Below are 288,358 nucleotides of genomic sequence, written 5' to 3' on the forward strand. Positions count from 1 at the left end.
CTGTGGGGCAGTTGGGTTGTGTGGAGTGGTAGCATGCAGGAGAGGAGAATTAGGTGTATAAATGGGAAGTGCAGTGGGTAATTAAGTGATTTAGGGAGTATTTGGGTGGTGAAGAGGCATGCAGGACTACACAGTCGTGTGACATGACTGCTGTAGGTACTTACCAGACTCCAGTCCTCCAGGTAGTCTAGTCAGGCCCTCCGGGTACAGTATGTCCAAGATCTTCTCCTCCCAAAATGTGAATTGTGCGGGAGGAGGTGGGGGCCCACTGCCAGTCTTCTGATCAGTGATCTGGTGGTGTGATGACATGGAACATACCTTCACCTGCAGGTCGTTCCGCCTCTTCCTGGTGTCCTACCTTGTGCGTGGATGGCTGCTAACTGATTTGACCCTGTCAACTATCATTTGCCACAACTCCATTTTGCTGTCAATCGATGTTTGTTGGACCTGTGTTCCAAACAGTTGTGGCTCGACCCTGACTATTTCATCCACCATGACCCTCAACTCCTCATCAGTGAAAACTGGGTGGTTTGTGGGGACATGGTAGTGGTGGTAAAGACAGTGAGGAAGTGATTAAAAGGATGAATATTTTTTGGAAAGATGTGTGGATGCTGTGATGTTTGTGGGTAACAGTTGATGTGTTTTGTGTAGTTTTGTTATTTGTGTGTTGTGTATGTTGTGCAAGTGGGAGAGTAATGTGTAGGGGTGCCTGTTGTTAGTTTGCATATTATATAGTGCAGTGAGTAGGGGTGTCAGGTGTGTGGATGTGTGTCAGGTGTGGGGTATTCAAACTATCTACTGTGGTGTGGTGCTCTGCCTGAAGTTGAGTTTTGACTGTGATGGTTCGCACCACCAATGGTTTACCACCATTGATTTGTGCCTTGTAATCTGGTGGGTGGATTTTTGTCAAGCTGGCGGTGCTGTTGGTGGAGCAGCCTCTTTCGCGCCCTCAAGTGTCATGGGGGTCTTGGATGTTTGGCTTATTTTTGGTGGTCTTCACTGTGTGAGTCTTAATATGGTAGTCGGATGACCGCTAAAGTCGTAATGAGGCCCAGAATCTATAAAGCATTAAAAAAACACAAAACAGTAAGAAAATAAAACACACAAAACAGTATAAAAATCCCCAACCAATTTATAACAATAGATTATATTTCTATCTTTAATTTGACACCAAAACGAATAAAATCGGGTAAGGGAAACCGGAGATCTGAATTTTTTTAATTAAGGCTCTTTTTTTTTACCCTGATGGCCTTTTGACTGCCAGGGTAAATGTGGCAGTCCCACTGCCAACAGGCTGGCGGTGCAGACCGCCACATTATAAGTGTGGCAGGTTGGCCGCTGCCAACCGCCACATCTCCACACATAACACCATGGCAGTCGGAACTGCCGGGCTGGAGTTGATCATCTCCGACCCCGCGGTCTACAGAAAACCACCGGTGGTATTAGGAGCCGGCTTTCCACCATGGTTTCTGCGGTGGTAGTACTGCCATGAAAACCATGGCGGAAAGGTTACTGGTGACAGGGAATTCCTTCCCTGTCACTGGTAGCTGACTCCCCCACCCCACAGCAAGCAATAGACCCCCCTCCCCCGCTCCAGCCACAACACCACCCCACCCCCTCCAGAGACAGCATTTCCCTCCTCCCCCCGGGCTAAAAAGCATTTTGTTTTAATTTTACGGACGGCGTCACAGTGGACCCGAAGATCTGCCCTAAAATAAAAAAAAACAGGCAAGGGGATCAGCGCATTGTTATTATAAAACCCCAGGTGGGCCAAGTCCTGGGGCATTTGTTTAAAAATGTCGGGGGCAACTACCATTGCCCCAGTGACCGCCACATCGCTGGGGCTTATGATTCATATGCGGGGGGCCACATGCCCCCCACTCCCCAGGGCCCACCACCTCCCCAGAGCATTACAGTATTAATATATATGCGGGCAGCCCGGCTCGCTCCAGCTGCCCTGAGGATCACCACCTTCTTGGGGCAATCAATGTGATTTATGTGGGGAGGCCTGTGGCTGCCCTGGGGACCACCACCCCCTAGGGCAACATGAAATGACTTGTGGGGTATCATCACCTCCCCAAGGCAAATAATTCAAAATAGAAAGGGTGTCCCTTTGGGACCCCTAAGCCCCGGGGACCACCACCTTCCCGGGGCTGTGTGCACATTGGAGGCAGACCATGTGGCCCCCCTCATGGTGCCACTAATGGCCCTGGGGCCCGCCACCACCCAGGATCCAGTGTGACCACCACGGAAAACCTGGTGGTCTGCCAGGTCACAATACTGCCGGTGGTCTCACGGCTGCTGCCGGGCCGGAAGGTACTCATCTCCGGACCTGTGGTCCAACTGCCCTTGCTTATCTCATAATGCAGAGGTCTTCACTACCGGGTCCACGGTGGGGAGACCGCCACAGCGATGCTGGAGGTCTAAAGACTGCCGGCCTCATAATGACCATCTTGGTCTCCAAAACGTGTTGGGTTTGTCCTGCACCATTGAAAAATGAAATTGAAGCTTGGAGTTTGAGGAGAAGTGGTCTCAGCTGTTTTTTCCTTGAGGACACCGGGATATGGGTGAACGCTAAAGAAAAGTGTTTTTGTATATATCTATCTATATATATATATATATATATATATATATATATATATATATATATATGTAAATGCATCTTTGCACTTTCTATGCTTCTGCCTCACTTTCTTAATATCAACCACTTGATTTCAAGTCACCCATCATGGATCAGACAAATGTCCGTCCAATTTAAATTGGGGTGGACCATAGTTTGGACACAGTGGAGATTACTTCACCCCAACGGCTACATGTCTGTTCACCTATTTTAGATGGGAGGATACATAGTTGTTTTTTACTGTCCATCACTGCCAGGCAAATCCTGGCAAGTCAAAGCCATTTGTCACTGTGACAGAGGGTCCTGTCAATGCCTTAAAAAGACCACCAGCTTAGTGGTTATTTCCAACTTTGGAAGGTTGGGAATCCATCTGGGCAATAGCATAACATATGTATTAATTTCATACTCATTCATTCATTTCATACTCATTCAATAAATTTTTTTAATAAAAAATGTGTTATGGGAAAGGACACACCAAGCAGGTAGGAAGGTGGCTTGAATAGTCTTTAGTTCCTTAAAAGACAGGTGTCACCAAGGAGCTACTGCTGTACTCTCATCCAGATGCACTCCAACTGACGACCAGTGGAACGTACCATTGACCACACACAGAAATGGAACCCAATACAGAACTTTACTTACGTTCTTCTTATACAGAACATAACATAGTATCCCCTTTTTATAATAAACAAGAAAAAATTCAATACAGAATAAACATGAAAATGTAACCTAAATCAAGAAAACAACACAAGAAAAATATAAATGAAATTAAGAAACCATAACTGTCTGAAACAGCAACCAATACAAGTTTAGATAATTATTTTGTACAATGATCTTACCATGAGTGAAATCCTATCTCAACTTCAATGGCACATATTTTTCATAAGTAGACCTATGTAATCCCACCTCATTGGGAACCCCTCCAGTCCTTCCAATCTCTTGGCTTGATGACATGCCTGCTTTCTCACCTGGCCTCTCTAGTGAATCATCCTTAATTTTTACAACCTTGCCAATATTCCACCAATTTCCTCCACCATTACGGCATTGGCAAAGATTTGGTTTTACTGTCAGTGGGTCAATAGCATCATTTTTCTCCACAAAATTACTATTGTTTACACGGATGAAGCACTACCTGTTTGGTGGTCTTTATGATGTCATACCTGTCTTTCATTTTATTCTGTCCATATTCCACCCTACTCAGCATAGCGGTTCAATCAACATTAGTCACAAATGTATCTTATAAACTTAGATAACCATGCAGGATAAAGATATGAAGTGGATTTATCTCACCTAATTAACTCAAACGGGGATACCTTGGTGAGAGAATGTGGCGTTGTGAGATAAAACCACAACATTAATTTCATGGCTTCTTCTGTGTCATAATTATTGTTCTGGGCCCACTTTACACAATCAACACCCTCTCTATTCATCCTCTACACCCAACCATTGGTTTGAGGATGATAAAGTGAGCTCCTTACATGTTTCACACCACATTCATTCAAGAACAAATCCAAGTCATGATTAACAAATTGGACTCTGTTGTCGGAGATTTTGAACTCTAGGAAACCTTCCCTCATCAATATATCCTTCAAAAATCTAATCACATTTCCAGTTGAAGGTGTGGAAAAAAATGAACTTTAGGCCATTTCCTGTGGTAGTCCATCGGCACAAAAGAGTAGCGTAAATTAAAAGGTAGAAAATTGTATGGTCCTACCATGTCAACTCCTACTTTAATCCACGGTTTCTCAGGTACTACTATAGGTTGTAGCGGGGTTGTTTCAACCTTGAGCCCATTCTCAGCTTTGCTGCACACCACGCATTATTTTACAACATAACTACGGGGGTCATTACAACATTGGCTGTAAAAGGCGCTTACTGCCGTGCAGAAGACCACCAACACACTGCCGCGGCCGCGGAATCCCGCCACAGCTATTAAGACCCACATCTCGGAATCCGCCGAAATTCAGACACCCACACAACACCGCCACACCAAAGGTCAGTGATAAGCTGGCGAAATCAAAACCTCCATGCCAACAGAAACATGCCCATGTTATTACGACCCACGAATCCACGCGGTGGTCTTTCAACCGCGGTATTCCATTCGCGGTACACACCGCCGCGCTCAAAATACACACACATCTCCTAAACACCGCCACATTGGACAATTCCAAATACACACACCTGATACACATACAAACACCACTCCCACACACCCAACACAATATAAAACACACACCCACATCACCCACAAACCCCTATGACCACAAATTAGAGACGAAGGCCAGAGAGACTGCACAGCCAAGACAACACCACCATACAGAGGCACATAACACCATCACCCAACCCACATCCACGCACAAAACACCACACACCACTACACATCAGCACACACATCAACACTCACACCGCCCCACACATCACACACACCACCCTAAGTCACGCCAAAGACACCCCCGCTTCTCCGAGGAGGAGCTCAGGGTCATGGTGGAGGAAATCGTACGGGTAGAGCCACAGCTATTTGGCTCACAGGTACAGCACACATCAATAGCCAGGAAGATGGAGCTATGGCGAAGAATCGTGGACAGGGTCAACGGAGTGGGACAGCACCCAAGAAATAGGGAGGACATCAGGAAGAGGTGGAACGACCTACAGGGGAAGGTGCGTTCAACGGTCTCCAGGCACAACATCGCGGTTCAGCGGACTGGCGGCGGACCCCCACCTCCTCCCCCAAAACTAACAACATGGGAGGAGCAAGTCTTGACCATCATGCATCCTGAGGGCCTCGCAGGAGTAGCTGGAGGATGGGACACTAGTAAGTCAAATCTTAACTATCATATCCCCCACCCTACCTGCATGCTATCACACACCCCCACCCTCACCCCCTCCCCTATCACCCCAAATCCTCAATGGTTTACTAATAACACAAACCACACATCCAAACACCAAGCCCTGCATGACAGAACTAAGCATGGACACCCAGCACTAAAGCATGCCCACTGCACATACCTATACTACCCCCTAAACCACCATCACACAAGCTCCCACACAGGAATGCTTGCACTGGGGTACACGCTCACCCACCGATTGCACACCATTACACACACACATGCAATAATCATGCTTTTATGCCCCTGCAGGAACCCGAAGAACCATCACCACACCAGAGGGTCCAGACAACACCACTCCACTCCCATAAGAGGCCCACAGTGACGAGAGCAGCTCTGCCCTACTGGATCCCGATGACCAGCCCGGACCATCGTGGGCCTTGGGACAGTCGGTTCCCCTTGCACAGGCACAGCCCAACACCGACCTTCCACCCTCTGGTAACACCAGCACAGCACCCACTCAGCGGGCCCAAACCTCCCTACCCAGGACAGGTCAATCAGCGGTGTGTCCACCACTACAGGGAACCCAGGATAACCCACCACCCAAACAACAACAGGGACCTCGGGGCAGTGGTAGTGGGCACACGGTCCAGGGGACGGAGGCACAGGAACACAGGGGAACTGGGAGGGCTGCTCTGCGACAAGGGGCGGACAGGCCAAGGGAACCCACTCTCCACGAGGCCCTATCCTCCATCATGGGAGCATACCACCACTCCCAGGAGATGATGGCGACGGTCCTGGACAAGTTGCAAGAGACCCTGCGCCTGCAGGAGGAACAGTATTTGGGGTTCAGGGAGGAGCTCAGGACCATCAGCCCCGCCCTGGGCACCATCGTAGGGGTGCTGAAGGACATACAGCAGACCTTGAGGGACACCGTGGCACTCCAAGGGGCCCCTGACACTAGCCAGGAAAATGAACTGCCCACCACCTCCGCCGGCGCTAGTGGACAGGACGCCCCGCCACAGGACCACCACACCAGCACCCCACCCCCTGCAGACGGACAACCACCACGCAAGCGGTCCCTGAGATCCAGGAACAGGACAGAGCAAGATGGCAAGACCCCCGCCAGGAAATGAGACCACCCTGTTTGTCCTCCCACTGTCCCACCTTGTTACCCTGTCCATACTTAAACTGCCCCAGCTCCACTTCCTATGCCCAGATGGGCAGTGCACCTGTGAGACTAATAGACTGGACTCTGCCATGGACATTCCTCCACCATCACCCATCACCATTTTACCACCCCCTCCAATAATTAGCACTTCAATAAACACCCTTGAAACACAAAACAATCTGGAGTCAGTCTGTGATTTAGTAAATATGTATTATCAATGACAGTGTCATAATGCGTTTCCTATTGTAAAGCTAACAAACCTATGTCACACATCACAAGTACTTGAAGGATGCAAGCAGATGACACGTTGGTAACCACACCTGTGAAACAGTAATCGAAAGGTACAACTCAGTTACCAAATAGTGGTTGAAACCGACAGACAGGATAGAGGTAGACCTGTGAAAGTTAATGTAATGTCAAACATAAAAAAAAATTCTCACCTGTCTGTCACTGGAAAGATTGCTGTATGACTGACTCCCTGTTGTTGTTGTCTTCTTCCTCAGCTTCCTCCTCATCACTGTCCACAGGCTCCACAGGCTCCACAGCTGCTACAACACCGTCATCTGGATGATCCTCCTGCAGAAAAGGCACCTGGTGTCGCAAAGCCAGATTATGAAGCATGGAGCAGGCGATGAAGATCTCGCACACCTTCTTCGGTGAGTAGAATAGGGATCCACCTGTCATATGGAGGCACCTGAACCTGGCCTTCAGGAGGCCGAAGGTGCGTTCGATCACCCTCCTAGTCTGCCCATGGGCCTCATTGTACCGTTCCTCTGCCCTGGTCCTGGGATTCCTCACTGGGGTCAATAGCCAGGAAAGGTTGGGGTAACCAGAGTCCCCCAATAGCCATGCACGGTGCCTCTGGAGTTGACCCTTCATATCAGGGATGCTGCTATTCCGCAGGATGTAGGCGTCATGCACAGAGCCAGGGAACATAGCATTTACCTGCGAGATGTACTGGTCTGCCAAACAGACCATCTGAACATTCATAGAATGATAACTCTTCCTGTTCCTGTACACCTGTTCACTCCTGTGGGGGGGGACCAGAGCTACATGGGTCCCATCAACGGCACCTATGATGTTGGGGATATGTCCAAGGGCATAGAAGTCACCTTTAACTGTAGGCAAATCTGCCACCTCAGGGAAAATGATGTATCTCCTTACGTGTTTCAGCAGGGCAGACAACACTCTGGACAGCACGTTGGAAAACTTAGGCTGGGACATCCCTGATGCCATGGCCACTGTTGTCTGAAAAGAAACACTTGCAAGGAAATGGAGCACTGACAGCACCTGCATGTCAGGGGGGATTCCAGTCGGATGGCGGATTGGTGACATCAGGTCTGGCTCCAACTGGGTACATAGTTCCTGGATTGTGGCACGGTCAAACCGGTAGGTGACGATGACATGTCGCTCTTCCATTATCAACAGGTCCACCAGCGGTCGGTACACCGGAGGATTCCGCCATCTTCTCACATGTCCCAGCTGACGGTGCCTACGAAGGACAACAGCAACGAATCAGTCATCATTCTTCCAGGTATGTACCCACAGTTACACACAAGACTACACCACTCACAAATCCCTTCCTGTATGTGTGTTGAGTGTAGGCCTAGCTATGAGTGACGCAGAAGTAAATGAAGCCATGTGGGCCCCTGAAATGGCGGCTGCCTGACCTCTAAACTGGGACAATGGGATTGTGGGGTAACTGCACTGGCGTTGCACACCGCCGCGGTAGGCAGTCGTAGACCGCGGCACAATGCTGCATTGGTTAACATTGGACCCTATGGGTCCCAGGAGCCAATGAACAGGTGCGCCGGTGGTGATGATGCGCACCGCCGCGGGCGTCACCGCCATTTTCTATCTGTTCAATCACTAGATACTTGACCTTCGATAGGAGAGGACCTACACTGCAAGTCCTGCTGTGACCTCGGTCTGGAAGCGACGATGGCTGCTGCGTCTGGGGAAAGGGCCCCTGCCTTCACTGCACAAGAGTTGGAGAAACTGGTAGACGGGGTCCTCCACCAGTACGCGCTACTCTACGGTCCTCCAGACCAACAGGTTAGTACACAGGGAGAACGTTGTATGGGCTAGGCCTGGGTGAAGAGGGCTGGTTGGAAGAGGGAAGGGGGCGGAGTTCATAGAACATTAATGCATGAGAATGAATGGGCCACATGGCCAGAGTAAGGAGGGGGCCACTCACATCGACGGTGCAGTTGGTAATGACTTGTGCATGTCATGTAGGTCAGCGCCCACCTGAAGAGGGACATTTGGCGTGCCATCGCCAAGGAGGTCCGGACCCTGGGGGCCCACCAGAGACGGGGCACTCACTGCTGGAAAAGATGGGTGGACATTCGCCGCTGCAGCAAGAAGACGGCGGAGGCTCAGCTGGGGATGGCCTCCCAACGTGGGAGGGGTGCCCGTCGCACCATGACCCCCCTGATGTTCCGGATCCTGGTGGTGGCCTACCCGGAGTTGGATGGGCGCTTGAGGGCATCACAGCAGACACAAGGGGGTGAGTACAACCTCATTCTGCGGACTTTGCGTGCAGTGGAGGGGTCTGGGTGGGGGAGGAGGCCTGTGGGTGTACCTTGGCTAGGGCGAGTTTCGTAGGCTAGGTCCCTCTGTAATGCAGGCCATGTGGCACTCTACCCCACCTCAGCAGAGTGCCAAGTACAGGTATAGTTGCCCCTGTGGCATCCATGTGTGCAGATGTCCATCATAGCCATGTAGGCCATATCCCAGAGATTGCATGTGCAGAGGGCAGGAGTAGGCGTAATGCAGGGGGCTGCTGTGTCTGTCTTGTCGGCCAACGGTAGCGGTATGCCATGCACTAAAACTCCCTTTCTTCTGTCTCCCACCCTTTTTCTGCTCTCCCTGTCCTTTTGTACATCAGCATCATCAGGCTGAGGTACAGTGGCACCGGAGCACGAGGGAGCTGCATCCCACATGGCCATGGAGGGCCACACCACGGACTCAGAATGCACCAGTGTGACGGAGGGCGAGGGGAGCTTCACGTTGGCCACCGGATCACCAAGCAGCGACACGGACTCGTTCGCCGATGGGGGCTCCCTTGTGGTGGCGGCACCATCTGTGCGCCCCACTTCTACAGGTACAGCCGCCACCTCCCCTACCAGCACCGACCTCCCAGCAGCCCCTCAGCGCTCGCCCCGTGCCCACTCACCCAGGAGGGTGGGCATCACCTTCGCCCCAGGCACCGCAGCCCCTGCCCCTGTCACCCCAGCTGCCCTCAGTGAGGAGGCCTTTGACCTCCTCAGGTCACTCACTGTTGGGCAGTCTACCATTGTGAATGCCATCCAGGGTGTAGAACGAGAGTTGCAACACGGTAATGCATTCCTGGAGGGCATTCATTCTGGTCAGGCTGTCCTTCAGCGAACCCTGCAATCTCTGGCCTCAGCACTGATGGCAGCCATTGTCCCTGTGTCCAGCCTCCCCCCTCCAACCTCCTCCACCCAGACCCAATCTCCTGTACCCCAGTCCATCCCAAGCACACCTACAGACCAGCTTTCACACAAGTCAGCACACACAAGTAGCTCAAGCAAACATAAGCACCACACAACCCACAGGCACTCACGCAAGCCTCACCCACGTACAGACACAGCAACATCCACTGCCTCCACTGTGTCTCCCTCCTCCTCTTCTCCCTCCTCCCTCCCAGTCTTATCTACACACACACCTGCATGCACCACATCTACAGGCACCATGAATCGCACAAGGAGACCCAGCACCGCGAGCCGCTCACCTGCACTCACCACCTCCACTGCCATTTAAACGTCCCCTGTGTCCTCTCCCAGTGTGTCTGTGATGCCCCATCCCAAAGTATACAAACGCGGGCACCCACACACCCAACATCCATCCACCTCACAACAGCCTCCAGTACCTGCACCTGCACCCAAAACACCTAAAGTGACACCTCCGCCAACCACCTCCTCTTCCTCCACTCCCAGACCCCCTCCAACTACCCATCCCAGTGTACGTCAGAAACTGTCCCTCTGTAAAGTTGACCTTTTTGCTCCCACCCCCCCTCCAATTCATCACTCCCGTCGTAGCGCCTCAGCCAAAAAGCCTCCAATACCAGTGGTGCCTGTTCAAGGTTTGTGGAGTGCACCGGCCAACAGGGCAGGCAGTGTGACCTGGAGCCAAGGCACTGGCAGCCCACCCCCTGTAAAGGCTCTAAAATTAGAGATTGGACGACGGGACCGTGTGAAGCCTCCTGGTGGGAAAACAACTCACATGGGTTCCAAGGGGATTGGAGAGTCAGCTGTGACTCCACCAAAGGTGGGGAAGAGCCAGAGGAAGTCTGCCCAGCCTGTTGTGAGTGTCACGGCGGAGAAGGGCGCCATCATCCCCGACGGTTGAGACATAACCGCCAGCACTGTCGTCACTGGTCAGGAGGCCACCGCCAGAGTCACAGGCCAGGAGGGCCCAAGTATCGTCACTGGTCAGGAGACCACCGCCGGAGTCACAGCCCAGGAGGGCCCAAGTATCGTCACTGGTCAGGAGACCACTGCCGGAGTCACAGCCCAGGAGGGCTCAAGTATCGTCACTGGTCAGAAGACCACCGCCGGAGTCACAGCCCAGGTGGGCCCAAGTATCATCACTGGTCAGGAGACCACCGCCGGAGTCAGTGCCAAGGAGGGCCACGGCTGCCACAGCCCAGGTGGGCTATGATGGAACGTCATGCCACACACCAATGCCTAGTGTAGGGAACGTCATGCCACACACCAATGCCCAGTGTAGGGAACGTCATGCCACACACCAATGTCCGTACCAGAACCGCCATGGCAAAGCATCACTGAACAGGGCAAAGACCGCAATGGTGAAGCCCGCTGAACAGGGCAAAGACCGCCATGGTGAAGACCGCTGAACAATCCAAAGACCGCCATGGCAAAGCACCGCTGAACAGGGCAAAGACCGCCATGGCAAAGCACCGCTGAACCGGGCAAAGACCGCCATGGCAAAGCACTGCTGGACAGGGCAAAGACCGCCATGGCAAAGCACCACTGAACAGGGCAAAGACCACAATGGTGAAGAACACTGAACAGGGCAAAGACCGCCATGGTGAAGACCGCTGAACAGGGCAAAGACCTCCATGGTGAAGAACGCTGAACAGGGAATGCACCGGGAAGGAATGCATAGACCGCCACATCAGGCATCATTATCCCATGTGCAGCTGGGACAGTGACAGGACAGGAACTTTCACGGGGAGACTCATCCAGTCTGGGCACCAGTCCCCCCCAGAACCAGTGGAGAATGTTATCGACTTGTGAGACTGTCGCTTTGCACTCCCCAGGATGGCACAGTGGGCAACCCACCCACTGTAGAGACTTGTGAGACTGTGGCTTTGCACTCCCCAGGATGGCACAGTGGGCAACCCACCCACTGTAGAGACTTGTGAGACTGTGGCTTTGCACTTCCCAGGATGGAACAGTGGGCATGGAGCCCCGTCGTGGATCTGGCTTTGCACTCATCCGCCTGAGGTGCCCCTCCTTCCCTTCCCCCTGAGGTGCCTGTAGTATTTCCATCTGATGCCCCGGCAGTGTTCTCTCCGATTGCGGTCAGGTATCTTTTGTGGGCCTCGCCCATGCATTTTTGGACTGTTGGTGCACGGACATTGTTATGTACATATCTGCACTACTTCTCGTAATGTATATATTTCTGACTGAATTTCGTATATATCTGTATATTTTTGTAAGACATGTATATTGCTACATTACAATGTTTGAACAGATTTTGCTTTGTCTTTTCATTCTTCCGGGGGGATTGTGGGTTGTTACTGTGATTTTTGTGGATGCATTGGTGTGTATGTTGTATTATGCGAGGTTGGGGGTGGGGGTGTTTGGTGGGTGCCCCCCTAACTTTTGCCTCCCCCATGTCGTAGGTGCAGTACTCACCGTTGTCTTCGGCGCCTACGTAGATGATGGTCGTAGAGGAGCAGAAAGACAAGGGCAGGGAGTATTTGGAGTTCCGGGTCCATGGAATCCTCGTTCCTTGTGGGTTGTGTTGAGGTGAGCCTTTTCCCATTGCAGAAACTGTTTCCACCGTGTTTTTATCCACGGTGAATCCACCCCGGAAAAGGTGGCGGATTGGTGGGTTGTAATACTATGGGCGGTACATTGTGTTCCGCCTGTCTGTTGGCGTTGACTGCTGCGCTGCTTGTCTGTACCGCCGTGGCGGGTGGTGTGTTAAAGTGACTGTCTTTTTTGGCGGTTTCTGCCAGGGTCATAATTCCATTTTTTTGTCCGCCGCACTGTTTGCGGTATTACCGCAGCTTTAACACCGTCCGCCAGGGTTGTAATGACCCCCTACATCTTTGCCCATAGGAGGCCACCAATAATGGGCCTTAATGTTCTTCTTCGTTATGGTGGAACCTAAATGTTTGTCATGGAGATTGTTAATCCACAAGACACAATGGTGTAGGGTGGCACAAATTTATCACATCTCATTACCACACCATCTTCTAAGAAGAGTTAATCCGCAACCTTACAGTGCTGAATCTTAGTACGTGCATTCCTTTTTTTGGCCATCCATAAACAATGAACTTTTTAGCTTTTCCCAAAACCGCATCTTCATCATTCTCTTTTTCCAATCAACCTCTGCATATGCTTTGATTCAAATCACATTCACTAGTGCTAAAAAGCAATCCTCCTTATCATCTTCTGGGTCTGCTAAGTCTAGATCACTGACCGATAAACTTGACAATAAGTCCGCTGTGGCTACCTGGAATGTACTTGACTCGAAATCATAGTGCGTAATTTAGTGGTAAGTCATGCTATGCGGGAGATGATGTAGTTAACTTTGTCGCAGCTCAATATGTACATAAGTGAATGCTCCTGAATTTCTCACTCGCCCACGCCCCTGGGTGGTAAAAAAAATGGAATCATGACCACGGCAGAAACCGCCAACACATGCAGCCACTTTAACACTCCGACCACCATGGCGGTAGCAACAAACACTGCTGCGGTAACCGCCAACAGCCAGGGGGAAGACAATGTGCCGCCCACAGCATTACAACAGGCCTATCTGCCACCTTTTCCGGGGCGCTACCAACGCCATCAAAAGCACAGCAGAAACAGTACACTGAAGGGAAACGACTCACCTCTCGACACTCAAGGAAGAACCACGACTCCATGGAGCCTGAGCTGCACTTTTTTCCAATGCTGGTGTACCTTCTCATACACCAGGAACACATATGCCGGTGAAGACGACCACAGTGAATACTGCACCTAGCACACAAGGGAGGGGGGAGGAAAAAGAGGGTGAAACACACACACAACACCCCTAACACCATACACACAAACAGATGCAAGTCTGGATTCAGCAAGAACCACAGCACTGAGACTGTCCTCATTGCCTGCACAGATGACATCAGGACCAGAGTGGACAAGGGCGAGACAGTCGCCCTCATCTTCCTAGACCTCTCTGCAGCATTCAACACTGTATGCCACCAAACCCTCCACGCACGCCTTTTTGACACCGGAATTCGACACAAGGCCCTGGGCTGGCTCGCCGAAAGAACCCTAAGAGTTCTCCTCCCTCCTTTCCGGTCTCCAGACACCAAGACCATCTGCGGGGTCCCCCAAGGATCCTGACTCAGCCCCACCCTCTTCAACATCTACATGGCCCCTCTCGCCAGCATCCTCCGCCCCCACAGAATCACCATCATCTCATACGCTGACGACACCCAGCTCATCATCTCCCTCACCAGGAACCCAGCCACCGCCAAGATAAACCTGCACGCTGGACTCTTCGACATCGCCAAATGGATGACAGCAAGCCACCTCAAACTAAACTCAAACAAAACAGAAATCATCATCTTCGGCCCCAACAAGTCGGCATGGAAAGACTCCAGGTGGCCCACCACCCTCGGACCACCCCCAACACCCACCACCAATGCACGCAACCTTGGCATCGTTCTAGACTCATCTCTCTCCATGACCCAGCAAATCAATGCCATATCATCCTCCTGCTTCAACAGCCTTCGCATGCTACGCAAGACTTTCAAAATGGATTCCTTTAAAAACAAGAAGAACAGTCACCCACGCCCTCATCAGCAGCAGACTGGACTACGGCAATGCCCTCTACACAGGGACCACAGCCAAGCTTTAAAGAAAACTCCAGCGAATTCAGAACGCAGCCACACGCCTTCTCCTCAACCTCCCTAGCCAAGAACACATATCCACCCACCTCAGATCCCTCCACTGGCTACCCATCAACAAAAGGATAATTTTCAAAGTCCTTGTCCACGCTCACAAAGCCCTCCATGACACTGGACCGGCATACCTCAAAGAACGAGTAAACTTCCACATACTAACTCGACAGCTCCTCTCCACCGACCTCGTCCTCGCTACAGTCCCCCGCATCCAACGCCCCACCCCCGGCAGCAGATCCTTCTCCCACCTCACCGCCAGGACCTGGAACTCCCTCCCCACCAACCTATGCAAGACCCAGGACCGCCTAACCTCCAGAAAGCACCTTAAAACATGTCTTTTTGAGCAGTATCCGGCAACACCCCACACCCACCAACAGTGCATTGAGACCCTAACGGGTGAGTAGTGCGCTTAAGAAATTATTGGATTGTTTATTTGATTGAACAACATTACATATACACCCCGTAACCCTCAGGAATAACGCAATGACAAAAGGAATTGATTAAAATGAGTGTAATAGTACAAATTTAGATAAATACGTCCTTAAACAATAAAGAGTATGTACAATATATACAAAAGGAGGGACAATGCCCACTCCAAAATGTCCGTGGCCCACAGGCCATAACACATAGGCCAAGGCCACACTTGACTCCTGCCTCAATACGGAGAGAACACTGCAGGGGCATCGAGTCGAAAAAACACAGGTACCTCAGGGGGACGGGGAATGGGGGGGCACCTCAGCCGGAAGATGGTACAACGCCACTGCCCTGGAGGGGGCTCCATGCCCCCTGCTTGGTCCTGGGGAGTGCAAAGCCACAGTCTCTTAAGTGGGTGGTTTGCCCACTGCATGGTCCTGGGGAGTGCAAAGCCACAGTCTCAATAGTGGGTGGTTTGCCCACTGCTTGGACCTGGGGAGTGCAAAGCCACAGTCTCTCTAGTTGGTGGTTTGCCCACTGCTTGATCTTTGGGAGTGCAAAGCCACAGTCTCTCAAGTGGGTGGCTTCTCCACTGGTTCTGGAGGGGGGCTTTGTGCCCAGTGTGCTTCATCCTGCCAAGGAGGGGGTAAGTGGATGCCTTCTTCCACTGGTTCTGGAGGGGGCTTTGTGCCCAGTGTGCTTCATCCTGCCAAGGAGGGGGTAAGTGGATGCCTTCTTTCACTGGTTCTGGAGGGGACTTTGTGCTCAGTGTGCTTCATCCTGGAAGTGGGCAAGGTCACAGTCTCTCACCTGGGTGTCACACTGACAGGTGTTGCAGGGGCCAGGATGTACTGCAGCCCATGTAGTTACTACTACACACTGCTCACCGGTGGTGATGGCTGCTAAGTGGATGGCAGTTGAGCTGCAGGTGGCGGTGCTGTCAGTGGTGGTGGTAAGCTCCAGCCCTTCACCTGCAGCCTCGGACGGCTGCCCACTGGGGCTGCTGCTGCTGGTAGTGGTGCTGCTGGTGGCAGGGCAGGTGGTGGTGCTGGTTGCGATGCAGGTGGCGGTGCTGGCTGCGGTACAGGTAACGGTGCTGGCCCTGGTGGTGGTAGTCTCCAGCCCTTTACCTGCAGCCTCGGACGGCTGCCCACTGCGGCTGCTGCTGCTGGCAGTGGTGCTGCTGGCGGCAGGGCAGGTGGCGGTGCTGGTTGCGGTGCAGGTGGCGGTGCTGGCTGCGGTGCAGGTAGCGGTGCTGGCCGCGGTGGTGGTAGGCTCCAGCCCTTCACCTGCAGCCTCGGACGGCTGAATTTTGCCATGTTGTGTGTCCATTCCTGCCCTGGGCAGATGGTGGTGCCTCCTTGCCACTGCCAGCTGGTGTTTTTTTTCGTGTCCTTGCTAGCTGGTGGTGCCTCCTTCCCCTTGCTGGCTGATGTCCCCTTCTGGCCCTTGCTAGGAGGCGGTCCCTTCTTGGCCTTAGCAGGTGGTGCTGGCACACTGGCTGTGCTGACAGATGCCTCTCACACCAGCATTAGCTGCAGAAACCACAGTGACCGTGGACTGGGTGGCTGAGATGCTGGGCTGGGTTCTGGCCACCCTGGCACGAAGTGAAGGACGGGAGGGAGGGTTAGGGAATAGGTCAATGGTGGCGAGGAAAAGCTTCTTAGGGACACTGGGGCTGGAAGAGGGTGAAGGTTTGGGAGTGGAGGAAGAGGGAGTGGTTGTAGGAGGTGTCAGTCTGCTGTGTTTGGGTACAGGTGCATGGGCTGGATGCTGTTGTGAGGTGGATGGCTGTTAGGTGTCTGTGTCCTTGCGTCTGTGTACTTTGGGAGGAGAGGGAGAGGACACAGGGGATGTGTGCATGGATGTGGGGGTGGTGACTGCCAGTGAGGGGCGTGTAGTGATAGGTGTGCTGGTGATGGAGGTAGTGGATGAGGATGTAGTGCATGCAGGTGTGAGTGGGGACGCTACTGGGAGGGAGGTGAACGAGGAGGGGGACACAGTGGAGGCAGTGGATGTTGGTGTGGGTGAATGGTGCTTTTGTGAGTGCCTGTGAGATGAAGTGTGGTGCTTGTGTTTGCCTGAGCCACTTCTGTATGTTGATTTGGGTGAATGCTGGTCTGAAAGTGTGCTTGGGATAGGCTGGTGTTGAGGGGATTGGGACTGGGTAGAGGAAGTTGGAGGGTGGAGGCTGGAGAAAGGTACAATGGCTGCCATCAGTGAGTTGGCCAGAGCTTGGAATGCTCTTTGCTGGGCCGCCACGCCAGAGTGAATGCCCTCCAGGTATGCATTTGTTTGTTGCAAATGCTCTGCTATACCCTGGATGGCATTCAGTATGGTTGACTGCCCAACAGAGAGGGTTCTCAGGAGGTCAATAGCCTCATCACTGAGGGCACCAGGGCTGAATGGGACAGGGCCTGAGGTGCCTGGGGCAAAGGAGATGCCCACCTTCATGGGTGAGCCAGCACGGGAAGCACACACAGGGGCTGCTGGGAGGGTGGTGCTGGTACGGGGGAGGCGGATGTATCTGTAGTTGGAGTGGGCACAGTGGCGTCTGCCACCGCCAGGGAGCTTCCATCGGAAGAGGAGTCGTTGTCGGTACTGTCCCCTCATGTCTCCGTCGTGGTGCTTCCCTCACCCTCAGTCCCACTGGTGCCTTCACCATCAGTGGATTCAGCCTCCAGGCCCATGTGGGATGCAGCTCTCTCCACCGTGGGTGCCTCTGCTCCTCCGCCAGAAGAGAGTGACAAAACAAAAAGGAGGGGAGAGACAGAGGATATACTTGGTCAATGGCAGCAACAACACTACAGTTGGCGTACACAACGCACAGGGAACAGCCATATGTACTATGCCATGCACTACCAGTTACAATGCTAGTCACCAGCCCATGAGGTACAATGGCTAACGCCATTAGCTGCACACCTGAAACCCACAGGACCCTGCCCAGTAGTAGATGCCCACCAACCTTCATGTGGTTGGAATGCAAATGCGCTTGCACATCATGGAACCTACCCTGCCATGTTCCCCCTGGCCTAGGGGCACCCACAACCCACATCCCCCACCCAGGTAACACCTTAATGTGCGCAAAGTCAAGAATCTGAATCTCTACTCACCCCCTTGTGGCTGCTGTGTTGCCGTCAAGCGCCCATCCAACTCCGGATAGGCCACCTCCATGATGCAGAACATCAGGGGGGTCAGGGTACGACGGGCACCCCTTCCTCATTGGGAGGCCAGCCCCAGCTGGGCCTCTGCCATCTTCCTTGCCCAGCGCTGCAGGTCCTCCCACCGTTTGCGGCAGTGGGTGCTCCGCCTGTCAAAGACCGCCAGGGTCCGCAACTCCTTGGTGATGGCACACCAAATACCCTTTTTCTGATGGGCGCTGACCTGCAGCAAAAATACAGCAGAAAAGGGATTAGTCATACCGCCCGGACTATCATACTCATGGCCCACCTTATATCTCCCATCCCCTTACGCACAGACATTGACCACCATACATGCAGCACTCTGCCCAGGACCCCTCAACCCCCCCCTACATGAGGCTTACACACACAGCACTCCATACATTCATGCCCCACGCATCATGCTCACAAAAAGTAAAGGGTACTGGGGTAGTCCCTCCAACTCCTCTGAAGTGAAGGCAGGGGCCCTTTCCCCAGACACTCGAGCCATGGTCACTTCCAGACACAGGTCACAGCAGCTCTTGCAGTGTAGGTCCTCCCCTGTTGAAGGTCAGGTAGCAAGTGAGTGAACAGATAGAAAATAGCAGTCACGTCCGCGTCTTGTGCGTACCGTCACTGCCGGCGTACATCGCCATTGGCTCCTGAAACCCGTAGGCCCCAATGATAACCAATGTGGTGTTGCACGGCGGTCGGCCACCGCCGTCCACAACGGCACACAACGCTAGCAGAATTACCTTAATTCCACTTCTCCCTCTTCTCCGGTCAGGCAGCTGCCATTTCATGGGAGCACAGGCCATGGCACCTAACTGTGTCACAGCAGATATAGGCACATCAACTGACTTACAAGTTCACATACTGTTTCTTTCAAACAAAAATTGCATATTAATCAGAGTACATGTTTGAACATGGCATTCTGCTCACCGTTTTTCACTCTAGAATTCAACCACTGAGGATGAATAGGAGATGGAGACATCCCCTCGTGTACAGACCCCGGGTGGACCTGGTGACAATGGAGGACAGGTACATTATCCTAACCTGCAGAATTGATAGAACCACAATCCAAGAGCTGTGTGCCCATTTGGAGCCAGACCATTTCTTGGCAAGTGGTTCCTTCGAAGCGACTGTGGCCATGGCATCAGGGATGTCACAGCTTATGTTCTCATAAGTGCTGACCAGAGTGTTGTCTGCCCTGCTGAAACACATGCGCAGCTACATCGTATTCCCCCAGGTGAAGGATTTGGCCAAAGTGAAGGCTGACTTCTGTGCACTGGGACATATCCCCAACATCATTGGTGCCATTGATGGTACACATATTGCCTTTGTCCCCCCCCCCGGAAAAATAAACAGGTGTTCAGAAACCGAAAGAGCTTTCACTCCCTGAATGTGCAGATGGTGTGTTTTTCCAGACCAGTACATCTCCCATGTCAATGCTAACTATCCTGGCTCTGTGCATGAGATCTTGAGGAATAGCAGCACCCCATATGTGATGGTTCAACTCCAGAAGCACCGGGTGTGGCTAATAGGTGAGCCCATGGTGCCCACCCTGTTGATGTGGGTATATGGGTGTGGGTTGTCCCTAAGGGTGAGTGTGTGTCTAACAGGTATCCCTCGATTTTTACAGGTGACTCTGGTTACCCCAACCTCTGATGGCTACTGACCCCAGTGAGGAATGCCAGGACAAGGGCAGAGGAACGTTACAATGAGGCACATGGGCGAGCAAAGAGGATCATTGAGCGCACCTTTGGCCTCCTGAAGGCCAGATTCTGGTGCCTTCATCTGACAGGTGGATCCCTGTACTACTCACCCAAGAAGGTGTGCCAGATCATTGTTGCATGTTGCATGATGCACAACCTGGCCTTGAGACACCAGGTGCCTTTTCCGCAGGAGGATGAACCTGGGGATGGTTATGTGGCAGCGGTGGAGCCTGTGGACAGTGACGAAGAGGAGGAAGAGGATGTGGACAACTGAACTAGAATAATCCAACAGTACTTCCAGTGACACACAGGTAAGACACTGTAACTTCACCTTCCCTTGCAGTTTTGTGTTGGACATTGTACATGGCAGCCTGATTTCCCTGTTGCTATGGCCACTTACTGTACCCTGTGGCATCTCTATTTTCAGACATCTGTGCCCCACTCTGGCTCCTGGTGTGTTTACTGCTGCCCAATACAGGTCACACTTGTGTAAATATAACTGTACATTTCAATTGCAATGTTTACATCTTGTTTAAGTAATACATATTTCAATCAATTGACAGACTCCATATGTATTTGTTCCAAGGTTGTTTATTTCTGTGGTAATATGTGTAGGGGGTATTGCAATGGACTGGGTTGATGGTGGACAAATGCCCAGGATAGAGTCCAGTCTATTGGTATCACAGATGCATTGTCCAAGGGGGCATAGGAAGTGGAGCAATGTCAGTTCAAGGTGGACAGGGTGACAGAGTGGGGCACAAGGGTGACAATCAGGTGAGTCCTATTTCCTGGTGGGGGTCTTGTGAATGTTCTCTGACTTCTGCCTGGAATCGCAGGGACCTTTTGCATGGTGGATCTCCTTTTGCAGGTGGTGGGGTGCTGGTGGCCTGTTGTTCCAGTGGCGGGGCTTCCTGTCCACTAGCGTCGGCAGAGGTGGAGGGCTGTTCTTTGGTGTGGTTAGTGTGCCACTGCCTCCCTCATGGCATTGGCCATGTCTGCCGACACCCCTACAATGGTGACCAGGGTGGTGTGGATGTCTCTCAGGTCCTCCCTGATCCCCAGGTACTGTCCCTCCTGCAGCCGCTGGGTCTCCTGCCACTTGGCCAGTATCTGGCCCATGGTCTTCCGGGAATGGTGGTATGCTCCCAGGATGTTGGTGAGTGCCTCGTGGAGGGTTGGTTCCCTGGGCCTGTCCTCCCCCTGTTGCACAGCAGTCCTCCCAGTTTCCCTGTTGTCCTGTGCCTCTGTCCCCTGAACTGTGTGCCCACTGCCACTGACCCCAGGTCCCTGATTAAAGTGTCATGGGGACAGAGGGATGGGCCCACTGGGTGGGCACTGTGCTGGTGTTTCCTGAGGGGGGAGGCTCTTTGGTGGTTTGGGACTGTGGCTGGGTCACCGACTGTCCAGAGGTCCCTGATGGGCCAGGTTGGTGAGCCTGATTCAGGCGTGTAGAGCTGCAGAGCTGCTGTCATCACTGTGGGCCTCTTCTGGGGGTAATAGATATTTCTGGCACCTCCTCTCTGGTAACATTTTGTGGGGGTCCTGTGGGGATGTAAATGCAATGTTATTGTTTCTGCATGTGACATCTTGTGCATGGGTATGTTTCACTCTATGGTTGTTATGACCAAGGCAGCTTTGGCTTGTGTGAGTTGTGATTTGGTTGACTAAGTGATTGTCACTAGTGTGCGAGATGTGGTGATAGGTGTCCATGCAGATCTGTGATGGGGGTCCATGCATTGGTGTTGCATGCAGGGCTTGGTATTTGGATGGGTGGGTTGTGATGGTGGGGTATTTGACTTACTAGAGTCCAGTACTCCTGCTGCTCCTGCCAGGCCCTCAGGATGCATGATCGCCAAGACTTGCTCCTCCCATGTTGTTAGTTGTGGGTGAGGAGGTGGAGGTCCACCGCCAGTCCTCTGTACTGCTACCTGGTGTCTTGCAACCATGGAAAGCACCTTCCCCCATAGGTCATTCCACTTCTTCCTGATGTTATCCCTTATTCTGGGGTGCTGTCCCACGGCGTTGACCCTGTCCATGACTCTCCACCATAGCTCCATCTTTCTAGCAATGGACGTCTGCTGCACCTGTGATCCGAATAGCTGTGGCTCTACCCGGATGATTTCCTCCACCATGACCCTTAGCTTCTCCTCAGAGAATCTGGGGTGTTGTTGTGGTTCCATGGGTGTAGTGTAAGTGCTGTGTGTGAGGGTGTGTGGGGTGATGTGTTGGGGTGTGTGCTGTGAGGTGCTTGGATGGTGTATGAGTGATAGTGTTTTGTGGCTCAGATTCAGTGGGTGATCCTGGCTTGTCTCTCTCAGTTGTTAAATGTTTGGGGTCCTAAAGGGTTGTGGGTAATGTGTGTGTGTGTTTTATAGTGTTGTGGGTGTGGTGTGTGTATGTGTGTCAGGTGTGTGTAGTTTGAATTGTCCAGTGTGGTGTTGTTTTGTTAGTGTGTGTGTATTTTGAGCATTAGTTTGTATGTATGGTGATTCATGATGCTGTGGGCATTTTTCTGTTGGCATAACAGTGTGGGTTTTGCTACCACCAGTTTATCACTGACCTTTGGGCGGGCGGACTTATGTGTGTGTCTCTTTAGTGGTGGATTTCTATGTGTGGGTCATAATACCCGTAGCGCTATACCGCCGTGGTCGTGGGATGTTGGCAGTAGTCAGCATGTAAGTGGCACTTACCGCCAATGTCATGATAAGGGCCTATGTCTCAGAAACTCAATGTTCCTCTTCCAAAACTCACACTTGTCAATGCCATTTTCCTTAAATTTGTGAAGCACCGACCTAAGCACCTTATCATGATCTTCCAAATGTTTGGTTAAAATCAAAACATTGGGCCAGATGCATCAAGAAGGCCTTTTGAGAGTTGGAAATAGCGTTTTTTAAGAAATCGCTATTTCTGATTTGCAAAATGCAATGTATCCTATTTGCGATTCGGTAATAGCGATTTCTTTAAAATCGCAAATGCTATTACCGATTCGCAAATTGCGATACCGGCCCCATTCGCACCTATGTGCCTGTAGGCCCATATTTGAAAAAAAATTGCATTTCCAAAATTGCGATTTCTTAACTGGAAATCGCAATTTTGGAAATGCAAAACCCCAGGGTGGTGGGGGCCTAAGGCCCCCTCTGCTGCACCCCGTAAACTTTTTTAGGACATGTAAGGTGCACACATGCCAAAAGGGCATGTGTGCTTTACAGGTACATTTTAAAAATGCATTTTATATCTGCATTTTTTAAATTTACACATGGTTAGCGCCAAGTTCAACTTGGTGGTAAATAGCGATTCCTTAATGCCCAATTTGCATTAAGGTATTGCTTCTTACATGTGCTTAGAAATCACAAATAAGGAATCCTTAGTTGCGATTTCTTATTTAGATAGTCACAATTTTAAGGAATCGCTATTTTAGCGATTCCTTAAAATTGCTTTGAGAATGCCTTTAATACATTCTGAAATGGCTTTTTGCATTCGCAAACGGGCATTCGCACTGTTTGCGAATGCAAAAAACTTTCATACATCTGGCCCTTAGTCCTGAAATACAAGGACCCCTTGAACGTTTGCTCACATTTACTGCATGATTCCCTGCTGATAGCAAACCAAAGGGCATTCGGCAGAATTGAAATGCTCCAAAAGGTGGGTTGAAAGCAATGTACTGACGGGATGTATCTACCAACACAACCTGATGGTATGCAGATGCCAAATCAATTTTAGAGAACCATTTAGCACCTCTTAGTTCTTTCAACAGATCACAGGTCCTGGGTAGAGGTGGGCAACCTACCCAGATTTCCTTATTAAGGCTCCTCATACAATGCATAAACGCATTTCTCCATTTCTCCATTGTACTTGTGACTCACAATTAAAGGTGATAACCTTAGGCTCGACTCAGTAGGCTCAATCACCGATATTTTAGTAAGTTGTCCAGCTCTCATTTGAGGTTCTCTCTAAGACTAAATGGCACAGATCTAATTTTATGCTTGACCGGAATATCTCCTTGTTTTACTTTTTTTGTTTGAAACCAATAATTTTTCCTAAGTTGCTTGAAAAACATTGGGAAACTCACTTTCAAAAGAATCGGAAGAGGGCAAGTCTTTGATAACCAAAACTTGTTTACTAGCTGCAAGTTTAAGCACCATTCCGAAGAGACCCTGGTGGAACATACCAAAATAATGAGACCTCTTACTGCTATGTAGATTTTCCCTTGAATCTTGTGCCCTTTGTACTCTAGAACATCTTCAATAAATCCTTCCAGTTCAATCTTCCTGCCCTCATATGACACCAGTTCTCTATCTTATGGAAACAGCTCCCTGTTACCCCACGTCTTGCAGAATAACTGCAACGTAACCATTGTCATGTACAATCCTGAATTGACCAACAAATGCAAAATTTTATCTCCCACCACAATATTGACATCAAGGTGTACACATTTGCTCTGGTCTCTATTGACCACTTCATCATCAGGAAGAGCCACTATCATGTCCAGGATTCCTTTACCTTTTCCAATGACGCCTCACCCATGGTTAATATTATTTGTTGAATTTGCTTGTCTGAGCAGTGGACAATGAACTCATCCCTAACCAGTTGATCATGAAATGCTCCAAACTGACATTGTGAACATACTTTTCTTAGTACGCTAACAAATGCATCAGCATTATCTTTCTGCTTTTGTGCTCGATTGAAAGACTCCTGGTACAGGACTACTAAACTGTGGTGTATGTTGAATGTCGCAATCTGTTTTTTTACCACTTCTTGGTAGGTGTCTAATTCTTCTCCCTCAGCCAGTGCCAGATCTGGCAGATGCTTAAACCCTTCTCTACCTATAAACACCAATGTATGTAGTAATACATCTTTTTAACTTTCTGGTCTGAAACAAGAGGCCTCTATTGCACCAAGATGCATTTCAGGGACATCAAACCATTGGTTAGAGGTATATTAAAATTGCACAGTGGCTCTAAAAATGGAGGAGGAGGATTTGGTGATTGCCTGACTATGTACCCAATGCTAACTTCCTCAAATGAAACATGTGCAGAACCTCAAATATGCATCATATGTTGGAAATAGGCACCATAAATCAAAAGAGTGTGTCATTGAGGATCCTTATGAACAAAATAATGAAAAAAACTATACGATAAATACAACAAATAATGAACACTGTGAGAGTCAAGGTAGCTGAGGAGAGCACATTACCGATGAGATCTAATGCACACTGTTGAAAAAGAAAACATATGTCACCAATATAAAGTCCGGAAGAAGGAAAGGCTGATGCTGAGCAGATAAATCTAATAAACACGCCGTCAGAGGTGGAAACCTCAAATACTCGGGTGCATATCACAGCAGAAAACTGAAAGAATAGGTCACACTATGGAAAGACAAAATTGAAAAATTAGGTGTGCATGCCACTGAAATGCACAACACACTGGCTATATATAATTGAAGGACAAGGTGTGCTTGTCACCAAATTACACAGCGTCCAAAGAGAAAATAAGTTGAAGTTTTGGGAGTGTCACTGTTGAATCTTACAATAAGAAGACATGCTGGCAAACTTCCATACTTTATTCAATGTGGTTTTCTTTACCAACATGGCTGCCATGTGTGACTAGAACATAAACCTCTGATGTTCAGATGGTATACCAAAATGGCAACCTTACATCTTGTGTCAAATGCTGGAGAACAAGAACAGTGCCACTGGGTATGTGCTTGGCTGCCAGGGAACAAACGCAGTCAAAATGGTGGCATCACATAGTGTGTTGAATACTGAAGAGCAATAACTGTGCCCTTGAGGGCACTCATTGCAAGGAAATTAGTGCTGTGCCTTGACTGGTGTGTGGTGCCATTCGCATGACACTGAGATAGCTTAGCTTCCTCTGCGCGAGACACAGCACAAGCAGTGCCCTGGCTAACCTCGGAATACAACGTATGTAGAACAAAATCAAGAAAAACCAACCTGAAGCAGCATAGAGGTGCCATATCATTTACGTCAGGAATCCCAGCTGGCTCACCAGATTGTAGCTGTTAAAAAGTAGCAAGAGCCAATTCCCCACTTCGCACAACAACGTCAGGCGCAGTGGGTTCTTTACGGTGGCTCCTGCTCATCGGCAGATTATGTTATGGTGAAAGATATACCAAGCAGGTAGGATTGTGTCTTGAATAGTCTTTATTTCCTTAAAAGACAGGTGTTGCAAAGGAACCACTGTGGTACTCTGGTCCAGATGCACACTAGCTGACAACCAGTGAAAGGTACCTTTGACAAGACACAGAAATGGATCCCTGAAATAACATTTGAATACAACACTCTAAGTTCTGCTCAAACACTTACAGAGCATAAGAAAATGCCCTGCCTTGCAATGGGAGTTATCCCTCAGACACGTAGAACATTTTTCTTTTTTTACTGCCTTTTACCACAAGGGTTTGCCTGGCTATAACAGACAGTAAAACACAGTCATGTGTCAGCTCATCTAAATTAGTTTGTGATGGAGTATCCTTACTGCCAAGATATAAATCTGGTCCTTAATCTTTTCTGAGATCCAAATCCTTCAGTGGGGCAAGGCAAGAGGGTGAAGCAGATGAGGGACCCTCAAATATATATATGCTGCCTTTGAGTGCCCACTGAAGCCATTAGTTGTGCTGCCTCACACTCAGGGTGGGATAAAACTGGAACCTGTAGCCACTGAGGTTGCTTTGCTTTAGGAATAGATTGGCAATCTTATCAAAATCCAAGGTTTATCTTGAGATTTAGTCCCACTGTTTTCATTCTCAAAGTTCACCAGGGGGTCAATGCTAGAAGATGTAGTTTGGCAGGCCTCCATGAGGCTAGATACCTTTAATGTGAGGTCATGCTTAACAATTTGTGTGTCATATAATACATAGAATGTTGCAATCTCTGTATAAAACCCTTTTTCTAATTTTAATCACTGACTTGTGCCCAACCCAGTCAACAATTATGAAAATATTAACATCAAGCCTCAACTGTAATAAATGATTACATTTGCCTTCGGACTTCACAAAGCCTACAGCCAGAGCAAGCAGCCAAAGTAAAAGGCAGGCCAAGTCACACAATTTAATCAAAGCACCTTTTTAAAGAGGAAAAAACAAAATGCTCCTTTTCTTTCTTGTTCTCTGTTTTCCTACCTGCATATTGTCAGGGAAAAAGGAGATATTTATAGCAACATGTTTATTTTTATTACATAATTTTAGAAACTTTAGAATCTTTCAGCATGCTTCTACTGCATGTCTTTTAAAAAAACTAGCTAGTGTTAAGCTTCTTCTAATATCTGTTTGCTTCAAGTATCTAACAGCTTTATAGATATGTTTTGTTTTGCACAAGAGTCTCTATTAGTTCTTCATGTTTCCAAACATGTTCTGTAAAAAAACAGCTGTGCACCAAGTATTTGATTGTTTGAGGGAAAGGTGATTGTGTGTTTGTTAGAAATTGGTTTTCTGGTTGGCAGAGGTATGCACCCTGTATAAGTCAGAACCACACTGCTAGATACGCATCATAAATTAACCTGTGCTTACCCTCTGGTAGCTTGGCAAAGAGCAGTCATGTTTAACTTAAGAGGCAATGTGTAAAGTATATGTGCAACTCTTAAAACAGTAAATCAGTGAAAACACCACACAAAAACAAAATGACAAAATTAAATGAGTAAAAATCAAGATACATATTTTTTAAGAATATCTGCAACTATAGTGCTTAAAAACATAAAGCGCCAACCAGGGCTATCTGGTTGCACTTGACCAGGTAAAATCTGAAAGTTTGGGGTGACTGTGATGAAGTGCTGGTCGGATTCTAGGACCAAACTTGTCCCGCTGAATGAGTACCTTTTGGATGGAGGATGAGTCTATGGCGAAGGACCGATGCATGGAGCATAGGAGGTAATGCATCGGCGTTGATTCTTTAGGTACAGCTGATACATTGGTTCCGATTCATGCAGTGAGAGATGCGTCGTTGGCGAACCCTTTGCGATAAGGGCGATGTGTCACCGTCATCGAGCCATGCAGCTTGCGATGCAAAGTTCTCTAGCCCCGATGCGTCAGCACTGGAGGGGAAATGTGTTAGTTCCTACCAGCACAACAATAGCGATGCGTGGAGCTTACAGTTGCAGCACTTTAAACCCACTTCCAAAGGCCCAGGACTGGATTGGCACCACTTGGTAGGGCATGACTTGCAGCAAGTAATGTCCAGGTGCTGTTGCAGGATGAAGTGACATTTTTGATGCCCCTGAGACTTCAGAACAAAAGGCAAGCAGGCCAGCAAGCCCTTGGGGTCACTTTGCTTCTGGAGATGTAGAGATGCAGGTCCAGTCATTCTCACTCCTAAGCAAGTAGGGCAGCAGACAACAGGACAGGCACAGCACAGCAGAAATCCAGCAGTGTCCTTTCAGTAGCACCGAGGTCTTTCTTCCTGGTAGAATATCCTCAGGTTCAGAAGTGTACTGAAGTGGTGGTGTGTGAGGTTCAGTACTTAGACTCAGTTGTGCATTCGATGTGGGGGAGACATCAAAGAGAGGCTGTTTCTGTCCTGGCTCCAGACTCACTACAGTGGGGTATGAAGCTCTTTGTGTGTGGTACAGTGGCGCAGCCCATTCAGGTGCAAATGTCAGGTCCTTCCTCCATCATTCCCAGAATGACCTATCAGGATGTTAATGATTCATCAGGATGTGGATGGCCCATCAGCCACACCTAAGCTCCCTTTGTGTGTGGCTGTCTAAAGTTAATGCATAAAACCCAGATGTCACCCATCCCAGGTATGTATTCAGAGACAGGCAGAGGCAGGAAATTTGGGGTGGTCAGAGTGCGCGGAGTCACGCTACGTCGAACTCAGCAAAGTTGCAAAAAACGTTATGCAGAGTTCTGCGAGCCTGCAAAGTTCTCTGTAGCACCAATTCGCATTGCATTTGCTGTCAAATGCAACATACGTAATTATGTTGAAAATCATTCACAAATGGCACCATGTGGTTCGCAAGGGTGCAGCCATCTAGTTTTTCAACTTTCTATTGCATTGGCCCACCTCAAAAACTACCTACCCCCAGTTTTATTTATTGTAATAGCCTCTCTTATATTGAATCTATAATTTTACTTTTTTTTTAAACTGTTTTCCTTTTTTGACTTTTTGTCTTTCTGTTGATTTTTCCTATCACTTCCTTCCTTCATTCAATTTTTCTTCTCTTATTTCTTCACTCCACCCCACCCAGCACCATGGCAAATGACGGTAGCAGCAGCCACCTACCTTGTGGGCGGCACCGCCGCCAAAGTGTGCAGCCTCACCCCATCTTCAGCAATAGGGAGGTGGCAGCATTAGTTTTTTTGTGCAATGTCACCTCCCCTCCATGCTGACAGCAGGTGGCAGCCCTAGTTCAGGTTACCCCCTTCGGGAGCACCGACTGCCATCGCATCCAGCAGCAGTTGATGCAGTTGATGCACAGTTTAGCAGATATTATCAACTGCAAACAGGACTGGCTTGACCTGCTGGGTATCGAGGTGTCAAGATTAGTGAGTAATAGGTATTTATTTGTATTTATTGTTGTGTGTGTTGTTGTTCCACAGTGCAAGTTGCTGTGTTGAGTAACCCTGCGACAGGAAGGTGTGCCATGGGTGTTATGGTGGAAGACTCCTCTTACAATAGCTTTTTTGCAGGAAGGTGACCCTTTCTGGACAAAAACAATCATCCCTGCAATGCAGGCACCCTTGCAGCAAGGTGTGGTACCTGCATTGGCTCATTGCAGCCCTTTGTATGCCAATGCAGGGGGAAAGGAGGACAGGAACATGCCATAACCAATGTAGATACTGCACATTCCTGCCCTCTCCTTTTGACACAGGGAGGCACTGCAAGAAGGCTTGAGGCACTGCCCTGCATCAAACGTTTATAAATAATAATATGGCTTGTAGTTTAGGAAATTTGGAGTAGGGCTTAGGTGTAGGAATTAGGAAAGTAAAAGTAATAGGTCAACTTGAGTCGAGTCCATCATACTGGGAAATCTGATATACAAAAGTACAACATTACTGGATTTGCCCCCGCTTGTCCAAAAATATTTTTGGGGAGAATAACTGTCCCACTAATCTTTTATTATTATTTTTTTTATTCTTATCTTATCACCCAAAAGGAAGAAGAGAACAACAGTGTCCATGGGCCTGGAATGAGAGGGTGCCAGTTCTTCCAGTACCACCATGCTGGCAGATCAGGTGGCCCCAGTAAAGTTTCCTGTTATATTTTTTTTATTTACCTACTTTTATTTTTATTTTTCACCGCTCCTCATTTCAAATAATTTTTCTTTTGGCTTGACTGTGGCTGTCTACTTTTTTATACTTATTTTCATTCTGTGTAAGCATTGTTATATTTATGTACATTTCTGCTGTACCTGCCTTCCTCCTGTCTGCAGTCTGTATCAGCTTTCTTCTGCTTTGTTACAATTTACTAAGCTTGGCTTTCCCTTCTCCCCTTATATATCTTGTGGACTGGTACTTAAAACTAAGAAGACAGGCTTTCAGGATAGGCACCCCACAAACAAGATTGCATGCCTGTTGGAAATGGCCTTTCTACAGGGTTATCCCCAGACATTTTGCATTCCTTCTCTTTTTCTAACCTCATTTTTGCTGGTTTTTAGACTCTGCGCACTTTACCACTGCTATCCAGTGCTAACGCGCATATGGTCTCTCCCTTTAAACATGGTAACATTGGATCACACCCAATTGGGCTAGTTAATCTACCTATAAGTCCCTAGTAGAGTGCACTATATATGCCCAGGGCCTGTAGATTAAAAGCTACTAGCGGGCCTGCAACACTGATTGTGCCACCCACTTAAGTAGCCCCTTAACCTTGTCTCAGGCCTGCCATTGCAAGGTCTGTGTGTGCAGTTTCACTGCCAATTCGACTTGGCATTTAAAAGTACTTGCCAAGCCTAAAACTCACGTTTTTCTACATATAAGTCATCCCTGAGGTGTGCCCTAGGAAAACCCTAGGGCAGGGTGCTGTGTAGGTAAAAGTCAGGACATGTACCTGTGTAGTGTACATGTCCTAGTAGTGTAAAACTCCTAAATTCATTTTTACACTACTGTGAAGCCTGCTCCCTTCACAGGCTAACACTGGGGATGCCCTCATGCATTGTTTAACTGATAGCTGATGATCTGAAAGGAATAGGAAGGTCATTGTTAGTATAGCCAGAATGGTAATACAAAATCCTGCTGACTAGTGAAGTGGGATTTAATATTACTATTCTAGAAATGCCACTTTTAGAAAGTGAGCATTTCTCTGCACTTAAATCTTTCTGTGCCTTACAATCCATGTCTGGCTGGGTTTAGTTGACAGCTCCTTGTGCATTCACTCAGACACACCCCAAACACAGGATACTCAGCCTCACTTGCATACATTTGCATTTTGAATGGGTCTTCCTGGGCTGGGAGGGTGGAGGGCCTGCCCTCACACAAAGGACTGCCACATCCCCTACTGGGACCCTGGCAGACAGGATTGAACTGAAAGGGGACCTGGTGCACTCTTTGAAGTCTCCCCCACTTCAAAGGCATATTTGGGTATAAAAACAGGGCCTCTGCCCTACCACCTCAGACACTTCCTGGATACGAAACCTGAACCAGAATCTGCACCCTGCAGCTGCTGTGACTTTGCTCCGGTAGCCCAGGATTCCACGCATCGTCCCCTGGGCGTCTGAAAACCACACAACCCAAAGAGGATCCAAGTCCACGTGCCGGAAATCGATGCAACGTCTTCCCCGCATGGAAAATAATGATGCAAGTCTGTGTGGGAAGCGGCGAAACCTACGAACACCCACCGTTTTCCACGCATCGATTTTTCTAAACACAGTGTGGTGTATTTTTGTGGTGTTATATTGTGGTACTGTATGATTTATTGCACAAATACTTTACACATTGCCTTCTAAATTAAGCCTGACTGTTCAGTGCCAAGCTACCAGAGGGTGGGCACAGGATAATTTGGATTGTGTTTGACTTACCCTGACTAGAGTGTGGGTCCTTGCTTGGACAGGGGGTAACCTGACCCCCATTTCCAACAATGCCCATGTCAACTTTTCTACACATGTTTGTGAAGGTTTTCTTTGCCTTGCTTATGCCTATTACATTTGACAACCAAGACCTCATCATAGGTTCTCCCGGATTGACCAAAGTATTCCACCATTTTATTGTGCTTCACTGACCTAACTGAGCTCCGCCCGTCCATTACAAAATGTGTGCGGTGGATCATTTGTCTACCTTGCTTTTCTAATAACCAACAAAATGCCTATAGTGAATGATAGAAAAGAATAGAACTATAATGATCTATTGTGGTTGTATTTGTTTTTTTAGGAACAAAATTGTATAACGGTTTTTCCAGACACACCGACCAACAGTGCCGGGGCCAGCCGCAGCACCAGAGCAAGCACCAGATGCAGGAGCGGTCAAAGGGGGAAAACCAGTGGCAGTAGGAGCGGGCGCAGGTAAGTCATATTGCTCTTGCTATTTGACAATTACTAATATACTCACTGCAAGGGTGTTGCTCTTGAAGCACCTCGTTGAGCAGCTCAGTGAGGATTGAGTTCTTAATCTTAATGGCCTCTTCTCTCAGCAAATCAGCAGACAAAAGTTCATCATAATGATTGAATGAAGGCTAAAAATGATGGCTTGATGGAAAAGCAAAGGATGGATGGGTAAAAGAAAGAATAGGTGAAATGGTATATGAGTGAAAGGATGTGTGGGTTAAAGGAAAAGAAAATGCGTAGGTGACTGATAGGAGATGCATGGGTGGGTGACGGTAGATGAAGGGGGTGAAAGGATGCCTCAGTCGGTAAAGGAAGGGTGAATGAGCATGCTCTGGTGAGAAATGGGTAGATGGTAATGAACAATTCATGGGTAAATGGATAGGTGAAAGCAGGGTGTTTGAAAGGGTTGTTTGTGGATAGGTGAGTCTACGGATGAACATGTAAATAAATATGGATAGCTGGATTGGAATAGTAAAAGACTGGAAGACAGAGTGTAAGCTTATGGTGGGAATCAGAGGGTGAATAGATTAGATGAATGAAAACATGAGTGTATAATTATTTGGGTCATGAAAAAATGAGGGAGCTGTTGTGGAGAGGGACGTGTCTGCTGTTCACCTAATTCACTTCCTTGGTTTGCATAGTTGTCAAAGTTATGGTTCAAAGTGGGGGTGTTTTAATTTTCTGTCTTCTCCCTTAAATCCCTGTAGTTGGAGCATGGCAGATATGTATCCTCCCACCCATCATGGTCCAACCTCACTCCCCATTAGTCACCAATGCAACTATAAGTAGGAAACTGCAGTGTGACAGTGTGCAGTAGTGTTTTATGTGCAATGTGTGCATCTCCTTCAGTTAATGCAACATTTACAAAGTTGCCAATGCATTCAAACTTAATAAGGTGTTTCCCTTCCACCCCAGTGCCTATTCTGTCACCTCCTAGTACTTCAGTCCTTTATATTTTTCAAACGTTGTGCCCCAGGCCACCCACACAAAAAAAAAAATGAAATCCCTTTTGGCTTGCGCCACCTTTATGTATAAGTTAATAATATGTCATGGCTTTCACAATGAATTCATGCCAGTTCAAATGTTCCCCTATTGACATTCAGCGTCAACTCAACTACATTGGGGGCATTTCTGGGTAAAAAATGGCCCCATAACTCATTGCAACTAGCCAGCCACATCAAATTCCAATTGCCTTAAGTGACCCAGCACTGCTACTGTGCCACTGTACTTTTTTTTTAAAATGTTTGAACAGAACACGGTTTATAATTTGTCATTTCCCACTTTCTTTCCTGCTGTAGCTACTCCTGGTGGACATCATCACCCAACTTGCTGGGAGATAGCAGCATCACAGCCGGCAGCCAACCCATCCCAGTTCCACAACTGCTGGCCCCCCTCCTCACGCCAGGCCCAGAACTGCATATTCCAATGTTGCATCCTACAACACCTTGCACAACTGAACTGCTGGTTGGCACCATCGAGGCTGTCCTCAAGGATATTCTGACCCTACTCTAGTCTGAACTTGGGTGGGCCCTCTTTGGACCATATTTTACATTTTTTGTTTTGGTTGGAGAGACACTTGTTGTGGATGGAGATGGTGGGGAGGAAGTTGGGACGGGATTTGAGAGTTATTTGGACTTTTCATTGGACTTTTTGGGGACTTGGTTATTTGCATGGGGACGGGGTGGACCTATTGTGGGTGGGAAGGGTGGGTGTTCTATTTGTAAAAATAAAAGGGGATAATTTATTTTAATTTATTTTGCCTCAGTCAAATGTTTATTTTGGTATTTTAGTTTGCACTGGTGTCTTTTAGTATAGCCTGTTTTTTAAATCTACAACAAAAGTATGTCATTTACTTATATGGTTACCCTGGCTCTATTACCCTTTGCACCTGAGCCATATTGATTGTTATTGGATGATTGCCATTGCCTAAAAAAACTAGTGTGAGAAAACAGGGCTGATTACAGAGGCCCCCTAACTTTTTGTGCCACTTTTTCACCTTTTGCTGGTGTATTCCTGACCCTGATGGTACACTGGGTACTGCTAACCAGTACCAGGGCCTGTGCTGTGTATAAAATAAGTATGCAAATGAGGCTAATTATAATTGACTATATCAACCTACCTAAATGTCCCTAGTATATGGTAGGGCATGTAGGTATAGGTACTCCATGTGCCCAATGTTATTTTAAAGGCAGACCTGCCTTGCTGGCTCCTTTTAGATTAAAGTTACATGCAAATTCGACTTTGCTATTAAAAATACTTTCAAAGTCTTAAACTACCTTATTTTTACATAAAAGTTACCCCTAAGGTGTGTCCTATGTGCCCCTAGGGTTGAATACCATGTAGCTATAAGCAGGGACCTTATAAAAATAGTTGTATAAGCCCTGATGAGGTAAAACAGCCAAATTAATGTTTCCCTCATTGCAGTGAATGGTCTCCATAGGCTAAATGGCGAAACTTTCTTTTAATTTATAAAGTCCCCTTAAGTGACACATTCCTATAGTGTGGTATCAATTTAATTGTTATAATAAATCCCAAAACATAGAATTGTTGGATTTAATATAACTTTTTCAGGTAAAGAGTTTTAAACTTTACCTAAAAAGTTGCCAATTTCAGCCCTGTAGTGCTGTGCTCTGATTGGCCAGCTTCTGGCAGCCTGGCTAGGCTGCATTGATGAGGTGTGAAGTAGCATGGGCTGATGAATACAAATGAATGTGCCTGTGGGAGGAGAATTCCCCTCAGCAAATCGAAAGGCAGGAAGGGGTGGGGCTACCAAATTGGTCTTCAAAGGCAGGGTAGGACATTTGGAGTAGCCCAGCACCTCCTTCGCATCCTGCAAACCCAGACAATTAGGTGCCCTCCTGATTAGATTAGGAGGGGGCAGGAGAAAGGTGTGTTTAAGATTTTTAGCCACACCAGTGGGTGGGCTCCGCCAGATGTAACCTCCAAAACTCAGTTTCAGCCATGATTGATTTTTAAGGAATGTTGCTCCCTGGGATTGATTTTCGTCACACTTCCCAGGAAGTGGTCATCACAGAGGGAAGGACCCTACACCTGATTGGAGAACCAGGACCCACCTGTTTTTCACCCAGGAGCAAGGATAAATATGGCAGAGCTGTACCCACATCTTGGATCCCTATCAGATTCAAACAAGGAAGAACTACAGGTGAGGAAGCACTGCCCTGCTGAACCCCAGACCTGCACCTGGACACTGCATTATGGAGGACTGCACAAGCTGCACACTTGGGCTTCACCACAAGATTGACTTTGCCTGGCTTCAACTGGTTCAAGGAGGGACTCCCTGTTTGCTGCAGGTGAAAAATTCCTAACCAATGTCCCCTGCACCAACTCCTGAAGAAACTGACCAGCTGACCACTGTTCAATGGCCAAATTGGAGTTTGCACCAAGTACATTCTGGGAGTTGAAGTCTGCACCCTCAAGGAGCATCTCAGAGCGTCTGGAACCTTGGGGTGAGCTGTGGACCTCAAAAGATCCTTAAAAGAACATCTGGAAGAAGCTCCAGAAGTTTGGAAATCTTTTTTAAAAAAGCTCCATAGAGGGACCTACCCACTGCGGCAACTCTAGCCAGCTTGCATCAACCGTGACCCGGCCTGGCTTGCAGGTTTGTACAGATGAAGAAAATCTCAGAAAAAGTGACTAAGTCCGAACGTAGAAAGTTGATCGGGACCTCCCAGGCAGTGTATCCAAAGAGGGCTTCAGGGATGTCGGATCAAGATTGAGGTTTGCCCCGGTCGAAGGATTTTTATTTATGAAAAGCTATTAAGCCTGAAGGTAAAAATCTCCACCGAGGGCTCCTGCATCGCGTATGTGAAGAATTGCTCCAGGAGGTCGGATTAGACTGGTGATTTGGTCCAGCTGAAGAAAACCTTCAAGAAAACGTGTAAGTCCGAAGGTAAACTTTGTGACCAAGGCATCCCGCGAGCTGTAGTCGAGTAGGGCTCCATCACGTTCGGTCTCAAACTTTGACTTTGCCCCGGACGAGCTGTGACCAGATGACCAGAGTGGCGCTATTTGTTTCTAAGCGCTAAAAAGCTTTAATGCTTTAAATATTCATATCTCTGGTTCGCCTTATCTGATTCTATTAATTTTGGTGTCATTTAAAGGATAAAAATATAATCTATTTTTATAAATTGGTGCTGGATTTTTATTGTGTTTTGTGTTTTACTTATTTACTGTTTTGTGATTTTTAAATGCTTTACGCTGTGGCTCCTACTCTAAGCCTTGTCGCTTGTTGCCGAGCTACCAAGTTTTGAGCTGGGTTTAATTTATTGAGACCTAACTGGACCTAAGTGGAGGTTAGTGGCCTGTTGCTAAGTGTAGGTATTTACCTGCCCTTACCAATAACCCATTTTTGAACACCTAGATACACGTAGACAGGTAAAACAGCATCTTCATTAGTAGGAGTTAATTTACTAACTAAACAAGTAAACTACTCCATAGTTCTTTTCTTACCTGAATAGATGAAGCAAGGGAGTTGTCTTCTTCTTACTGCAGGGTTTTCCCCAAGATAGCATTGTAATTCTTAAGGGCATGGTAGGTGGTAGTAACATGCTAAAAGGGAAGACAGAACTTCACAGAAGATGCCACTCCAAATACAGAATTGATCAAAGGGTTATGCATCACTGTCAACACAAACGAAAGAAAAGTGAAACAGAGTTAGTGGGTCATCATATCATAACTTTAGAAAGACTGAAACCAGACTACCACAATGACAGTATTTGACACACTGCAAAGTAGAGACAGACCTGATATAATATTAAAATCTAGCAATATCAATTTATTCTGAGCAGTGGTGGGGTGCTATAAAAACTAAACCTAGGAAATTAAATCATGGAGTCTGGTGAGGTTGGCATAGATTTGGGTGGTTGGACCAGGTGAAGCGTTTAAGGAACATACACACAAGGTATGAATGATGATGGCCGGTGTGGAATATTGCTCAGGTAGAAGGCAGAAGATCCTGCAAAGATTTGGTTTCGCTTTCACCACACACCCACCTCCAAGGGTGTGATTCATGTATGATGTAAAATTAAGTTACACCTCAATAAGTCATACAGCCTAGGGGAAGAGGGTTAGGTGCTTGATGAATGGATGGGAAAGAGTGTTTGGGGAAAGGTGTGACAAAGCCTAATGCTACACAAAAGTAACTGCAGCAATATTTATTGGTGCACTAAGCAGCACACCATCATCAATCTGTTGTGGAGGAATTTGGAAACAAAGGGATAAGTATGACAAAGTTCAGTTAAATGCATGCAACAAACTGACTCTCTGCCTCAGAGAGGCACCGGATAGTATATCCTAAATGCTATGTGTTCTATTTTTGAAAATAAGAAATTATGGAAGTTTGAAGATAATCCACGCAGTTCTAAAAATCATGATTGTTAAAAGGAAAGTGATACTGTATTGCCAAATTGGGAGATGATTCCCTCCATTTTTCTTGGAATGTTGATCTCTCCTGGGTGCCTGCCTGAAGTCTGAACCTGTCCAGTAGATAAGCTGGAGTATTGAGCTTTCCCCAAGCTTTGCTCATGTAGGAGAGGACTAGGAGAAGGCCTGAGTAGCTATATTGAAGAGTAAAGGGGGAGGACAAAAGGAAGCGAGGTAAGCTTCATGAGGAGTCAGGAGTGTCCCAAGAAGAATCAGGGGCAGAGCAAGAACAGAAGGAGTTGTGCGTTTGAGCTAGCATTCAGCAAACACATACTCAGCAGCATTTCAAAATCAACGTACCTCTCTCCAGTTCAGAGAGCTCAGTGAGTGATTACTAGGCCTTGAAGCCTTCGCCATCATCATCATTTCTCTTTGAACTCAATAACTTTCCCCTTCTAGCTGTTGAGTTAGTCCCACCCTGAATCCTTCCGTACTTCTCCTCCAGATTCTGAATAACTCCTTCCCAGTCCCAAACCGAGCAAGGTACACCTGTGAAGTGCACTGCAATTGTAATGAAGATTAGAACAAATACAGAAACAGGACTGGAGTATTTTGTGTAGATTTGTGTTTGGTAACTAAGGTGGCTGGTCTGTTCTAAGGAACCAGAAAAAAACTAAGGTGTAGACCCTGCAGGTAAATTTCACTAAGTTTCAAAGGCCAATCACTGTCAGGAAAAAATTATCACCCATCAGCCACCAAACATTGCGAATCCTCGGAAACAAGTTCATACATTTCTTGAACTCCCTCTCTCAATGTCAGCCACCACATACATCAGTCATCAATCACAAATTCACAAACACTCAATAAATCACCACTGATTGGAGTAAAAATACTTCATTTAGTACTAGTAGTGGTTATCCAATCCAAGCACGATGGTTGAACAAAATATCTCCTCACTGATGGTAACTCAACACATTGTTGACTTTGGCACTGACATTCTTTTGTTTTAATCAATGATCTTCTAGGGAAGCCCTGTTAGGTGATGTAAAAAACAATAGGATAGGCAATGGCATTTGAGGGAGGCAGGCATCGTCTCCAATTTCCTGAAGGGTATGTGGGGGTTTCTCCACTGCACACGTATCCAATAAAAATCTTGACCTTTAATATGTGACTGTAAAATGGTGGGGCAGCATAACTCAGATACACACATAATGTGACACTTTTCTTTTGCAAAGAAAGAAAGACAAAAATAATTTCAGCAAGAAATAATTACAAAGTTCTCTGGTGGCACTGGCATACTCAGTCCGGGGAGTTCATCCTCAAACTCTGGTGATTCACCTAGAGGTTGGTCAGCTAACACACTTGATTCTGACCAATCATTCTCTTCCTCCTCCTGTGGTGTTTGGGGAATGGTGTAATCAGGTGGTATAAAATGCTGGCTCATTTTTATCATGGGTAATTGTTCCACGTTTTCTGGTAAGAGACTGGTCCTTCTGACTGTTACAACTGCACCAGCTGCACTTACAACACATTCAGCAGACACACTGGCTACAGGACAAGCCAGACACTTTATTGCCAGCCTGCTGAGCTCTGGTCAGTAGTGCATTTTCCCATACCAATATACCTATGGATTTTGATCCACATACACCTCTTTCAAGTCATCCAGATACTCCTGGAACATCCTCTGAATAGTCATTCATGCTTCCACATGCTCTACTGCTTTTTTCTTTGCCTTTGCACTGGACTTAAGACCTGCCCCTTGAAACCAAGCCAATGCAAACGTTCGGTCTAATTCTTCTGTTGCTGTTATCACCAGTTTTATTGTTGGCTGGGTTGGTGGATGTGAGACTGAACTGCACTCTTTGGAAGTTGAAGGTAGCACCCCAGAACTGCAGAGTGAGACTCTAAGTTCCAGCCATTCTTATTCCAGTTTTTCCTCTTGCACAACAATCCACCTCTTGTATTGAGAAATATCCCTCTCAGAAAAAGGAATAATAGAAAGAATTGTTTTGTAGCGTGAATCAAGTAGGCTGGCATAGATGTATTCTTTGGATGAGATTATGCAATTTTTCAGCCTTGCATTACGAGTCAAGTGATAACTTATGCTAGTAACTAAGGCATACGCTTCTGGGTTTTCGTTCACAATCCCGAATATGAACTTTTCAGACACCTTCTTTAGCTGCTCCCATAGCAGATGCAATAACGGGATAACTTGGCCCATTATACTGTCCCCCTTGCTAATTTCCCCCATTTGTCGGCCTCCACGATCATAGGTCTCCAAATGGCATCAGCTCCTCTTTCAATGACATAGCCATTGATCTGTTTGTACTGCTCAAACTGACTTTGCAACATATAATAGATTGAGTCCCAACATATCTGCACCTCCTATATCCGGGATTTTACTGGTACTATGTAATGATGCTGAATAATCTGCAACTGTTTCTGGGCTTTTAAAGAATGGCTGAAATGAGTGCAGATGCATTACAGGTGGTCAGTATGTTGCTGCCTATGTCTTCTTTATTAAGAAAGTCTTGCACAACCAGGTTGATGCAGTGTGCCAAAGACAGGACCTGGAAAAAACCACCGTCTGCCATGGCCTTGACTATGTTACTGCCATTGTCCGTGGCAGCAAATCTAACTCAAAGACCTCTGGGTTGCACCCATTCATACACTTCTCTATAAAATTTGTCCAAGATGTTTACAGCTGTGTGTGAGTTTTCCATGGCGAACATGGCTACTGTTGCATGCTGCTGAATGCTCTCCAAAAACATTTCAGGGCCAAGACCTGAAGATAGATTTTTCTTTACCCCCAGAAAAGAGATCCAGTGTGCATAGATGCATATGTAATCAGTCACATGACAACTGGTCCACATGTCTGTCATCAGGAGGCAAGTGTGAACAACACTTTGCTGCAAAGCTTGTCCAACCAAATGCAGCACATCATGATGCAGTGCTAGAACAGCAACTCTGGCAAAATGGGTCTGGCTTAGAAATGTCCATTTCGGGCAGAGGGCTACCACAAACTCTAAGAATTCCAATCCTTCCACAGAAGAAAAAAAGAGGAGGACCAGAGCTAACATTTTTACCAGCTTGCCGTTGCACAAACATGCCATTGGGTGGTTGCAGTCGTAAGGCCCCTCCTACCTAATAATGCCCGTAATTCTAGCCTGGATTTTCTTCTATTGTTGGATCACTGACGCAGGTGACTTCAGATGTAGATTGTGGTGAACGCAATGCATGTCGTGGTGCAGTCATCGTATGCTGTAATCTCTCCATCTGACTCTGATTCTTTCTGTGCCTTTGTGAGGTCGCTGAGGTGGGTGATTCTCCTGCACTGCTGGAGACAGGGCTGTTTTGTGTGAGGATGATGTCACCCTCTTCTTCCTCACCTTCCACTGTGATTTGACCAGGCGTAGCTGATGTTTCCCGGTTCTCCTCACCTTCACCACTGTGACTCACACCAGATTGCGTGATGTTTTTTCAAATGGGTCATCTGGCCTCCAGTACTATAATGTGAATCAGGCTTACCTCGACAAACACTTGCGTGGCAAATGGAGCATATGGCAATGTTCTCCTCCTGTTTGCTAATTGTAAAAGAATTCAAAAGTGGGGAGGAGTACTTTCTCATTGGGCCACTGCTAATGCCTGAGGAAGGACTGGATGTAGGTTGTCGTGGGTGTGTCGATTGACTCTCTGCAGTGCATACTTTACTGAGGTGGGGGTTGTTGCAGGTCTCTGCTGGGGCCTTAAAATGAGGGAGCTGGAAGTGCTGTCTGTACCACATCCCTTGGAGCAGGTTGGATAGTAATGTTGGACTCCTTCCACAATGACTGTGTCATCATCATCATCCCCTTCCATGATTCTACGCCTTTCTGGAACGTTTATTTTTGCTTGTGTCTCTTGGTGCCTCCCGGACTCTGCCAGGGTCCACTCCATGAACCTATCATCGTCATCAGAAGTGGTGCTTGGAAAAGATGGTGGAGTAGTAACCTTCCTTTTTTGCTGGTGATTTGGGAGCCCTTGATTCTAAAAGAGGAGGTTCTTGCTCGACAGAAAGCTCCACCTCCTATTATGCTCCATCTCCTGGAAGATCTGGCTATGGCTGCTATCCACTTTGCTCTGGTTCCTGAAATGATTGGGTATTACTTGCAAAAGGGACAGATCCAATTCAACATCACTGCTCAATGACATCGCCATGACTGCAGTGGCTGCCTCACTGACAGACATGGTCTTGGGTATGGGTTTGGGTGGTGCTGCTCATTCGGAAGTGCTCCCAGATTTCTCCCCAAAGGCTGGTGTGGCAGCAGACACACTTCTCCCAAAATAGTTTGTGGTTGGCATGCCAATGGAAAACAGCTGCTTCTTTTCACTGTCCACTTTCTTGGGTGCAACTTTTGTTGGGGCCATCTTAACGAACTATAGTTTGGCAGTGGCACTAAGATGCACAAGCGAAAGAGTTTGGTGCCTGTGGACCGAAGTAACTGAACACCTTCTCTTTAGCAGTACTGCTGGTGATGTGGGATCTCTTCTCTTGTACACCTGAAAACAATCAAGCAAGAAAATTATGTAGTTAATGAAACATGGCATGTTGCAACAGGTTGAAAATAGTACTGAGAAATGCAATCTTAGTGCAGTGGTTACTTATGTATTATATAGAGAATTCAATCATACATTGTAAAGGCAAACTACACCATAAAAAAATAAATTTCAAATCCTACAGCACAAAAAGTAAACCTAGCTCCTTGCTTTCTTCCATCTGTTTTAGGAGGCACCTGAGGTAGTCAGAGGTGCATGGATAAATGGAATAGCACTTTACATAAAATAACCTATGGCAGCAAGGTGGTCAAGCGGAAATGGAATAACCACTAACAAGATTATTTATTCTGTTGATTAGTCTGCTATAATCCACAGCCATGGTGTCCAGGAGGAAATGGCAGCTGTGTGATTTTTGGTGGATTTATGGATGGAGGAATGGAATGGAATGGGTCTGATGGATGGATCAAGGCAAAATGCAGAATTAAATAACAATTAAAATTAAAATAAACATTATTTAAAACAATAAAAAATAAAATATAAAAATAAAAATAAAACATTTAAATTGAGAATCAAAATGAAAAAAGCACAACAAATAAAAAATGATTACAACATAAAAAGTAACATATAAAAATTAAAATTGGAAAGAATTAAAAAACTGAAAATTAAAAAAGTTAAACAAAATATTAAAAAATAAAACTAAAATTTAAAATGTAAAATTAAAAAATAAAAAAAATAAAAAATGCACTTAAAATGGCATAAAATAAATTAATTTAAAATTAAAAATAAAAATGTAAAAGATAACATAGAAAAAAAATAGAAAACAAATGGTCAATGATTATTGATGTTTGCATGTAAGCCCATGACACACTGGCTGCACAGTGTTGTTTTTGTTCATCCATCATTACAGATGATGACCAAAGACATCACGTTGAAGAGGTTGACTGAGTAAGGGTGTGTGGCTGTGACTGATCAGTCCGATGCAGGTTTGGAAAGTTCTGACACATGTTGGGCACAAGTGGTCTGCTGGGCTGGTTGGCAAAGAGTTGGCTATGGATTTGCGCAGCTCACACTTCTTCTGCACCTCTGCAGCCCTTCTCTGCTCAAAGGATGTAGCACCTTTGCTGATATAGTTTCGCCAGGAGGAGAAGTCTTGTGCTAGGGTTCAGGGTCAATGCCAAAGCTCTTTAGAGAGACTTTTCAGTCTTATGTCTGATCTTGATGCTGGTTTCATCGCAGAAGACATCGGAAACCATGTCCGAGAACATCATGCTGAACAGCGTGGGTGCCAGTACACAGCCTTGCTTGACTCTGTTGGTGACAGGTAAGGCATAGGAGGAGATTCCATTGTCCAGTACTCGAGCAAGCATGTAGTCATGGAACAAGTACACTATACTGATGAATTTGCTGGGGCAGCTAAAATTCTCCATCATCCGCCATAGTCCCTCACAACTGACTGTGTCAAAGGCTTTGGTCAGGTCCATGAACATTGTTTAAAGGTCTCTGTTTTGTTCCTGGCTCTTCTCCTGTAGTTGACGTGCTGCAACTATCATGTCCACTGTCACTCGGCCCTCTCCGAAGCTGCACTGACTTTCTGGCAGGTGTCCATCTTCCATGTGTTGAGTGAGGCGGTTAAAGAGGACTCTGGCAAGGATTTTGCCAGCAATGACCAGGAGAGAAATTCCTCTGCGGTTGTCACAAGACTACCTGTTTCTCTTTTTCTTGTAGAGATGGATAATGGAGGCATCCTTGAGCTCCTGAGGGAAAACTTCCTGTTGCCACATGGTCTGAAAAAGCTTGGTGAGCTTCTGTAACTGGTCCTCTTGTCTCGTAAATTTCTTCTGGGATGGAGTCAGAACCCGGTGCTTTACCATTGGAGAGAAGCTTCATTACTTCCTTGACCTTTCATTTCTTTGGAGGTTCTACAAGGGAGGTGTTGATGGCGACTTGGGGCATACGGTCAATGGCTTTGGCATCTCTAAAAGCTGCCCAGTCCTCTTCTGCACCATTTGTGCCAAAGCTGAGTTCATCAAACTTACTGTTAATGTCCTCACAGAGGTTCTGGTGCACAGAGTGCCATTCTAACTTGCTGGCATTCAATTGTCTATTGGTATTTTTCCTCTGCGGACACCGCCTGGGCTGGATGTGCATGTTGAGTTGTGAGAGGATGAGTTTGTGGTCTATCCAGCAGTCTGCACCGCACATGGCCTTAGTCACTCTAACATCCTGCCTGTCCCTTCTCCATACTATGACATAATCAATGAGATGCCAGTGATTGTTGCATGGGTGCATCCAGGATGCCTTGTTACAGTTGGGTAGGTGGAAGTCTGTGCTTGTGATCAACAGGTCATGAGCTGCACAAGTCTCCAAAAGGAGATAATCCTTGCTGTTGCTTTTGCCCACTCCATTCCTCCCAATGACTCCCTTCCATGTCTGGTAGTCTGCACCAACTCTGGCATTAAGGTTGCCTAAGTTGACAAGCTTGTCCTTGGGCACGGATGCTACGAAGGACTCTAAGTCTTCGTAAAACTTGTCTTTGATCTCTGGCTTTGTCATGGTGGGGGCATATGTACTGATGAATGTGGTGTGTCACTTGCCTTCGAGGGAAATGACATGAGTCGGCTGTTGATACTTTTGGGAGGCTGGCTAATTTGCTGATCAGATTAGATTTGATGGCAAAACCCACTCCTGCTTCACGATGTTCATCGTGGCTGCGCCCACTCCAGAAAAAGGTATAACCGGCTTTGACTTCTTTTAGCTGGCCTTCACCTGCAAACCTGGTCTTGCCAAGGGTTGTGATCTGGATGTTGTACCCGCCAAGTTCTCTTACAACATGTGTTGTCCGTCTCTCAGATCTGTCTGTTTAAGAGCTATGCACAAGCTTGCGCACACTCCATGTGCCAGTGGTGAGTGAAGCCACTGATATTTTCTTCTTTGTGATGCAGTCACATGGTTGAGATGCCCACCTACCACAGCAAGCAGACCAGGGGTAGGGTGAAGCAGGCTATATTCAGGGCACCCTTTCTCAGACCATTGAGTTGGCAGTGCGACCCAAAATAGGGCTGCTCAGACACCCAGGGGGCTGTCGAACTTGACTGCAGCTTCATTCCAGTAGAAAGTAACCAGTCCCTAGGAAGCCGGTATGTGGGGTTGTGGCTACAGCTTTCAGTATATCCACACCTGATGTCTTTACTTGTGCATGAATTGGATTATAGAGAAGGAGAATTGCACAGATAGGCAACCTCACGCTCTTGTCCCTGCCTATCTTGTTCCAGTGGCAGAACATAGTCAAGATGACTGGAGATGGGTCGGGATGCAGTGGATGGCCAGCTGTGTTCTCGTGTGTCTCACTGTACTCTATTTGCATTCCACTGCACTTTGCTGAGTCTGCCTTCCTGCCCGTTGAACCAATCTGGTGATTTCCTCCATGCAGTCTGCTGGATCGCATCTTTGCATGCATATGGAGACAAGTCCTAACTCACCAGGGTGTACGGGGTTTTAGGGAGAGGTAGTACCTCTGATCGGGAAACATGTTGTGCTCTTCTGAGTAGTTTATCCACCTTGGTCCTCACTTGACACTCAGCTCTCACCTGCGGCTCATCGTAGCTGTTTGCATGCAACAGCGGCCACATCCTGGGCAACGGCTTTGACTGGCCGGCAAAAACAGATGATGGTAGCTGATGGGTTTGAAACCCTTAGCTGCACAGTATATGCATTAAATGGCTGCCAGCTACAGGGTCAAACAACAACAAAAAGGATCAAGGATGAAGCATGGAGAACAAAGTACACATGCAAGCCTGTGGCAATGGGCACTGGCTGGATGGACAACTTGGCTGCCAGCCACAAGGTCAAACAACAACAACAACAAGGAGCAAGGAGGCATGGCAAACAAAAACACATGCAAGGCTAGTGCAAAGGACACTGGCTGGATGGACAAAATGGTTGCAGGCCAGCCACATGGTCAAATAACAAGGAGCAAGGAAGAACCATAAAGGACAAAAAACATATGCAAGCCTATGGCAAAGAACACTGGCTGGATGGACAAGATTACTGCCAGCCAGCCACATGGTCAAACAACAACAACAAGGAGCAACGAGGAAGCATGGAGGACAAAGAACACATGCAAGCCAATGGCAAGGAACACTGGCTGGATGGACAGGAGGATGGCTGGCAGCCAGCCAGCCACATGCTCAAACAACAATAGCAATGAGCAACGAGGAAGCATGGAGAACAAAGAACACATGCAAGCCTATGGCAAAGGGACACTGGCTGCAGGCAGAAAATGGCTTCCAGCCACATGGTCAAACAACAACAAGGAGCAAGGAGAAGAAAGAAGAACACATGCAAGCCTATGGCAAAAGGACACTGGCTGTATGCACAAAATGGCTGCTAGTCACATGGTCAAACAACAACAAGGAGAAAGGAGGCTTGGCAAACAAAGATCACATGCAAGCCTATGACGAAGGACACTGGCTGGATGGACAAAATGGCTGCCAGCCAGCCACATGTTCAAACAATAACAACAAGGAGCAAGGAAGCATGGCAAAGAAAGAACACATGCAAGCCTATAACACAGAGACACTGGCTGCATGCCCTAAATGGCTGCCAGCTAGCCACATGGTCACATAATAACAACAAGGAGCAAGGAGGCATGGCAAACAAAGAACATATGCAAGCCTATGGCAAAGGGACACTGGCTGCATGCACAAAATGTCTGCCAGCCTCATGGTCAAACAACAACAACAAGGAGCAAGGAGAAGAAAGAAGAACACATGCAAGCCTATGGCAAATGTACATTGGCTGCGTGCACAAAATGGTCAAACAACAGCCTCCTTTGCCATCAATTATTATTACCCAACAATATATACACTTTTTGAAAACAAAAATGAACTGCAAACAATAGCCAACAGTTTACATTTAATCCAATGCCATCCATGCCCTAAATGAAGTTTTAAAAACATATACCAATGAAACATTTATCTCATGCACTGATGACTATTAGTACTGGCCTGGGGAGACTGGCTTAATGCCCTTTGGAAATCTAGGCCACATAATAAAATAATATTACAAATGGAAACATGTAGAAAAGGTACATCAATTTTTCTTTACAAACGTTGAAAAATCAATAAAATGCAACATAAATAATAACTAGGCCCATACTTAAACTCCAGGCCACCCACTAGTATACATTTTTAAAATCAAAATAAAGTACAAAGAAATACTGGTGCATGCCTAAGAAAACAAACAACAACACCGTTACTCAATATAGTTTAAGAGCTTACTTGTGTGATTTCACAGAAAGAAAAGTCTGTAAATCCAAAAGGTATGTCCCGGAGGCAAAGAGAGTGACCCTTCCACCTTGAAATCCAAGTGACAAGTGGCCAGGGGATAGACAAAGCACTGGGAGGAGCCTGCTGGACAGGAACAGGAAGTTGGAGTCTCTGACACACTTCCTTCCTGTTTGAAAAGAAAGGTTTCTCAACCTGACAAACAAATTGATGGGTCCATTGGAGAAGAAAATCTTGTCAAAAAAGGGCAGAAGTGGTGGGAACATGGGACACATTTGAGGCTGCCACGGACCAGCCTGCGAACGGGCCACTTAATCAGTGACAATAGGATCACAGCTGTATAGGACCCCAAGGCACGAGCATGCACACCCTGGTAACCCCGCATCCCTCCACCCCTCCTCCCCCTTCCCTGTCTGAACTCCACGCTGACGCAGACACACCTGTAGGCCAGATAGGTTTGTTTGCGTAGCTGGACATGTTGTAATGTTTTGTATGTTGTGATTGTTAACCAATGCCCTTCAAGCAGTTAGGTGCCTGAGAACCTAGAGTTGACACTGCTGGTGTACTGCCGCCCAAACTCCTGAACATACTGCACAGAATGGAGAGCCATCAAAATCCCATGTTGTAATTGGTACAATTGTGCATGAAGAAGGACGAAGTTTAGTCAATAGTGTGGGATACACACTAAAGGATAGCAGTGATGGTTAGCTTTTTAATAATTGTCACAAATATGTGAATGGTATGGCTGTAACCATGGTGTGGATCCTGTAACTAAGGTGATGTACCAACCGAAATACTAATAAATAAACATGTTTTTTTAACAAAAGCTCTTTTTCGCTAGATTTAGTGGCTTTGGAGTAGAAAATCTACTTCAGAAGTGAGTTTCAGCTGGTGAGCGGCCCGTTTTGGCCACCGGCATGGCTGGAAGCAATGGGAGAGAACACAAAGTCTTGCACCCGCTTGGTAGCAGCCCAGGAAAATCAATGCACTCATGAGAGAGCGCCAAAACCCAATCTCACAAGGGTGAACAAACTCAGCTCCACGTCGGAGAGCAGAATTTGAGAACTCTGTGCTACCCGCATAGTGTGGAGTGCCCAAATTCTGCAATCCCTGCCGATGGAGCAGATTTCCAAGCCCAGACCTAAAGAAAATGCCAACTTCTAAAAGTGTCATTTTCAGACTTGTAACTTAAAATGTAATTTTACCATAAGTTGTGATTTTAGATTGTGAGTCCAGAGACACCAAACGTTAAACATCTATCTTTCCTAATCAGAAATTACACTTATAAAATGTAATAAGGTAACCCATTGTTAAGCTATGGAAGAGACAGGCTGCTCAGCAGTGAAATCTGAAATTAGGAGTTTTCACTACCTGGACATGCAAAACTAAAAGGTACCTGTCCAACTTTATAAATACACTGCATCCCACCCTTGGGCCTGTCCTGGGCCTACTTTAGGGGTGACTTAAATGTAATAAAATGTAATGTTTGGGCCTGGCAAGAGGGATAACTTATCAGGTTTACACATCAGTTTAAAACTGCACACACAGGCTCTGCAGTGGCAGACCTGGGCTATGTTTGAAGGGCTACTGCAGTTGGCGGCACAATCAGTGCTACAAGTCCACTAGTAGCAATCCACTTACAGGCATTGGGCACAGGGAGTCCACTTCACTAGGGACTTATAAATAAACAAAAAATGGCACCTTTGGATAAGATCTAAGAAACAGCAGAAGCACTTCAGAAGTGAGTTTGAGCTGGTGAGCAGCCCGTTTTGGCCACCGGCACGGCTGGAAGCAATGGGAGAGAACACAAAGACTTGCACACGCTTGGTAGCAGCCCAGGACAATCAATGCACTCATGAGAGAGCGCAAAACCCAATCTCACAAGGGTGAACAAACTCAGCTCCACGCCGGAGAGCAGAATTTGAGAGCTCTGTGATACCCCGCATAGCGTGGAGTGCCCAAATTCTGCAAGCCCTGCCGACGGAGCGGAGTTCTACGCCCAGGCCTAAAGAAAATGCCAACTTCTAAAAGTGTCATTTTCAGACTTGTAACTTAAAATGTAATTTTACCATAAGTTGTGATTTTAGATTGTGAGTCCAGAGACACCAAACGTTAAACATCTATCTTTCCTAATCAGAAATTACACTTATAAAATGTAATAAGGTAACCCATGGTTAAGCTATGGAAGAGATAGTCCATTCAGCAGTGAAAACTGAATTTAGGAGTTTTCACTACCTGGACATGCAAAACTAAAAGGTACGTGTCCATCTTTGTAAATACACTGCATCTCACCCTTGGGTCTGTCCTGGGCCTACTTTAGGGGTGGCTTAAATGTAATAAAATGGAATGTTTGGGCCTGGCAAGAGGGTTAACTTCAATTTAAAACTACACACACAGGCTCTGCAGTGGCAGACCTGGGCCATGTTTGAAGGGCTACTGCAGTTGGTGTCATACTCAGTGCTACAAGTCCACTAGTAGCAATCCACTTACAGGCATTGGGCACAGGGAGTCCACTTCACTAGGGACTTATAAATAAACAAAAAATGGCACCTGTGGATAAGATCTAAGAAACAGCACAAGCACTTTAGCACTGGTCAGCAGTGGTGAAGTGCCCAGAGTCCTAAACGAGCAAAAATTAAGTCAGCAAAACAGAAGGTCAGAAGGTAAGGTGTCAAGTAAAACCACACCAAGGATGCCAGATCTAACAGTGTCCATGTATTATAAGGACAAAGTACCCCATTCTGCATATGATAAGGATATTGCAAGTCACATCAGAGCTCCATAGCCTTCTAAAGGAACTTGTCCTTCTGCTTCCTACCTCTATATTGTCATGGAACTCCTCAATGACTTGTAGTATTCTAACAATGTATGGCAGGTGGTACTTTTGCCTACATAGTATACTCTTAGCAAAAATGTTAGCCTCAAAATCTTTGATTTTAGTGAGGTGAAACCTGCACTCTTTGTGATGTACACCCTGTAGAGTTCATTAACACCCAAACACACCTTCTGCCTCTGTGTAGATGTCCCACCCCCTCTTCTGTGGTATGTTCAAAGGAGTTTAGAATCCAACAGATCTGCCAGAGAAGTTTCAATTCTTGAAGTTAAAAGACCTGACTGCGAGAACCAAGACTCAGTACCCATAAAAACCTTCATTTAAAGAAAGGGGAGCATTTAATTTCACAATCGTAATACACATATTTCCACCCACCACAGTACAGAGAATTCGCTAATATAAGTCCATAGTGTTGTTGATATGTGTTTTATTCTACCACTGTATAAAAACATTTTTTATATTCCACATTAGTTAAGTACAAAAGTTATGTAACAATATTATTGTTGGCAACAAACTTTCAAATTTGTAATTAAGTCCACAGAGCTACAACAGGTTTGGCCATAATACACAGATCAAAATTTGAGCCTGAGCTATTGCTATCAAGCTTCCACATTTGTATTTAGATTCACAGAGCCACTACAGGTTTGGCAATAAGCCATGGATCAAAATGTGAGCCTGAGCTGACACATCTTTCATAGCATTCTACAGCTTCTTCATGTCTGATAGCAGTATAGTTGGCTTTTTGTCTCACTACAATAAATATAGAATAAAAAGATTACAATTGTAACTAAAAAGTACTATGCAGAAAAATAATTAACAATACAAAAATCATTTTAGGAATTTTATACATATGAAACCACTATTGAAATTGAAAAGGTGTACCTATATTCACAACTTTAGCAATTATTTAAAACCACTTTTATTATAACCATAATGGTCCAATAATTATTACTTTCAATCTAAGCTTCCAATATTAAAGTGAGCAGCTGGCAAGCCACAAACAATCCATCCAAGATGATTCATATACATAGTACTCATTGCGCAGAACTTGAAAGGCAAGTAAGACATATTCCAAAAAGTTCTTATACAATTCATATAAACAGATTTTATTACCCAATACATGATGTAATAAGAAGAACCATATAATTAGTCTGTTTTACAGTATTAAATCTTAAGAGAACATGAGGCAATGAAGCATACCACAAGCACCAAACACTCCAGACAAATCAGAACATTTAATAATCAGAACTCCAGAAACAAGGACTTTAATGCGTTTACTACAGATTAGGAACGCATGGGAGTTTATTAAAAATGTATTAAAACATTACAGAGCCAGAAAAATAAGTTATTTTCAATGTAGTCAAATGTTCATAAGGAATTAGCCACCAATGCAGCAGGTGGTCTGACATAAATACACCAGGAGGTCTAACATAAGATTAACCTAATAGAAAATCTCAAATAAATTTAAGTCTAGAATAGGAGACAACCCCACAATGGTTTAACCTCGAGGAGCCAGGCAAGAAATGATGTGTCTCAACCCCAAAAACAACAGCTTTTATGTTAACCTCACAGTAAAAAAAAAATATGGTCAGCATAAAAAAGGCAATATCTACCTAGCACCAATCAATCAAAATACAGAATAATGCAACATTACCAACTCCACTCTTCAAATATATAAAATATTGAATACTGCAAGAAATTGAGTTCTTGGTCGAGGGGGTGAAGCTCTACTCAAACCACAACTACAATACTTGCAGGGTGAAGACGCTCAAGTAATGTAGAAGGAAAGATGTGGCATTTTTGGACACATGGAACATTCTCAGATTGTAATTCTCAGTTTGTAATGAAGCAAACTAATTCACATTTATTTAAAGCCTCATTATCAGGCCTTTTTCTGTGGTGTATTGCATGAACAGCTTAATGCACAGCTCAGTGCACAAATGCAGAGCATGTTGTTATGTATCTCAGCTACAGCTAGAGCGTTTACTTGAAGAATTTGCAAACTAAAAAGCATTGTTTTGTTATAAACCCCTTGATAGGAAATGTGAAGATTTTTGGAAGGTCATCTTGCAAAAAGCTTCACCATGTAGATGGAGCCAATACTAACATCCAGCAGGAACATTAAAAACAAGCATTTGCAATGCAATGGGTTTCACATTTGTTCAAGTTAGAGCTATTAGAATTTTAAACTCCTAACCGAACGTTTCTTGCCACATAAACTGAAAATGAAAAGTAAAACAGTTTCACATAAGTGAGCTAACGGCCGCCTTGATCGTGAAGGAGACACAAAAGGAAATAGAAGTTCACCCGCAGTCAAACTTATTGGCAAAAGTGCAATTATCCATGTTACAAGGTCGATATCATGCAAAACGCTCGACTACTGCCAAGAGAGATAGCGTTGCGTAGGAAATAAAAAGAAAAAGTAGTCCAGAAACCATACGGAAAACACAGAGCCTTGTATGTTTTCAGTAGTTTACCAGTGCTTTCAAGGATGTCCAAACACCGGAAAAGGCATGACGTATGCATGCCTTTCACTAATGAAATCAAGTGAATTTTAAAAGGCAAGCCCACGAAACAACCAAACTGATGGTTGTGATTAAAAGCCCAGAGAGAGATTACAACAGGGGCCACAGCACTTGCCCATTCCATCCTAAAAATACATACACTCACTTCAGACCCACACACCTACAAACACACTCATCCACACACTCATACACCCACGTACATACCCAAACGACCACTCACAAACCATACAGTCACTCACATACCCACTTGTTGCCCCTCAAAACCACTCACAGACCCACACAACCATTCACACGCCCACTTACACACCCTTATATCCACACACACCCGCTCACAGACCCACAAAACTGCTCACACACCCACACAGCCACTCACACACCTACTCACATGCCCACACAGCCACTCAGACATCCACTCACAGACCCACACAGTCAATCACACATATATCCACACACCCACCATACACTCACACACTCACTAATACACTCACACAACCACTCACACATCCACGCAACAGGGCCTTTATAGTTAGGAAGTAGCATTAAAAACTGTGGAAATTCACGGAATAATACAAAGGTTACGTGGATGTTATAGCTAGGTTTCAGATTATACACACACAAAACAATAGAAAATCAGCATTTATAGTTATAGTTATCTCATGTAACTATAACTTGTGAGCTAACGTAACTATAACTTGTTCCCTCTCCATGCACTGCTAATTACCCCACATAGTAGATCACTCATGACATCTTCTATGACATCATTGTTAATATTGCTGCAACATTTACAGTGGAAGTATTGATTAAACTGTGCATGGCAGGGGCACACCAGTGTGGATTCTTTGTGTATTGAACTTTAAAAGGTAATAATTCTTCTGAAAACATGCTGGAGAAAGGATTTCTACAGCTGTACATCTTGCTTTTTCAAGGCCCTTGGTCTCCTTCAATCCAACTACCCTGTGTTATGTGTGACAATCCTATCCAGTTCTGTTTATTTTAAGCATAAGTACAGTGGTTAAAGTGAAACCACAAGTCCCACAATGCACTGTAAGCTAAAAAAAAAGCATACCTTTGCTAATGGTATCACACATGACATTGAGCACCTAGGCAAATATGAGGGTAACATAAATCAGTTTCTGATGGAGCCTGGCTCTTACTGTGTGTCTAATCTGAGCAAAGTATCAGCCTTATTAAAGTTTTTTGTTTGTTTTATGTAGTAATATTTCACTGTATTTAGATTGCTTGGCAACTTTGCATCATTCACAATCAACTCACCTCACTCATCATTGTGGAAGGATGCTACACAAAACTGTGTCTTGAAAAAGAAAAAAAGCAGGACTAACGTTTGCCTTTCCATAGTCATAGGCTTTAATAGCAGTTGTAAATCTTGCATACACCCAGCTGACACGACTCAAAACAACCAGAAACACATGGTATTGGCTGGGTGTCAGCAAGTTACAACTGCAGAGAAAGCGTGTGATTATTAAAAGCAATAAAAATACTCATAAAAACAGTTTTGTGTAGAAGCTCATATCTTTACTTTGATGATGATGAGTAAAACGTGTTGACTGTGATACGGTATTTTGGTTTTTCTATGCCACAGGGAGACTGACTGGCACAGGTTTAAGAAAGTACCCTAGGAGAGAAGTGGGACACACAAGCGCAGTGAAACGAAATTTGTGTCACTTTGATATAATTTGAATACATGACGATCACAACAAAACCTATCGGCAAAAGTGCAATTATGTACGTAACCGGCAAAAGTGCAATTAACTATGTAACAGGGTCGATATTATACAAATCGCTCGACTTCTGCCAAGCAATGTCGCACTGTGAAAATAGAGAACTTGTAGTCCACAAACCTGACGGGAAACAGCGAGCCTCGCATGTTTTCTGTACTTGGTCGCTGCGCTCGAAGAGGGCTAACCACTGGAAAAGGCATGACGTATGCGTGCCTTCCACTGATAAAAGCAAGCAGATTCGAACAGGCAAGCCCATGAACCAATGAAAGACACTGACGTGACGTGGATGGGCTTCCGAGCCCTTCTGTATTCCTAAAGCGTCTTGCTAGCGATACGCATGCACAAGCGCATGGAACTCAAGCTCGACCCTAAAAAGTTCCTACAGCCCCAGTACTGTAGAAAAAACATTGTGGAATTTTTGGACATATAACAACCTCCGCGTGTAATAAATCAAAGTAATTCTCATTTATTTAGAGTCTCATTTCAAGGCATTTTGCTGTGCTATAACTGTATATTGAGCACATGAAAAGAGTATTTCATATGGCATTTTCAACTTGTGCAAAATTGCCATGTGGCAATTATAAATCCCATTCTTGCACGCAAAAAAAACATACATCCTTGACATTTCAGTGAACTAATGTTTACTAAATTACCTAGTTTGAATTAGGTATATAATAACTAGTCTGGGCGAAATTTCCGTCACAACAGTGCCATCTTGCAAAATTTCATGTTTCGCTTCTCAATGCAACTTCTGGAAATTATATTGTGTAATAATTTTGCCATAAGCAAAGCTTTAGCGTGGGAGCAAAGGAATAACGAAAATTTGGCTTTTTTTTGGCACGAGATGCTAGGTTTGCATTTTGGTTAATTCACATAAATTTTGCTAAATTTCATGTAAATATGCAAAAGTAGAATACACGAATTTCACACACCCAGGTAGAACCTGATGCTATTTTGGGTTTCTAGTAGTACTAAAGTGGCCATCTCCCACACAGTATGTAGACATCGAAGGACAGGGAATTAAGGGCCAATTGCACTAACTTGTTTTTAGTTCACAAATACCTGTGATTCACAAAATATGAGAATTGTTGGGTATAAAATAGGGTTTCCATATATGTGGATTCCCTGTTAGGAGTCTGTAAACATTCACCGACTTTTAAAATGGGATTGGGAATGGACAGCAATTTGTAAAAAGCAGGTTGTCAATGAATTCATGTGAGACGTATCAACGTTTTGCAACCATAATTGCTGCCTAGGTTGGGTGGTAACTCATTCCCAAAAGGGAAGATCCATTAGGCACCCTTTCCCTTTAATAATGTAAAAAATGTTTGCTGAGGAGTTGTAGTATTGTGTGTTTTACTACGGGGGAGCGGTCCCTTAGGAAAGGGTCCCGCCCCTTGGAGGCCATAATGATTATCACCATTTCTGCTCCCCTTGGGGGCCGAAGACACTGAAATCTAGGGATTGTGTTTGTGTGTTTTTTTGTGTGTATGGGGCACCCCCTTGGGCAAGGGTCACCCCCCAAAGAGGGCAAAGCACTTTTGGGCAGTTCTGCCCCCCTTGAGGGCAGATCAGCCCATTTATTTTAGGCCCATCTAAGCCACTGGAAGCCATGGATTTTTTTGTGTGTGTGTTTTTTTTGTTTGTTGGGCGGCCCCTTGAACAATGGTTGCCCCCCCAAAGGGGGCAAAGCACTGTTGGGTCGTTCTGCCCCCTTTGGGGGCTGATCAGCCTATTTTTTTTAGGCCCATCTGTCCCCAAGGGGGACAGAATCCACTTAGTGCCAGGGATCTTGTCTGTGTGTGTTTTGTGTGGGGAGGCAGCCCCTTGGGCAAGGATCGCCGTCCAAAGGGGGTACAGCACTGTAGGCCATTTCTGCCCCCTTAGGGGCAGATCGGCCTATTTTCTTTTTAGGCCCATCTGCTCCCAAGGGGGACAGAAGCCTCTAAGGCAAAAGCCTCTAAGGCACAGGACCTCTCTAACTGTTTGGTGGTGTGTGTTTGTCTACTAGCAGATAATAATGTTTTATTTCTCCATTCTGTTCTAGTTCAAAGCTTTTGCTTCTGTTCCTGTGACTCCTTGTGGTTTTGGCAGTGGTTGACCAGCAGTTTGCGTAGTTGCATGTTTTAGGTAAGTAAAAACAATTTCCTTCAAATGACTCTTGTTGCCATGCATGAATGACATTTTGTAAGTGGTGTACTAAATGCAGGATTGTGTGTGAAATTGTACTTGATATTTGTGTTGTCTTATGTGTAATTTTCTTTTCTTTTTAGTTGGATATCATTGGTGAGTGCTGTGGCTGTGGAGAGTAATTACTGGTGTGTGTAGCTTTTTCAGGCAAGTGTAGGGTATCGTTTTTGAGTTTATAACTCTTAGTAATAAAGCCACACTTTGTTTATTACTTATCTTACACAGTGCTGGTTGTTGGTAGTGCATTTGTCCAGTTACTTTTCATAGTAATCATCATGGCTAGCCCTAGGATGACTGCTCAGTAGGTTGTTGGTGTGCTTTTTGAGTCATCGTCTGACCACGATTATGAGACTGACTCTGTATCTGAGGCAGAGGCGGAAGTGCACGATTCTGGAAGTGAACCTTCTGTCAGAGATGAATCATCTGATGATGAAGCCACTCTCAGTGCTGATGAAGTGACTGTTTTAGAGGAAGACATTGATGTGCCAATAGTGCAGCAGCCAGTGGCTGAAAGGCTTCCCATTAGAAGATCTGGTCTCTGAGTTGCCCTAAACATGGAGCAGCCAGAGTTGCCTGCCTTTACTGGTCTCCCAGGATGTAGAGTGATTACGGGAAACATTTTGCCTGTCAATTTTTTTCAGTTATTTATGGACGATGTATTTTTGGAAGAGATTGTTGAGCAGACTGTTAGACTTTTTCGTCCTTGGCATGGTCTCCCTTAACTTTTTGCCTCTGCTCCCCAGGTTGTTGATGTGTGCTGGACTCTGATTTTACTGTTTGTTTTACTCTGGGCTCAGTGGCTGAAAGGCTTCCCATTAGAAGATCTGGCCTCTGAGTTGCCCTAAAAAATGGAGCAGCCAGAGTTGCCTGCCTTTACTGGTCTCCCAGGATGTAGAGTGAATACGGAAAACTTTTTGCCTGTCAATTTTTTTCAGTTATTTATGGACGATGTATTTTTGGAAGAGATTGTTGAGCAGACTGTTAGACTTTTTTGTCCTTCGGCATGGTCTCCCTTAACTTTTTGCCTCTGCTCCCCAGGTTGTTGATGTGTGCTGGACTCTGATTTTACTGTTTGTTTTACTCTGGGCACTTTACCATTGGTAACCAGTGCTAAAGTGCAAGTGCTCCTTTACAAAATGTGTATGTAAATGGCTTATCCATGATTGGCATATTTGGTTTACTAGTAAGTCCCTAGTAGAGTGCACTAGAGGTGCCAGGGCCTGTAAATCAAATGCTACTAGTGAGCCTGCAGCACTGGTTGTGCCACCCACATAAGCAGTGTCTGTGTGTGCAGTTTGAACTGTAAATTTGACTTGGCAAGTGTACCCACTTGCCAGGCCTAAACTTTCCCTTTTCTTACATGTCAGACACCCCTAAGGTAGGCCCTAGGTAGCCCCAAGGGCAGGGTGCAGTGTATGGTCAAGGTACGACATAAAGGTGGTCATTACAACCCTGGCAGTCGGTGTTAAAGCGGCAGTAAGAACGCCAACAGGCCAGAGGTAAAAGATTTGGAATCACGACCGTGGCGGAAACCGCCAACAAACACAGCCACTTTAACACTCCGACCGCCATGGCGGTACAAACAAACAGCGCAGCGGTCACCGCCAACAGACAGGCGGGAGACAATGTACCGCCCACACTATTATGATAGGCTAATCCACCACCTTTTCCGGGGAGGATTCACCGTGGATAAAAACACAGCGGAAACAGGAATCCCGAAGGAAAAACGCTCACCTCTACACACTCCACGAGGAACGAGGCAGCCATGGAACCAGAGATTCACATTTTCCCAGCCTTCATCTTTTTGCTCCTCTCCCAGGAGCACGAACGCTGGCGGCGAAGACCACAGTGAGTACTGCACCTACGACACAGGGGAGGGGAGGGAAAAAACAGGGACACACACACGCAACACACCCACCCACACCCTCACCCACTACAACACACACACTAATGTGTATCAATACATCACAGTTACACCCCCCAAACCCCCTGGAAGAATGCAAAGACAATAGAAAATGAGTGTAACCATTGTAATATATTAAAAGCAAGTAGGGAGAAATAGATATATACACCATGTACACAATATATACCAAGCATAGTAGTCCAGCTAGTGTTCTAAGAAAGTCTGTGGAACACCGGGACCACACGGTATGGGCAAGGCCCACACAAGATCCCCGACCATGACGGAGAGAACACTGCAGGGACATCAGACAACAACTAAACATGCACCTCAGGGGGAGGGAAAGGGGGGCACCTCAGCCGCTTGAGTGCACAATGACAAATCCACGAGGGGGCCACATGCCCACTGTTCAATCCTGGGGAGTTGAAAACCACAGTCTCTCAAGTCTCTACAGTGGGTGAGCTGCCCACTGTTCAATCCTGGGGAGTGCAAAGCCACAGTCTCTCAAGTCTCTACAGTGGGTGGGCTGCCCACTATTCAATCCTGGGGAGTGCAAAGCCACAGTCTCTCAAGTCTCTACAGTGGGTGGGCTGCCCACTGTTCAATCCTGGGGAGTGCAAAGCCACAGTCTCTCAAGTCTCTACAGTGGGTGGGCTGCCCACTATTCAATCCTGGGGAGTGCAAAGCCACAGTCTCTCAAGTCTCTACAGTGGGTGGGCTGCCCACTGTTCAATCCTGGGGAGTGCAAAACCACAGTCTCTCGAGTGGATGCCTTCGCCACTGGTTCTGGAGGGGGCCTTGTGCCCAGAGTGCTTCATCCTGCTAAGGACAGAGGGAGTGGATGTATCTCTCCACTGGTTCTGGAGGGGGCATGGTGCCCACAGTGCTTTATCCAGCTAAGGACAGAGGGAGTGGATGTATCTCTCCACTGGTTCTGGAGGGGGCATGGTGCCCAGAGTGCATCATTCACCCTGTGGCGGACTCAGTTGTGTCAGTGCCCTTGCCGCTCATGGGCCAGGGGTGCTTGAGACGGCGGTGCCCTGTTCAGTGGTGCTTGAGATGGCAGTACCCTGTGCAGCGGTGCTTGAGACGACGGTGCCCTGTGCAGCGGTGCTTGAGATGGCGGTGCCCTGTTCAGCGGTGCTTGAGATGGCAGTGCCCTGTGCAGCGGTGCTTGAGATGGCGGTGCCCTGTTCAGTGGTGCTTGAGATGGTGGTCTCCATTGCAGGGTCTCAGCTGCTGGCGGTCCTTCATGGCCCAACGGGGCTTTTGCTGGCGGTCCTTCATGGCCCAATGGGGCTTTTGCTGCCGGTCCTTCATGGCCCAACGGGGCTTTTGCTTGCAGTCCTTCATGGCCCAACGGGGCTTTTGCTGGCGGTCCTTCATGGCCCAACAGGGCTTTTGCTGGCGGTCCTTCATGGCCCAACGGGGCTTTTGCTGGTGGTGGCATCCTGTGCAGCTGGGCTGGTGCTGGCTTCCTGGGCAGCAGGGCTGGTGCTGGAGGTGGCCTCCTAGGCAGCAGGGCTGGTGCTGGTGGTGGCCTCCTGGGCAGCAGGGCAGGTGCTGGCGGTGGCCTCCTGGGCAGCTTGGCTGGTGCTGGCGGTTGCCTCCTGGGCAGCAGGGCTGGTGCTGGCGGTGGCCTCCTGGGCAGTATGGCTGGTGCTGGCGGTGGCCTCCTGGGCAGCTGGGCTGGTGCTGGCGGTGGCCTCCTGAGCAGCAGGGCTGGTGCTGGCGGTGGCCTCCTGGGCAGCGGGGATAATGGCGGTCTTCTCCGCCATGCTGCTATTCCCAGATTTGCCAGGTTTCTTGTGCCCTTCCCCACCTTGGAAGGTGTCACAGCTGACTCCACACTCCCACCGGGACCCCTGGGAGCTGCTTTGGTGGCTGGAGTCTTCCCCCTCTCCCGCCGGGCACTGGCCAACTTCTGATGCTTCACAGGTGGGGGACTGTCTGTGCTGTGGCTCCGTGCCACACTGGCTACCCTGGTGGCCGGGGCACTCCAGATTCCGGTGACTACAGGCACCACTGGTCCCGGAGATGTTGTGGCTGAGGTGCTAGTTCTGGACCTATGAGATGGACGGGATGGGGGAGGTGTGGGAAAGAGGTCAAGGGTGGACAGGAAAAGTTTTTTGGACACACTGGGACGGGTAGCTGGAGGGGGTTTGGGAGTGGAGGAAGAGGTGTTGGTTGTAGGAGGTGTACGTTTGGTGACGTTGGGTGAAGGTGCATGCGCTGGAGGCTGTCGTGAGGTGGATGGCTGTTGGGTGGGTGTGTGCCTGCGTTTGTGTATCTTGGGAGGGGGCGTCACACACACACACACTGGGAGAGGACATAGGGGACGTGTGAATGGTAGTGGGGGTGGTGACTGCACGTGAGCGGGGTGTGGTGGTGGGTGTGCTGGAGAGGGATGTAGTGGCTGTAGAGGTAGTGCATGCAGGTGTGAGTGTAGATGTCACTGGGTGGGAAGAGGGAGACGAGCAGGAGGGGGACACAGTGGAGGCAGTGGATGTTGGTGTGTCTGCATGTGTGTGATGCTTGAGTGAATGCCTGTGGGATGTGTGGTGCTTATGTTTGCCTGAACTACCCTTGGGTGCTGACGTGTGTTCATGTTGGTCTGTGGGTGTGCTTGGGATGGCCTGAGGTAGAGGGGATTGGGTCTGGGTGGAGGAGGTTGGAGGGGGGAGGCTAGAGATGGGGACAATGGCTGCCATCAGTGCTGAGCCCAAAGTCTGAAAAGGTTGGTGAAGGGCTACCTGACCAGAATGAATGCCCTCCAGGAATGCATTTGTTTGTTGCAACAGCCTCTCTACACCCTGGATGGCATTCAAAATGGTAGACTGCCCAACAGTGAAGGACCTGAGGAGTCAATGGCCTCCTAACTGAGGGCAGCAGGGGTGACTGGGGCAGGGCCTGAGGTGCCTGGGGCGAAGGTGATGCCCACCCTCCTGGGTGAGCGGGCATGGGGCAAAGCCTGAGGGGCTGCTGGGAGGGTGGTGCTGGTGGAGGTGGTGGCGGCTGTACCTGTAGATGCAGGGGGCACAGATGTTTCCACCACCACAAGGGAGCTCCCATCAGAGGACGAGTCCTTGTCGCTGGTCTCAGCTCCTGTCCCCGCCGTGGAGCTCCCCTCGCCCTCCGTCCCACTGGTGAATTCAGACTACGTAGTGTCGCCCTCCAGGGCAATGTGGGATGCAGCTCCCTCCTGCTCCGGTGCCACTGCTCCTCCGCCTGATGATGATAATGCACACAAGAACAGGGAGACAACAAAAAGGGGGGGAAGACAGAAGAGAGACATGTTGAGTGCATGCATTACCACTACCGTTGGCGGACACGACAGACACAGAAGCCCCCTGCACTACGCTGCGCTCTTGGTCTCCACTGTTCAATTCCTGGGAAATGGCCTACAAGGCTATGGACGACATCTGCACACATAGATGACACAGGGGCATGACTAGGTGTACTTGGCACTCTACAGAGGTGGGAAACCCACAGCCCACCTCACCCACCCAGACAACTCCTCTGTGTGCAAAGTCAGCAGAATGAGAGTGTACTCACCCCCTTGTGTCTGCTGTGATACCCTCAAGCGCCCATCCAACTCCGGGTACACCACCGCCAGGATCCAGAACATCAGGGGGGTCATGGTGTGACGGGCACCGCTCCCACGTTGGGAGGCCATCCCCAGCTGAGCCTCCGCCGTCTTCTTGCTCCAGCGGCGAATGTCCTCTCATCTTTTACGGCAGTAGGTGCTCCGTCTGTGGTAGACCCCCAGGGTCCGTACGACCTTGGCGGTGGCACGCCAAATATCTTTTTTCTGGTGGGTGCTGACGTACATGAAATGTACAGGGGAAAAAGAGTACTTATTACCAACTGCACCGTCAAAGTGTTTGGCCCCCATCCCTACCCTTGCCATGATGCACATGCACTCATCGTCATTTCATTCAATCCTCTATCTCCCCCCCATCTTTCATCCACCCCACTCCACACAGTCATAGCCCATACAGCATGCTCACAGTGTATTTACCTGTTTGTCTGAAGGACCGTAGAGTAGCGTGTACTGGGGGAGGACCCCATCCACGAGCTTCTCCAACTTCTCCGATGTGAAGGCAGGGACCCTTTCCCCAGACACTCAAGCCATTGTCTCTTCCAGACCGTGGTCACAGCAGCACTTGCAGTGTAGTTCCTCTCCTGTCGAAGATCAGGTATCGAGTGATTCCACAGATAGAAAATGGCGTTCACTTCCGCGGCACATCGTCATTGGCTCCTGGGACCCATAGGGTCCAATGTTAACCAATGTAGCATTGCGCCATGGTCTTCGACCGCCTACCGCGACGGTGTACACCAGCGCAGTTACCTCACATCCCATTGTCCCACTTTAGAGGTCATGCAGCCGCCATTTCAGGGGTCCATATGGCTTCATTTCCAACTTCGTCACACATACCTAGGCCTAGACTCAACACACATACAGGCCACCTTTTGTGTATGATTGGTGTTCTGTGTAAACTGTGGGTACATACCTCTGAGTTGATTGACTCTGTGCTCGCTGTTGTCCTTCATCGGCACCGTTCCCTGGGACATGTGAGGAGATGGCGGCATCCTCCGGTGTACCGACCATTGGTGGACCTGTCGACAATGGAGGAGCGACATGTCATAATCACATACAGGCTTGACCGTGCCACAATCCAGGAACTGTGTACCCAGTTGGAGCCAGACCTGATGTCAGCAATCCGCCATCCCACAGGAATCCCCCGTCAAGTGCAGGTACTGTCAGTGCTCCATTTCCTAGCAAGTGGGTCTTTTCAAACAACAGTGGCCATAGCATCAGGGATGTCCCAGTCTATGTTTTCCAACGTATTGTCCAGAGTGCTGTCTGCCCTTCTGAAACACATGCGGAGCTACATCGTGTTCCCTCAGGTGGAGGATTTGCCTACAGTGAAAGGTGATTTCTATGCCCTGGGACATATCCCCAACATTTTAGGTGCCATTGATGGGACACATGTGGCTTTGGTCCCCCCCACAGGAGTGAACAGGTGTACAGAAACCGGAAGAGTTATCATTCTATGAATGTACAGATGGTATGTTTGGCAGACCAGTACATCTCCCATGTGAATGCCAAGTTCCCTGGCTCAGTGCATGACGCCTACATCCTGCGGAATAGCAGCATCCCTTATGTGATGGGTCAACTCCAGAGGCACCGTGTGTGGGTATTAGGTGAGCACCTAAGACAGTGGGAATGGTTGTCTGGGTCTGGGGTTACCACACAGGTTAGTGTGTGCCTAATACTTGTCCCTCGCCATTTGCAGGTGAATCTGGTTACCCAACCTGTCCTGGCTACTGACCCCAGTGAGGAATCCCAGGACAAGGGCAGAGGAACACTACAATGAGGCCCATGGGTGAACTAGGAGGGTGATCGAGCGGACCTTCGGCCTCCTGAAGGCCAGGTTCTGGTGCCTCCATATGACAGGTGGATCCCTATTCTACTCACCAAAGAAGGTGTGCCAGATCATCGTGGCCTGCTGTATGCTTCATAACTTGACATTGCGACGACAGGTGCCTTTTCTGCAGGAGCCTGTGGATAGTGAAGACGAGGAAGCAGAGGATGAAGACATGAACAACAGGGACTCAGTGATCCAGTAATATTTCCAGTGAGACACAGGTAAGAGTACAGAGCTGCCTACTACATGTACTTAAACACTACTACCTCTCTACTGTCTGTCGTTTTCACCCATTGTATGGTCACTGAGTTGTCACTTTCCCTTACGATTTCACAGATGTGGTCCCACTGTGTGACATCTGCTTTGATTCCTCCTGGACTTGAGCTGTGTGACATAGGTAGGTTGACATTACAATTGAAAGAGGGGGGAATCCAAGATGGCGGCCGGATTTCCCGGCTGATCGCCACTACTGCTCTAGCCCACCCCCAGACCACACGCGGCTCTCGCTCACCTGCGGCCGCGGATGCCGCGGACGCTGTGCGCCGGCAGCACGGACTGCTGCGGGCGATTTTTGGCTTTCTGGTGGTCCCTGCCAGGATCAGGGCAGCAACAGCAGGCTCCGGTGGGCTCCGCAAGAATATGCGAGTGTGATGCTCGCTCCAGACCCGCGCTCTTACCCCTCTCGGCTAAGCGCGATTCCCGCCGCTTCCTGGCAATATTAGTTGGTGTTTGGGGCGTGCGGGACGCTCGGATGGCGCCGAAGATAAACAGGACCCCTCGCTCCTTACGGGCACGGCAGAACCAAGACCCAGGAGGAACCAGAAAGGACAAAAAGCTACCGGTCCCTGGATCAAAGGAGCACAGCAATCTTCATGTGAAAGGGGGCCTGCACAAAACAACCGACATGGAAAAAGACGCAAGGTACTCTGTTCCAACAATGTTTTCTAGAGTGATGCGGCCTAAGCAAAGGTCCACGGAAAAGGTAGTTCGTGATGCGCAACCAAACGTGTTAGGAGTCAATAATGAGCATGTACCTGTTGCATTTACATCTACTGAAGTACTCACTCCTATGTTCGATGCAGGGGGGAGGGAGCCACCCTGTCAGGAGATCGCCAGTACAAGCCCAGGAAATAGCGGGGAGGGGGTGGCCCTCCCCCCAGTGGGGGGTGCGAAGCTATCCGAGCAGGAACTTAAGGAGTCAAATCAGTGGTCTCAGGAATCCACTCCAGAGAAATGTGTAGTACAATCTAGTCCATCAAGCTGCAAGTTAAATTTGCAACAAATTGACGATATGGCCAAGTCCTCAACGATATACGAGACTACCTCCCCAGCTCCTGCCCAGAGGGGAAGAGAGGCGAAACCAACAAACATCGATCAGGGGCCATTTGATACAGCAGAGAGTTTTTTTTCTCTCTCTGATCAGTCTAAAGACTCAGATTTGGACGAAGAAATTCCTTTAACAGATTCAGATATCGAGAGTAGCTCTGCTGCAAGTATCTGGGTATCGAACTACTTAACACGCAGAAGAAAATCAGCTGAGCAAACTGAAGCCAGGAGCAGCTCAGGGGCCAAGCCTAGGAGAGACCCGATCAAGCCTCAAGAGGAGGATGGTGAAATGCAGTGGGATTATACGGCCACCCAACAGGCCTTTTCGAAAAGGGATTCGGCCTGTAGTACTCTGGTGCCCCCCCCCCACGGGCGACCTTGCAGAACCTCCTTCTTTGGATCTTATCTACAGGACAATGGTTCAGAACCATGAACAGACTCAGAGGGAGAGCATGAAAATGAAAGCAGCTAGCAGTCAGCTACAATTATCTATTAAAAAAGTGGTCAAATCCTGTCAGGATATTGGTGTACGCATCGCCACTATGGAGACTCGAGCGGAGGAGCTGGAAATCGAAGTTAAAGCAGCAACAGCACAGACGACGACACAAGGGCAGCAGATCTCGGATATTCAATGGAAACTGGAAGATGCTGAAAACCGTCAGCGGCGGAATAACTTGAGGATCTTGGGTATAGCAGAGGACCTCGAGGGGCAGGATACTAGGGCTTATATAGTTTCACTTTTTAAGCAGGCATTCCCAGATTTGAATGGTTGGGATTGGGAAAAGGAGATTCAGAGAGCACACCGTTTTCCGCTAATGAAGAAAAAACAAGCTTTGACTGCTACTAATAGAGATCAGAGTTACCCACGGGCCATTATAGTGTATTTTGTCAATTTTTTACTGAGACAGGCTGTGTTTGAAAAAGCCCGCCCCAACTCAAAGGTGACGGTGGAAGGTGTATCATTCTTTAGTAGGCCAGACTTCGCACATGCCACTGTAGAAAGACGGTGGCGACTTAGGCAGATGATTGCTCAATTTCAAGAGTTGGGGGCGGAAGCCTACTTGCTAAGCCCTGTGCGTCTAAAAGTTGTCTACAAAACAACTACAAGATTTTTTCTTTCAGAAATTAAGGCGGGGGAATATGTACAGCAGTTGAAAACTGGTCAAGTGCAGGGGGTACGGGAGAAGGGGGGGAGGGACTGCTGTGAATAGTTGTTTATATGTAAATGTATGTGATACTGATTGGGGTGTTTTTTTGAACATCTATCGGTTAAGGGTTTTGATCGGGAGGTTGAAGATGAGGGGCCGCGTGTATTGATTGGCAAGCCATAAGTGTGTGAAGGTGTTTCCACGTATGGGTGGGATAATGGGATTGGCAACTACCATCTTACAGGCTCAGAAGCCTGGCGATTCCATTTGTAGGGGTAAGGGTTGGGGGGTGGGTTAGAGGAGGGCGGGGGGGTCACAGGGACAAAAAGGATAATGGGACACGCAGTAGGGGGTGAGGGGATGGTTCTTATCAGTGGAAAAGGTGTCAGGGTGTGAAAGCAGCAAAGTTGAATAAGGCATACAGGGGAACTAGAAGGATCAGCATCCATAAAAAATGGGACAGCAAAGTGAAATACGTATCGCTACAGTGAACGTTTGTGGGCTCAATAATAACAAGAAGCGGCAGTTTGTAGGAGAGGTTTTCAAGTCATGGAATGTCGATATTATTTGTATGCAGGAAACACATATTCCAGGTACACAAAAGCAGCTAATGGAGATTTATGGGTGGAAGCTAGCGGTTTTTCCACGACAACACACAACCACTAGAGGGGTAGCGATATTAACTCGGATCAGTACTCTGGTTACACATAAACAATTTGCTGATAATCTTGGCAGGCTTGCTCTGTTGGAATGCTCGGCTAAGGGACTAAGGTTCACCCTATGTTCTATTTATGGATCTAACACAGATGATCCTGAGATACTGGATTGGCTTAATTTAGAACTTACGAATTGGGCAACACCTATCATAATGTGTGGAGATTTTAATATACATTTAGATAGTAAAGAACCCATTCAGGAACAAACACTCTACCTGGGTAGAAAAAACAAAGTTTTTAGGGCACTTCAGTCATTGGCTATTAATCATGGCTTGATCGACGTCTGGCAGTTGTGTTGCCCGCAGGATTCAGGGTCCACCTTTTTCTCTGCTCCGCATAGGAAATTAGTCAGGCTAGACTACTTTTTTGTGACAGCCTCTCTACAAAACCAAATAGGGGTCAATAGACTTCCTAGAATTATATCAGACCACAACCCATTGGTTTTGGCTTTGGAGACAGGGAGAAAGGGCCCGCAGCCGAGATCTTGGACATTTGATAGGACACTATTAGCTGATCCAGTGTATATCCATAAAATGAAGGAATGGATCCCTGAATTTTTTAAGATAAATCAGGGTTCTGCTTCTTGTCAGATAGTGTGGGATATTTTTAAAGCTGCTGTCAGAGGAGAAACCCTGAGTTATGGGTTAAGAAAGGAGAAAATATGCATGGATCAGCTAAAATTAGTTCAGACAAAGCTGGTTAAAGCTGAGCAGTGACTAGGGGAAATGATCCGCAGTGGAGTAGATATTTCAGATATTCTGTGCGATGTGAATATCATCAAGGCAGAAGCCGCCAAGATTTTCATGGATAAGGCTGCTGCAAAATTTTTAGTATACCGTCAGAAATGCTATGAGTATAGCGGGAAAGTGGGCCAACAGCTGGCCTTAAGAATAAGACAAAAGCAGGTATTTGGGAGTATTAAAAGCTTAGTGAATGAAGAAGGGCGGATGGTACATAACGGTCCTGAGATTATGGAAGTCTTTAGACAATTCTATCAAAAATTATATACCCAGGAAGAACAGCCCCAAGAAGAGGAAGGGATCGATGCCGCAGGCAATGAGATATCAGGTCAGTTAAGAGAGGAAGATAAGGCAGCTTTAGAAGCACCTATGACACTGGAGGAATTGGATGTAGCAACTCGTGCCTTGGCAAGTGGGAAGACGGCAGGGGGGGATCTAATTCCACTAGAATTCTATAAAGTTTTTTTGTGGAGATATGTAAACAGCTACTTAACTTATTTATTGAAGTACAAGCAGGGGCTCCTCAACCGGCATCCTGGGGGGAGGCTAAGATAGTAGTTTTTTTGAAAAAGGACAAGGAACCCACTCAGCCTGGTTCATATCGCCCAATCTCTTTAATTAACAGCGATGCCAAAATCTACACTAAAATACTTGCTAGCCGCTTGAGTTTGGTAATTTCAGGCTTAGTATCTCCATGGCAGCATGGCTTCATCCCGGGGAAAAGCACGGCAGATCATATAAGACGAGTTATTACGTTACTTGATGTTAGTGCAATAGCCAGGCTTCCCATGGCAGTAATCTTGTTAGACGCGGAAAAAGCCTTCGATCGGGTCCATTGGCCCTTTTTATGGTCTGTCCTGCGTAAAAATAACATCGGTCCCGGGTTTGTCAAGGCAATTCAACAGCTTTACCAAAACCCAACGGCTAAGATACAAGTTGCCGGGCTAAAGTCGCCCTCAATCAATATTCAGAGAGGCACGCGACAAGGGTGTCCGTGTTCACCACTGCTTTTTGCGCTATATATTGATCCCCTGATCAGGAATATGATCCGGAATGGTCGGATCATGCCAGTCTCATTGAAAGGGGGGTGTACTAAGATTTTGGCAAATGCAGACGATATCGCGGTGGTGACCACGGACCCCAGGACTGCTATATTGGAAATAGAGCAGGAAGCCCTGCAGTTTGGGAAAAGATCTGGTTATTTGCTGAACAAGAGTAAATGTCAAATATTGGTGAATGAATCAGTAGATTTTAAGGATGAGCGGGTGCTGACACAGGTACAATATTTAGGTGTTAAACTTACAGCAAACCTTGACGAACTGGTGAAAATAAACATGGGCCCAATTTTAACAAAGACTAGGAAAGATCTCGCTCGCATTAACAATCTACACTTGTCACTCATGGGACGCTGTAATGTGATAAAAATGGTGTTTTTACCCAAAATACTCTACCTCTTTAGAACAATCCCCCTAGAGATTGGGCAAGATTGGTTCAAATTAATAGAGGGATTGGTTAATAGCTTCATTTGGTCGTATACAAAGCCGCGCCGGGCTTTCCATTATATGACTCTCCCAAGAGAGCAAGGGGGGTGGGCACTTCCTAATTTTAAACTTTATTATTTGGCAGCAGTGCTTCAGTATGCACGGATACTTTATGTTACGGATAGACCCGGGCAAGATGCTCTCCCTTCGATATATACCCTGATTCTGGGCACAGAAGCAGACGCAGTCTTCCTGCGGATTCTGGAACCCAGCTATTATAAAAAGGTTAAATTTAAGGTAATTTATGCTGCATTTAAGGCATGGACCCAGGTTAAGTGCAAGATAGGTATAGGACGAATCTGCCACTATACTCCCTTGTGGATTACCCCCACGCTTCCAGCAATATTTAAAGATCACTATTGCTTGAGGTGGAGTAATCGGGGTATACACAAAGTCGGGGACTTGTTTCACTCTGGCAGCCACCTCAAATCTTTTGAGGAATTGAGTGCGGAATTTGCGCTGGAAAAAATTGACTTTTTAAAATGTTTACAGATTAGAGCCTTTTTGCTAACTAGTATGACCCAAGGTTGGCACACGGATAAGATTAAGCTAATGGAAGTCTCACGACACCCCACTAGCTGTGGTATTAAAAATCTGTATCCACTGCTTTTAAATTCCATACAAGATGACCTGGCGACATTGGTTAAAAAATGGGAAGCACGGGTTGGAACTAAAGAGACAGAGGTTTGTGAGTCTATGGAAATGGCACGGACTGTTTTAGTGTCTGCTGGCCCGCAAGCTCAACACTTTATGGTATTGTATAATTTATATTATACACCTGCTAAGATTGCGAGCTGGGGCAAAACGGCGGGAAATATGTGTCCACGATACGGTTGCCTGAAAGCAGATCTCTGTCATATGTTCTTTCAGTGTGTAAAACTGGGAAGTTTGATTACTGGGATATCCGATATATTGAAGAAAATCTTGAAACAGTCTATCTATCTGACACCTCAAATGGTTTTATTGGGAGTTGATCACTCAGTCTGCAATAGTCGAGATAGATACTTTCTGTTCATAGCAATGTCAGTATTTCGTAACTGCATAGCATCTCTGTGGCGTGATGTCGATCCCCCACGGTTCAATCAATGGTTTTCACAACTCTTATCTATGTATCACCTGGAAAATAGCTTGTATGAACTAAAAGGGGCAGCGGCCTGTAAAAGATTCACTAGAGCTTGGGCACCTCTCTCCGTATGGCTCTTGGGCCTCAAAAACGTGCCGACTATATAAGTAAATTTATGAGATTCCTAAGAGTAGAAACTATTATTATTGACTCTTGTTCAGAATGCTTGCTTCACCTGTACGACAATATTGATGTATTTATGCTTCCTTTTCTTTGTATTTTTTTCCTCTTTATTATTGCAAACATGTAACCCGCTGCGTGTCCTTCAAATAAAATAAAAAATAAAAAAAAAACAATTGAAAGAGCATTCTGTCACTGTAATTGCTAATACACTATTTCGAAATAACAGACAGACTGCAGATTGTTTTGTGTTTTAAGTGTATTTATTTAAGTGCTCAATATTGGAGGGGGTAGTGAAATGGTGAGGGGTGATGGCGGTGGAATGTCCATGGCAGAGTCCAGTCTATTAGTCTTGTAGGTGCATTGCCCAAATGGGCATAGGAAGTGGAGGTTGGACAGTTTAAGTATGGACAGGGTGACAAAGTGGGACAGTCGGATGACAATCAGGGTGGTCTCATTTCTTGGCAGGGTCTTGGCATTGTGCTCTGTCTTTGTCCTGGATCTCAGGGACCGTTTGCTGGGTGGTTCTCCCTCTGCAGGGGGTGGGGTGCTGGTGTGGTGGTCCTGTGGCGGGGCGTCCTGTCCACTAGCGCCGGTGGAGAGGATGGGCAGTTCATCGTCCATGCTAGTGTCAGGGGCCCCTTGTAGTGCCACAGTGTCCCTCCTGGTGTTCACGAGTTCCTTCAGCACCCCTACGATGGTGCCCAGGGTGGAGCTGATGGTTCTGAGTTCCTCCCTGAAGCCCATATACTGTTCCTCCTGCAGGCCCTGGGTCTCCTGAAACTTGGCCAGTACCGTTGCCATTGTCTCCTGGGAGTGGTGGTAGGCTCCCATGTTGGAGGAGAGGGCCTCGTGGAGAGTGGGTTCCCTTGGCCTGTCCGCCCCCTGTCGCACAGCAGCCTCCCCAGTTCCCCTCTGTTCTTGAGCCTCCGTCCCCTGGACCGTGTGCCCACTGCCACTGCCCCAGGTCCCTGTTGTTATTGGGGTGGTGGGTTAGCCTGGGATCCCTGTAGTGGTGGACACACAGCTGATTGACTTGTCCTGGGGACGGAGGTCTGGGCCCCCTGGGTGGGTGCTGTGCTGGTGTTTCCAGAGGGGAGAAGGTCTGTGATGGCCTGTGCCAGTGTGAGGGGAACCAACTGTCCAGAGGTCCCCGACGGGCAGGGCTGGTCATCTAGATCCAGTTGGACAGAGGTGCTGTCATCACTGTGGGCCTCTTCTGTTGGTGGTGTGGAAATGTGTGGACCATCCTGTCCGGTGACGTTGGGTAGGGGTTCTGCAGGGGTATAAAAGGATGGTTATTACATCTGTATGTGTCATGGTGTGCAATGGGTGGGTGAGTGTGTACCCCAGTGCTTGCATTCCTGTGTGGGAGCTTCTGTGATGGTGGTTTAGGGGGTTGTATGGGTATGTGCAGTGTGCATGCTTTAGTGCTGGGTGTCCATGCTCTGTTGTTGCATGCAGGGCTTGGTGTTGGGATGGCTGTTTTGTGATGTTGGGACATATGTGAGGAGTTGGGGTGCTGGGAGTGAGGGTGGGTATGTGATAGCATGCAGGTAGGGTGGGGGATGTAATAGTAAAGATTTTACTTACCAGAGTCCATTCCTCTGCCTACTCCTGCGAGGCCCTCAGGATGCAGAATCGCCAAGACCTGCTCCTCCCATGTTGTTAGTTGTGGGTGAGGAGGTGGGGGTCCGCCGCCAGTCCGCTGAACCGCCTGGTGGTGTCTTGAGACCACGGAACGCACCTTCCCCCGTAGGTCGTTCCACCTCTTCCTGATGATGTCCTCCCGATTTCTTGGGTGCTGTCCCACTGCGTTGACCCTGTCCACTATTCTGCGCCATAGCTCCATCTTCCTTGCAATGGAGGTGTGCTGCACCTGTGATCCGAATAGCTGTGGCTCTACCCGGATGATTTCCTCCACCATGACCCTGAGCTCCTCCTCTGAGAACCTGGGGTGTCTTTGCTGTACCATGGGGTGGTGTTGGTGATGTGTGGGGTGGATTGTGTGGTGATAAGTGTGCTGATATGTAGTGGTGTGTTGTGTGAGGTGCATTGAAGTTCTGTGGGTGATGGTATTTTGTGCCTGTGAATGCTGTTGTTCTTGCTGGTGGTGTCTCTCTCTGGCCTTCTTTCAAGATTTTTTGTAGTAGGGGTTTGTGGGTGATGTGGGTGTGTGTTTTATATTGTAATGGGTGTGTGGGAGTGGTGTGTGTATGTGTATCAGGTGTGTGTTTTTGTAATTGTCCAATGTGGTTGTGTTTTGTAAAGGTGTGTGTATTTTGAGCGCGGCGGTGTGTACCGCCAATGGAATACCGCGGTTGAAAGTCTGCCGCGTGGATTCATGTGTCGTGATACTGTGGGCGTATTTCTGTTGCCGTGACGGTGTCGGTTTTGTTTTCACCAGTTTATCACTGACCTTTGGTGTGGGTGTCTGTATTTTGGCGGATTCCGAAATGTGGGTCATAATAGCTGTGGCGGTTTTCCGTGGCGGTGTGTTGGCGGTCTTCTGCACAGCGGTAAGCGGCTTTTACTGCCAATGTTGTAATGAGGGCCAAAGTAATGTGTTTTATATGTCCTGATAGTGAAATTTGCTAAATTCGTTTCTCACTGTTGCAAGGCCTCTCCCTCTCATAGGTTAACATGGGGGCTGCCTTTAAATATGATTAAAGTGTAGATTCCCTTTGGGAGCAGATCTACATGAGAAGTTTGGGGTCTCTGAGCTCACAATTTAAAAATACATCTTTTAGTAAAGTTGATTTTGAGATTGTGTATTTGAAAATGCCACTTTTAGAAAGTGAGTGTTTTCCTGCTTATACCATTTCTGTGACTCTGTCTGTTTGTGGATTCCCTGTCTGGGTCAGTTTGACAGTTGGGATGGTTGCACCTCACACTAGACAGTGACACAAAGGGAGCTGGGGTGTAGTCTGCATTTCCTGATGAGCCATCTGTGCTTGGAGGGAGGGGAGGAGTGGTCACTCACACCTGAAAGGGCTGTGCCTGTCCTCACACAATGCAGTCTCCAACCCCCTGGTGAGTGTCTGGGGCCTAGCCTGGGCAAGGCAGGATTTCACATTCAAAAGAGACTTTACTTTGAAGTAGGCCTACTTCAAAGGAGACATTGGGTATGAGAAGGGCACCCAAAACCACAGACTTTTAGAACACTTATGGAAACCAAGAGGAACCTCCGCCTGGATAAGAGCTGAAGAGCTGAGGAAGAAGAGCTGCCCTGTCTGTGAGTGTGCTTTGTGGAGCTATCCTGCAGTTGCTGCTTCTGCCAGAGTAAGAGGGCAAAGACTCGAGTTTGTGAGCCTTCCATCTTAAGAAGAAATCTCCAAAGGCTTGATTTAGAGCTTGCCTCCTTTTGTTTGAAGTCTCAGGGACAGCAAAGACTTCTCTCTGCCAGCACCTGGAGTCTCTGGAGACACTCCTACTCTGCCCTGTGGTGCCCATCCAGTTCCAGGGACCATGAAAGGAGAAGCTGGCAACCTAAGGACAAGGAAATCCACGGACAGATCGCATGCGGTGAAAAGATCGACGCAACCCCCAATCTGCGGCTGAAGAACACCCCATCGGCTCCAGAGCTGAGAATTGACGCTTGCAGGAAACACGACTTAAGAATCGACGCACGGAGCAGGAGAAACGATGCGCAGCATCGCTGACGGATGCTGGGAGATCACAACCCACGCTGCGGGGTTTTTGGTTCATTGTGTGGCGGGATTTCCGACTCAGGTACCGCTGGGCATGGAAAAACAACGCAAGGCCTCTCCAGACCCGGGAGTGCTGCCCGGATCGACGTCTCACTCTCCTGCGAAGAGAAGAAATGACGCACCCTGACCCGGCGAAAGGAGAAACGATGCAAGGTCCAGCTCGTGAGTGGAATCAACACATCGCAAGCCCTTTTTGATGCGCACTCGCCCATGTGGGTTATTTTTGACACACCCAAGGTACTTTTTCACGCTGTCAGCGCTAGTATGTGTTTAAAACTACTTAAAGACTCTTTGTGCATTTTTATTGATAACTTGACTTGTGTATTGTGGATTGTTGCCATTTTGGTCTTGTTTGTTTAAATAAATATTTCCTATTTTTCTAAACTGGTGGTGTGCCATTTTGTAGTGTTTTCATTAAGTTACTGTGTGTGTTGGTACAAATACTTTACACCTAGCACTCTGAAGTTAAGCCTACTGCTCTGCCAAGCTACCAAGGGGGTAAGCAGGGGTTAGCTAAGGGTGATTCTCTTTTGCCCTAGAGTGAGGGTCCTTGCTTGAACAGGGGGTAACCTGACTGTCAACCAAAGACCTAATTTCTAACGCAGACTAATTTGTATGCGGAGCAGTACTTGAGGGACAACACTGCCAGACTTTGGCCACACTCTAGAGCTAGCCAGTGGATTCCCACAAAGCTGGAAGAGCTGAAAAAGTTCTTGGGTTTAGCTTTTTTGTTAGGGCTGATAAAGAAGCCATCACTGTCTTCACATTGGTCTACTAGTCTCTTGATGGCTACTGCTATATTTCCTGCAACCATGAGTAGTAACTGGTGTGAGCTTCTTCTTTGGATGCTGCATTTTGTTGATAATGCTTTAGCCTTGCCACGAGATCACCCTGATTCTGACCATCTTTTTAAGATTAGCTCTCTCCTTGATCGTTTTGTAGATCGGTTTTCAGAGGTCTATGTTCCAGGAAAAAAATACGTGTGGATGAGCCTTTGGTCCTGTTCAAGTAATGTTTGGTTTTTAGGCAGTACATTCTTAGCAAGAGGGTAGGGAATAGAATTAAATTGTATATGCTGCCTGAAAGTAGTACAGAATAAGTTTATAATTTCTGGGTCTACACTGGTAGGGATTCCAGTATTGACCCCCCCTGGTTGTCTCCCCACTTTGAGTTAGCAAGAACATTCTGTAGGAACTTGGTAGATGACTGTTTAACAAAGGTCACAATTTTTACGTAGATAACTTCTACACTAGAGTGCAGTTGTTCAAGGAATTATTCAGAGTGAACACTGTTGCTTGTGGCACAATCCATACTAACCGGAAAGGCTATCCAAAGGAGATTGTCTTTAAAATATTTAAAAGGGGACAGTGAAGTGCCTTGTAGAATGATGAGCTGCTAGCTCTGAAATTTTCAGACAGGAGGGATGTCTACATGCTAACTACCGTCCATGATGAGAGTACTTCTCTTGTGACTGTTTAGGGGCAGGCTGAAGAAGTGCGCAAACCTGTGTGCATAAGCATATGGGTGATGTTGATAGAGTAGATCCGAGGTCGGAACCTTACACTCCTGCACGTAAGGCTTCTGTTTAGTATTAGAAATTAGGTTCACCTGTTCCATTTGGAAAAATGTAATGCTTTTGTTGTGTTCAAGAATAGTTCTACAGGTGTCAGGGATGACATTTGTGAAATTTCAGTAGTCTCTCATAGTGAGCCTTGTTGTGCTGGAACAGGCAAGACTTCCTAGAGAAGCAGTGGTGGAGGATGTGGCTGGATTGAAAGATCACCACTTTGCTGAGCACATTCCTCTCTCGGCCTACAAAAACATTCCTGCTAAAAGATGTAGAGTCTGTACTCGAAGAGGTATCCAGAAGAAGACTCGTATGTACTGCCCCGATGTGCGGGTAGCTGTTTGAGGAGTTACCACACTCAAAAACATGATTGGGAAATACTGTGAGCGTACACAGCTAGTTTTATATTTTCAAATGTTCCGTTTCACGATTGGCATTACTGTCATGTATTTAGTTAGAGGTTTTGTGTTTGTAGTTTTGTACTTATTTCTAATTAGATAGTGCTTTCTTTGTTGTTTAACAGAAAGTGATGGTGGTTTGCATGTAGTGGTGCTTGGGTGGAGGTGTAAATAGTGACTTGTTGTTGGCCACTAGAACACACTGCTAGCCAAATGTCAGTCCACACACTCCCATCAGCTGGTTTGATTGCTGTGTCAGGCATGTGGGCATATAAAAGTAATGGGCGCTTGAATGGCACTGTCTGCTGATGCAAGTGTTGTAATGTGCAGGCCCCGCGGCTGGCAGCGTGAATGGTATTGTGCATGTCATGTATAAAAGGTGTGTGAATGGACTGTAATACGGATGGTGACTTGTCGCTGCTTTACAGCTCACGAGCTGTGCGTCATTGGTTCAGTTGTTTTGCCTTTCAGTTATTAATAGTTCATTTCACTTTTATGAAATCTCTTAATATTAAAATTTGATCTACTGAACCATCACTCACCCTCGTGCCAGATCCAACCAGTATGTGTGGTAAAAATGAAAACACCTGCTCTGCTGTAATCAGGCGTTGAAGCACAACTGTGACATGCTAGGTGTTTCAGGTGGGACCCCAATGATGGAGCATGCCACCAACTTGCTTCATGGGTGAGGGGTCTTTTTAACATAACCTGTGTGTTTTTTTTTTCCCCATTTTGTTTGAAGCATGACAGAACGACAGGGACACATCAGAATGATCTATTACAAAGCTACATGTTTTTGGTCACGGGTGCCGCCATCATCTAGAGAAACCTACCAAAGCCAGATATCTTTTAAAACTAGACACCCGGTGGAGTCCATGGAGGTGTGGCTTGCGTGGATCCTCCAACATTTTCTTACCCATACTCCCTGCAAACCTCATAATTTGCTTAAAAAGCATATTTTCCCTACTTTTCTTTGTAGGATTACCGCGTCGGCACAAATTTCGTACTACCCAGCATTCCCCTCTGCCTCTCAAGTAAAATGATACCTCACTTGTGTGGGTCCCCAAAGCAGAGTCATTCTAAAAATGTATAGAACAAATTGTGCTTATGAACTCACAAGTGCTATTCCCCTCAATCTCTAGTTTTTGGCCTTTTACTATTGCAAGCACCTGGGCTACCCAGGTATCATTTTTATTGGCAGACCGAGGGGAGCATTGGGTGGTAGGACATTTCTACCAGCACAGTGCTCCTACAAAGAAAAGTGTAAGAAATTTGATTTTTTAGCTATATTTGAGGTTTGCAGAGGAGTCTGGGTAAGTAAATGTTGGGGAATGCATGCAAACCACACCTCCCTGTACTCCTCCGGGTGTATAGTTTTCAAAAATGTCTGGCTTTGGTAGGTTTCCTTAGATGACCGCCGCACTGGGACCAAAAATGCAGGTGCCCACTACTACAAAAACAGGCAGTTTTGTAATAGATCATTTTGAAGTGTCCACCTTGTGTTTTGGGGCATGTCCTGTCACGGGCACTAGGCCTGCCCATACAAGTGAGGTCCCATTTTTATTTATTGAGAGACTTGGGGGAATGCTGGGTGGATGGAAATTTGTGGCTCCTCTCACATTCCAGAACTTTCCATCACTGAAATGTGAGGAAAAAGTGTTTATTTTGCTGAATTTTGAGGTTTTCAAATGATTCTGGGTAACATAACCTGGCGAGAGCCCCACAAGTCACTCTATTCTGAATTCCCTTAGGTGTCTAGTTTTCAAAAATATATAGGTGTGGTAGGTTTCCCTAGGTGCTGGCTGAGCTAAAGGCCAAAATCCATAGCTAGGCTTGCAAAAAACATTTCCGATTATTTTGGGAAAATTTGATGTGTCCACGTTGTGTTTTGGGGCATTTCCTGTCGCGGGCACTAGGCCTATCTATACAAGTGAGGTACCATTTTTATCAGGAGACCTGGGGAAATGCTGGGTAGAAGGAAATGTGTGACTCCTCTCATATTCCAGATCTTTCCATCACCGAAATATGAGGAAAAAGTTTTTTTTTTTTTTTGCTGAATTTTGAGGCTTGCAATGGATTTTGGGAAACATAACCTGGCAAGAGCCCCAGAAGTCATCCCATTCTGAATTTTCGTAGGTGTCTAGCTTTTAAAAATATATAAGTTTGCTAGATTTCCCTAGGTGCCGGCTGAGCTGGAGGCCGAAATCCACAGCTAGCCACTTTGCAAAAACCAGATCAGTTTTCTTTAGGAAAATGTGATGTGTCCACATTGTGTTTTGGGGCATTTGCTGTCACCGGCACTAGGCCTACCCACAGAAGTGAGCTACCATTTTTTATTGGGAGACTTGGGGAAATCCTGGTTGGAAGGAAATTTGTGGCTCCTCTCATATTCCCGAACCTTCTGTCGCCGAAATGTGAGGAAAAAGTGTTTTTTTTTGCCAAATTTTGAGGTTTGAAAGGATTCTGGGTAACAGGACCTGGTCACAGTTCCACAAGTCACCCCATCATAGATTTTCCTGCTTGTCTAGTTTTCAACAATGCACAGGTTTAGTGGGTTGCCCTAGATGCTGGCTGAGCTAGAGGCCAAAATCCACAGCTAGGCACTTTGCAAAGAGCATGTCTGTTTTCTTTGGGAAAATGTAATATGTCCATGTTGTGTTGTTGGGCATTTCCTGTCCTGGGCACTAGGCCTACACACACAAATGAGGTACCATTTTTATCGGAAGACTTGGGGAAATGGTGGGTGGAAGGAAATTTGTGGCTCCTCTCACATTCCAGAACGTTCTATCACTGAAATGTGAGGAAAAAGTTTTTTTTTCCCAAATTTTGAGGTTTGAAAAGGATTCTGGGTAACAGAACCTGGTGTGAGCCCCACAAGTCACCCCATTCTAAATTCCTCTAGGTGTCTAGTTTTCAAAAATGTAGAGGTTTGCTTGGTTTCACTAGGTGCCGGCTGATCTAGAGGCCAAAATCTACAGCTATGCACTTTGCAAGAAACAGGTCAGTTTTCTATGGGAAAATTTGATGTGCCCATGCTCTGTTTTGGAGCATTTCCTGTTGCGGGCACTAGGCCTATTCACACAAGTGTGGTACCATTTTTATCGGGAGACTTAGAGGAATGGTGGGTGGAAGGAGGTTTGTGACTCCTCTCGGATTCCAGAATTTTCTATCACTGAAATGAGAGGAAAAACTGTCTTTTTGCCAAATGTTGAAGTTTGGAGAGGATTTTGGGTAACAGAACCTGGTGAGAGCCCCACATGTCACCCCAACATAGATTCCCCTAGTTGTATAGTTTTCAACAATGCACAGGTTTGGTGTGTTTCCCTAGCTGCCAGCTGAGCTAGAGGCCAATATCCACAGCTAGGCACTTTGCAAAAGACAGGTCAGTTTTCTCTGGGAAAATGGGATGTGTCCACTTTGTGTTTTGGGGCATTTCCTGTTGTGGGCACTAGGCCTTCCTCCACAAGCAAGGTACCATTTTTATTGGGAGACTTGTGGAAATGCTGGGTGGAAGGAAGTTTGTGGTTCCTCTCAAATTCCAGAATTTTCAGTCACTGAAATATGAGGAAAACGTGTTCTTTTGTGTTTACTTTTGAGGTTTGAAAAGGATTCTTTGTAACAGAACCTGATGAGAGCCCCAGAAGTCACCACATTTTGAATGTACCTATGTGTCTAATTTTCAAAAATGTATAGGTTTGCTTTGTTTCCCTAGGTGCCAGCTGATCTAGAGGCAAAAATCCACAGCTACGCACTTTGCAGGAAGTAAGTCAGTTTTTTTTGGGAAAAGTTGATGTGTCCATGTTGTGTTTTGGGGCATTTCCTGTTGCAGTCACTAGGCCTCCCCACACAGGTGAGGTACCGTTTTTACTGGGAGACTCAGAGGAATGGTGGGTGGAAGGAAGTTTGTGGCTCCTCTCGGATTCCAGAACTTTCTATCACTGAAACGTGAGGAAAAACAGGTTTTGTTTGCCAAATTTTTAAGTTTGCAGAGGAGTCTGGGTAACAGAACCTGGTGAGAGCCCCATATGTCCCCTCGGCATAGATTCCCCTAGTTGTATACTTTTCAACAATGCACAGGTTTGATGGGTTTCCCTAGATGCTGGCTGAGCTAGAGGCCAAAATCCACAGCTAGGCACTTTGCAAAAAAAACATGTCTGTTTTCTCTGGGAAAATAGGATGTGTCCACGTCAACTTTTGGGGCATTTCCTGTCGTGGGCACTAGGCCTTCCCCCACAAGTGAGGTACCGTTTTTATCGGGAGACTTGGGGAAATGCTGGGTGGAAGAAAATGTGTGGCTCCTCTCACATTCCAGAACTTCCTATCACCAAATTTTGAAGTTTGTAGAGGATTCTGGGTAACAGAACCTGGTGACAGCCCCACAAGTCACCCCATCCTAGATTCCCCTAGTTGTCTAGTTTTACAAATATGCACTGGTTTAGTGGTTTTCCCTAGGTGCCGGCTGAGCTAGAGGCCAAAATCTACAGCTAGGCACTTTGTAAAAACGTCCGTTTTCTTTTGGAAAATGTGATGTGTCCATGTTGTGTTTTGGGGCATTTCCTGTTGCGGACAATAGGTCTACCCACACAAGTGAGGTACCATTTTATTGGTAGACGTGGGTGAATGCTGGGTGGATGGAAATTTGTGGCTCCTCTCAAATTCCATAACTTTCTGTCACCGAAATGGGAGGAAAAAGTGTTTTTTTTGTCAAATTTTGAAGTTTGCAAAGGATTCTCGGGAACAGAACCTGGTGAGAGCCCCAGAAATCAACCCATTGTAAATTTCCCTATGTGTCTAAATTAAAAAAAATATATAGGTTTGCTATGTTTCCATAGGTGACGTCTGATCTAGAAGCCAAAATCAACAGCTAGGCACTTTGCAAAAAACACATCAGTTTTCTTTTGGAAAATTTGATGTGTCAATGTTGCGTTTTGGAGCATTTCCTGTCACGGGCACTAGGCCTACGCACACAAGTGAGGTACCATTTTTATTGGGAGACTTGGGGAAATGCTGGATGGAAGGTAATGTGTAGGTCCTCCCACATTCCAGAACTTTCTATCACCAAAATGTGAGGAAAAAGTGTTTTTTTGCTGAATTTTGAGGTTTGCAAAGGATTCTGGGTAACATAACCTGGTGAGAGCCACACAACTCACCCCATTCTGAAGTCCCCTATGTGTGTAGTTTTTAAAAATATATAGGCTTGCTAGGTTTCCCTAGGTGCAAGTTGAGATAGAGGCCAAAATCCACCGCTAGGTACTTTACAAAAAACATTTCTGTTTTCTTTGGGAAAATGTGATGTGTCCACGTTGTGTTTTGGGGCATTTCCTGTCGCTGGCACTTGGCCTACCCACACAAGTGAGGTACCATTTTTATTGGGACACCGGGGGAAACCCTGGATGGAAATAAATTTGTGGCTCCACTCAGATTCCAGATCTTTCTATCACCGAAATATGAGTAAAAAGTGTTTTTTGTCGAATTTTGAGGTTTTCAATGGACTCTGTGTATCATAACCTGGAAAGAGCCCCACAAGTCACCCTATTCTGATTCCACTATGTGTCTAGTTTTAAAAAATATATAGGTTTGCTAGGTTTCCCTTGGTGCCGGCTTAGTTAGATGCCAAAATCCACAGCTAGGCACTTTAGAAAAAACATTTCTGTTTTCTTTGGAAAAATGTGATTTGTCCACATTGTGTTTTGGGGCATTTCCTGTTGCGGGCACTAGGCCTACCCACACAAGTGAGGTACCATTTTTATCGGAAGACCTAGGGGAACACTGGGTGGAAGGAAATCTGTGGCTCCACTCAGATTCGAGATCTTTCTATCACTGAAATGTGTTTTTTTTGCCAGATTTTGAGGTTTGCAAAGTATTCTGGGTAACAGAACCTGGTGAGAGCACCACAAATTTCCCCATCCTGGGTTGCCCTAGGTGTCTATATTCCAGGAAGGTCCAGGTTTGCTAAGTTTTCCTAAGTGCCGGCTGAGCTAGAAGCCAACATCCACAGCTAGGCACTTTGCAAAAAACATTTCAGTTTCCTTTGGGAAAATGTGATATGTCCACGCTGTGTTTTGGAGCATTTCCTGTCGCGGACACTAGGCCTACCCACACAAGTGAGGTACCATTTTTATCGGGAGACTCAGGGGAATGCTGGGTGGAAGGAAATTTGTGGTTCCTCTCACATTCCAGAACGTTCTATCACCGAAATATGAGGAAAAAGTGTTTTTTTTGCCACATTTTGAGGTTTTCAAAGGATTCTGCGTAACAGAACCTGGTGATAGCCAGACAAGTCACCCCATCTTAGATTCCCCTATTTGTCTAGTTTGTAAAAATGCCCAGGTTTGGTGGGTTTCCCTAGGTGCCGGCTGAGCTAGAGGCCAAAATCCACAGCTAGGCACTTTGCAAAGAACATGTCCTTTTTCTTTGGGAAAATGTGATGTGTCGCCGTTCTGTTTTGAGGCACTTTCTATTTGCGGGCACTAGGCCTATGCACACAAGTGAGGTACCATTTTTATGGGGAGACGTGGGGGGAACAATGAATAGCTGAAAAAGTCTTATTGCCCCTTGTCTTTCTCTACATTTCTTTCTTCCAAATGTGAGACAGTGTTATAAAAAAGATGTCTATTGAGACGTTATTATAGGGACCCCAGGATTCAGAGATGTGCAAATAACCACTGCTTCTCAACACCTTATCTTGTGCCCATTTTCTTAATACAAAGGTTTCCTTGATTCCTATGTTTCACTCTTTATATTTTACCAAATGAATTGCTGTTTACCCGGTATTCAATGAAAACCCATTGCAAGTTGCAGCTCCTTTATTGGTTCTGGGTACCTAGGGTTCTTGATGAACCTACAAGCCCTATATATCCCCACAACCAGAAAAGTCCAGTAGATGTAGCGGTATATTGCTTTTGAAAATCTGACATCACAAGAAAAAGTTACAGAGTAAAACGTGGAGAGAAATGGCTGTTTTTTCTCCTCAATTTCAATATTTTTTTCTTTCACCTGTTATTTTCTGTAGGAAAACCTTGTATGATCTACACAAAGAACCCCTTGCTGGATTCCGAATTTTGTCTACTTTTCCGAAATGTTTAGCTGTCCGGGATCCAGCATTGGTCTCACACCCATTTCGGTCACTAAATGGAAGGATGCTAAAAGCACAAAAAATTAGCAAAAATTGGGTTTGTCCCAGTAAAATGCCAAAATTGTGTTGAAAAATGTAGTTTTCTGATTCAAGTCTGCCTGTCCGTAAAAGCTAGGAAGATGGTGATTTTAGCTCTGCAAACTCTTTGTTGATGTCATTTTCAGGCAAAAAAACACAAGCCTTCTTCTGCATCCCTTTTGTTCCTATTTTTTTCAAAAAACGAAATGTTTGCTGTATTTTGGCTAATTTCTTGGCCTCCAGAAGAACCCACAAACCCTGGTTTCCTCTAGAATCCCTAGGAGGTTGGGAAAAAAGGGTGCAAAGTTGGCGTGGGTAGTTTATGTGGACAAAACGTTCTGAGGGCCTAAGTGCAAACTGCCCCAAATAGCCAAAAAAAGGCCTGGCACCTGAAAGAAAAAGGCCTGACAGAAAAGGGGTTAATGTAGCACCCTTCCCTTTAAAGAAAACAGGATGCATCTAAGAAAAAAAGTTTGCTTTATTTAAAGGTGACCTCAGATCTAATGGTCTGCTGAACCAAGCAGGCGGCCATCCCTGTGATGACAACCTGTTGGAGTGAGTCGCAATTTGCGACCTACCTCTGGAACATTATTGAAGAAGGTCAGATTACTACCTACTATGATTAGAAATTTTTTGAACGGATCATTTAATATATAGATTCCAGTTGCAAAAATGTGATGAACAATTTGCAACTACTTTTTGGAAATGAAATCGTAGTATATCTGGCCCTTAATTCTGGATTCTTCATAAACATCTCTACTCTGACTTCCCTCCTCCCTATCAACCTCCTTCCTATCCTCCCTTAATCGGATTTATCCTTGCTTTCCAATCTGTCTTCCCTCAAGCTGATTATTGTACACTTCCTCACCAATCTGGCTTCACTGGCCCTATTATCCTAGCTACCTTCTTCTACCCTTCCTCCTGCAAACTCTCATCACCAATCGATTTTACTCTCTCCTCATGCCTGCTCTCTTTAATTTACATGACCCCACAAGCATCATATTCATCACCTTCTTTTGGACAGTTCAGACCCCATCAATTCCTTGTATTTCTCTCACCAAAGTTCAATCTCTCTATTGAGACAAGCCATTCTCCCTGTAAAATGAACTGAAACCCAGAATACACTATTCCAAGCTGCCACCATCAAGTAATCTGTAATAACATTAAATATATCCTTGTTTCAGTGGCAGAGATGCTGGAAAATCACTTCCGATGCTGAAAAATCATTTTAAGATCAAGACCGTTACCACTCTGCCCAGCCACACCAAGATGAAGAAGGCTACTCCAGCCAAAATACATTGTACCCTGGATTCCCAATTCATTGAATTGATTAAAGCAAGCACACCAGAGCCCTTACCGTCTCTTATACTGCTCAAAATATCCGAGACAACCTGCTTTAAATGTTACAACAACCACTCAATGATTCCCAGCAGCAGCTCTTATACTTAGCCACCTGCATCTCCAACTTCAAGAACAGTTACAACAGATCCCTAAATGAAGAAAAATTATCTATATCTAAAAGACTAATCTCCAATGTCCCATTTTAAAGACGAAATGGTGAAAAAAGTTACTTTCAACCAGATCACTGGCTTTCTGAAGGCAACAACCAACTCTGAGACGATCAGTTACGATTCCAAACAAAGAGAGCCAAGAAATACACCCTCATTTCTATCAGGGACAACGTGGAGACCATGGTGGACAGAAAGGAAGTTGCTGGCTTCTGCTATTGAATGTGACCAGTATCCACCAGGATTATGTCATACTGGGACTAGAGAAATTTACCATCGAAGGAACTATCCTACTCTGTATAGCCTCTTGATTCTCGGACAGATCTATCATCATCCACCTGCCATTACCTTGGTTACTGATTTTCAACACCCACTCTGCTGTACGTCAGGGTTAAAAAATCCCAACATAGCTATCACTTGTTATAAACACACTGAATACACTTTGATCTTCCTAATACTGAAATGCCAAAATACCATGAATTCTGATGACTAGACTACTGTTGCAGAGCTGTCAACCTGTAAATGCTAAGTAACTATCTGAAGCTGAACTCCTCCAAAGCAGAGATCACAACCCGCACAGAATGGAAGAAGTATAGCCCACAATCTTCTGGCCACAAGAAATAGGTGATTCTCCAACAATGTGAACTAAAATAAGAAGTCTTGAAGTTATGGTGCTCGAGCCAAGCACCACACTTATTAGTTCCAACAGTAGATATCTCCTTATTCCCTTATTTCTCTCCTACAGGACTAATACATGATCTGCACAGCCCCAAGGCACAACTCTTCATTCTGCCTCATTAACAACGGACATGCTTCTTTTCCCAGCTCATCCTCTTCCCCACACCATCTGTATCCAGAATGGGACTCTACCATGCAGTGCCTATCATCAGACTGTTACAGCAGTGATCATGGACGTCAGCCTCTTTCTATTTACTCAGGTGAACTAAATCACAAGACATGCTTTCTACTCAATGAAAACTCTTCATTTAATTTTCCCCATATCAATCAATCAATCAATCAATCAAAGGCATTTGTATAGCGCACTGCTCACCCGGAGGGTCTCAAGGCGCTGGGGGGGGGGGGGGGGGGGGGGACGTTACTGCTCGAACAGCCAGGTCTTGAGTTGCTTCCTGAAGGCGAGATGGTCTTGCGTTGTCCGGAGGTGGATGGGGAGGGAGTTCCATGTCTTGGCTGCCAGGTAGGAGAAGGATCTTCCTCCGGCGGTGGCTCTGCGGATGCGGGGGACGGTGGCGAGAGCGAGGCTGGCGGAGCGGAGCTGGCGGGTGGGCTTGTGGAAGGTCAGGCGGCTGTTGAGGAACTTGGGGCCCAGGTCGTGGAGGGCCTTGTGTGCGTGGGTGAGGAGTCGGAACGTGATTCTTTTGTTGACGGGGAGCCAGTGCAGGTCTCTCAGGTGTCCGGAGATGTGGCTGTGTCGGGGGATGTCCAGGATGAGTCGTGCTGAGGCGTTCTGGATCCGTTGGAGTTTCTTCTGGAGTTTGGCGGCGGTGCCGGCGTAGAGGGCGTTCCCGTAGTCCAGCCGACTCGTGACGAGGGCCTGGGTGACCGTCTTCCTGGTCTTGGTGGGGATCCACCGGAGGATCTTTCGAAGCATGAGCAGGGTATTGAAGCATGAAGATGAGACGGCGTTGACTTGTCTGGTCATCGAGAGGGAGGAGTCCAGGATGAAGCCTAGGTTGCGAGCGTGGTCCGTTGGCTTGGGGGTGGCTCCCAGGGCGGGGGGCCACCAGGAGTCGTCCCAGGCGGAGGGTGATGATCCCAGGATGAGGACCTCCGTCTTGTCTGAGTTCAGTTTCAGGCGGTTGTTCTTCATCCATTTGGCGACGTCTTTCATCCCTTCGTGTAGGCTGGCTCTGGCGGCGTCCGGGTCGCTGGTGAGGGAGAGGATCAGCTGGGTGTTGTCGGCGTAGGTGATGATCTTGAGGTTGTGTTGACGTGCGATGGTTGCGAGGGGGCTCATGTAGACGTTGAAGAGGGTGGGGCTGAGCGATGACCCTTGTGGAACGCCGCAGATGACTTCGGTGGCCGCTGACCGGAACGGGGGGAGGCGGACTCTCTGGGTTCTTCCGGCGAGGAATGAGGTGATCCACTCCAGGGCCTTCTCCTGGATGCCGGTGTTGTTCAGGCGCTGTACCAGGGTGCGGTGGCAGACAGTGTCGAGCGCTGCGGAGAGGTCCAGGAGGATGAGGGCGCAGTTTCCCCATTGTCCATTAGGGATCTGATGTCGTCTGTGGCTGCGATGAGGGCGGTCTCCGTGCTGTGGTTGGCTCGGAAGCCGGATTGCGAGTGGTCCAGGGATCCGTTGGTCTCGAGGAAGGCAGCTAGCTGTCTGTTGACGGTCTTCTCGATGACTTTGGCAGGAAACGGGAGGAGCGAGATGGGGCGGTAGTTCTTGAGGTCGGAGGGTTCTGCAGTTGGTTTCTTCAGCCGGGCACTGATCTCGGCGTGTTTCCAGCACTCCGGGAAGGTGGCGGTGTTGAAGGAGGCGTTGACGATGTCTCGGAGGTGGGGTGCGATGATGTGGTCGGCCGTGTTGAAGATGTGGTGTGGGCAGGGGTCCGTAGGGGATCCGGAGTGGATGGTGTTCATTGTGCATGTTGTGTCTTCGGTGCTGACTGGGGTCCAGGTGCAGAGGGTGGCGGTGGGGGGCATTGGTTCGGTGGTGGGGGTTGTGGTTGGTGGGCCGAAGCTGTTGTGAATGTTGGCGATCTTGTCGTGGAAGAAGGCTGCGAGGGAGTCGCAGAGGTCTTGCGAGGGAGTGATGTCATTGTTTCCGGTGTCAGGGTTGGAGAGCTCTTTGAAGATGCTGAAGAGTTCCTTGCTGTTGTGGGTGTTGTTGTCCAGTCGTTCCTTGAAGGATGTCTTCTCTGTGGCGCGGATCAGTTGGTGGTGTTTGCGGGCGGCGTGTTTGAGGGCCGTCATGTTGTCTGTGGTCTGGTTGGTGCGCCAGGTGTTCTCCAGGGAGCGGCAGTTCTTCTTGGAGGTGATGAGCTCGTCGGTGAACCAGGAGGCTTTCTTGCTGCTGCGTCTGCTGGGGGGGTTCTTCTTCAGTGGTGCGAGGGCGTCTGCGCAGTTGGCGATCCACTGTGTGAGGTTGTTGGCGGCTTCGTTGGGGTCCGTTGAGCTGGTGGGGGGGTTCTGGCTGAGGAAGGTGGTGAGCTGGTCGCCGGTGATCTTGTTCCAGCTCCTGCGGGGGGCTTGTTGAGGGTGGTGGTGGGTCGTCGTTTTACTGAAGCTGAAGTGGACGCAGCTATGGTCAGTCCACTGGAGATTGGTGGAGTGGCTGAAGGTGACGTATTTGCTGGATGAGAAGACTGGGTCGAGCGTGTGGCCGGCGTGGTGGGTGGGGGTGGTTACCAGTTGCTTGAGTCCGAGGTTGGCCAGGTTGTCCAGTAGAGCAGTGGTGTTGCGGTCCTTGTCGTCCTCCAGGTGGAAGTTGAGGTCCCCCAGGAGGATGTAGTCGGTGGAATTGATGGCGTGGGGGCTGGCGAAGTCTGTGATGTCTTCGCTGAACTGTGTGCATGGTCCCGGTGGTCTGTAGATGAGGGTGCCTCTGAGCGTGGTCTTGGGGTCGGTGTGTATCTGGAAGTGGAGGTGTTCGGCGGAGGTGAAGGTGTCATCGGAGTTGGTCGTGATGCGGATGGTGTTCTTGTGGATGATGGCGATGCCTCCTCCTCTCTGGTTGACGCGGTCCCTCCTGGTGATTTTGTAGCCTTCTGGGACGGCGATGGCGACGTCGGGTGCTGAGGAGGCGTTCATCCAGGTTTCCGTCAGGAAGGCGATGTCTGGTGCTGTCGAGTCGAGGAGGTTCCAGAGTTCGACAGCATGCCTGTGAACGGAGCGGGTGTTGAGCAGGATGCACATCAGGTGTTTGTTGCTGGGGCTCGGTTTAGTAGGTGCGGTGTTGGGTTGGAGGCTGGTGAAGCGGCAGGTCAGGCAGGTGAAGGGTCCGTGGGTGCGTCTCGGGGTGGCTCGGTAGCAGGCGGTGTTTCAGCCGGCGTTGAGTGCGTGGAGGGTTTTGGCATCGTAGATGTGCAGGGTGTGCTGGCGAGGGCGAGGACCAGGGGGTCTGGCGCTGGGCGCGGTACAGGCCCGGACGGGCGCAGACGGGCTTACCTTTGGCGCACCTTCGGCGCTCAGTCGGTGCTCCCGCTGCGCGCGTCCTCTGCGCGGTCGCTCTGGGGGCGTCATAAGTAAGGAGCCGGGAGGGAGGAGCAGCTGGGTGGCGGGAGCGGGCCGGCGAATGGAATCACAGGGGGGCGGGGCCGCAGGGAGGCAGCGGCGGGAAATCCCAAGAAGCAGCGGGCAGCGGGAATCCCAGGAGCAGCGAGCGAAGGAATCTGCAGGCAGGCAGGAGGCGGCAAAGGCAGGCAGGAGCGGCAGCAGTGAGTGGGGCGACCAAGCCCTGTGGAGGCATATAGTTTTTCCAAAAAGGCTCCTTCATACAGCCATCCTGGTTGTATTTTTTCTTGGCAAATGACGGTATATAGGGGCCCTGCCCTCACTACTCTCAGGATTACAACAAATCCGAAACTTAGCAGCAAAACAACTCTTACAGCTTTGTCTATGGGATAAAATCTCACCACGACCTTTGGCTAGGTGTCACCTTCAAGACACTTTCATTTGTCCACAAGGCTGTCCGGGGCATGGCCAATCCTTCACCCTAATAAAACTCAAAAGATGCTCACATATCTGAAGCTTTCACTCCAGAATGGCACGTCGGCTCATCGCATTGGTGAAAACTCATTTTCCATACAGACAGACTGCTACAGCTTTCCGAGTCAGACCACATTTTAAAATACACTTAACTTCAGCTTTACGGAGTTATTTCCATTCTGCACACAGGCACATTCGGATTGCACAACATCTTCTTGTTTGAATATCTGCAGAATAGGGGACATAATTCTGGCCTGATACCCTGAATATCTATATCTACATCACATTGTCGCCTGGTACACACATTAAGATAGAGAGATGGTATGCGCAAGAGGTGACCCTTTCAAGAACACTGGTTCAGGCTGAATTTTTCCACAGCGTTTCTGATTTGCTTTCACTGATAATCAGCTAGATTAAGCAGTGATCACTTGTCTATATAAATGCTAAGAGTCGACCATTCAGGTTAGAGAGGCCTTTGTACCCGAGCTGTTAAGAAAGAAGTCAGATTCCGAACTGCTGGTTGTTGTTCCTTTGTAGACCAAGATTGAACATCCACACAGAAGCTGAGTTCAGTTGATCTCTGCTGACAGAGAGCTCTCTCCTCTCATTATGCTCAGCCAACTGAGAGTCTGATAACACAAAGGCATTCTGTGTTGCAGATATAAAGGGTGACAATCCAAAATCTTCTCAGCAGGCAAAATTAGTTTAATTTATGTTCTCAGAGCAGTGCTAAAAATTAGGTGTAGGAGTTAGGAAACATATTCTTGGAAAACATGGTGGAAGTTTTTCGTTGTTTTCACATTTATAGAAATCTGATAATAGAAATAGGCTATTAATGTCTTGTGGTCACACTGCATCTACTAAATAGCAGAATACAACAATAAATGTTATTAACAAACATTGGGGGTCATTACAACCCTGGCGGTCTTTGACCGTCAGGGCTGTTTTGGAGGAAGCACCGCCAACAGGTCGGCGGTGCTTCCAGGGGAATTACAACCGTGGTGGTTTCCCGCCATTTTGATCCTGATGGTTTAAATCCCCCAGGGCAGCGCTGCTTGCAGCGCTGCCAGGGGATTACGAGTCCCCCTCCCGCCAGCCTTTTCATGGTGGTAAGAACCGCCATGAAAAGGCTGGTGGAAAGGGGAGTCGTGGGGTCCCTGGGAGCCCCTGCACTGCCCATGCCACGGGCAGTGCAGGGGCCCCCGGCCACGGCCCCATGGAGCTTTTCACTGTCTGCAATGCAGACAGTGAGAAGCGCGCCGGGTGCAACTGCACCCGTCGCACAGCCGCAACACAGCCGGCTCCATTTGGAGCCGGCTCCCGTGTTGCGGCCAAGATCTCCGCCGGCCCAGCGGATATCTCATAATAGACCCCGCAGGAGTGCGGCCTCTGCCGCCCGCCAAGGTTGTAATGAGGGCCATTGTGTAATTATTAGTATAGTATAGTTGAGTGTGACATTCCAAGCATGAAAAAGTAGATTTCCCTATCACCACTGCCCCCCTGAAGAATGGATTGTTTCTTTACCATAAAGCACTACTGCCGTGAGTGCAGGCATGCAATTAACCAGATCGACCTTTCTCGTAAATAGCACATTGAACTAAGTCCTTCTATTTTTCATTTAGGGGATCTAATCCTGTAGACTTAAGATATACCTTAAAGATACAGAACAAGCCAATCGTTTGGATCTCTCTCTTGGCGCAAACAAATATCCAAGACACCTTGGAGTTCGCAAGGCGTAAAATACATGGTTCTTTCAGATCACTTGAAGTGATACAACAAACAGCAGAAGCAAGCATTTACTAATAATACCAACAAGGATGCCAAGAAACTGAGAGGCTTATTTACAAGCTCTTTGCACCACTGTTGCGTCACTTTTAGGGACGCTTTGAGGATCAACCCCTTGCGCTATATTTACAAGGCAGCATTAAGCCACTATTTGCAGCTTAATGCCGCCTTGTAAATTATACCCCTTTACACGCATCACTTGAAAGGGGCGTGCAATAGGTGTTGAGGTGGGTGTTCCACCGCATGACAGATTGCAATTTGACGCTGCCCCAGATTTGCAAGAAATCCTAAGTCTGAGGAAGTGCCTGAAACTAACGCCACCCCAGGTGTGACGTTAGCATGGCGCAACAAGGAGAAATTCTTTTATTTTTCCTCATTTTTGTTTTTTCTATGTGTGCTGAATTCTGCAGCACACTTAGCAAGAGCAAAACGTCATGAATGATTATTTATGTGCAGCAAGGTGTCCATTCCTGCACATAAACAATCATTCAATAATGAAGATTTGCTACTTCTATGTGTGCTGCATGCTGCAGCACACATAGAAGTAACAAACAGCCTTAGTTGATTGTTTATGTGCAGAAAGGGCCACCTTGTCTGAACTATAGTGCACCCTTGCGTTTCTGAACTGATGAAGTGCAGCACTAACAAATTTGGCGCAGAGATGTACCACTTTCCAGTAAATGAGGCCCTGAGGATTTTAGGTACTCTGGAACTGGAACCAAATCTTCCTCAATGATGGTAGGCCCAACCACATTTTCAGCTGTCTTTCTTCTTCTTTGATGAACTCTATGCATATTTGTTAGAAATGGGGTCTTTGGTTGACAGTCAGGTTACCCCCTGTTCAAGCAAGGACCCTTATTCTACTCAGGGTAAAAGAGAATCAGCCTCAGCTAACCCCTGCTTTCCCCATTGGTAGCTTGACAGAGCAGTAGGCTTAGATTCAGAGTGTTAGGTGTAAAGTATTTGTACCAACACACACAGTAACTCAATGAAAACACTACAAAAATGACACAACACAGGTTTAGAAAAATAGGAAATATTTATCTAAACAAAACAAGACCAAAATGACAAAGATCCATAGTACACAAGTCAAGTTATTAATTAAAAATCAAAAAGAGTCTTTAAGTAGTTTTAAACACACAATAACACTGTTAACGTGAAAATGTACCTTTGGTGCGTCAAAAAGGGCTTGTGATGCATCGATTCCACTCACAAGCGGGACCTTGCGTCATTTCTCCTTTTGTTGGGTTGGGCGCATCGTTCCTTCTCTCCGCAGGAGAGTGATGTGTCGGTCCGGTCAGCACTCTCGGGTCCGGGCAGGCGTTGCGTTGCTTTTACACGCCCAGCGGTACTTGCATCGGAAACCCAGCCGCACGATAATTCGAAAACCATGCAGCACGGGTTTCGATCTCTGAGTCTCCGTCAGCGATTTTGTGCGTCGTTTCTCCTGCTCCGTGCATTGATTCTTCAGTCGCGTTTCAGGTGAGCATCGATTTTCAGCTGCGGAGCCAGCGGCACGTCGTTTCTTCAGTTGCAGATCCGAGTTGAGTCAATCTTTTCCCCGCACAGAGCTCTGTGCATGGATTTACTCCTCTTAGGCTGCCAGCTTCTCCTTTCAGGGTCCCAGGAACTGGATGGACACCACAGCGTAGAGTAGGAGTCTCTCCAGAGACTCCAGGTGCTGGCAGAGAGAAGTCTTTGTTGTCCCTGAGACTTCAAACAACATGAGGCAAGCTCTAAATCAAGGCCTTGGAGATTTTGTCTCAAGATGGAAGGCACACAAAGTCCAGTCTTTGCCCTCTTACTCTGGCAGAAGCAGCAACTGCAGGATAGCTTCACAAAGCACAGTCACAGACAGGGCAGTTCTTCTTTCTCAGTTCTTCAGCGCTTCTACAGGCAGAGGTTCCTCTTGTTTCCAGAACTGTTCCTAAGCCTGTGGTTTTGGGTGCCCTTCTTATACCCAATTTCTCCTTTGAAGTAGGCCTACTTCAAAGTAAAGTCTCTTTTGATTGTGAAATCTTGCCTTGCCCAGGCCAGGCCCCAGACACTCACCAGGGGGTTGGAGACTGCATTGTATGAGCACAGGCACGGCCCTTTCAGGTGTGAGGCATTGGATTTACAGGCCCTGCACACCTCTAGTGCCCTTTACTAGGGACTTACTAGTAAATGAAATATGCCAATCATGGAAAAAACTATTATATACAATTTACACGGAGAGCATATGCACTTTAGCACTGGTTAGCAGTGTTAAAATGCTCAGAGTTCAAAAGCCAACAGGTCAGAAAAAATAGGAGGCAGGAGGCAAAAATATTGGGGATGACCCTGCATAAGCAAAAACGTCCAACAATATTCACTTCTACAATGGGACACTGTACCAAAACCCTCCCCATATTAGTCACCAACTAAGCACACCAAATCATTTTAAGCCAAAGAGATCTAGGTCACTTTTTAACATGATTACATTCTAAGGCACAATAACATATATCACAATAGGAGTGCCACGTTGGTCATAACACCTGACATAATGACATCAAACACCTCTCACATATTCCTCTCCACCAACCAACAACCTTGCAACCAAGTGTTACAGCTGGTACCACTCACTATACGGTACAGTTAGGCACCTGGAAGTGAGGAGGATGGCCAAGTCAGGGGACGTGGTCTAGTCTTTTGTGTCCCTCTGCGTTAGTCTGGCCCCCTGGAAGTCAATTCTAGAAGGCTTTTCTCGAGTGCGGCCATATAATCTTCAGTTTGGAAGACTGTGGTGCCTGTAAATTTGGTTACAGTTCAAAGATACTTACCTGTCCACTCACCTATTGCCCTTGGCGGCCACATTCCTGAATGATCCTGTTCATACATGCTATCTGCATACCTGCATTTTGTTTCCTTCTGCAGCATTGGAGTTGGGCTTGCTTGGGTATGCTGCCTTTAGAAAGTACAACTACTTGCTGAACTTCCTGGGCCAGTGACCCTTATGGAACTTGCGAAGAGGAAAGGGGTAATACAGGATTACCAACAGCTGACTGTTCCTCCGTGTCAATAAGGTACATGCATGCAAAATATGTTCGTATAAAGTCTCACTGTCCAGCACTGCAAAATCAATTTTGGAAGAGTGATCTTCAGATTCTGCAAGAGAAAGAAGAAAGACTATTATTGTGAGCTCTATACTGTGGTCAGTGACTGTGAGTCAAGACAATCCGACTCAGAAAGACTTAGTTTTGGTTTGACACCCTGGGCGACACTGTACATTCACCACTCTTGATTTTCCATAAATTCATTGCTTATTTTCTTTGATAGGTAACTATTAGCTACAAGGGGGTGTTCAATAGTTTTGTGGTTCTAGTTTTCATGTATTCAGTGACCTATTTTTTATGATTTGCACTGAATTCTCATACAAATTCCAATCACTGGGCATAAAGTGGGTAAGCAGAGGTATTAGGTAAGATACTGAATCGAATACAATGTTCTATCCATACCCATATTCGCAATAGGAAAAGATGTAGTATTCCAATCTGTATAATTTTAATGTAGGGGTATCACGACGCTTAACACCAAGAGAACCTGCAGAGCAGAGTACAGATGCAATTACCTTGAAAGTACTCGGACACCATTTTCAGTTTTTCTTTCACCACTGCCCCTTTCCCCTGAGTGATGTTCTAACCAGGGTTTTCTTGAATCCTACTTTAGAAGCAGGGCTTTGATGCAATAGGGATGCAGCTTCTGATAGTCCATCTCGTTCCCACAAGATTGCATGGCCAAAGGTGAACCGGTTGTGACTAGATGTTACACCAAGGTCTCAAAAGAAGTAAGAGTGTACTACCATCTGAAATGCACTCAGGCTTCTCAGCAATGATATGAATCGTTGTATAAATGCAACTACATTTCAGTAAAGTACAATTATATTTTCTATTTGCAGGGAGAACTTTTCTTCTTTCCTGTTCTATAATATATCCATCCAGCCCATCATCTTTGAGTGTGCATTCCTTTTTGTGGTATTCCCATCATCTGGCACTACCAAGACTTTATGATGCACAGTGCAGGTGTATGAAATACAACCTTTTTCAACTTGCTTTTCAAAAGCAGAGAACATTTCCTTCATAGCTGCTAACTTTACAGACTGCTTATGTGTGACACTTCGATGGTTTTAGTGTACTGATGAGTGACATTCGACTGCCTAATATGTGACACAATAAGTGAAACTTTCTTGCCAGTAAAACTAGGCAATGCAGTCCATATGAAAAGCTATATATGTGAGAACCAGGGTGTCTTCATCGGGCCAGGCAGGGCTGAGGGCAAGCAGGCAGTGCTCTGCAGTAATGACTATTGCAGAGTCGATGACCTGCCTTACTTCGGCCTGTAGAGCGGTCAGTTGCTGCAGCTAGCTCTGAGCCCCCAGACTGGCAAGACTTTTAAAAGTCAATATTCGTTCGGCCAGCCTGGAGTTTTAAGGACATTGGTGCATACACACAATCTTGCGTGTTAGAGGAATGGAGGGAGTCAGGTGATGGTGCTGCCGTTTTGCTCAGAAAGCAAACAACATGCCTCTCATATCATGCCCGATGGCTGCAAAGTTTCAAGTGAAACTAATTAAATTAATTGGCCTGCAGCCCCATCAGTAGGCACCTATGGGCCCGTGAATGCTTAAATTCATGTGGCTACAGCTTGCATGTTTATGTTCATGGTACAAATGAAGCCCACCTTCCTGGCTGGATCTTATTAGAGGCTGCAGCTTTATGTGTTTTAAAACTCGTTGACTATTGCCAGGACACAGGACGGGAGTAAACGCGGGTGGACAGCGTCCCCCCACTATTTTCACAGTTTGGACGCCGTCCCCCCGTCACGATGTTGGGCCACAGTGAAACATGCTGAATGTGTCTCAATGTAATTTTCCGACACCAAGACACATTCAGCAGTACCTACATGTCTGCTTTTCTGTTCTAAGTAGAACAGGTCAGGTGGGGAGGGGCTTTCTTATCTGAGTCACTAACACCAATCAAGAAGAAACAAGGGCACACAACTAACCACCTCAGAAGCACTTAACAGAAACTACATCTGGAAACGTGTTTTTCATTTTGTTTAACCCCTGCGTACAGTTGATGTGCGTGGACTATAATTGGGGGACTAGATTTTGAAAAGAACAAACCAGGACAGGTTAGACATAAAGTAGGACTAAAGCCTTTAGTCTCACTTTTATATCTGTCTTGTAAAAGAGTCTCTCTCTCTCTCTCTCTCTCTCTCTCTCTCTATATATATATATATGTATATATATATATATATATATGTACATATATATATATATATATATACACACACACACACACACACAAGAGCAGTCAGCAGAAGTATTTAAGACTCTAGGGGCCATATTTATACTTTTCGACGCACAACTGCGCCAATGCAGTTGTGCGTCAAAAAACTTAACGCCAACTAACGCCATTCTGAAGCGCCATGCGGGCGCCGTATTTATTCAATGACGTTAGCCGGCGTTAGCTGCCTGGTGTGCGTGAAAAAAAATGACTTACACCAGGCAGCGACGGCGTAGGGGAAAAGGGAGTTTGAGCGTCAAAAAATGGGGCAAGTCAGGCTGAGGCAAAATTTTCGCCTCAACCCGATTTGCGCCATTTCTTTTTACTCCCAACCCCCATTGAAATGACTCCTGTCTTAGCAAAGACAGGAGTCATGCCCCCTTGCCCAATTGCCATGCCCAGGGGACTTATGTCCCCTGGGCATGGTCATTGGGCATAGTGGCATGTAGGGGGGCACAAATCAGGCCCCCCTATACCACAAAAATAAAAATAAAAAATACTTACCAGCACTTACCTTAATGTCCCAGGGGTGGGTCCCTCCATCCTTGGGCGTCCTCCTGAGGTGGGCAAGGGTGGCAGGGGGTGTCCCTGGGGGCATGGGAGGGCACCTCTGGGCTCCTTCCGAGCCCACAGGTCCCTTAACGCCTGCCCTGACCAGGCGCTAAAAAATGACGCAAAATCGGCTGGACGTAAATTTTTTGGACCCGCCCACTCCCGGGCGTCATTTTTGCCCAGCAGTATAAATACGGCGCACATGCCTCGGAGTCATTTTTTAGACGGGAACGCCTACCTTGCATATCATTAACGCAAGGAAGGTGTCCACGCTAAAAAATGACGCAAACTCCATGAACTTTGGCGCTAGATGCGTCTAACGCCAAAGTATAAATATGGAGTTCGTTTTGCGTCAAATTTGCGTAAAAAAAAACGACGCAAATCCGGCGCAAACAGAGTATAAATATGGCCCTAGAAGTGCATGTGAAAAGAGAGCATACTTTTCACTTCTGATACACAGATTGACCTGACCTTTGTTGCAAAAACCTGGACATTTATTTCAATTTAACAAAAGCGTTTTCAGGTTGGCCTGACCTTTGCCCCCAAAAATGGGACATTTATGTAAAATGAACAAAAGTGTTGGGACACCGGGACAGTCCTCTGAAAACCAGGACTGTCCGGGGAAATCCGGGACGTCTGGTCACCATAACTATGAAAATGTCAGATGTGCCAGTCAGTATATATATTTACACGAATAACAATTTTAATACCTCTGTTTATATAATTGTATTTGTTTATAGTGATACACGTCCCATTTTAGGGTACCAGAACGCTTTATATCACAAACACACTATGGTGGTCATTACAACTCTGGCAGTCGGTGTTAAAGCAGCGTTAAAACCGGCAACAGGCCGGTGGTAAAAAAAATGGAATAACAACTGTGGCGGAAACCGCCAACGTAAACAGACACTTTAACACTCTGACCGCCACAGCGGTACAAACAAACACCGCAGCAGTAACCGCCAACAGACAGGCGGAAGACAATGTACCACCCACAGTATTACAACAGGCCAGTCCGCTACCTTTTCCGGGGCGGATTCACTGAGAACAAAAACACAGCAGAAACAGGACTTGGAAGGGAAAACACTCACCTCTACACACCCCACGAGGAACCAGGACGCCATGGAACTGGAACTCCAGATTCTCCCTGCCTTTGTCTTCCTGCTCCTCTACCAGGAGCACGAACGCCGGCAGAGACGCCCACGGTGAGTACTGCACCTACGACACAGGGGAGGGGGAAGGGAAAAAAGAGTGACACACACACACAACACCCCCACCCACACCCCCACCCTCACCCACTACAACACACACACTAATACATATTGATACATTACAGTTACACCCCCCAAGCTCCCCCGGAAGAATGCAAAGGCAAAAGGAAATTATTTGAACGTTTGTAATCTATTAAAATCCAGTACTCAAAAATATATTTACACTACAAACAAATATATACACCAATAATACAAGTCCAGGTATTGCACCATTAAAGTCCGTAGACCACTGGGCCCAAAAGGCATGGGCGAGGCCCACACTCAATACCCAATCAAAACAGAGAGAACACCGCAGGGGCATCAGATAGAAATACAACAGGCACCTCAGGGGGAAGGGAAGGGGGGCACCTCAGCCGGATGTGTGCACGACGCCAGATCCACGAGGGGGCTTCATGCCCACTGCTGTATCCTGGGGAGTGCAAAGCCACAGTCTCTCAAGTCTTTACAGTGGGTGGTTTGCCCACTGCTTTATCCTGGGGAGTGCAAAGCCACAGTCTCACAAGTCTTTTCAGTGGGTGGGTTGCCCACTGCTTTATCCTGGGGAGTGCAAAGCCACAGTCTCACAAGTCTTTTCAGTGGGTGGGTTGCCCACTGCTTTATCCTGGGGAGTTCAAAGCCACAGTCTCACAATTCTTTTCAGTGGGTGGGTTGCCCACTGCTTTATCCTGGGGAGTGCAAAGCCACGGTCTCACAAGTCTTTCCAGTGGGTGGTTTGCCCACTGCTTTATCCTGGGGAGTGCAAAGCCACAGTCTCACATGTCTTTTCAGTGGGTGGGTTGCCCACTGCTTTTTCCTGGGGAGTGCAAAGCCACAGTCTCTCAAGTGGATAACAGTCTCCACTGGTTCTAGAGGGGGTTTTGTGCCCAGAGTGCTTCATCCTGCCAAGGACTGAGGTAGTGGATGTCTTTCTCCACTGGTTCTGGAGGGGGCTTTGTGCCCAGAGTGCTTCATTCTCCCAAGGACAGAGGTAGTGGATGTCTTCCTCCACTGGTTCTGGAGGGGGCTTTGTGCACAGAGTGCTTCATCCTGCCAAGGTCATAGGTAGTGGATGTTTTCCTCCACTGGTTCTGGAGGGGGCTTTGTGCCCAGAGTGCTACAACCTGCTCGTGGCGGACTCAGTAGCGTCAGAGCTTTCTGCGCTCATTGGCCTGTGGTGCTCGTGGCAGCGGTGTCCTGTGAAGCGGTGCTGGTGGCGGCGGTGTCCTTGGCAGCGGTGATGGTGGCGGTCTTGTCCGCCGTGCAGGTTTGCGGCGACTTGCCTTCCTTTCTGTGCCCCTTCCCCACCTTGGATGGTGGCGCAGCTGTCTTTCCACTCCCAACTGTACTCCTGGGAGAGCCTTTGGTGCCAGATGTGTTGCCTTTCTCCTGCAGGGCAGTGGCCAACTTTTTATGCTTCTGAGGTAGGGGACTGTCTGTGGTTTGGCTCCTTGGCACACTGGCTGCCCTGCTGCTTGGCCCACTCCAGAAGCCGGTTACTGCTGGCACCACCTTTCCCGGTGATGTGGTGGCTGAGCTGCTGGGTTGGGACCTGGAAAGGCGGGCCCTAGGGGACTGAAGGGGTGGGGGAGGTGAGGGGAAGAGGTCAAGGTTGGACAGGAAAAGTTTTTGGGACACACTGGGATGGGTAGATGGAAGGGGTTTGGGAGTGAAGGAAGAGGTAGTGGTTGTAGGAGGTGTACGTTTGCTGACTTTGGGTGAAGGTGCGTGGGCTGGAGGCTATCGTGAGGTGGATGGCGGTTGGGTGGGTGTGAGCCTGCATTTGTGTACCTTGGGAGGTGGGCTCACAGACATACTGGGAGAGGACACAGGGGATGTGTGAATGGTATTGGGTTGGTGAGTACATGTAAGTGGGGTGTGGTGATGGGTGTGCTGGTGATGGACAAAGTAGCTGATGATGTAGTGCATGCAGGTGTGAGTGGAGACGAGACATGAAGGGAGGAGGGAGACGAGGAGGAGGGGGACACAGTGGAGGCAGTGGATGTTGGTATGTGTGCATGTGTATGATGCTTGTGTGAGTGCCTGTGGGATGTGTGGTGCTTATGTTTGCCAGAGCTTCCCTTGTGTGTTGAGGTGTGTGCATGCTGGTCTGATGGTGTGCTTGGGATAGGCTGAGGTACAGGGGATTGGGGCTAGGTGGAGGAAGTTGGAGGGGGAGGCTGGGCACAGGGGCAATGGCTGCCATCAGTGCTGAGGCCAGAATCTGAAAAGCTCACTGTTGGGCTGCCTGACCAGAATGAATGCCCTCCAGGTATGCATTTGTCTGTTGCAACTGCCTGAATGGCATTCAAAATGGTAGACTGCCTGCATGGCATTCAAAATGGTAGACTGCCCAACAGTGAGGGATCTGAGGAGGTCAATGGCCTATTCATTGAGGGCAGCAGGGCTGACAGGGGCAGGGGCTGAGGTGCCTGGGGCGAAGGAGATGCCCACCCTCCCGGGTCACACGCTGAGGGGCTGCTGGGAGGGTGGTGCTGGTAGGGGGGTGGCGGCTGCACCTGTAGATGCGGGGGGCACAGAGGGGCCCGCCACCGCAAGGAAGCTCCCATCAGAGGAGGAGTCCATGTCGCTGGTCTCAGCTCCCGTCCCTGCTGTGGAGCTCCCCTTGCCCTCCGTTCCACTGGTGGCTTCAGACTCCATTGTGTCGCCCTCCAGGGCCATGTGGGATGCAGCTCCCTCCTACTCCGGTTGCACAGCTCCTCCGCCTGATGATGCTAATGCACATAAGAACAGGGAGACCACAAAAAGAGGGGGGAAGACAGAAGAAAGACATGTTCAGTGCATGCTATACCGCTACCATCGGCAGACACTACAGACACAGAAGCCCCCTGCACTACGCCGTGCGCTTTGAGTACCCTAATTAATCACAGGGACATGGGTTACAAGGCCTATGCCCGATTGCTGCACACATGGAAGTCACAGGAGCCTGACTAGGTGTAGTTGCCTCTGAACACAGGTGACAGGGTGCCACATGGCCTGCCTTATGAAGGGACCTTGCCTACTAAACACGCCCTGGGCTAGGGGAACCCACAGCCCACCTCCCCCACCCAGAAGCCTCCAATGCGCGCTGAGTCAGATGAATGAGAGTGTACTCACCCCCTTGTGGCTGCTGTGATGCCCTCAAGCACCCATCCAACACCGGATATGCCACTGCCAGGATCCGGTACATCAGGGGGGTCATGGTGCTACGGGCACCCTCCCACGTTGGGAGGCCATCCCCAGCTGGGCCTCTGCACGTCTTCTTGCTCCAGTGGTGAATGTCCTCCCACCTTTTCTGGCAGTGGGTGCTCCATCTGTGGTAGACCCCCAGGGTCCGGACTTCCTTGGCGATGGCACGCCAAACGTCCTTCTTCTGCTGGGCGCTGACCTACAGGAATAGTACAGGGGAAAAGGAGAAGATATTACTGCCCGCACCGCCACAGTCATTGGCCGACATCCCTACCCTTGCCATAATACACATGCACTCACCATCTTTTCATGCAGGCCTCATTCTCACCCCCCCTATCATTCATCCACTCCACACAGGCATTGCCCATACAGCATGCTCACAGTGTACTTACCTGTTTGTCTGGAGGACCGTAGAGTAGTGTGTTCTGGGGGAGGACCCCATCCACGAGTTTCTCCAACTCCTCCGTGCTGAAGGCAGGGGCCCTTTCCCAGACATACGAGCCATTGTCTCTTCCAGACTGAGGTCACAGCAGCACTTGCAGTGTAGGTCCTCTCCTATCGAAGATTAGGTATCAAGTGATTAAACGGAGATAAAATGGCGGTCACGCCCATGGCGGTGCGTACTGTCACCGCCGGCGTACATCGTCATTGGCTCCTGGGACCCATAGGGTTCAATGTTAACCAATGCAGGATTGTGCCGCGGTCTTCGACCGCCTAGTCGACGGTGTACAATGCCAGTACAGTTACCTCATATCCCCTTCTCCCACATTACAGGTCAGGCAGGCGCCATTTCAGGAGGCCACATGGCATTAATTTTAAATGCGTCACACATATCCATGCCTTGCATACACACTAAGACAGGCACATAGCGGATTTAAAAATTTGTGGAATAAAGTTGTGTTTTCGTACCTCCATGTTGGCTGACTCTTTGCTCGCTGTTCTCCTCCATAGAGCACGTCCGCTGGGGCAGGTGAGGAGATGGCGGCATCCTCCGGTATACAGACCGCTGGTGGACCTGTCGACAATGGAAGAGGGATATGTAATTGTCACCTACAGACTGGACCGTGCCACAATCCAGGAACTTTGTGCCCAGTTGGAGCCAGACCTGATGTCAGCTATCCGCCACCCCACAGGAATCCCCCCTTTAGTGCAGGTCCTGTCAGTACTCCATTTCCTGGCATGTGGGTCTTTTCAAACGACAGTGGTCATAGCATCATGGATGTCTCAGCCTATGTTCTCCAACGTGTTGTCCAGAGTGTTGTCTGTCCTGCTGAAACACATGCACAGCTACATCTTTTTCCCTCAGGTGGAGGATTTGCCTACAGTGAACAGTGACCTCTATGCCCTGGGACATATCCCCAACATCATTGGTGCCATTGATGGGACACATGTGGCCTTGGCGCAACCCCCCGCAGGAGTGAACAGGTGTACAGAAACCAGAAGAGTTACCATTCAATGAATGTGCAGATGGTGTGTTTGGCTGACCAGTACATCTCCCATGTGAATGCCAGGTTTCCTGGCTCAGTGCATGACGCTTACATTCTGAGGAATAGCAGCATCCCTTATGTGATGGGGCAACTCCAGAGGCACTGTGTGTGGCTATTAAGTGAGGACATGGACCCCACACAGTGTGAATAGGTGTCTGGTGATATTCCTAAGAGTTAGTGTGGGTCTAACAGATTTCCCTTGACATTTGCAGGTGACTCTGGTTACCCCAACCTGTCATGGCTACTGACCCCAGTGAGGAATCCCAGGACAAGGGCAGAGGAACGCTACAATGAGGCCCATGGGCGAACTAGGAGGGTTATAGAGAGGACTGTCGGCCTCCTGAAGGCCAGGTTCAGGTGCCTCCATCTGACAGGTGGTTCTCTATTCTACTCACCAAAGAAGGTGTGCCAGATCATCGTGGCATGCTGTATGCTTCACAACTTGGCTTTGCGACAACAGGTGCCTTTTCTGCAGGATGATGGTCCAGATGGAGGTCTTGTGGCAGCTGAGGAGCCTGTGGACAGTGAAGACGAGGAAGCAGAAGAAGAGGATATCGACAACAGAAACACAGTGATTCATCAATACTTCCAGTGAGCCACAGGTAAGAAGACATCACTGCCTGCTGCATCTGATACCCTTGTTCTACCCCTCATCTGTCTGTCACTTTCACCCAGTGTATGGGCCCTGAGTTTTCACTTTCCCTTTCAATTTCACAGATGAGGGTTCCACTGTGTGACATCTGCTTTGTTTCCTCATGGACTAGAGCTGTGTGACATAGGTATGTTGACAATACATTGGATATAGCAGTTTGCCACAGTTATTGCAAATACACATTTTCAAAAGCACAGACTGACTCCAGATAGTTTTGTGATTCAAGGGTGTTTATTTAAGTGCTAAATAGTGGAGGGGGTTGTAAAATGGTCAGGGGTGATGGTGGAGGAATGTCCATGGCAGAATCCAGTCTATTAGTCTCACAGGTGCATTGTCCAAAGGGTCATAGGAAGTGGAGCTGAGGCAGTTTAAGGATGGACAGGGTGACAAAGTGGGACAGAAGGATGACAATCTGGGTGGTCTCATTTTTTGGCAGGGGTCTTGGCATTGTTCTCTGTCTTTGTCCTGGATCTCAGGGACCGCTTGCGGGGTGGTTCTCCATCTGCAGGGGGTTGGGTGCTGGTGTTGTGATCCTCTGGCGATGCTTCCTGTCCACTATCGCCGCCGGAGGTGGTGGGCAGTTCATCGTCCAGGCTAGTGCCAGTGGCCCCTTGTTGTGTCACAGTGTACCTCCTGGTGTTGAAGAGTTCCTTCAGCACCCCTACAATGGTGCCCAGGGTGGTATTGATGGATTTGAGTTCCTCCATGAACCCCAAACACTGTTCCTCCTGCAGCCGCTGTGTCTCCTGAAACTTGGCCAGTACTGTTGCCATCGTCTCCTGGGAATGGTGGTAGGCTCCCATGATGTTGGAGAGGGCCTCGTGGAGAGTGGGTTCCCTGGGCCTGTCCTCCCCCTGTCGCACAGCAGCCCTCCCAGTTCCCCTGAACCGTGTGCCCACTGCCCCCAGGTCCCTGGTGTTGTTGGGGTGGTGGGTTAGCCTGGGTTCCCTCTTGTGGTGGACACACTGCTGCTTGACTTGTCCTGGGGACAGAGGTATGGGCCCGCTGGGTGGGTGCTGTGCTGGTGTTTCCAGAGGGGGGAGGCTCTGTAGTGGCTTGTGACAGTGTGAGGGGAACCGACTGTCCCGAGGTCCCAGATGGGCCGGGCTTGTCATCTAGATTCAGTTGGACAGAGCTGCTGTCATCACTGTGGGCCTCTTCTGTACAAGGAGTGGACATGTCTGGAACCTCCTGTCCGGTGACGTTGGGTAGAGGTCCTGCAGGGGTGTAAAGGCATGATTATTGCATCTGTGTGTACCATGGTGTGCAATGGGTGGGTGACCCTGTACCCCAGTGCTTGCATTCTTGTGTAGGACCTTGTGTGCTAATTGTTTAGTGGTCTGTGTGGGTATGTGCAGTGGCCATGCATTGGTGATGGTGTCCATGCTTTGTTGTTGCATGCAGGGCTTGGTGTTGGGATGTGTGGTTTGTGATAGTGGGACATGTGTGAGGAGTTGGAGTGATGGGGGTGAGGTCGAGGGTGGGGGTATGTGATAGCATGCAGGTAGGGTGGGGGATGAAGTATTTAAAGATTTGCCTTACCAGAGTCCATTCCTCCAGCTACTCCTGCGAGGCCCTCAGGATGCAGTATAGCCAAGACCTGCTCCTCCCATGTTGTTAGTTCTGGGGGAGGAGGTGGGGGTCCGCCGCCAGTCCTCTGAACTGCAATCTGGTGTCTTGATACCACGGAATGTACCTTCCCCCGTAGGTCATTCCACCTCTTCCTGATGTCATCCCGTGTTCTTGGATGCTGTTCCACTGGGTTGACCCTGTCCACGATTCTGCGCCATAGCTCCATCTTCCTAGCTATGGTGGTGTGCTGCACCTGTGATCTGAATAGCTGTGGCTCTACCCGGATGATTTCCTCCACTATGACCCTGAGCTCCTCCTCAGAAAACCTGGGGTGTCTTTGCGGTGCCATGGGGTGGTGTGGGTGATGGGTGGGGTGGTGTGTGTTGTGATGTGTGGGGTGATGTTAGGGGTGTGTGGTGTTTTATGCGCGGATGTTGTGTGAGTGATGGTGTTGAGTGCCTGTGGATGCTAGTTTGTTGATGGTGGTGTCTCTCTCTGGCCTTCAGCCGCAATTGTGGTCGTAAGGGTTTGTGGGTAATGTGGGTGTGTGTTTTATATTGTATTGGATGTGTGGGAGTGGTGTGTGTATGTGTATCAGGTGTGTGTATTTGTAATTGTCCAATGTGGTTGTGTTTTGTAAGTGTGTGTGTATTTTGAGCACGGCGGTGTGTACCGCCAATGGAATACCACGGTTGAAAGACCGCCGCGTGGATTTGTGGGTCCTGATAGCGTGGGCGTATTCCTGTTGGTGTGACGGTGGAGGTTTTGTTATCGCCAGTTTATCACTGACCTTTGGTGTGGTGGACTTGTGTGGGCGTCTAAATTTTGGCAGATTATGAGCTGTGGGCCGTAATAGCTGTGTCGGAATTCCACGGCCGCGGCGGTGTGTTGGCGGTCTTCTGCACGGCGGTAACCAGCATTTACTGCCAATGTTGTAATGACCCCCTATATATTGACAGTAAATCATACAAGTGTGTAAATCAATGTACATGATGCGTTACATAAAGCAACAACTTAACTAGCTCCAGGCCATTACTGTACCAACTAGTCACTTCTTTACAGGCTTAGCCCAACTATTTCTGCCTGAGGTACCATTGCACAGCAAGCACTGGTTAAAAAAATTACTAATCATCAAAGTAGTATGAAGCGCATAAAGTCCCTCTGTGAGGTGCTACTAATTTTCCGTGACTAAGCATTTTAGTGCAGTGGTGGGGACACCAGCACTAAAATGCGTTAGTTTCACCCCTGATGCGTGGTACTTGGCAAGGCTGTCCTTTGCTCTAAACAATTTTGGGACTGAAGGGCAGCACTGTTGGCTTCCACTGTGTCAATTCATAGGTATTGGTATTTTCCTACAAAGGGCAGGCGTAAATGAAATCTGAGGTCTCAACTCGTGGTCTTTGCAGTTATGAAAAATGTAGAATACTCATGGGAGCATTAGAAGTAAAATTATTATCTCTCCTACTTTCCTGGAGCAGACATTCATGTATTTCTACATGCTTAACTACATATTATGCATTTTTGATCTAGGTTGTTAGAAATGTTTTGATAGTTTAACTGAGTGGATTGGTAATTAATGTAGCTTTTCTTAATGAGGTCAAATGTATTCTTAAAAAAATATCTTGGATTACGACTTCTGTTCTCTTGTAGGTCAATTAAGAAAGGACATTCTAGGGTCTTGTTGGGAGGATCCACCTCGGTCTTTTTTAGTGGAGTAGAACATTCACTATTTTTTGATGAGGTCACCACTTTCTCTCGCTTTGACACCAAGCATGCGCCATTCTTTCAAATATGAAATAAAATTGTTTTTCTGATTCCAGGGCAGGCTTGCATGTACAGTGCTATGCACCATGTTGTTGCCAATATACATAGCTGCATAGGAACTAAAATGTTAATGTGTTTTCTATTTGGAGGAAGCAAGACAAATCAGAATGTATTTTTGATGTTCAGGATGACCACATCGCATTCGTGTTCGCAGATCAATATTGTTGACATTAGCATAAATTTCAGGAAGACCGAAAGGTCAATTAAAAGGCTGTTTGTGCGTAGCTCATATTTGCACCACAATCCATTAAGCAGTATCATAAATGGGTTATTATTTCTTATTGATAACCTAAACGAAAAACAAGCAAACCTTTGCTGTAAGTGGCATCCTGGCTTAGAGCCATGTTATCATTCATTTCCACTTGTCTGATCAAATTGCTTACTCCTACCACGAAGGCGGCCGTCAATTTTTCAACCCAAAACTGTGAAACTGCCAGTGTATGTACCAAATACTTTTTGCTGTAGAACACAGAAACCCAGAAATTTGAGTTGTTTGTAGCTTTTGAACATCCTGGTCCCCGGCCCCCAAACAGGCTCTGTTAATCTCCTCTAAAATCATTCGGACCTGTTTGGCACTAAATCAGTTATATGCATTCTTCAATTACAATGAGGTCAGACTCACAGATTGTTAGACTTGGCATCATTGGCATGGTCTCCTCTAACTTTTTGCTTCTACTTCCCAGGGTGCTTCTGTATGCTGGACTCTGTTTTTGCTGTTTTTTTTGCTCTGGACACTTTACCACTGCTGACCAGTGCTAAAGTGTAAGTGTTCCGTGTATAAATTTGGGCCCATGTTTATACTTTTTTAGCGCCGCATTTGCGTCATTTTTTGATGCAAAAGCAGTGCAAACTTACAAAATACAATTGTATTTTGAGAGTTTGCGACGATTTTGCATCAAAAAATGACGTAAACGCAGCGCTAAAAAAGTATAAATATGGGCCTTGACGTGTACATTGGCTTATCCATCATTGGCATATTTGATCTACTAGTAAGTCCTTAGTAAAGTGCACTAGATGAGCACAGGGCCTATAAATCAAATGCTACTAGTGGGCCTGCAGCACTGTTTGTGCCACCCACATTAATATCCCTGTAAACATGGCTCAGACCTGCCACTGCAGTGTCTGTGTGTGCCTTTTTAAAACTGCTATTTCGACTTAGCAAGTGTACCCACTTGCCAGGCCTAAACCTTCCCTTGTTGTACATGCCAGACACCCCTAATGTAGGCCCTAGGTATCCCCATAGGCAGGGTGCAGTGTATGTTAAAGTTGGGACATGTACTTGTGTGTTTTACATGTCCTGACAGTAAAATACTACCAAATTCGGTTCTCACTGTTGCAAGGCCTATCTCTCAGAGGTTAACATGGGGGCTACCTTTAAATATCATTAAAGCGCAGATTCCCTTTGGGAGCAGATATAAATATGGAGTTTAGGGTGTCTCACCTCACAGTTTAAAAATACATCTTTTAGTGAAGTTGGTTTTTAGATTGTGGGTTTAAAAATGCCACTTTTAGAAACTAGGCATTTTCTTGCTTAAACCAGTCTGTGGCTGTGCCTGTTTGTGGATTCACTGTCTAGGTCACTTTGACAGTTGGGCTGTTTGCACTTCTCCTCTAGACAGTGACACAAAGGGAGTTGGGGTGTAGCCTGCATATCCTGATGGGCCATATGGACTGAAGGGAGGGGAGGAGTGGTCATTTATACCTGAAAGGATTGTGTCTGCCCTCACACAATGCAGTCTCCAACCCCCAGGTGTGTGTTTGGGGCCTGGCATGGGCAAGGCAGGATCTTGAAAACAACAGAGACTTCTCTTTGAAGTAGGCCTACTTGAAAGGCAGTAAGGGTCATAAGAAAAGCACCCAAAACCCCTGAAAATCAGATTGTATCTGGAACCAAAAGGAACCTCCGCTTGGAGAAGAGCTGGAGAAGCTGGTGGAGGAGTAATGCCCCTTTACCTGTGACTGTGCTTTGCTGGGTTGGCCTGCAGTAGCTGCTTCTGCCTGAGAGAGGACAAAGACTGACCTTTGTGTGACTTCCCACTGGTGAAGAATCTCCAAGGGCTTGAACAGAGCTTGCATACTTCTCTCTGCCAGGCTTTCTGCAGAGAACCCTGCATGCTAAGTGGTGCCCTAACCTGTCTCTGGGCCCTTGAAAGTTGAAGCTGTTGGAAAATGATAGAAATCCACGCAAAGACCGCCCTGTGGGGAAACTTTCGATGCATCACCCACCTCACGGCTGCTAAACAATGCGCCGGTGGCCTCGTCGTTAAAATTGATGCTCCAGCTTCATCGCGGCTGGGAGATCGATGCAATGTGGCTGGAGAAATGACGAGCAGCACCCGCAGTGGCTGCTGTTAACAAACCAAGCCCCCATGCATCGTGGTTTCTTGACACTGTGTGACTGGATTTCAACGCAACATTGCTGGGTGCGAGAATCAGCGCAAAGCCTGCCCGGATCCGAGGTGCCCGTCCGGGATCAATGCACCGCTCTCTTGTGGGAGAGAAGAAATGATGTACACTGACCTAACTGAAACGACGTACGGTCTCGCTTTTGAGTGAGAAATCAATGCATCACTGGCCTTATTCTATGCTATTCACCCGTGTGGCTTTATTTTGACTTTACCCAGGTACATTTGTGCAATAACAGCCTTCTCACTGTTTTCTAAGGATTTAAGAGTCTTTTATTCTTTTTAAATTTCATAACTTGACTTGTGTATGTCAGATTTTTATAATTTTGGTTTTGTTTTGTTTAGATAAATATTACCTATTTTTCTAAACCTGTATTGTGTCATTTGTGAGTGGGTTCACTGGGTTAATGTGTGTATTGGTACAAATACTTTACATATTGCTTCTGAAGTTAAGCCTGCCTGCTCGTGCCAAGCTACCAAAGGAGGTGAGCAGGATTAACTGAGGGTGAGTCTCCTTTACCCTGACTAGAGTGAGTGTCCTTGCTTGGACAGGGGGTAACCCTACTGCCAACCAAAGACCCCATTTCTAACACAGAGTAACTATCTTACTTTAGTAAAAGTAGCTGTAGAATATGTGCCAGGTGAGATTTAATCAGTACTGTTGCACATTTTATCTTGCACGCTTCCTTGTAAAATATCCAATAAATCCATATTTTACTCCATATTTCAGATAAGGTGCTTAATATAGGGTACTGAAAAAGAATGGTTTTCTTTTCCCAGATATACATGAGCAAGACACTGTGTCAGCTCTATTTATGAATAGATGTAACATCATTTCAACAACTGCGTTGTGAAAAAAAAAGCTGCAGTGATGTCATACTAGTTAAGACCAGAAGATCACTTAGTTCTTGACTTTTGTGTTAAGCTTACAGAGGACCATCAATAGCATACCTTTCATCAGGCAAAATAGCCCACTGCTTACTTAGTCCACCGACTGCTACGACCTTCAGGACTGGTGTTCGGCAATATTTCCCAGGGAAGGAACACTATATTACTGCCAGGACTGAATAGCTGAACAGGCACTTGGAAAGACATGCCTAAATGTAGAAGTCCAGACAGAAAGAGTTATAAATGAGTGCATGGATGAATGTGAGGCCCACCAAAGGAACTTACTAAAACTGAATTTCAAAAGAGCTAGGTGTATATGAACGCTTTATTTATTTGATCTGTATGACACCCTCTTGTCGAGATGAAGTACTTTTTGAGGTTGTTTTTTTTAAATTCGATGCGATATATGTATTTATTTGGGTGGGTTAATAAATAATAATGATACACCGAAGTAATTTTCTTTATGGCACTATAGTGAAGGAAATTTCACAGATAGAATCTTACTTGGAATTAGCACTTAATCCATCAATCATAAGATTTTCAGTTACCACATATTCATGGGTCCTATGTTTTACAAAAGTCTATATGATTTACAAAAGTCCAGATACTATATTTAGAGAGCCCTGATTTTTATTGTATTTATTTGTGTAACATTTCTGTCTGTATCTATCTGTATTTACTGTTCAGCTACATTTTATCTAGATTTATTTTGTGTTATGAATAAATAAAACAATATTCATTAATTTCCACATTTATGTGGTCATTCTGACCCCGGCGGTAAAATGCACTTACCGCCGGTCAGAAGACCGCCATAACACCGCCGCGGCCGCGGAAACCCGCCACGGTCATTCTGACCCGCAGAAGGCAAACCTCCGAAAATCCGACCGCCACAACCGACCGCCAGACCAGCGGTCGGCGGAAAGGTGGAGGTGACCAAACCTCCACCGCCACGCCAACAGAAATACGCCCATGCCATTACGACCCACGAATCCACGCGGCGGTCATTCAAACGCGGTATTCCATTGGCGGGACACACCGCCGCGGTCAGAATACACACAAACGAACAAAACTCAGCCACATTGGACGATTTGAATCCCACACACCTGATACACATACACACACCACTCCCACACACACAATACAATATAAAACACCCACCCACATCACCCACAAACCCCTACGCAAAAAAATTCTGAAAGAAGGCCAGAGCGAGACACCAGCATCCACAAACTAACAGCCACAGCCACTCAACACCATCACCCACACACTATCCACACACAAAACAACACACACCACCACACTCAACTCACTTAAATACACATACTCCACCCCACACATCATACACACCACCCCATGGCACCCCAAAGACAACCCCGCTTCACAGACGAAGAACTCAGGGTCATGGTGGAGGAAATCGTTCTGGTAGAGCCCCAGCTGTTCGGCAGACAGATACAATACACCAGCATTGCCCGGAGGACGGAGCTATGGCAGAGGATTGTCGACAGGGTCAACGCAGTGGGACAGCACCCCAGAAATCGGGAAGACATCAGGAAGCGATGGAACGACCTACGGGGGAAGGTGCGTTCCATGGTATCCAGGCACAACATCGCCGTGCAGAAGACTGGCGGAGGACCCCCACCTCAACACCCACAATTCACATCATGGGAGGAGGAAGTCTTGAACATCCTGCATCCTGACGGCCTCGCAGGAGTCGGCGGAGGAATGGATACTGGTAAGTTGAAGCTTCAATACTGCTTCCCCCCCACCTGCATGCCAAATCATACCCCAACCCTCACCCCCATCCTCGAACCCCACCCTCACCCCCACCCCCATCCTCACCCCCACCCCCACCCTCACCCCCACCACCATCCTCACCCCCACCACCATCCTCACCCCCACCCCCAGCACACCTATTCCCCGCCAATGTCTCACCATCACAACCCACACATCCCAAAACCTAGGCCTGCATGCGTCCACTAAGCATGAACACCCATCACCAAAGCATGCCCAATGCATATACACATCCCCCCCACAAGCCACCCTCACCAAAGCCCCCACACACGAATGCCAGCACTTGGGGACACGAGAACCCATAGATACACCCATATGCCACACATTGAAACTATAACCATACCTCTATACCCCTGCAGGACCCGACCGTCAACACACCGCGGCGGAGGGGCCAGAATTCTCCACACCCCCCACCCCCCACCCAAGAGGCCGTCAGCGATGACAGCAGCTCTGTCGACCTGGACACCGATGACCAGCCCGGACCATCGGGGACCTCTGGACAGTCGGTTCCCCTCACACAGGCCCAGGCCACTACAGACCCAAACCCCTCTGGGAACACCAGCACAGCTCCCACCCAGCGGGCCCATGCCTCTGTCTCCAGGGCGCGTCAATCTGCGGTGTGTCTACCACTACAGGGCACCCAGGATAACCCACCACCCCAACAACAACAGGGACCTGGGGGCAGTGGTAGTGGGCACACCGGCCAGGGGACAGAGGCCCAGGGAAACAGGGGAACTCGGAGGGCAGCTGTGCGACAGGGGGGGGAGGAGAGGCCCAGGGAACCCACTCTCCACGAGGTCCTCACCACCATCATGGGAGCATACAACCGCTCCCAGGAGACGATGGCGACGGTACTGGCCCGGTTCCAGGAGATCCAGGTACTGCAGGAGGAACACTATCGGGGGTACAGGGAGGACATCAGAGCCATCAACACCACCCTGGTTACCATGGTAGGGCTGCTGCAGGACCTCGTCAACACCAGGGCGGACACTCAACAACACCCAAGGGCCTCTGCCACTAGCCTGGACCAAGAACAGCCAACCACCTCCGCCGGCGCTAGTGGACAGGAGGCCCCCGCACAGCAGCAGCCCACCAGACCCCCACCTCCTGCAGGAGAAGAACCACCCCGCAAGAGGGTCCTGAGATCTCGCAAGAAGACAGAGTAGGATGTCAAGACCCCCGCCAGCAATGGATACCACCTGATGTCATCCCACTGTCCCACATTGTCACCCTGTCCATCCTTGAACTGCCCATGCTCCATCTCTCCACAGGCCTCTGGACAATGCACCTGTGTGACTGTTACTCTGGACTCTGCCATGGACATTCCTTCACCATAGCCCCCACCCACTTGAAACCACCCATCCCATTTTGAGCACTTCAATAAACACCTATTTTGCACCAAAATATCTGGAGTCTGGCTGTGATTTCAATATATTGTAATTGACATGACAGTGCAAATATGTCCTTGTACATGGTGAAGTCAACAAACAGCTGCCACAAAGCTGTAGTCCATGGGGAAACGAAGCACAGGACTCGTAGTGGGGACCCCAGATCTGAAATAGGGAGGGAAAAGCCAAAACTCAGTCATCATACACTGGGGCAAATAGACAGGCAGCAGAGATGCAGGAGAGTAGTTAACATTTACTAAATTATCTTTGAAATGTTACCTGTGTCCTATTGGAAGTACTGTTCAATGATTCTGTCCCTGTTGTCTGTTTCAGCCCCGTCGTCTTCCTCCTCGTCACTCTCCTCAGGTTCCACCGCTGCCACAACACCACCGTCTCGACCATCCTCCTGCAGGAAAGGCACCTGGCGGCGCAAAGCCAGGTTGTGAAGCATGCAGCAGGCCACGATGATGTGACACACCTTCTTAGGTGAGTACATTAGGGATCCACCTGTCATATGCAGGCACCTAAACCTGGCCTTTAGGAGGCCAAAGGTGCGTTCGATCACCCTCCTAGTACGCCCATGGGCCTCATTGTACCGTTCCTCTGCCCTGGTCCGGGGATTCCTTACTGGGGTCAGTAGCCACGACAGGTTGGGGTACCCAGAGTCCCCCACTAGCCATACACGGTGTCTCTGTAGCTGTTCCATCACGTAAGGGATGCTGCTATTCCTGAGGATGTAGGCGTCATGCACTGACCCTGGGAATTTGGCATTTACATGCGAGATGTACTGGTCTGCCAAACACACCACCTGGATGTTCATTGAATGGTAATTTTTTCTGTTCCTGTACACCTGCTCCCTGTCTCTTGGGGGAACCAAAGCCACATGGGTCCCATCAATGGCACCAATTACGTTGGGAATATGTCCAAGGGCGTAGAAATCACCCTTCACTGTAGCCAATTCGCCCACCTCAGGGAAAATGATGTAGCTCCTCACGGATTTCATCAGGGCAGACAACACTCTGGATAACACCTTCGAAAACATGGGCTGAGACATCCCAGAAGCAATTCCCACGGTTGTCTGAAATGACCCACTTGCCAAGAAATGGAGTACTGACATGACCTGCACCAGAGGGGGAATCCCTGTGGGTTGGCGGATGGGGGACATCAGGTCGGGCTCCAGCTGGGCACACAGTTCATGGATAGTGGCACGGTTAAGACGGTAGGTCAGGATAATGTGGCGTTCTTCCATTGTCGACAGGTCCACCAGCGGTCGGTACACGGGAGGATTCATCCGTCTCCTCGCCCAACCCAGCGGACGGTGCCTAGGAAGGACAACATGGAGCACACAGTCAAGCAACCCACAGGTACGTACTCACAGCTAGCACAGTAAACGATTCTCTATGCAGTGAATGGCGTGTCTGAGTGGCTATGCAAGGCCTAGGCCTGTGTGACGCAGTTGAAATTGAGCCATGTGGGCCCTGGAAATGGCGGCTGCCTGACCTGTGAAGTGTGACAATGGGATGTGAGGTCAATGCGCTGGCGTGGCACACCGCGGCGGGCGGCGGGCGAAGACCGCGGCGCCAAGCCGCATTGGTTAACATTGAAGCCTATGGGTTTCAGGAGCCAATGGCGAAGGGCGCCGGCGGTGGCGGGACGCACCGCCGCGGTACGCACCGCCGCGGACCTGACCGTCATTTTCTATCTACTTATCCACTTGCGACTTGAACTTTCACAGGAGAGGACCTATACTGCAAGTGTTGCTGTGACCTCGGTCTGGAAGGGACAATGGCTGCTGCACCTGGGGAAAGGGCCCCTGCCTTCACTGGAGAGGAGTTGGAGAAACTTGTGGATGGGGTCCTCCCCCAGTATGCGCTACTCTACGGTCCTCCAGACCAACAAGTGAGTTTAATTCAATATGGATTTGGGGCCACTGGCTGGCTTGGGGGCCTGGCGGGGGGCCTGGCGGGGATGGGGGGCATGTTGGGCCTGGCGGGGGGCATGGCGGGGGGCATGGCGGGGATGGGGGGCATGTTGGGCATGGCGGGGGGCATGGTGGGGATGGGGGGCATGTTGGGCCTGGCGGGGGGCATGGCGGGGGGCCTGGCGGGGATGGGGGGCATGTTGGGCATGGCGGGGGGCATGGCGGGGGGCCTGGCGGGGATGGGGGGCGTTGGGCCACTGGCAAGGAAAATGCTGACAAACTTGAACGTGGTATTTCTCCCTCCCTGCACGTGTCACATAGGTCCGCGCCCATGAGAAGATCGGGATTTGGCGTGCTATCGCCAAGGAAGTCCGGACCCTGGGGGTCCACCATCGACGGGGCACCCACTGCCGCAAGAGGTGGGAGGACATCCGCCGCGGGACCAAGAAGACCGCCGAGTCTCTGCTGGGGATGGCCTCCCAACGTAGGCGGGGTGCCTGCCGTCAACTGAGCCCCCTTATGTTCCGGATCCTGGCGGTGGCCTACCCTGATTTGGATGGGCGCGTGAGGGCAGCACAGCAGACACAAGGGGGTGAGTACAAGCATTATCTACTCTGTTGTCGCGCAGTGGAGGTGTCTGGGTGGGGGAGGAGGGCTGGGGGTCCCCCTAGGCCAGGGCGATATCTGTAGGCTGGGCACCCCTGTAAGCCCCTGTGTCCCCAGCCACCACCCTCAGTAGTTTGTCAGTACAGCCATCCCTGGGCCGTGTCATCCATGGGTGCAGTTGTCAACTCTAGGCGTGTAGGGCATGTTCCACGGAATGCGTAGCGGACCCCAAGTGCGCAACTTAGTGCAGGGGGCATCTGTGTCTGTCATGTCCGCTAACTGTACCGGAGATCCATGTAATCAATATCCCTTTATTTCTCTCTCCCCCCCCCTTTTTGTTTGTCTTTCTGTGCTTGTGTGCATCAGCATCATCAGGCGGAGGAGAGTGGCATCGGGGCAGGAGGGAGCTGCATCTCACATGGCCCAGGAGGGCCATGCCACAGAGTCAGACTGGACCAGTGAGACGGAGGGCGAGGGGAGCTCCACGACGGGGACGACTGGACCCTGCAGTGACACGGACACGTCCTCGGAAGGGGGCTCCCTTGCGGGGGTGGCACCATCCGTGCCCCCCGCCATTACAGGTACAGCCGCCACCCAGCGCACCATCTCCGCCCTCCCAGCAGCCCCTCAGCGTTCGCCCCGTGCCCGCTCTGCCAGGAAGCCGGGCATCTCCTTCGCCCCAGGCACCTCAGGCCCTGCCCCTGTTACCCCCGCTGCCCTCAGTGAGGAGGTCATTGACCTCCTCCGAACGCTCATTGTTGGGCAGACTACCCTTTTGAATGCCATCCAGGGGGTGGAGAGGGAGGTTCATCGCAGCAATGCGTACCTGGAGGGCATTCATTCGGGTCAGGCTGCCCATCAGCGATCGTTCCAGGCTCTGGCCTCAGCACTGACGGCAGCCATTGTCCCTGTCTCCTGCCTGCCTCTACTAACTCCCTCCTCCCAGTCTCCTGTTCCTCTGCCTGTCCCACCCACACCATCAGACCAGCCTGCACACACCTCAACACCCAAGAGAAGTTCATCCAAACATAAGCACCACAGATCACGCAGACATTCACACACGCAACATTCCGATGCAGACATGCCAACAGTCACTACCACCTCTGTGACCCCCACCTCCTCGTCTCCCTCCTCCCTCCCTGTGACGTCTACACTCACACCTCCATTCACCTCACCATCAGCCAGTGTTTCCATCACCAGCACACCCTCCACTCCAGTCCGCACACGTGCAGTCACCACCCCCACTGCCATTTACACATCCCCTGTGTCCTCTCCCACTGTGTCTGTCACCCCCTCTTCCACACCACACAAACGCAGCCACCCACCCACCCAACAGCCATCCACCTCACGACAGCCTATCCCTCCTGCACCTGCACCCAAAGACAGCAAACGTGACTCACCTACAACCACATCCTCTCCCTCCACTCCCATTCCCGCTGTACCTACCACTCTCCATTGTCCCAAGAAGCTCTTCCTCGCCACTACTAACTTCTTTCCTGACCCTGAGCCCCCCCCTCCTTCTCGTCGGGGTAAGAAGAGCACCTCAGCCACCACCAGCCCTGCAGCCCCCTTGACAAGGGTGCAGGGGTATTGGAGCCCGCCAGCCCGCATGTCTGGATCTTTGCCCAGCAGCAAAGGGGACAGCCAGCCCACCCCCTGGGAAGAGGAGCAGAAGGCGGAAGGGGCGCCGCAGGAGCCCGCCTTCTACATCCCCCCCGGACACCACCCAGAGACAGTCACCAGCCACAGCTCCAAAGGGAGGAAAGGGCCACAGGCCCACGACTAAGGAGGGCAAGGGCAGCAAGTCGGAGAGGTCAGGCAGCAGGCCTGCTGCCCAGGAGGAGCCCACAACCCCCATAGCCGCTGCCCCGGGAGGAACCGGCACAGCTGCCCCGGGAGAGCCCACCACCCCCATAGCCGCTGCCCAGGGAGGACCCAGCCCAGCTGGCCAGGAGGGCCCCACCACCCACAGCCCAGGTGGGCATTGAAGGAGCACCATCCCCGCTGCCCAGGAGGGCACCACCAGGCAATTAGCAGTTGGCCATAGACCGGCCGCCGTCTCCAGAACTGCTGAACTGGGCCCCGCCGTCTCAAGAACCGCTCCGCTGGGCCCCGCCGTCTCAAGAACCGCTCTGCTGGGCCCCGCCGTCTCAAGAACCGCTGAACTGGGCCCTTCAAGGCAAGGAGCGCTGAACTGGGCCCCGCCGTCTCCAGAACCGCTGAACTGGGCCCCGCCGTCTCAAGAACCGCTGAACTGGGCCCCGCCGTCTCAAGAACCGCTCCGCTGGGCCCCGCCGTCTCAAGAACCGCTGAACTGGGCCCCGCCGTCTCAAGAACCGCTCCGCTGGGCCCCGCCGCCTCAAGAACCGCTGAACTGGGCCCCGCAGTCTCAAGAACCGCTCCGCTGGGCCCCGCCGTCTCAAGAACCGCTGAACTGGGCCCCGCCGTCTCAAGAACCGCTCCGCTGGGCCCCGCCGTCTCAAGAACCGCTGAACTGGGCCCTTCAAGGTAAGGAGCGCTGAACTGGGCCCTTCAAGGCAAGAACCGCTGGCCCTTTGGCAGACGTGGCAGGGCAGGATCTATCTCGGGCAGGGCTGCAGGATGTCCTCTGGCCAACTTGCCTCCTCCAGTGGCAGTGGGGTCTGTTATGGACTGTATGGACTGTGGCTTTGCTCTCCCCAGGATGGCCCAGTGGGCAGGCCACCCACTGTATGGACTGTATGGACTGTGGCTTTGCTCTCCCCAGGATGGGCCAGTGGGCAGGCCACCCACTGTATGGACTGTTTGGACTGTGGCTTTGCTCTCCCCAGGATGGGCCAGTGGGCAGGCCACCCACTGTATGGACTGTTTGGACTGTGGCTTTGCTCTCCCCAGGATGGCCCAGTGGGCAGGCCACCCACTGTATGGACTGTTTGGACTGTGGCTTTGCTCTCCCCAGGATGGCCCAGTGGGCAGGCCACCCACTGTATGGACTGTTTGGACTGTGGCTTTGCTCTCCCCAGGATGGCCCAGTGGGCAGGGCACCCACTGTATGGACTGTTTGGACTGTGGCTTTGCTCTCCCCAGGATGGGCCAGTGGTCATGGAGTCCCCTCGTGGATCTGGCGTCGTGTACTCAAGTGGCTGAGGTGCCCCCCCTTCCCTTCCCCCTGAGGTGCCTGTCCTATTTTCTTTCTGATGCCCCTGCAGTGTTCTCTCCGTGGAGTTCTTGTCGTGGGACTGGGCCTTGCCCCTTTGCACAAGACCCCTGTGATCCACGGACAGTGGTTGGACTACATTTAGTAGCTGTATATATTTTGTACATAGTTTATTTATTTATTGGGATTACTGGTGTACATATTTCAATATATCTGCCCGTTTATGATCTCTTCTTTTGGTCTTTGCATTATTTCGGAGGGGGGTGGTTTGTGGGTTGTGACAGTGATCTGTGGGAATGCATTGATGTGTGTGTTGTAGTGGGTGTGGGTGGGTGGGTGTGTGCCGGTAATCTTTTCCCTCCCCTGTGTCGTAGGTGCAGTACTCACCGATGTCTTCCGCGCCGCCGGGCGTGCTCCTGGTATATGAGCAGGTATAGGAGTGCGGGGATGACCTGCAACTCTGGTTCCATACTGCCGGAATCTCGCGTGGAGTGCGTAGAGGTGAGCATTTTCCCGTTCGTAGTCTGTTTCCGCCGTGTTCTTATCGGCGGTGCTCCCGCCCCGGAAAAGGTGGCGGATTGGTGGGTCGTAATAGGGTGGGCGGTACATTGTCTGCCACCTGGCTGTTGGCGGGAACCGCCGCGCTGTTTGTTTGTACCGCCGTGGCGGGCGGAGTGTTAATACGGCGGGCTGTGTTGGCGGTTCCCGCCAGGGTCAGAATTGCATATTTTAGACCGCCGGCCTGTTGGCGGCTTGGCCGCCGCTTTATCACCGACCGCCAGGGTCAGAATGAGGGCCTTAGTTATTTAATAGGTGCACGCTCATACTTTGATGTCGTCGACGTTAGCAGATTAACCAGCCAAACATAACAAAACAATAACAAAACAATACACCCACACGAAAATATATACTATACCACCACAAATACTGTTTGAGATATGCGGACATTCACTCAGAAGAAGTGCAATTTTCTGTAGTCTTCCGACTTCAAAAATAAATACAGACAAGATACACATTGTTTTTGTCTTTATTTCTCTGCACCGTTCAGAAAAAATGGACAACTGGTAGTCTTAATTACAGTCACATTAATTTAAAGGTTTATAATCTAAAATTGTATGTATCAGAATACAAAAGCTGTAAGATTTGTTAACATTAGAAATGGAACAAAACTGAGTGCAATGCAATCATTTACTTAGAAGGGAAGAGAGTTAGGAAAAGATTGAATTTAGATGCTTTGGAGAGAGTTATGAAAATGTTGGTTGGCATACCTCCTGCTTATCTACAAAGAGAATGGTAAGCATTCCATTGATAAATTATGTTCTTGATCATTTCACACCTTCTTGCTATATTCGTAATATTTTCAAAGTTCAATAAATTTTAGTTTTTCCATAAATCCAAGTATATGTTGTTTCTGTTAGGGGGTTCCCATGCTGAGGCACAGTCTTTTATAGTTTATAACTTATATGTGAAACATGGCAATGTCTTCAGCATATTTATGTATATGCAGTCGTTCGTTAACTTTTCCTAAATTACTGTTTTTTAGTTTTCATGTAAATGTATTAGTTTGGGCAACTTCATTGATGGTGTAGCCTTTCACTGCATTACTACAAACAACCAATACATTCTCATATACAATGAAATATAAATGCACCCTCAACCAAACACTCCAGAGTGAAGTATGGGTCAGTCCCTCCAATGTAGTTCCAAAAATTTAGTGAAGTAGGAAAATGTTATTATAAATGTAAAAACAGAAATAAAAGAGTACACACAGCCCCTTTAGATAAAAAGTCAAATATTTCTACAGTTTCTCAAAGTCCTTCAGGCAAATTGAGTTACTGCAAACCCTAGGTAATTGACCACTTTTAGGGGCAGATTTAAAAGCCCCTAGCAGCTCCTTGTGCCCCATTAACATCATTTTATTTTAAGCTGATATGGCCCAATGAGGCCAAAATCGATGCACCAAATTTACAAAGTGGCGCAATGCATGCATTGGGCAACTTTGTAACCCTTTGCACTACACTATACATGCGCCAGGCATAATGTACACATTTTATTCAGCACTTTTAACACCTGCTCAGAGCAGGCGTTAAAAGGAGGTACACCATTGTTTTCAAAGGGCTGCAATGGGCTTTGCAGGATTAGCATCCAAATGTTTGATGATGCTGCTGCAAAGCTCTGAACTGGCGTCAAAAACTTTGACGCTGGTTTCCCTAACTACCGGCATGGTGCGCTGTGTTTTAGATACAGCACACACATGGTGGTGTTAGGGGGGTGCTAATGGGTGCAAGGAAAGTGGAACTGCAGTGGATGCAGCTACACTTTCCTTGAATCAGGCCCTTAGTGTTCTAGTGCTCCATTGCACATGTATATATATATATATATATATATATATTTATAAATATAGAAACATACAAAATCATAGAAATTCACCTATTATAGTTAGAGTTATCTCAAGTAACTCTTATTCGTGCCCTACGGTAACTATAACTCGTGCCCCCGCTCTGCACAGTTTTTTCGTAAAAACTTTTACTGCAAACATTACATTCATATTATCAGAGATACTATTAAAAATGTCATAAGTGCTGTAATTTATGGGGTAATTCACATTGCATGGCAAAGGTACGAGTTGTAGTTACCTTAGGGCACGAGTTATAGTTACTTGAGAGAACTCTGACTATAACAGGTGAATTTCTATGGTTTTGTACATTTAGAATGTGAGCCTAACTATAATGTCCATGTAATCTTTGTTTTTTTCAGTGAATTTCAGTGTATTTTTAATGTATAGTAATTTTCATTACTATACATTAATCCAACCATCACCGCGCACGACCTTTGGGCGTGTGTGGCTGGGGTTGGCCATAGGCCTGCGGCCAGCCCTATATCCACCCAACCCTGTGTACGCACAGCCTTCGACTGTGTGCAGCAGTGGTTTTCTGCAGGGCCTGGCCTGTGGCCATTCCCTGCAGCCATCCCCTATAACAACCCAACTCCACATGGCCCCCTCTCCTCAGACGGATATTGGCCTTGGGACCCCTTTCCCTGTGGCCCAGTGAAACGTTTACATTTTCATTTTATGTGAGAGGGGGCAGCATGGCCCTCAACAGGCCGATCTCACTCCAAGGGCCCCCATCCCCAGAGCCTAGCCTAAACATGTATTTATTTGGACACAGCACCCCTCCCCAGGCCAATCTTGGCTTCGGGGACCCTATCCCTGAGACCTGGCCTAAATATTTTGGGGGGGGCACCTATGGCCCCCTCCTTATGCCAATCTGGGCCTGGGGGTCCCCAAATCGGGGCATGGCCTAAATATTTATTTTGTTTTTGGGGTAGGTGTGTGTTCCCCCCCTACCCAGGGCCGAGCTCAGCCACGGTGTCCCCATCCCCAGAGCCCAGCCATGTGACCTGGGTGCCCCCCACCGCAACCAGTCCCAATGTTGGTGACGGTGGGGGGAGCCTTAAGGCTCCCACAGTCCCAGCTGGCTCCCCACTTCCTGTGGGAGCAAGCATTACTGTTACAGAAAGGGAGCTGCTTAATACATTCATCTCTCTGGGAGCAGTTTCCTCTGTGTGCCTGCCTGCATTTCCGTGGGCAGACACACAGAGAAAACCTCCGCTCTGATGAAGGAAGAGCTGTCAAACAGTTCTCCTTTCATCGGACTTCAAATCTGCCGCCAATTCACAACAAACAGCTATGTCCCGGGATGGGCACCCAGGACATAGCAGGAGCCTACCCTGGGAGGAGGAAGTCCCCAGGGCCATCACTGTCTCCAAGAGGGGGTCCACATGTCCCCCTCCAACAAAGAATGGTCCCGGGTAGGTGGTGGTCCCTTGGGCTGCAGGGAGTCAGAAACTGAACTCCTTTCTAATGTATTTAGTGTTTGCTGCAGGGTGAGGGTGGTCCCTGGGATTCAGGGGGGCTGTGCTCCCCTCCACACCAAATTTCTTTAATGCCCCAGGGAGATGGTGGTTTCCAAGGCTGTGGTGGGCTGCACAGCCCATTGCACCAAATTTCTTTAGTGTGCCGGGGAGATAGTGTTTCCTGGGACTGTAGGGTAGGCCTTTGGGCCTCTCCCACATCACAAAAGCACTTTTATCCCAGTGGTGGTTGTCGGGCCATGGGGGGCCACCCACCTCCCTACTCATTTAAATGAAATCACCCCGGAGAGGTAGTGATCCCCAGGGCTGCGGATGGCCGAGCATCCCCTGCATTCATTTTGTGCAAAGCCCCAGGGAGGTGGCGGTTCCTGGGGCTGCATGTGGGGAGGCTGGGCAGCCCCCACATATATAAAAACATGCTTTTTAGTGCTGGGGAAGTCCCTCTGGGACCCAAGCACCAGAGCTAAGGGGTCCGGTTGACTCTACCCTGGCCCCTTGTTCATTTGTCTTTACTTTTTTAGTGGGGTTCAGATAAAGCTGAGTCCCAAGATGGCTGCCAACACTTCCTGGTTTGAAGTGCTGGCAGCCATTTAGAGCTGTGCATGTCTCTGCACGAGCTCGTCATTATTCACAAATACATCATGAAGGATCTGCGTCCCCGGGTATTCAAATACATTTTCCCTTTAATATCTCAAAAATTACTGGACAGGTTCTCACAAAATAATTATGCATACCAAAAGCTAGCTTTCTACCAAATTTGGTGTAATTCCATTCAGTGGTTTGGGCTGTAGTTGTGTTTAAAGGTCTGATGGGAATTAACATGGCAAAGACTTGCAGTAGCATGGCAACGCGTTTCAACCATTAAGGTCTTCTTCACTAGCCCAAGTCATTACAGAGGCCCCTCCTCCCCACAAAATATATACCATTAATCATCATAGACCTAATGGAAGATTTTCTTGTGTTGCTTGCAGCCAAACAGAACCCTCACTCCTGTGATAGTCTGCCTCCTGAAGGAACAAATTGGCCTAAAGAAAAAAATCTCCTAGGGCCAATCAGGATGCTTGTTTTTTTTTTTTAAATTGGGCTTGAGGGACGTCTGCAAGAGTCACTTTAACCCAACCTTCCAGATATCTATATTTTTTGACCTAAATACCTGAAAAACTACTGAACAGATGTACACCGAATCTCAAAAAGCACATTCTGCATACCAGGATCTAGCTTCCTGGCAAATTTGGTGTCATTCCGTACAGTTTTTGCTTTAGCCTTGTCTGAGATTTTCTGTTTTAGTCCCCATCTTATTTGTTGGCCCTACTTGATCGATCACCCTGGAACTTTCCATGCCAAAGGTTGTCAAAAAGTAGCACCTTTCTGGAAAGTTTCAAGGAGATTCATCAAACAGCATCAAGAGCAACACAAAAAACCCTTTTGCTATGTGCCATGACTCCATTTTGTGCCCTTTGTGCGTGGGTTTTACTCGTCAAGCTCATGTCACTCTTCCATTATGGCTCCTCCCTCTCCTGAGTATTCTAGGTCATGCTTCTCTTATGGCACCTTCCAGTCTTGAGCACTCCATGATTTCCCTCCCAAGAAGCATTGACCCTCCTGTTCAGTTGCTCTGCAAGTTTGGTCTATTCTGCACCTGCAAATATCACATGCCTGTGTAGAATAGTTAAATTTCAACTGTGAACCACTTAATTGTACCATCATGCACTTGGAGTTCTGTTGTTCTTGTTTATTGTTGCCAATTACTGTTTGCACCTGAAAGGCCTGATATCTGTTGTATGTAACACATTATCTTCTGCAGGTATATTGGAATATTCCACACTACCACATGGGACATGTGCCTTTCTTGAACACAGTTTTCTTCCAGTATAAATACCCTCTTTGATCATGCATCAGTACTTGGCCTCATCCTGCTCAAACATCGTTCCTGCACTGACCTTCTGAGTCACTTGGATCTTCCAGCATTTCAGTCCTGTGCAAGCTTCATCCCTGCACTCAAATCCAGAGTTGCCCGGAACTACCAGCTCTCTAGTCTTCAAAGCCTTCCCGATCATCCCATGACCCTGGCTTCTGAGACACTTCCAGTATCTTCCTTCATGAGCAATGATTCTGCCTCCTCCTGAGCTTCTCACACCAAGCCTCCTGCCATCTTCGGACTCCAGTTTAAGTTCTAGACAAGGCTAAGTACCTTTCCTTCAGGTTAGTGCACACTAATCTTTCATAGTAGTAAGCAGTCCTGACTATCAGCTTCTTCTGGACTCTATACTTGTCTCCAGTTCCTTCACTGTAATTTTCCTCCAGTTCTCCTTGCTTGTCCTTATCCCAGACCCCCTGTCCACCCATGGCGCTTAAACTATTTTTGCTCATGGACCAGAGACTTAACTCTGGATGACTCCTTTAAAAAAAAGTGTCAAGAAGAATTTTCTTTTAGAATGACTGATATTTTGCGAACCTGGCAACCTAGAGTCTATGTTTCTAGTGTACCTTGGGAGTGTCATTAACTCCAACCTATGTAATGAGTGTAACCTTGAGAGTGTCAGTAATTCCAACCACTGTACCTAGTGTAACCTTGGGAGTGTCAGTATCTTCAACCAATTTACTGAGTGTAACCTGGTAAGTGTCAGTAACCCCCAACCTATGTGCCAAATGTAACCTTGGGAGTGCCAGTAACTCCAACCCATGTTTTGAGTACAACCTTAGGGGTCAGTAACTCCAATCCTGTCCCAACGGTAACCTAGTTCTGAGTGTAACCTTGTTTCTTGCATACCTTGAGAGTTTCTCTAAACTCCAACGTATGTACCAGGTTTATCCTTGTTTCTAGTATGCCTTGGAAGTGTCCCTAACCCCAATCCATGTATCGAGTATAACATTGGGAGTGCCAGTAACTCCAGTGTTTGTTCCGAGTTAACCCCAGGAGTGTCAGAGGTTCCAATCAGTATTTCAAGTTTTTCCTTGAAAGTCTTAGAAGATTCTCATCCAAGAATCTGCTCATTCTTCTCTTATGTTGTGACTTTGAGGAAACTTGTAAGTGTTGGTTATTGAAGCAGTGCATTGTAAATTATATAGAGGCTTGCTAGTGTTTTGATGGTAATTACCTCTTCTTGTTGTTCCCAGTGTATTGCACGTTCTCAAAATCTGAGATGCTGGTCCCATAGATGTCTATCTTTGCATACCCAGAAGGTCTCAGGAGCCACGCATCCTGTTAAGCAGAGTAATACCATTGCTGAGCAGGCCCAGTACCGCAAGTTTCTTTTTCTTATTTTGTCCCTGCCACCTTCCCCTTCAGGACAGTGCAGGATCTAGGAGTTTTGTCCGTGGATCTTACACCATCCTGAGAGGGAGTGGAGGTCTAGCATCGGCTCCTGTGTTTTCTCCTCGGTTGGGACCAGGTGAGTACGTAACACTATGGAACAGCTGACCTATCTATAACTAACCAGTGGTGACCACCACTGGGTAAAATATATAGAAACATCTGAGTCACAAACCGCTACTGTCAATAACCCATGACGTTTTATTACAAGTTGTAAAAATAGAAAACTAGTCTCTGATGATTGTGGCATCCTTCTATTGTGTATAAAATTGACTATTTTTAAAAAGGAATCAAAAACTACAAAAATGGCTGTGAACCACTTATTGAATGGAAGATCTAACATAACATCCATTGTATTAATTTGTCAAGATTGGTAGGGAACTCAAATTGAGTTATTACCATATTGGCTTATTATGAACATTAGTGTTTCTAGAGCAAATACCACAAGAGGAAACATACACCTTTTCATCTGTAGTCATGTTTCCCCATTGTGTTTCAATTAACTCAATTCTTATAGCTATATGTGGATGACCTGAGAATTGAGAGCCATGTGCATCTTTCAATGCCTGATTTCTAATCTGAACTAGTGGTGAATATAGAGATTGGTTAAACAATGGCAACTGTTTTTCAATTCTTTGTCTCTCATCTTTATCATCCCAACCTATAGCGTCCTCATTGGACATATATCTTTTAATACTCTCTGTAATCAATAGCATATACAATTTTTCTTTTGGAATTATGAAATAGACTGTTCCTTCTCATAACTCTCATGATTTCCATGAGACAATGAGTCCACGTTTTGATTTTGTTTTGCTGGTCTAAAAGATATTACACATTTATAGTTTGAGAAGAATCTGTCTAGCTGGTAATGCTTTGCCTGAACATATACAGTGATCTGTGTAAAATGTGACTGGAACCTGTGCTCCAAATAGATAATGTCTCCATTCTGAGAATACTGCTTTAACCACAATAACCCTTTCTTGAAATAGTGTAATTCCTTTTGGCAGTAGTCTGTTTTGGGATAAATAAGCTACTGCATGCAATTGATCTGCATATGGATATCTCTGAGATAATACTGCTCCTAAAGCTATCTCTGATCAACAGCTTCAACACAAAAAGATAGACTAGTCTCTGGATGTCTAAGTATCTGCCCTGAGGAAAACCTATTTTTTAATTCATGGAATGCTTCTTCTACCTACTTAAAAATTATCCCTTTCTGTAATAGCCTAATAATGGGCTATATGACCTGGAAACATTCTTTATGAAACGTCTGTAAATGTTTGCAAAGCCTAAAAACTCTGAATGTCTTTCACTTTTTATGGAATAGGTCAGTCAAAGATAACCTGAGTCTTCTTGTTATCCTGCTTAATTCTTCTGAAGAAGTCACAAATCTTAAAAATTCTATGCGAGAAACATAAAACCTATACTTTTCAGTCTTTGCATACAAATGGGTTTCTCACAAGTTTTGTAATAGTATGAATGCATGCTGTATTGGTTCCTGTCTGTTGTTTGAGAATGAAAGAATAGCATCAGTGTAAACAATGACAAAAAATCCGATAAATTCTCTAAAGATATCATTAATAAAAAGCCATATAAAGGCCCAATTTGGTTTGAAATCCTGTCTTCTACTCATCCCTCGTGCAAACTCTTTCCAAATGATATGGACCACTAAGATTGATCTTTCAGAAAAACCTTAGCACCCTTGATGTGATCTAATGTTACCAAAATCAAAGGAAGGGGAGTGGTAAAACGTTTTGGTGGTAACTTCATACAGGGAAGGAGAGTCAATTCAAGTATGAAGGTTGCCCTCTTTTCTTAACACAAAAAACAAAGGTAAAGATAGAGGTGATTGTGAAGTTCTAATGGATATATTTGTCAGAGATGTCTTTATGTATTGTTCAAAAGTTCGGTCTTTTTAACTGTTAATGCATATTTCGTGATGCAAGACAATTTGGCTCCAGGCTCAAGATCATTAGTGCAACTATACTCTCTCAGAGGATGCAACTGTTCTGCTTGCTATTTACTAGGCGCATCTAACAAATGAATCTATTTCTTAGGAATCATTGTAAGTAAATCAATCTGTTCTTCTGGTTATTCTACTGACACCTTGGCAGCCATTTGTAAATGAGTACTAATGTATTCTGACACAAAAGTAAGCATTGTCTCAAACCACCAAACTAAAATTAATCTCAAAAGAATTCTTTAACATATTTAAAAAATAAAATAAAAGAAACAAACTTCTAATTAAAGTTGACATTTAAAAATCAACCATTAAAGTTTATGAATGTTTCTTCTGATTAGACCGCAACAAAAGAAAACTGTGCTAAAAACAGCATCAGACTTGCAAAGCAAGCTTTTACACCTAAATGGAAATAAAGGCAGCATGCTGAATGTTAGTTAAAATAGGCAGCTGAAACGGTAATGTATGTATGTTAATATTAATATGGTTAATATGGTACATATACAACTACTTTTTTTTTGTAAATTGTGTAAAATTTGTAAATGAATAAAATAAAATACCAAAAACAGCTAAATACTTTGTCATCAAAAGGGAAGCTGTTATTAAACTATAGAGGATATACTTGTTATTAAATTATAGAGCACATACTTATGGTAAGGAGAGCATCACCAGTGGGAGAAAACACTGGAGATACAACAAATATTAGTCAAATAAATACTATTTCATGGCTACCACTAAAAGAACAGAAATGAAAGTGTTAGAGAACATAACCACCCCCTTAATAGTATTGAAATACAAGTCAGAACTATTTTAAAAGACATAAAAGATGCCAGGATGAGCTCACAATAGTGTCACCAGCCTAAAATGGCAACAAAACTGTATAAGAATCAAAATATCTTCTCAATTAAACTTATCGAGTGGTCAGAAGTCCATCATTCTACTCATATAGAGATATTTGAAAAAGCAACAAATTAACCAGCAGCATACAATTCATTTTGTCAACCAGAAAACATTATAAAGATAATTATGCAGGATCAAATTAATTCAATCAACAAGGGTTGTGTTCAGTCTAACCTCACAGAAACCAATTTACCCGTATCAAGACCAGTGTGCTAATCAGGACATCCTCCTAACGTACGCTACATCAGCCTAACAATTCAAGACACATCCATGCCGACCTGAGCGGGCTTCCACCATAGATCGAAGACCCTAAGAGACAGAAGCTTAAGATGTAGTAGTTTTGCACAGCTATTGGCCAATGGCAATGGCTACATCCTGAAATCTAAGGCTAAATCTCAAGTTTAGGTGCATTTCTTTTGTAAGTTTCCCATATTTTTAAAAAAACAGGCTGGAGAATAATCTTCCTTTCTTCAAGAAACAATGCACAATACATCAATAAGTAGATCACTGAGTACTTTCTACCTTGCTTACATGGACACTGACCAAAGTTCTCGGGTATTTTTGCATTCAGCTCTGGCATCTGCCATTCAGGGTTGATGCCAAACCTCAACCCAGAACTTCATTGCAAAGGAGCTTATCTGGGATTTAAAATAGGGACGGGAAAGGTCCATGCTCTCGTGAGAAATTAGGAAGGGAATAACTGACCTCTTGTCCTTCTGATACTGAAGGTCCTCCCTCCAGCTAGTTTCCACAACACCTTGCCTGAGGGTACTCTTTATTTTACTACTTTGAATTGCTTCACCTACTTCAAGGTGCATGTCAGGGACTCCTAGGTGCTGCAACATTACAGTCATAGGATTCCTCTTACTGGGGAAGATTGATGTTACCTAAGGTAGAATTAGCACTAATAGATTATTGACGGGACTCTATTTTTAGTAACAAAGTAAATGTGCAAGGCTCTTGCATCTGCCAGTACACTCCAGGCTACAGTTCTCAACTCCCTCCTTACAGCTTTTACCATTGCATTTTTTAGTACATCAAAGAGCAACTTCAAAGTGCTAAGTTCTAAGCCTCCCCATGAGAACTGTCTATCTATTTCCAGCACCTTTGCTCCATGTAGAGCCTGGGGGATTATTTTACCCTGTATGACTTTACTTACTGGCTAAAAGACATAGCTGTTGTATCTACAATCAAACCTTGTTAGACTATTTATCCTTGGCGTGGTTCCCTTAACTTTTTGCCTCTGTTCCCCAGGTTGTTGATGTGTGCTGGGCTCTGATTTTACTTTTTTTGTTACTCTGAGCACTTTACCACTGCTAACCAGTGCTAAAGTGCAAGTGTTCCTTTACAAAATGTGTCTGTAATTGGCTTATCCATGATTGGGATATTTTGTTTACTGGTATGTCCATAGTAAAGTGCACTAGAGGTGCCAGGGCCTGTAAATCAAATGCTTCTAGTGGGCCTGAAGCACTGGTTGTGCCACACACATAAGTAGCTCTGTAATCATGTCTCAGACCTGCCACTGCAGTGTCTGTGTGTGCAGTTTTAACTGTAAATTCGACTTGGCAAGTGTACCCACTTGCCAGGCCTAAACTTTCCCTTTTCTTACATATGAGACACCCCTAAGTTAGGCCCCAGGTAGCCCCAAGGGCAGGGTGCAGTGTATTGTTCAGGTAGGACATATAGTAATGTGTTTTATATGTCTGTTTAAAGTGTAGATTCCATTTGAGAGCGGATGGAAATGTGGAGTTTGGGGTCTCTGAGCTCACAATTTAAAAATACATCTTTTAGTAAAGTTGATTTTAAGATTGTGTGTTTGAAAATGCCACTTTTAGAAAGTGAGCATTTTCTTGCTTATACCATTTCCGTGACTCCGCCTGTTTTTGGATTCCCTGTCTGGGTCAGTTTGACAGTTGGGATGGTTGCACCTCACACTAGACAGTGACACAAAAGGAGCTGGGGTGTAGTCTGCATTTCCTGATGAGCCATCTGTGCTAGGAGGGAGGGGAGGAGTGGTCACTCACACCTGAAAGAGCTGTGCCTGCCCTCACACAATGCAGTCTCCAACCCCCTGGTGAGTGTCTGGGGCTTGGCCTGGGCAAGACAGGATTTCACATTTAAAAGAGATTTTACTTTGAAGTAGGCCTATTTCAAAGGAGAAATTGGGTATAAGAAGGGCACCCAAACCCACAGACTTTGGAAACTCTTCTGGAAACAAGAGGAACCTCTGCCTGAAGAAGAGCTGAAGAGCTGAGGAAGAAGAGCTGCCCTGCCTGTGACTGTGTTTTGTGGGGCTACCCTGCAGTTGCTGCTTCTGCCAGAGTAAGAGGGCAAAGACTCTACTTTGTGTGCCTTCCATCTTGAGAAGAAATCTCCAAGGGCTTGATTTAGAGCTTTCCTCATGTTGTTTGAAGTCTCAGGGACAGCAAAGACTTCTCTCTGCCAGCACCTGGAGTCTCTGGAAAGACTCCTACTCTGCCCTGTTGTGCCCATCCAGTTCCTGGGACCCTGAAAGGAGAAGCTGGCAGCCAAAAGACAAGGAAATCCACGCACAGAGCATCGTGCTGGGAAAAGATCGATGCTACTCCGATCTGCGGCTGAAGAAACAACATGCCACCAGCTCCGCGGCTGAAAATCGAAGCTCGGCGGAAACGCAACCAAAGAATCAACGCATGGTGCAGGAGAAACGATGTGAAGCATCGCTGAAGGAGGCTAGGAGATCGCAACCCGTGCTGCGTGGTTTTCAGATCATTGTGCGGCTGGATTTCAGACTCAAGTACGGCTGGGTGTGTAAAAAAAACACAAGGCCTGCCCGGACCCGAGAGTGCTGACTGGATCAATGAATCGCCCTCCTGCGGAGAGAAGAGATGAAGCGTCACAACCCGGCGAAAGGAGAAATGACGCAAGGCCCCGCTCAGGAGTGGAATCAATGCATTGCAAGACCTTTTTGACGCCCACTCACCCATGCGGGGTTATTTTTGATGCACCCAAGGTACATTTTCACGATAACAGTGTTAGTGTGTGTTTAAAACTACTTAAAGACTCTTTTTGCTTTTTATTGATAATTTGACTTGTGTATTATGGATTGTTGTCGTTTTGGTCTTGTTTTGTTTAAATACATATTTCCTATTTTTCTAAACCTGTGTTGAGTCATTTTGTAGTGTTTTTATTAAGTTACTGTGTGTTTTGGTACAAATACTTTACACCTAGTACTTGGAAGTTAGTCCTACTGCTCTGCCAAGCTACCAAGAGGGCAAGCAGGGGTTAGCTGAGGGTGATTCTCTTTTGCCTTGACTAAAGTGAGGGTCCTTGCTTGAACAGGGGGCAACCTGACTGTCAACCAAAGAACCCATTTCTAACAAACCTTTACAAGCCATTCACTTCAATGGACAATACAAGCCTCTGGGAAGCCAGATGTTTATCCCAACTTAGATCATCTGAGATACTTCTGCTTGCGGAGCTGCTCCAGGTGTGCATTACCTGGAAACCAGGCAAATCTCTTCCTTCTTGCGAAAAACAGAGTTTTTGTATTATCAACATTGATCGTTACTTCATTTTTAAGACAGTCAGAGTTAAGTGCATTTCATTTTTGTAGGAGCCCAATAGGTGTGAGATCCGTCAACAACAGATCATCAACATACATAAGGCAACTAACATCCCTGCCACAAATCTTAGGGAAAACTGTGAGTGGCATTTAACATCTGGGGCGGCCCCCAATAAACAGAATAAGCAGAAGGGTAGCTACAACACACCTCTGACATAAGCCATTCTCAACCGGGATTTTCCTTGACAGGCTACCTAACCCATCCAGGTCAGCCCGAACCCAATAAGCGATATGAAGTTTCATCAGGAGACTTACCAGGAACTTAACAACAATGTCATGGGCAGTGCAGAGGCCCCCCTGCCCAGCACTCTCAGAATTCACACTGTCTGCTATGGTAGACAGTGAGTATTCAGAGAGTGCTGGCAGCACCTTCTGTGCGACAGCATATGCCTCAGCTCCATGAGGAGCCGAGGCCAATGTAACTACACGGTTTTCACTGGGCTGGCTGGCGGAAACCTCAGATTTCAGAGGTTTCAGCTGATCATCTCAGTGTAAAACTTGTAATTGGGCAGGGGAGGAGCTAGTCAGCCTTGCGGCGGTCTCCTCCCCACGGATCTGGTGGACCAGGTTTCGGACCACCAGACTCGTAATGAGGCCCCATGTGACTTAAAATATTTCATGTTTATTGGCAGTCATAATAAGTGGTGTACTTGCGGCTACACCTTAAACACACAAAGTTACATGATGACGCTATGGTTCTGGAGACACTATGCTCCAATACTGGGCTTTCCTTCTGGAAATCACTGTATTCAGCTGTGTTGGTCCAATTAAGTCAACTAAAATTTTATTGCACTGTAATTGTGTACTTTTAGCCTTCATTTGGAACACGAGCTGCTTTTATTTTTGGCTTTGATAGGGAAATAAGGCCTGCCAACTAGACCTCAGTGCCAGTGTTCTTACCCATTACAAAAGATATGTTGAATTGGACATACCCAATTTACAAGTACTGATTTACTTATAAGTCCCTAGGGTACCAAGGGCTGCGGCACTGACTGTGCCACTTTTTGTGTGTGACAAAGTACAAACATGGCTCCCAGCCAGACACTGCAGACTGGAAAGGCAGAGTCACCATGCATGTTCAATTTTGCCATTGCTGTACCACCGGACTGACCAACGGGACTGTCGTATTACTACGTTCTGGCCTGTCAGCCCAGCAGGAACAGTGCTACAGTATTGGTTGCGGCTCCCTTAAGGGTGTCACAAGAGCAACCTCACAATGCGCACAGTTTGCAAATCAGACGGTGTGTATTTTGAGGGTGCTAAGCAGGGCGGTCCATGCACTGCCCACGACATGGTAGTGGGCAGTACAGGGGCACCCCTGTGGCTCCCAGCCCTTCCTTTCTGCCAGCCTTTTCATGGTATTTAAACCACCATGAAAAGGCAGGTGGAAAGGGATCTTGTGATCACCATGATTGTGCTAACCTCAGCACCGATGTGACTGACAATGAGTCTGACCACTGTCAGTCCATCGGGGACCATGTTCCTTGTGGGGTTGGTGGTTCCTCAGCGGTCCGACCTCCAGGGTCCGCCAGGGTCAAAATGTGGTGGCCAGACTTCCAGGAGTGCAGTGGTCTGACCACCACAGTGAGGCTGGTGGTCTCAAGACCACCAGCCTTGTAATGAGGCCCAAAGTTCCCAAGTCCCTTTAATAATTTTTATTTCTCCCCTTATGAAGGCCTCCAGAGTCCTATGACAAGTAGCTGTACACTAATACGCAAGGCATATAGGGGGTCATTCCGTGACCGCCGGGGCCGGGGATGCGGGAGCACCGCCAACAGGCTGGCGGTGCCCCGCAGGGCATTCTGACCGCAGCGGTTTGGCCGCGGTCAGAAGAGGCAAACTGGCGGTCTCCCGCCGGTTTTCCGCTGCCCTGGGAATCCCCCATGGCGGCGCAGCTTGCTGCGCCGCCATGGGGGATTCCGACCCCCTCACCGCCATCCTGTTCCTGGCGGCTGCGACCGCCAGGAACAGGATGGCGGTGAGGGGTGTCGTGGGGCCCCTGGGGGCCTCTGCAGTGCCCATGCCACCGAGCGGAGCGGCCATATGGCGGCTCCCTCCAGGCGGGCGGCTCCCGCCGCCCGCGGGGGTCAGAATGACCCCATAGTTTTATATATGTCTTAGCAGTAAAACTCTGAAAGCTGCTCCTTTGCTGAGGAAAGTTAGTAGCCCCTTTGACAATGGTTCCCAGTTGGCATCCCAGCCTGGCAAACGTCTGAATGGGGCTGCCTAACTGGGTACTGTAAGGTATCACATTAATCATGGCATGATATGTGACTTAATGGCCAAGTCAAAATTAATGTCACTTTTTCTTTTAAAGATAAGTATCTTTTAGAAAGTTGCCAATCTGAACCAGCTGGTCCAGATTACTCACACAGGCTCTGACCAACAGTCAGATTTCTGCCCTCTTGAGGAGATTTGTGAAAGACTCCTAGGCTTAAGAACAAAGGTAGCTGCCGTAAGGGTGAGATGCTACCTCCCCCTATCAGGAAGGCACTTGGAATGTTAGCCCAAAAGGGGAACTCCAAAGAGGAAGCCACCTTCGAAGGACAAATGGTCATAACACTCCATAGAGGCTGCCTTTTGTTGACACAGACTAGCTGGAGAAGGGGCCAGTGAAGGGAAACCTGTTCACAAATCAGTTTTCCTGTAGGTAAGTAGCCCTTAGGTAGCTACACCTCTGGGGTGGGCAACTGTGCTCCACGAAGTCAAGGAGAATTCCCAAATCTTGAGAGTGGCAGGAATAATGCACTCTGGGATTGCCAAATGTCACACATCACTGGAACTGTGTCACTAAAGAGGAGGGGACCTACTAGCTTATTAGCTAGTGACCCTATTGTACCCTTGAGGCACTTTCCTGGGATAAAATGGGCACTCCTGGCACCCTGAACTTTAGTACACATTGGATTTGGAGAAAAGACTAAAGAATGACCGCCCTGCTGCCCTTGAAACTGCACAAAGATAGGCTGCACCATCGGAAGGAATGCATCTGCTGCACTGTGGGCTATTGAAATGTGGGCTCTGCCTTCTGGCTCATGGAAATCGTTATTCCCAGCCCCAGACTGTGTTGTGTAGCCATTTTAGTTATACCGCCATGCACGTTATTTTAACATACTAGGCCTGCCGCAATCCACTTTAACCTAGATGCATTTTGTTCGGCTTTACTTTATCATTGTTACAGTAGCCACTTTTACAGTCTTGTTTTATTTTCTCTATCTGTTTTTGCCTAGGCCAGCACTCTGTTCTTAAACAAGACATTCTTGCTCACTCTGTGCTTCTTCCAAGGCTGCAGAAAGATAGGTTGCCAGTGAACGTGGTATAAGTTCAGTCTCTGACATTCATAGAAAATACACATCATTACGTAGGGACATTTTCTCAGAACATCAGCTGTTTTATTATAAAAACACTTCCCTGTCCCTTAGACGTTAGAGGGAGATTCCAGCCAGAGAACCACGACTGTATTCTGATTGCTGAATGCTTCGCTTCAGCTGCTAATGCTGACATCAGGCCTTTGCTCAGGTATGGGGGATGATGTCTTCCCAGGGGAACCTGAAGGGCAGAATTAGAGCTTAACACGCTGTGCTCTATTATAGCCTAGGTAGGAATTAGTCTATTGACTGTAGTGACAATATGGTAGCGTTATTTTTAGGCTTTACTCTCCTTGTCACAATTTTTATCTTGTCATTCTGTATTGTCCTGGTTATTGCAGCTAATGCTTTGCTATCTAAGATGCAGTTGCTTCATTAAAATCTTATTGAAACATATACTGCGTCTGTCATTGTACGTATGAGACTAATGTAACTGAGAGAAATGGATGAGACCTGAGTGACCACGGCTTCCCTGAGAAGCCAGTTATGTCATGCGCTCGGCTGCCCAATCACCCCTACCCTAGGGTAGAGGTGAGGCACTGCTAGTAGCCGGAGCAAAACCCAGATTGGAGCGATAGGTGTCACCTGTAGTGGGTTAGACTCAGGCTCCCACTCGAAATCCAGTAGTCTCATTAGAATAAGGAGAGCTTATGTGAAAACTGAAGCGGTGACTCCAAGGGTTAGTCAGCTGGCCCCCCGGAACAGCACCAGGGACATCAAATCTAGAAGAGCCCAAACCAGTGAGTTGGTAGCCATTTTGACTCTACATGCCCCTGAGAACTCCAAGAGACAAATCTGAGATAGCCAAAAGTTACACCCATGTATGCTAGTCCAGACGGTGGTGTCTGATCCTGATCTCATCACCCAAGAGGGATATTAGCTCCCACCAAAGGATTGCACCCTGACTGCTGTGTCACGAGAACAGAAGCCCAGATGCAGCTGGCCTTCTACAGTAACAAACAGGACTTTGTTGGACCCCAAGTTCTGTGGCCAAAATTGTCCCACTTTACTCTTGGACCTAGAAGTCACCTGCAACTTACCCCCATTGACCGCACAGCATCAGGATCATCTTTGAGCATCTTTTCATACTGCACCACCAACATCAGGACCAATGCATTGTCGTCTATGGCAGTTGTTTCCTGGCCAACTGCCAGGCCATTTTCCTTGGCCAGGTAAATGTCCAATGTATCCTTACTCGCCCAAGTCATGTTGGAGTTGCCGAACAAACTCTTTCTATCTTTTCAAAAGATTACAAACTTTTTGCTGACCAGTGCTTGTTTATGATTGAATTAAAAGTTTTTAAATGCTTTAAAAATCACAGTAAACCTCTGGTTGATTTTGAGATGCAAGGACCCTAAACATATACTCCTTTTTCATAAATTCTCATGTCTCTTTCTTGTTGTGTTACTTTGTTATTTCATAGTTTACTACTGTTAAACAGTTTACTTTAAGTTCCTTTGTTAAGCCTAACTGCTCCAAGCAACAGCTACCCAGCATTTAGCTAAATGTGATACAAAAGAGCCTGACTGGACCAAGACAGTTTTTATGAGTGTATTCCACAATATGGCCCCACAGCCATATCACATAATACACCCAAATCCTCACAAATTGCATCTATATAGTGCCTACTACCACTCGCAAGGTATCCAGGAGCTTTACAATGAATGTCATAGTTAGTGGTTATTCCAGTGGTGGTTGTTGGTTTTTGGATTGTTCTTATGCTCTCAAGGGAATCATTCCATGCACTTACACCAGTTCGATCCGCTACAAGTAACCCTGAGTACACATCCAATACCCAACTGACAAACTATCTTACTGGAAGTGGGAACATATGACTCCAGGTTCTGTGTGTGAGAAAACTGGGCTGATTGCAGATGTCCCCTAACTTTTTGCCCCCATTTTTCACTTTCTGCTGGTGTTTTCCTGACTCTGATGGTGCCCCCGTTGCTGCTAAGCAGCCTCATGGCCTGTTCTCTGATTAAAATCAATATGCAAATTAGGCTAATTATAATTGGCAGCATCAACCTACCTATAAGTCCTTAGTATGTGGTAAGGCATGCAGGTAGTATACCCATAGGTGCACTGCTGAGGTGCCCAGTGTCATTTTAAAGGTAACTTTGGAATTAAAAGTACTTCCAAAGTCTTAAACTATTTTATTTTCACACATAAGTCACCCAAAGTTGTGCTCTATGTGCCCCCAGGGATTGGTTGCAGTGTAACTATAAGCAGCAACCTCATAAAATATGTTTTATAAGCCCTGGTAATGAAAAATAGACACATTGGTTTTTCCCTCATTGTAGTATATAGGCTCCGTAGACTAACATGGCAAGACTTTATTTTAATTAATATTTAATTAATAAAGTCTCCAAAGGATCTAGATATGGCACATTTGGTCTCTAACTGATTGTTTTAATAAACGCAACAACTTGCCATTGTTGGATTTTATATAACTAGACCAGGGAAAGTATTTTAGAACTCTTCCTTGAAGCCACCAGTGTCAGCTCTGTATTGCCCTTCTCTGATTGGCCAGCCTCTGGCAGCCTGGCCAGGCTGTCTTGATGAGGTGTGAAGAGGCCTGGGATGAACACAAAGGATGTGCCTGTGGGAGGAGATCTGCCTCAGCAGATGGTGAAACAGGATGGGGGAGAGCAGCCAAACTGGTCTTCAAAGGAGAGAAGGATGTTTGGAGCAGCTCAGTACCTTCCTCCATTTCCTGCAAACCCAGACAACCAGGTGCTCTCTTGATTAGATTACAAAAGGACAGGAGAAGGGTATGTTAAGGATTTTTAGCCACACCAGTGGGTGGTGTCAGCCAGACTTAAACTCCAAAATTCAGTTTCTGCTGATTTGGATTTTTAAGGAATGTTGTGCCCTGGGATTTATTTTTTGCCACACTTCTCTAGCAGTGGTCATCCAAGGGGGTAGTGGCCTGCCTATGATTGGATAGTTGCCCCCCTTGCTTTCCACCCCAGAGCACAGATAAATATGGCAGAGCTGCATCAACGCCTCAGATCCCTACAATGAACAACATCAGAAGAAGAAGGACTGCCCTGCTGGACCCCTGACCTGCACCTGGACACTGCACTCTGAAGGACTGCACCAGCTGCACACTTGGGCTTCACCACCAAAAGGACTTTGCCTGTCTTCAACTGGTTGAAGAAAGGACTCCCCGCCTGCTTCAGGTAGAAAATAGCTAGCCAGAGTCCCCCGCCAAAATATCTGAAGGAACTGACCAGCTGACCAGTGGCTGGTGGTAATTCTTGGATTTGAACCAGGGCATTCCGGGAGTTGGAGTCCTAGCCCTCAAGGAGCAGCTCAGAGCTTCTAGAACCTTGGGTGAGCTGAGGACTCCTAGAGGAGCTCCAGAGACCTTCTGGAAGAAGATTCAGAAGTCTGGAGAAGTTTGGAGAACTTTTGGTTAAAAGCTCCATAAAGGGACCGACCCTCCACCGCAACCCGGCCTGACTTGCAGGTTCGTCTGACTGAAAATCTCCGGAACCCCAAACTTCCAGAATTTCACTGGGGGCTGCTGGACAGGCAAATCAACAACGTCGACTCGAAATCGGATGGCTATGGAGGGTCGTCTGACGTCAGAGAGAAAAAGCTCCAAAAAATGACAAAGTCCGAACATAAAAAGTTGACCCGGACTTCCCGCACAGTGCATCCGAGGAAGGCTCCAGGGACATTGGATCAAGATTCAGCTGAGAGAGCGTAGATTTATATAACCTATACTAGAATAGAATATATTAATGTGTGACGATATTGCATAGAAACTGTAATAATAGCGAATTTGCTTAAACATGCATCTGATTTGTGACTGCGGTAAATGACCACCAATGTATACGCAAACTAATAATGATGAATAAAATGTTTATGTTAGATTCAATTAAGCTTATATTAACGTTCGTATTGATAAAACTATATTGAAATTCCTCGTAAGCCTTAAGTTAGCATGAGCTGCAGTTTAGTTGCTCAGCTCTCATATTAAATGCATTTTTTCTGTTTTTCCAGTATGCTGACTCGCAAAGGGCCATGACCCTGCAAATGTTCTTTTTCTTCAAACTTGGAAGATGAATGTATCTTTGTGATTCCGTTCTCCGGTGCATTTTTTGGTGCCCTGGAATAAATGTTTAAACATATTGAAACAAGTGTAGATTATTGTTATGTACAAGGTCACTTAGACCGGTGAACGACGAAAACTGCTGATCAAAGAACATGCCAAGAGATGCCAAAGGATGAAGAAACTCCGAATGTGCCACCTCCGAAGACGTCAATTATGGAGACCAATCAAAATATGATGAACTAATGTGGGGTGACAATTGGGAGTACCTAATGTTTAATTTGATAGGTTAAAGATAGTGGGGTATAGTAAGTGTCCAATAGAATTTTGGGGGAATGTTCTATGAAAAAGGGATAAAAACCCATGTCACAGAAGGGTCAAAGGAACTATGTAGGGAATGCTATTGATTTTATCCAGAAACTCTGTCACTCTGTTTGGTGAGTTGAGATTTATTAAAACCATCTTTATCCATAGATTGCCCATTCTTACACTTCTCCTCCTTATGAGTGAAGTGTCCCCTATGCCCTTTAGTTGAGTCCTGATTGATGACGTTTTGACTGATGCCCTGAAGACGAAGACTGATCCTGAGTGCTGACTTAATCCTTGGAGGGTAATTATGACAATGCAATTTGTAATTTGTCTGTTTGCTTTTCATTTCTAGGTACCAACTGCTCATTTATTAGAGACCATAGTTAGATGTTTTTCCAAATTGGTGTTCTAAATTGTTTTGCATGAAGCCCAACATGCTAATGCTAATCAGTGGTTAGGACAGGGGTTCACTTAAACTTACGCAAATAGACAAATGACTGACATTATGCTATGCTGAATTGACGTGTGTTCAAAATTCTGTTATCTTGATCTATGCTTACCCCGTGTTATGTTCTAATATTTGTGATTCTTGCATTAATGAAATCTTATCACAGTTGCCATATCGTGACTATGCTATTATGCTTTTTGGTATTGAGATTGACTCTTTTGCTCATAGATTGTAATCAATAGGGAATAAAATAAATACAATTCTATTAAAGGTGTGGTTATTCATGGCTGAAATGTCATGGTTGCGTCGCTAAATTTTTATTAATGTCTTTTACTAAAGTGAAGTGTATTGTTTTGATGAATATTGATGACATTATTGATATATTGATTGATATATTGATCAGCTATCTCGTCCTACGGTGTCTCTCAACTGGGTCACGAGATTCATTGGCCTAAAACGAGTCCTAATGTGTAATAAATTAACATAAAAGGACGCGTTAACACAGCTTTGCCCCAGGCAAAGATTTACTTACTGAAAAATCATCTAAGTCCAAAGGTAGGATTCTTCACCAAGGTCTCCTGTGACGTGTATCCAAAGAGGGCTCCAAAGAGGTTGGATAAGATTGGTGACTTCATCCCGTTGAAAAAAGTCTCCAAGAAAAATAATAAGTCTGAAGGTAAACTTTTGCCCGAGGACTCCCGCTTGTTGTAGCCGAGCAGGGCTCCGTCACGGTCATCCTCAAACTTTGACTTTGCCCCACTCTAGTGTGACTAGATGACCAGATTGGCGCTTTTAGTTTCTATGTGCTAGAAAACAATAATTCTTTACTCCCTTTGCTGCCAGGCCTTTTCCCCCTCAGGTGGCAGGCCTTTTTTGGCTATTTGGGGGAGTTCGCATTTAGGCCCTCATAACTTTTTGTCCACCTAAGCTACCCACACAAAATGTGTGTCCTTTTTTTCCAACATCCTAGGGATTCTAGAGGTACCCAGAGTTGCTGGGTTCCCCTGAAGGAGATCAAGAAATTAGCCAAAATACAGAGAAACTTTCATTTTTTTTAAACAAAATTGGAAAAAAGAGCTGCAGAAGAAGGCTTGTGGTTTTTTCCCTGAAAATGACATAATAAAAAGTTTGTGGTGCTAAATTCAACATCTTCCCAGCTTTCAGGAACAGGCAGATTTGAATCAGAAAACCACATTTTTCAACACAATTTTGGTATTTTACTGGGACATGTCCTATTTTTACTATATTTGTGCTTTCAGCCTCCTTCCAGATAGTGACAGAAATGGGTGTGCAACCAATGCTAAAGCTGAACATTTCTGAAAAGTAGATAAAATTCTGGATTCAGCAAGGGGTAATTTGTGTAGATCCTAGAAGATTTTCATACAGAGAATAACAGCTGAAATAAAAAAAAAGTATTGAAATTGAGGTGAAAAAACAGAAATTTTTATCCACGTTTTACTCTGTAACTTTGTCCTGGAATGTCAGATTTGTTTGAAGCTATATAACGTCACATCTGCTGGTTACCACTCTTCTGGTTGCGGGAATATATAGGGCTTGGAGGTTCATCAAGAACCCTAGGTACCCAGAGCCAATAAATGAGCTGTACCTTGCAGTGGGTTTTCATTCTATACCGGGTATACAGCAATTAATTTGCGGAAATATAAAAAGTGAAAAATAGGTATCAAGAAAACCTTTGTATTTCCAGAATAGGCACAAGATAAGGTGTTGAGAAGCAGTGATTATTTGCACATCTCTGAATTCCGGGGTGCCCATACTAGCATGTGAATTACAGGGCATTTCTCAAATAGACGTCTTTTTTCACACTGTCTTACATTTGGAAGGAAAAAATGTAGAGAGAGACAACAGGCTTGTTTTGCTATTCTGTGTTCCCCCAAGTCTCCTGATAAAAATGCTACCACACTTGTGTGGGTAGGCTTATGCTCGCGACAGGAAATGCAACATGGACACATCACATTTTTACATTGAAATCTGATGTGTTTTTTGCAAAGTGCCTAGCTGTAGATTTTGACCTCTAGCTCAGCCGGCACCTAGAGAAACCTACCAAACCTGTGCATTTTTTGAAAAACAGACACCTAAGGGAATCCAGGATGGGGTGACTTGTGAGGCTCTCACCAGGTTCTGTTACCCAGAATCCCTTGCAAACCTCAACATTTGGCCAAACAAATGCTTTTTCCTCACATTTCGGTGACAGAAAGTTCTGGAATCTGAGAAGAGCCACACATTTTCTTCCACCCAGCATTCCCCAAAATCTCCCGTTAAAAATGGTACCTCACTTCTGTGGGTAGGCCTAGCGCCCGTGACAGGAAATACCCCAAAACACAACGTGGACACATCACATTTTCCCAAAGAAAACAGAGCTGTTTTTTGCAAAGTGCCAACCTATAGATTTTGGCCTGTAGCTCAGCCAGCACCCAGGGAAACCTACCAAATCTGCACATTTTTTAAAACTAATCATCAAGGGGAATCCAAGATGGGGTGACTTGTGGGGCCCTGACCAGGTTCTGCTACCCAGAATCCTTTCCAAACCTCAAAATTTGGCAAAAAAAGCACGTTTTCCTCACATTTTGGTGACACAAAGTTCTCGAACCAGAGAGGAGCCACAAATTTCCTTCTACCCAGCGTTACCCCAAGTCTCCCAATAAAAATGGTACCTCACTTGTGTGGGTAGGCCTTGCGCCCGTGACAGGAAATGCCCCAAAACACAATGTGGACACATCACATTTTCCCAAAGAAAACAGACCTGTTTTTTGCAAAGTGCCTACCTGTTGATTTTGGCCTCTAGCTCAGCCGGCACCTAGGGAAACCTACCAAACCTGCACATTTTTCAAAACTATACACCAAGGAGAATCCAATATGGGGTGACTTGTGGGGCATTCACCAGGTTCTGTTATCCAGAATCCTTTGCAAATCCCAAAATTTGGCTAAAAAAACGTTTTCCTAATATTTTGGTGACAGAAAGTTCTGAAATCTGAGAGGAGCCACAAATTGCCTTCCACTCAGCATTCCCCCAAGTGACCCAATAAAAATGGTACCTCACTTGTGTGGGTAGACCTAGCGCCCGTGACAGGGGTCAGATGGGCCTTCCCAAAATAGGCCGATCTTCCCCCATGGGGGGCAGATATGGCCAACAGTAATGTGCTGCCATGGGGAGCGACTCTTGCCCAAGGGGCTGCCCCCCAAACAAAATGCACAAATACACACACACCAATCCCAGGTGGTTTCTAACCCAGGGGACAAAGCGGCCCATAGAAATAGGCCAATCTGCCCCAAGGGGGACAGAAATGGCCTAAATACAATCTGCCCCCCAGGGATGCACCCCTTGTCTACGTAAAAACATAAACTAAATAATTTTTTTAATATATTTCTTGTGTCTAGGGGTTTGTGCCCCCCCCCCTGGGGGGCAGTAAAGGCCTAAAAATATTTTGCCCCCCTCGGGAGTGGCCCTTGCCCAAGGGGCCGCTCCCCTTATGCACAAGTATAAAAAAAAAAATCCCTGGTGTCTAGTGGTTTCTGCCCCCCAGGGGAGTGACCCTTGCCTAAGTGGTCGCTCCCCATACATAAAAACTTAGATTAAAAAAAAACTATATATATATATATATATATACATATATATATATATATATATATATATGTATATATAAATGTATATATATATCCCTGGTGTCTAGGGGTTTCTGCCCCCCGGGGGGGGGAGATTGGCCTAATTATAATAGGCTGATCTGCCCCGAGAGGGGCAGAAATGGCCTAAATACAATTTGCCCCACAGGGGAGCAACCCTTCCCTAAGGGATCGCTCCCTATACATAATATTATCAAGTGAATAAAAAAAATCCCTATTGTCTAGGGGTTTCTGTCCCCCTTGGGGGGAGATTGGCCTAATTATAATGGGCTGATCTGCCCCTAAGGGGGGCAAAAAAGCCCTAAATATATTTTGCCCCCCTGGGGAGCAGCCGCTCATCTTATGCATATGTATAAAAAAAAAATCCCTGGTGTCTAGTGGTTTCTGCCCCCCTTGGGGGCAGATGGCCTAAATACAATTTCCCCCCCAGGGGAGTGACCCTTGCCCAAGGGATCACTCTCTATACATAAAAACATAAGTAAACAAAAAAAATATCCCTGGTGTCTCTGGGTTTCTGTCCCCCCGGGGGCAGATCGGCCTAATTATAATAGGCCAATCTGCCCCCAATGGGGGTAGAAAAGGTCTAAAAATATTTTGCCCCCTAGGGAGTGGCCCTTCCCCAAGTATAAAAAAAGAAATCCCTGGTGTCTAGTGGTTTCTGCCTCTCTTGGGGGCAGATTGGCCTAGTAAAAATAGGCAATGGCCTAAATACAATTGGCCCCACAGGGGAGCAACCCTTGCCTAAGGGGTCACTCCCTATACATAAAAATATCAAGTAAATAAAAAAATATGTATATATCCCTGGTGTCTAGGGGTTTCTGCCACCCCTGAGGGCAGACTAACCTAATTATAATAGGCTGATCTGTCCCCAGTCGAGGCAGAAAAGGCCTAAAAATATTTTGCGCCCCTGGTCAGTGGCCCTTGCCCACGGGGCTACTCCTCTTATGAGTAAGTATAACCAAAAAAAAATCCCTAGTGGCAGATTGGCCTACTAAAAATAGGCCAATCTGCCCCCAAGGGGGGCAGAAATGGCCTAAATACAATTTTCCCCCCAGGGGAGCGACCCTTGCCTCAAGGGTTCCTCCGTAAACATAAAAACATAAGTAAACAAAAAGAAATATATATCCATGGTGTTTGGGGGTTTCTGCCCCCCCCGGGGGCACATCTGCCTAGAGAAGGCCTAAAAATATTGTGCCCCCCTGGGGAGTGTCCCTTGCCCAAGGGGCCTCTCCCCTTATACGTAAGTATAAAAATGAAAAAATATCTTGGTGTCTAGTGGGCATTTCTGCTGCCCGATCTTGCAGAGACATGAAAGGAAAGGTCTTTCCTTTCCTTTCATGCTTCTGCCTGCCCCCTTCTCCCGAACATTTCTCTTCCGCATCGCCCTGGAAGCATGCTTCCAGTGCAATGGGAGGTGTGCGATCGCGTGCTGATGTCATCTGATGTCAGTGAGGGGTCGCTCCGGGGGTCGGGATGGAAGGGGAAGCAATTCCCCTTCCATTCTCGACTAGGGGGTGTGGGCCGGGTTCAGGACGAGCTGATATCATCCCCGGCACATGAGAACCATGTGCGAGTACAAGACCAGCTCGCTCCAGGCACCCTACGGGTTAAAGATCCATTTCTCCAGTTCCCCTTATTGAATTTTAATAGTTTTGCTTTCATTTTAAAGATAAAACTATACTCTCTCTTTATAAATTGTTGTTGGATTTGTATTGTGTTTTTTGTGTTTTACTTATTCACTGGTTAGTGATTTTCAAATGCTTTACACACCTGTCTCCTAAATTAAGCCCTGTCACTCGTTGCCAAGCTACCAAAGATTGAGCTGAGATTCATTTATTAAGACCTAACTGGACCTAGTGGGGGTTAGTGGCCTATTGCTAAGTGTAGTTATTTACCGGCCCTTACCAATATTCCACTTTCCAACACTGTGCATGCAGCAAGTACATTAGTCAAGTAGTTCCTTTTAATAGGGATGGATGATATGCCCTTTAGGTAGGTTACATGTATATCTCAGTAGCAGGTGTTTTATACTCAAGCTGCCTCTGCAGCTCAGATTCAAGTAGCAGAAGAAGTTAAGGATCTATCCATTGTTCAGGCTGCTACAATTAACAGAATGAGGATGTACAGAAGAGCGCTCCCCCTACCCAAGACCCACTGATCACAACCTTATCCCATGTAGCTATGTTTTCCTCATCTGCCCTTCAAAGTGGACAGGAGGGCAAACCAATGTAGCTCTGTGGAGGGATAACTGCTTCAAAGTTACACAAAACATCAAACCATCCCCTCATTCAAGAGACAGCATGACTTATAACTGAAGATGAAGCAATAACATTTTAACAAAACTGTGAACTGCCCATCAATGTCAGGAAAAGGTTAGATAAAGTCAATTCAGTTGTATACAGGAATTGAAAGTAATACTTTCACACTGTGTTGCAAATCATACTCACTTTTTGCTCCCACAGCTACAGCAAATAATTGGACACCTGACTAGAGGTGGCCAAGCCACTGATAGCTTGAGCCAGATGCCCGAGTCTGGCTCAGCTAAAGGTCCTTTTGTAGCCTCAACCCAAAGCAACCTGAGCTTTAACCAGAGGTATTGTAGGCAGTAGCTACAGCTGCAGCCTATAAAACACGGGGAACCATGTGTGAATCCCAGTCCTGGCTTAGCATCCTGTGAATCCTGTCAAATGTACTTTTGCCAAAAAATAGTCTGAGTAACCTGGTTTCAGCATGTTGTGAAGCATTCTTATTTCCTTGAGCAATATGTGCACTATGTAACCTGCCAAAAATACCTTGTGAATTCTGCAAGTCACCCACGCTCTAATCTCATCCTCCAAGACTTAAAGACAAAGCATTTTGATGTCTGAAAGAGAGACCCATCTAGTGGCTGGTTTGCACAGTGTGAAACTGGAAAATTGAGGACCAATCCTGGCTTCCCTGCTCAATCTAACTATGTGATTTTAGGCAAATACTTTTTCATTGAGCGTCCCTCTTGATCATTACCACATGTGAGAGGACTTCAAATATGTGAGTTCAGAATGTGCACTGTACACAAACCTGTTTTGTGTTTTATTGAATATTATATAATGTTGCTCCGTCTTTAAAAAGAATCAAGGCCACATAATGGTTACATATGACAAATGGTTTGCCTCTTAGACAAGGCCACAAGTATTGTGCAATACTGCAGGAGCGACCTTTTTCACACAATTATGGATTTGACTCATATGCCACATGATCCACCATCTGCTTTATAATCTGCAGATTTTATCAAAATAAATTTTGTTTTAGATCAAACGGTTCAATAGTTACTAAAAGTATGGCACTATGGGGGTCATTCTGACCTTGGCGGTCCATGACCGCCATGGCGGAGGGCGGCGGAAGCACCGCCAACAGGCTGGCGGTGCTTCCTGGGCGATTCTGACCGCGGCGGTAAAGCTGCGGTCTGAAAAGGGGAGCCGGCGGTTTCCCGCCGGTTTCCCGCTGGCCCAGGGAATCCGCCATGGCGGCGCTGCTTGCAGCACCGCCATGGGGATTCCGAGCGCCTTCCCGCCAGCCTGTTTCTGGCGGTGTCCACCGCCGGAACCAGGATGGCGGGAACGGCTGCCGTGGGGCCCCTGGGAGCCCCTGCACTGCCCATGCCACTGGCATGGGCAGTGCAGGGGCCCCCTAACAGGGCCCCACAAAGATTTTCACTGTCAGCTGTGCAGACAGTGAAAATCGCGACGGGTGCCACTGCACCCGTCGCACCCCTTCAACTCCACCGGCTCCATTCCGAGCCGGCTTCATTGTTGAAGGGGCTGTCCCGCTGGGCCGGCCGGCGGTCTTCTGGCGGTCGCCCGCCGGCCCAGCGGGAAAGCCGGAATGGCCGCCGCGGTCTTTCGGTGGGAACCGCTTGGCGGGCGGCGAACGCCGACCGCCGCGGTCAGAATGACCGCCTATGTGTTCACGCACAGTTGCAAATCATACTCACTTTTTGCTCCCACAGCTACAGCAAATAATTGGACACCTGACTAGAGGTGGCCAAGCCACTGATAGCTTGAGCCAGATGCCCGAGTCTGGCTCAGCTAAAGGTCCTTTTGTAGCCTCAACCCAAAGCAACCTGAGCTTTAACCAGAGGTATTGTAGGCAGTAGCTACAGCTGCAGCCTATAAAACACGGGGAACCATGTGTGAATCCCAGTCCTGGCTTAGCATCCTGTGAATCCTGTCAAATGTACTTTTGCCAAAAAATAGTCTGAGTAACCTGGTTTCAGCATGTTGTGAAGCATTCTTATTTCCTTGAGCAATATGTGCACTATGTAACCTGCCAAAAATACATTGTGAATTCTGCAAGTCACCCACGCTCTAATCTCATCCTCCAAGACTTAAAGACAAAGCATTTTGATGTCTGAAAGAGAGACCCATCTAGTGGCTGGTTTGCACAGTGTGAAACTGGAAAATTGAGGACCAATCCTGGCTTCCCTGCTCAATCTAACTATGTGATTTTAGGCAAATACTTTTTCATTGAGCGTCCCTCTTGATCATTACCACATGTGAGAGGACTTCAAATATGTGAGTTCAGAATGTGCACTGTACACAAACCTGTTTTGTGTTTTATTGAATATTATATAATGTTGCTCCGTCTTTAAAAAGAATCAAGGCCACATAATGGTTACATATGACAAATGGTTTGCCTCTTAGACAAGGCCACAAGTATTGTGCAATACTGCAGGAGCGACCTTTTTCACACAATTATGGATTTGACTCATATGCCACATGATCCACCATCTGCTTTATAATCTGCAGATTTTATCAAAATAAATTTTGTTTTAGATCAAACGGTTCAATAGTTACTAAAAGTATGGCACTATGGGGGTCATTCTGACCTTGGCGGTCCATGACCGCCATGGCGGAGGGCGGCGGAAGCACCGCCAACAGGCTGGCGGTGCTTCCTGGGCGATTCTGACCGCGGCGGTAAAGCTGCGGTCTGAAAAGGGGAGCCGGCGGTTTCCCGCCGGTTTCCCGCTGGCCCAGGGAATCCGCCATGGCGGCGCTGCTTGCAGCACCGCCATGGGGATTCCGAGCGCCTTCCCGCCAGCCTGTTTCTGGCGGTGTCCACCGCCGGAACCAGGATGGCGGGAACGGCTGCCGTGGGGCCCCTGGGAGCCCCTGCACTGCCCATGCCACTGGCATGGGCAGTGCAGGGGCCCCCTAACAGGGCCCCACAAAGATTTTCACTGTCAGCTGTGCAGACAGTGAAAATCGCGACGGGTGCCACTGCACCCGTCGCACCCCTTCAACTCCACCGGCTCCATTCCGAGCCGGCTTCATTGTTGAAGGGGCTGTCCCGCTGGGCCGGCCGGCGGTCTTCTGGCGGTCGCCCGCCGGCCCAGCGGGAAAGCCGGAATGGCCGCCGCGGTCTTTCGGTGGGAACCGCTTGGCGGGCGGCGAACGCCGACCGCCGCGGTCAGAATGACCGCCTATGTGTTCACGCACAGTGGAGCACCCTTTTTAAAGCGTAACTGGTCATCTTTCAGTAGCTTATTTCTGCATATGGTTGTTGGGACTAATGAGGTGACAGTATTACTATGTGAAACAATTCTAAAATAATGAAGTAACACCATCAGAAAATATGTGCCTTATACCACATAATTTGAATTTTCTTGCCAAATAGTTTACTAAATTCTGCCACATATTTTGGTGCTCCCACACTGCATGATTCCTGTGGCCCTGCTCTTCGTCCACTAATAGCATTGTTATTGGGGCCCTGTCAGCAATGCTATGTTTCCCAGTTCATGTTAAAACACTCTCACATTTAATATATTTCCCTCAATAAAGGTATACAATTGGTATACTATAGTGAAACACTTCTGCATTTTGAAGACACCTTATCATATTCTTATCATATTCAACATAATCTTTGTTGCATGACTTACATGACAAATATTTTCTGGGCTTGGCTTGTACAAAAGCTTGGCTTGTACAAAGGCTCTGTTGACCCTTCGCTCACTCTCGTTTATTTGTTGGATCGCCTACCTCAACACCTTACCGCACCCTGGGTGGTTCTCTTTCATTTGGTTTGGCAGGTCAACGAGCAGGCAGAAGGTTGGCTGAAGTTAGGACTAGGAAAAATAGGTAAAAAAATAAGCCATGGATGAAAATGTTGATGCAGGCCTGGTTTCCTTCTTCTCTTGACTCCCGGAAGAAGCTCCAGTGATAAGGAGGAAGAGGAGGAGGCAAATCAGAATTAGGTCATGTAACATTATTTAAGTTGTATGTTGGGAAGGTGGGAAAGCAGCAAAAAGACATGTTGTTCTGCTGCCTTTCCATCACATAGAGTGTGTTGTAATTGGATCCTCAAGGCAGCCTGCAATAAAACAATAAAAACATCAGGGAAGTTACAATTTTTAGCTTTATCGCTGCACTCAGGGAGCTTGGCCATTTTTGCAGCAAATATATGATTTGTGAAATTGCTGGGTAGTATGATTTCCATTAAAAAATTAACCACAATAGGGGCAATCTTAGACTTTAAGCCTTCAGATTTACTATTTCCACTTGAAACATAATCATCTGAGGGAAAGAACTTTGAGGGATTCGGATTTACTAAGTGTTGGACTTTTGGAGATCCAAATATACTTTTCCTACTTCAAACTTAATCTCATTGGGGAAAGTGTTGGACTATAGGAAGTTCACATTTACTTTTCCTACCACTAACGTCCTCACTTTGGGATAGTGTAGGGGGTCAAATTTACTATTTCAACTCCAATTAACAACATGGGGAAAGTGTTAGACTTTGGGGGGGGGGGTCAAAATTGCTATTCACACCTAGCCTTACCACGTTGAGGAAAGTAATAGACTTAGAGGTCATATTTACCATTCCCACTGCAAACTTAGCCACTTTGGGAAATATGTTGAACTTTGTGGGGGAGTCAAATTTATTCTCCATACTTCATCACATTGGGTATAGCATTAGGCTTTGAGGTTAGAGTTGCTATTATCATTCAAAACTTAACAACATTGGATAAAGTGTTGGACTTTGAATGCTTCGGATTTACTATTCCCACTCCAAACTTAACAGCAATGGGGAAGAGGAATGGCCTGGATAGACAAGTTAGCAGATGCATGAGAGACACACTCCCGCTCCACTGGCAAAATCCTGGAGGGGGCATGGCTGACACAGCCAAGATAGCAGGTGTATCTTAAAGATGCTCCCAAAGCCACCACAACAATCCACTGTCAACTCAGCATCTCAGGTCTCTAGCCGAGTTTTACTTTCCCTTTCCCTCTTACACAGAGGGATCATCCTATTTTGCTAACAGCATTCCTGCAGGCTGGGACAGCTGAGTTTCACCTTGGGATGAGCAGCCCCAGGTCTCCTCAAAATAGCAGAACCCTGAGACCCATTTTCCTGTGAATCACACCGGGCCGGTGGCAGCACTGTCTGGTGCCTCCCACCTACATCTGCCACTGCAGCCAAGCTGCCAAAGGAACTGCTGCTGTCTCTCCATCCCGGGCCTTGCCAGAGGCGATCTGTACCCCTTTGCTGAGGTGCCGGGAGCCTGAGAGTGGGTCACATCCCTGGCCACAATCCATCACTGGCACCACCTCACCTCCCCCCTGCCTCCCAAAAACGGCAGAGGAGAGTGAGAAACTGCTATCAGGCATGCCTGATGGGCTGAGCCCAGGCTGCACATCCAGAGGAAGGCATGAGTGCATCAACCGTAGGCCCTAGACTGCTGACGGCATTAGAAGCGTGAACAAAATCTCCATGATACCCTACACTACCAGTTACCAATAAAAGGTACATGAGCGAAATAACTCCCCAGCATCTAGCACCACATAGCACAACCAATTCTTGCTGTGTGCCATCTTCCCCCTAACCATATATACAGGCTTTGGATTCACATAAGTATACCTACCCTTAGGGGTAATGGACTGCTCTTAGCTGGCATCGGTGGAGGCCTCACGGGCTTGGGACAGTGCCATGGGCCCCCCTACTCCATCTATAGGCTGGCTCATTCATTAGCTCCTTAGCTCCCGTGGCTTATTGTCTCCCAAGATTAAGCCCTCCTTGCAACATGACCAACTGGAAGACTCCACTGGATGCTGGACCCTACCAATTCTATCGGCTGCTCGTGCTATCCAAGGTTGGGGGTAAGCGGGCCGAAGATAACCACTCGACCACTGCCTAGATGCCACAACTGGCCCCTCTGCTCTACTTGCCCCATCTCTGTTTGCTGTGTATGATGGGTTAATGAGATGCGGCTTGTTTTTGACGACGACACTCACTCAACGAACCAGCATAGACCAAACACTTGCACTGGGCTCCATCTGCTTTGTTGCTCGTTGCCCCCCCAGGGCACACCCTACTAATTGCTGCAATCTCTTAGGCACCACAAAATTAGGCAGCCAACTACGAACTACCCCTGGTAAAATCAAGCGTTGGAGAATCCTTAGTGGAGCACTGAATGGGGAAAGATGAACCCCTAACATCGAGCTCACATGCCAAAATTGATAAATATGCCACCCCAGCACCAGACCCTCACAAGAAATGTGGGAGTGGCAAAACCTGCGCAACAACCATGGTATCCCCCAATGTCCAATCCATGGCCCAGGCAATACAAGCATCTAAAGAGCCACTAGAATCCAAAATTGGTGAGGTCGGGATGGACAAGGTCCTACTGAGAAAGTACCTTCATAAAGTGACAGGCCGGGTGATGAAAGAACGTGTATCCACTCCGGAAGACAACTCTTCCGATAATAACTCTACACTGGCCCCTCTCATATCAGCAGTTCACATTCTCGAGACGGGGTGGAGGATGCTGAAAACTGATCCAGATCAAAATAATTTATGCTCGGTGGGGTTTCCAGAAGATATGAAGATCCCCTGCTTGATGACCTTCATGGAAACCTGGATCAGATCCTGGATATCGGTATAGGAGGATGGTTCTTTATATATCGTGCACTGTGCAGAAAGTCCAAGCAACACCACCTTGGTTTACAGAGGTTAAAACTAGACCACCTAGGCTTTAATTTTTATGGATTCTTGGTCAAACAGTTAGGCCAATCTTGAAAAAGTGCTAAGCATTTGTTATACTCACAGTATCAATACATGTGGACACACACTCAAAAGAATAATTCAAGACCAATTTTGAAAAATACTTCAGAATTTTATAACAGTTTTGAAACCAGGATCATCAAAATCAGGTAAGTACATTTAAAGTTATGATTTTTCAAAATGTATCAAATATAGGGGCTTATTACAACCCTGGCAGACGGTGTTAAAGCGGCGGTAAGACCGCCAACAGGCTGCTGGTCTTTTTTGAGTATTATGACCATGGCGGTTACCGCCATGGTCATCCACCGCCTCCCCGTTCCGCCCGCCAGGGCGGAGACGACCGCTGGGCTGGAGACCTGGGTCTCCAGCCCAGTGGCCGTCACAATACTGCCGCCGGTATTGTGACCCGGCTTACCGCCGTGAATTTCCAGCGGTAGGAACCGCCATGAAATCCATGGCGGTAAGCACTATCAGTGCCAGGGAATTCCTTCCCTGGCACTTATAGGGGTCTCCCACACCCTCCGCCCCCACCCCCACCCCGACTCCTTCCCCCCCTCCACCCTCCACCACCCCTGCCACCCCCCAAAGGTAGCAGGGCCCCCCTCCCCACCCCGACACCGACATTACCTTACACATACACACCCGACACGCACGCAGGCACCACCAACACACATACACGAACACACACCGACATACATGCCAACATCCACACACACAGTCAGACACGTACACCCACATTCACACATTCACGCACACATCCACACAGACATACCTACAGACATACACGCACTCATTCCCAAAACACACAACACCCCCGCAAGCATACATGCACTCACACCCCCCCTACATACACAGATGCACACCCCCATGCACCCACACAACACACAACACCCCCCCACCCCCAACGGACGATCGACTTACCTGTTCCGTCGATCCGCCGGGAGGGGACGGGAGCCATGGGGGCAGCTCCGCCGACACCACACCGCCAACAGAACACCGCCGTGCAGAATCACAGGACGTGATTAGCTGGGCGGTGTTCTGTTGGCGTGGCGGTGGAGGTGGGGCAACCTCCACTCCCCGCCGCCCGCAAGTATGGCTGTTGGCGGCTCTCTGTCGGAAAAACGATGGAGGGCAGCCAACGGTTATAATACGCTGAGCGGCAAACCGCCACCACTGGCGGTCTTCTGCACGGCGGTCCCTCGGCGGTCTTGTTAAAAGACCGCCGAGGTTGTAATGACCACCATAGTCTTTTTGGGTGTAATTAGACCACTTTATCTAGAGAACCAACTTGTGGGTTGAGGGAGAGGAGATCAGGAAGAGGTTTGCTCTCTTCTTCCTGTCCCTCTTCTGTAACCATGAGCATGGCACATCAGCTCTGTCATAGTAGGGCTTTAGGCGGTTGACATGAATTTTTCTCTTGGGTTTTTTGTAACTGCCCAGGTCAACTAGATGAGAGACCTCCCCTTTCTTATCAAGTATGGGATAGAGCCCAGACCACTTGTCTTGGAGAACCCAAGGAGCCACAGGGTCCATCATCCAAACTTTCTGCCCTGGTTGGAGTTTCACCATAGAGGCTTTTTGGTCATATCAGTACTTTTACAGCTCCGGGCTGGCCTGAAGGTTTTGGCCTGCTTTTCCATGTACTCTGCCATCCTTGAAAGTCTGCCAAGTACATAGTCAAAAATGTTGTGCCTGGGCTCTTTGAGAGGCTTCTCCTAGACACAGTGTTCCCCTAACCGGATGCCCAAACAAAAACTCAAATGGAGAGAATCCTACTCCCTTTTGTGGCACTTCCCAGTAGGCAAAAAGCAGACATGGAAGTAAGACATCCCATCTCCTTCTGAGTTTTTCAGGGAGTCCTCCAATCATGCCTTTTAGGGTCTAGTTAAATCTTTCAACCAACCCAATTGTTTGTGGATGATATGTGGAAGTGCACTTAAAAGTTACACCACATTTTCTCCATGTGACTAAAGACCAATTTAGAAAAATACTTCACATTTTTATAACATTTTTGAAACCAAGATCATCCAAATCAGTTAAGTACTTTTTAAGTTATGATTTTTCAAAATATAGCAAAAATAGTATTTTTGGATGTAAGTAGACCACTCCATCTAGAGAACCAGCTTGTGGGTTTCTAGAGAGGAGATCAGGAAGAGGTTCCTATCCCTCATCTGTAAACTACATTAATTTTTCTCTTGGGGTTTTTGTTACTGCCCAGGTCAACTAGATGAGTGACCTCCACTTTCCTTTTAAGTATGGGATAATTAAACCTAGACCACCTAATGCTCTCATTTTTATGATAGCTTGGTCAAGCAGTTAGGCCAAACTTGGAGAAGTGCTAAGCATTTATTATGCTCTCAGTATCAATAAATGTGGACACACACTCAAAAGAATAACTTGAGACAAATTTACTAAGATACTCCAGATTTTTATAACATTTTCAAGACAAAGATCATCAAAATCGGGTAAGTATTTGTTAAGTTATCATTTTTCAAATTTGAGCAAAAATAGTCTTTTTGTGCATAATTACGCACCTTAGGAATCAATGGGAGAAAACTTTTAAAATGAATATAAAATCAAGCAATATGTTTATCAATGTCTCCTTTCGTTATTAGGTCGAGGTCATCAAGGTCATTGAGATGTCCTGTGGACCAGTCAGGGATGTTTGGGTGGCTCCCGGTTTTGGTGGGAGCAGCTGCTGAAAAGTCCTTTAAACTGGTGCAAGACCACTGCGGGGTCCCACTTGGCAAAGAAATGTATGAGTAGACTTCAAGGTGAGTAAGGTGGGTCCCCTTGGAGTGTGAAGATTTCAAGGGTGCAAGCCCCGGGAAGGCCAGGAGCAGAACAGATATATGAGCCAAGAGCTGTGAGCAAAGGTGTACTTGGAACCACAAAACCGGTCAATTGGAGGGTGGATTGTGGGTCAGCAGGGCCACTCTTGGGGTTGCTTCCTATGTATCATAAAATCCCTTGACTATAGCTTTCTTCTGGTTCTTGGAGAGACCGGAGTGTACTAGATCTCTGACATTGATGTACAGTACCCATGCTGTTGCCCGATTCAGCCACTGGAGGATCAAGTGTGTCCAAACTTAACACACCTACAGGATTTGTTTTCAGGGTCCATTGGTTGGAATTTGGTCTGGCTGATTTATCCAGTTCCTGGGTCAGTGGCAGGTCAGTGAACTGGACTTCACTGGTCTTTTACTTCTTTGCTTTTCCCTTCATGCTGGAGGGTGATCTTTGGTGATTTTCAGAAGGGTGGAGGTCCTCTGGGGTTTTGTAGAGTCTGTCCAATGTCCATGCAACCCCTTAGCAGCGAATATTGAGTCTTGGGTGCAGCAGGCAGGGTTTGGCACCTATTTCTTCATGCAGCAGGATTGCAGTTCTCGAGCCTTGGGTCTTCTCTGTTGCTGTCCTTCTTGTGTCCTTGGAATCAGATCTGCAGGTCTAAGGTTTCCCGCAAAATACTGAACTAATTGGGCATTTAAGGATGTCACTGGTAATGACCAATTGGTCATCTACCTTAGGGTGGCTACACCCACTATGTGACCCCTCTTGTGGGCAGAGGTCACTTCCCTATCCCTGATTGGTTATTTTCCTACCATGCATGATGGAGGAAAATGAAATGGAGGGGTCACCTCCCATGGAACATCTTAGAGGTGGTGCAGCCTGGGGGTGGCCACTACTTCTCTCCTTTGTGCATTCCCCCACTGTTGCTCCCACCAAAAGTGGGGGCTTGCCACGGGGGTGGACATCTACTGCTAGCAGCAGGGCTGGTGTCAAGTTTCAATGGGAGCAAGCCCTTTGAAGTTCACTGGCAGGGCTGCTCACATTCTTTGGGGAAGAGGTGTAACACCTCTGCCCTGAAAGGGCTTTGTTTTCTGAACAAAGAGAGCAGAACAAAGAGACCAGGGTTCAAGAATCTTGTCAGGTGGTGGCAAGCTGGTTGTCACTGGCCAGCAACCATTGATAAGGTTAGTTAGCTTTTTTAGGGTTCACCTCTAAGGTGGCCCCTGGGCAATAATTCCAGCACTGATTCCTTGGATGTAGTGTTCTGAGTTGTTTGATACCAAACAACCCAGGGTTCACAGAGGCCATCATGTAGCTGTGAAACTCACACTGACCAGTGTCCAGCACATGCACTTATAATGGCTGCTCTATTCACTTACTCTGTCCCAGGATTGGCAAGGACACAGTAGGGGCATATTTCTTATGCATCTATGCCCACACATGCATTATAGTGTACCCTGCCTTAGGGCTGGAAGGCCTGCCAGAGGGGTAGCTTACCTATATTGCAAGCAGGGTGTAGTGGACAGGTCAAACAGGATGTGTGCATTTTAGGATTGCACCAGGACACTCATCCTGCAATGCAGCGTTGGATGTACTTGGATGCATGGTCCCTGAGGGCATCACAATCTGTGCTGCTGCTCTCAGGGGTCTACCCTTAGTACAACATGCCTTGGGTACCAAGGTACCATTTACTAGGGACTTATAGTGGAATCTAAAGGTGTTGCCAATTGTGCCAATGCATCACAACAGTTTTGGGAAAGAGTTTTGACCCAAGGAAACTGGTTATCAGGGGCCCTGGACACAAACCACTTTGAAACCACATCAAATACCTAGCAAAAGGAGGGGGGCTAATCATGTCAAAAGAGGCACTTTCTCACAAAGGCTCTTAACCTGACCTCACTTTTGCAAGGCTCTAAAGCCAGCCTTATGGCCTGACGATACCTCCCTCTGAACTTGATAGGTACGGTCACCTTTATTAAAATGATGGTTCTGCCCACTTCCTTTACACTGTTCAAAACTTTCCAATCCTCGTCCCAAACACTTTGGTTTATAGAAGTAGCAGTACTCCTTTGCTCTTTTCTCTGGCACGCCATCCTCTACAGATAGCAAATGACATATCCCACCAATCTGCACCCAGCATACCAGCCAGAATTGTCTCACATCACACTGGATGGGGTGATGCACTATTTAAATGGTTGCCCCCTCCCCACATCCATCCCAGAAGTCACCAGGGCATGTTTCCTACTGTGGATAACAGCACTTTGCTTTATGGGACGGCATGGGCATCTGACAGGTCTAACTCCCCTCTGGAGAGACCGACAACTTTTGCACCTATTGAGACTCTGGGGCTTCAACCGTTGGGATCTCATTGGGATCTCCACACAAGGTGACATTTAGAATGGCACTGCCATGTACTCCTTTGTGGACCTTCAGGTCCAGTTCTCTCTCCCTCCTCCACTCAGTTCCACCAATACCTACAAATACACTATGCCCTCCGCACATACCGCTGCACAGACATGCAAGACCTTCCTAATTTTAGCCCCTTAGAGGCCTGTTTATCTATGGGCATGTTAGACAAGGGAGTAATCTCCCAAATATATCGACCTCCAGTAAATAGTGCATCTGGATCCCTAGATGCCTTGCACAGGAAATGGGATGGATGGCTGGAAGAACTGGATGAGACTGAGTGGTGGGAAGCCTGTATCGCTCCAAGGGAACTGGTGATTTCTGTCTAACTAAGACTAATTACATTTCTTACCTACATTGGACCTACATAACCCCCCTGAGATAGGGCACAGCAAAAAACCTGGTCAATCCTAGATGCACACATTGCCAATCTCCATGGGCCAACTTCTTTCACAGGGTTTGATCATGTCCCGTAATTACACAATATTGGTCCAGAGGGGGGAAATACCCTCTCAACCATTCTGGAGATCCTACTGCAACTGAAAGTGGCACTGCTAGGTATACTAGATGGACTGGGCGGCTGCAGAGGTGAAAGGACCTTGATCAGACTGGGCACTCTGGTGGCCAAAAGAGGCATAGCTCAAACTTTGAATCAATCCTCTCACCCTGAAATTAAAGTAATGGCAAGCCGGGATGGAGTTGTGCGCACAACAGGAATTTACATTGCTTGCGGCTATCCCCTAAAATTTCTGAAGATCTGGGGATAATGGTGGGAGTTCTATGGCCTGATAGATTCCTCATCAAACCATGTTGTCTAAATAAATGACTGGAGTGAGGTGGGGGGGGGTCGGACAAGGTGGGGTAAACGACGGGGAAGCTATCCTAATGTTTCTTCTGTTTTCTTTTGTACTGTTTATTATCTTTCCTGTACAAACTCAATAAAACGTGTTTATAAAAATTAAAAAAAATCCTGATTCCATCTCGGTGCACCAAATTGGCACTTATTGTCATCTTGACTGAGCCAGCTTCCCTCGCTTCTGGGTGGTTCCCTATGGTGAGGGCCTCCATCACAGGAAACTGGGTAGTGACTGTAGCAGGACCTCCTCAGAACGAGGCCTCCAATGCCTGGCCTGCGCCCAGCCCATAAGAGGAACACAAAAAGGACTGAGTGGGTGTCGGACGTGGGTGAAGCTGCGGGGTGCCTTTTGGTAGCTGGATGGAAGATACCAATAAGTGAGAGGTCTTGACACCCATGCTGGATATTTGACAGCTGCTGGGAGGAACACGAGGTATGCTATGGCATTTGGCAGCTCTGTCCCTGCTTGTATTTCTTAGCCCCACATGGGCTGAGCAGCCTGGAGCAGCCAGGTCATATGGTGGGCAGAAAATGACCTGCAACTAGAGGAGATTGTGCCAGGGCCTGCTGCTCCATACAACTGGTGGATCTACCTGGGTACCAGTCCCCCTGCGCATCACAAGAACTGGGTGAGGCAGTGCTGGCCCAGCCATGACCAGCTAAATAGCATAGAGAGAGGTCCTTAAGCTTCATGGCCCAAATGGATTGTGCTATTGGCACTCAGACCCCATAGACAAATGAGACAGCTCAGGCCACACTTGCTGTAAAGGCACGAAATAACATAACAGAGATATACAATATCACCATACCCACTAATAAGGCCACACACTACAGGGTGGCAAAGGTGGGCTCCCAAGATGACGAGAGATTGAATTGGGCCACGGTCCTGGTGGCACTCAATGCAGTGCTCAAGGAGGACCTACAAACATGAGCAGAACTGAGACGAATCTCCAGGTCATCCGGGATTCTCCCATGGCCCTTGAACAGAAAACCGGCACATTGCCATTGATGTTGGCCTACCCTGAGCAGACCACAAGAAGACATCAGAAAAAGTGGAGAAAACTGAGCCTTTCCTTGCTATCATGAGACAGATGAGCCTCTGCCTTATGACTACAGGTGAACCATATTTGCTGGGATTTGCAGACTATGAAGGAGAAAGTGGAGGATGCAGACGGGTGGCTCTGATGCAACACTATCAGCCTGCCTGAAAGGATGGAAGGCCCTTCAGCTGACTTGTTCCTGAAAGAATGGCTGCTTAAGTGGTGCTCACTAACAACCAATCCAAGTTCTTTATTGTCGTGAGAACACACAGGGTGCAATTGTGACCATTGCCCTCAGGTGCTCCATGCGACTAGTGGTAGCCAGGTTTCTAAGCTACTGGTACTGCAATGGTATACTGCAAAGGGCACTTGCCCATGGCTCCTGCAATGTAGAGGGGCACAAAGTGCACATTTCCCTGATTACATGATGGTGGAACAGAAGGAGTGGCAGAGCTTCATGAAGGCTAAGCAAGCACTAACATCTCTGAGGATGTCATATAACTTGATCTACCTTGCAAAGCTCAGAATAGCGGTGAATAACAAATCGCTCTCCTTTATCACCCCCGTGAGGTATGGGCTTGGTTGGAGAGCGAATGCCATGAAGTATTTCACATTCAGAAGGCAAAGATAGATGCCACGCAGGGAGACAGTCCTTATAACTTAGAGCACAGCTGCCCTTGTGGGCCCCTAGGAAGGAACGAGCAATAGCGAGAGAGTGTCCCTGGTCTCTGATATTCGAGCTCAGAGAGAATTGCAGGTCCAGTTGGGACCTGTGATTCTCTCTGAGCTTGAATATTAGAGACGAGAGGCAGCTGAGGGTGACTCAGAGACAACGTCATCTGGGTGACAGGTGTTGCCAATTAGGGCCCCCCTTGCCACCTTCAGGTCGGTGGATGACTTTTTTCCACACTGGATAAGTATGCACTGGGAGCCGCAAAAGACTGATACTGGCTTGATCTTATCTAACTATCATCCAGGGACACAGCTTTTCTCCTCGATATGGTTGAGAAATAACACTACTGCATCTAACCACAGGATTGCTCCACTCAGAACTCTGCAATTATACATGCATTTCTGGACAGTAGTTAAGATGCTGATCTTGTTTTTGTTTGTCTTAATTTAAGTGGTCAAAGCATGTTTCACTTCGGTCTGGATAAAGGGGAATATACACTGTGCTATTATACTCATCTAACACATTCATTAGACTCACTTTATATTATCCAAAACATCTCCCTGCCCAACATAAACGAAAGGCTCATGTGCAGGCCCCTCTCCTCACTGACTCCTCAGTATGTACAACAGATATAATTTGCTCACTTGGAATGTGAGGGGCCTGGGTATCCTGGTGAAATGCCATAGGATGTATTCCTTCTCTCCAGGAGACTCACATCATGGCCCCTGAGTTACAGAACTTAGAAAAATGATGGAGTGACTAAATATGTGGCACAGTGTTCTCGGAGTTCACAAGAGACTCATTGAACGTGTTTGCGCCTGAGTCCTTCTCACAATTACTCAGTTGGCAGTCAACCCAAAAATCGGATTTACAATCAATTAAATAATAGATAGGACAGGAATACAACTTTCAAGTATATGTGCCTAATACCAGACAGATGCAGTTTCTCAATATCCTACCCATCCTCCTCATTGGATCCATCGGAACTCACTGGCTTTTGGGTGAGACTATAACTTGGTGCTTAACTGTGCCCTCAATTGTTTGCTATCACCTCTTCTGTCTGGCCCATACTGACAGCTGCCAATGGGATTCCACACCTGGGCTACAGGATGGGAGCTATCGGATCTATGGAGGGAAGCACACCTGGAAAGCAATAACTACTTATATTATTATGGGACACACAGATTATACATGAGATTAGATAGATTCATGGAGTCTGTAGAGTTAATACCATACATTCACAACAAGGTATACTTGTGCCGGACCAACTGAGGCCATAGCCCTCTTTTATTAATATTGACATTGGGGGGGGGGGTGCTCTGATGGCAATACTGATCTTTTTACAGTAACTTGATGCACTACTAGAACTCCTCTTTAGGGCTATGATTAGGGAAGCAATAGACCAGTATTTTAAGGACAACAAGGGCAAAGTGTGTTTCACTTGAATGTAGAATGGGATGCTTTTAATGTAGTTATTTGAGGGCTGTGCACTAAGACCTCCTATGGTATCAAGATGATGTTGCAGAAGGAAGTTGTAGATATGGAGAAGCAACGCCATAGTGGAACCCTAGACAGATATACAATAGCTTTTAGAGCTGATTAAGTCATGTCAATCACTAATGGAACTGCTCAGATGCACACTATAAAGAATATCTCACATGTCAACATGGAAAAGGGGACAAGGCAGGCTGCTTCTTGGCTTGGTTGCTGAGGGCAGATAGTCAACAGAAGTCTATTGGGGCTATCAGGACGAGTACTGGACAGATAGTCACAACACCGACAGACATGATTAGGGTGTTTGTCAATTATTACAAACCCCTGTGGCATATTTACAAGGAGATAGCTCCATTGTCATTTTTTTTTTTACACTGCAGATGTGCTTTCTTTGCTCCATATCTTCAGGGTGACGGATTAGACCCAATGCATTGTTTTTTGTAGGCCTGCATCAAAACTGGCTGCACCATTCAGTTTATAATGTAAGGAGGGTAGGCGTTCCCTCATTAAAACTCACTTAGGACTGATTGTGATATTTACACGTTTTCCAATGTGTGACACGTCTTAGAGATGCTTTATGCTAAGCCTGTACTGCATCAAAATTTCTATGCCTCATTAACCCAGGCGTAGGAAATGACACAGTGGATTTTCAATAGGAATCCAACCAGCTGAAGTCACTTTACACACACATTAATGTTATAATATCTCATCCCCTTAAACAGGAGTAGGCCTACACATGTAACAAGCACGTTGTAGGACCCTTCGATGAACCTGGGACCATGGCACCTGAGATATAAACATGGACTGCAGCAATGCAATGTGATGCTGTGTACTCCATGGAAGGGACAGGCGAGGATTGTCATATCTCTATATGGGACTTGGTCCCCAAGTCCTGTCAAGAGTACTCCAACGCACAACAGGTAAGTACAGACATAAGGTCGGTAACACATTATTTGCCACTTTACATTACAATATATACTTGTATTCACTCACAATGCTCCATCACTCAATATGTCACGTGTACTTAGGAATTTACATACACATAAGTAGACTATGCCCACTGTAAAGTGACATATAGCCATACCCCATCCTTTTCTGTATTACATCCAGGGCCAATGTAGTAGAGTAACAGGTGAGTTTTCCACCATTTCACACTCTATTACATTGGGCCCCACACATAAGGCTATCAATCAGAACTGATGCATCACCTATGTGTTTTTGAAACATTGCTGAAGTTGCACTTGTTCTAAGCCCAACTTCAGCAATGCATCACTTTTCGGCCAGAAAATTGCAGCATCCTTCCCTTTGCTACATCAGTATTTCTGACGCATCTTTGGGACCCTCTTCGATGATGCGCTATATTGTAAATATGACGCATCCATGAGGCTGTAGGTTGTCTTGACACACTGCATGTTTTTTGATGCATCGCTGCCGCAGCCCAGCAATGTGTCAGTCCTTGTAAATATGTCTGCCTGTATGTAGCCCGAGACCCACCAACATACCCGAATTGCATGATTTTTGGCCCTTGCAAGACTCCCAGGCCTGCAATGCACAAATGTCTTCCCTAAATGCAGATCTAGACGTGAAGAAAATAAAGGTGGCCATAGATCAATTAGAGAAGGGGAAGGGTATAGATGGGATCCCTCCAGAGTTTTATACTGTTTATGGGTCCCGACTGGCTGTCCATAAGGTGCTCTGGGCTCAGTAAGGGAGGCCACACTTGCAGCCTTGCGGAAGCAGGATCAGGATCCGCTGGCTGTCCAATCCTACAGACCACTGTCTCTCCTAACCATGGAATATAAGATATTGGGCATGAATATAGACAATCACGTGCTTCCTTACTTTTATATGCTGGTATACCTGATCAGTGTGGAATTGTACTGGAATGCAACACACACATTTATCGCTGCCGATTGCTCCATATTATTATAGATATAGTTGGTTACTGCCTGGGTGCCCCATTTATAGTTTCCTTATACACAGAGAATATGTGGGACATATTATTATAGCTCTACCTTTTTGAGGTTCTCCACGTCATGGGAATTGAGGGAAGCCTTCTGAAGTGGATACCACTGCTATACATGAAACCACTGACTGGCTTACACATCGGCAAGGTGTTCTCTGATCAGTGGCAATTACACAGAGGACCCAGAAAAGGATACCTTCGTTCCCCATCTTGTCTGTGCTGGCATTTGAACCTTTGGCATGACTATAAGGCAGCAGGGGGCTCATCTTGGGGGATCACATTTGGAAATATGTACCACACAGCATCACTGTATGCAGACAATGCATTTTTGCTTATGAGAGACCCGGCACACTCTTCCCCAACTTAAGCAGCTATTAAGCGTATTTATTGCGAGAAGTAGTTCTTGTTCCCCGTCAAGCCCATGAACTGACAAACTGCCCTCCCTGTATGAAAAACTTCCTAATGTGGGAATCTGCCACCTTCAAATATCTGGGGGTCCACATTTATCACACTGAACTAGACTTGAATTTGCAGTAACCTGGATAAATGGTCGGCAAAATCTGTCAGGAGATCCAGTTCTGGCACTGAGACCCACTTTTCCTTGTGGAATGAGTGGATATAATTAAAATGAGTGTCCTCCCACAGTCACTTTTTTATGGCCCTCCCTCTGAGTTTACCATAATCCTTTTTCCATGATTTGGAATCTATATTTTCAGAACTGATTTGGGACACCCAGTAAAGGTGCCTCTTGATGCAAAAGGCTGTGCACCTTTTTGGACGGGGTAAGATGGGGTGCCTGACCCAGAGACCTATCATAATGCTGCCCAACTGGTCTGAATGGCATGATGGCTTGTGGTGGAGACAGATCCTGAAAGGTGGGATGTCATTGATCTATTGGGCGATGGGAACCTTATGGGGGTGCTACACAAAGACCAGGCTCAAAAAGCCCTACCACAGAGCAATACAAACAGTTAAACACTGCTAGTACACCTACTCCAGGAAACTTTAAGTGAGACTTGCCAGACTTCCCACTATGGATGACACCATACTTGACGGTGGTGGAAGACAGGCATGCCATGCAAACATGGCATCAGGCTGGAATTACCCCTATGGATTACTTATATAATGGGGCCACGGTTGTTGTATCTGAGAACCTTGTGGGTGACTATGGTATGCATATAGGCCAAAATACAAAGCAATCCTGAATGTGACTTATGAAACATGGGACGTGTCAGAACCAAAAATGGCCAGAAGCACTGGCTACTTAAGTAACACACAGAATACATTGTAAAGTATGACATGTATGCATAGAGCTTTGGCCCTGATGCATTACGTACCAACGAATGCTTTGAAAACCTATGGGAGCAAAAAATGGGGGAAGATATCTGTGATAAACAATTGGGGTGAATAATGGAATATACCAAAACGATGACTAGAAACCCCGGCTTCAAATACACACAACAAATCTGTATACACTGCACATATCTATACCCAGCACCACTGACCAAACTATACCAATTGCTTCCATCTGAGTGCCTTAAATGTCAGGCTGCACTAGCAGTCTTTTATCATTTGGGGTGGTTCTTCCCCACATGCAATCATAATGGACACCCCTGCTTGGCATATTGAAGGATCAGCAAAAGCCAAGCACACATTCAGATTTATAGATCTGGCCTTGCTTCTGCGGAAGCTGAGCATATCAATGATCTGGAACTTGGCTATGGCTCCCCCAGTATCGTGATTGCCTCAGGACCTGATAAAGTGGTGCACTACGTAAATCAGCATTATGACTTGTATACAATAACAATTAGGGAAGGGGACCATTACGGAATGGGACTCCCTGCTGCAAACCCGGCAGGGTAAGACGATCTGAAAACCTCTTCCCCGAAGGCCGATCAGGCAGTTCAACAATGACTTCTGACAGGAAACTGGTCCATTCATAATAACTGCATGAAGGCTTCTGAGGATCGACAGAGTCGAATGACCGTACCACAAGCAGTCCTGAAGCATGGTTAGTATGAGATAACCAGCGAGACAGCGCTGAGACTGATTACCCCATGCTATTCGACAGCCCCTGTGAATACCGAAATAAAGTCAAGAAAGAGGGGTAACCTGGGGATATGGGGTAAATGGTGCATGCAAATAAATGGCCAAAATTATTTTTGGGTGTATAAGTGTAAAATTACGTATTCAATGTTCACTTTTAACTCTTAAGTTAATACACAGCTCGTGATTGTTTTAGTAAGAGATTAACTATCATAAACAAAGAACATACTGCTATATAGAATGTTCGGTCATGTAAATGGAAACTGTTCCCAGCATGATAAATACCCAAAAATAACTATTTAAAAAAAACTACAATGACGAAAGTGCTGGATTTTGAAGAGTTCAGAAAAACTATCCCCATTCCAAATTTAAAGACATTAGGGAAAATATACTTTTTTCCAATTCAACTAATAACACAAATAGATATTATGCTAAAACAATACATGGATCAGAAACAATGGTTAGTCTTTTTGACAGGAAGACCTGGGTCCGAAGTATGTGACTCCTATTAGCTGAGAAAGGGCGGCTAGGGGGAGTTCAGGAACTTCATCAGTCTGAAAAAGATGAGGGTGAAGTCTGGCCATTCATAGTTACGTGTAAAGGAGGCCTGGGGAATAGAAGTCTTTGCTCCCTGCACCATCTGTAGTCAGCATGGCACCAGCCCACAAGGAGGAGAGCTGGTCCCATTACCAATATTTTTGTAGTTGAGGACGAGAGGATTCTTCATTTCCCTGAACACAACCCTGGCTGGCAAGCCACCAGCCTCAAAGACAGGAGAGTGCTGACATACTGGATTTGCCTCATATTAAGGTGCTATTTGAAAGTTGACAATAAGGCAAACAGGATGCGACGTGCTACAAAAGTGGGTTGTGTGTTAGACCTAACAGGATTTTGGACTAATTACTTGATAATAATTTGCATCTTCCCCAAGTGATAACTCATTTTCTTACAGAAACATTTGACGATTATTTTTCGCAGAGCATTATGGCAACTAGAAAGGCTTATACGAAAAAGCTTTCCACATATTTGTCTTTTAATTTATTTTACCCTAACCCTCCCAAATCTTCAAAGGTGTATGCGTCATACACTGTTTCCTTTGAAAGAATATCCCCTCGCTAATTAGTGCTTTCGTCTTGGACTCTGATGCAGGGTGTATATACCTGCAAAATTGAATACAAACATTAATCTGACAAATTATTTACAAATATCTGTCATTTTTTGTGACCTTTTCTACCTGACTACAGTGCATTTTAGTAAAGGAAATAGCTCATTTTGCTCCCTTCCCTAAGAAGAAGTTTGAGTTCGCTTGTGGGGTTAATGGCATTGAAATGAATATGATCCAGCTGACATTTCTAGAGAGGCTGTCCCTTGTGTTGGTTAAGACGCGGTCACTATGAACTCCGGGGCGAAAAGTAACTCTATTTCATCCACTTACGTGGAAATTGAATTTGGCTGCACAATACGTTCTATGATGTCTTATTAATAACTCCTAATTATAGATCGATACCGCTGAAGACTGAAACATCCGTTTTTTCGAAAGCAAAGGCCGATTTAAACAGCTCTGATTCAATGAATCATTTATTTTTCTACATCTTAACTGTAAAAGCTAGCTTGAAGACTTGCCTCGTGTCTTGCTTTATACCCTGCTTTTTGAGAACCTTTTCTAATAAATGATAAGGTCCTTCAAACTTTCTATCAGCACTGACAATGGGTTTCCTCTTCTAGCCTTGTGAGATGAAGCATTATTTTCATTAAAAAAAAGTTTTATTTTCCATTGGCTTGGGAGTATTTAAAACCTATAGAACGGTGTGGAGTTGTATCATGTTTTCACCTGTGACATGCCTTATGTCCATTTGATTTAAACATAGCTGTACACCCTCTTCCTCATTGGGAGGGTTTATTTTTAAGTACCGTAGATATGGGAGTGGCTGCACATTACCTAAATTAGAATTCAAACTCGATGATGTTTCAGACAGTCCATACAACAGTTGCCGAGCTGCTCAGTGTTTCGAAGCAGAGCACAATGCTTATTACTTATTGTCAGAAACGAAATCCAATGTATTTTTATGTTTTTTAAATCAAACAGAAAAACCTTAGTCTGGGCATTGGGTCAATAACACATGTGGGCCCGTATTTATAATTTTTGACGCTAAACTGCGCTAACGCAGTGTAGCGTCAAAAAATTTTGCGCCGGCTAACGCCATTCTGAAGAGCCATGCGGGCGCCGTATTTATTGAATGGCGTTAGCCGGCGCAAGCAGACCGGCGCTGCCTGGTGTGCATGGAAAAAAAACACGTACACCAGGCAGCGCCGGCGTTGGGAAAAATGGCGCTAGGGCGTCTTAAAAATGGTGCAAGTCAGGTTGACGCAAAAAATCGCCTCCACCCGATTTGCGCCATTTTTAACGACGCCCAGACGCCATTTACATGACTCCTGTCTTAGTAAAGACAGGAGTCATGCCCCCTTGCCCAATGGCCATGCCCAGGGGACTTATGTCCCCTGGGCATGGTCATTGGGCATTGAGGCATGTAGGGGGGCACAAATCAGGCCCCCCTATGCCAAAAAAAAAAAAACAATTATACTTACCTGAACTTACCTGAATGTCCCTGGGGTGGGTCCCTCCATCCTTGGGTGTCCTCCTGGGGTGGGCACGGGTGGCAGGGGGGGTCCCTGGGGGCATGGGAGGGTAGCTGTGGGCTCATTTTGAGCCCACAGGTCCCTTAACGCCTGCCCTGACCCAGGCGCTAAAATCCGGCGCAAATGCGGGGTTTTTTGCCCCGCCCACTCCCGGGCGTTATTTTTGCCCGGGAGTATAAATACGACGCATTTGCGGCGCAGTCATTTTTTTAGACGGGAACGCCTACCTTGCATCTCATTAACGCAAGGAAGGCGTTCACGCAAAAAAATGACGCTCTTTCCTCATACATTGGCGCTAGACGCGTCTAGTATAAATATGGCGTTAGTTTTGTGCCGAATTTGCGTTGAAAAAAACGACGCAAATTCGGCGCAAACGGAGTATAAATATGCCCCCTGGTATCCATGTATGGGGCGCAATAGGTAGGGCCTTTCCTACATGCATTCCTAGGGATTGGGTATGCTCATGGTTTGCAGAACAATCCATTGCTGATGAAGGAGTATGGTGAGTCCCAAGTTTTCACCGTTGAGGAAATAGATGTCAATGTCTTCATTTTCAAGACAAAATAAGATCACACTTTGGCCCTCATTCTGACCTTGGCGGGCGGCAAGCTGCGCCGCCGCGGAGGATTCAATGGGGCCGCGGTACACTGGCGGGACCCCGCCAGTGGTGCCGGTCCGACCGCGGCTTTACCGCCGCGGTCGGAATCCCCATTGGAGCACCGCCGGCCTGTCGGCGGTGCTCCCGCGGTCCTCCGCCCTGGCGGTCAAAGACCGCCAGGGTCAGAATGACCACCTTTGTCTCGTTGGCTATTATTGTAAAATATACTCTGCCTTATAGGTCTCAAAGTGCTAAGAGGTGTACAAAAACATCAAACATTTTGTGAAGGTAGTTATAGACAGGTACGATTAGATTAAGCATAGATCAACTAACCATCACTCCTTCTCTATGTAGCTTGATATAATATAGAGCTGGAAAAGTGAGATATCCTTTTGCAAGTGGGATCCACACGTGATGAACAGGAACAGTTTTACAGCATTTTCACTTTCTAGCTCGGGGCTGATGGCACTGTGCTAATTTTGATACTGGAAAAGTACTAGTAAAACAGACATTTTAGGTGAGCAGGTTCAGTAGTGTCAATGGTACTCCATATCAAGATGCTGCTCTCTACCTACAGAGCTCCCTGTATAAATGTATGTATATATATATATCTATCTATCTATATATATATATATATATATATATAATACACATATATATAGTAGGTAGTTATAGTGAGGGCCATGTTTCCATTGAAAAATAACTTTTTGACTTAAGTGTCTTAAGCGTCGTTTGACGAATCTTCACAATTTGTTTAAAAAAAAGTGTTACAGAGAATCTTCTTGTACATGGGAAGTTTCAGGTGATCTGTCAAGTACGGGCCGAGAGAAAGGAGGCGGTCAAAAAAAGTGTTTCCCACTATAATTCCCATAGGGATTTTAGACAAGACTACAGCCCGAACCATTGGATGAAATTACACCAAATTTGGCAGAAAGGTAGCTCTTGGCCAAAAAAGAGTGCTGTTTGCTATTTGGTGTAATTCTGGTCAGTAGCTTTGAGATATTACCCCCTACTGTGCCCAGGACGAGCTGGTCTCGTCCTCGGCCATGGTTGTCCAGTGCTGAGGACGAGATCTGCTTGTCCTGCGATGGGCCCTCAGGGGAGGGCTAGTGCTCCTCCCAAGGGGCAAGCACCCCCCCCCTGGGCAGTCATGGAAGAGGAATCTCTTGCCCTTCCACACCTGACCCCTCTGTGGCATTTGATGACATCAGCGTGCGATCGCGTGCTGAAGTCATCAGAGGCTTGCCCCTCCGGGCTGGAAGCTCAGCTTCCAGCGTGATCGGAGGAGAAATGCAAAAGCATTTCTCTTACGATCACGTGAGGGGACGAGAGAGGCACAAAACGAGAGGAAAGGCCTTTCCTCTCCTTTCATGTCTCTCTCTGCATTTCTGCTGCCCGGTCGCGATGCAATCAGGCAGCAGAAATGCCTACTAGACACCAGAGATTTTTTTAAATATTGTTGAATAAGGGCAGTGGCCTCTTGGGCAAGGGCTGCTCCCCGGGGGGGAAATTTTTAGGCCTTTTCTGCACCCCAGGGAGCTGATCGACCTATTACAATTAGGCTGATCTGCCCCCGGGGGGGTCAAAAACCCCTAGACACCAGGGATCTTTTTTTTAATTTTTTTAATTTTGTGCTTTATACGTGGGGAGCAGCCCCACAGGCAAGGGTCACTCCTCTGGGGGGGGGGGGGAGAATTGTCTCTAGGCCATTTCTGCACAGCCTATTTTTATTAGGCCAATCTGCCCCCCTTAATCTGCCCCCAAGGGGGGCAGAAACCACTAGACACCAGGGATATTTCTTTAACAGCAGTTTCACGTGAGGGGAGCGACCCCTTAGGCAATGGTCGCTCCCCTGGGGGAGCAAATTCGTTTTAGACCATTTCTGCCCCCCTTGGGGGCAGATCAGCCTATTGTAATGTTATTTTATTTTTTTATATTTGGGGAGGGACCCCCTAGGCAAGGGTTGCTCCCCTGGGGGGCAAATTGTCTTTAGGCCATTTCTAGTCCCCTTGGGGGCAGATCAGCCTATTTTTATTAGGCCGATCCCACTAGACACCAGGGCTTTTTTTTGCGTCAATTAAAGCAAGGGTCGTTCTCCTGGGGGGAAATTTATTTGAAGGCCTTGGGAGCAGATCTGCGTATTTTTATTAGGCCGATCTGCCCCCAAGGGGGTCAGAAACTGCTAGGCCCGGGGATTTTTTTGTGTGCTAATTTCATGCAAGAGGAGCGACCCCTTAGGCAAGGGTTACTTCCCTGCGAGGGGCAAATATATTTTAGGCAATTTCTGCTGCCCTTGGGGGCAAATCGGCCTATGTCTATTAGGTCAATCTGCCCTGGGGGGGGAGAAACCACTTAGGCACCAGGGACTGGTGTGTGTGTATGTGTGTGTTTAGTGTGGGGGCAGCCCCTTGAGAAAGGGTCATTGCCCATGGGGGCATATTACTGTTGGTCATATCTGCCCCCCCTTGGGGGCAGATCAAAATATTTTTGGAAGGCCCATCTGCTCCTAAAGGGGCCATAAAGCCCACCAGAGACCAGGGAAGATTTTTATTTTTTAAAAGAAGGTGGGGGAATGGCCAAATAAATGGCGCCAAAGTTGTTCTGCCCACCGGTTCTCAGAGGGGCAATTACCCCCAATTCACTCCCTGGGGGGCAGAAAACCTACTAGATGCCAGGTAATTAAAAAAAAAGAAAAATAGTGGGGTGGTGTCTACCAACCAGTATGGCCATGGTTATGCCCCCACCACCAAGTGAAGAAGTAACAGTCTTTCAGCTCTCTTCCTGCACATTAAAAGATCTTATTCCACGGTAAGCAAGAGGACATTTGATTATTTTGGATTTACATTTGGGCCATGGAAGCTTGGATAACTCTCAAAATCGTCCAGCTTGGAATGATGAGGGCTGCACTTTTTGGACTTTGCGACGCTGCCATGTAGAAAAATCCACAAGACCTAGACACATCTGAAAATTAAACATCTGAGTGCGTCAAGGGTAGGTGTGCTTTACATGCACCCCGCACCATTTTCTTACCTCAATGCCCTGCAAACCTCCAACGTTGCTGGAAAGCACACATTTTTCCCACATTTTTGTGATGGAACCTTCCGGAATCTGCAGGAATCCACAAAATTCCTACCAACCAGCATTGTCCCATCTATACCCATAAAAATTCTGCCCCGCTTTTCAGCCTAAAAATGTTCTTTTTCAAACTGCCCTTTTGGACCCGCTTTGGTTCCCCCTCAATTTTGACATGTTTTTGGCTCTTCCCTGTCACAGGTACTTGGCCCACCTACACAAGTTATGTATCGTTTTTACCGGGAGACTGAGGGGAACGTTGGGTGGTAGGGAATTTGTTCCGGTGTGGTGATCCCCCACAGAAATGTGGGAACATTTTTATTTTTTAGCTACATTTTAGGTTTGCTGAGGGTGTCACAGAGTTGTGGGGAGAAAAACGAAATACTAGAAACATTTGCACAAAAAAACTAAATAAGTACGCCACAAATATTGTATCCTTGAAAAAGAATTATTGTGTATTTCAATTAATACAAATCCATCTTATCATGAAGACAATTCAAATCACCATGGGGGTCATTACGACCCTGGTGGTCGGCGGTATATTGGTGAAAGGTACTGCCAACAGGCTGGCGGTACCTTTCACCAAATTATGACATTGGCGGTTGGCTCAAGCCAAACCGCCAATGTACCATTCTGACCACAAGGGTGGCAACAGTCGCCGGGCTGGAGACTTCAGTCTCCAGCCCGGCGGCCATCACAATCCCATCCTCAGGATTATGACCCCGCCTACCGCCATGGTTTTTGTGGCAATCCTACTGCCACGAAAACCATGGGGGTAGGCACTATAAGTGCCAGGGAATTCCTTCCCTGGCACTGATAGAGTTCTCCCCACCCCCTCCCCCTCCCAGAGTCCTTCTCCACCATCCCCCTCCCCCTCACAACCCCCCCTACATTTACACACCCACACACACACACTTTGTTACTGTTCTCAGCTTCTATACTTTTACATCATACATGATGTGTTGTGGAAATAATCATCATTGAGCAGTGGGGGAAAACAATCACATAGATTGTAGAAAAACCCCAGATCTGCACAGTATGTCACTGTAAAGTGGTGATACTATGCACTGCACTCACTTAAATTATTTGCCAGATTGTTTTAGTGATTCTTACTAACTAATTTAGATAAACATATGCTAAAGGTAAACACTTTTTTAAAAACAGTTTTATGATAGAATTGTTTTCTAGAAAGGATACTAGCGTATTGAAAGCCCTATTAAGGCATCACCCCTGGTAGGTACTATGATGTCACAAAAAGTGAAAATGGATGAACTGCAACTACACTACTTCACTTTTCTAGTTGTAATTGTCTTTGGAATTTGGTAGGTCATGTTGCAATATCAGTTAATTGTCACATTTTTCTCAATGTATTGTGTCCATCCAGTACTAGTTTTTAAATTCAAAATGCAGTATAAAGCGGTAATAACAAATCCTTTATAAAAGATAATAACCTTATTAGTATTTCTATTTCCACAAAACAGCTTTATATCTTAGTTTTTAGTTTGTAATCACTGTTTCAAATTTACTGGCATTTGCTCTGTGTTATTCAACCATTAACTGCATATCACCATTTCAATCTCCTTATATAGGCATCACCCCTGGTAGACTGTATGATGTCATACATAGTTGTATTATAACAACAGGTATAATATTTCATTTTCTCAGTTACAGTCTTCCTTAAAACTTAGGGTGAAAAAACAGAAAATAGGAATTGGGAGTTCAAGGGCAGTTTTTTCTTGAACGTGAGGTTGCTGTAGTTATATTCCACCCAGTTGCAGTTTAAAAAAAGATAGTGTAGTGTCCAAATGTAATGGTTATAACTTCATGAAAATTAATTCCCATAGTGGTGTGTGTTTTTCCAGAAACAGAAATTTGTTCGGCTTTAAAATCTGTAATGTGTGTTTCCAATGTACTTCCATCTGCTGTACTAGGATCCCCTGAATCTAATCTAGTTGATCTATACTTAGCTGCTGGTATTTATATGGGGAGGTAATTATACTGACCACCTACTCCTGTTGAGAATAGTTGTGGAATAGAGGAAACCTCAGATCCTTTCTCCCACACACTCATTGTAGCTCCATTTGTTTGTTTTATTTGATACAGATCAATAGCATTGCATTGCTAATAACTTCTTTGGAATGGAGTGCATGTATACTATAGTGTTCATGTAGGTCTTCTGACTTTGATCTAGCAACTTTTTCAATCTGTCCACTCAATGCCAATGTTTCATCGTCCATACAAGGTACATCCTAACAACATCAATACTTTTGTAATAAATATTATTTGGTTTCATAATGAAATAGCTTTTTGACTTTATTTACATCTACTAATTCTTGCCAGTGGTTTTGTTTTTTTGTAGGGACACAATTCACTAGAATGATAAGTGGTTCATCAATACCTCTCAATATACCCACAGTTTCAATATTGCATTTAAAATCCAAAAAAAGGAGACAAATCATCTTTTAAGGCCTTTTTGCATTTATGTTGGTGGTCATTTTCCAGTTTTTGGTTCCATACTAACTATTGCTTGAAAAGCATGTATCGATTGTATGAGAACAGATTCATAAACATTTAATTCTCTAAATTCTTCTGGAATTGAAACAAATTCTAAACTGTTCTGTATTGCCTTGGAAGGCATTTTTTTATCCTGTAAATTATCATAGCAATACTTACATATAATATGCTTTGTTGACAAGTCAAAGTGTTCCTATACAAATACATATATAGTAAATTCTTTCCACTTATCTCTGTTCTCCTGTTCAGTTTTTGTGAATAAATAACATTGCGAGTTTGACTTTTGTAGTGAGTGCGTCGACAACAAATACAAACACAATTTGGTGTCTCTGAAGAAACAGTGTTAAATTTGCAATGTCTTAAGTAACGTTTTCAATGCTAAGATCTGTGTCCAGTTTCTTTACACCACCAATAACAAATTCCTCATTTTCCCTAGACTCCCATTCAGGTAGAATGAAACAAAACTGAACATCTTCACAAACTTTTTCTACCTCTGCCAGAGCACCATGCAATAAAGCTCTACTCATCTCTTCTAAACATAACACCAGAGTTTTCCCAAATTAAAGTCTTCTAACAAACTTTTTCATTTTAGAGTGACACACCAGTGAATGCCATTGTAAATTGTTATAATTCTTTACTTTGCATGGATCTAATCTTTTAAAAATTTAAATTTTTGGTTCCTCCTGCATGGAAATTCTCTTAGAAAGGTTCTCAATATATCAGTTGATTCCTTATGAGTACTGCAAATACTGCTACAGATGCATCTATACACTGGGGTTTGTCTACACCTTCCTTGTACCTCTTCAGCTATCATTTCCTCACACCTAGGAACATTCCCCTCTTTTGCAATAGGAGTCCCATCCTCGACTCACAGCACTGACCAGTTGATTAAACTGCATGTACTAATGTGTTCTCCTAGAAGTAGCTTTCTTTATTAAAGAAATACTCAGTACTTGATGTGTGCTTTCATTCACATTTAAACATTTTGCAAAAAAATACTTCTATTCACAAATCGTTTTTGGCATTCTTCTCTTCTCACACAACACTGTTTTATACAGTGTTTTCATTCTGTTCAGTATTAAAGAGTTTCCTCTTCAGGGCAAAGGCATTATCAACTACAGTTCCAATGTGTTGTTTTTTTACCTGCTTCCCTCCTCCTTTTATACTGCTTCATAGTACATAGCAATTTATTTATTACCCTACTATGAGCTATTCTGACTCTTATTTCTTTAAATTGCTTCTGTCTTCTTATTAAACTTTCTCCTTTCTTGAAGGACTTATTACTTTTAATGTAACTAACATCATCTCCTTTCTTAACTGATTGCAAACATTGCTTTTTATTTGCATTGTTGTGCCCACTTTGCATTTTTCCACAAACTATTTTAAGAAACCTCTTAGTTTTATTACCACCAGCTCCTTTCTCTGTTATCACAATCTCCACATTGTGGGGGTCATTACGACCCTGGCGGTCAGAGACCGCCAGGGGTAATGTGGCGTCCGTATCGCCAACAGGCTGGCAGTACGGAGACCCATATTATGACCGCGCCGGTAGCGCCGCGGTCGCACCGTCGGGGCTGGTGGTTTCCCGCCGTTTTAGCCCCGGCAGTGATAATCCGAAAGGGTAGCGCTGCAAGCAGCGCAGCCCTGGGGATTATGACCCCCCTACCACCAGCCTGTTTCTGGCGGTTTGCACTGCTGGCGGTAAGGGGTGCTCTGGGGCCCCCTAACAGGGCCCCGGGCAGCTACTGCACCCGTCGCACAGCCGCAACACCGCCGGCTCCATTAGGAGCCAGCTCCTATGTTGCGGCCTCATCCCCGCTGGGCCGGCGGGGGTAAACTTGGTTTGCGCCCGCCGGCCCAGCGGGGATGTCGTAATGGGGTCCGCGGGAGTGCGCCCGCATTGGCGGCCGCACAGTGGTTACCGCTTGGCGGGCGGCGGTAGTCGCCCGCCAAGCTTGTAATGACCCCCTATGTCCCTTTTGTCTCTCAGTTTTAAGGAGAGACTATCTTTTCCACTGTATTTGACTACAAGTAGATTTCTGAAAAGAAATCAATACATTTAGCTCTTCTTTATTTACTACTAAAGTACACAATGTACACATTTAAGTACATATATAAACAGTAATGTCAGTATCTTCAACCCACTGCTAGTCTATTTCTCTTAATTTGTCATGTTTAAATCAGTGTGTGCCTGTGCATGGCAGCTTATGCATTAGTGTGTGTCCGGGTGTGTTACTGTATAGATTAGTGTGTGCTGGGGTGTCTTACTGTATCCATGAGTGTGTGTCTGGTTGTGTCAGTAAATGTTTCAGTGTATGCCTGGCTGTATCAGTATATGTATAATTGTGATCCAGGATGTGTTGGTGATTGCATAAGAGTATCTGCCTGCTTCTGCCAGTTCTGTCAGTGTAAACATCAGTGACTAACTGGCTGTGTTAGTGTGTGGTTGAGTGTGTGCCTGGGTGTTTCACTGTATGCATGAGTGAGTGCCTTTCTGTGTGACTGTATGCATGAGATTATCTCTGGATGTGTCAATGTATATCACTATGTCCCTGAGTGTGTCAATATATGATCAGTGTGTTTCTAGATCTGTTAGTGTGCACATCATTTATATCTGCATGTGTCAACTTATGCTATCTCCCTGATTCTTTCAGTATTTGCATCAATATGTGCCTGGCTGTGTTAGTGTATGGATCAGTGTGTGCCTGGGTTTTTTCAGTGTATGGATGAATGTGCTTCTGGATCTGTTAGTGTACTCATCAGTGTGTGCCTGGGTATGTCAGCGTATGCATGACTATCTCCAAGGTTCGGTCAATGTTTGCATCAGTCTGTGCCTGGCTGTGTTAGTGTATGGAACAGTGTGTGCCTGGGTCTGTTACTGTATGCATGAGAGTGTGCTTTGGTGTGTTGTTGAATGCATGAGAGCATGCATGAATGTGTCAACCTATGTGTCTCTATGTGCCTGAGTGTGTTTCAGGATCTGTTAATGTATGCATCAGTGTATGCCTGGGTTTGTCAGCATATTAATGACTATCTCCCTGGCTCTGTTAGTGTGCCCATCAATATGTGCCTGGCTGTGTTACTGCATGGATCAGTGTTCGCCTGGTTGTGTTAGTGTAAGGATGAGTGTGTGCCTGGGCCTGTCAGCAAATGCATGACCATCTCCCTGATTCTCTCAGTGTTTCAATAAGAGTGTGTATGGCTGTATTACTGTATGGATCAGTGTGTGCCAGGGTGTCATAGTGTATGTATGTCTTAATGTAATCAAAAGTATCTGTCTGGTTCTGTCAGTGTATGTATCAGCGTATGACTGACTGTGTTAATGTATATGTCAATGTGTACCTAGGTGTGTTAGTATAATGAAGAGTGTCTGCCTGGTTCTGTCAGTGTATGTATCAGTGTCTACCAGGTTGTGTTAGTGTATTGATTTGTGTCTGCCTGGGTGTGTCACTGCATGTATAAGTGTGTGCCTGGGTGTGTGAGTGTATGCATGAGATTGACCCTGGATGTGTCAATGTATACATCACTGCATGCCTCAGTGTGTCAGTATATAACCATCAGTGTGTACCTGTCAGTATATGGATCAGTGTGTGCCTGGGTATCAGTATATGCATGCCTATCTCCATGTGTCTGTCAGGGTTTGCATCAGTTTGTGCCTGGCTGGGTTGGTGTATGGATAAGTATGTAACTGGTATGTTAGTGTATGCATGAGAGTGTGCTTGGGAGTGTTGTTGAATGCATGAGAGTATACCTAGATGTGTCAATGTATGTATCACTGTGCACTTGCGTGTGTTAGTATAACATAAGTGTGTTTCTGGATCTGTTATCGTATGCTTCAGTGTGTGCTTGGGTATGTCAGCATATTTATGTCTGTCTCCCTTCTTCTGTCAGTGTTTCCATCAGTATGTGCCTGGCTGTGTTACTGAATGGATCAGTGTGTGCCAGTGTGTCATAGTTTAGTTTTGACTGGGCGTCTGGGTGTCATAGTGCAATCAAGAGTATCTGTCTGGTTCTGTCAGTATATGTGTCAGTGTACAATTGACTGTGTTAGTGTATAGATCAGTGTGTGCCTGGGTGTGTTAGTGTAATGAATTGTGTCTGCCTTGTTCTGTCAATGTATGCATCAGTGTCTACCAGGTTGTGTTAGTGTATTGATCAGTGTGTGCCTCGATGTGTCACTGCATGTATGAGTGTATGCATGAGAGTGTCCCTGGATGTGTCAATGTACACATCACTGCATGCCTCAGTGTGTCAGTATTTGCATCAGCGTGTTTCTAGTTCGGTTAGTATATGGATCAGTGTGTGCCTGGGTGTGTCAGTGTATTGATGAGTGTGCTGCTGGATCTGTTAGTGTATGCGTCAGTGTGTGCCTAGGTATGTTAGCATATGCTTGACCATCTCCCCGGTTCTGTCACTGCTTGCATCAGTATGTGCTGAGCTGTGTGAGCATATGGATCAGTGTTTCCCTGGGTGTCAGTATATGCATGACTACATCCATGTGTCAGTCAGGGTTGGCATCAGTATGTGCCTTGCTGCATTGGTGTATGGATAAGTATGTGCATGGTATGTTAGTGTATGCATGAGAGTGTGCTTGGATGTGTTGTTGAATGCATGAGAGTATACCTAGATGTGTCAATGTATGTATCACTGTGCGTTGAGTGTGTTAGTATATACATAAGTGTGTTTCTGGATCTGTTAGTGTATGCTTCAGTGTGTGCTTGGGTATGTCAACATATTCATGACTATCTCCATGGTTCTGTCAGTTTTCCTATCAATATGTGCCTGGTTGTGTTACTGTATGGATCAGTGTGTGCTAGTCTATCATAGTGTATTTTCGACTGTGTGTCTGGGTGTCTTAGTGTAATCAAGAGTATCTGTCTGGTTCTGTCAGTGTATGTGTCAGTGTCTGCCTGGCTCTATCAGTATATGCATCAGTGTCTACCTGGTTGGGGTAGTGTATTGATCAGTGTGTGCCTGGGTGTGTCACTGTATGCATGAGTATGTGCCTGTGCGTGTGAGTGTATGCATAAGAATGTCCCTTAATGCGTCAATGTATGCATCGCTGCATGCGTCAGTGTGTCAGTATAGGCATCAGTGTGTTTCTAGATCTGTTAGGGTACACATCAGTGCATTCCTACATGTGTCTTTGTATGCATGACTATCCCTGGGATTCTTTCAGTGTTTGCATTAGTGGGTGACTGGCTGTTGTAGTGTATGGATCAGTTTGTGCCTGGGTGTGTCAGTGTATGGCTGAGTGTACTACTGGGTCTGTTAGTGTATGCATCAGTGTGTGTCTGGGTATGTCAACGTATGATTTACCATCTCCCTGGTTCTGTCAGTGTGTGCATCAGTATGTGCCTGGCTGTGTTAGTGTATGATCAGTGTCTGCCTGGGTATCAGTGTATGCATTACTATATCCATGCTTCTGTCAGTGTTTGCATCAGTGGGTGCCTGGCTGTGTTAATTTATGGATCAGTGTGTGCCAGGATGTGTCAGTGTATAAATGAGTGTGCTTCTAGATCTGTTAGTGTACGCATTGGTATGTGCCTGGCTGTGTAACTGCATGGATCAGTGTGTGCCTGGGTGTGTCAGTGAATGCATGACAGGTTGTCTCAGTGTTTCAATCAGTGTGTACCAGGATGTCTTACTGGATGGCTCAGTCTGTGCCTCTGCATGTCACTGTATGCATGAGTAAGTGCCTGGGTTTGGGAGTGCATGCACAAGAGTGTCCCCGGATGTGTCAATGCACGGCGCACTGCATGCCTGAGTGTGTCAGTATATGCATCAGTGTGTTTCTAGATCTGTTAGTGTACACATCAGTGTATGCCTGCATGTGTCAACATATGCATCCCTGCTTCTTTCAGTTTTTGCACCAGTGTGTGTGTGGCTGTGTTAGTATATAGACCAGTTTATGCCTGGGTGTGTCAGTGTTTAGATGAGTGTACTTCTAGATATGTGAGGGTACACATCAGTGTGTGCCTGGGTGTGCCAGCTGATGCCTGACTATGTCCTTAGTGTTTGCATCAGTATGTCCCTGGCTGTGTTAGTGTATGAATCAGTGTCTGCCTGGGTGTATTAGTGTATGCATGAGTAAGTGCTTGGGTGTGTTACTGTATGCATGGCAGTGTGCCTTGATGTGTCAGTGCATGCATCACTGGTTGTCTGAGTGTGCCAGTATATAAATTTATATTTCTGGATCTGTTAGAGTATGCAGCAGTTTGTACCTGGGTGCATCCGCTTATGAATGACTATCTCCCTGGTTCTGCAAGTGCTTGCATCAGTGTGGATTTGGCTGTGTTAGTGTATGGATTAGTATGTGCCTGGGTATGTTAGTATATGGATGAGTGTGTGCCTGGTTGTGTCAATGTAATCAAGAGTATCTGCCTGGTTCTGCAAGAGTGTGTGTCTTGCTGTGTTAGTGTATGGAACAATGTGTGCCTGGCTGTGTTATTACATGCATGCATGTGTGCCTGGGTGTGCCAATGTATGCCTCACTGTGTACCTGAGTGTGTTAGTTTTGCACAAGTCTGTTTCTGTATGTGTTATAATACACATGAGTGTGTGGCTTGGTGTGTCAACGAACACATGGATATGTTTCTGGGTGTCTAAGTATATGTATCAGTGTGGGCCTGGATATGTTAGTTTATGCATCAGTGTGTGCCTGGGTGTTTCACTGTATTCATGAGTGTGAACCTCACCATGTTACAGAGTGCAACAGTGTATGTCTGCATATCTCATTGTATATATCAGTGTGCAGCTGGTCATGTCAGTGTCTGTATTGGTGTTAGTGAGTATGTTACTGGATCTATCGTTGATTAAACAGGTGTGTGAATACATTTTTAGTGTCTTTCTCACTATGTCAGTTTTTATTTACCTATACTACTACTTTTGCAGTAGTATAGGTAAATAAAAACATAATTGTTTTCTGACACTATAACTGGGTGTATAAGTGCAGTTACTATACACTGTGTAACATACACTATAATTTTCTTACTTTGTACTTATAAATGAATTTATGACTTAATGTACAGATAAGTGACTTGAGGTATCAGTACCTAAGTACATTTGAATGCAACTTCATAAATTTCTCTTTGGCTGTATCAATGGAGTTGTATATAGCTATGCTACTGAATGACTACCTGTTTTATTAACTCTATTTGTCTCTGAATAGGTATGTAAAGCACTATATGTATAGCTTACCTGCTGTTTTAATGGGTTTTGGAGTATGATTGTGATAAACACGAAATAACACAGTGTGTTACTGACTCTCTGACATAGTATTTGGATAATCAAAGCTACTTCCCAAAACTGAAACATGCTCTTTAAAATTACTTTTGAGTTTCTTACTCAGTAGTAGCTATCTACTACTCCTTTATTTAGAGGTATTCTGCATCTGCATCTACTTCCATAATACTCTTTACACATTTACCGTCTTCCTTTTCTAGACACTATAGTATACCTTGCTATCATTATGTGTTCTCTCTTTTATCCTCACTTTCACTCTTTGTACATACAATTGCACTCACAATTGTTTCCAAACACATTTTTGTTTAAACTACACACAAATTTGCATACCTGTGAAATATGTTGGATGGTCTGTATTTTTGTCTATCAGTAACAGTTAGAATCACTTCTCACTGAAAATGCGAAAAACCAAGCAGGAGAATGGTACACCACTCTCATGCAAGGCAACCATTAATGGCAACTTTTTAAACTTTGCTTTCAAGGTTAGTCAGGGAGAAAACAACTCATAAGCTTCCTGTCACTTTTGGCCTATGTCACACTACTTCTGAATGGTCAATCTTGTTTCACATTCTAACACCCCCCTGAAGAAGAAACCCAATTTGAAAGGGAGTTTTGAGTGGATTCGAGAATCTGTTGCTGTGCTCAGAGCGACCCACCCTGACAATGGTGCCAGAGTGACGAACACACATGAACTCTGAACGGCATTTTTGATAATCTGTTAGTAATTACTCTCATTTATACTCCTTTTGCTGTATATAAATAAACTTGCACTAAAACACTCCATAATCACCATCACTTCTATTAGCTTACTTCCTTCACAAGCACTCTATTCTTTTTACCTCCCTATTCCTCTAGCTCTGTTACCATGGTGACCAAGTTGGAAACATTCTATGCTAACAGTTGGTCACATGTTTAAGACACTATGGAGGTCATTACAACCTCGGCGGTCTTTTAACAAGACCATTGAGGGACCGCCGTGCGGAAGACTGCCAGTAGTGGCGGTTTGCCGCTCGGCGTATTATGACCGTTGGCTGCCCTCTGTCGTTTTTCTGATGGAGAGCCACCAACAGCCATACTTGCGGGTGGCGGGGAAGTGGAGGTTGCTCCAACTCCACCGCCACGCCAACAGAACACCACCCAGTTAATCACGTCCTGTGATTCTGCGCGGCGGTGTTCTGTTGGCGGTGTGGTGTCGGCGGAGCTGCCCCCATGGCTCCCGTCCCCTCCCGGCAGATCGACGGAACAGGTAAGTCGATCGTCCGTTAGGGGAGGGGGGTTGGGGGGTGGTGTGTTGTGTGGGTGCATGGGGGTGTGCGTCTGTGTATGTAGGGGGGTGTGAGTGCGTGTATGCTTGCGGGGGTGTTGCGTGTTTTGGGAATGAGTGCGTGTATGTCTGTAGGTATGTCTGTGTGGATGTATGCGTGAATGTGTGAATGTGGGTGTACGTGTCTGACTGTGTGTGTGGTTGTTGGCATGTGTGTCGGTGTGTGTGCGTGTATGTGTGTTGGTGGTGCCTGCGTGCGTGTCGGGTGTGTGTGTGCAAGGTAATGTCGGGGGTCGGGGTGGGGAGGGGCGTCCTGCCACCTTTGGGGGGTGGCATGGGTGGTGGGGGATGTAGAGGAGGGAGTAGGGGTGGGGGTGGGGGGTGTTGGAGACCCCTATCAGTGCCAGGGAAGGAATTCCCTGGGACTGATAGTGCTTACCGCCATGGATTTCATGGCGGTTCCTACCGCTGGAAATCCACGGCGGTAAGGCGGGTCAAAACACCAGCGGCTGGCGGGCGGAACGGAGAAGCGGCGGATGACCATGGCGGTAACCGCCATGGTCATAATTCCAAAAATAAGACCGCCAGCCTGTTGGCGGTCTTACCGCCGCTTTAACACCATCCGCCAGGGTTGTAATGACCCCCTATAACACTTCCTGAGAGCTGCATGCTAAAGTCTAAACCAACAGTTTTAAATTATAACCATATCTCGGAAACCTTTACTTTTTTGTTATTTCTCCAAAGCCAATCACATGTACTTACTTTTATCTTACTATAACTATGTACTTTTAGGCACTACAATATTCACACCCTCCATTCAAAGATGCTCTTCTAAATTGTAGGTACTAGACTCAATTTTAATTGCCTTTCATTTGAAATCTGTCTCATTCAGCTGCAGGCTTCTCCTGTGTGCTACTCCGGCTTCCCTCCAAAATGTGCAGTGTCGATTGTGGTCATAGCTTTGTGTTTTGGTCCATAGAGAGTGCTGGAAAGACTGGCATTGGTCTGGGTTTACCCAATATGGATATTACTTGAATTGGGCAGGGAATATTAAAGCGTCATCAATTGCTGCTTTTGAATTGCCAACATCCAGACTTAATGATTGTGCACTGTGGTTGCAATGACCTGGGCAGAGTTACTAGGGTAGGATTGGAAATCCTAATAAAAGATATCTTTGGTAAATTAATGGTACTTTCTCACACAAGGCAGAAGTGGAAGTGGTAAACTGAATTCTGTCCACAGATAGACAACTCCAGGAAACATGTTCCTAAAACTGTTTCTGCATTCCTTAGAGACCACAACATGGGATCTATGACCCACAACAATTTACACTTTTATATGGATGCTATATAGAGAATAGAGAAATGATGGAGTTCATTTGACAGAGAAATGCAACAGGGTGTTCCTCCAGTACTTGAAATACTGCATCCTCTTTTATGTGTGGTTAACAACTATACATCATAAACACAAACACTCTTTTCAGAACCCATAATTTCATTAAACACAGATTTTTGTGTTTTGTTAAGTCCATTTTTTAAAATATTATTCAAATTTGTGAATCCATTGTACATTCACAAACCAAAAGCACTCATACAAATACACATCAGCAACATTAAATAATGTGATGGTGGATATGTGAGAGGTTTTACCAGTGTATGACTGGTATGTCAGTGGATGTCAGGGTCTGTGAATTGCAGTGGGAATGTCTGAGTGGGTCTGTGGGTGGGTATGAGTGTCTCCATGGGTATATCTGGATGTGATAGTATCTGAGTTGGTCTGTGAGTCGCTGTGAGAGTGTCTGTGTGGGTTTGTTATTGGGTGTGAGAGTGCCTGTGTAGGTGTGTGACTGGGTGTGAGAGAGACTTTCTGGGTGTGTCAGTGGGTGTGAGAGTGTCTTTGTGGGTATGTGAGTGGGTGAGAGTGTCCGTGTGTGTGAATGGGTATGAAAGTGCCTGTGTCTGCGTGTCAGTGGGAGTTAGAGAGCCTGTGTGGGTCTGTGAGTGGGTGTGAGAGTATCTTTGTAGGCACGTGAGTGGGTGTGAGAGTATCTGGGTGGGTCTGTGTGTGGATCTGAGAGTGTCTGTGTGTGAGTGGGTGTGAAAGTGTTTATGTGGGTATGTGAGTGAGTGTTAGATGGTCTGTGTGGGTATGTGAGTAGGTATGAGATTGTCTATCCGGGTGTGTGAGTGGGTGTGACAGGATCACCATGGGTCTTTGAGTGGGTGTAACAGTGCAGCTATGGGTTTTGAATGGGTGTCTGTATGGGTGTGTGAGTGGGTGTGTGAGTGTCTGTGAGTAGTAGTGAGAGTGTCTGAGACAGTCTGAGTGGGTACATAAGTGTCTGACTAGGTCTGTGAGTGGGTGCATAATTGTCTGAGGGGGTCTGTGAGTGGATTAATAAGTGTTTGAATAGGTGTGTGAGTGTCTGAGTGGGTATGTGAGTGGGAGCAAGAGTGTCTGAGTAGGTCTGTCAGTGGGGGTAACTGTCTGAGGGGGTGTTAGAGTGTCTATGTGGGTCTCTATGTAGGTGTGAGAGCATCTGTCTGGGTGTGTGAATGAGTGTGAGAGTGTCTGTGTGGGTTTGTGAGTGGGTGTGAGAGTGTCTATCTGGGTGTGTGCATGGTTGTGGGAGTGCCTTCATGAGTCTGAGAGTATTTGCGTGCGTTTCTGAGTGGGTCTGGGAGTGGGTGCATGAGTGTCTGAGTGTGTCTGTGAGTGGGTGGATAAGTGTCTGAGTGTGTCTGTGAGTGGATCGATCAGTGTCTGAATCGGTGTGTGAGTGGGTGCATGTGTGTTATAGTGGTTGCAGGAGTGGGTGCAGGAGTGTGCGAAGGGGGTCTGTCATTGGGTGTGCGAGTCTCTGAATTGGTTTCTGAGTGGATGCTGAGTGTCTGAGTGAGCGTGTGAGTGTAGGTTTATTTATTGTTTTAATTTTTCAGCACAATTTGCAAATCTTCTGTGAAGTTACACGGAGCCACGCTGAGCGTCGCAACTGATTTGCGAATCCTCACTGGTGGACAAAAAAACATTTCTGGGCATTTTCTTGCCCATAAGGGGTCCCTCATTGGCCCCTATATTACACCCAGGGGATCAGGGTACCTCGAACCTGCCCCCTTCTACTACATTTCATATTTCTGTTTGCTGCCAGGGACCATTGCTTGATATCTAAAATGGCAGCTTCATCTTTCTACTCAGGTTGTGGCCAGCCAACTAGAGCCTTCCTGTGGTGAGAGGGTCTGTGAATCACCACAGGTGGATCCACAGAGGATCCGCGCCTCTAGATATACAAATTTGATTTCCCGTTAATATCTCCAAAACTAGTGAATTAATTTGAACCAAATAACAAAAAGTGTTCTTTCTGTTCAAAATCCCTATAGGCAATTGGATGGGGAAAACCCACCTTTTCCTCAGCCCCTGCTTGACGAATCACTCCAAAACATTTAACAGAACAACTGAACTGAACGTTGAGTTAATTTTGACAAATTTGTGCAGACTCCACAAACAGTCCCAGAGCTCTTGACAAAAAAAATCATACTTTTGCTGTGGAAACTATGTCCAACTATAACTATCATAAAATTATAATTATAACTACCGCCAGTAGTGTGTATGTGTATATATATATTTATATATGTACATATTCATATATACATATATGTGGATATGTATATAGATATATATAGATATATAGCTATAGATATAGATAATTAAATATATATATATACACACACACACACACACACACACATATATATATATTATTTTTTTCACCTAAAAAAACAAATGTTACAGGGACGTTATAGTTAGGTTCTGAATTGACTCACATAAAACCATAGAAATTCAGCAGTTATAGTTATATAGTTACAGTTATCTCAAGTAACAACTAACTATAACTTGTGCATTAAGGTAACTATAACTCGCCATGCACAGTTATCTCAGCAGTGTATGGTGAGCGCGTGAATTATAGTTAACTTAGGACGTGAGTTATAGTTACTTGAAATAACTCTACCTATAACTGCTGAATTTCTATGGCTTTGTATGTTTAAAATGGGAACCTAACTATAACATCCCTGTAACCTTTGGTTTTTAAGTACATTTCTATGTTTTTTTAAATTCTATTTCCTAACTATAACGTCCCTGTAATCTTTGTTTTTTTCATTGAATTTCTGTGTTTTTTTAATGTCAAGTAATTTTATTTACTAAAGGGTAATCCAACCACTGCCAAACATGGCCTTCAGCCGAGCGCAGCGGAGGTTGGCAACATAGCCTGCCACCTAAAACCACCCAATCTAGTGCTACACACATCATTCGCCCATGGACAGCAAGAGTTAAAATGTGAGCCTAACTATACCTTTCCTGCACCTTTTGTTTTTCTACGCAAATATATAAACATACTGTATATATAATATACATATTCGCTTTAAAAATCAAAGGTTATTACAGGAAACCATAGAAATTCACCAGTTAGAGCTACCTCAAATAAATTCAACTAGTGCCCTATGGTAACTATAAACCACGCCCTCGCCATGCACAGTTTTTTCATCAAAAATTTTACTTAAAATATTACATTGATATTATCAATGATGTTAGCAAAGATGTCATGAGTACGGTAATTTGTGGGGTAATTAGCAGTGCATGGCTAGGGCACGAGTTATAGTTACCTTAGGGCACGAGTTATAGTTACTGGAGGTAACTCTAATTATAACTGGTGAATTTCTATTGTTTCAAACATTTAAATTATGAGCCTAACTATAACGTCGATGTAACCTGTGTTTGTTTTGTGAATTTCTATGTTTTTTTAAATTCTATTTCCTAACAATAATGTCCCTGTAACCTTTGTTTTTTTGATGTATAGTAATCTTCATTACTATAAAAGAATCCAACCACTACCACAGCCCCCTATAAGCACCCAACCTTGCACCATGCATGGCCTTTGCCCGGAAGACCTGGCTTGCAGCCAGACACTTCTGCCAACGCCTGTAACCACCCAACCACATGCTGTGCACGCACAGACATTTGGCAATGTGTGGCTGGAGGGCAAGGTGACCTCTTTGGGTGTGGTAATAGGTGTTAGAGGGTGTATCTGGGGGTGAGAGTGGCTGTGAGACTGTCTGTCTGGGTGTGAGAGTGCGTACATCAGTGTTTTAGTGGGTGCGTCAGTGTGTGAGCGGATCAGTGAGTGGGTCTGTGAGAGTCTGAGTGGGTCTGTGAGTGGGTGCATAACTGTCTGAGTTGGTCTGTGAGTGGGTGTGTGAGGGTCTGAGGGGGGCTATGAGTGGGTCCACGAGGGTCTGAGGTGGACTGTGAGTGGGTACGTGTGTGCCTGAGTGGGTTGGTGAGCATGTGCTTAAGTGTCTGAGTGGGTGCATGAGTAGGAGAAAGAGATTGAAAGAGAGAGAGAGAAAAAGAGCAAGAGGAAGAGAGATAGAGTGTTTTTTAGGCTGTGATGTATTATATACTTAGAATGAGATATTTCTGCACAATTAAAAAGAAAAACGTATTTGTCATTTAAAAACTGTAAGAGCACCTTCCAGTTTGAGCCGTAAACATTTGCACTTCAAAAACAAATAAAAGAGGGATACGATTCAGGCTGGACTCAAACCCTCAACGCTCAGTGTGAAGGTCCACCCTGCACTGAACAATAACAAAGCCCCGGGGACGCGGTGGTCCCTAGGGCAGCAGGGGGGCTGGATGCCCCACTCTTGTTAATTAATTAAAGCCCCAGGTAGGTGAAAGTCCCTGGGGCTGTGGGGGAGGCCAATGGGCCTCCCCACTATAAGTTAATTTAGCCTAGTGAGATGGTGGTACCCAGGGCACCAGAAGGGTGTGTGGCCCCCCAGCCCATGATTTTTGCCTTGCCCCAGTTAGGTGGTGGTCCTCGGGGCTGCAGGGGAGCCAGGCGCCTCTCCCGCACTCCAACAAAAGACTGCCCCCTAGACTTGCCCCATCCGCCTGCGCTTCGTTTAAAAAAAAAAATCACCAGATCTACTGCGAATTGCAGTGAAAATTAAAAATAAAAATACTTTTGGCCCTGGAGGGGTCACTCTGGGACCAGAGCTAAGGCATCACGGTGCCTGTACCCTGGCCCCCTTTTTTTTTTTTACATTTCTTTCAGGGACTCGGGTCCCAAGATGGCTGTTCAGGATGGATGCCAACACTTCCTAGTTGAAGCCAGATTTCAGGACGAGATGGGGAGGCATCGCGAATCCTTCACGTTCCTATATATACATATTTGTTTTCCTCTTAATTTCTCAAGTACTACAGAACAGAATTACACCAAAACAAAAAAAGTTTGCTTTCTGGACCAGGACCTAACTTTCTGCCAAATTTGTTGTCAGTCCACCCAGTAGTTTCAGTGCTATCGCTGTTCAAAATCTCTATGGAAAAATGAATGGGTAAAATTGTTTTGGTACCCCCTCTTTTTCTTGGCCCCCCCTAGACAGATCGCCCTGAAACTTTCCAGACAGCAGCTGACGTGACTGGCAAATTGTTTTTGAAATTTTTGTGAAGATCCGTCAAATCTTAGTAAAAAGGCACTTTTTATATAGAAACTAGGTCCTAACTATAACTACACTACCTATAACTATAACTGCACTACCTATAACTATATCTACCGATATGTATATATATGTTCAATGCAAAAAGCAAAGGTTATTAGTTAACGACGACCTTCAAATTATTATAAATAGCAGACCTCATTACACACTCTTTTCAGCTCACTAACCGCACATCATTAACTATAACTCAGTACTCTACCACGCACTGTTTTCTTAAAAATAGTGATACTCCACTGTACAATGCTAGACTGTATTAGACTCTCGGCCACTGTACTGCACAACACTGTACTCAACAACACTGAATTATATGACACTCTACTTCATGGAACTTCACTCTATGGTGGATAAATTGTAAATGAAATTTGTAACTATAGCTTTAGAATCTGTAAAGTTTATGTAGTTTAAATTTCGTTTGCATAGGGGACTTTTTTTTTCACAATTATAGCTAAGCTTTAACCTTTGTTTTTTCCATTGGATTTTCAAGATTTTTTTTAAATTGTTGATAAATCGTGATTCAAATTGTAGAGTCCAGTGTCACAAGAGGAGAATTATTATGTGGAATGACGTACAGTACAGTGGAGGAAAGTGTTCTAAAGTCTAATGTCATAGACTGGACTATTGTAGGTTGGAATTGAGTGGAGTAGAGTAGAATGTAGTAGCCTACCATACATTGTAGTACATTGATATAGTAAAGTGGCATGGTGTCTCAGCGAGTTGTACAGAGGTATGGTGTGTCGTGCAGCAGAGTAGGGTATAGACTGTCATAGAATGGAGTAGAGTGCTTTAGAGTGGAGTAGGGTGAAGGTGAATAAGAAATAGCAGACCTCATTACACACTCTTTTCAGCTCACTAACTGCACATCATTAACTATAACTCAGTACTCTACCACGCACTGTTTTCTTAAAAATAGTGATACTCCACTGTACAATGCTAGACTGTATTAGACTCTCGGCCACTGTACTGCACAACACTGTACTCAACAACACTGAATTATATGACACTCTACTTCATGGAACTTCACTCTATGGTGGATAAATTGTAAATGAAATTTGTAACTATAGCTTTAGAATCTGTAAAGTTTATGTAGTTTAAATTTCGTTTGCATAGGGGACTTTTTTTTTCACAATTATAGCTAAGCTTTAACCTTTGTTTTTTCCATTGGATTTTCAAGATTTTTTTTAAATTGTTGATAAATCGTGATTCAAATTGTAGAGTCCAGTGTCACAAGAGGAGAATTATTATGTGGAATGACGTACAGTACAGTGGAGGAAAGTGTTCTAAAGTCTAATGTCATAGACTGGACTATTGTAGGTTGGAATTGAGTGGAGTAGAGTAGAATGTAGTAGCCTACCATACATTGTAGTACATTGTTATAGTAAAGTGGCATGGTGTCTCAGCGAGTTGTACAGAGGTATGGTGTGTCGTGCAGCAGAGTAGGGTATAGACTGTCATAGAATGGAGTAGAGTGCTTTAGAGTGGAGTAGGGTGAAGGTGAATAAGAAATAGCAGACCTCATTACACACTCTTTTCAGCTCACTAACCGCACATCATTAACTATAACTCAGTACTCTACCACGCACTGTTTTCTTAAAAATAGTGATACTCCACTGTACAATACTAGACTGTATTAGACTCTCGGCCACTGTACTGCACAACACTGTACTCAACAACACTGAATTATATGACACTCTACTTCATGGAACTTCTCTCTATGGTGGATAAATTGTAAATGAAATTTGTAACTATAGCTTTAGAATCTGTAAAGTTTATGTAGTTTAAATTTGGTTTGCATAGGGGACTTTTTTTTTCACAATTCTAGCTAAGCTTTAACCTTTGTTTTTTCCATTGGATTTTCAAGATTTTTTTTAAATTGTTGATAAATCGTGATTCAAATTGTAGAGTCCAGTGTCACAAGAGGAGAATTATTATGTGGAATGACGTACAGGACAGTGGAGGAAAGTGTTCTAAAGTTTAATGTCATAGACTGGACTATTGTAGGTTGGAATTGAGTGGAGTAGAGTAGAATGTAGTAGCCTACCATACATTGTAGTACATTGTTATAGTAAAGTGGCATGGTGTCTCAGCGAGTTGTACAGAGGTATGGTGTGTCGTGCAGCGGAGTAGGGTATAGACTGTCATGGAATGGAGTAGAGTGCTTTAGAGTGGAGTAGGGTGAAGGTGAATAAGAAATAGCAGACCTCATTACACACTCTTTTCAGCTCACTAACCGCACATCATTAACTATAACTCAGTACTCTACCACGCACTGTTTTCTTAAAAATAGTGATACTCCACTGTACAATGCTAGACTGTATTAGACTCTCTGCCACTGAACTGCACAACACTGTACTCACAACATTGAATTATATGACACTCTACTTCATGGAACTTCACTCTATGGTGGATAAATTGTAAATGAAATTTGTAACTATAGCTTTAGAATCTGTAAAGTTTATGTAGTTTAAATTTGGTTTGCATAGGGGACTTTTTTTTTCACAATTATAGCTAAGCTTTAACCTTTGTTTTTTCCATTGGATTTTCAAGATTTTTTTTTAATTGTTGATAAATCGTGATTCAAATTGTAGAGTCCAGTGTCACAAGAGGAGAATTATTATGTGGAATGACGTACAGTACAGTGGAGGAAAGTGTTCTAAAGTCTAATGTCAAAGACTGGACTATTGTAGGTTGGAATTGAGTGGAGTAGAGTAGAATGTAGTAGCCTACCATACATTGTAGTACATTGTTATAATAAAGTGGCATGGTGTGTCAGCGAGTTGTACAGAGGTATGGTGTGTCGTGCAGCAAAGTAGGGTATAGACTGTCATGGAGTAGAGTGCTTTAGAGTGGAGTAGGGTGAAGGTGAATAAGATTATCATAGAGCAGAGTATCGTCAAGAGGTGTGTCATAGATCAAAGCAGAGAGTAATGATGTCTTATTGTGTGCCATGTCATATAGTAGAGTGGCGTATCATAGAGAGAAGTTGAGTAGCATGTTGGATGTCATAGAATGTAGTAAAATGGCATAGAGTAGACGGGCTTAGAGTTGAGAAGAGTATCATAGAGTGGCATAGAGTGTAGCACAGGGTGTAGCACAGGGTTGTAAAGTGGAGTTACATACAGCAGAGTAGAATGACGTACAATGGAGAGGCGTAGAGTGAAGTATTGTACAGTGGCATAGAATGGGATAAAGTGTAGCAGAGAGCAGTATCGTGGAGTGGAGTACATTGGAGTGGGGTAGTATAGAGTGGAGTAAACTGTCATAGAGGTAAGTACAGTGTTGTACAGTAGAGTGAAGTGGGGTGTCTTATAGCATTGCATATTGATGTAGACCACAGTAGAGTAAAGTGGCAATCACTTGATTTTTGTAGAGTGGGGCAGTGTACAGTACAGTACAGTGTTGTATAGTTTGGTACAGTGATTTGGCATTCAGTGTTATAGAGTACAAAGGTATTGAGTGACGTACAGTGCACTAGAGGAGTAGAGTGGAGTACTGTGTCAGAGTAAAGTATGGTGCAGTGGCATACAAAGAGTTGCACACAGTGTTGTGTAGTGGATTAGAGTATCATAGTGCAAAGTGGAGTAGAGATTTGTACAGTGGCATACATTATAGTACAGTGTTGTACAGTGGCGTGAAGTGGTATAGACAGGAGTAAAGTGTTGATAAGTAGCATACAGTGTATTAGAGTGTTGTGGAGTGGAATTGCATAGAGTACAATAGTGTGTGAAACAGTGGAGTTGCGTAGAGTGGATTGTTGTATAGTAACATAGAGTGAGGTAAAGTATTGTACAGTTGAGTAGAGTCAAGTGGATTGGTGTAACATAGTATGGAGTAAAGTGCAATAGAGTGTATTGTTTTGTCTGAGAGTAGAGTAGCAGGGAGTGGAATGAAGTGGCATAGAATATGTAGTAAACTGTTATGAATTACAGTGGGGTCTCGTACAGTAGAGTAGAGTGCTGTGTCATATAGAAAAGTGTTGTATAGTGGAACAAAGTGTTATACCCTGGAGTGTACATGCATAGAGTGGAGTATAGATTTGGACAGTTGAGTATACAGGGATATAGTACATTAGAATGTCATTGAATGCCATGAAGTGTGGTAGACTTTTATAGAGTGGAGTTGCATAGAGTGGAAGAGAGTGCTGTACAATGGAGAAGCATAGAGTGGAGGGGTGTACACTGTTGTGGCACAGAGTGGATCATCGAAAAGTGAAGTCATATACAGTTGAATAGCGTACAGTAGAATGCTGTACAGTGGAGTGTAGAAGAGTGGAGTGGCCTAGAGTAGAATAGCATAGATTGGAGTGGTGTGCAGTAGAGTAGCATAGAGTGGAGTAGGGTATAGTGGATTTACGTAAAGCAAGGTGGCATACATTGAAGAGGTGTACCACAGAGTCAAGGAAACTGGTATAAATCAGAGTGGCAACTTATACATAAGAGTGGAGTGCTGTGTTGTACAGTGTTGTAAACTGTCATGGGTGGACCAGAGTGTTGGATAAAAAAAGTGTACAGGCATAGAGTCATTAAAATTAAACACGAGACTCAGCACATGTATGTATCCACCTTTAACAGGAGAAGAAATGTCCTTGCGTGTCTCATATCTTTTATGGAGTACCATGCATAAAAATATTCCATCAGTCAGGTCTTCTTAAAAAAAAAAAATGTCCTTATTAATTCATCTGTGATGGTCCATATATAGATTCAAATATTAGTCAAACTAGCCATAGCCAACGCGTTTCGTCCCAATGGACTTCTTCAGGGCTAGAAACATACAAACATATACAACCATGACTAAATACAAAATTAATTAAAGATTAAAATTATTGTATATATACTATCTTATTAATTATATTATTTACAATGCTCTAATGTCGCCTTTTTACTAATTTCCAACAATACATGCATATTTAAATTTCTTCTGGCGTATTTGTTGTATATCTGTTTAATTTACTATTTTATATGAATTTAATGTTTTAATGTTTGACCTGGATACAGAAATAGATGAAGAAAAGACTATTTGACAATGTAATTTTTTTAACGTAATTTTTTAGAACATAATTTTTTAGAATTACCGACGGCCTAAACATGAATAACCTTATTCTGTGGCAAATATTCATTTGTATATGTAACGGGTAAATTCCCCCTACCATATGTTCATTATTTCTATCCTCTCATAATGCGGTCATTACAGTGCCGACTCAATTTCAAACGGCCTTCCATATTTACAGCAATAGTACTGCATTGTGTTAATAAAATATGCCGGGTAATACATCCAACAGGACAATGTCTGGGATCACCAATTTAAACTAATCCGCCTTGACCGGACCGCCGGCTATATGGAAATCATTAAACAACGTGGTCGGGGGTATATCACACGATATGTTGTTACCAATATATCTACTTTGCATTTAAAACACATAGATTCATGTGCAAATTTGGAAAGAGGAGTGTACAGGGACAGAGTGGAGTAAAGTGTAGTAGAGTGACATACGATGTAGTAGAGTTTTGTAGAGCACAGTTATGTAGCGTGGAGACGAGTACACTGAAGTGGCATAGAGTGGATTAGCGTACAGTGGTGTGGCATAAATTGGAATAGCATTGAGTGGAGTAGCACAGGCTGGAGTGGTGTACAGTAGAGTGGCATAGAGTGTAATACTGTATATCCTAGTAGCGTACAATGAAGCAGCATAGGGTGTAATAGCATATAGTGGAGCATCAAACAGTGGATTGGTGTACAGTGAACTGATATAGACTGTAGTGGTGTATTGTGGGGTGGGATAAAGTGTAATAGCATACAGTGGAATGGGGTAGAGTCCAATATCCTACAGTAGAGGGGCAAAGACTGAAGTTGCGTACATGATGATGTGGAAAGGAGTGTTGTATAGCAGGATAGCATGAAGTGGAGTATTGAAGAGTGGCATAGAGTAGAATAGCACAAAGTGGAATAGCGTAGAACAAAATAGCGTAGAGTAGAGTGGCCTACAGTGGAGTGGTATAGACTGGAGTAATGTACAGTGGAGTGGGATAGAATGAAGTAGCATATAGTAGAGTGGCATCCAGTGGACTAGCATTGAATGGAGTGGAATGACGTCAAGTAGAGTGGTGTGGTATACACTGGAATGGCATAAAGTGGAGTAGTGTATAATGTAATGGCATACCATGGAATAATATAGATGTGAGTGGTATACAATAGAGTGGCATGGACTGGAATAGCATACCATGAAGTTGTGTACAGTAGAGTGGCATAGACTGGAATAACATATTGTGGAGCGGAGTACAGTGCAGTGTTATGCAGTGAAGTGGTGTAGACTGGAGTGGCATACACTGGAATTGGGTAGAGTGTATTAGCACACAGTTGGGTGGTGTACAATGGAAAAGCATAGAATGGAGGGAGGTAGAGTAGAGTGGCATACACTGAAGTGGTATGGAGTGAAGTAGCATACACTGAAGAGGCCTAGAGTGGAACTGCACACAGGTTAATAGCATAGAGTGGACTGGCATACAGTGGAGTTGTGTACAGTGTAATAGCGCAGAGTGGAGTGGCATAGAGCGGTGTGTTGTATAGTGAAGTGGTATACATTGCAATAGAGTATAGTTATGTAGCGTACAGTGGAGTGGCTTATGATGGAGTGGTGTATACTGGAGTGGTGTACAATGAAATGGGATAAAGTGTAATAACATACAGTGGAATTGCTTACACTGGAGTGGGGTCCAATTGAACAGTGTAGAATGAAATGGCATACAGTGGAGTGTCATACACTGTAGTGGTATATAGAAGTGTAATGTGCAGTAGAGTGGCTTAAAGTAGAATAGCTTGCAGTGGACTGTAGAGTGGAGTGGCATACAGTGGAGTAAAGTAGAGTGGAGTAGCATACAGTAGGATGGCGTAGAGTGGAATATTGTATAGTGGAGTTGAATCCAGTGGAGCGGGGTACAGTGCAGTGAAGTAGCCTGGAGTTGCGTACAGTGGTATTGCGTACAGTGTAATATCATAGAATGGAGTGACATAAGTGGAGAGGCGGAAAGTGGAGTTGCATAGAGTGGAATAGTGTATAGTAGATTAGCTACAGTAGAGTGGAATATGTATATAAATGAAATAGCAGCAATGTAGCTTATGGTGTTCAGAGGAATGCAAAGCAGCAAATTGTGCTGAATTGCATTTCTCCAGATTTATCAATCACAGCAGGGTCACGTATGGTGACTTTGTGTTCCTTTGTCTATACCATTCATGAATCAAGGGTCCCCAATCCATAATACAGATGGGCCTTGGTTATATTTTGGGCCATGGTATACCATGATAGCGTTGCAGTATACAGTGGTATATGGCGATGACAAGCCAGTATGTAATTGAGGAATGGATGTTTTTAGAGACTGAAAAAGCAGCCATATTGTTTTTACTTTATTCTTTCTGTGTTAAGTGTTAGGGCCTTAGATATAACTAGGTAGTAGGTCTCAATCTATTACAATATTTATTTAAGTGATAACAGGTAGGGAAATGTATAAATATTTTTTGTGTAAGTTCAAATAGGTTTACGACCGTGTACAACAGTAGTATCACAATATTTTGTGAAATTTTGCAAAAGTACTGCAGTGACAGATATCAATACGTTTAAATGCCTTAGCAATTAAAACAAATGCTTAACCTACTCAACTGCAGGACCCAAAAAGCATAACTCAGCACCATAATGTATAACCTTGCCAAATTTCATGTAAATCCATTCATCTTTTTTTTGCGTTATGTCAAATACAATAGTGCATGGAAAATGCAATTGTGTAAAAAAATCATTTTGGGACCCCTTTTTATTTTTGCACTCCCTTAAGGATTTGCTGTAAACATTTACATCATTTCCAAATGTAGAAAATGCTATAGGTCTGACAAGTTTTGTGGTGAATCATCAAATGGGTAGAAAGTTATTAAGGAGCTATTATCCAAATAATTTCTACCTTTGGGATTACTCACTTTAACTAAAGAGTGTCAATCCAATTTAATGTGATTAAGGAGCTATTATCCAAATAATTTCTACCTTTGGGATTACTCACTTTAACTAAAGAGTGGCAATCCAATTTAATGTGATTTCTTTCCTTTTATGTATTGTATTTATTGATTCACTTAATCATGTGACCAACAATGTGTCTTTTATTTGTTCATGTAGTAATTCTGAAACTTTACCGATGCGGTATAGTTTATTTTTTTGGCATCCTTGAGACTTTTATTAGGATTGTGTTATACATGAAGACCAAAGTGAAAAAAGGCAATTAATGCTACTGTTATAAAAATTTAGATTATTATTTTTCCCTTTTGGCTAATTATTGTGTCCTCCAAAGTGCAGGTCAATCATCATTTTGTTGCACAGGGTGCAAAAGAAAGATGTTTTTTATTTGGCTTGTTAGGGCAGTTGTATTTTGTGAGCCAGAGAGCATGTAAAGAAAACTTATATAGATTAAGACTGATGAAGCAGAAACTTTAGTACTGTCCCTCATGTCACAGAAGTCATGTATTTGTGACAGTTTATGGGTTATGCTAATTAACGTACTAATGGTTTGAATGTAGTAAATACACATAGAAATTGTTTTAAATGTGCAATCACTTATACTGTAGAGTTCCACATAGTTAGTATTTATATTAAACTAAATATTTGAAGGATTAAACTGATATGTTGCTGTAATTTAGACTCTAGATGAACAGAATGTATTGAAACAATATTTTATTTCCAGTAATTAATGATTTAATTATGGGTGCAAAAACGATATTCTGAATGAATTGTATTGACAAAGTTATTCCATATAAAGTTGCTGAAATCTTAATGCTAATGACGAATTATTAATGAGGAGCTAATATTTTGCATATCAAATGGGTTTTATTTGATGTACTAATGTGCTGTGTTAATTCACTTGCATAAGCCTAAGTGATCCCTTCTAGTCCTGAATTTCGTTACTGTGCAGAAAATGTGAGGTTATTTCATAACATGAACCTTTCTTTCAGACTTGGCTCCCATGAGAAAGCTACATTTTTGTAATAGCCCCCTTTTGTTTTAGACATAGAGAGAAGTGAAACCAGGCCCTTGAATGTGGAACGTCCTGAGCTGTGGACTGACATTATATACAAATGTTTCAAACTTGTATGAAGCTGCATGGATGGGTGATGTTTCCATGACAGACCTGGGAATAAATATTGATGTTGCAGTTTGGAGTTGTGTCATCGATTTAATGTGGACAATTACCTCAGACAAATCGATTGCTGTATTGATTTTAATATGTTGTTGACCAGTTGGACGTTGGTCACAGATCCCTCCTGATGCCTGAAGATGAGATGCTAAGCCCCCTTTTCATGATTCCTGAATGTTGAGCCCCTTGGAGAGGTATCTTGCTCTCTCCTTTTGCCCCTCAAGATGTCTTATTGAGGGTTAGAGATTTTTCTTCCAATCCTTACCAGAAGACTCTTGATCAAGCTTCTGTCATGCTGACACTTTCCCTTTTTACCTATCTTTTCCCACCTTAGTTAGTAGTCTCTTGCACAAGATTATCTTTTTTCTTTTTGTCCTTTTCCTTTTTTTTTTGTCTTTTGCCTCCATGTGTTTTGCCCTGCACACTTTCTTGGATTTGGTCAACTGTAGGGTTTCCCCGTGCCCAGCCAAAATTATAACTCTGTTGAAATAAATTGACTGATGGTTGCCAGACCTGAGCAATGCCTGATTTCTGTAGCACAGATATTCCTGTTGATGTTTTGTGTCATTCTTAAAACTTTAGTTTTATTTTTGTTAGTTTGCTTGAACGTATTTCATCGCCTAGGGCAACCCTTGGCGATTTTGTATCCATAATACTTGGTCTTATGAATTGTCTACATGACTTTGAGCTTACGTTTATAATAAATCTCCTTAACTTCATTACTGACTGGAGTTTTCCTTGTATGGAAGCATTGGTCGTACAGTGTAACTTAATTTGTTTTGTATTAAAATTTGTATGAGTGGTTCTACCACATCCTCTGCTGGGTCCAAAGATCCTTCGACCTTGAGAAGGCATTGATTCCTGTGAAGGATGAAAATGCTCCAGCAGAAATATTCTATTATGTTGTAGTTATAAATAATAAGATCTATAATGTAGGGCAGGGTGGGGAGGAAGTAGGTTCAGAGGGTGGTAACATCAGGGGAATAGTTACTAAGTGGCTATGCAAAATTTGTATCATGGCTATCACATTATGAAGGAAGGTCGAGGACATAGAAATGAAATTTACTCACACGCAGCAAGGAGAGTACTATGCGTGTAGAGGTTGTCATATATACTCAGAGATAGAGAGATATATGAATGAAAACTAAGATCTGTCTCTGATCTGTCTCTGATAATCATTGTAACTATATAAAGTAGACCCACTTATACAAAGATGTACCTTTTAATAATGTACTATACATAAGTAATACCAAATATCCCTCACACTAACCAAATATCATAACTACCATTTCAGTATTTGAAAACATATTTTTTGCTCTCATACATGTGAAAATTATTGCTATGAATCTCTGTATATATAACTTTAGATACAAAGCTAAATGTTGGAGTTGTTTTTAAAAAAGAAACAAAGATGGGTTTGGGTTGTAGACACTTTTTTGCCGTTAGTAGTTTCTTAGGGGACTATATGTACCATAATGCACTTGGGTGGTAGTAGGAATACAACAGTATAAATGGAGACTCATGGGAAGGTGTTTTTTTGTAAACTGTGAACAAGGCCGAGATGGTGAAACGCGTTGGTCGTGTCTTTTTGTAAATTCTTTGGATATAAGAAATTAAACTCCTGGAGTGCAACAAATCAATTCTCTGACAATTGTTTGCTTTAGAGATTGTGGAGGAATGGTCCTTTCCTCACGTTTGCACCCGTGAAATGTGCGCGCCATAAGATGGACCTTTGGACGGTGTACATATATATATATATATATATATAGTAAGCAAAAAATAATTGCCACGCACTCCGCTCAGCCACAAAGCGAGTTTAAGTAGTTTTATTCGGTGCAGAAAAAAGGGAACGCGTTTCGACTTTGCAGTCTTCTTCTTAGTTCTACAGTCCTTTCTCTAACCAATCTATTTATACTGCCTATCTTACAAACCAATACAATGCATCCTGGTCACAGTAGTTCAATTATACAATATATAAGAAGATTTAACTAAATCTATGCTATATTTAATCAATTGCTAATTTTGTTAACCTCATAAAGCAGTATTTATGATACAAAAATGAATTTTATAACTTCAAAAAAACGTGATTGTGATAAATTAGAGAAAGACCCAAATAATTGTAAATGATAATTCTACAATAATCAGCCATTTCATTCGATTCATGATTAAATAAACCTAAAGATTCACCTCAATGAATATTCACTGATAATTCCTTTGTATTATGTTAAATTATATATAGGAAAAACAGATTAATTAATATACTTCTTCAATTCAATATTCACTCATAAAACTAATCATGTTTATGAATAAACAAGTTTTTGATTCAGAGATGGACATAAAGTTCCTCATCATAATTAGCCCTAACGGGGTCTTTGTCCTCATTGAGATAATGTATTTAGATTAACTTTTTTACTCTATCCCCAGCTCTTTCATGTTCAGGAATGTGGTCTATTCCATAATATCGTAACATTCTCCAACTACTTATTTCATGTTGTTGGAAATGTTTGGCTATGGCATATGTTAGATCCTTGTGTAAAACTGCTCTGACATGCTCTAAGATTCTTTTCTTTAGCATGCAGATTGTACTGCCTACATATATCAGGCCACAATGACATTCAATTACATAGACTGTAACTTTGGTGTTACAAGTTATTCAATATTTTATATTCATTTCCGTTTTATCCCATAATTTTACTGTTTTAGTCGATTTTCCAATTTTACCAGCTTTACAGCCATTACATTTGACAAAACCACATTGTTGTTCAGTTAGCAAATTCTGTTGATTTGTTAGTGTGAAATGGCTTCTTACAATGTAATCTTTTAATGATGGGGCTTTTCGATACGTAATCATTGGGCCTGAGCCTATTGTTGGACCAAGATCTGGATCTTTCTGTATAATATGTCAATGTTTGCATAAAAGACCACTTTCTTTAGTCTATTCCATTATCATCCTGACATTGTTTTCCTCTGATTTTTCTTGTGTAACTTTTATTTTCTTGGGCACTAGTGTCTCATCTCGAGAAATTTTTTGTACTCTTTCTAAATTTCTTTGTAAAAGTCGATGATTATAACCTCTTTGTTTAAATCTGAGTAAGGTTTCTTTATATTTCAACTGTACCTCTTTCTCATTTGAGCAATTTCTACGCATTCTGATTAATTCCCCATAGGGTATGCTTTTTAGAAGTGGTTTAGGATGGAAACTTTGACCATGTAAGATGCTGTTCGTTGACGTTTTTTTACGGAAGACTGTGGTTTCTAATTTATTATTCTCCACATAAATGTTAATATCTAGAAAATTAATTGATGACTTACTCATTTCACATGTAAACTGCAAACCCACATTATTCTGGTTCAGTTTGTCAAAGTATAGTTGAAAATCATCCTGTGTTCCTTGCCAAATTATGAATAAATCATCAATAAAGCGTACCCAAAGTGCAATTTTGGCCATAAACATATCATTATCCTTGCTCCAAGCTATTTCCCTTTCCCACCAACCCATTGTTAAGTTGGCATAATTGGGAGAAAGGGAAATGCCCATTGCTGTACCACACATTTGTTGGTAAATCTCATGCTTAAAGATGAAAATGTTATTATTGAGACATAGTTCTATCATTGAAAGTAACATCTTAGAATGTTCAAATTCCACAATACTTCTCTGTCTTAAAAAATATTCACATGCTCTTAATCCAATTTCATGATTAATAGACGTATATAAAGATACAACATCTATTGTCACTAATAAGTAATCATCAGACCAATTTAATTCTGGTAAGATACGTAATAGATCTCCTGAGTCTTTAATATATGAGCTTAAAGTCATAACAATTGGTGCCAAATAATAGTCTACATAATCAGAAACTCTCTCATATAATGATTCACATGCTGAGACTATTTATTGGTCTGCCAGGTGGTGATGTTAATGATTTATGTATTTTAGGTAAAAAGTATATTGTAGGTATAGTCGGATTCTCCTATTTCAAAAATTTGAACTCATCTAAATTCAAAAGTGATTGTTGATACCAATCATCTAATTTCAAATGTAATTGATGAATCATTTGGTTGATAGGATTGTGATTCAATTTTCTGTAATTAGATTGATCATTTAGATGCCTATATGCTTCTTCTATATAATTTTGTATATCCAGAATCACAATATTTCCACCCTTATCTGCAGGTTTGATTATAATATTGGCATTGTTAGTTAATGATTTTAAGGCCAATCGTTCATTTTTTTAAAGGTTCTCCAGTTGACCATGGTGTCTAACATTTTGTAGCTTGTTCAAATCTTCCAGTACTAGTTCCAAAAATATATCAATCTTATTTCCAGGTGATAGTACCGGGCAGAATTTGGATTTTTCTTTGAAGTTGCTAAACTGATGTTTGTTAGTATCTATTTCCAATTCTCGTAAGACTCCTAATTCAGTATATGTCTCATCCGGGAGATCAAAATATAAATCAAATAATGTTTTCAAATCTTCAATTTGATTAATACATAAGTTCGATCGATTGATTTATGTTGTCAGTTAATGTTTCCTCCATTTTTTTTCAAATGCATGGAATGATATTTGACCAGTTTTAACTTACGAGTGAATTTATAAATGTCAATACGAGTATTTACATAATTGAAATGTTTTTCCGGGCAGAATGATAAAACATTTCTCGAGATGAGACACTAGTGCCCAAGAAAATAAAAGTTACAGAAGAAAAATCAGAGGAAAACAATGTCAGGATGATAATGGAATATACTAAAGAAAGTGGTCTTATCAAAAATATTTTATGCAAACATTGGCATATTATACGGAAAGATCCAGATCTTGGTCCAACAATAGGCTCAGGCCCAATGATTACGTATCGAAAAGCCCCATCATTAAAAGATTACATTGTAAGAAGCCATTTCACACTAAGAAATCAACAGAATTGGCTAACTGAACAACAATGTGGGTTTGTCAAATGTAATAGCTGTAAAGCTTGTAAAATTGGAAAATCGACTAAAACAGTAAAATTATGGGATAAAATGGAAATGAATATAAAATATCTAATAACTTGTAACACCAAATTTACAGTTTATGTAATTGAATGTCATTGTGGCCTGAGATATGTAGGCAGTACAATCTGCATGCTAAAGAAAAGAATCTTAGAGCATGTCAGAGCAGTTTTACACAAGGATCTAACATATGCCATAGCCAAACATTTCCAACAACATGAAATAAATAGTTGGAGAATGTTACGATATTATGGAATAGACCACATTCCTGAACATGAAAGAGCTGGGGATAGAGTAAAAAAGTTAAGACAACTTGAATCAAAATACATTATCTCAATGAGGACAAAGACCCCGTTAGGGCTTAATTATGATGAGGAACTTTATGTCCATCTCTGAATCAAAAACTTGTTTGTTCATAAACATTATTAGTTTTATGAGTGAATATTGAATTGAAGAAGTATATTAATTAATCTGTTTTTCCTATATATGATTTAACATAATACAAAGGAATTATCAGTGAATATTAATTGAGGTGAATCTTTAGGTTTATTTAATCATGAATCAAATGAAATGGCTGATTATTGTGGAATTATCATTTACAATTATTTTCTCTAATTTATCACAATCACGTTTTTTTGAAGTTATAAAATTAATTTTTGTATCATAAATACTGCTTTATGAGGTTAACAAAATTTGGAATTGATTAAATATAGCATAGATTTAGTTAAATCTTTTTATATATTGTATAATTGAACTACTGTGACCAGGATGCATTGTATAGGTTTGTAAGATAGGCAGTATAAATAGATTTGTTAGAGAAAGGACTGTAGAACTAAGAAGAAGACTGCAAAGTCGAAACGTGTTGTTCCCTTTTTTCTGCACCGAATAAAACCACTTAAACTCGCTTTGTGGCTGAGCGGAGTGCGTGGCAATAATTTTTTGCTTACTACATTATTGAGGGTTCAGCCAACTCTCCTGCCTTGCACCAGCTGACAGTGTGCGTCGGAATCTTTGGCTTGCTTTGTTTGGATATATATATATATATATATATATATATATATATATATATATATATATATATATATATGTATGTAGTTACAGTTAGGACCTAGTTTCCCAAAACAGGTTTTCCCCATTAACTTTTCCATAGGCATTTTGAACAGAGATAGCGCAAACACTACTGGACAAAATTACACCAAATTTGGCAGAAAGGTAGGTCCTGATCCAGAAAGCAACCTTTTTTTTGTTTTGGTATAATTCCATTCAGTATTTTTTGAGAAATTATGGGGAAAACAAATTTGTATACATAGGAATACAAGGGTTCACAACCCTTCCCGGGCTTGTGCAGTGTTCTGATTGGCTGTCAGCACTTCAACTAGGAAGTGTTGGCAGCAATCTTAGGACTGTGTAGCCAAGTCCCAGAAAAAAAAGTAAAAAAAAAGAAAAGGGGCCAGGGTACAGACACCCTGACCTCTTAGCTCTTGTGGTGGGGTCCCAGAAGAACACCCCAGGGCTAAGAGTTGTTTTTTTTTAAATGTTGGCCAGATCCGCAGATCTGATGACATTTTTTTAAAATGAAGTGCAGGCTGCTGCGCTTCTTGTTTATTATGCTCCACGAGTGGGCAAAGTCCTGGGAGCTATTTTTTTTTAGTGCGGGGGGTTCCTAGACCCCCTGCAGCTCTGGAGACCACATCCTCCCTGGGGTGAAATAAAAATTATCTGCGAGGGGGCCGGATGGCCCATCCCGCACCCCAGGGATCACCACCTCCCTGGAATGAAATTATTTCTCTGCAAGGGGGAGGCTTCTCTGCCTACCCCTAAGCCCCGAAGACCACCAACTCCCCAGGGCTTCTATTAGTAAGGTAGTGTTCTGCTTTCCTGCTTTCATCTCATGACCAAGCTTACAGAACCTCTCTGGAATGCACTTCTGAGTTTAAAGAAGACATTTATTGTTATTATTACTTCACCATGAGGTTCCTGAGAGACAAAATTAGTAGGTTGGAAGCACACGTTCAAAAGTAGTCGCAGCAATGAAAGCTAAATATATCAAAGTACTTCTCAGTTGCAATGCACACAGCAAATACCTGTGATTATATTATAGCATAACTTCAAAGCAAAGCATAAAAGTCAAAATTCCATCACCGTAGGGCAAGGCTGTAGGGCCTATAACAGCTTCCTCTTTCTAGGGCTTCAAGTTGATGACTCCGGATCAACTACGAGAAAGAGATTTCCTACCCAAACGGGGGACAGGCAACTGACGTCTCCGTTCCTGTCTGAAGTCAAGATAGTTTCAATCTAACTCTGCTGTAGTCCAGAGCCATCCTTAAAAGCAAACTCAGTGTGAGAACCGAAGAAACTTGGAGAGTGGCCAATTCTCTGAGCCTCACTTGTTCTCAGACTGGATTGAGAGGTAAACACAAAATCTACGTGCTCTTATCAGCTAGGGTCTGGTGTGAAAAACACAGCTTGGTCTATCATGTGGAAAAACACTGCTTGGAAAACACAGCTCATCTGCAATGTCTCAACTGCAATGTCTAACTCCACGTTAAAGCCAATAGGCAGCTAACCGAAATACCAAATATAGGTGGTCATTACAACCCTGGTGGACGGTGTTAAAACTGCGGTAATATCGCAAACAGGGCGGCGGATAAAAAAAGAGAATTATGACCCAGACGGAAACCGCCAACAAAGACAGCCACTTTAACACACCGCCCGCCACGGCGGTACAGACAAGCAGCGCGGCGGTCACCGCCAACAGACAGGCGGAAGACAATGTACCGCCCATAGTATCACAACCCGCCAATCTGCCATCTTTTCCGGGGCGGATTCACCGTGGATAAAAACACGGCGGAAACAGCTTTTGCAATGGGAAAACGCTCACCTGAACACATCCCACGAGGAACGAGGACTCCATGGACCCGGAACTCCAAATACTCCTGCCCTTGTCTTTCTGCTCCTCTACGACCACCATCTACGTAGGCGCCGAAGACAACGGTGAGTACTGCACCTACGACATGGGGGAGGGGGCAGGCAAAAGTTAGGGGGACACCCACCAAACATCCCCACCCCCACCCCCAACCTCGCATAATACAACATACACACCAATGCATCCACAAAAATCACAGTAACAACCCACAATCCCCCCGGAAGAATGAAAAGACAAAGCAAAATCCGTTCATTGTAATGTTGCAATATACATGTCTTACAAAACTATACAGATATATACGAAATTCAGTCAGAAATATATACATTACGAGAAGTAGTGCAGATATGTACATAACAATGTCCGTGCACCAACAGTCCAAAAATGCATTGGCGAGGCCCACAAAAGATACCTGACCACAATCGGAGAGAACACTGCCGGGGCATCAGATAGAAATACTACAGGCACCTCAGGGGGAAGGGAAGGGGGGGCACCTCAGCCGGATTACTGCAAAGCCAGATCCACGACGGGGCTCCATGCCCATTGATGTATCCTGGGGAGTGCAAAGCCACAGTCTCTCAAGTCTCTACAGTGGGTGGGGTGCCCACTGGACCATCCTGGGGAGTGCAAAGCCACAGTCTCTCAAGTCTCTACAGTGGGTGGGTTGCCCACTGTGCCATTCTGGGGAGTGCAAAGCCACAGTCTCTCAAGTCTCTACTGTGGGTGGGGTGCCCACCGTGCCATCCTGGGGAGTGCAAAGCTACAGTCTCTCAAGTCTCTACAGTGCGTGGGGTGCTCACCGTGCCATCCTGGGGAGTGCAAAGCCACAGTCTCTCAAGTCTCTACAGTGGGTGGGGTGCCCACCGTGCCATCCTGTGGAGTGCAAAGTCACAGTCTCTCAAGTCGATAACATTCCCACTGGTTCTGAGGGGGACTGGTGCCCAGAGTGCTTCATCCTGTGCAGGACTGAGGTAGTGGATGCATGTCTCCACTGGTTCTGGAGGGGGACTGGTGCCCAGACTGGATGAGTCTCCCCGTGAAAGTTCCTGTCCTGTCACTGTCCCAGCTGCACATGGGATAAGGATGCCTGATGTGGCGGTCTATTCATTCCTACCCAGTGCTTGCCCTGTTCAGCGCTTTCCACCATGGCGGTCTTTGCCCTGTTCAGCGATCTTCACCATGGCGGTCTTTGCCCTGTTCAGCGGTGCTTTGACATGGCGGTCTTTGCCCTGTTCAGCGGTGCTTTGCCATGGCAGTCTCTGGACTGTTCAGCGGTGCTTTGCCCTGTTCAGCGGTCTTCACCATGGCGATCTTTGCCCTGTTCAGCGGTGCTTTGCCATGGCGGTCTTTGCCCCGTTCAGCGGTCTCCACCATGGTGGTGTTTGCCCTGTTCAGTGGTCTTCAACATGGCGGTCTTTGCCCTGTTCAGTGGTGCTTTGCCATGGCGGTCTTTGCCCTGTTCAGCGGTGCTTTGCCATGGCGGTCTCTGGACTGTTCAGCGGTGCTTTGCCATGGCGGTTCTGGTACAGACATTGGTGTGTGGCATGACACTCCCTACACTGGGCATTGGTGTGTGGCATGACGCTCCCTACACTGGGCATTGGTGTGTGGCATGACGTTCCCTACACTGAGCATTGGTGTGTGGCATGATGTTCCATCATAGCCCACCTGGGCTGTGGCAGCCGGGGCCCTCCTGGGCACTGACTCCGGCGGTGGTGGTGGTCTGTCTCCTGACCAGTGACGATACTTGGGCCCTCTTGGGCTGTGACTCTGCCGGTGGTCTCCTGACCAGTGACGATACTTGGGCCCTCCTGGGCTGTGACTCTGGCGGTGGTCTCCTGACCAGTGACGATACTTGGGCCCTCCTGGGCTGTGACTCTGGAGGTGGTCTCCTGACCAGTGATGATACTTGGGCCCTCCTGGGCTGTGACTCTGGCGGTGGTCTCCTGACCAGTGACGATACTTGGGCCCTCCTGGGCAATGACTCTGGCGGTGGCGGTGGTCTCCTGACCAGTGACGATACTTGGGCCCTCCTGGGCTGTGACTCTGGCGGTGGCGGTGGTCTCCTGACCAGTGACGACGGTGCTGGCGGTGGTGTCTCGACCGCCGGGAATGATGCCGCCCTTCTCCTCCGTGACACTCACAACAGGCTGGGCAGGCTTCCTCTGGCCCTTCCCCACCTTTGGTGGAGTCACAGCTGACTCTCCAATCCCCTTGGAACCCATGTGAGTTGTTTTCCCACCAGGAGTCTTCACACAGTCCCGTCGTCCACTCTCCAATTTTAGAGCCTTTACAGGGGGTGGGCTGCCAGTGCCTTGGCTCCGGGTGACACTGCCTGCCCTGGTGGCCGGTGCACTCCACAAACCTTGAACAGGCACCACTGGTATTGGAGGCTTTTTGGCTGAGGTGCTACGACGGGACTGATGAATTGGAGGGGGGGTGGGAGCAAAAACGTCAACTTTACAGAGGGACAGTTTCTGACGTACACTGGGATGGGTAGTTGGAGGGGGTCTGGAAGTGGAGGAAGAGGAGGTGGTTGTCGGAGGTGTCACTTTAGGTGTTTTGGGTGCAGGTGCAGGTACTGGAGGCTGTCATGAGGTGGATGGATGTTGGATGTGTGGGTGCCCGCGTTTGTGTACTTTGGGAGGGGGCGTCACAGACACACTGGGAGAGGACACAGGGGACGTGTAAATGGCAGTGGAGGTGGTGAGTGCAGCTGAGCGGCTTGTGGTGCTGGGTCTCCTTGTGCGATTCATGGTGCCTGTAGATGTGGTGCATGCAGGTGTGTGTGTAGACGAGACTGGGAGGGAGGAGGGAGAAGAGGAGGAGGGGGACAAAGTGGAGGCAGTGGATGTTGCTGTGTCTGCACGTGGGTGAGGCTTGCTTGAGTGCCTGTGGGTTGTGTGGTGCCTATGTTTGCATGAGCTACTTGTGTGTGCTGACTTGTGTGCATGCTGGTCTGTAGGTGTGCTTGGGATGGGCTGGGGTACAGGAGATTGGGTCTGGGTGGAGGAGGTTGGAGGGGGGAGGCTGGACACAGGGATAATGGCTGCCATCAGTGCTGAGGCCAGAGATTGCAGGGTTCGCTGAAGGACAGCCTGACCAGAATGAATGCCCTCCAGGAATGCATTACCGTGTTGCAACTCTCGTTCTACACCCTGGATGGCATTCACAATGGTAGACTGCCCAACAGTGAGGGACCAGAGGAGGTCAATGGCCTCCTCACTGAGGGCAGCAGGGGTGACAGGGGCAGGGCCTGAGGTGCCTGGGGCGATGGTGATGCCCACCCTCCTGGGTGAGCGGGCACAGGGCGAACGCTGAGGGGCTGCTGGGAGGGCGGTGCTGGCAGGGGAGGTGGCGGCTGTACCTGTAGAAGTGGGGCGCACAGATGGTGCTGCCACCACAAGGGAGTCCCCATCGGGGAACGAGTCTGTGTCGCTGGTTGGCTCCCCTCGCCCTCCGTCCCACTGGTGCATTCAGAGTCCGTGGTGTGGCCCTCCATGGCCATGTGGGATGCAGCTCCCTCGTGCTCCGGTGCCACTGTACCTCCGCCTGATGATGCTGATGTACAAAAGTACAGGGAGAGCAGAAAAAGGGGGGAGGAGACAGAAGAAAGAGAGTTTTAGTGCATGGCATACCGCTACCGATGGCAGACAAGACAGACACAGCAGCCCCCTGCATTACGCCGTGCTCCGGCCCTCTGCACATGCAATTTCTGGGATATGGCCTACATGGCAATGGTGGACATCTGCACACATGGATGCCACAGGGGCAACTATACCTGTACTTGGCACTCTGCTGAGGTGGGGTAGAGTGCCACATGGCCAGCATTACGGAGGGGCCTTGCCTACCGAATTTGCCCTGGCCTAGGGACACCCACAGCCCACCTCCCCCACCCAGACACCTCCACTGCACGCAAAGTCAGCAGAATGAGGTTGTACTCACCCCCTTGTGTCTGCTGTGATGCCCTCAAGCGCCCATCCAACTCCGGGTAGGCCACCGCCAGGATCCAGAACATCAGGGGGGTCATGGTGCGACGGGCATCCCTCCCACATTGGGAGGCCATCCCCAGCTGAGCCTCAGCCGTCTTTTTGCTGCAGCGGCGAATGTCTTCCCATCTTTTCCGGCAGTGGGTGCCCCGTCTCTGGTGGGTCCCCAGGGTCCGGACCTCCTTGGCGATGGCACGCCAAATGTCCCTCTTCTGGTGGGCGCTGACCTACATGACATGCACAAGGAAAGAGGAACAGTCATTACCAACTGCACCGTCGATGTGAGTGGCCCCCTCCCTACTCTGGCCATGTGGCCCATTCATTCCCATGCATTAATGTTCTATGAACTCTGCCCCCTTCCCTCTTCCAACCAGCCCTCTTCACCCAGGCATAGCCCATACAACGTGCTCCCTGTGTACTAACCTGTTGGTCTGGAGGACCGTAGAGTAGCGTGTACTGGGGGAGGACCCCGTCTACCAGTTTCTCCAACTCCTGTGCAGTGAAGGCAGGGGCCCTTTCCCCAGACGCAGCAGCCATCGTCGCTTCCAGACCGAGGTCACTGCAGCACTTGCAGTGTAGGTCCTCTCCTGTCGAAGATCAGGTATCTAGTGATTGAACAGATAGAAAATGGCAGTGACGTCCGCGGCGGTACGCATCATCACCGCCGGCGCACCTGTTCATTGGCTCCTGGGACCCATAGGGTCGTATGTCAACCAATGCAGCATTGTACCGCGGTCTACGACCGCCTACCTCGACGGTGTGCAACGCCAGCGCAGTTACCCCACAATCCCATTGTCCCAGTTTAGAGGTCAGGCAGCCGCCATTTGAGGGGCACACATGGCTTAATTTACCTCTGCGTCACACACAGCTAGGCCTACACTCAACACACATACATGAAGGGTTTTGTGAGTGGTATAGTCTTGTGTGTAACTGTGGTTACATACCTAGAGGAATAATGACTGATTCGTCGCTGTTGTCCTTCATAGGCACCGTCAGCTGGGACATGTGAGAAGATGGCGGAATCCTCCGGTGTACCAACCGCTGGTGGACCTGTCGACAATGGAAGAGCGACATGTCATCGTCACCTACCGGTTTGACCGTGCCACAATCCAGGAACTATGTACCCAGTTGGAGCCAGACCTGATGTCACCAATCCGCCATCCGACTGAAATCCCCCCTGACGTGCAGGTGCTGTCAGTGCTCCATTTCCTTGCAAGTGGGTCTTTTCAGACAACAGTGGCCATGGCATCAGGGATGTCCCAGCCTATGTTTTCCAACGTGCTGTCCAGAGTGTTGTCTGCCCTGCTGAAACACGTAAAGAGATACATCATTTTCCCTGAGGTGGCAGATTTGCCTACAGTTAAAGGTGACTTCTATGCCCTTGGACATATCCCCAACGCCATAGTTGCCATTGATGGGACCCATGTAGCTCTGGTCCCCCCCCACAGGAGTGAACAGGTGTAGAGGACCAGGAAGAGTTATCATTCTATGAATGTTCAGATGGTCTGTTTGGCAGACCAGTACATCTCCCAGGTGAATGCTATGTTCCCTGGCTCAGTGCATGACGCCTACATCCTGCGGAATAGCAGCATCCCTGATATGATGGGTCAACTCCAGAGGCACCGTGTATGGCTATTGGGGGACTGTGGTTACGCCAACCTTTCCTGGCTATTGACCCCAGTGAGGAATCCCAGGACCAGGGCAGAGGAACGGTACAATAAGGCCCATGGGCGGACTAGGAGGGTGATCGAACGCACCTTCAGCCTCCTGAAGGCCAGGTTCAGGTGCCTCCATATGACAGGTGGATCCCTATTCTACTCACTGAAGAAGGTGTGCCAGATCATCATCGCCTGCTCCATGCTTCATAATTTGGCTTTGCGACACCAAGTGCGTTTTCTGCAGGAGGATGATCCAGATGATGGTGTTGTAGCAGCTGTGGAGCCTGGACAGTGATGAGGAGGAAGCTGAGGAAGAAGACAACGACAACAGGGACTCAGTCATACAGCAATATTTCCAGTGACACACAGGTGAGAACATTTAAATTTTTAACATTACATTAACTTTCACACGTCTACCTCTATCCTGTCTGTTGATTTCAACCACTATTTGGTTACTGAGTTGTACCTTTCCATTACGGATTCACAGGTGTGATTACCAACGTGTCATCTGCTTGCATCCTTCATGGACTTGTGATGTGTGACATAGGTATGTTAGCCTTACAATAGGAAATGCATTATGACACTGTCATTGATAATACATATTTACTAAATCACAGACTGACTCAAGATTGTTTTGTGTTTCAAGGGTATTTATTGAAGTGCTCAGAAATGGGAGGGGGTTGTAAAATGAGGATGGGTGATGGCGGAGGAATGTCCATGGCAGAGTCCAGTCTATTAGTCTCACAGGTGCACTGCCCATCTGGGCATAGGAAGTGGAGCTGGGGCAGTTTAAGTATGGACAGGGTAACAAGGTGGGACAGTGGGAGGACAAACAGGGTGGTCTCATTTCCTGGCGGGGGTCTTGCCATCTTGCTCTGTCCTGTTCCTGGATCTCAGGGACCGCTTGCGTGGTGGTTGTCCGTCTGCAGGGGGTGGGGTGCTGGTGTGGTGGTCCTGTGGCGGGGCGTCCTATCCACTAGCGCCGGCGGAGGTGGTGGGCAGTTCATCATCCTGGCTAGTGTCGGGGGCCCCTTGGAGTGCCACGGTGTCCCTCAGGGTCTGCTGTATGTCCTTCAGCACCCCTTTGATGGTGCCCAAGGCGGAGCTGATGGTCCTGAGCTCCTCCCCGAACCCCACATACTGTTCCTCCTGCAGGCGCAGGGTCTCCTGCAACTTGTCCAGGACCGTCGCCATCGTCTCCTGGGAGTGGTGGTATGCTCCCATGATGGAGGATAGGGCCTCGTGGGTAGTGGGTTCCCTTGGCCTGTCCGCCCCCTGTCGCACAGCAGCCCTCCCAGTTCCCCTGTGTTCCTGTGCCTCCGTCCCCTGGACCGTGTGCCCACTACCACTGCCCCGAGGTCCCTGTTGTTGTTGGGGTGGTGGGTTAGCCTGGGTTCCCTGTAGTGGTGGACACACCGCTGATTGACCTGTCGTGGGTAGGGAGGTTTGGGCCCGCTGGGTGGGTGCTGTACTGGTGTTACCAGAGGGTGGAAGGTCGGTGTTGGGCTGTGCCTGTGCAAGGGGAAACGACTGTCCCGAGGCCCACGATGGTCCGGGCTGGTCATCAGGATCCAGTAGGGCAGAGCTGCTATCGTCACTGTGGGCCTCTTCTGGGGGTGGAGTGGTGTTGTCTGGACCCTCTGGTGTGATGACGGTCCTTCGGGTTCCTGCAGGGGCATAAGAGCATGATTATTGCATGTGTGTGTGTAATGGTGTGCAATGGGTGGGTGAGCGTGTACCCCAGTGCAAGCATTCCTGTGTGGGAGCTTGTGTGATGGTGGTTTAGGGGGTTGTATGGGTATGTGCAGTGGGCATGCTTTAGTGCTGGGTGTCCATGCTTAGTTGTGTCATGCAGGGCTTGGTGTTGGAATGGGTGGTTTGTGTTATGAGTACATTAGTGAGGAGTTGTAGTGATAGGGGAGGGGGTGAGGGTGGGGTGTGTGAGAGCATGCAGGTAGGGTGGGGGATATTATAGTTAAGATTTGACTTACCAGTGTCCCATCCTCCACCGACTCCTGCGAGGCCCTCTGGATGCATGATGGTCAAGACTTGCTCCTCCCATGTTGTTAGTTGTGGGGGAGGAGGTGGGGGTCTGCCGCCAGTCCGCTGAACCGCGATGTTGTGCCTGGAGACCGTTGAACGCACCTTCCCCCGTAGGTCATTCCACCTCTTCCTGATGTCCTCCCTATTTCTTGGGTGCTGTCCCAAGGCGTTGACCCTGTCCACGATTCTTCGCCATAGCTCCATCTTCCTGGCTATGGAGGTGAGCTGTACCTGTGAGCCAAATAGCTGTGGCTCTACCCAGATGATTTCCTCCACCATGACCCTGAGCTCCTCCTCGGAGAAGCGGGGGTGTCTTTGGCGTGACATGTGGTGGTGTGTGTGAAGTGTGGGGCGGTGTGAGTGTTGATGTGTGTGGTGATGTGTAGTGGTGTGTGGTGTTTTGTGCGTGGATGTGGTGTGGGTGATGGTGTTGTGTGCCTCTGTATGGTGGTGTTGTCTTGGCTGTGCAGTCTCTCTGGCCTTCGTCTCGAAATTGTTGTCGTAGGGGTTTGTGGGTTATCTGGGTGTGTGTTTTATATTGTGTTGGGTGAGTGGGAGTGGTGTGTGTATATGTATCAGGTGTGTGTATTTGTAATTGTCCAATGTGGCGGTGTTTTGGAGATGTGTGTGTATTTTGAGCGCGGCGGTGTGTACCGCCAATGGAATACCGCGGTTGAAAGACTGCCGCGTGGATTCGTGGGTCGTAATAGCATGGGCGTGTTTCTGTTGGCGTGGAGGTGGAGGTTTTGTTTTCGCCAGTTTATCACTGACCTTTGGTGTGGCGGAGTTGTGTGGGTGTCTGACTTTCGGCGGATTCCGAGATGTGTGTCATAATAGCTGTGGCGGACTACCGCCGCCGCGGCGGTGTATTGGCGGTCTTCTGCACGGTGGTAAGCGCCTTTTACCGCCAATGTTGTAATGACCCCCATAATGTCTAATGCCATATCAGAGCCAATAGGCAGCTAAACTGAATACAGAATGTAATGGCTAATGCCATGTCAAAGCCAATAGGCAGCTAACCCAAATACCAAATGTAGGGCCAGATGTAGGTACTTTGCAAATTGCGACTTGCAATTTGCGAGTCAGAGCGACTCGCAAATTGCAACTCGCAATTTGCAATGCAGAACGGTGTCTCAGACACCGTCTGCGAGTCGCTATGGGGTCGCAAAGACCCACCTCATTAATATTAATGAGGTGGGTCACAAATTGCGGCTCCATAGCGACTATGGGCACTCACTGACATGGAGGCCTGCTGTAGTCAGCAGACCTCCATGTCCGTGACTGCTTGTTAATAAAGCAGTTTTTTTTTTTCAAGTGTAGCCCGTTTTCCTTAAAGGAAAACGAGCTGCACTTTAAAAAAAAATCCGAAACCTTTTGTTTCGGAATTTTTTCAGGGCAGGTAGTGGTCCTCTGGACCACTACCTGCCCTGAAAAAATATTTTGGGGTCCATTCACAAAGGGGAAGGGGTCCCATGGGGACCCCTTCCAATTCGCGAGTGGGTTACCATCCACTTCAAGTGGATGGTAACTGCGACTCCATTTGCGACCGAGTACGCGGTCGCAAATGGAATTGCATACCACTGCGAGTCGCAAATAGGAAGGGAACACCCCTTCCTATTTGCGAGTCGGAAATGCATTTTGCGAGTCGGTCCCGACTCGCAAAATGCATTTCTGCATAGCAAACTCCGGTTTGCGACTCGCATATGGCAATTTTTGCCGTTTGCGAGTCGCAAACTGGTTGCTACATCTGGCCCGTAATGTCTAATGCCATGTCAAAGCCAATAGGCAGCTAAACTGAATACAGAATGTAATGGCTAACTCCCTGTTAAAGCCAATAGGCAGCTAAACTGAACACAACATGTAATGTGCTACTGGTGAACATTGAGCAACTAATATGCGCAGTGGTGAAACACAAAGTCATTGGTCAAACACAATTAATAGCATCACATTCCACCCTATGACCAATGTATTTTTGTTTACATACCTCTTATTTCAAACAAAAACAAAAAAACTAAAACATCAACAAAAAAATAACATTATAAGCAAATCAGATTTGAATGATAAAAGCAATCACTGTAAAGCAATGGAAGTGGATTAACATATTGATCTCATAACCTTTCACATCAGATACATCTACACAGAAAAGACTGAAACTTATATACTCTGATTGAGATAATAACTGATTGAACAGTGTCTCTAAAATAACAATTTGATGTAGCATGAGTTCTACTCATGTAAAGGTACACGGTCCACCTGAAAGGTTTGCTGGAATGTAAGTAAAAGTCAGAGTTCCATACTGATAAGGTTGCTTAGTTCCAGTGGAAGAATGTAACCAAGCAAGTTGAACTTGAACTGAAGGCGCCAGTGGAAGAATGTAATCAAGCAAGTTGAACTTGAACTGAAGGCGCCAGTTGCGCAAAATGGATCCATGGGGTTTGTACTTTACTCAATCAGGTTCAGGTTGGGGGTTCGGTCCCTCGCCCGGCCCCACACACACAAAGGGAGACCACACAGCACACTCATGGTCAGTGGTGAGACGTGGTAGGATCTGCAAAAGAAAAAAGTATGACTTTTCTTGCAAATAACATTTGTCATCTAAAATGTGCCCTTTTTCTTCCTTTCCCCGTTTTATAATCTTGGGGCCCTTTGTTATGATTTCTACAGGTTCTGGAGGGTCATTTGGGGATTCAACCCACACCTTAGCACTGATGTTTTTGTCTGCTGCACCACAGCTTCCCTTTTCTTTCACTGTCTGAAGGGCTGGGGCAGACTCCTTCTTTACCAAACCTCCATTCACCGCATTTTTGACAAGCTGGGCCATTCTGTCGCCAATCTGCATGAATGAATCAGATTATTTTCTAGTTATCAGCATAATTTAGATTTTTCCTTGGTAATCTGCAGCAATCGCTCCCCTTAAAACCTGATCAATTTGCCATATCTGTCCTGGTAATTTTCCTCTCCCTAACTGATCTTTGACTGTTTGTGGGACAGATTGCTGTTGTGCATTCAGACAAATAGGGTCAGTTTTTATCAAAGCTAGGGGAATGTGCATCTCTCTAATCTCTGCCCACCTGTAAGTGGCTTTTTCTCCCAGATGTCCACATTTCTGGTGCACCCACTTAGCCATCCCCACTAAGTCAGAATTCTGGGTGGACACTTCAGACTCTGAATTTTTCTCTTTAACATCTGCAAGGGAATTGAACCAGTTAGGTACAAGCCATGTGGAAAAAACACTGGTTTATGGCAGTGAAGCAAGAATCAGTGTAAAAATGACACATCTCAAGCAGCTCTTGCTTTAAAGTCTGACACACATTGTACAAATCTGAATCAATAGTCAAGCAAACATGCTTTTTATCCTCAGGGGACACAAATTCAAATGGTGCACTCAATTTCATTTGTGACTCTTTTACCTGTGGCACTCCCTGCACCCTCTCCTCATCCTGAAAAGGGGCTTGTAACATCTGTTCATGTAGGGCTGCAGTGACTCTAGCCCTGTTTTGCATGTACCAGATCCAGTGTATGATATTAGCCTCCTGTGCCTGTCCTATACTGTGAGAGTTAGGTGAACTCATCACCCGCTGCATGCTTGATATTTCAGGTTTCATACTCCAAAGTTCCAGGGGCACTCTTGTCTTCCCCTGTTCCTGATTTACATGTAAATCAGTGTTTCCCTCTTGCACTGCGCAGAAACCTAAAGTCTGAATTATTTAATTTGCCAAATCAAAAGCGCGCAGCTGCTCATGTTTTTTCCTAGTTACTTTGTACCAAAGTGTTAAGATTTCACTCAGATGAGGGCTATACTGTTTCCAAAAATCAAACAGGCTCATGAAACTCGGTGTCTCTTGCTTAGTACAAATAGTAAGAAACTTTAAAATCTTTTGTTTTACTTGTGACAACATCTGTCTATTTTCTGGATTCCACTGAAATCCCAGTAACTGCACATTTTGCGACAGTACTTCTGCCTTGTCCGAATTAATTTTACTTTGCAAAAGCGGTCTGTAAATAACATTCTGAGCTCTGTTCTCAGTGTTATCTGTTAAGGAATGCTCTTCAACTGCCAAAAACTGTGGGGTGTTTTGCTCACACTGAGGCTCAGACTGGCACACAGCTGTTTTAACCCCCTCATTACTGGAATGGGAAAAGCCAGATTCTTCTAAAACAGCAGTTTTATAGATTTCAGGATTATCTTGCATTAATATGTTCTGGCTAATTTGCTCACGTAAATTCTTATTTTCATGTTCTAACTGCCTACATCTCTCCTGCATTTTTCTGTAAGCAGACAAAAGTATCCAAACCCTTCTGTCAAGAACAAAAGGAACATTATTTCTTTCAAAAGGCAAATTTTCTAAATATGCTTTATCACAGCACTCATCCCAAGACTCACACAGTCCTGATAAACAAGAAAACATGTTTCTCACAGCACCATAAGGCAGTTTAACTTCACATGCATTTTCAAACATGGTCTGCCGTGCTTCTTTAATTCACTAAACAGCAAAAAACAATTACACTTTTAAATAGTGCACTTCCAATCTCCAATTCCGACTCTCAAAACAGACGACACGCCAAAATGTTCTGCTTTCCTGCTCTTATCTCATGACCGAGCTTACAGAACCTCTCTGGAATGCACTTCTGAGTTTAAAGAAGACATTTATTGTGATTATTACTTCACCATGAGGTTCCTGAGAGACTAAATTAGTAGGTTGGAAGCACACGTTCAAAAGTAGTTGCAGCAATGAAAGCAAAATATATCAAAGTACTTCTCAGTTGCAATGCACACAGCAAATACATGTGATTACATTATAGCATAACTTCAAAGCAAAGCATAAAAGTCAAAATTGCATCACGTAGGGCAAGGCTGTTGGGCCTATAACAGCTTCATCTTTCTAGGGCTTCAAGTCGATGACTCTGGATCAACTGCGAGAAAGATATTTCCTACCCAAACGGGGGACAGGCAACTGACGTCTCCGTTCCTGTCTGAAGTCAAGATAGTTTCAATCTAACTCTGCTGTAGTCCAGAGCCATCCTTAAAAGCAAAATCAGTGTGAGATCCGAAGAAACTTAGAGAGTGGCCAATTCTCCGAGCCTCACTCGTTCTCAGACTGGATTGAGAGGTAAACACAAAATCTATGTGCTCTTATCAGCTAGGGTCTGGTGTGAAAAACACAGCTTGGTCTATCATGTGGAAAAACAGAGCTTGGAAAAACACAGCTCATCTGCAATGTCTCAACTGCAATGTCTAATTCCACGTTAAAGCCAATAGGCAGCTAACCTAAATACCAAATATAGGTGGTCATTATGACCCTGGCGATATTACAACCGCAGGGCCAAAACGACGGGAGCACCGTCAACAGGCTGCCGGTGCCTCCCTGTCGTATTTTGACCGCGGCGGTAGAGCCGCGGTCTCACTGCCGGGGCCGGCGGTTTTCTGCCACAATGGCCACGGCGGATGTAATCCGCCAGGGCAGCGCTGCTTGCAGCGCTGCCCAGGGGATTACAAGTCCCCGACCGCCAGACTTTTTCTGGCGGTCTGAACCGCCAGGAAAAGGCTGGCGGTACGGGGAGTCGTAGGGGCCCCCTGTCAGGGCCCCATGCGGCTTTTCACTGTCTGCTGTGCAGACAGTGAAAAGCGCGACTGGTGCAACTGCACCCGTCGCACAGCCGCAACACCGCCGGCTCCATTTGGAGCCGGCTCATATGTTGCGGCCGTGATCCCCGCCGGCCCAGCGGGGATCTCCAAATGGCCGCGGCGGGGGTGCGGCCGCATTGGCGGCCGCATGGGTGTCAGATCTTGGCGGGCAGCTGTTGCCGCCCGCCAAGGTCGTAATGACCCCCATAAAGTCTAATGCCATGTCAAAGTCAATAGGCAGCTAACCCAAATACCAAATGTAATGTCTAATGCCATGTTAAAGCCAAAAAGGCAGCTAAACTAAATACAGAATGTAATGGCTAACTCTATGTTAAAGCCAATAGGCAGCTAAACTGAACACAACATGTAATGTGCTACTGGTGAACATTGAGCAACTAAAATGCGCAGTGGTGAAACACAAAGTCATTGGTCAAATACAATTAATAGCATCACAGGTAGCGGGGGCCATTCTGCACCCCCCCATTGCTCTGGGGATTGCCATATCACCAGGGTTATTTAAAAAAAAATAAGGGGGGGTGCCCAGCCCCTGCCCATGCCGAGGGGCTTCATTAGAATGAAGTTTGGGAAGCCCTGTGGCCCCTTGCTGCACCAGAGATCACAACCTCCTTGGGGCAGTGGCTGTTGGCGGGGGCAGTGCAGCCCCCCAGGGAGCCACAGATGGCCCCTGGACTGCCCAGGGCCGGCTCTTGCTATGTCCTGAGGTGCCCAATCCCGGGACATAGCTGTTCGCTGCCACAGCAACCATATAGGTTTTTGACAGCAGGACCTGAATGCACCATAGCTTTCAACTCTGTCCCCAACATTCATGCAGGGGAGAGAGATGAAATGCTTCGAAAAGCAGGGAGCAGCTGTTAAAGCAAGGACATTTTAGTTGGGCTCACATTTTAAATGTACAAAACCATAGAAATTCACCTCTTATAGTTAGAATTATTTCAAGTAACTTTAACTTGTGCCCTAAGGTAACTATTGCTTGCGCCCCTGACATGCACAGTCATCTCATTGATAATTTTATTGCAATTGTTACAGTGACATTATCAAAGATGTTAGCAAAGATGTCATGAGTGGTGTTATTAGCAATGCGTGGTGTTTTGGAGGTTGGCCGCAGGACCTGGTCTGTGGCCAAGCCCTGTGGCCAATCCCCTATAACTACCCGACCCCACGCCACGAATGGCCTTTAGCTGTGCACTCCAGGGTTGGCCGCAGGTCTTGGCCTGGGATTGGGTGGTTAAAGCGGTTGGCCACAACACAAAGATTTTGCTGGGAAAAAGACTTCAATGATCCATCGCGAAGAAAGTTTAACATTAAAAAACTGGTAAATAAACAGACATGCCACCATGAGATCGGAGGATTTGAACCCTCAACCTACTGATTGTCAGCTCAAAGCTTTACCAGTAGGCCAAAAGTGACTCGGTTGTATAGGTCATCAAAACATAGGTGTAACATTCGGAAAAAAAAACTTCTTGCTTGTGTGACACTTTGACGTCATTGTTTAGAGATCTTTGCAATACCAATCTTGCTCACTCTCTCTTCCATCCCATTATGGGACAGGAGAAAGAGAGAGAGAGAGAGAGAGAGAGAGAGAGAGAGAGAGAGAGAGAGAGAGAGAGAGAGAGAGAGAGAAAGTGAAAGTGAAAGGGTTAGTGAGAGAGAGACATTTAGAGGAAGACTTTGCCAAAGAGAAATAGGGAGAGAGAAAGAGAGAGAGGGGAGAGAGAGAGAGAGGGAGAAACAGAGAGTTTTTCTAGACTTTGATGAATGGTCATACTTAGAATAAGATATCAAACGGAAAATAAAAATGTAGGAGATTACCTCTCAGTATGTATCTTAAACATTTGAAGGTAAAAAGAAATTCAAGCAGGGAAATGACCACAGACACACCTCTACTAAAACCCTAAACCTTCAGTGTGAGTGTCTAAGACCTAAACCATTACAACACAGGTTATTCCTGATTGTGCAGTGTCCAGCCATTTCTACGATATACCCAAAGATTTTGACAGGAAAAGACTTCAATGTTTCATCAAAAGTAATGTTTACCATTCAAAACACTAGTAAAGAAACAGACATCCTGCCATGAAATACCAGTATTCAAGCCTTCAGCCTTCTGAGTGATAATCCAAGAGCTTTACCAGTAGGCCAGACATCACTCAGTTCTGCTGTGCTTCAAAATATAACTTTAACCTTCGAACCAAACAACTTACTTGTGTGCTGCTTTGAAGTCATTATGTGGAGAGGCTATTGTTGTTGCAATGGTCTATGGATTGAATGACTTCAAAGCCGCAGACTAGCAAGACACATTCTGCCAGGAGAGGACCGCAGGCTGAGCCGGAAGGCCACGCACTCCTAGTCAGCTCTCTGCATCCTTCAGGAGCCGGCTATGTTACCGCAAGCAGGGAGCTGTTTCAAATACCATATCCCTGCAAGCGGAGCAATGTTTCCATCTCTTTCTCTGCACGCATATTTGCTTGCAGGGAAAGAGATGAAAACTCTGCTTTCAGCAAGCAGGAGCTGTTTGACTGCTCCTGCTTGCTGAAAGCGGAGATATGTTTGCTTGATGAGAGCTGTCAGGTCCCACCAAGCCCCCATCCTTTTCTGAGATCCTTTTTAGAACAATATGCTTTTTAGCCCTGGCGGGTTCCTGGGGTACCCCTGCACCAAGGCTAGGGGCTCAGGGTAACCCTACCCTGGCTCCTTTTCCACTTTTAAAGTTTATTTGTGGGACTCAGCTGAAGCTGAGTGACAAAAAGGCTGCCAACACTTCCTTATTAAAGTGTTGGCAGCCAATCAGATAACAGCATAGCGACAGTTGGGTCCTTGGAGGATCCGTGACATGTTCTCATTTTGTTTTATTTCCCACAGGAGCAAACACTGAGGTCACAAAGCAAAATCCCCACCTCCCTATCGGTTGAAGGGGCCCACCAAGGTCCAAGCCATAATTCGACCAACAGGAAAAAGGGGAAGGGAGACAGAGAATACACAAAAATGTCAGCGAAGGGAAGCGTTATACTTTAGTCTATAATGCGTCTACTTGCTGAACTCCCTGTCCAAAAAATAAAATGTCATTTGTAAGAGCAACTGCATGATTTCCTTGCCTAATCTGCACTCTAATTATGTGTGAAATAACTGCAGTAAGTATCTTAAGAGTACCCTTTTCATGAATGTAAGATGATAAGCCCAGTTGGACACTGCAGGTAATGCTAGTAATGCAAATATAACTATAAGGGGTGATTCAGTGTTTCTTCTAATAATGTCTCATTCATATACATATATGCATACATCTATTAAAACATACCTCGGTATCTGATAATTATTCTTTTGCTCTCACGAATACTGGCAGCGCTCTGCAAAATTAGTAGCTAAAACGTACCACAAAGAATTCAGGAAACAAATTATAAATAATTGTCAATTAAACAAGTCCCCTATTTCTAGAGAATCCTGCTGTCACATAACAACACATACATATGAAATGTAGCTCTCTATAATAAGTCCTTTGGTCTAAGGCTAATACTTTCTATCCTTTTGTTTTGCAGATCATCATAACACTGAGATTTCAAAGGCCTACAATGTGTGTGAAAAAATTCCCAAGTCTTCTTAAGATTAGATAAGTATTTGTAATGTCTTTATCATGTCTTGAGCGCAAAGCGCATTATCAGCAATTGGGTTTCCAATCTTTGATGCTTGTTGTTTCCTCTTGCTTTGTAGAAAATCACAGAAAGAAGTTCAAAAAAGTGCTGAGAAGATCCAATGCCAAACATGACGGTCACACAGGGACAGCTAAGGAGGATGCCATATGCCAAGGAATATTCATGTAAGACCTCCAGATGATTACAGAACTGCCAACAAGAGTGCGGAATGCCAAGGAGTGGGGGCAATCAGGTAAGTTTTTAGGCGAACTAGGAAGTGATGTGATGCCAGGAAGCTGCAGCGAAAGATTAGAATGGAAAGCAGCTTTCTGGAGGACAGTACGCATCTTATGGAGAGCGCGTACCACACTTATCGCTGATGAAGACCCCAGCCACGCAGTCAGTGTGCTCGCAGGCTGGAGTCACTCCCCAGCAAGCCCAATAATCTGTGTCCCTATATATCTATATTTTTTCCCCTTCAATATCTCAGAAACTACTGAATGGATTTGCACAACCTGTGCACCAAGATCTAGCCAAATTCCTGCCCAATTTGGTGTAATTCAGTTCAGCTGTTCGGGCTGTAAGCATGTCTGAAGACTACATGGGAAAATCAATGGGGAAAATGTGTTTAGGACTCCCCTTTTTCTCTGCACCTGCTTGACGGATCACCTCAAAAATTTTAAGACAGAAGCTGAGCTGACTGTTGTAATAGTTTTGTGAAGAATTGTCAAGCTGCTCCAAACATATTGACAAAACAAAAATGCTTTTCCTATGGAAATTAGGTCCTAACAATAATTAATGTATATATATCAGTAGGTATTTATAGTTAGGACCATGTAGCGACCACCAGTGAGTAGTCATAGTTAGGACTATGTTTCCATAGAAAGAGTTTTTTGACATGCCTATATCTTTGGTGCAGTTTGACAGTTTTTCAGTACAGTTTTTTTTTTTAAATGGTGCCATTGATTCTTGTTGCTTTCATAAAGTTTTAGGATGATCCATCAAGAAGGGGTTGACAAAAAGGGGGGGATAAAAAAAAATGTTTCTCATCACAGTTTTGAACACTACTACAGCCTAAACCGCTGGATGGAATTACACAAAATTTTGCAGAAAGATAGGTTTCGGTACGCAGTTTATGCAAATTTTCGATATTAGGTGCATTTCAGTAGTTTTTGAGAAATTAAATGAGAAATAAATTTGTATATCTAGGGCTGCAAATCTGTTGCAATGTTTTTGCGGCGATTGCAGTGTATTTGCAAATGCTTTCACCAACAGGAATGCTGTCTGCAGCCTGACCAGAGAGTTGCTGCCATTTTAGGTAACAGGACATGGTGCCCAGGGCTGAAAAATAAAATGAAAAGTGGCGTAAGGGTAGAAGTACCATGACCCCAGGGTTGTGATATAGGAGTTTTTAAGGGTGAAAATATGCCCTTAAAAACATTTTCTTTTCATGCCATGCAATATTAGTGAACATGCCTCAATGCTCACCGTAGGCCCCCTGTGTAACGTGATGACGAATTTCTGAATATTGGAAACAAGAAAAAAACATTCACAGAGTCATTCATAGACTAATTCATTCACTCATAGTTGCACTCATATACAGATCCACCCACTCACATACCCAGTCAGAACCTTACTCACATTCACAGATCCACTTAGACACTCAAGCACCCACTCACAGACCCACTCAGACCTTAATGCAGCCACTCAGATACCCACTCAGACACTGATGCACCCACTCACAGACCAACTCAGACCCACATGTACCTATTCACAGACCCACTGAGACACTCATGCTCCCACTTGTACACCCACTCATAGGCCCACTCAGACCCTAATGCACCCACTGACAGACCCACTTAGACCCTCATGCACCCACTCACAGACGCATTCAGGGATAGACACACCCACTCAGACGCTAACACTGCCACTTACAGACCCACTAAAACACTGACGCACCCACGCAGTGACCCACTCAGACACTCATGTACCAACTCACAAACCCACACATACATTCATGCATCCACTCAAAGACCCCTTCAAAGACTCACACACCCCCTCAGAGATCCTAACGCACCACTCACAGCCCCACTCAGACACTGACACACCGAATCACAGACCCTCTTAGACACTCATGCACCCACTCACAGACCCACACAGACCCTAACGCATCAAGTCACAGACCAACTCAGACACCGACGCACCAACTGACAGACCCACTTAGACACTCAAGCACCCACTCACAGACTCACTCAGACTTTAATGCAGCCACTCAGAGACCCACTCAGACACTGATTCACCCACTCACAGACCCACTCAGACACTCATGTACCCATTCACAGACCCACAGAGACACTCATGCACCCACTCAGACCCTAACGCACCAAGTCACAGACCCACTCCGACACTTACACAACCACTGACAGACCCACTTTGACCCTCATGCACCCACTCACAGACTCATTCTGAGATACACACACCAAATCAGACCCTAACACAGCCACTTACAGACCCACTAAAACACTGACACACCCACTCAGTGACCCACTCAGACACTCATGCACCAAATCACAAACCCATGCATCATGCACCCACTCACAGACCTTCTCAGATTACTCATGCATCCACTCACAGACCCCTTTAGAGACTCACATACCCCCTCACAGACCCACTCAGGCCCTAACGCAGCCACTCACAGCCCCACTTAGACACTGACATACCCACTCACAGACCCACCTACACACTCATACACCCACTCACAGAACCACATACACACTCATACACCCACTCACAGAACCACTCAAACAGTTACTCTCCAACTCACAGACCCACTCAGACCTTAAGACATCAATTCACAGACCAACTCAGACACCGACGCACCAACTGACAGACCCACTTTGACCCTCATGCAGCCAGACACTGATGCATCTACTCACAGACCCACTCAGACCCTTATGCACCCAATCACAGACGCTCTCAAACACTGATACATCCACTCACATCCTCATGCACCCATTCACAGATACACAGAGAAAACTCATGCACCTACTCAAAGACCCACTCAGACACTGACACATCTACTCACAGACCGACTTAGAAACTCACAAACAGACTGTGAGAAAGGGTCTCTTTTGACATGGTTAGCCCCTGTCAAGATCCCACAGAGTTGCAATGTTCTGACTCCTGTGAAGTGTGAAAGAGAAGCAAAATATCGGCAGGTCAAGGACTATCCACAGTGGAAAAGGTGATGTCCTTATTGGCAGATAGTTTGTCGAGTTATATTACAAACATTACAAGGAAAGAACAGAGAAAGAAATCCAAGATGGCCACCAGGTTGTTCAGGTATGAGTTTGCAGCTCTGGTGTTGCACTCCTGAGACTGAACTGTTAATACGCGCACGGCTCAGGCACCGCACACTTCAACTGTGTTCTGACTGAAATCCAGAGTTGTTTTGCAAGAGCTCTTGACGTGAGGTAAAGCTTTCCAGCAAGGTTTCCACTATGCAAATATTGCAAAGGACCATTCAAGTAAGCCATAGATAATACTTTTGAAGTTTAAAGACAATAAAAGTTCAAAGGTATTCAGCAGCGTTTCCAAGAGTTTCCAGCTGGGCTCCATAACTCGAACATTGCAAGAACATTTCCAATAAGCCACAGACAATATTGTTAACAGTTTAAAGATGATAAAAGTTCAGAAGTATCCAGAGGTATTTTCTGCAACACTGGTGAATGAGCCTCAATGATACTGTTACCTGTAAAAGGTTTATAAAAAGACAGTCAATAAGAATATCATCTTCATAAGTCAAAAGACTATATTTAACTTCTTTATTTATATATTTATTTATATATGTATGTATGTATACTGTATATATATATATATATATATATATATATATATATATATATATATATATATATATAAAACAACAATTCTGCACAGAGGAAGTATAGGAAAAACCGAACTCATAACATATGCCTGCAAAGAGACAGCAAAACTCAACAAAATCAGATTGACTATTACTTCAAACAAAAATATAATCCTCAATGTAACTTTGTTCAATATTAACATTAACACGTATAATATGAGAGTGAGAGGCAAATTCCTCAGAAAATTCAGGTAAAGGGAGTGGAGATGATAGCAGATGTAACCTACTTAATTGTTCGTGAATGTTGAAGGATTGTAGAAAACAGTGTGTCCCTAGTAATTGTGGTTATAATCTTTCAGGTGCCACTTCCAAGATAAATGGAGAAGGGTATGACAGACTGAGTTAATGAAGAAGCAGACCGCTGAGGCAGTCTCTCTATCTCATTCCCCTTTCCCCCTCTGGGGTGCTCAAAACAGGGAACTCCATCTGTTACGGGTAGTCTGGGTTGGGACTGAGGAACTATCTTCTGCTCCTGAGGGAATCGAACCAAGGTATTGTGACAGCCCCTCATGTTTTACCTGGTATATGATGTAGTTTTGAACTATAAGGGCCCTGGGCCCATGCTGAAGGCCCAGCTTAGGGCATGGGTGCTAAAGAGGGCCCTCCAGAGCTGCAGCACCAATTGTGCCACTCTGGGAGGCACCACACCAGCCTCATGCAGACTGCCATTGCAAGTGCATGACAAGGTGTACCCAAAGTTGCATACCCAACATGGCACTTACCAAGAGTGCCATGTCCCCTAACAGGCATGTAGAATAGGTAAGTCACCCTTCTGGCAGGCCTTGCAGCCCTAAGACAGGGTGCACTATAATGCATGTGAGGGCATAGGTGTGCATGAACAAATATGCCCCCATTGTGTCTTTGCCAACTCTTAGACATAGTAAGTGTGCAGGGAAGCCATAGCAAATGTATGTGCTGGACACTGGTCATTATGATGTTCCCAGCTACATGATGACCTCTCTGAACTCTGGGTTGTTTGGTATCAACTAACTCCGAATATTAAACCCACACTGATGCCAGTGGGTTCTTTAGAGGTGCTGGCTGCCAACTATATTAGCTGTGGCATGGTTGCTGACTGGTCTGAACCATCCTGCCACCACCAGACATGATTCTGGACTCATGGGGTGAGAACCTTTTCTCTCAGGAACCAGAACACAAAGCCTGGTTTGGGTGAAGGTGTCACCCCCCCTCCCCAGGCATGCACCCTGCACCAGCGGTCAGCTTCAATGGCTTTGCTGACTTTGAATTCTGACCCCCGCCTCTTCCTCTAGCAGCAGATGCCAGACCAAGGATTTTACCCTCAATTTAGGTAGGATAACCAGCAGGAAACTTGGCAAGGTATCACTCTCCTCCACCCTGAAGAAAAGGAACCTGCGAAGTCTTTTTAAGTGACCAGCTGCTGACCAATGACCTGGACCCAGCAGCCCAGCCAAAATCCGAACAACAGTCTTTGGAGACAAAACCTACAATTGTGCCATGTTTGGTGGCATTAGAACTTTCTAAGGCTGCGGTGCACTACTATCCGGGGTACTAGACCCCAAAATTGGACATCTAGATGCAAAGTCCACTCCAGACTCTGAAAAGCCCAGAAGGAAGTAACAGTTGAGGAACTTCAGGACACCCAAGAACCAGCCCCAAAAGTGGCCCTGCAATCTACCCACCAAGTTGTCTGCTCCTGACTTCAAGGATCCCAAGACGTACGTTTGGCTGACCTATCTGCACTGCACCTTGCTTCCCTGGCCCCTGCACAGACCAACCAGCTGTGCTCTAGGGGTCCCCAAGCCCTTGCGCCAGTGGACATACCTTTAGGCCCCTCTGAACAGTGCGTTTCCAAGTGGCCCCCGTCTCTTTGTGCTCAAGCTCCAAGTCCTTTAGCCACTGCTTCCACTTGAACCAGGAACTGCCTGAACTTCTCTAGCTGGCCCATAGGACTGATTGACAAACTCGACATAAAAACAGAAGGTGGCACTTGTGAGAGCAGTGCCTGATTTTACATGCATTTTTAAAGATTTTCTCATTGAGTCCTATGGTGTGTAATTATGCACAAAAACAGAACTTTGAAAATCATAATTAAAGAAGTACTTACCATATATTGCTGATCTTGATTTTAAAACTCTAAAGTATTTTTGTAAATTGGTCTTGAGTTATTCTTCAGAGTGATTGTCCATATTTATTGATACTCTGAGTACAACAAATGCTAAGCACATCTCCTGGATTAGTTTAACTGCTCTCCCACACTGCCACAAAACAAAGAATTAGGTGGTCTGCTTTTACCTCTGGACACCAAAGTGGGGTTGCTCGGACTCCCTGCACAGTGCACTTAATTTTTGTTCACTATATAGAGAGCTAGCCTCCTACACATACCCACTAACAGACCCACACAGCCACTGACACACCCACCCACTCACTCACTCATACAACCACTCACTGACATCCATACATTCAGCCACACAGTCACTGACACAGCCACTCACTCATCAATATACTCACTTACACACACAGTCACTCATGCATACAACCACTCACACACCCACTCACTCACCCATACAAGCACTGACAAACCCACTCACTAACCCATGCAGCCACTCACACACCCACTCACTCACCTATACAGCTACTCACACATCCACTCACTCTTTCATATAGTCACTGACACAGCCACTCACCTATGCATACAGAAAACTCACTCACCCATACAGTCACTTACTCACCATTCACTCACTGACCGGGTCTCTAACACACCCAGTCACTTACCCATACAAGCACACACACCCACTCACTCAACCACTGCAGCCACTCACACATCCACTAGCTCACCCATCCTGCTACTTACACATCCACTCACTCAGTCATACAGCAACTGATTCAACCCCTGACTCACCCATAGACCCACTCATACATCCATAGAGCCACTTACACTCACTGGATGATATCATCAGTGATGTCATTTGAGATGTCATAACCATGTCATGAGTGATGTAATATGTGAGGTCATAAGCAGTGCATTACGGGGGTACAAGTTAGTTAGCTGTGAAATGTCAGCCTAACCATACCGCCCCTATAACCTTTGTGTTTTTTAGTAAATATATATATATATATATATATATATATATATATATATATATATATATATATATGTATATATCATACAAAAAGCAGACTAAACTTAGAGGCAATGTGTAAAGTGTTCATGCATCACACAAACAGAAATAAAGTAAAAACATAATACAAGAAAAATGCCAAATTAATTGAGAAATACAGAGAACATTTTCATAAAATATTTGGCATCAACATGATAAAAATCTAATCAGTAGAACTCGGGCTATGATTTTTTTTTTCAGTAAAAACTAGCACCTAAAAGATCAAAGAACCAATCACAGACATCTAGTTGTGTGAAACTGGGTCAAAGTCCAAAGATATGGCTGAACACGGTGGAGCGCAGTTCGGATACAGGAAATGTATTGGAACTGGTCCACGCTTACCTTCTAACTTACAACATTTTTTGAGAAAAAGTATCGGAGAAGGTACTCCATTGCCGTGAATTTATGGCTGCTGTCACATGTTCCGTTTAAAACTTAAAAGAACATTTAAAAAAAGTATTGGAGAAGGTAAAGTTCAGTGGGGCAAGGTTGCAGGAGGTGTACAAGAAGGGAGAGTTGTTGTTGGATAGCCTGGGGTTGAAGCTGCAGTGAAGTTTCCTTTGTTCAGGCTTAGTCTCTGAAATGGAAGTCAAAATTCTCCAGTGGGATGAGGCAGAGAGTTGTAGCGGAAGACAGTTTCATGAAGCCAAATACCCTTTTGGTGAAGGAGGGCTGAAGAGGATTTGCTGTTATGGAGAAGAACGTAGTGGGAGAAGCCACAAAGTCATTCCGATGGGCAATGGCCTCCAGGCAGGTAGTGTGCAGGTTTTAGGGGTCTCCTTCTTGCTCTCAGAGCAAGGTTTTACTAGTCTCCTTCTTGGTCTCATTTAACCAAAAATGTTCTAAATCCCCACTTTTGGATTTTGGCTACCTGGGCTTCAGGACTAGAGGGGCACCACTTAGAAGGTCAGGAATCACTCAGACTTGGACCAGGTGCAAGCTCAAGATGGAATAAGCCTTTTGTGTTCCTGTGGTTCTGAACAGGAGGCCAGCAAACTAGACCTTGGAATCACTCAAACAGTCCTGAGTTCAAGTGAAGATGCAGGGCTCAACAGCAGGGCTAGCCTAATAGGTTTCAAGGCAGGGTCTAGACAGCATAACAGCCTTTCCGGAATCGCAGCAATCTGGCAGATTACACAGAGGGCCACAGCAGCAAGCAGTCCTCTATGAGTCCTTCCTCATGTCCATTAGTGAACTGAAGAGTGGGTCTGAAGGTCCTACTTCAATACCCTGGTGCCCTTCTTCTGGAAGGTGGGAAAAGCTTCTACAACAGTTCTTTGAAGTGCATGAAATTTTCTTGACTCCCCTCGCTCCAAGCTGGAGGCCCTCTGTGTGAAGGCAGAGTATGGACCACTCCTTAGTAAGTGGGACTGGGCTCAGCTCTGCCCCCTCATCCTTCCAAACGATATCCCATTCAGGCACACCTTATCCCTCTACTGTGTGACTGTCTGGGAGGAATGCACAAAGTCTAATTGTCAGTTACAACCAATCATGTGACCCAGGCCAAGCTACAGGCATAAAAATGTACTAAGGGCAGAAAAATGCCAACTTTCTAAAAGGAGCATTTTTAATAATGTAATCAAAAACCTAACTTTACCATTAAATTGTGTTTATTATCATAGCTCCAAAGACACCAAACATGATATAGCTACCAGTTCACCAATTAAAAATTGCAGCATACAAATTGTAAAAAGTAATCTCCAATGTTGTCCTATGTGAGGGGTAGGCTTCACAGTAGTGAAAAACACATTTATGAGTTTTTCACTCCCTGGACACGTACATCTTAAAAGTAGATGTCCATCCTTCTGATTATACAGCATCCTGCCCCATAGGCTACCTTGGGCATACCTTAGGGGTGAATTATATGTAATTAAAGGGGAGTTTAAGGTTTGGCAAAGGGGTATAGATGCTAAGGCAACATGGCAGTATAAAACTGCATTCAGGCTCAAATGGCAGACTTGGGACAGCCTTTAAGGGGCTACTTGAGTGAATGGCACGATAACTGCTGAAGGCCCACTGGTCGCATTTAATTTACAGGCCCTAAGTTTATGGTATACCGCTCTCCAAGGGACCCATAACTAAGGTAAATATGCCATTTGGGTATAAGCCATGTAACAATGTTTTTAGGGAGAGAGCACAAGCACTTTAGCACTGGTTAGCAGCGGTAAAGTGAACAGATTCCTAGAGTCCTAAGCCCAGCAAAACAAACTCAGCACAAAGTGCACACCCGCACACACACACATACATCACATATACACATCTTTTTCAATGTACATGGCTGTAGTGATCTTCTTTATATGCTTAGCATTATTTTTGTTTCTTCATATTATTACCACAGCGTTATTGTAGTTTAAAATTTTGTGATTGACAAACTGACATACAACTGAGCTTGGTACCAGCCAAGGTGACTGATTACGCAGGCTGCCAATATGCCACAAAAAGGCAGGACATTTCATGCAAATAATACAAATATCTACTGCCACTCTCAGTTTTCTTAAACCCCCAACCTGGCAGCATTTACACAATATCATAGTTTTTGGTGGGACACATCTATTTATTTTTCCCCTCAAAACTGATATCCAGTATGTACAGGGCTTTGGGGGCTATGCTTCATATACTGAACTGCACACAGTGCCAAATAATGAACTGCACACAATGGACCTCATTTACAAGGCCTTTGCGCCAAAGTTGCATCATTGTTTTTTTCATACAACTGTGGCACTAAGCAGCGCTTTACACTGCTCCAGATTTACAAACTGATGCACTGGGCCAAATGTGTCAGTTTGTAAAGCCTTGCATGACATCATACCTGCACCAGGTATAATATATGCAAGGTAGGCATTTCCAGGCAAAAAACCACACAGAACTGACACAATGAAATTCACAACATTTCACTGTGTTCTTCTGTGGCTCCGCTGCATCAAAATATTAACAATTGCTCAAAGCAGGCGTAAAACTGACACAGGGCTTTCTGTGGAAACATGCGCCAGGGAGCTCTGTATAGTAAATACAGCGCATTCATTAGGGAAGCGTTGGGCAGTGTAACAAATCTGAGGCATTGTGGCTGATGCGTCAGATTCTTGTGAATGAGGCTCGATGTTTCTCCAGAAACCACTGGAGATGTATAAAGGGTGGTAAAATATGTCCTCAGTGCCTCCAGGCAATCAGCATAATCTCAATCTGAGCAGTCCAGTCTGGAAATACTACAATCAGGGATTGCTTGGACTCTCTGAAAGTAACTAAGCAGCGAGAAAATATTATTTATTAATCTCACGTGATAGTACTTGTTTTCAGGACAATTTGTTAAATAATAAGGGTATGAGTAATTTAAAAAAGAAGCAAGATAAAGGGAGAAGCAACTCCCTTTCCTTGATGGAAAGGAGAACAAATCACCCCCAGGCTTGCTTGGGGTGTTGGAAAAGAGACAGCTGCATTAAGAAAAAGATTTTCTAGTGGGAAAAAAATAAATAAATATAACCTCATTTGCAAAGAATGCTCCCGTTCCTCCTGTGTTGAGTTCTCTGCTATGGAGAAGTAGGCACAGGAAAACTCACACGGCATTCCCCGGCATACGCCTGAAAGCATACTTCTGTTGCACCTGTCCAGGGGTACCTCTGGAAACGTACATGAATTCCAAAGAAAACTCTTTAAAAAAGTACGCTCATGTTTTTTTCATTGCGGGTAGGGCGAACAGTCGTTGCTTAACATATTTCTTGACACCATTGTAGAGAATGGAGATTGCTTATCGGCACTTAATTAAATTTGTTGTGGAGAATATTGCTCAGCATTAAAGGGATGTCTAACTGGATGTTCCAGACAAAGACTGTCACATTGCAAAATATCTTCAATTCAGAGTGTAATCCATAGGACATGTTTTGGATGTAAAGCACGAGTTTGACTGATTACTATAGCAGAGCAGAGATATGTACTAACCTAATTTAATATTGGTTTATGTTTCCACTCAAATCCTTCAAAAAGTGGGATTGGTGCGTCTGCTACGTGGCAGTGTTATTATGTGCTTGACTCCAGCCAATTAGACCCAGTGCTAAATCTGTGGGGAGAGAGAATGATGCATGTCTAGGACTAATAACTCAGCACCATGATATTGAACAAGTTAAGGGAGCCCCCATTACAAATGCATGTAGTGGATGATTGTTTTTCATTTCCTTTCTGACCTCTATTAACAAACTGATGATAACAGAAATAATGACCGGTTCAGTTGGATTTTCTATAATCCTACCATGCCACTCTGTATCCTAACAGCCTTTCAGCAACATTTCATGTAGGGCATGCATAAATCAATTGTACTTTGAAACCGCAAGAAAAATATATATTTTGGGACATGCAACCCCTGATTAAAGACAGAACAAACTAGGTTGTTTTATTAGCTCGCAATTCAGATGAGGGGTAGACACTTTTCGGAATGTTGTTGGTGCCGGGGTAAACCCACCAGCTTGTGACCCACCTTTTCCGTGCCGTTCAAAAAGGTGCTTTTGGATTTTTATGGCCCAGGTCAATCCCAAGAACTGAAAGATGTTTACCGCTCTGAATTAGTAATCTTCAATAAACAAAATATGTTGATATTTCAAACTATAATAACCAATGAGAGGAAAAAGGTCCCAGAAGGAATGTCTCGACTTTCAATCAAAAGATACAAGAAACAAGGTGAGTCCTATTCGTCTATGATTCGCCTTAGAACTAGCCAGGGAGTCCTTTTATTGTTTTAAAGGACTCTCACCCACCATATATTCTGGTGGCATGCTTCATCCTTAACTCGTTTATACCTTGAAAATCAAGGGAGTTCTTTTGTTAGGGACTGATCCAAAGGTTTAAAATGCTTAGTGAGTACTTCTACAGGTTTCCGTTATTAGGAGGTCCCCAGACACGATTATAAACAGATGTGATGCAGAGAGGGTCACTTGGTAAATATAGCAGCAGAAGGGGCGAACATATTTCAGCCACTGCCCAACGAGTCGCGTGGCTTCCTCATCACCAAAGGAGATGCCTCAGTGACCTTGCTTTCACTGGTATTTATTTGGATGCTCATGTATTGTGCGCACACACACATAATCCATACATATCAACCAGTCTAGAATGTATCCTTTATTTGTGTGGTGGAATAGAAGAGCATCATTAATGCCATTCATCATTATACATATTCTTTCTCTACCGAGAGTAAAAAAACACAGCCGTGTTCGCTGTAAAACAGACAAGAATAACTCATGAAATAGGAGTCATTGTGGAAATGTTGTTCGTAGATAGGCATGCAAACGTGGCATAGAAATTACCCTACATGACTGGCATTTCTTACTTGCCCCCAAATAGTACTAAAGTTGGTTGGACCTTATTGTCAAACATTCTTCAAAGGCCAGCGCCTGCATTCACACCTGGTAGTGGGCTCCAGATCGTTCAATGTTCACAGGACAAAGGCCTTTGTCAGTCCATGCTGTTATGTTGCCAGACATGATGGCTTTAGCCTCATCACGTGTTCGACAATGAACATACTACTTTAGTTCCACCTAGACCACACGAAATTGGACCCTATCAGCACCAGGTATACATACAACTATAGGATTAGGTATATGTGCCACAGGTAAACAGTTTTCATTCTCAAACTCCTCACCAGATTGGCATTCATACTTTCTCACAAACCAGAGTGAGACGTTTTGTGAAAGTGTACTATGTGCCTGTCTCTAATTTTGTTATTGCAGCGTGGCTGTGCCGTTAGTTATCACTTGTAAGAAGAAAATGGCAAAGTTGCTCTTTTGAAATAGCTTCCTAAAGTTGACCTCTGATGTCACAAACCCTATGCCAGAGCCAGCACAGTGTAACAAAAAGATTATTGAGCAGAATTACAACTGCTGCTCAAATAACAAAAAAGAGCACTATCTTTTCGAATCTTCTGATCCGTTCTATTGAAACTATCGACCATTAGCAGAAAGAATCCATTTATAGCAGTATGTTTATTTTTTGCACAGCTGTATACAGTTCATTGCATGAAAGCAAGAATCTGTCTGAATGTTACCAGACATTATGCACTACCTTAAAAGAGACAAATTAAACTACATATACTATGTTTCTTCAACAAATGACTAGAGGTCCATTGGCTTGTTTACTTCCTCACTATAGATTTGTATTTCTTTAACATTGACAAAGGGGCATATTTATGAGCCCCTTACACTGGTGTTGCGTCCCTTTTTGTGATGCAACCGCACCTCGTTCCTTGAAATCATATCTATGAGGCCACACAAAGCCACTTGCATGGCCTTGAATGGCCTCATAGGTATGGAGTAAGGCAAGGCAGCGCAAATTGCTGTGTTGCCTTACTCCGCGCAATAGTGGTGCTCCATGGGTGCTGTTGTGGGTGTTTCCACTCAGCACTCATGGATTTTGATGCATCACCATATTTACCAAACTTGGTAACCAGAGGATGCACCAAAACCTTATGCCTTCCAGGTGAGGCACACAAAGGAGAAATATCTTATGAGAAAAGAAGAAAATCCTCCCAGGATTGGTTTTATGCAGGAAGGTGTCCCATCCTGCACAAAAATAATCCTGCATGCAAAGCAGACACCCTTGCAGCATAGTGAAACAGTGTGTGCGTTGGCGCTAGGCAGCCCATTGTGCACGAGCGCAGGAGGAAATTATTGAAATGCACTGTATTCCTTAAATATGGTGCATTCCTGCCCTTTCCAAATGACGTAGCACAGCAAGGTGCCTCCTGGCGCTGCACAGTGCCACTTTTTCGTAAATCTGCCCCAAAGTATCTAAGCTTTTTGACAGAAGACAATGGCACAACCATGTTTCAGAAGGATTAAAATGCCCTCAGTCATACGTTACAAGAATATTGCTAGTCACTTGGGAGTTTCATGGCTTAATTTATGAACTTGTTCCTCCATATGCTCACAGAACACCTCAGTGTACATCAAAGGATAACATATCTTTTTAATAAACATTTGATGTTAGCCCTTTGCAAATTGTGATTACCTTGCTTCTTTCTATGATTCTTTAAGAACTATGCCACACTTTTGAGTCTATCTCTTCCACCCATGGACATCTCAACATTTGAACATGTTTAAAATTTGACTCTGAAAGAGAATTATAGGAAAATGCTTCTTTTTGCATGATCATTGACAGTTTTTTTGGACTGATGCTGCTGGTGTTCTGTCTCGGCAGTGGGATGCTGTTAATCAGGCCCCAGTAATGGTGCTCTCACCTAAAAAACATGTTGAAATTGGCTGTACTACTAAATGGCATATTTAACATACCTATAGTTCATAGTACATGATACAACGTGTATCCAGGGCCTGTAAATTAAATGTTACTAGTGGACTGCAGCACCCATTGTGCCACCTACTACTTTGACAGTGCAACCATAACTATTGGCCTACCACTTTAGCCTGTCTGTGCAGTTTTAAAACTGTGAATTTGACAGGTCAACATAACCCAGTTTTGGAAGGCCAAAACCCTCTTTTTAAATAGTAATGACACCCCTAAGTAGGTCATACAGCCCATTAGGCAGGGTACGTGCTATTTAAAACAAATACATGAAGAAAGGAAAACTGACAAACATGACTAGGAAACAGTTACAAAATACATTTTGGACTTTTTGAGATATTTATTACATGTCCAATTCACTGATGAAGTTGGATTTTTCATTAATACTTTAGAAAATGTACTTTTAGAAAGCTACTTTTTCCTTGCTGAAAGCTTCTAGAAGCCGGTTTGCATGAGCTCCCAATGGTCACCTAGCAGAGGATTAGCCCCTTGGTGAGTAAGAATTTGCCCTCAGATCGGAGACAAAAACCTTGGGAGTGGGGAGGTGTTCTGTTCCTCTAGCAGCATGACCATCTGGGCTGCACCCATGATTAACTACAAATAGAACTATCCTGTCACAGGCCAATGTCAGCTGACCCCTGGGCAGGGCCCTCCTTTGTCCAAATAGTCAGGCAGACTTCAATCACACTAGCGGCTTGCTTATTTCCATGGCCACATGTCTGGGGTGCCAAAAGAACAGATGATGGACAAAATGCTCAACAATGTCAGACATTCACCCCCAGTCACAGATCTAGACCTGAATCCATCTTTTTTTTTGCTTGCCTTTCCATTCCAGTTTGGACCGAGCAATACATAAATTAGCCTTGACCCTGTTCCCTATGGGAACAGTCCACCCTGAACTGCCAAGCATGTCCTCTCTGGATCAGAAAATAGGCATAGTGGGACTGGTTTCATGGTATCATGCCTTATCAGCCAGGGTAGCTTGAATCCAGTGTCATAGCAAGCACAGGACTCACATTGGTGTATACACTTCCCACTTAGGACGACAAATGCAAACAGAACATATGATGGACAGAATGTTGAACAATGTCAAACATTCATGTCCAGTTACTTTACGGGGCCTAAAGCCAACATTATTTTGCTCACTATGTCATTCCAGTTTGGACCAAGCCATATGGAAATCAGTTTTGACCCTGCTCCCCATGGGAACAGTGCAGCCCAAACTGCAAGTCCTGGTCCTCCCTGGACCAGAAATCAAGCTTCCTTGAACCAGTTTCAGGGTATCACCCCTCATCAAGCAAGCTAGCTTGAATCTGCTGGTATAGCAAGCATGAGACCAAAGTTTGGGCATACCATTCCCATTTATGGAAACAAATGCAAAAAGAACAGATGATGGACAGAATGCTGAACAATGTCAAGCATTAACCCTCATTACAGATCTGGGACTAAATAATTTTTTTTTGTTCGCCATGCCATTCCAGTTTTGACCCAGCCATATGCAAATCAATCTTGACCCTGCTCCCCATGGGAACAGTCCAGCCCGAGCTTCGACCTGCCAGACCAGATCCTCTCTGGACCGGAAAACAATCATCCTGGGACCAGTTTTGGGGTATCACCCTTCATCAGCCATGTTAGCTTCAATCTGCAATCCGGTGGCATAGCAAGCACAGGATTCTCATCCCACTTTGGAAAGGGTAATCCAAAAAGAACAGCTGAGGAACAGAATGCTGAACAATGTGAAACATTCACTCCAGTCACAGATTTGGTCCTAAATCCATTGTTGCTTTGCTTGTCATGCCACTCCAATTTGAATTATGCGAAATGCAAATCATTCTTGACCCTGCGCCCTATCGGAACAGTCCTTCCTGAGCCCCGAACTACCAGGCCAGGTCCTCGCTGGACCGGAAAATAATCATCATGGGGTCAGTTTTGGGGTATTACCCTTCATCAGCCAGGTTAGCTTTATTCCGGTGGCATAGCAAGCACTGGGCTGACATCTGGACATACCCTTTCCTCTTTGGAAAGGGTAATGCAAAAAGAATAGATGACGAATCGAATAGAACGCTGAACAGTGTCAAATCTTTACCCCCAATGATGGATTTGGGCATAAATCCATTGTTTTTTGCTTGTCATGATAATCCAGTTTTGACCCATCCATATGCAAATCAGTCTTGACCCTGCTCCCTATGGGAACAGCCAGACCAAACGGCCACGCCAGGTCCTCCCTGGACAAGAAAACAAGCATTTTGGTACCTGTTTCGTGGCATCACCCCACATCAGCCAAGGTAGCTTGAATCTAATGGAATAGCATGCCCAGGAACCATATCTGGGCATACTCTTCCAACTGAGGGCAACAAATGTAAAAAGAACAGATGGTGGACGGGATTTTGAACAATGTCAAACAGTCACCCAGTCACAGATCTGGGACTAAATCAATAATTTTGTTTCTCACCATGCCATTCTAATTTGACCCAGCCATATAGTCCAGCCTGAACTGCCATGCCAGGTCCTCATTGGGCCAGAAAAGAAGCAACCTGATACAGGTTTTGGGGCACCATCGCTCATCAATCAGGCAAGCTTGAATCTGGTGGGATAGCGAGCACGGGACCCACATCTGGGCATATCCTCACCAATTAGGGTGACAAATGGGAAATTAACAGATGATGTACGGAATGCTGAACAATGTCAAACATTCACCCCGAATCATAGATCTGAATCTAAATTCAGCATTTTTTGCTAACCCAGTTTGGACCTCGTCACATGCAAATCAGTCTTAAACCTGCTCCCCATGGGAATAGTCCAATCTGAACTGCCAGGCCAGGACCACCTTGGACCTGGAATGGATTTTGGGTATAACTCCTTATAAGCCAGGCTAACTTGAATCCGATAGCACAGCATGCATTGGACCCACGCCTGGGGCATACCCTTTCCACAGACAGTGACAAATGCAAAAAAAAACTGATGATGGGTGGAATGCTGAACAATGTCAAACATTCAAGCCCAGTAACACATCTTGGCCTAAATCCATTGTTTTATTGCTCACCACTCCATTTCAGTTTGAACACAACCATCTGCAAATCGGTCTTGACCCTGCTCTCATGGGAGCAGTCTAGCCTGAACTGCCAGTCCAGGTCCTCCCTGGACCGGAAAACAAGCATTCTGAGACTGGTTTTGCGGTATCACCCCTCAACAGCCAGATTAGTTTGAATTCAGTGGCATTAAAAGCACAAGACCCAAGTCTGGGCATACCCTTCCCACTTAAGGATTGGTAATGCAAAAAGATCAGATAATGGATGGAATGGTGAACAATGTCGAACATTCACCCCAGTCACAAACCTGGGTATAAATCCATAGTTTTTTTGCTTGCCATGTCATTCAGGTTTGGACCCAGCCATATGCAAATCAGTCTTGACCCTGCTCCCCATGGGAACAGTCCAGCCCAAACTGCCAGGCCAGGTCCTCCCTGGACCAGAAAACAAGCATCCTGGGACCAGTTTCATGGCATCGCCCCTCATCAGCCAAGGTAGCTTGAATCTAATGGCATAGCACACCCAGGAACCATGTCTGGGCATACTCTTCCAACTGACGGCAACAAATGCAAAAAGAACAGAAGGTGGACGGGATGCTGAACAATGTCAGATAGTCACCCCCCAGTCACAGATCTGGGACTAAATCCATTCTTTAGTTTCTCACCATGCCATTCCAATTTGGACCCGGCCATATACAAATTAATCTTGACTTTGCTTTCCATGGGAATAGTCCAGCCTGAACTGCCATGCCAGGTCCTCTTTGGGCCAGAAAAGAAGCAACCTGATACAGGTTTTGGGGCATCATCCCTCATCAATCAGGCTAGCTTGAATCTGGTGGTATAGTGAGCATGGGACCCACATCTGGGCATAGCCTCACCAATTACGGTGAGAAATGCGAAATGATGTACGGAATGCTGAACAATGTCAAACATTCATGCCGAGTCACAGATCTGGATCGAAATTCAGAATTTTTGGCTAACTGTGCCATTCCAATTTGGACCTCGTCACATGCAAATCAGTCTTAAACCTGCTCCCCATGGGAATAGTCCAATCTGAACTGCCAGGCCAGGACCACCTTGGACCAGAAAGCAAGCTTTCTGGGATGGATTTTGGGTAAAACTCCTTATAATCCAGGCTCACTTGAATCCGATAGCACAGCATGCATTGGACCTACACCTGGGGCATACCCTTTCCACAGACAGTGACAAATGCAAAAAGAACAGATGACGGACGGATTGCTGAACAATGTAAAACATTCATGCCCAGTAACACATCTTGGCCTAAATCCATTGTTTTATTGCTCACCACTCCATTTCAGTTTGAACACAGCCATCTGCAAATCAGTCTTGACCCTGCTCTCCATGGGAACAGTCCAGCCTGAACAGCCAGGCCAGGTCCTCCTTGGACCGGAAAACAAGCATCCTGAGACTGGTTTCGCGGTATCACCCCTCAACAGCCAGGTTCGGTTGAATTCAGTGGCATTAAAAACACAGGACCCAGGTCTGGGCATACCCTTCCCACTTAAGGATTGGTAATGCAAAAAGGTCAGATAATGGATGAAACGCTGAATAATGTCAAATATTCACAAACCATAAATCCATTGCTTTTTGCTTGCCATGCCATTCAGGTTTGGACCCAGCCATGTGCAAATTAGTCTTGATCTTACTCTCCATAGGAATACATAAGCCCGAATTGCCAGGCCAGGTCCTCCCTGAACAGGAAAACAAGCATTATGGGACCGGTTTCAGGGTACCAACCGTCATCAGCCAGGCTAGCTTGAATCAAGTTGCATAGGAAGCATTGGACCCTCGTCTAGGCATGCCCTTTCCACGTAGGGCAATAAATGAAAAAAGAGCAGATGATGGACAGAATGCTAAACAATGTCAAACATTCACCTCCAGTCATAGATCTGTGCATAAATCCATCATTTGTTTGTTCACCATGCCATTCCCGTTTGGACCCAGTCATATGCAAATCAGTCTTGACCTTGCTCCCCTTGGCTGTGTCAAAAAGTGCTCCTCTTAACATGCTGAGAAACCTAGGGCTTAGAAACGTTTTGGCTCCAAAGACCTTTGGAGGAATCCTTCTTAGCCACTGACTTGCCCCACTGAAGATTTTGACTTCAATTTTAGAGACTAAGGGCCAGATGTAGCAAAGTGTTTGCGCCTCGCAAACGGCGAAAATCGCCGTTTGCGAGGCGCAAAAGCCACTTTGCCATTCAGAAATGCATTTTGCGAGTCGGCTCCGACTCGCAAAATGCATTTCCGACTCGCAAATAGGAAGGGGTGTTCCCTTCCTATTTGCGACTCGCAGTGGGATGCAATTCCATTTGCGACCGCGTACGCGGTCGCAAATGGAGTCGCAGTTACCATCCACTTCAAGTGGATGGTAACCCACTCGCAAATTGGAAGGGGTCCCCATGGGACCCCTTCCAGTTTGTGACTGGACCCCAAATTATTTTTTCAGGGCAGGGAGTGGTCCAAGGGACCACTCCCTGCCCTGAAAAAAAACCGAAACTAAAGGTTTCGTTTTTTTTGAAGTGCAGCTCGTTTTCCTGTTAGGAAAACGGGCTACACTTCAAAAAAAAAAAACTGCTTTATTGAAAAGCAGGTCGCGAACATGGAGGTCTGCTGACGACAGCATGCCTCCATGTTAGCGAGTGCCTATACTCGCAATGGGGCCGCAATTTGCGACCCACCTCATGAATATTCATGAGGTGGGTCATTGCGACCCCATTGCGAGTCGCAGTCGGTGTCTGAGACACCGTACTGCATAGCAATTTGCGACTTGCAAATTGCGAGTCGCAGGGACTCGCAATTTGCAAGTCGCAAATTGCCGACTTGCTACATCTGGCCCCAAGGGCCTTATTTATATTCCTGCAGATGGGTTACTCCTTCACAATGGTGAAGGGTATCCTGTCCTCTGAAATATTAATTCCATAGGAGATTTATATTTTAGTGGATGGGATGTCTGTCACCGTTGTGATGGAGTAACCCGTCTGCGGAAATCTATATCAGGCCCTAAGTCACAATGTAAAACTTCCAACCAGGTCGAACCTAGTTTCTGTATCTGACCCGCACTGCTTTGCAGTCGGCCTTAAAATGGTGCTGAGGTACTGGTCAAGTGCAACTGGGATGACCATGGGTGACATTTAATGCTTCTTGGCTCTCTTTTAATTGAAAACCTTTTAAAATCTTCTCTCTGGTCCCCCTGATTGGAGTATTGTAGTTTTGTCATTTTATGGCATTTGGTTCATTAAATTATTCTCTATTTTTATAAATTGGAGAGGAATTTTATTGTGTTTTGTTTCTGACTTTTTAACTATTTTGGTAATTGTAAATGCTTTACACGTTGTCTTAAATTGAGCCTGTCCACAATGTCATTAGCTACCAGGGTTGAAGCATAGGCTTTTAAATACTGAAACCTTTACTGTACCTAACAATAATAGTGACATTATTACTAGAAGTGGACTGCCTTCCACCCCAACTAATAATCCACTTTCTCACAAAAATACTTTCAATTTTGCTCATAACCACCTCAATATCAATCCATGTATTTCAGATTATCAACCTCAAAAATATTGACCTACAAGAATATTGACTGCATATCATAGACTACGACTTTAGTGTCAAGGTAAGTACATAAAGATGTACAATTCCTAACTTCAAATCTTACACTTTTATTTACCTTCGTTTTAGAGGTGGTTCCTAAATTCCTCTACTGACATCTACGAATAACACGTAGCGTCTCAATAAGGGTACAGAAGTCCATGAAAACATAAAATGATCCCTCCCCATGGTTTATTTTAACAAGATATTACATTACATCATATGACTTCCATATGCTCAGTCTGAAATGAACAAACCCAAAAGCATTAGACCCTAACCACTCAGCCCATTAAAAGGTTAGATAACTATTTACTGTATGACATAATAGAATGTGCCTTATGCCTATGTTCCAGATCAATGCTGTGTATGCCCATTAACAATCACTCATTCAGCTTGCTTCTGTCAAATAGTCAACATCAGCTGACTTAATTAGACATATGGTGAAGGGAGAATGTTTGTCGGAACAAAATATGCTGGAATCACGCAAGCCTGAACAACATGTTGTTACCACTAATGCCTTTACCGCAAATGCCTTAACAATGATTTTTCATTGTAAAGGCATTCCTGGTAAAGGCATGCGTGGAATGGCATGCATGGTTCCAGCATGCGACCCCCCATCCCTAAAACCACCCCACCCCCAATCCCCTGTTAAAATTACTGCAACCCCCCCACCCCGCCCCTAAAACCTAAAACCACCCCAACCGCCACCCCACCCCTAAAACCTAAAACTACCCCGACCCCCTACCCTGCCCCTAAAACCAAATACTACCCCGACTCCCACCCCACTCCTAAAGCTAAAGCCACCCCAACCCCCACCCAGCCTGTAAAATTACAGCAACCCACTACCCCGCCTCTAAAACCACCCCAACCCCGCCCCTAAAATCTAAAACCACTCCGACCCCTGCCCCTGAAATTATCATGACCTCGTCCCCTAAAACCACCCCAACCCCCCACCCGCACCTAAACTTACTGTGACCCCCACTCCTAAAACCTAAAACTACCCGGAACCCCAACCCCACCCTGATAATTACCGCGACCCAACACCCTGCCCCTGAAACCTAAAACCATCCCAACCCCCAACACCACCCCTAAAACTACTGCAACCCCCCACCCCAACCCTAAAACCTAAAAGTACCCCGACCCTCCCACCCTTGCCCCTAAAACCACTTCGACCCCCCACCCCTGCCACTAAAACCTAAACTACCCCAACCCCCGAACCCTACCCCTAAAATCACCCCAACCCCCACCCCTGCCGCTAAAAGCACCCCGAATCCCCACCCCACCCCTAAAACCTAAACTACCCCTACCCCCACCCCGCCCCTAAAACTACTGTGACCCCCCCACCACAGCCCCTAAAACCTAAAATTCCCCCCACCCCACCCCTAAAACTACCCCCGAACCATACCCTAGCCTCATTTATCTGACCGCGTCCTCTCCGATCCCGAGTATATTTTCCTCTGCCTTAACCATGCATGTTCATTGTTCCGGACATCCGTGGTTAAGGCAGAGGAAAACAGGGTCATTGTTTAGGAAACCGTTGGTTTGCTTTCGGGGACAATGACCCTTGTTGTTCCGGCGTCGTTCTTCAGGCTGTTTCCCGTGAAGGGATCATAAAAGACCAGCTTTAATTATGATAATGGCTTGCTATTTTTGGGTGTCGCAAATAACAGGTGGTTGTGTCTACCTTAGATAGAAACCCAGAATTGATAGTGTCTGTATTTGATCCTTTAACATAAAGATGAAAGGAAATGCCTAGAGTTAGTACTTGTTTTGCTGAGCCCTTAAGTCATCTTCAGTCAAAGGCAGTTTAATTTTGCTCGGAAATGTTCATCAACATGGTTAAAGTAATAGCCATTAATTAACTAGGTTTTTATGTTGTACAGAACATTTACCAGCTTGCCAATATTGATATGCAGTGCCTCTCTTAGGCTCCTGGAAGTTGCCAGGAGTCGAAGAGGGGCAGTTAGAATGGCTTATTTGAGGGCATTAACCAGTCTGTTTGTGCTGTGGGGGCACAGGTCATGCGGCTGATGCCATGACAATATAGCTATGTTTATTAATTCGCTGAATTGTTCATGGGAAAATAAACTACACTGTCACTGTCATCTTGGCCATTTGAGACGAAGATAGCAGTGTGGAAACGTCCTTCCCACTGTAATCTATTTTATCATTCTCTGCTCCTGAATCCATCATACTTTCAGTCACAGAGGGATAAATACCTTTTACTCCCATTATTGATGAGATTTAGAATTGAATACAGTGTGTGGTTTTATGTGAAGTTTGTGTATGGGCAGCACAAATCTTCCCACAAGATAGTGTTCTACCTTGTATTAAACTTTGCTTATTTTTAAACTTTGACTGCTTGATTTTATTTAGCTCTAACCTGGAAGACTTTGAACCAAAAAGATGCAAATACATATACGACTAGAAAAGTAAAGTAATAGTTCCACAAAGTGAAATAGCATCAACTAACAACTAGATTAAAAGTGAGTTTGAGGACTTTCTGTCATGAACTCTGAAAACTTATCAACATGCTTTGTTCTGCTGAAGTATCACTAATACACCAACACTTGCTCAACTCTCCCAGAAGCACTCCTGACCTACACAACATGAATGTGATTCTTGAGTACCAAAGAATTAAACGGGCTGGGATGAAAGAGAAAAAAAAGCTGGTGCAAGGCTTTCTTAACATCATCGGTGCAACTTCTATACTTTGGTCTACAAAAGAAAATGTAGCTTATCAATTTCATTTTCACTACTATCACAAGCTAGAACTAATATCACATTGTTTTAAGCAAACTAATACTTGGTTTACAAACACCTCTTTCTCAACTACTCTCCTTACATTTATTATCACACATAAGTGTATCAATTAACAACAAATATCACAGTGGTTCATTTTTCTGCTGCAATATATGCCTATATAAAGAACACAGTACAAATGTGTGACCCTACTTTTAACACTCTAAAAATTACAAATGAGTTATCAAGGTATCGTTGAAAGTGAGTTAAAAGCACCCACAACCCAGTAATGTTCTCAAAGAATGCAGAAAGCTCAGTCTTTGCCTTCTCATAAAATGCTTCCCAGTTCTGCACTGCTCTTTTCATCAGGTGAATAGTCATAAGCAAATTATTGCATGAGATTATTAAAGTTGAAGAAAAGACAGTCATGGCTGAAAGTACACCCCCTACCAGACTGCCAAGACCAGTAGTAGTCGCAAGAGAAGCAGACATTGCAATAGGCCTCTCTCTTTGGCTTCTCAGGGACGGCATGATGCTCAGAAGGGCACACCTCAAGACACATCTGAGTTCCTGAGTTACTAACACAGGGCCCCAGAGATGCCAGTGAGGGGGAAGGTGATGGGGTAGAGGTCTGCTGGAAAAGAGGCCTGGATCGAGAAAAAGCAGGAAAATATAAACTATGGCTTGACCATGTCTTATATCCAGAATAACTTCCTCTCTCTTTTACTCCCCAAAGTGCAGTATACCTTGTCTCAAGGGATTTTTGGATCAAATCCTCTTATGATTTATTACCTTTTGCTTCAAAGGTTAGGACCTAATGAAGGGATATTAAAACATATACACAACAGTTAGATTGTTCAAACTAGAAAGTTAGCTGTGGAGGATCCAATTAGAGAAAATAACTTTTCACAGTGTAGCTCTCCTATATCTGTCTGGTACACTGTTTACATATATAATCCAAGTAGTCTTTTATGAGCAACGCTTACAGTCTTTAATGAACATGTCCTTTAACCTGAACTCTCCTTCTTTCTGTCAGATGTCAAGTGAGGTTGCAGTCTTGGATTCTCTCTTAAGGTAAGTTTCCTTGTCCTTCGAGTCATGGATTGACTTAGAAAAATGTGGCTTTCACTGATTTTGACGTCTTTTGCTGTCTCTTGTTTGCCAGAAGGATCTTCCTCTAAGCATTAGTTTCTTGTTTAACCATTTCGTTGCTTACCCCTCTCCCAGTGCTAACTTTTTTGGGGGGCTAATTGGGGTAGTTTGCTCTTAGGTCTCCATAACGTTTTACCCACACAAGCTATCAAGGCCAAATTTGCGTCCTTGTTTTCCAACATTGTTGGGATTCTAAAGGCCCCCAGAGTTTGTGGGTTCTTTTGGAAGAGACTGAGAAAATATCCAAAATATTGCTATATTTTGAGTTTTTGGGAAAAATAAGGAAAAAAGTGCTCTGGTTAAGTGTCTGTTTTTTTCATAAAAACAGCACCATCCAATGGTTTGATGTGCTAAAGCCACCACCTTCCCAGCCTTCAGGAACATGCAGAGCTAAATCAAAAACCTACTTTCTTTACCACTGTGTGGTGTTTTTCAAAGAAGCAGCCCATTGTCCTCTTTTTGTGCAATGATCGTAATTCCAGTTTGTTGTGCAAAACAGTGTGAAACCCATGGGTGCTCCAGGAAAGCTAAATATTCTGAAAAGTAAAGAAAATTCAAAATTCAGCAAGGGGTCATATGTGCAGCCCCCTCGAGGTTTTCCCAAATAAAGTAACTGTTGAAATAAAATTCAAAACAAGTTGGAAAAACAACCTGATGTGGCAATGCTTTCATTTGTATCGTCTTGTCATGATGGTGTATATACAAAAGCAATGCACCATTACATTTGCTAGACCCTAGATATACAGGGTTTGTAGGTTCTCCAAGAATCCAAGGTACCCAGAGCCAACAACTGAGCTGCACCGTACAATGTTTTTTCATTGTGTACTGAGTATAGACCAATTCTTATGGTGAAATATGTGTAGTTAAAAATAGCTATCAATTTAACCTATGTTTTTCTGAAATGGGACAAGCTATGGAGTTTAGGAGCAGTGGTTATCTGTGCATCTCTGGATGTGTGTGTACCTGAACAAGCACATGATTTAAAGGACTTCTTTCTCACACACTGGCATACATTTGGAAGGCACAAATGCAGGAAAATCCATTTAGTAACATTAAATATTCTACTATGCTATGCTCCCATATGACTTCTGATAAAAATAGTAGTTCAGTTGTGCATGTAGGCCAAACTCCTGTGACAGGAAACTTCCCAAAACGCAACATGGATACATCACATTTTTACACTCAAAATGCACATGTTTTTGCAAAGTGGGTACCTGTGGTCAGCAAGCACCTAGGGAAACCTGGAAAACTAATGCATGTTTGGAAATTCACAGCTAGGGGAATCTAGGATGGGGTAGATTGTATGCCCCTCACCAGGTTGTTTTACCCAGAATCCCTCACAAACTGTGACTAAAAAAAACATTTTTTTTTAGTGGAAGAAAATGCGTGACTCCTGGAATCTGGGGGAGCCACTCATGTTCTTCCATCCAGAATGTCCCTACATCTTCTGATAAAAATGGTGCCTCATTTGAGTGGGTAGGCTTAGTCCCTACGACGGTAAGTGGCCCAAAACACAATATGGATATATCACATTTTCCCCCTCAAAACTGACCAATTTTTTGCAAAGTGGGTAGCTGTGGATTTTGTGCCCTAGCTCAACCAGCACCTAGATAAACCTATTAAACTGTAAATATTTAAAAACTAGACACCTAGGGTAATCCAGAATGGGGTGATTTTTATGGCTCTCACCAGGTTGTTTTCCCCAGAAACCCTTGCAGATTTCAAACGTTTACTAAATAACCACATTTTCCTCAAATTTCTGTGATGAAAAGTTCACAAACATGTTTTCACCCAGTATCCCCTTTAAATTTTCTGATAAAAATGCTACTTCGCTTGTATGGCTGGGCCTACTGAACGTGACAGGCAAGCATCAATGGAAAGTCAATGGGAGTCTTGTGGTTTGATTTGTGCCTGTCCAGGGCACTAGACTGAATCACACATGTGAGGTAGCATTTTCATCAGTACAAGTGGGAGAATGCTGGATGCTAGGAATTTTATGGATTCCTGCTGATTCTAGAAGTTTATGTCACTGAAATGAAAGGTAAATGTGCAATTTTAGACAAAGTTTGTGGTTTGCAGGGCATTGTGGTTAAGGAAACTTTGTGGAATCCGTGCAAGACAGACCACCCTGGACTCCTCAAGATGTCTATTTTTCATACATGTCTGGGTTCAGTAGGTGGCAGCTGACCTAAGCCCAAAAATTAAAGCTATTCAGCATAGAAGTAGGATGATATTGGGGCTTAGCCCAACTCAGTTACCCATATGACTGAAAAAAATAACATCCAAAGTCAAAATTTCCCTTCTTGCCAAAGAGATGGGGATGCTTTAGTCCCCAGTCCCCATTTGGGACAAGAGTCGACAACCACCAAGTACAGTGGAAATCTGTTGTGTTATAGAAGAGCTGCTGTAAAATGCATAGTTACAGTATGCCAAGGTTGTAAGGTTGTGATGGGGTTCCAGTGGGTTTAATAAACCCATGTTTTTTATCGCAATTATTATTTCTTACCCAAATATCACACATAGACACAGGCTCTTCAGTATCTTTATCATGTTTTGCTACCAGAATTTTCTTTTGACTAATTCCATAGTTTGATTCTTGGTTGACTTCCTAATTGTGATTTATGTGTTTACTTAAATATTCATTTCTTATGTAGGAAGGTACAATTTCATATCATGGTGATTCATCTTTAACGGTTTTTTATCCACTTCCTTTGACCTTCTTTTACATCGTTTCTAAAGACATTTCCTCTTTAACTTGATCAACAATTGAACTCATCACAACATTTTATTTGCACAAACAGTTGTATTTTCCTCATCTATTTTTGTGGATTCTCGTACAATCACCTTTTGAGATAAGGCATGTGTCTTTTTGTGCCTTCTTGTTTAATTGTCCTTTTCAGAATGGTATGAGAAAGTTGCATTTTGAAAGGAAAGAGATAATCTAATTTGTCTGGTTGTAAAAGATTTGGCTGCTTCAGGCATAACAAAGAGTAAACAGTAACATACCTTTTTTTCCAAATAGATATTGTCACCATTCTAAAAACTGCTGTATTGATGGCCAATAACTCCTTTTTCAACTATTGCATGATTGCATTCAGCAGTGTTCAGCTTTTTAGAGACATACGTCCGTGGATGCAATTGCCCAGTGTCGGGATGTGAGGTGGAAAATACTGCTCCAACAGTGAAAACGGAGGCGTCTGCTTCCACAAAGAAAACATCTTTAAAGAATCGACTGTAAAAAGTAGTGAATCCCCAAAAACTCTGAATAGCCGTCACTAATATATGAGTTGGATAATCCAGAACTGCTCTGATTTTCCTATCATTCATCTTCAGGCCTACGGAGACACAATGAATCTCAAAAACACCACTGTATAGACATGGAAAAAATATTTCTCTGATTTGGCACATTTTGTCCTTCATTTTTTCCAAGCACTAGACGCATATGATGGACATTATTTTCACGATCTCTTGAAAATCCTTAGCATGTTTTCAATGTATACTATGACAAAAATGTCTGTATAGTGTCTGACGACATAATTGATAAAAAATTGAAAAACGGCAGATAAACTGCATAATACGTAATGCATTACTTTCTATTCAAATAGACCAAACTGTGTTCTGAACTGTGCCTTCCACTCATCACCCTCTTGTCCATGAGTTAGGTGATAAGCTCCTCTTTGATATATTTTCGAAAATGTCTGTTCCTTTTATTTGATGTGACAGGACTGACATCCAGGAGAGTGGATTATGATTCTTAATGGTTATTTTGTGCAGGGCCTGATAATCAGTACATACATGAAGGTCCCAGTATTTCTTCCACCCGAAAAATAGGGTTGAGAGTGCAGGGCACTGGGAGTGTCTGAGAAATCCATTTGCCAAGCATGTATCTAAATAATTCTTTAAGTGAACATAGATTAGACTACAAGAGAGTTTGGCTTCTGGTTCCAAATCAATACAGCAGATATATGCTCTATGTGGTGGTAATTTGCTAGCTTATTATTCACTAAATACATCAACATACTCATGTTATTCTCTACGGTTTTTCAACTTCTCTTGATTCCAAAGTTGCAAGGATGGTGCCTGCTTGTAGACAGGTATCTCTGACCTCCCCCTTTACCTCATTCAAACCCTCAGCCTTGGATATTACTTGACAAATTGAAGAGGAAAAATTAATTGTGCCTTCTGCCCAATCTATTAACAGGGTATACTTGGTTAGCAAATGAATTCCCCAAATAAACTAATTTTGTGACATTGCAATAACATCAAATGAGTGGGCTCCCTTAGATATGTGTGAAATAATAACTTGCATAGGTACAGTGGAATGTGTTATCTGTCCTGAAGTAAGGGCTGCACAAACTAAAGCACTGACTTGTACTGTTTTTCCTTTTGTTTGGGCTTTAAACTTAAATTATGAACTAAACTCCATTCTATAAAGTGGCCTGTAGCACCTGAGTCAATTACTGCTAACTGTGAAAAACGTGTTCATTTTTTATCTAAGGTTATATCAAGACACATATAGACTGCACCGACTTATAAGATATTCAAAATACTTCTTTAATGAGACTATTCATGGAAATGATGCTCAACAAATCATTCCTTACTTTTGCTGAGCAGTTTTGCTCTCCATCCACCTTCAGTTTGGTGTTAGGGGATATTGTTTAACAAAATGTTTGTCTGAGCCACAGTATAAGTAAATGTATTGATCTACCTAATTGATTTTTCTTCTTTAACCGCCCCTATCTACATAGGTTCAGGTGACTGAAAGCAAACTTGCTTCCTTGAGATATCTCTATCAGGCCACCTCACTCAGGGCCAGATTTAAGAGGCCCGAGCGCCACCTTAGCACTGCCATAACATTTTTTTTTTTAATGCTAAGGTGACGCTAATGTGGCTTTTTACGTGCATCATATTTGCAAAGTGGCACAATGCATGCATTGCCCACTTTGTAAACCCTTGTGCCACATTATGCCTGCACCAAGCATGCATTGCACCACTTTGTAAATATGGCACGTGTAAAAACCCACTGCAGCACCACCGTTGCCTAAAAAAAATGATGCTATGGCAGCACTAAGGTGGTGCTAAGGCCTCTTAAAGCAGGCCCTAAATGGTTTAATTCCTAATTCAGCCCCCATTAAAAGTAGTGTTTTTTTTCTTTAGGCAAATTAGATTCTAATACCAATCTTGGAAATGTAATATATTGTAATAGTATTCTCTTACCTCGCTTTATGCCTAGGAACTCATTATCAACAGTTTGCGTTACGCTGCATTGATCAAACATTATTTTGCATTCTTTCTTGAATTTTTTGACTTTGTATAATTGTATGCTATTTTCTTTCACCACAACCATAGACGGTGGCAGTTATTCTATCTACTGTATCTGAAGTTGCAATTATTTGTTCACAAAAACATTGATTCTTGACTTCTTCCATGCCTTTTGTCCGACTTCTATGGCTTTTCCTATGTCAGCCAAAGGGAACATGGTTAGGTTCATGGTACTCTGGCTTAAATGTTATGATAAGTGTAGGCTTCACAATCTGTAATGTATTCTGGGAAGTTAGCAGAATATGCACAAATAAACAAACAATTTCACAGTGATTAATTTCTATGTTGACATTCTCTACATAGGGAAGTTACTAAAAAGGTGTGTGAAAAGAGTTCACCTTATTTCTAACACTCTCTAAAAAAACAAATTAAATGCCACAGTATCATAGGAGGTAAGGTAACCGCACTTACAACTCAATAATTTCACAAGATATGCAGAAAGTTCAATCTTTGACTTCTTATAAAATGATTCCCAGTTCAGAAATGTTCAATCCATAGGGTGAATAGTCACACACCAATGCTTGCAATAGATTATTAAAGTTCAGGAAAAGGCAGTCATGGGTGAAAGTGCCAGACTCCCAAGACCAGTAGTACTAGGAGCAGACATCCAAGGCAACATGAAGAACAAAGCGTGGTCCAAAAAACTCCATGGATTCCAAGACTTCAGCAGCAAGTTTGGGAAGTGATATGATTCACTTCACTTTCTCCATTTGAACTGAAAATTCAAGATGGCCAATACCACAAAAACGTGCAAGATGACACCTCAAAGTCTGGTTATATTTGTTGAATCCTTGTCCACAGAGGCTGCTATCTTAAATGAGGCACCACTGCTAACAAATTCCTGCAATGTTATTATGTTGAAAAATTATGCAGTAAGATTCCATTTCCTTTTATCACAGCCTGTGAGCTCAGATCTTTAGTCCTCTTTAAACTTATCTGCCATTAAGACAATTTCGCCACATGACCCCTGATCAAGGAATACATAGGGGAGGCTGAGAAAAATCTGAAAAACAATGATAACTGGAGTGGCTTTACAGCTATGAATTTGTTTTTAACTTGTTTTGTTACAACCCTCCCTCAGTCTGGACACTCTGCCCAGAATCTCCGAGCTACTGCATCCAGGAGTCATATTTCACTTATGTTATGAACAAATATGGTGTGGCTATCGTTCTGTGCTTATAGTCTTTAACTTTGCAGTTTTGTTTTCTTAGGTCTTTTATAGGATTGTGTGTTAATCTTCATTCTTCAAACAAACACATTGTGGATGACTGTCATTGTGTCAACATGCACTCAAGAGCTATTGGTCAACCAACAGATAGAAAACGTTTTAAGCACCTTTGACATCAAAATAAAATCTGTGGATCATAAGAACTTACACTAGAGTCAAGGTACATGCATCACTACCTTCTTCATACCTGGGGGTGCATACAAATACACCAAAATGCTTGTTGGATTGCCTTCCATTGCCTCCATATTCCAAGGTTTATGCATTTGTTGTTTGGCAATTCCGGGGAAGTGGTGAGTTTTTGGATGACATATTGTTTTTTGTTAACATAGTTGTTATGAATAATGCTATACTTGAAAGAGTCCAGTTTGATAAATGCAGATCATTCTCTTCTGAAATAGAATATCTGTAACACACAATTTCAGGAAAGGAATCTTTACAAAAAAAGAAATTGCAAATTACAGACTTAGTTAAGTAGCCCACCACTAAGGAGCAACATGTTGTTCTTAGGTTTATGTGAATTACACTATGATGGTGACTCCTTCATGTTTTCTCCTAAATTTTACAGTTCCTTTTTTTTAGATAAAATCTTCTCACTAGGATTCTGAATGACAATAGATCAAGATCAACAGCTTTAATTTCACCAAGAATACGTAACAATGGGTTACATCACTAACTTTGCCATGAGAAAAGGACACTGGGGTTCACTCAAGATTTGGGAGTCAATCTGTCAAATTGCATGGGTAGCAGGGGCCCAAGGTTCACTGGTAACCCAGTTTTGTGACCTGCCTACCTATGTTTGCGGAACCAGTGAAAATATGTGTTTAAAGGTCTTCCACAGACACTGCAGGAGATTTTTTGTTGATACTGGTGAATGCTGACCACCCCACCAGGTAAATACTCACTCATTTTATTTATTTGAAAGTCCACTCTTGTCTCCTTCAAATCATTTTCATTATGCATGTTTCTGATAACATAATTTGGAATGAACATAAAAGTGTTTAACTAATTTTAGACCTTTCTAATTCATATTGAGTCTAGCTTACTATTTAAAAAATTCACATAAATCTCAATTTGGACATGTTGCGCCATAGCAATAATGGTTTTATGAAAATTAGGGCATGCCAACTGTCATGGTCTTGATCACATAGAATTTGATAATAATGCATCACCTATGTTACCTACTGGAATTATGTGTGCGTTTGTCACACAATTATGGATTTTCCGCCTTTATCAAATAATCCATCATCTGATGCATAATCTGCAAATATTTACAAAAATAATATTTTGTTCTAGCTGAAATGGTTCAGTCGTTAGTAAAACCGGAGCAGCACATGTTGACGTGCCATGGAAGACTCTTTGCAAAGCATAACAGGTCATCCTTCTGTTGCATATTGCTAAAGTTGGGTATTTAGCTGGTACTAATGAAGTACAGATAATGCTTAGACAGTGTCAGCGAGTGTAAAAATGACAATATTATAAAGTAATACATTTACAAATTGTGCAGCATCATGCTGTATAATCTCCTCAGCCATATCGCATAAATTGGCCCTCCCCTCCTGTATTATTCCAGTGGATGCTGAATATTAGGTTAGAAATGGACTGAGACGTGAAACTTAGGTAGGCTTCTGGGGTTAGAATGGTTCTATACATTTTCTTCTATACACATGTACAGACACAATTTCTCCTCAACCCTGAGTGGGGTAATTCAACTGGAAGTCTACACTAATGTCCAGTTACCTTCAGTCACTTAATAACACAAAAGCCCCACAATATTACCGAACTCAAAGGAAGTTATGTTGGAGTGAAGATAGCTGCCTTCAATCAATCAAAGCATTTGTAAAGCGCACTACTCACCCTTGAGGGTCTCAAGGCACTTGGGGGGACCTACTACTACTCGAACAGCCAAGTCTTGAGGTGTCACCTGAAGGATAGTAGTCCTGTGTATGTTGCAGGTGGATAGGAAGAGTGCTCCACATCTTGGCGGTGAGCTGGGAGAATGATCTGCCTCCGACGATCATTCTGTGGATGCGTGAGACAGTGGTGAGGGCAATGTCAGCGGAGCGAAGCTGTTGGGTTGGGGTGTAGAAGGAGAGCCGTCTGTTGAGGTATTCTGGTCCGGTGCCTTCTCATTCAGCACTGCACCATCTCAGCAGGAACACAGGTTTTAAGACCACTTCTTTTTAAGCATTTCATTTACAGGAACAAATACTCCTTTTCAATTGCTTAGCTACACTTTTTATTGACCTCTATAGCTGTTTTTTAAACTTTGAAAACTAGGGTGCTGCCATCCAGAGCTCAGTGTACATGCTCTGATAACTAAAATATGTAAAATGGGTCATCCTCTTGAAAGCATGATGTGCGTTAAGGCTTTTGACATCACCCAGGACCTTGGTTGTTACTCTGAAAGCTTGTGAGAATTTTCTTGCCTTGCGCTGCTGCTGGGAGACTGCAAGCCTCACCCTCAGTGAGAGGATCATCTGCACCATATAATGCACACATTTTCCCTGCGGCACAGGATGCATCTGAGCAAAGACAAGACTAAAACTGGGTCAAGAGTGGACCAGTCTGTGCCTGTCAGAGCCTTGAGGAGGCTGGGCTGCCCCCCACCCAGTAAGCTCTAATTCCCTCAAACATGGGAAAGTGCAAGATCACAGCACTAGATAATAGCGATAGCCTTCAGCAGAATACAGTTGTTAACTTCTGCAATTTGACCAACAAATAAAGGTTTTAATGAGGTGGAAGAAATTATCGCAAACAACAGTACATCTAGTATGGTTAACTCAAACCTACTGGGGGTGGTAGGGAATGCCACCATATGGGGTCCGCCACCTTGGGTCTTTCACAGGAAGGCAAAGATGGTAATAGCTGTGCTTTGGAAAAAAATCTAAACATTATTGAATCCCTCTCACTAGACAGTGTGTCTCACCACCTGCAAAGAAGAAAAAAGTGTGAAGAGTGTTGAACAAATAGGAAATGTACTAAAGGAGTAAATACCACACTTGTTTCCACTTGGCAGAGGAAGGTCTCATGGAGATTAACAAAAAGGACTGTGTGGCATGCCAATCTATAGAAGTGAGAAAATTAAATACCTTTTGAACATGATTATGGGAAAGGTGTTGGACTTTATGAACCAGATGGACAATGGACTAACAAACATTGTAACTGAATTATGGAATGTGATGGTGGATTGCGGGATTGCTGTAAAAAGTGTAGTGACCACGAACCATCATCCTTAGTGTTGACCCATACTGGTGAAGGCCTCAGTAGGGAGCTGAGGTCCCTACCTTGGATCTGCCACCAAATGCGACCAAGGTGGTAGTTTGTTGCTGTATTAGTGATTGTACTGATGTTTCCTCCAACCAGGGAGGAAAAATTGATTAAATTGACAAATAAAGCAGCTTGCTATCTAGGAAACAGGGTGGGCCTTCAAAACCTCCAGTACTCTAACATTATAGTGACCCACAGAGTATCTATGTTGGCAGATCAGAGAAAATTCTTAATGGGGACTGTGTTATTTCAAATTTCAGAGCCTCTGCTCAGGTTGAACACATTTTTCTCAGACTGAGAGGTATATGTATAGGAAATTCTCAGCAGTCCCATTGGGCTCCTTTTATAAACCTATGTTAATTAACAGTATTGAACCAGGAGATGGATAGACCCACATATGGCTCTCAGGTGGCCACCTCAAATAGATTTTCTGTGATAAATACCAGTGGGCTAATATAGGTACTAGACCCTTGAAATTGTGACAGAGACTGTGAAAACCATATTAACTATGGTAAAGATGAATTATTTAATGAAGTGTTCAGGTGGTTGATAGCTCAAAACATTGCAGTTTAAGGAGCCCAGGAGAGGAAGAGAGGTTGTCCCAGATCACAGCGGGGGGAAAAGTAGTTAACAGCACAAATACACAGAAGGCAATCTCTATTTTATTTTGGAAAATAGCAGGGCTTAGAAGTAAGATGGGTAGCTCGCAGTTGTTTTTGTTTGTTGAAGATTTCTTTATTCTTTACCCGCAGAAAACTTGGGTTATCTGCAGCCTCTTTATAAATGATTTTGTCTCTTACCATATGCCTTCTCAACCCGTTAAAAGTGTTTGCTCCCTGAGGGGGCTTTTCACTTTCATCCAGGAGAGGGCATTTGTTAAGTACTTGGACTTTGCCTATTACCAATTAATTGGGTTAGATCTGGATATGCATCACAGATCACTGCAAAATATTTATTATAATAATTTATTTAATCAAGAAAAGTGTTTCATTGTAGCCAGAATGATCAAAGAATTGAAAGCGTCTTAGGGAGGGGTGACGTTAATGTTCATTTGTGCCTACTTACAGATTAATCAGTCTGTGGATATTTGGATTCTATGAACGTGGCAAACACATTTTTCTCACAATGAGTTTGGCAAAGAATTCATCAAGCACTTCATGGGTTGATTTCGCTCTCGAATTTTCTTGCACTTTCATGGGCTGGGGAGCTGGGACAATGATTGATGTAAATCTTATATCTTCAAATATGTAGGCTTTGGTGTTGAACTGGAAAGCTTATGTTACTGGCTTGAGTGACATTTTCTAGGCTGGTTTGACAAGCATTGTTCTATTGCCAAAGGGAACTTGAAAGCAGGCCTACAAGTGAACATGGATTCACCGTGCTGTTGAACTACCAGCCAAAGCATTTAACCTGATTAAATGAGGGCTGCAGATCCTTCACTTTAACATAGGACCACGCCAACAAGTTTTTAACAAGGACTTCAAACACTTGGCACATTTTCATGGAACGATCTAAGACCTTCCTGAAGCCATTAGATGGCAAAGTAAAAAAGTGCTACTATTAACAACACAGCAGGGCTACATGAGATGGAAGACGAATTGGTACAGTTTTTTTGTTGATACGACTAGGATGTGTCTGAGTACAATCAAATAGGGGTGCTTCCTATTTCAATATTTTGTCCTGATGATGACCCGCCTGAATTAATTTCTTTGATGAAGGTCAAAACGTCGACATTGTATTATCAATTCGTTGATTGACTTTTGAAACGTTCAGCAGGCTCACAGTACCTATGGTTATAGGTGCTTATTTGAGACCTCATGTTTTTAACCACAGTTTGGTTTCAGTTTTCATGTAAATAGCACTGCAGCACTTATACTAACACATAATTCACTCACACTGCGCCGTTACAGTGATTACTTTACTTTAAGTTGTTGAATTTAAGTTTCTAATATTGTGATATATTACTCACAAACCTCATCGGTACAGAAAGTGCTTTATGGTACAACCACTGTCGTGGAGGTTAATTCATATGCTTCCCCGGAGGGACCAACATTTTTTTTGTTATATTATACAAGTGAACCACAGCGATAGCAAAGCCATCAAGAGTTTAGGCACATTTATAAGGACAGGGTCTGGGCTTGTAAAGAGGAAGTAAGGTTAATGCCTAGACAGCCTTGCAGGAGGCTTCTGAACTAAAAGATAATGTGCTATTTCGGAAGTTCATTAACCAGCCCCTTTTTTATGGTTTTGATGCACCAGAGGTTGAGTTTATTGAGGAAGGGGGAAGATGTTGGTGTGGTTAAGGACACTGTAAATTCTGTAATCCCTCCTCCAGATAATAAAATGAGTGTGGTTCCACTTGTACTTACATTGGTGGAAGTGAAAGTCACAATAGTGTAAGTACCAAGGCTCCTGGACTCGATGGGATCCATATTTACATCTTCAAGGACAATCCCGAGTTATGGGCTCCTGTAGTGACAAATGTTTGCCCAGTAACCTGCAAGACAGGGAAATTAGCCTTTTGGTCAGAATCAGTGATTGAGTCAATTTTCAAGAAGGGCAATCAGGAGGACCCCAGGTGTCGGATGATCTCCCTTCAGGCTTCTTTACTTAAAGTGACAGTGAGAATTCTGTTAACTAGGCTTAACACATGGTTGAGGTACATATATGCTCTCAGACTAACAATATGGTTTTACAAGAGGAATTGGCACAGTTGAACAGTATCTGAACCATAGCCTCCTGATTGATAAATAAATAGTGGTAAAAAGGGTTACATTTTATTTAGGTTTATGGACCTCTCGTGTGTTTGACTATGTTAATCATAACAAACTGTGTTCATGATGAGTGCTATGGGTATTGATCAGGCCACTCTACATCTCTGGAGGGACATTTATTCTGGTATGTCGGCCAGGGTCTGATACAGGAAAAACAGGAGTTGCACTGAAGCTTTCAGCATGAACAGAAGGGACAGTTAGGGATACATTCTGGCACTATTCCATTTTACTATTTATATAAATGGGCTGGAGGGATGTTCTTGTCTAAATATAAAGATCTTCTACAGATCGCCCTGTCCTGGTCCTCCTACATGGGGATGATGCCATGTTGATGCCCCGACTCTTGTTGCCCTTCAGCAGGCCCAGATACCTTTGGTGACTTTATAGCGAATAGTGACCTAATAGTTTCTTCAAATTCTACATTATGCACGTGTCCACTTAGGACAAAATGTAGATCTTTTTATTCAAATGGACATAGATTATGTGTAGTTCCCTCATTTGTGTATTTAGATGTCCAAATTGGTTAGAAGGGCTTGTGGAAAAATCTTGTTATGGGTCGATAATTATAGCTCGTACAACCTTTAGCTGGAGTCTTCTACTTTGTAAAAAAAAAAAAAAAAAAAAAAAAATTAGGAAAAACCCATTAAAGCTACAATTTTATAAAGCTAAATAAGTCAGCATAGCCACTTATGGAGCAGATGTGTAGGGCTACACTAAGTGCTCTTCTATCCGGATAACTGTGAATAATTTTGTGAAGTGACTTCTTGCTGTACCTAAATTGACTTCCACATACTTATCTCATTGTGAATTTCCCTTGAGCTCCATTGAGGTACAATTTACCTAAAACTGTTGTTGTTGTGGCATAAGGAAGAAGCAACCTTAAACAGAGATATAATTTTAGATCACCTCTCACTTGACAAGGGATGTAACGTTCCATGGTTGAGGCATGTAAAAATTATATGTGAATGGATTGAAAGATCTGATTTATTTAAGGATCCAATTAATCTTCATAGGATTAGCAGCGCGATCATCAGGGATATGGGATGAACTACTTTAAGAATGTTTAGTTAAAGGGTGAATGTAAGAAACAAAGAAGTGCTGGTTATCTCAAAAGGAAAACCTCCTCATCTTTATATACCACTTAGGGCCTAATTACAAGTTTGGTGGTTCACAGGTCCACCAAACTCGTGGAGGCTTGGATCGCCGCATTCCTGGTGGTCAGACCACCAGATTATGATCCTGGTGGTTGGACCGCTATCGGCATGCATCCTGGATCCTGACGGATTGGTGACGGTCAAAGTCGTAGTCAGCCACGGCAGTGCCGAGTTTGACACTGCTGTGCTAATCACAACTTTGCTTGCTGCCAGCCTTTTCATGGAAGGGTCCCCGCCATGAAAAGCTGGCAGAAAGTCAGTGCTTGGGGCAACAGGGGAGCCCCTGCCAGCATTCTCAGAATGGGCACTATCTGCTATTGCAGACAGTGTGCATTTTGAGGGTGCTGTGTGCAACAGCATTGGCCTTGGCTTCCTAGGAGATCCGAGGCCAATGCCTCACACTGTTTGCACCGGGCTGACTGGCAGAAATGTAGCAATACAATGTTTCCGCCAGTCAACCAAGTAGAAACATCTTAATATGATGGGATGAGGCCGCCGGCTTGACACCCATCTCACCCCCACTGTATTGGAGTTTGGCCAGTTCAACCAACCAACTCATAATGAGGACCTTAATGTGGGTTGTGAACAACAAAGAGAGGCTCGATTAGAGTTGCATTCACATGATGGTTTTATTTCCCACACAAATGACTGATCACAAACTCATGTCCATTGTCATTGTGATGGTATCGCATTACAAAGCACTATTCACTTTACCCTGCTCTATACATTTTTATTGTGGTGAGGAGAAGGTGCCTTCAACCATTTTATTAAAATACAATTTTAGAATTTTAAGTTAGCACTTGCCTTCATATAGGCATTGGGATCTGGGACGCTTCGCAAGAGTCTGGGATTTTTTTCGGAAGGAACTGTACGACTAGGTGCAGCCAGTCATGGGACTGTTGCTGTAATTGTATCATAAATAATTTATTTATTTATTTCCTATGTGTTTCATCTTTATTGTATTTAATTTTATGTGTAAACTTTAAGGTACCATCTATGATTACCAAATAAAGTTTATTGAATTGGATTGACTAATCTCTGATTGATTTTTTTGACTCCCCTCTACATCCATCCAGTATATGGCACAGAAACTACCCCAACCGCATGGAAAGTTAAATGTCACTAATGGGCTACAAACCTTATTGTGCCTTTCGCTAGTGTGACAAGGAAAGTATTGCTTCAGATCTACCAAAATTAGTCTGCTGCTGTAGTTTAAGCGTACAGCCTGACTTGTCAAAACGACTCTTTTGACAGGGAAATCACCTTCCTTTTAAATAGTAATTAGTTACTCCTATGTAGACCACAAAGTAGGATGCCGAGTGTATAAAAGGAGCCATGCAGAAATGTAATGTTGGCATGTCCCTATAGCAAAAAGCCACAAAAGTTATTTTGACTGTGGAAGACTCTGGCTGCCCTATAACAAAATGATTGTAGATGAATGTTTTCAATTTGCTGTTTCTGGTTCTGGAGTTAGAGAAATTGTTTAATCACTATTTTTATCATTTATTATCATATGTATTAGAAATACAAATCAATTGTGAATTTAGATTTCTAATAAATATTTAGGAAAAGTAGCATTTAGAAAGTAACTTTCCCCTGGCAAAAGACCCTGGAGCCTAATCTGAATTAGCCTCCCAGCAGCTGCCACGTCAGTACTTTACCTTGAAGTTGTGTAAAAACTGTACTCAGCGCAAGCCAATGACTTAGGCCTTTTGGACTGGATGGCCTCGGCATGATACATGTGACTCCCTTCAGCCCAGGAAGAGCAGCTAGGAGGGTTCAGGACCTTAACTCTGAGGGGCAAGGGTGAGGCCTGCCCATTCACAGCTAGGTGTAGGTGGAGACCTGATGAAGAGAATGTCTTTAGGTCATCTGTAACCATCTGGGCACAGCCCAGTGGAAGGTGACAGAATAGCTGAGAAGATGAAGCTGCTCATTTTTCAAAACACACCCCTGGCTGGCCCACAGGTTCTCTTCAAGGTCAAGACCTATACCATTTTCAGGTTCCCTTAGAATTGTGCACTGTGGAGTAGATTACAGTAAAGCAAACATGATGTGCTTTAAAAGTGTAGAAGGGTTGCTACAGGAACTTTTCCCTCATTGATTCTGGTGTGTCCAGGATTCACCCTCTCTCACTGGGTAGTAAATCGTACAAAAAGCACACCTCATCCACAGCTAAACAGAACAGTTTCTGGACCTGCAGAAAAGCCAAAGAGAACTGAACATCTTGTCTGAAACCTGTGAGAAGAACTGAAGGCCTGATCCTCCTCCCATTGGCAAACAAGAGAGACCACTGACTACTTAAAGCTGGAGGAAGATTGGATGTTGTTTGTGGCCTCCACTGGAGTGACGCCTCATCTTCCTTTCTTGTAACTAGGGGAGCCTTACTGGAATCCAAAAAGACTTGTTCTAAAATCTCAGAAAAACTTGGAGATTGAAAAATGTTGTACTTCCAGACCCCTGACGGGCTGGGACTATTCATTCAAGTCAATCTGCTCGAGGCACTACCTCTCTGGGCAAGAAAATCCGCATTGAGCACTTTGCTGCCTGAAAATTCAGTTCTGAGGACCTCACAATATGTCTATCTGACTTCAGTATGACTTTCCCAAAAACAGAATGCTGCTGTGTCCCACTGGAGGAATCGGACCTCCAGAAAACAAGACTAAGAGCCTGATTTAGATCTTGGCGGTAACGGTCCTGCCATTGATTCTTCAACAGAAAACCCATCTGCCACCTTGGCTCAAGTCCCCCCGACTGGAATTTCCCACTGCATTGGCAGCAGCATTAGGAATAGGGACTGATGACAGAACGACAGTCACCTTCACCGCCGAGCAGATATGGATGTGATCTACTGCCAAACCTAATATGGTGGTCCGACCTCCAGACCTAAGTTGGTGGATTAGAGTGGGAATGGGGTGCAAACCTACCTTTTCCCCCATAACACTTCCCTTTTCAACTGGATACAAATGAACATGACCGTCCATTGCGGCTGCCACTAGAGCATGGATAAAAAATTATCCCATCTCCAAACGTAAAGGTAGGGAACCCACATTAGTTGTGTATGTTATGTGGTCACTGCATATGAGTTTGGGGCCACTAAAGTCATATACATTTCACAGTAATTTTTTGAGTTACTGTTCCATGCATATATCAAGAGCACATTTGTGTGGACATGGATTGGGGCACACTGGTACATGACACAGATTGCACAACACAAGTGTCATTTTGGTTTCAGTATTCATTGCCAAATAAGTGCTTGCACCTCACTGACATTACATTCACACCTGTCAACTATTTCCATGTGTGCACATTGCAAGGGGACCTGTGATGTTGTCCTTCCAGTTGTGTATGTGAGTCAGTATGTCTATCGATGTGTGCGCAATCCGATTGGCTGGGTGAGTCAGAGAGAGCTGGAGTAAGTGATGTAGTTGTGACTGTATGTGTTCCACTTTCATGCAGGTTTGATGCTGTTGTGCATGTTTGGGTGTGTGCTGTGTTGCTGTGAGCAAGATTCAGGTGTGTTGGTGTTGTGTGGTTGTTGTCATGATGTGTGTAATTGTGTTTGTGTGAGTTGGTTTGTGTAGCTGAGTGTTCAGTTGTGTCAGATGTTGTGGTTCTGTTGTGTGTGGGTGCAGTGTCAATAATTTGTGTGTGTTATGTCATAGATGTATGGCAATGTGGGTTTTGGGCATGTACGTGTTGTGTTGAAATGGCAATAGATTATTGTGTGTATGTGGTGTGTTGTGCAGTGTGTACTGCAGGGGGTCATATATGGCTAAGGTACAGTGTGTGTATGTGTGACTTACCTCTGTTCCATAGTCACTGCCATTGCACAATGTCCATTGAGTCCAATGAAAAATTCCCTCCATCAGCAAACCTCCACCAGTACACAGTCTGCAGGACTGTAACATCTAAATATCATTGGCAGGAACCTACCAGCCTGAAAGCTAGGAAGAACACTCCATTGTGGTGGTCTGAAGCTCAGCTGCAACACATCTAAATACGGTGGTTGGAACATCATCAACATGACGTGTTTTCAGGTCCGCATCTGCGGCGGGTTGGCAGTTATACCTCCAAGATCTAAATCAGGCCCTTAGTCTGAAGATAGACATTTTGACCAGCCAAAAGAGGCAAAAAGAAGACTTCCTGGGCACAAAATCTGACTTTTATTGCCCTGAACGTTTCCTGCCAATAATTGTGGATTTAGTGGGACCACACTCAATGCGTAAACGACTTCAAAGGGGCTTCATGAGATACAGCCTACTACCTTGCCCCACTGGAGAATTCTGGCTTCCATTTCAGAAACTAAGGGCCTGATTTAGAATTCAGCAGATAGGTTACTCCATCCCAATTGTGACTGATATCCTGTCCCCCAAAATCTAAATCCCATAGGATCAGTACTAAATCAGGCCAAAAGACAGAAGGTAAAAGTTTGGCCGGGATGAACCTGTTTGCTGTATCCAGCCCATGTGCCATTGCAGTCAGCCAGACATTGCACACAGGTCATGGTCACATGTGAACAGTACTTTCTTATAAATTCATATCTTTGGTTCCCATATTGGACTTTCGTTGTTCTGGTGCCATTTTGTTTATTATATTTTCCTCTATCCTTATGAACTACAGTGGGATTTTTATTGTGTTGTGTATTTGACTTTTTAACTGTTTGGTACTTCTAAATGCTTTTTACACTTTTTCTTTAGCTTAAGTCTGTCTGCTTTGTGTCATAGCTACTGAGAACACATAACTTTGGCTGTGCTATTATGCCTTGTAGGAGTGATACAGAAGTGTAATCAACAATACATAGATTGTGTGCTTTAATGTTACTAATGTCGAGTGGTGCATCAAAATCACATCATTCAAGGTGCACACACAAGCAGAAAGGTAATAATTTTATATGTGTGTGTTTTAATAATGACTGTAATCAGTTGAATTATAGCACATGTATGCATTTATATTCATGTATCTGGATTGTGGTATTATGATTGAACGATGTATAATCACATCTATGAAAGCAAAATGCATGTATAACTATGCATCTCAAATGTGCATTGAATTGCCTACTAACTGAGCTCAACTGAAGGCCTGAAATGTTGTTTTTTCTGTGTTTAACCTTGAAAGTGGAGTTTTGCTTGTGGTGTATTATATTTTATTTGCAAGTGTATCTGCACAAGTCTACAGTTAATGAAAGGCATGTTGTGTATTCAAAATAATTGGGTATGGGTGTATGTTGGTAAGAACAAGGAGGGCTAAGGAACTGAAGAAGAAAGACTCCTCTGTGTGAACCGGAATCTAGGTGATACACAAGTTTGCCCTGATGTTTGTTTTGTCAGATAAAAGTCTGATTGAAGTTGCTAATTACAATTGAGCACGGAAGATGTAAAACTACTGATGTTGATGACATGGAGTCTTAAAGGTTCTACAAGGTCTAAATTTATTTAGACAAGAGCAGACTCCTTTACTCTTTGGCAAGAGCGCATTCCTTGGAGACTTACAGAGGTACAGACCTCTTTTTTCCTTATCTGGTTGAGTGGCTTTATGCTACAATCATCTCTCTCTCAGAACGTCTACTGAGGTTTCTGTTATGCTGGCACTTTCCATTTATTTCCATTTCCTTATACTTCCTGATAGATACTTAGGACTTCCCATATAGCTTAGTTAGGATATTCAGTTTGAAATAGCTTTCAAATGATTGGACAAGAGGACGGCAACTTGTATAGTGGCCATCAGATTCTTTTCCTCATCTTTTGTATTACTGCAACCGAGATTATTGCATGCCTTATGCCTGTATGATTTTATTTGATTCAACTATTTGCTTTACATTTGGTGGTTCTGTACATATGCAGCATGTTTTGAGATTTGTTTACATAGGTTTGGCCTTAAATTTGTAATAAACCTTTGAATTGAAATCGAAATGTAATGTGTAACCAAGTAGGTTACACTATTAAGTTAATAAAAAGTGTTGATTTTTACTCCCTTTTTCCCTTGAAACTCGTAAAAATGTATGTCAAAAGAAGAGAAACCAGAGAATAGGGATGAAGCATTCTCACTGCCAAGGGTTAAGCTCAGGATTAAATTATTGAAACCTTGTGTTGGACCTAACAAATTAGTAACTCTACTTGTTGTGGTGGATTAAAATTCATCTCAATTGATATTTCACTTTCCTACAAATAGGTATTGACAGAATTTAAGGTTCTATTTGGGGTTCTTAAGAGATCCCTAGACGTCTGAATAAAATTAACTTTGTTATGAAAACGTGTTTACTATTTTTTCATAAGGGCAACACAAAGGGCTGTTTTGCTTATATTTCAGGAATGGTGATATAAAGGTTTCCAAGCTCATGATGAAATAAATGATTGTATATGGAAGCATTTGTTCTCCACTAGTAGTCAAAGTACCATCACATATTTATGATACACTGTATATATTCATTCAACCAAATAAAAAAGAACAGTAAATACCTAGACATAGATTATGATTCTTACACAACATTTAATCCAAATTGCATAAAACCTGTACCAGTTTGTTTCTCTAAATGGAAACTGTTTTACCCCTGTAGGATATTTGTCTTTTCTGTGTGGTTCTCCATACTTTCCACCTTTTGCCAGATCCTATATTTTTGATGGTTTTAGAACTCTGTGCACTTTACCCCTGCTAACCTTAGTACAGTGTCTGTGCTCCACCTTCAAACATGATTGAATTAGCATATTCCTAATTGGCATTTTTACCTTGCCTATAAGTCCACAGTATGTGGCACAAAGTGTGTCCAGGGCCTGGAAGGTATATGCCTCCAGTGGCCTGCACACCTACTATCCTATTAATCATAGAAACAGCGCAAGCATGACATTAGGCCTACCTTGTGCAGCCTGATTGTAGCAGGGCAAAAACAGCAATTTGATGTGTCAAACTAAACCGACAGGCTAAAACCTACCCTAAACAAATCCTTTTTGAGGGTTAAAACCTCCCTTTTAGACATTAATAAGTCACTGCTACGTGGGCCTCAGAGCCACAAGAGAGTTATTTAAAATTTGGACATGTTGAAATTGAATGTAAGTCCTTACATTTACTAATACCCAAAAGCTATTTTCCGCCGTGGCAGGCCTAGCTGTCCTCTGTAGAAAACCAGAGCACAGATAAAAATCATAATAATGTATCTCTGGAATAGAAAGGCTTGCAGAATAAGTAAACAATTACTTGTAATAGTCCTTAAAAAGCCAATTCAACAGTAGGTTTTATTATAATAATTATTAAGGAAAAGTAACATTTAGAAAGTTACCTTTTCCCTGTCTGAAGTTCCTGGAAGCTAACTTGTCCTTGCATTTGATAAGATATGAAATTTTTTGAAATCCTTCCAAGGAGCAGAAAATGGGCCTGATTCAGATCTCGTTGGTCGCATCGCCAAGCCACTTCAGCGGCAGACCCAAAAAGACAGTCAAGTCGACGGTGTTTCGTCTGCCATATTTAGATGTTACAGCTCTGCAAGCGGTGGACTAAATTGGGCCCAATAAGCTGAAATGAATGGGTAGGAATCTCCTTTGAGCTCAGCAGAAGTGTGGAGCAGCAAGCATCGTTTTTGACATTACAGGATCAAATCCTGCTTGAACATCAAGTTCTGCTTTACAAGTCTGCTTCTTCCCACACATGCCCAGCCGAGAGCCCTATTTTGTCATTGCAGAAGACTTTCATCATCTTGAAAATCCCCATAGTGGGCAATGGTTGACCCCGGGAACTTTTATCCCATTGATTAGGGCATTCCCTGGAGTCATCCTCACCCATTAGCTCATGCCAAGCATGCATTTGGCTTCTCCAAGAACCAACTTCAGAATACTCTCTGGACCTGTGATAGAACAGAATTGGTCTAGACCTGATGTCTGTGAATTGAAGGGTTCCCTGAAGCACTGGACCTGATCCCTCTTGTATCAGTGACAAAGAAGTGGACTCGAAGAGTCACGAGGCTGATCAACTGTTCAAGCTTCAGTGATAGGACAAGCTACAAGAGGCCTTTTTTTGCAGCTGACAAGTGGCAACTGGTCCTGAACTGAACCCTGTTGTTGACCTCTGCCTGATACCTGGTGAGTCTGTAAGGGTCACCCTTTACTTGAGATGCAGGGGGATGGTTTAGAAGTGTGCTCATGTGGTGGATTTGGACTTAAAGCGCAAAGTAAGAAGGCAAAATCTTTGAACCAGGATGAACCTGTTAGGTGTACCATAACTAACTAGAAATTGAACCTAGGTCCCAGTCTACTGCAACCAGTGACCACCATTGAAGTGTTCTGATTTTTGGCACTCTTTCCACTTGAAACTTTCCAAATACATATCTCTGGTTCCCTTTATTGTATTTGTGTCATTTTGGTATCATTTTGTTTATTATATTTTACTCTATGTTTCTGTTTCAGTTGGTGATTTATTTGTTTTGCGTGTTCATGTTATAACTGTTTAATACTTCATACATACTTGACACATTGCCCTAAGTTAAGCCTATCTGCTATGCTATAGCTACAGGGAGTAAAATTCAATTTAATGTACTGACTTTGAGGGTTCCCCTAACAAGGATTTGTGATTATTCCTTGTGATTGTACGTGTTAATGATTGGTTTAGTGTGTTCCGATGTTCCTTTCCTTTTTGATATTTATGATGGGTTATGTAATATTCTGCCCTCGTTCTCCTCCCTCATTTTGCTCCTCACATTACCTTTTCTAATACTGCTTCCCAGGTTAACTTTCCTCTTGCTCCTTCTCATTTACGGAAGGGCATTTGTTCTGCTTAGTTTTGCCAGTGGTGTTGCCTAGCTCTGCTGCTGTCATTTTTTTTTTATTTCTCATATCACAGTTTTGTTACAGTTCCATTCCTTCCTGGTGGACTTTGCTATAGAGGCATTACCCAACAGCCTATACTTCTCATGACCCTGCCCGTTGCATTCCTGCCTCTTAGTAGCTTCCATTGCTGGTGCAGCAGAAGTCTGGGGACCAATGCTTACAGAATGTTGCAGCTCAACAATTAGCATGAGAATAGATGTTCAATGACCCACTTAACCCAGGAACCACCTGGGAACTGCCTCCATCTAGTCAGGTAAATGAGAGGAGACGGAGAGCCATCTCCAAATTTGAAAATACATTTTTCCAGCCTCTGCGTAAAATGAACTCTGTTCACATCAAATAGCTTGCATATTTTAGATGCTGTTTTCAGCTAGTCTGGGGAATGTAACGTTTGGCAGAGCAGCTGAACTGCCATAAGTTGGTGATGCTCCTATCCTGACAATCTCACCCTGCATATAGTCATGAAAGTCACTGAGGCTACACTGGAGGAGCTTTATATGACTCCATCTGAGCAAACCATTGACCTGACTGCCCATCAGCCAACGGTATTTCAGGTCATAGTCAGAGTCACCCCACTCTATGTATGATGGGGTGACTGTCTCACCTCATCTGTTTAGGGTCGGGCAACCATGAATCGATTTCCCAAACCAAGACCACTGTGCAAGGCCAAACCACACCTTGACCCCCACACATAAGGAGAAATCTTCGTCTGTGGCAGGACCATTTTTTGGATTGGCAGTTTGTATTCAGAATTTATTTTTTTTGCCAAGTAGGCATACCAAAGACGGCACCCATTTGTCTAAGTTTCAGTGTCTTCAATGGAGCCACCACAGTGACACTCCACTATAGGCAGTGGGATCCCAACTGCTTAGCCTTGATCTCTAAGTATGATGGGTGGGCCTCTGCCAGATGAGCAGAAGCTATACCCTCTACTTACCAGGCAGGCACCTGCGGTACTATAAATAAGGCTGCTAATCTTCATAAGATCCATAAATGTAGTGAATTTGAATGTATTTTATTCATTCCTGACTAATTTAAATCATTGCATGTGCTTATTATATTACTTATTCACAATATGCAGTAAAACATTTTAAACAAGAGAATAAAAAAAGTGAAAAAGTATAATTCAATAGGTTATACCCAATGCTTCATCAGAGGATTGGGAGCATGCCTTCTATTTTTTTCAGTCATGGGAAACCTTAGAAACTGAATGTTCAAAACAAAGGGGCATACTTTTTGACGCAAAACTGCATTTGTGCAGTTTTGCATCAAAAGGTTTAGCACTGGCTTGTGCCATTTTTTAGCGCCACCCAGGTGTCAAATTTATACCATGATGCGGGATGGCACTAACAACTGGTTAGAGTAAAAAAATTCGACATTAACCCTTGTGCCCTGTTATGAGGCAAAATTACGTTAATGCTGCAAAATTGACTCTAACCCGTTTTACGGCACGTAAACATGTCGCAAATGGATATGCCCCATTTTGCAACAAGTTTAGACGCTAATGCAGAAAGGTCTGAAAAGCAGAGAGAAAATGTAACCAGCACACCAGGAGAGACCCCAGGGTGACCCCATACAGCCAGGAACCAGCCACAAGGACACACAGAGGTCCCAGGGGAAGGAGAAGAAAAAGAGAAAGTGTTGGTTTAGTGTGGAGGAGCATGAAATCCTTGTGAGAGAGGTGATGGAGCAACAACATAAACTATTTGTCACCTCCAAATTGCCAATTGGCAATAGAGAGGCAATATGGCAGCAAGGAGTGGACAAAATTAACAGTGTGGCAGAGGTGAGGAGAACTGTGACTGAGTGCAAGAAATGCAGGCATGATTATAATCGAAGAACTAAGGAGAAAATGGCCAGGAACACAAACACAACATATGGACCCTCATTATGATCATGGCGGGATATACCGCCGCCAACCGTGCCGGCGGTCAACAGAAGGCCGGCAGTGGTGGCGGCAGGCATCCCGCCAAATAATGACACATGGAGCCTCACTGCCATTGATGGTGAGGGCCGCCATGCGCCATGCTGACGGTCGGTGGTGGGGGTGGATGCTGCCCCACCCTCACCGCCACTTCAGTCCAGACACTGCCACGCCTATGATGATGCATTCATAGGCATGGCGGTGTATGGAGAGGTGGCAATGGCGGAGGAGCAGAATCCAGGGAGCCCGTTCTCTCCCGGAGCAGCGCAATAGAAGAGGTAAGTGCTGTCCGAGAGGGAAGGGGGGAGATGGGGTGTGTGTGAGTGTGTGAGTGCATAGGATTGTGCGTGAGTGTATGTGTGGGGGGGATGTGGGTCTGAGTGTATGTATGTGTGTGTGCATGTAGGTGAATGGGTGCATGAGGATGTGGGAGGTTGGGGTTTGGGGGGACCTGTATGTAGGGGTGGGGGATGGTGTGAGTCGATCTGGGGGGCCTGCATGGGGTTTTTGGGGTGGAGGGTTGGGGGGTTGGTTTTCGGGGTTTGTGATTCGGGGGTGGGGCGGATCTAAGGGCTTTGGGGGGGGTGAGTGTAGTGGCTTGGGGGCCTGGCGCATCACACACCTGTATGCTTTCTGCCAGGAAATCCATGGTTGAAATGGGATCATAATCGCACCACCGGTCCGGCCTCCACAGCTGGATCGCATATACCTACAGTCAGCTCGGCGGTCGATTCTGGCCTGGCGGTGGGTGGCAGTGAACTGGCTGCTTTGCAGTCAGTTTACTACTGTGTTCAGAATATGGTGGTCAGGACCTCCACACCGTTGGCGGCCATGGTGTCTGTCTGTGAACATCATGGTGTACTATATCACATTGACGGGTGGGGGATGGTGCATGGGCAAGTCTGGCATTGGTAAGTCTGCTAGTGCAGTGTACCCTCCGTGGTTGGCAGTATGAGTAACACGCTGGGATGGCGGGTGGAAATCTGTTTCCTCATGTCAACTCCGTCGGGCAGTTACCACTACATTGTTGATGAATCAAATAGAGGCAGCGCCAATCTTGGGGTGCAATGAGTGTGACAGCACACACTGCTCTTGTCACTGCAAATCAAGCAGTGGAAAGCACAAGGGGCCTGGGCATGGCCCCCCCTGCACTGCCCATGCCAGGTGCATGAGCTGTGCAGGCGCACCCAGGGGCAAACCACACCACATTACCACCAACCTTTGCATGAGGGTTTGACTGCCATGCAAAGACTGGTGGAAAAGTGGAAACCTATTTGTAGGGACGCGCTGATCATAATACTGGTCTGGTGTCACAAGACAGGTGGTATTGCCAGTATGTAAGCTGCCGGCAACCTGCCAGTGCCAGGCCACTGGCCCATGGGGCATTCCCCATGGACAAAATGTGCCACTCCAACCTGCGCTGTTGGCAGTGGTTATATTGCCAATGGCAGTCTGATGGTGATAGGACTGCCAGACTTGTAATGAGGGTCCATGTATTCACCAGTACAACTACCTGCAAAATCTCTATCAAACTAGCTTAAGGCCCTGATCTAAGTTCAACATCAGTCAACTGGCTATGTCCATGATTTTGTGGCATCAGGCACTGTCACATGTTCCAATCAACAAATGTTACAAATGCTGACCATCATTGGGTCCACCGCTGTGCCAGTGTCAATTTAGCTACACTGCCACAATTCTGCATCTCCTGCACCATAGTGAAAGGATGGCTGCGTTGAGCGGGAGATCATAGTTGTGTAGGAAGTAGCACCTTCCAGCACAACCAGAAACTGAACTGGCAATCTGATAGGTCCAAATGTGCTGTGCAATGTAGCAAACATACACATACATCAACATGAGGCGCAATCAAAATAAACAACAATATAGTGCCTTGGTAAAGCCATCCCTGGGGTGGTATAAGCTTTCGGTGCCGCCCTGGTGTATGAAAAACATGCAAAACTGGGACAGGGCAAATTGCAATGTGTGTTGGTGTGGCATGACCATTGTAAGGCCCTATTATGCAAACGGAGGCAGAGGAAGAGGCCATAATAACAAGATGGTGTCAAGCCACCAAAAGGAAATGCATCACACCTTGTAAATATGACACAGCTTATTGCGCCACCTGAGCCTCCCTTCACGTGACACTCAGGTGGGGCAAAGGGCTGATAAATTGCACCGATAATGTACAAGAACAATATTTGGGCTGTAAGTTGTCACTGGGCCTCCAATAGCAATTCAGTGACATGACATGTCAACTGCCACAACATAGAAAGATTGATTTTATACCATCTCATTACAGAGAATAATGTCTCTCCTGCTGATCTGCCTGTAGTTCTCCGATGACCTAGATGAACAGATGACAACCATCAGCCCAGAGACTCTCCAGGATGTCCTGGTATCCCTCCAGCACCACCTCCAGTTGCAAGGAGGACAACCAATTTATCAGCCATCCCAAATGTCCCACCCAACACCTAAATATCACAACCTGCCAACACTGACTCAGCTAAGGACTCCGAGGACCCAGGGACAAGCTTCAAGAGGACAGTGGTATTAGTCCAGCAGGAGCTGGCCAAGCAAGTGCGGGTGGGGATGGAGACTGTGGCAGCCAGCCTAGAGGGAATTTGCATGTGCCTGGTGATAACTAATGAACACACAGCTGCCAACCGAGGCACACACTTCACGCTGCGTGGAGTCCGTCAGTGTCTGACGGACATAGCTGCTGCCATGAGGGAGAGGCCACAACAACTGCCCTCCCAAACTGGCAGGAGCATTATTGAGAACAAGCTGAACTCAATTCATCGTGAAGTGGCCTCCCTCAGGGCAGACATAGCTGCCTACCACTGGGATGTTGCTGCTGACCTGAAGAATCAGCAGTTCCTCCTGCTGCAGTGATGCCATATGTTATTCCACAAATGGCAGATCCTGGGAATTGGGAAGCCACATCTTCAACCACTGAAGTGTGTGTGGCCTCCTCTACCTCCCCACCACCACCACCACCAATGGCACCGGAGACACCACACATGTCGGAAGATGAAGATGTGGAACAGAGCACCTTCACTCCGAAGAGTACCCGGTAGCACCAGCCTGTGCCACATGGGCAGTGTCCTCCTTAATTCTGTGTTAAAGATCATGCCATTGTTATCACAGTAGGATATGTGCACTCTTCACTCACACACTGTTGACCTGTCTGCTATGGACTGTCATTGTCTCTCAATTACCAATTGGCAATTATTGTTTCTCAGCACTTATCGACACTACTCCGAAGCATGTCCTATGACATGTCTTCAACCCTGGACTTGTATTGGGTCACAAATGTATGAATTTCACAAATAGTGTCACTGACCTGGACATTGTAAATATCTCACTACAACACTTCCACTTGTAAATAAATACCTTGTACACAAATAGCATGTCTACGTCTATTGTGATACATCGACTCAGCTAAACTATTGTAATGTGTGAATCCATGTCATTGGTCACAGAATTTCAGTACAAGAGTGCAGGACGGTGGGGGCACAAAGCTACACACAAGGTTCCTAAAATGACAATTGTGTATGCTGGTGTCATCTCGCAATTCACGGAGTACGTCACAAATGAAGGACACATATATGGTTCCCTCACCAGATATGGCAGGTATGGCCGAAAAGTAAGTCTAGGGCAATATTGTCAGCTGGGAGTACCAGAAGAACTCATTGGGGTGGTACTGAGGTATCTAACCTCATTAGAGATGGCCACCGGTCAGTTTTGAAGGACAGAGTTCCAATTGTGGCTTTTGTCAGATGTGCCACAGTTCCTAACATTCCTACTACAGGACCCAAACACTGACAGCTAAAGTACCAGACATACCTGTCCAATACAAGTATACATAGTCATCATGAGTGGTGGGTACACTGGATGGCAGATGCATGGATGAGTAGATGTTATGTTGCAGTCTATGTGACAGCTCCGTTGTCAATAGGGATTACACATGGTAAATTAGTCTTTTGTAGGCAGGATGGATTCCAAAGACCAGTTCCCCAAGGTGGCCAGTACACACATGGGGAGAACCCTGAGATTCACACTAATTACACAAACTGAAATGATGACAGGATATTTATTATAAAAAGAAACTAAAAAAAAAAAAAACTAAACTAACCTTAAGATTCTAAACTAACCGGTACTAACCATACTTGTCGTACAACTGAACTATCTAACCTATGCTAAACTTAACTTACACATAAAATACCACACTTTAAACATTGGCCCCCTACCGCCATTAAGAAAAAAGAAAAAAGTAGGACAACAATGACTATAACTACACATCTACTAACTAATCCAATGGCCTAAACAAATATATATATGTTTTATTTTCTTTTTATTAAAAAAGAAATCATAAAAACACATATAAACCCTAACATGAACCCCACCCAACAACCCACCAATAAAAACCTAGGACTATAAACCCACCCTCCAACTACACTTATCCTAACTAATTGCTACACTACGTTAACCTACCACTAACTATATAAAACCCAAACTAAAATATGGTACAAATTTAAAAGGGAGGGGAAGTGGTCCATCACAGTATAGGTTCATTTGCGTGACTTCTTGACCTTCTTCTTGATATACTTGAGGACTTTGCGGTCATCTGCCAGTGCCTCCCCCAATCTGTCTAAACGCTGGAGTATCAGGGTCACGTCCCGACGTAAGTCCATGGGAGTCATGCGTCAATTTTTCTTAATGGTGCACTGAGAGAAGTGGTAACATTGAATTGCCGCTCAGGGCCCAGGCATCATTTTCGCAATGTTGTGGTGTTGACGCATCAGCGTCATTTTTTTACACATATCGAAATAGCGTAATTTTTTCCATTGTATCCCTTGAATGCACCCTGAGTAATTTCACATGTTACATGAGCTGTAATACTATGTGGTATATGTTTTTAGCTAAATGTGCAAGTCTATGCATGAATGTCATTGTGCTGTCATTGGTATGTGCAACCAACACATGTTTTCATGACGCAGCTTTAGGCACTCACTCTTAATTTGTGCATATGTTCATGTGTCCTACACTGTGTCCACATGTATATTGGCAAGTGTGTGCTATGTGTTCACGTATGTGTATGACTAGTGAGTAGCAGGTGGAGTACATAGTTATGTCTGAGGGCAATATATATCTACATACCTACAAACATAATTTTATATTGGCCCTGTGTCATACACATCCCAAGGCATGTTTCAACTACTACATTTTGTACTCAGAGTATTCAGTGGACTGGGACTACATTGACATCACGTATCCCCTGTCAAGTTGAGTGAGCATGTGTGTATGCTCACTGGTTACTTATTGTAATTACCTAGTTATAGGACAGCTACAGATGTGCCATGTGCTTTCCTATGCATCTTAGTTGCTGCAGATGTTATAGGAACATGTGTTGGTGAAGAATGATACATGCCATGTGTTTGTATGGACATGTGTTGTTTTGTTTGTGTGATACGTGATGACATTGGTGTGTCAAGGGGATGTGCAAGCTCACATTGACATCTTCCTGCATAGACAGAAGTTGTCCTTTTATCTATTGCCTGTGAAGTCACATCACTGGTATAGATGTACTGTACGTCAGTACACAATTGATGGGTACAGTCATACTCTCTCAGGTTTTGTGACACCTATGCCTTTATGTTGCTGCTAGGTGAGCTTTTGTAGTGAATCCATTCACATTATCATGGCTGGCCCATTATGGTGGGATATGTGTGCTGAGATCTTTGGGATATGTGTGCCTGCCTCCATTTGTGTTTTCTGATCTGTTAACATCATGTCAGTCATGAATGTCACATTCAATGCCGTACCACTGTTTTGCAGTGTTGCAGTGTAGCATAGACAGAAGGCCTACCCATCTACATCAATATGTGATTTTGTGTGCAACACAAACCCATGATTGCATGTGGAGGTGCATGGTGATGGTGATCCACTTCACTCTCCCCCTGTGCACGTGCATCAAGCATCTGACATTGTGATATGTTGATGTTGTCAGAGCAGTGGTGTGTGTGTTTCTTGAGCTGGAATCTCTACGGCAGCTCTTTATGGCAGCTAATATCCAGCCCGGGCACACTCCCTAGTGGACTGAGACATGCACAAATGTGGACATACAGAACTGGTCATGATTAATTCCAATGCAGTATGAAATGTCAGCCTTCCCCACTCAGGTACAGAGGATGTGTGCTTACACATGTAGGACATGTATGGATGTTTAGGAGTCCAAAGTTGTTTCCATATTCAGCCTGCTTAGGGGTTGCATGACTTCTGTCATGTAAAGCTTGGAAAAATACAACGGTTAAGATTGAATTGTATGTGATTGTCTCCTGTTCTGGTACCATGCAAAGGGCAAGTGGCAAACATGTCTGGACCATGTACTAATGTTCTCACCCTGTCTGTGCGTCAGTTAGAGTTTGACATGTAGACATTGGCGTCTTACAGTGGCTCTTTTGGTGTTTGTCTGGTCATTATCCATTTTGTCTGCCATGACTGGTGAGGTATGTTTGTGTCCTCCATTGCTCCCAGTCTTTCGTCTGCTACCACTTTGTGCACATCTTCTACAGCAACATTGTCAGATGATATTGGGACAGGATACTACGTGTGACTTGTGTAATATGGAAACATTCTCTTCTCCTACCACTGTCAACCCAGTTGTCAATGTGCCATTGGCAATGTTAGTAAGATGGAATGAGTGCTAGACACACATGACATTGCATATGCCACAGCACTTGTATAGTCTCGACTTGACATGGCATGTTGTATCAGCACACAGTTGTGGGTTTCTCAGAGCTGTGGATCCACATCCACCGGAACATGGCAATACAATTCTCCCAGCGTGCCTCGACCTAGCTGACTCTTAACATGACTGACTGTTGTTGAGGTGTATAATCTCCTTAGTGCTATATTCATCCTTTGCCCGATGCTGACGATATGGCTGTGTCTACTCCCACTCAGTGTGATGTGGGTCCCTGACTGTATATGAGAATGCTGCACATGTTGACACATGCTGCACATGATTGTGATACTGGAGGCCATTACATGTATGAGCAAGTTAGTTATATTTGGTACCATGCAAAGGATCTGTCATGTAAGTGAAAATGAGTGGATTGTATTGCTATGTGCTGTGTTATGTTGCTATACAGGGCACACTGTGTAGACATTCTGACACAGGTCAATCATTGTGGACAATGATATACCCGGTGCTACCCAAGATGGACACCCATACAGTAGTTGACATGTAATTCTCATTATTAGCAGTGGGCATGTGTGAATCAAGCCTTTGTGTGTGACAGGTGTGCATCCCAGGTAGATGGGTGTGTCACACACTCTGCCTACATTCCAGCCAGACTATCATTTGGCAGATGCATTCTCCCATTGTAAATCATAGACCATATCATCTGTAATGTGTTTATATTTGGAAGCCATTGACCATTCCCCAGCCAGTGTGTATATGGCATACATGAGTTACAGTCCTCCAAGTCTCAGGGATGTGACCTAATGTAGTGCCCGTACATATTCCTATGGACACACTGTGCAGGCTCAGCTTCCAACATTGACTAATTACCATGGGCAATTACTGAACAAGCAACCTTTACTATGATGTCCCCCCCCTTGACACACATGTATGGTGCAGGCCAAGATACTCTCACACAGTGTTGTGACAGTGTTCAGTTCTGACATTACTTTACCTCCATTTCCTGACAGCCCCTAGCTTCTGTGTGGGCCCCTTGCATGCTACCTGTTAGGGATGTGTTGTGTTGGTGAATGGCCCATGAAATTGTGCCTTGGCACACGTGTTGTAACAATATATGTAGTTGTGCATGGATCTTGGCCTTCAGAAGTCTCATGCCAAGGATTTGGACGTCACTGATATGTGAGATGGAGTTTGTAGTACCCCCTCCATCACTAAAGATGTGTGTACCATACTTGCTGTTTCTGTGTTTCTGACACACCCCAGGAGGTTAGATTCACATTCCAAAAATATATGTAGTGGACAATGAGGAGACCAAGAAATGTGTTGTTGAACAATGTTTATTTGAGGTGTTTACAGAGTACATTTTTGGTTGACTATGTATAAAAATTGTCAACAATTGTCTGTCAAATTCAAAAAGGAGGGGCAGAGTGGGAGATTCGGAGAAAAAAGAGTAACTCCTGGTCCTGTGTGTGCGTCTCCCAATAATATACTCAACAAAATATACACACAGTTCCAAAATAAGAAAGAGGGTTATGGTTTTGAGGGCAGGTTTCCAAAAACAAGAAGGTGGAAAAGGAAGGGGGAGCGATATGCTCGAAGCAAGAGCCCTCACTCACCATCTGGTGACATGCTTCATCATAGGGCTATGCTCCTCGTCAGGCCGGCACTGCAATGCCTGACGGGCCCCACAGGGGGGCTCTTTGCCGGAGATCTTTAGATAGTTGGTGTAAAGCCGGTCAAGTGTGAAAAAAGAGGATTGGTATGAAAAAGATTAAAAATGACTAGGGGTAAAAAAGTATATTTATTCTGATATTTGAACCCCTGGCATGGTTAAAAACATCGTTTAGGGATATGGTAAAATAATGTTTACATTCCCTAGATACAAAATCTAAACAATTTTACTAGAATTCAGAGTAAAAAAGGTACAAAAATCAGAGTACACAGAGTCACCGTGATACTCAGTCAAGGGGTCAACATGTTTCTCGCTATATTGAGTTGAAATTGATCTCATGCGATTCTTCAGGACCAAATTACGTACCTAATCCTTTCTGAAAACAGCTATGTGAACTACTTAGTTCAAAACCTAAAAGGTAAAACAAAGGAAACCAAAGTCAGAGGATAACTTGTTCATCAGCAGTTAAATTAGTCACTGTTCGTGATCGGTTACCAAATACCCTCGTGAGAACGCCATACAAGAACGAATGTGACCTGTGCCAAAAGGTGCCAGGGTGAATGAACACAGAAACATCAAAAAGTGTAGGTAGAGAAATGCTCACCCTCCAAGTATTACTGGTGGGCCCCCTCGGGGAGGTAGCAGGCTCAAAAATCCATTATGAACTAGACATATGTGTACACAAAGAGAGAAAGAGCAGTTTAAAACAGCATGGTTATTGGTAGGAATATCTCATAACGATCACTGGTATCTATGGTAAAAAAGCCACTTCAGCCTTTCACATAGGATGCAGCAGGTGAATTGCTAACAAAATGCCAGAAAAGACACAGGGGTAACTACAAATAATATTAAGTCAAACGAAGTCCCTAGGTTGCAGGGTACCTTCTGGGGCCCACCAGTAATACTTGGAGGGTGAGAATTTCTCTACCTACACTTTTTGATGTTTCTGTGTTCATTCACCCTGGCACCTTTTGGCACAGGTCACATTCGTTCTTGTATGGCGTTCTCACGAGGGTATTTGGTAACCGATCACGTACAGTGACTAATTTAACTGCTGATGAACAAGTTATCCTCTGACTTTGGTTTCCTTTGTTTTACCTTTTAGGTTTTGAACTAAGTAGTTCACATAGCTGTTTTCAGAAAGGATTAGGTACGTAATTTGGTCCTGAAGAATCGCATGAGATCAATTTCAACTCAATATAGCGAGAAACATGTTGACCCCTTGACTGAGTATCACGGTGACTCTGTGTACTCTGATTTTTGTACCTTTTTTACTCTGAATTCTAGTAAAATTATTTAGATTTTGTATCTAGGGAATGTAAACATTATTTTACCATATCCCTAAACGATGTTTTTAACCATGCCAGGGGTTCAAATATCAGAATAAATATACTTTTTTACCCCTAGTCATTTTTAATCTTTTTCATACCAATCCTCTTTTTTCACACTTGACCGGCTTTACACCAACTATCTAAAGATCTCCGGCAAAGAGCCCCCCTGTGGGGCCCGTCAGGCATTGCAGTGCCGGCCTGACGAGGAGCATAGCCCTATGATGAAGCATGTCACCAGATGGTGAGTGAGGGCTCTTGCTTCGAGCATATCGCTCCCCCTTCCTTTTCCACCTTCTTGTTTTTGGAAACCTGCCCTCAAAACCATAACCCTCTTTCTTATTTTGGAACTGTGTGTATATTTTGTTGAGTAAACAATTGTCTGTCACCTGCTGACTCCTGGTGCTATGTTTGGTAGGTCCCCCTCAAGGTCCTCATCCCCATCATCCTCCTCCTTCTCATTGTGGACATCTACTTGTCCATCCCAGCGTATATTGTTTCTGACACACATGACAGGATAGCACATACCAGTATGATCTTGCATACCAGCAGGGGTGCATACAGGAGGCTTCCTCCTGTCATGTCCAGGCACCTGAACAGGGATTTGAGAAGGCCAATGCTCCTCTCCACCACATTGCGTGTCTTTCAGTGTGCTTCCTTGTAGGAACGCTGTTCATTGGTATCTGGATTTGCAAATGGGGTCATGACTCATGGCTGTATGCCATAACCTTGGTCAGCTGCAAAGATAGGCCAAAGAAATTTAGTGAAGACTTGTGAGGGACTATGAATATTCCATGGCGGTAGTTGGTTGCACTTTGAGTGGTGACTCAGAGGTGTTTGTGGTGTTGTGTATGTTCCAGGTCTTGTGATATCCTTCAATTTGACTGTGTTGATGTACATGCCATTCTTGGGTACTGACTCAAGGACCTGTATTTGACCGGCTGGATTCAAATACATGTGCTCATCATGTATATAACATGTTATGTGTAGTCCATTTTAGTAGCAGGGTCCTCATGTCAGATGAAGGCTACCACCTCCTTGCAGCACAATGGTGTCAGATGTGTGGCCAGCATAGTTGCCCTACAAAGCCAGCTTATTCTGTCAATGTAGGCATGTGGCATTATGTATGCAGTGCAACACTTAGTGGACCTTAGTGACAGATGGTGGTTTTGTCAACCATCTCGGCCCTTATTACATATCTGGTATTCTCAAGTATGCCAGACTCACAGAGGCAGTTGGACCGCTGCGGTCATGCCAATATGACCCCCACATTATGACCATGGTGGACCCACCACATTTGGACCACCAACATTGCCAGGTTACCACCTGCCAGCTGCCTGGCAGGCCCAGCAGTCTTAATCTGCCAAGGCAGTGCTGCAAGCAGCGCAGCCCTCTGGATTTGGACTCCCAAATCTGCCAGTCTTTGTATGGCGGTTCCATCGACCATGCAATGGCTGGTATTGGCCATGTACTTGACATGGGCAGTGCCGGGTCCCACATGGACAGACCTATAGCTCTTTCCAATGCATAAACTACATTGAGGAATAACCGCTACCAGCAAGGTTTAGATCACAATGCGGGTCTAACTGTGGTGGAAGTTTAACAAGCGGCCTCTGCCGGACAACAAACTCATGAGGAGTGTCCAGGTGTCCAAGGGTGTGTATCATATTTTAGCATGATGATCACATTTGGTAACATTGTATGTCCTATCTTCTTAGTAATTTGATTTTCTGCCAGACTTACTACACATGCACAGTGCAGACTTTAGGAGGGGGCCCTGCTATATTTCTGAAAGGTCACTTGGAACAGTGCATGTATAGCCAGTCATGTCCTTCATACTCCTACAGTGGTCCACTATAGCATTCATGTACATTCCAGTTTAGTAGTGAATCTGCGCCATGGTGTACTATTGTTAGTCGGTGTTCCGCCGGTTTTCCACTGCCCTGGGGAATCCTCCATGGCGGTGCAGCTTGCTGAGCCACCATGGGGATTCCGACCGCCATCCTGTTCCTGGAGGCTTTGGCCGCCAGGAACAGGATGGCGGTATGGGATGTTGTGGGGCCCCTGGGGGCCCCTGCAGTGCCCATGCCAATGGCATGGGCACTGCAGGGGCCCCCGTAAGAGGGCCCCACCATGATTTTCAGTGTCTGCCATGCAGACACTGAAAATCGCGACGGGTGCAACTGCACCCGTCGCACCCCTTCCACTCCGCCGGCTCCATTCGGAGCCGGCATCCTTGTGGAAGGGTGTTTCCCGCTGGGCTGGCGGGCGGCCTTCTGGCGGTCGCCCGCCAGCCCAGCGGGAAACCCAGAATACCCACGGCGGTCATTGTAGTGCTTTCCTCTTATCTAGTTTCTAAGCACTAACATAACACAACAGAAATGCACTTCTGAGGTCAAAGAAGACTTTTATTGTTGTTAATTCTTCCCCAACCACAATTTTTATGTATGACGAATTAGTAGCTTTCAAGTCCGCGTTAATCAAACAAAATATATCAGTTTGCAATATACACAGCAGGTTATATTTATAAGATATTGAATGCAAAGCAAAACAAATACTTCACCGTGTGGGAACTATCTACAGCTTCATCTTTCTAAGGTCTGCAAGCTGATGACCCCTGTCAGCCGCGAGAAAGAGAGATTCATCTACCCACACGGGATTGCTGGCAGCCTGCGCCAAGCTCCAGCACGAGGTCCGGCAGATTCGAATCTGCCGGACCTCGTGCTGGAGCTTGGCGCAGGCTGCCAGCAATCCCGTGTGGGTAGATGAATCTCTCTTTCTCGCGGCTGACAGGTGTCATCAGCTTGCAGACCTTAGAAAGATGAAGCTGTAGATAGTTCCCACACGGTGAAGTATTTGTTTTGCTTTGCATTCAATATCTTATAAATATAACCTGCTGTGTATATTGCAAACTGATATATTTTGTTTGATTAACGCGGACTTGAAAGCTACTAATTCGTCATACATAAAAATTGTGGTTGGGGAAGAATTAACAACAATAAAAGTCTTCTTTGACCTCAGAAGTGCATTTCTGTTGTGTTATGTTAGTGCTTAGAAACTAGATAAGAGGAAAGCACTACAATTGGTACCAGGAGTCGTGGGGTCGGTCACTAAGAGGTGATTAAGAGGGTATTGACGAGTTGGTAGATTTCTAAGTGCACGCTTTAAAAGTGTAATTGTTTCTGTTGTTTGGAGAATTACAGAAATTGTTCTGTTTGGAGAATCACAGTAGCACGGCAGACCATGTCTGAGAATACATGTGTTGATGAACTGCCTGATGGTGCTAAGAAAAACTGTGAATTGTTTTCTGTTTGGGGAATTACAGAAGAAAATGCATGTGTAGCTAAAATGCCTGATAATGTTTTGAGAAATAATTCCTGTTGTATATATGTAGAAAACGTGTCTTTTGGAAGTAATGATGACAGAAAGGTCTGGATACCTTTATCTGCTTACAGAGAAATGCAGGAGAAATGTAGGAAGTTGGAACATGAAAATAGGAATTTACGTGAGCAAATTAGCCCGACTGAAAGTTATAAAAAGGCTGTTTTTGAAGAATCTTTCTTGTCCCATTCCAGTAATGAGGGGGTTAAGACAGCTCCGAGCTGCTTTGAGTTTTCGTGTGAGCCAGGGTTTTTGGCAGACAAAATGCATTCCTTAACTGATAACACGGACGAGAGAGACCAGAATGTGATTTACGAGTTACCGTTGCAAAATGCACAAGTACCGACTTTCATTAGCTTGTTTGATTTTTGGAAAAAG

The sequence above is a fragment of the Pleurodeles waltl genome, chromosome 2_1, assembly GCF_031143425.1.
Source record: "Pleurodeles waltl isolate 20211129_DDA chromosome 2_1, aPleWal1.hap1.20221129, whole genome shotgun sequence".
Classification (NCBI taxonomy): domain Eukaryota; kingdom Metazoa; phylum Chordata; class Amphibia; order Caudata; family Salamandridae; genus Pleurodeles; species Pleurodeles waltl.